At 35.5% G+C, this 209,561-nt stretch overlaps 1 protein-coding gene and 1 long non-coding RNA gene across 8 annotated transcripts; one reads left to right on the top strand and one right to left on the bottom strand.

Moving 5' to 3' along the window:
- The first annotated feature begins 47,673 nt into the window (after window positions 1-47,673).
- VEGFC (vascular endothelial growth factor C) lies at window positions 47,674-132,826 on the top strand. Of its 6 annotated transcripts, XR_014955123.1 has the most exons (8): window positions 60,245-60,809; window positions 111,756-111,969; window positions 113,960-114,150; window positions 121,212-121,363; window positions 123,935-124,044; window positions 124,278-124,608; window positions 128,448-129,649; window positions 132,386-132,826. XR_014955123.1 is itself a non-coding variant. In XM_085578826.1 (7 exons), the coding sequence occupies exons 2-7, from the start codon at window positions 111,816-111,818 to the stop codon at window positions 128,560-128,562; spliced, it is 1,053 nt and encodes a 350-aa protein (XP_085434952.1). In that variant the 5' UTR covers window positions 47,674-47,813; window positions 111,756-111,815; the 3' UTR covers window positions 128,563-132,337. The 6 variants fall into 6 exon arrangements, 5 of the variants coding, with proteins under 5 accessions (XP_085434952.1, XP_021405085.1, XP_085434949.1 ...); XM_085578826.1 differs by lacking the exons at window positions 60,245-60,809; window positions 132,386-132,826 and adding an exon at window positions 47,674-47,813 and having other exon boundaries at window positions 128,448-132,337; XM_021549410.4 differs by lacking the exons at window positions 60,245-60,809; window positions 132,386-132,826 and adding an exon at window positions 59,535-60,235 and having other exon boundaries at window positions 128,448-132,337.
- LOC146767583 (uncharacterized) lies at window positions 74,313-144,654 on the bottom strand. 2 transcript variants are annotated; one of them, XR_014955125.1, is made up of 3 exons: window positions 143,140-144,654; window positions 135,065-135,932; window positions 74,313-133,853 (listed from the first exon to the last, which is right to left on the bottom strand). It is a non-coding gene; the product is annotated as an uncharacterized LOC146767583 (long non-coding RNA). The 2 variants fall into 2 exon arrangements; XR_014955124.1 differs by lacking the exon at window positions 143,140-144,654 and having other exon boundaries at window positions 135,065-137,467.
- Window positions 144,655-209,561: the final 64,907 nt, after the last annotated feature.

Here is a 209,561-nt window from a genome sequence, read left to right on the forward strand (position 1 = left end):
CTTCTTGCCAACCTTTTCCCTTCAGTCTTGCTCTATGACTTTCATATTGTCTGGAAAGAAAAGCAACTTTTTTGTTTTTTCTTTCTGTTCATACTGAGTCATACTGTTACCAAGCATATGTTGCAGAAGTGCAGTTCTAACACTGAGAGATGTTTCTACTTATTAGATGGTATTACCTTCAGTAAAGCTATGAAATCTGTGGGTTTATGACTTTCCAGGTTCATCTTGATGAAGTTTCACATAAACCTCAGTTGAACATCTATTGTGTCATTTCAGTGCACTTGCTAGTAAATAAGACCGCGCATTCTCCCACTTGATACAAATATAACTAATAAATGGGACAAATCTATGGTAATTTAAGGCTTATTCAGCATTAAAAAGATATGTAATAAATTAGAATGTTTTCCCACTGAGGAAGCTGCAGTTATTTAATTACTACTTTTTGGAATGAAATGAAAATAACTTACTTATAAGACCTTTGTCTCTACCTAACTACATATTGCACAAAACAAAGTCTGTCAGTGAAGTTGTTAAAGCTATTATTGAAGCAGTGTGCTGGGATTAAGCACATAGACTGTTTATCCATAGCTTAGATGACCTCTGATCCCCTAACTGTTCTGAATTCCATTCTAATTCTTCCTAGACTATAATTAAAGGTATACATTTGGTTTGCCCAGTTAGTGGCTGCTATGTGCATGGGATTTTAAAAGTCAAATGTTGCAGTGCCCACAACTCAAAAATGCAATGTGTTTGTGTACGTAATCTGTAGATTCTCTATTTTTATGAAAGGGAATTAATAATGGTATCTACTTCAAAGGTATGTTAGAGTGAATACAATAAAGATGGAAAAATGTCCAGACATTTACTGACATTGGATTCACACATAAACCTGACCTGTACAGGTTGTTTCAAAATAATTGCTTTAGTCAAATTAGCACTAGACAGAATCTATAAATAAGTGCAGAGAACAGTTTAGGTTAAAGAGTTTGGTAGCTGTACTGGACAGACACAAGTCCATTCTTTTTTTTTTTTTTTTTTTTTTTTTTGTAACTACTTAGCTGGAGACTGCAAAAGTCCATATATGTACATACAAATTTATTTATAATTTCCTGATTTACTTGGTGAGGGATGCCTAGAAGGGGTTGCATCTTAGGTCAATGGTGCTAGTGGCATGTTATTTTAGCAATAATAGCACTGCAGTTTTGGTCAGATTAACAAGTGTTAAACTCCTGATCTCCTCCAGATTGTACTTGTTGGAGTTTTTTTCTTACTGTTGAAAAGCTCAAGAAAAATTCCAGAAACCAAGAATTCATAATCCTGTGATCAAGGATTGCAAAGTGTAATGGTAGTGCTGGAACATGAATAAGACAGAAATAGAACTTACATAAACACAGCTGACCTCTTTTTATCAGAGTTTACTAGAACAAATACCGTGCCTGAGAAAAGAACAGATAAAGTCAAAATATGACCAAAATAAAACTGCCATGTTTCAGTTAGATACCTGGAGATATACCTATGGTTGGGTTTTCACTCGGGTTCCTCAAAAGTACTTTAGTGATAATGCAGACCACTTCAGGCACTTAAGTACCCATTTAGGCTGCACTGATATCACAAACTGCCACCTTTCTCCAAAGCCTGCTATGTTCTCTCTGCATTTCAGTTTCTGTCTATGAATTTGTGTTCACATCTCTTCTCATTCCAGCCTGCTATTATCTTAGTTGATGCTCAGTCCCAAGGACTCCTAATCTAAGATCAGTAGACTCAATTCTGAAGGCATGTTCTGACCACAAATACAAAAACAGTTTAGAATAAAATTGCTCCAGGTATTGAGCAACAATTTTTACTTTCAGCCATATTGTACTTCTAGAACACCTAGGAAGTTTTACAGTAAAAGGACTTTTTTACAGTAAAAGGACTTTCTGTGGATAAGGAACCACAGAAGAAATTCCTTTGTCAAATTAGGCCAAGTATGGATTTGAAGCTATGTCCTGAGTATTTGATCTGGTCCATTTTTTACACAAGAGCTGTATGTTTCTGTTTATGCCTTGTTTTGGGTTCCCCTTCTGCCTATACAAACACAAACAAGTTAAACTGGAATATATTGCCTTGCTTCCAGGAAAGCAGTGTATGTTTTAGGACTGCATCATACTTCTTGGTAAGATCAAGAGATGTTTTTTATGATCCTTCTTAATGCATATAATTAGGTGAAATACAGCAGTTATTGATTTCACTAGGTAATAGCTGCACCAAAATTAGTGGACAGCTGTATTTCAGAGCAACTTTAATTTGAAATATTCAGATTCATATGTCTGCTTTGAAAATCAAATATCTTGGAGCAAGTTTAAAGATAGACATGGTGAATCAGTAAGAGAATGTGAGAGGATCGAGCAAGCAAGATGAACATAGATACTGGATTCAAAGCCATTAGCTCATTCCTTATAGGACCAGAACTGAAATTAGAATCAGCTATATGCTGTGTTTTGATGGATGCTTCTCTTGAAAAGATTTTTGAAAAATTACTAATTTTCAAATAATTTTGGATAAAATATTATGGGAGTGAATTGGGTACCTAAACAGAGATGTCTGCTGCCTGACATTATTCTTGTCCTTATCTTCAAGGGCACTCCTAAATTAGCTGTAGCCTCAATGTCAGATCTACTCACAGTTGATAACCACACTCTTCCAAAGTAAATAATTTGACTTTATTTAATTATGGGCCTATTTGTCCTTCAATTACCTTGGTGCTCTTTCCCTCTCCCTCCATATGCCACTCCCTCAATCTGGACATATTTCTCTTCGATGCTCTCTCAGCTGTGATAGTTGTTTAATAGTGATTTGGAAATTTTAGACATTGATTTCTAGAATTTGCACAGGTTGTTAATCTGTTCCATCCATACCTTCTACATTTCATTTTTTTTTCCTGAACAGAAACAGTTTTCTTTGTTAGTTCTATGTCCCATATGCTCCATAATGAAGCCTTTATTAATAAATAGATATTTTGCAGTTAGAATAGCAAAAAATAATGAGGATATGCATGCATAGGGCTGTCACATTTATTATCTATTAGAATAAAGTTATTCCTAAATACTGAAGAATAATTTTATTAAACATCTCCTGGAACTGCTCTAAACTACGATTCTGGGGTGAACAGAAAATGGCACCTAACACAATTTGCTTGGCATGAAGCTTAGTTTTAATCCACTGAAATTACACTCCCACAAAGTCCAATCTGTCTATGACCTTCTTTCTATCTAATGTCTTTCCTCCTCAAGTCACTCTCCTTCCTTCAGGAGGGGACAATGCCAACAAAACAAGCAGCTCACAGACAATACCATTTATAGTGATCTTTTCTGGACTTTGCCAGTACTCACTGGAGATATGAAATATCTGGAGAGAAACTTGATGTAAAAGCTTTTTCTGTTAGGATAGAATTTTGGCTAGCATAGCTCCCAAACTCTGTAAGGGAAGGTCCTGTAACATTGCCTGAACTATTGAAAAGAAAAACTGCTTTTGCATTTACTACCAAGATAGAAAGAAAAAAAATTCATTTAAAATGTCATGCTGAGTAAATAACTGAAGTACTTAATATTTTTGGTATTAACTTTAAAGTAATTTCTGGTATTGTTCTCTTCTAACAACATGCAGAATACTTCCTAACACAGACTGAATTTCAGTATGTCTGAATTTCCCAGCTGATAACTGAATTCCATACTGGTGTACTGGTAAGAGTCAGATATGGATGTGACAGGAAATTATGTAGATGTCCTTGAGAAGATCTTATTTTAGAAACAACTGATGCTTGGGAAGGAGCATGGAAACAGGCTAAGCTATAGGAAAAGGCTCTTGTTGTGTTTAAAAATCACTGAATAGTCAGCTATTTAGACATGCTAAAGCAGTTGTGTTTTAACTCAGCAATATCTACTTTAAAATAACTTGTTGCATTTTAATGCCTGAATCCTACAAATGATTCCTGAAGTAGAATGAAAAAGCCATCTTTTAATGGAAAAATTCAAAACATGCATTTGTGTTGCCTAATGGAGGACAGCATGAAGGATGAATGAGGCACATGGAGTCTCATGGGTTACTAAATCTACAATTCAGAGAAACATTATTTTTTTTTTAAGGCACTGTTGGATGTTTCATTAAGACACATTTTCAGCCTTACTTATAATTTGTTATTGTGCTGGATACAAGTCTTGTTCTGCCACTTGTCGTATATTCCATTGTTTTAGAGACCATGGATCTAATGTTTTCATATTCTGTGACAAGTTTCAATGATTCAGTAATATTTATCTAGAGATAAATACAAAAGTAATTTTCAGTCCAGTTTTTATTACTAATCCACTAATAGTGGAGATATGTTGGCTAATCCAAGTAGCTCTGTTTCAGGTTCAGATACCCTTGGAAAAGGAATTATTTTCCATTTCTAGCTTAATATTATGGTCTCTAAATGGAAAACATTCATGGATTAGCACAATGACTGAAAAACACACCTACACATGGTTGTTCTCTGGTTCTCTCTTTAGTGAATCAGGGCAAAACAACATTTTAGGTCAAGCAAAACATGTTGACATCAAAATCTTTCTGCAAAAAATTTTACAGCAAATACATTTCATTAGTTGAGATTATCAGCTATTTACTTTGGGGTTTATCCACAAAATCTCTCCATTAGTATTTGAAGAAGCAAATTGGCAACTGCAAAATGCTGCCAAAGACTACTTACTGCAGAAGTTGGTTTGAAATTAAAGGCAGGAAATGAGATTAAAAAACCCCTTTGAAACATGCCAAGTGCTAACACAAGTTTTATTTTTGAAAATTGTTCTTCAAATCCTCATGTAAAATGAAGAGAATGACAAAAAAAGAAACAAAAAGAAACTACAATTTTAAAAGGTATAACTTCTAAATATAATTGTAATTTAATTTTCTCAACTAAAATAACATTTTTCATGAGAAAGTCCAGCAATAGTTACTTTGTTTAGACTTTTATTTGTCTTTTCAATAAAAGAAAAAGATTCTTTTTAGAAAACAAATTATTTTAATATAAATCAGAAACTTAACATTTTAAAGAAAAATCTGTTTGAAGAGGTAACAGTTGTTTCTTTTTCTAATTCAACTTCTCTACCCCAAAGTTAAAAATGTGTGAAATACAAGTAATGTTATTATCTGTCAAAATAAATTCCCTGGTGTTTAAAAAACCATAACTACAACTAATTGCACAGGCTTTGTGCCATTGCTAGACCTTGACTTTAACATTTATATAAAGTGGAGTTAGAGCAAAATTACAGAAATCCCATCCCAATGATGTGCAAACTTGGTCAGACACAAAATTACAGAAACACTGGTGGAACTGACAAAGAAGTCCTAGGAGGTTTTTTCTGTCCCCCCAGTTTTGGGGACCTTCTGCTAAGAGGTGAGGGTTTTTTTTCTGGCTCAAACAATAGTAAGTGAAGTCTCTGGAAGCAAACTTTTTTTTTTTGTAAATATTATTATGAAGTGTCTGGTCCATTAACACTGTAATTCCTACTTCAGGGTTTTTGTGTAGTTATCTTTAGCTAAAATAATTATTGAAGCCTATCAGAGCTTCCTTATTTCTGTCTTTTTGTCCCCATTTCATTTAGTATTCAGTAAGTACAGCAGTAAACTTAGAGATAATCCCCTTTGTACTGGATCTTATATATGCAAGTATTCAAAAAAACACTTCTACACTTATTCTTTTGTTATAGAATGGCTTCATTGTATTTCATTATTTAGAAGCCCAGTGTTCATGAGCTCTACTTCTGTACACTCCCCTGAAAATTGCAAAACTTGTGACATTTTGTACCCAAGGAAACTCCCACACCTGTAGAAAGTGCTTTAACTTTTCTGCTAACCAAAATAAGCAACTAAAGACAGGGGAAAGCAAACCCAAAACTTAAAAAAAATAGGCAAATAAAAGATTATACTTTCTGGAGAGTCAGCTTTCACTTTTCCTGACTCTGTGAGTTGTCTGTACTTAGGTGAATAGTAGTATTATATATCTTATTATATTCTATTATGTAGATACGTACACTGCGTATCTTAAATATAGAGCATATTGGTTATTGCTGTAAGCAGCTGTATATCCATAATTAACAGGCACATTTTGATATTTGCCTATAATAATTTATCAGTAGATACCAATCATATCATGCTAAATAAAACAAAGCTTGTATTTATTATATTTCTTGCAGAAAAGCAACATGTCGTAAGTAATCTGAAAATCAATAAGCAGCAAAAAACCCTGATCTGGTGTCACAATAAAGGAGCAAAAAAATGAGCAAGAAAAATAGTTGTAGTCTTTAATTTTTATGATTTCAGTAAGGACCGTGAACTACAGTACAGAAAAACACTCCAGCCTATTTCCTGAGATAACAGTAATGTAAACAGACACATATATACAGCCTTGGGAAAAAAAGTAAATGCCAATTTCCCACTGAATGCCTAGCAAGAACTGCCAGCAGCAGTGTCACTAAGCCTTTCAAAATGTACAGCTATCAAAACGTGTCCAAACCATCCCCAAAATACTGTAGCCCTAAGAATTTTTAGTGCTGGATTACAAATCTAGAATTAGGATGTCAGTCTCCACTGGATAATAGTAGAAGTTAAAGTACTAACTGAATTGGGCCGTTGAATTAAAAAGGCACGCTTGGGCATCAGTTTTGAAAGGTTTATGTTTATATGCATTCATGTTTTCATATTGTATGAAAAATATAACTGTTTATTTGCATCTTTTGCAACAGTTACCTTAAAATGAGGTCTTATTATGCTAGAAACATTCTAATTTTTGCTTAAAGAGAATCTTTTCCCAGCAGTAGCAGGCATCTTGTTTCTAGAGAAAGATGATTTTTTCTGACCATCTTGTTCAATTCCCTCATCTCATGAGGCACAATCAAGACATTAATTACTTTCAAGACTTTGTGGTTCACTCTTGAAAGTTTTAAAGAGTTGAATTCTCTGAATTTGAGTATTAATACTATATAGATGAAGCAAACCTGTCTTTCTTTTCCAGAAATAGGTATTAAAATATGAATATGTGCATTAAAAAAAAATGCTATTTTACACTACTGACACCATTAAAATTAACTGTACTATATTAAATATATCACAATATATATAATTTAATCTGAAGTTTCCTAGACACTTTAATATCACTACAATCTTTACTCTAAAAATAAGTTTTATGTGAAGTATTATTTTCAGAGATTAATTAGGTATAGAATAAAGTTCATGTAGTTTTTCATACAAGAGAATACTTTTCTGTCAGATTAAATGCAGTACTGTCATTTTGGAATGCCTAACACATAGGAAATTATTCCTTATATTGAACTTTTCTGATAGATGTGTCACAGAAGATTCATAATTTAGGGCAATTGGGATGGTGTTGTATATTAGCAACTTTGGCTTTAGTGAAATGAGAGTTATGAACAATGTAAAATCTATGGCATTACCATTTAGCTTTTTCACATGCTCTTCACATATTTTGTTGTCACATACTATTTACATAAATAACAAAGTAGTTCCAGCAAAACTTTCAAGATTTATCAGTACAGTTAATGGTTAAATTTAAGCAATAATTTTAAACACATACCTCCAAAAAATTCTGGAGATTGTTTTTGTAAAAAAATTGTTTGCCTTTTAGGGAAATATGAGTACAAAAATTATAAGTACAGTTTCAACTGTACATGAAAATACTTAGTTTACATGTAGCTTGTTACTCTATGTAAATTAAGTTTTTATTTCAATTTTAACAGTTCTCTTTAACATCAGATTGCATACTCTTGATAGCTAAAAAAATGTGTGTACTTGCTTCTGTTTTTATAGGTACCTTGGACTGAGTCATTCTCATACTAGTTATAACAAAATTATTCTAACTTTTGCTTAATGAGAGTCAGTCTTTCCAGGAGGATTCTCTTAGGTGGCAGACATCTTGTTGTTTATCTAGAGAAAGCTAATTCTTCAGATCATTTTGCCAAATCCAGTCCTTTCATGGGTCATAAGCAGACAAAGTCTCATATTTTATAAATAAAACTTCTGGATTACTTCTAGCTTCTGAAAAAAAGCCAAAAGGGAATGCACTCAGACATTAAAATAATTCTGAGAGAAAAAAATTAGTAGATACAGGAAGTAATGTCTTGATAAATTTCAATATCTGCAAAAATATCCTGCCTGTTCAGGTTGGTGTTTTCAAGGGTAAATGATTAAAGAACTTGAGTCTTCAATAAAAACAGCATTCAGTCAAGTCAGTTTTCTATATTTATCCAATCTATTCAGCAAATTTGTTTACTGAGTCTGACATGTTTTGTTTTATTTTATATGCATATAGATGAAGTGGACAACCCTTTGTAAATAACATAAGAGCAATGATAAATCAGCCCTTTAAACAGACTGAGGTTTCTAAACAGGCCAGAGGATAATTATGTGGGATATGCATCACATAATTAATATGAAGCTCACAGATTTGGCATGCTAACAATCACAGTATCAAAAATACCCATTTTACTTTTAGGAAAGTAATAATTCAGATACATTTTGTCCAGTTCAGAGTCTGATAAATGGCCATTAATATTAATGAGTATTAATGACTTAACTCTTTGTCTATCAGGCTGCTAAGTTAGAGTTTGCATCTATAGTAGTAAAAATGAAGTTTGAAGTGCAATTTTACCCTATGAAATATATTTGCTTTGTTCTTCACATGTGCATGACCTAAAATAGCAGAAGCTGCTTGATTTCATCCAAGAAAATTCTCATTGTTGGAGAGTAGAAAATATATATACTGAATGTATGTGTACTGAAAGGGAATCACTGAAATTCTGTGTGTTCTTCCCTGCTTAACACAACAGTTGGGTTTAAAGCAATAACAAAACATTTTGGTGTTCCCTGCACTACAGAATGTTTTTTAGCTGGAATAATGTAGTGATGTTAAACCAGGCCAGATGTTTCTAAGAAACAGTGATTCTTTCTTAGAATAAGAAGAGCACATAATTTCAGCACTAAAATCTAAGAATAATTTTCAGGAAGTTCCTTATCTAGAAGTTTTAATTTAGATTCTGTTTTCCCTTTTTTAATTTGTGTTTTGATTAAGTGAAACTTGGATGGCTTTGATATAATTGTGAGCACAGTTTGACCTAGCTGACTTTTTTCCTACAGTACTGAAATTTTGGCTAGTCTTTCATACATGAAAAATCTAGGGAGTAACAATACAGATAGGAATACTGAAAGTTTAATAAATTGTTCAATTTCAGTCTGTATTTTAAATTGTTTACTTCAGATACTGTTTCTCACTCAGATAAACTGTTCTCTTCCTACAAAGTTAAACTAAAAAATTATGGTTAGTACAATATGCAATCATTATCTAAAAAGCCCATACTATGATGAGATCTAGAGGACCAAGAAATTATGTCAAATTACTGAAGATATTAAACATCTGTTTTAGCTATGCAAAGTTTATCAGGAAGCAGTCTCTAAGTATGCAATGGAAATAGATAGGTTTTAAAACTTTTCTGTATGTTCTCCTAAATTCTATGTTCCCAAGAAAAAGGTAAGATATTTAGGCACATTGTCAAAACACTGTGTGCCTAGATAGGATTTAGGTACCTAAGTAATTCTGATAGTCTAGATATTCTTCTGTGAAAATAAATCACAAGGCTGAAGATATAGAAATGTCTAATTTAAAATATTAAACTCCCATGGTACTTAAAATATAAATGATAATGATAAATTAATGATAATCTGTATACTGCTTTGGGGAGTCTTGGTAAAATATGCATTTTTTAGGCACTATCAGTATGAGAAATATGTCAGTTTAAACAAAATTAGGCCATAATCTTTGGAAGTAAGCTTAGACTTTGTTTGTCCTTCATTCCTCCCATCTCTTTTTACAGTTTATTAGTATACTAAGTTCTTGATGTGCATTGAGCTGAAACAAATTCTAGTACTAGAGCTTACAGATATTTTTCAACTTCAGAATGCTTCCTTTTCTCATGATGAAGAAATATCTACTTACAGATCAGTGAAAGGCCATGGTCTTTTCCATCATTACACTGGTTTAGCTGGCTGCTCCTTTGTTATGTATGGAGCACATATTGCTTCTAGTGCCTGCTGTTCTTTTATCATAAATCTAAGTCCTCATAGAATCAGAAGATACTTGTTCACATTACTTATGTTTTCAAGTAGGAACATGAAGTTGAAATTCTGAAATATGTTTGAAAAAAGTCAGAGCTGTTATTAGAAGGAATTCAAACTTGTAACACTGACACGAAACATTACACTCATTGTTATGGGAGAAAGTCAGTAGTTCAGATACAATCTGTATTACAGTTCCAAAAATGAAACTAAAGGAACACTGATAATATATTTTTAAAGCACCTTTCTCTGTGATCACTTATGTTATTCCTAAAAATGTGGCTTTGCATCATGGAGAGAATCAAGGCAGTGATTTATACAAAAGCCTTATCATAACATGTATTAAGGAGTCAAATGAAAATGTTGTCCAAGATTTCATAGTCACTCCTGTTTTTTTAGGAAGTGTGTACAACAGAGAGAGGCTACTAATGGAGGCATATGTGCTTTTAATGGATGGGGTCCTAACAGGAGAGGGTGGGCACTTACTGAAAAGCACTCAAATATTACAGACAAAATTATACCACTGGAATCCTACTAACAAGACCATGTGCAATATCACTGCAATGACTGGATTATAAATGTGATTTGATCATATTATTGAATAATTAAATGAATGAATGATGTTTGGCCTTTCTTCTTAGGAATAGGAAACAATTCCCATCTCCCCTTGGGGAAAATTATTGCATTGATAAATTTTTTTTTCAAACAGTGATATTATATTTGATATCATGCTATAAAAGTAACTATTTTTGAGTGCTATAATTCATGTTACATCAATCAACATAGTTATGTGGGCATGTAGTTGAGGTGTAATTATTGTAAATATGACTAGTTTTAGTAGCAACTAGAAAGTCTTATTAATTACTACCAAGAACCAAATTGTTGGATAATGCAAATATAACATTAATGAATCTATGTTCCAAGATCACCTTAAATGGAAAGATAATCTCTTACATTCTTTAAAACCCCACTGCAAAACTTTAACCCAATTACCCAAGCATCAGTCAGCTGTATGCTCATGTTTTCATTTCTGTGTACTAATTGTTGAATTCTTACTGATAAAGTACATTCATTGTAATTTATCCAAATCTTAAGTTCTCAATATTTTTTTTATTTTTATTTAAGTGGATAAAACAGAGTGAAATTTAAATAAGTTTTTAGACTAGTTAAATGTGACTCTAACCAGTCACTAGTAAGTGACTGCTTTTTGTCTTGAAATGGATTAAATGGATCTTACTACTGAACACAAATTGTTTGGACTTAAAAGTGGCTTGGAATATTTGATGGAGCACACTCGGTGTATGAGCCACACAGTTCTGGAGCTAGGTCTGGATCTGGAAAATTTTTAGCATTTCTTCCTTTAATGTCAAAATTCCCAGCTGTTTTAGAATCTGTTGCACATTCAATATTACTTAGTGATGGAGAACTAGGCAAACAACTGTAGGCAGATAATTGAATGAAGCTGGGAATATACTCTATCATATCTAGCTACTGTGACTATCAATAATAGTGAAAACAGCATTTGCTATATCTTATGTCAGCAGCCAGTGTACACTCTTCCCAAAGCCTTAGTTTCTTGATTTTCTGCATGTCCTAAAGTTTGAGTTGCTGGTGTTTGTTACCCATCTGAAGTTGGCTGAGGTGTACATCAGATTCATGATATCCCATGCTCTTGGAGATGCCTCCACAGGACTGTTAGAGTGCATTCTCTGGGTAGGGGACTACGCAAGGCAGAGTGGCAACACAAGAGATGGCTGAAGCTGCTCTCATCCCGAAAGGGATTTTTCCCAGATGTAGATTCATACCTGAAGGAGAATATTCATTTCAGCCCCATAATTTACAAAAAAATCCAGACTAGTTAGGTCAGGTGCTGACCTCTTCCCAACACTATACTTTTGTTTCTGAAGTGTAAATTAATAACTCTGCAAGGCACTTCACATTCACAGATGCAAAGCTTAGGAGACATCTCTCATCCTGTCCATAATTTAGGTGCTGGTTTAGAGGAGGATCCAGAGTCTTGCAGTTAGGTGTGCCTGAACTGTTCTCATTTAATAGGGAAGTTGTGCCTAATGCTCAAAAACTCAGTGAGATTACACATCAGAGACTTAACACTGAAGTTAAAACATGCTCAAAAACTTTCTTCAACTGCTTGTTAGCCAAAAAATGATCTTTCCTGGATATTAAATACAAGTATGTGTTTACTTATATCCTTTCCCACTGTGATTTGCTCAAATCCCAGCTGTGATTTGCTCAATTAAATTTTGGCAATTTTTAAGTGTCCCAGAGCCCTAATTTCTCACTGCATAACTATCTTCACTCACAGAACCTTAAACATTCAGTGATTTTAGGGACCCTCAGGATTAGATCCTGAGACTGAAATTTTGAAGTAAATTTCAACAAAAATAAGTTCAAATACACAACTAGGTCATCTGTGATCTTTGTACACCCTTTGTATGAATCTTGCCCATACATAAAATTTGATCTTTCAGTAATTAATAAAACTCAAAATGAGTTGGAAGTTATTGACCCCAATCTAGTTATTTCTTTTACTGTTTTGCTTATTTGTTGTTTGTTAATTAGAACAGGGTGATTGAAAATCCATAAGTTTTCATTCATTTGGGCCATTTCATTACCAATTGTAGATGTTAAAGCAATTTTCTTTTTTATAGGAAGGATTTTTTTTTTTTCACATTAGTTAGCTTCTTTATTTTATTAATAACTTTTCTTGTATTATGAAACAAGTACCAGAAATTTTAATTTGAGGTATGAAATTTATTATAAATTTATGTGGTATTAAAGGGCTTTTACTCAAAGATGCCTTTAGAAAGTTACATTGGAGTTGTTTGTTTTCTGCTAACACAGGACTCTGGCCAGCAGAGGTCATACTGAGTCAGTCGGATTACATATTCCTACTTTTCTTGATATCTCTTCAGGTAAAGTTTCCAGTAAAATACAAAATAATGCATCCAACAAAAATATCTGATGGCTGTGAGAATATTAATGGCATGAACTGAGTACTTCCTGCCACAGCTGCACATTTCCAGTTGTCTACACTCTGGCAGCAGTGCCTTGTGATTCTGGCAAAATCTATTTTTTAGGCTTTGCTTGACTCTGGTATTAATGTCAAACTCTTCTCTGTAACCATCCATCCACACAGCTCAAATGACCTCACTGCCAGTTCTACAGCTTGAAAAACACAAGTCCATGGCCATGATGACTTTCTCAGGGCAACTCTCAACAGCAAGATTCACAAATAGTAGTAGAAAGATCTTTGCCTCTTAAACCATAAAGGAACATGTAAATCACCAATGCACAGCCTAGATAATTTGCCTCAAGCACCAGAAGAAAGAAACAATCTAGGACTGCATAGGCATTAGAAGATATTACTCCTTTCTCTGCAATAGCAGAGAATGCACTGATCAAATGCATGGAACTGCACCAAAAATGAAATACTTATGCAAATTATTTCACAGGGGAGCAAAGGCAGGGATAGTGGTATTGCAAGTTTCTCTTCATAACTCTACAGCAGCACTCAGGAGCTAAGGCTAAAGCAAGATACCTGCTAGATTTTTAATTCCAGGAGGCAGCTAGCAGGAGCTATGTCAGAAACTGAGAGAAGAGAAATATAAGGACATATATAAGTTGATAAAAGAAAAGGAAAATTAGGCATCTGTGACCACTCCTGGTTGGCGATCAGGGGAAAATCACCTAGACGTATTTTAGACAGCAAAGTAAGGAACAAATAAAGGCTGGAATTGAGGGGCAGAAAGGTCTCCTACTTGTTTTTAAAACAAAATTGGTAGATACTATACTTATTTGTCCAGTCACTTTTAAGTCTTTCTACTAATAAGGTGCTGCACTATCTTTGAAGACTCAAAATGTTGTTTTGAACACATGGAAGCTTTATTGTGATGAACTTAGCTCACCAGACTGACATAAGGCTGCAAGATTGTCTACTATTTCTTCAACCTGTGAGAGAATTCACATGGCAGTAGAGCAGTCTGGTCACTCAGAAACGGGCGGTGAAGGATGGAAAAATTTCAGATGGTTTTAGTTTCTCATTCTCTTTGGTAGAACTCAATGTATAGCCAGGAAAAACTACTTTTCATACCAGATTTCTGATTGCTTTACCTTTTATTTCTTAAATTGCTTTTGGTGAGTTTTGGCTTTCATGATTTCCCTGTTGTCCAATGGTTAGTATAATTTTTGCTGTTTTTGCTGGCACACCATATGTGGGCTACAACATGCATGAAATACTTCTGGATTTTAACTAATATGAAAGATATGGATGTCACAAAATGTCAATTCTGGTTGGAATTCAGTCTGGTATTAACTGCTTGGAACCCATACCAGTATCAAGGATTTCTTCTGAACATGAAGTCTACCTTTTCTCTCATCTGTTGATGCTCAAAGCACCATTCACATCTTGTTTATCCAAGAACTTGATTCAAGTTTATTTACAGAAGCTTCATTTAGGAACTATTACTGTCAACAGGTATGGACCAACCTATAGAATATTTGTACTTACTATATGGTCTATCTACTATATACTGTGTACTGTAAACTATATACTATAGTCTGTATACTATGTCACATACACCTTATGAAATTAATAATTATTTATGTATCTGTAGTGTTAAAGACAAATACAATATCTCAGTGGAACAATGGTATTTTGGAATTAGAAATTTATAGATGCATGTGAATCATCTTGCATGCAAAGACTTCCATTGAGTGCTATGAGCAACAGAATCCAACTTTACAGAGTTAGGCTCCTACAGGAAATAGGTCACTTTCTCCAATGTTGAATTTTCCCTGTAAGAAACTGTTACATTCAGAACATAACACCAAAGGATGACTTTTTATATTCTGGTATTTTTATACTATAGGGCATAGCATCTTATTACATGAAAAGAAAATACACAAACTTACATTTAAAGAAAATAAATCTGTAAATGGATCACACAATTCATTCAACAAATAACAATCGAGTACAAATTGTTTCATGTTTGGTGTACAGCCAAAATATGCTGAAAGTATGTACATTATTTTTGGCAAAACTTGAATTCAGCTTGGCGCATGCTACTGTTTGATTACTTTTCTCTTACCACAGTTCACATAACTACTGCATGCACTGAGTATAGTAGATAACATAATGAACTATAAACTGTATTGCTTGCTTGTACCCCTGCTAAAGAAAAAAAAAAAGGGATCTAAGAGCACTTGGAATGTTTGGGGTTTAAACTTAGCAATTTTTGTGCAGCGCTGGCCTTTGTGGTATTCTGGGACACGTTAGGATTCAATTAGTGGGAGTCTGCTTTGCTTTCATTTTTAGTACAACGCAGAAGTATAACACTATCTAAATAAAACTTTAGTATAAAAATAAATGCTTTCATAGTCAAATGATATGAACATTGGAGAAGAGTAAACAAAAGGAAAGGATACTGAATGTAGAGAACAACTTCAGGAAACTCATTTCTATAGTATGGAAGCATTTTTGTTTCTATCCTGCATATTAGGTCATTTCTGAAATGTCTGCTCTTTTTCTCCAGGTAGTAAAATTATTTGAAGTACAGGAAGTACACTTTATTTCTATAGATGGCATTGTACATCAGATCTCTGTTCAGACTGGGCTGAAAAATATTACTGAAACAAAAGAAATAGATTTTTACTAGAGATGACTTCTAACTATATGGAAAATTATTATTTTTAAGTACTCTTTTGGATTTCCTTCTTGAAAAATAGATATTTGTAGCCTGAAACATCATTTCAGCAGCAATTTCTTCAATAGATTTTTAAATTTCACTATTTTCCATGTTTCATTTTCTTCTGAGATTCAGTGTCGTCTTTACTAGAAGAAATTGAGTCTTTTGTAACCTCTAAAGTGTTTTTGAAAAGGTAATAGTATAGCTTTGTATCAGTTTGACCTACCACAGTTTTTAGTATCATTCGTCGGCAATGATTCTAAAGCAATTAGGTATAAATAAAAGGGTAAAAGGACAGGCTTCTCTGGCACTTCTTGTAGATTACATAGTTGCAAAGACATTCCATTAAAGATTACTGATAATATGTAACAGACATTTAAAAATTCCTGCTTTGGTTAGCAAGCAAATTAAAGATGTTTGCTTACAAGCAAAGTCAATTAACTCAGAATATATTTTTGGTATGGGCTAAACCCAGCTGTGTCTCTACTGTGCTAAAAGTGCCTAGTGGTCCACTATCTTTACTTATAAAAACACACATTTGCCAGCAGTTACCACACTGTGGGGTGTAAGATAATGCCTTTTACCCTTTCATTATTTCAGATACCACTGTGTACTGACTTGGTAAATGCAGACTGTTAGTGTTCAGCTGATCTGTCCAAATATTTAACAGATCAAAAAATCATCTCTGTTTTCTTAGTTTAGTGGAGACTTAGTGGTAGTTATGTGGTACTAATAAATGAGCACCTAGGAAATTTCTCAAAGAGTTTTCTGTTCGGAAAACCTGTCATCTTCAAAATGGGAAGAAAAATTACAAACTACCGAGCATAGCTGTCAGCGTCGGTAAATGAACAACAAAACATGTAATAATATTGGGTCATTGACAACTTCTTGTCTAACTTGTGAGATGCAGACTTTAGAAGTAATTTAATCTAGCCAAACTTTAGCATGCTGTAAATATTCAACATCTATTTTATAAGCATTTTTAAGAGTATTCTTGCAAAAGGCTACTACATGTAAATACTTTATGCAATACTGGTAATATTTTTGAAATATCATAATAATGAAGTTTGATGTAAGAAGTGTAAGAAATTTCTTTGTTTATTTTTAGATGTACTATATACAATTTATAAGAAAGAACTTTTACTTGAAATAGAACTTTTCTAGCAGTTTCTCTGAAACTAACAAATTAAGGAAAAGACATAAACCAAATATAAAGCATTATTCACTTATTAACATAAGTACAATGTGACAGTTATTAAATGAGAAGCTAAAATGTTACTTTGCAGAACCACAATCACAGTGACTCATGTCTGTTGTAGCTCCTCGTTAGAAACGTCGGTCCTGTGGTTATGGCAGGGAACTGTGACTCAGCAGGTCTCTGGTGCTACCAGTTTTCCTGTGTAATTTCTAGAATGGAATTTAGGCTAGATTAACAAAAACAGGCAAACACAAACACATTTGATGCTGCAGTGCTGTGCAGCTTTGTGCTTAACTCACTTCATTGCTCCCAGTTTCTACACAGTGTATAGGACCTGTTCAGCCACACTTGGAGCAGAGAAGCACTTTTTGCTGGCCTAACCTGAAAATGATAAAGTGGCTTAATTTAAACCCTTATCCTGTATTTAGATGTTTTTCTCATTGCTGCAGAGGGTGCCTCCCATTCCAACTTTACAGTCCAAATTGTACTCTTCAGATAGCTGCCTGTATCCTATCTTTCAAAAGCGGTGTACAAATGGTGATAGAGATGCCCTCTCACTTTTGCTTTTATACAGTACCATATTGGTTAAAACACTCTCTTAAGATAAAAAAGACCCAGATTCACTACTTTGACTGAGAAAATTAAAACAAAAGTCCTTTAGCCTTGCAATCTCCTTCCTAATGACCAACATAAGGCTCATGAACAGATAAGAACAGTTCGTATCACACGTGTTTTTAACTATTCTGTTAGGGGGAAGGGAAACACAAAAGTTGTTAACTAGATCAGAGAATGTCACCAAGGCCAGCAGGCCTTCCAGCCTAGTGGTGAAGGTCTTTAGCTAAAGGCAGCAAGATAATAAAAGCCTTTTTACCAAGACTTGATCCCTAGTTCTGTTGTCTATGGAAGAAGTTTCTTTCCCTATTTCCATTAACCTGACGACTTTTGACAAGAAAGCCTACTGCCTATAAAGGGGGTGGAGAGGCTACAGTACTGCACAGTACAGGCTACTGGGTTTATCAGTTTTGCTGTCACATGTGCCCCTACATAATATGGCATATGAATAGAAACCACAGACAGAAACTGCATTTACACTGCCTCTTGAATAATGTGAGAATACATGATTCTTGATAGATTCCAACTGTCTCTTTTGGGTCTAGTGGTAATGCTTTACCAAATTGTTATGGATCTCTTAAGTTTATTCTACAAAACATATGAGCTCTTCAATGAGAAGCTTAAGGGTGGAAAGAAAGAAAATACTACAGATAGCAGTAGTTTTACTGCTATCTGGTAAAAAGATAAGAACATCAGCTTCTAGCTCTTAAAATCTTTTAAACTTGGAAATATTTGGTACTTTGCAAGATTTTAAGAAATATCTAATATAAAATATTTTGATAAAGTATTTTGATTAATGCTGTCTTTAGCATAGAGCAGTATTTATATTGCTGTATTTTTTCTCTTCTTTCTCTCTAATATTTTTCAAAAAATGCTTGCTTACTTTCTACTGATAGCTAATAATCGCCAGTCAAGCATAGCTTTGCTGTTGGCAACAGTGACAGAGTGCTATCAATAAGACACTTAAGACTTCATTAACACCTAAAGAATGGTGACAAATCTTTATTGAATCTGAATCTGTCCATCAGAGGATCAATTTCAAAAGGTAAGTTTAAGAAATGAAGGACACACTACAGAACAGAACTATATCTGATTCATAAAACCGAAAGTTTATTATATCTACAGACACATCTGGGTGTTCTTTCCTGAGGACAATTTTTCTGACATTCTGCATTAAGCTGTCTGTCTCACTTCTTTCATTATGTCTTACTCAAATAATTTAATATCCTTAGACACCACAGGAGTCAGTGGGAATGGGATTGTGTTCTTTGAACTTCACAGAATTGCATCAGATTCTTTTAAAACTGAGCTCATTGTTTTCATTGCTTATTACATCCAACTTAAGTGCAAAATCAAATGCAAAAAAAAAGAATGTATATAATAAATTTATTTATTTTTAAACTTCAAAAGGATGTTCTTATTTTAGAGAAGAGGTGGCTGCAACACTGAGTTTATTGAACCTCTGTACATTTTTTACATCATATTGTCATATCTATATACCAACTTCATTAAATTTACCTATGATTATATATTTCCTTCTTTGCTGCAAAACAAAGGGTTTTCTTTCCCCAAGCAGGTAATTTGTAGATTTGTATTTCCACTCAGCATTATCTCACACATGTATCTTTTTTAGAAAAACAAACCACCTTTGTCATGCGAGCTATGCTGTACATAACAGCAATAAGCTTTTTGTTGTTTAACACATGATCTGTTAATGAGGATGTACAGATCTATAAATGACAGACAAAAAGGATATGCAACTTTATTTAAGTATTGAAGACACAGAAAAGAATAATAATCTTATCTAGTACTCTGCAGATGTTACTGTATTAAAAGTTTCCTTGCTACCCAGATCATTCAATCTGTTCTTTCCTTGTTTGTGATATTTCAGGTATGCAACTTCTAATTTGGAGAGGGGAAAAGGGTGGTTTTATTCCCATTTATTTTTATATGTCTATCAAAGTAAGAATGCCACAAAGACATAGACATGCTTTCTGCTACTACAAATGAATGCTGCAAGGTTTAATGATTCAAGAGAACTCTTTTATCCAACTGAATGCTGTTTCCATCTAATCTGCAGTTTATAAGATTTCAGGAAACCACAAAGAACATAATTCTTCTTAAAAATCTACTACTTGGTAAATTAATACTTTTATAATTTTGTATCAGCACTTAAAGTATTACAGAAACCTAAAACCCAAATAATATGAAACAAAATAATACCATGCAGTTTGATTCTTCATAGCATTTATCATTTTCACATGCATTTGCTTTGCGTTGCATTTGAAAACTGAACACCAAAAGTTCTTGTAAAGCTTGAAGGTTAATGGCATTAGTCTGCCCTTTGGCTATAGGAAGCTGTCTATCTAGTTTAAACTGACAGATGTGCTTTTACAGCTGGAGCAATAGAGAGATCTTTGAGTTTTGGCCTTCTGGGAGAAAGTAATGGGTAAAATAGCAAGAAATGCCACTGAGCAATTTTTCCAGAAAAGATTGATCAAAGTTTGGAATGTATCTTGACCTGAGAAGCCCCAAGAATTCACAGGAGTCTCTAAACAACCTTTTTTGTTGACTGAAAACTCAGTTACACCAAAAAGAGTAATGGAACCATATGATTATTGTATTATATTAACTTATTCAAACAATATTTATTAATTTTATGGCTTTAATGTAGTTGAGAAACTCACTGAATAATTTCCTCACCATATAATATTTTCAATATTTTTTCTTAATTTTGAGTTATTAAATATATGGAAAAAATTCTTCATCAAGTTTTTATGTTAATAGAAGAGTAAGTAATATGCAAGTTTTGATGTCAAAGCATGCATTTTTCTGTCCAAGTTTATTTCCATGAAAGAGCTAAATTACTTCTGCAAGGCTTTCTAATTTGTGTTTCATCTAAGAATACCGAGATAAGTTCTATCTGATAATGGCATGTATGAATTAAGTAAATGACTCTTTAAAAACCACTTTTAAGATGCAGCTTTCTACATTTATGAAAGAAGTTATACAACATGCATTACAACAGAAATGGTCTTGGTAACCCAGAAAATCTAATTCAGTCCTACCATATCCTAAATATGCATAAAACTGACTCTGGCTTGAGAATTATTCATATCATAATGACTGAAATATTGCACATTTTGTCTTCTCAGAAATAATTTTCAATATAGAATTTTTGTCTAACTAGGACTATTCTGAGAGAACCAAAAATTACAACATACTTGGAACTTAATGGATTTGAAAGTCATTTCCTCATTCTCTGTAGAAAGTGAAGAAAGTGGTACAAAAAGTGCTACTGTTGATCTCTAAGGGCTAGCACTGAATTCCCCTGAGATAATACATAGATAGCATCTAAAAGTTTGTTTGGAGTAGAATTGCACTGAGGTCACTGTTCAAGACAACAAACTGTCTGCTGCATTCTCTGACCCCAAAAGGTTAGAGTTTAGGAATTTCCTGGAGAGATTCTGTTTGGTCTAACATTTTTATGAAAGTATCAAGGGGATAGTTAAGAGCAATAGTGAGGTTATTTTCCCCAGAGCTGTAAAACTCTTTTATCTAGCCAAAAATACTTTCAGGCAGATGCCTGTTAGGTCTGTCTGAATGCAGAGGAGAAATTGGAACAAGGAAACTGTTTTTTTCAGGAGTCTAGGAACACACTAATTTTTTTAAAAATAGTTTTGTGTTTACTTTAACTTAACTAAATATATTAGTGCATTTACTTAAATAGCATAGCAGTCTAATGTTCATGCCTTGTAACACATGAAAAGAAAGTTCTTTAACATTTATTCATATTTTTAACCTATTTTCATGTACAAAACTCTTTAAAACATGGAAGAAAGCAGATACATTTTTTCATTGATATAATGAATTTGCTAATGATATGTCTGGAAAAAACAGCTGGATACAGCTGACTGGACCCTTGATGACACAACTCTATTCATGATAACTAAGAGGAAGTCAGAGGAAAGTTAACTTTGTTATAATTGCTTCTACTTAATTTGTGGAATATTTCAATTCTAAACATGTACTGCACATCATGCCATGATATAAAAACATCTTAGTGAAGAAAGGGAGTTAGTATAGCTATGTACAATCCATAACACTAGTAATTTTCTGGCAAAAACCTGATTTCGTCTCTCACGAGCATCCAAAAAGGTACATTTTCTGACAAAGTCAGCATATGTTCTTTATCAGTGTGTAATTTAGGGTGTCTGTAATAGCTCATTAGTACATCTCCAGGCAGAATGTCAGTGCAAATACTGACAGGTCAAGGCAGACAAGTCCTCCAACACAGGACAGTGCTGGAGTCAAATACTGATATGGTGGATAGCAGTTGATAGAGTGAGTGCTGGTAGCACTGGATAGCCAACACTGGAGGTCAGCTCAACCAAAGTTTCACATGGACACACCACAGGTGAGCTGGTATAAGCAGGGACTCAGCATGGACTTTGAAAGAACAAGCTGATCCTTTAGTGGGCACAGCTACTTGGGAGCATCCTGATAACAAAGTCTGAATAAGTGCTAAAACCCTGGTGTCTATTACATTGACTGTGACTGTCAGTCACCAGTCACCTAACCTATCCCATTGCTACATTCTTCATCTCCACTCATTGAGGGACCTACAGCTTGAGTATATTCACATTTAACACTCATTTCTTCAATAACTTGCAGCACAGTCTTGTTTTCTTTGATCATTTATTCTTTATTGTTAAAGGTGTGTTCAAGTTTCAGCCATGTGTAATTTTGTTCTTGTTCACAAGTATGCTTACTTGTAACCCTCATTCCATCAATCTGTTTTCCTTTTTCCATCTCTATCTCCCACACTTCACTTTTCATTTAGGTCCTTACTGAACGCTGCTCTTAGAATTGGATTAATTTCTTCAAGCTTACTATTTCATATGAATTCTCACATACTGATTTTTTTGAGTCCTATAAATACAAAAAATTAGCAGTAATAGGGTTATTTTCTGTATAGTTTTAACATTGAATATTAGTGGGATTGCCATTCATATAGGCTTATTATTATTTCATTGCTTTCTCCTGATGGTTTTGTAGGTGGTCAATTTGAATAAAAAGTTTCTTTGGAGGAGGAGAACAGCTATGCTTTTCAGTATCTTGGAGATATCTATAAGATCTTCAGGACAGACACTGTCTGCTTTCTGTATTGTCAAGCAAATCACAATAACATCTTACAAGCCATGGAAAGGGCAGCCCAGATTTCATTCCAACATATGAGAAGGAACATTTTGCTACTTGGATTTAATTTTGCTTATCAGGACAAAAACCAAAACAAATTCTCACTCCCTGCAAGTGAAGGATGGTTAGATCAAACACATCTGATTGATAAACCCAAAGTAGTGGGTTCAGTTTAAGTCAATACTGAAGATCTAAGTTACCATGTTACACAAAGAGAACCACTAAGGAGGAATAAATTATTTCATGTCTATTTATTCCAAATAATACACTCATATCTTACTATTTTATTAAAAATGTAACAGATTTTTTGCTATTTCTAGGCTTCTCATATTAACAGTATAATACAGCTTTCAGCTGAATGGTTGTGAGATGTTTGTGTAACTTCTAATAATGTGCTATTTACTGGCAAATGTTAATAAAAATCTGGCATTTTGTGTGAAATTTGGATCTCTATCTACAGTAAGTCAAGGCTTGAATTCTGTACTCAACTGCTAAATTAATTAGTTTTATAAAACTTTTTTAAAACTTTTTTTTGTATAAACTTGTTTGTAGAAACAGCATGTATTCTGACAAGGAGCTCACTGATTCAGAAAAGAATTGAGAATTTGTAAAAATAAGATCTGACACTGAATTTCCAAAGTCAAATAATATTCAGTTTATTCAGAGTGCTGCTAGAGCAATTCATAAGACCTAAAGAAAAAAATCTACTTTGTACTACTACTACTTTGTACTTTGGAATAAATTCTTGTAGTACTTTTTTATCTCACCATTTTGTATTTATCAGCAAGGAGAATATTTATGTGAGCCACATGAGTTGTTTAGAGTAGAGTGAGGTAAAGACTTTTAGTTTGCAGAAAGGAGAAAACACAAGAGCTCCCTAAGTGCTCACTTGAAGGGTTTGGGAAGAGGAAGCTGGTTACTAAGAGGAAGTTGAAGGTAACCCTTAAAACTTGTAACAGGCAGGGTGAGAATTAGGATAGCATTCTTACTATGGACTATTCATAAATATTTCTTCTAGCCTCAATGCCTCTTGAGAGCTAAATGAGGTGTTACCATCTGCTAGCAACTGCCCAATGAATCAGACATTTTCTGCAACTGGGATTAAGAATGGAGGTAATTGCCATTTGTGTACCAAACCAAATATGGTAAGAAGGGAATTGTGACCTGTTACAGAGCTCTCAGAGGAATTAATGAATTTGAGTAATGGAATCATCAGTTCTGAATTTTAAAATATCATGTTCTTTGAACTGTTACAGTACTGCTTTTCTGTCTGGAATTGATATTCCATTGTGCCATTAAATCAGTATTAACACACTCAATTTTGGTTTTTAGCTGCTGCCTCTAATATTTCATGTATCTTAAAAGACATTTTTAAAGATCTCTTTCCTAACAGGAGACATAACAACTAACTGGGAAACTTCAGGTTTTCCTAATGACCTTGCACTTGAATAGCTACCTTTATCCCCAGAGGATTTAGTGGCTCTTAAACTTAATAGCAGCAAAGTGCTTTAGAACAGGATGAAAAGAACCCTTTACCAGTAGAAAGTGCATGGTAGAAATAGAAGTTAAGAACTATTATTTCATAAGTACACCAATTTCAACAATTCAGGAAGGCATTCTGTAAATTATATGGAACAGAAAAGGAAATTGTTTTTTCCCTAAAATATGCCTGAGGAAGTATGAATTTTAGTTGTAGTTGTCAATATGTTTTTTAACAGAGGCTTTGTCACTGATCCTTGCCTAGGTGACTTGTTATTGTAGACAAAATAAAACCAATCTGTCTAAATTCAAAATCATCAGACTCAAAGACATATATAAAAATTTTAAAATTTTGTATTGCAATAAATGTACTATAGGTTCATAAATCTGAAATAGGTATGAACATCTTTCTTACCCTACATATCCAATCAGAGCAAGCTCTAAATTTCCAATTGGAAGGATTATAGGTACAGTCTACCTGAAATAAAAAGTTCCTTTTAAAACTGAAATTTAACCTCAAGCAGTACACATATAGATGAAAAGTCTTCACTTTTCTGATGCTGCTTAATAGCCATTTAATGGGCAATAAAGCTTGGTCCCTAAATGCACTGTGCTGTGTAATTTGTCCTTGAACTCTGAAGTGTTGCATTGGCCTCCAGCTGTTAACAGTGCACCACACTAATATTAGCAAGAGGTATCATTAGTGCTACTAAATGTGAAGAGTATTTAAGTTACCATGACCTGGAACATAAATAAACTGTTACTTCATATCCTCTATTCAAATACTCTCTATGGCCATGTTTACATCTTCCTGCTGGGACATATTATGGCATGCACTACAGTCCAAATTAGACATGTGTTCAAGGAGTGTCATGGTTCACATCCAAATGGGAAGTCTGTGAAGAATAAAAACCAAGTCATGAGGAAAAAAAAAAAATCAATCTTCTTGGGTGTTTCTTCAAACACTATGACTACAGTAACTCATAGGCATCCCAGTTCCTAAATTATTGTTTTATTTCTTTTTACTTGGGTGCTTTTAGAAATATCAATTCTACAATATTTAAATTGTTTTGTTAAGGAAAAAATAATTCTAATTTTAAAAATGACAGTAATTTTATTTTCACTGAAATGTAACTTTTTACATACCATAAATTCATAAATTAAGAAATGCTTCTATTCTCTTCATTATTTATTACTCATTCTACTCATTTTCTTATAACTTTTTAAAAATTTTATAGTACGAGCTTAATGTAGCAAGAGGAAAGACAGACTTTATTTCTGAACACTCTCTGGTTCCAAGAAACAATCCTGCACTCTGTATCTTTGTCTTCTTTGAGCTACGGTTAACTGGAAGTTACGATCCGCAGCCTCATTTCACTGTTCCCACCAATACGGCATAACTCTGGAAACTTGGGAATGAAAGAAGACATGAATAAAAAGTCTTGCATTCCAGAGCAAGGGAGTATTCTCAAGAAGGGGGGGAGAAGTAGGGAGAGGGAAACTAGGGCTTTGTCTTCCAAAGCATACCAGCATGTTTATAATAGAGCAAACACATACCCTTTAAAAACTGACTTGATTGGAAGAAAATTACTTTTAGCCAGCTACTGAAATCCCTAAGCACATGCTGGTTTGTTTAATGGGAACCTATTTTGAAAGCATTTATGGAATGTATAGAGTGATCCTGTCTGAAGACATATACAAGGAAGGCATACCAGCTGCAGCTATTCCCTTCATCCTCACTGACATTAGCAATTTAAGATTTAGTCAAGCACAAAACACCCATGACCTTCTGAGCCATGCAGTCCCACAGAAAGCAGCTGACCTCTGCAGTTAGGCAAACCATCATGAAGAAACATCACTGTACCACAGAAGACCTAAAATAAATCTGCAACAGTATTGAAAACTGTGGAACAGTCAAATAAGAAAAGTCATAAATCTGTGTTCTCTCTTCTCTGTTGCAATACTCTGTTCTCAGGATCTTTATCCCTGTAAAGCTAGCCAGAGAACAAGACTGAAGAGGACTGTAACTCAGCATGGTTTGTTCTTATTGTTTTCCCTGACATCAATTTTTCTAGCTTTAAAAGTCATCCAAAAGCAAATGTTGAATTGTGCTTCTACCTGGTTTCTGCCTTAAAAAATAATCCATGTTTTACAGAGAAATCTCCATACTATATGAATTCATTGCCTAGCTGATCAGAAGCTTGTAGAAGTAGTGTCATTGCTATTCCAGCTCCTTAGGCTGCCCATTTTTAAGTATCAGTTCATTACAGAAAAATGTACCTGGCTAGGTAACTCTTTTTTCCCCTCAGAGCTAGTGCAGAATAAGTAAAAATATACATAAAGGAGGAGGCTTTCTTACTGATTTAAAACTTTTTAGTATTTATCTTTGTTGTTGTTAATCAGAGCTTTTTCAGTGATCTAGTTTACAGCATGACTCTCTAAGCAGGGACATCAGCGTTTAATGAAGGTAGAAGTGAACGGAGTAAGGGAGAAAATGAGCTGGTGAAGACAAAATGGACGTGGGAAATTCCGAAGTTAAATCAGTAATTTACAGCTCTAAAATCTATTCCAAACACATTAGTGTGGGGCATTTTATTACAACTTGCTTAGTTATTTTCTCAGATCAGAAGGATGTCAACAAAAGAAATTGAGAAGAACTCCCAAAGCAGATTTTTGCCTTTTACCTTTGAAAGGCAAAGCACTGTCTAGGAGGCAAGCATTCCCTACATGGTCCTAGGTTCCAGAGAAGTTACTTTCTCCCTCAGACACCTTAGGAATATCACAACATGCCAAAATGTTCACTTAAATTGTAAGGTACTCACCTATTTCAATTACAAATGAAAATTAATTGGAATTAATGCAATTATTGTTCACAATAGAGAAAAGAAAAATATCCACCTAAACATCTGAATTAAAATTTAAATTAAAATAGGCAAAGATTTACTCCTTGAAAGGAAAAGTTTATATTCTTTGCAAACACAGACCTGTGGATGAAGATACTTTCATGATACTTAAAGCAAAAGTTGTAGGCAAAATCCGTCTTCATAATAAAAATAAATTCTCTCAAGAAAAAAAAAGGATGGGAATTTGCCGAAATGGTTCTTGTGAGCCCTCAGCATATTTTTTACTCCTTCCACAGGGAAAGAAGAAGGAATGATGATTAATGTTGCCAGCATTCTTGGCAAAATTGTAACGTATATTTAGCCTCAGAGTTTACATTTCTAAATATTATTATAACTAATGTGCTTCATTAGTGGTATACATAGCATTATAAGATCGTTGCAAGCATTATGAAAGTTCAAAAAATGCCCAAGGTAATCTGAACATGGGCGATTTGGGGGTGATTTTTCACTCGTCTTTTAACAAGTAGTGTTCTTAATACATAATGAAAGGCTTTTCTTATCAGCATTATCAAATACATTTTTATTTATTGAAATATACAGTTTTAAGTTAATTATTTTAGCATTATTAATTTCACATCCCTTGCATTACATTACATTTTTATTCTTTCCCTTTCTAATACATGACTGAGAAATGAGGACTTCTAACTTTTTGCTGTTGAGTTGAATATTATTTTACAGCTTCATAGCCTGAGAAAATTGTATTTCAGATGGAGAATGGGAAGAAGACCCCTTATCTTTAATACAAATACCATGCCCCCTCCTGTCTTCTCTTTAGTAGACAGTCATGTTCTAGGTTGAGGACTTCTGATATGAAGGTTTCTTCATGTTCTTAGTCATTCTCCTGGGCTGTGACTATGTGCTGTGATTTTATTGTTTTTAATTTGAATGAGCGAGACTTTAATGTAGTTAAGCAGCAGGTAAGTCAGCCAACAGAATTGACACATATTCTTTAACATGTTGCTAATAAGAAAGCAATTTATTCGGTTGGCATACTGGAACAACAATAATTTTGCTTGGCAAATCTCTTCCAGAGAATGAAAAGCAGCCTTACTATAGGTGTTGCTTCAGAAATGCTTTCAGATGATCCCTCAGTCATGTGGTTAGGTCAATCTAAAGCTAAGATTTTGTAATTGCAGGCAAAGCCCACCTCCAAGTAGGGTCAGCAGAGATTAGAGTTATCTAACTCTGAATACACAAAATAATAAAATGCTCTGTTGAATAGTTTTGCTTTGATACCTGCCATTATTGAGTAGAAGTTTTCACTGGATCTTCCATGCTTATCTTACTAATTATCCCACTTCCCTGAAAGATTAGCTACTTCAGACCACATACAATGTGAACAACATTTGGTACAGAAAGAAACTGATCTAATATAAAATTTCTGAATGCAAAAATAAAAGAGCAAAAAGCTGAGATTTTTAGGAAATATGGAGAATATTAAAAAATTGCCGTTATTTTTCATGGTATCTGACTAAGCTGAATAACTTAATATGTTTTTTCAGCTTACTGAAAACTGTTAGATTCAGGCAACAAGGATGGAATCAATGGTCCTTAGAAGCTCACCAGCTCAACCACTCTACATAAATAGGGTCAGCTAATCTTGTGTAATTCCTTGAAGGTTCTTGTCTAGCTTTAAACATGCCTTGACAGATACACTATATATTTTCACATTCCAACCTGTTTCAGTCCTTAATTATGACCTACCATTGGATTCTTCTAATGACAAATGAAAATCCTGTTTCTTCCTTTTTTCTGCCTTCCTCTTTTATGTATCTGAATACTGTTTCCATGCCCACTATTTTTTCCTACTCAGCCTAAACAATCACATTTTTGCATTTTCTTCTTTGAAGTCATATTTCCAAACCTACTGCACCAAGAGTTACGTACAGAAATCTGCACTGTGCATTCATCCCCATATAAAGCAGGCAAGCCATCACATTTTCAAACAGGTACCATAAGAAGAAGAAAATAAGGAAGAATTTAAGCTTTTTCTAGATGAAGCTACTACACACAATCTTGATAAAATTCTAGTTCTGTTATGATGGAGGGGTAGAAAAAAATGGTCAGAAGAATCAATTTTTACATTAAAACCTTGTCTATTTCATGAATTCTTTATGAATTGCATGTGCTGCTCAGATATAAGACAGGGAATATTTATAATGAGACTCTAAAGAAAGTTGAAGGAGTCTGAGTGCCCCCAGGAAAACTGCTTTTGCCCTATGACAGAGGCTAAACAATTTTATTGCTCTTTGAAATATAGATTGACTAGAACAACATAAAGAGCAGATACCCTTGCTGGTTGCTTTAAAGAAACATGAAAAATATTTCTGTTTTATGGAGCCACAAACATTCATGAAGCAATCAAAAACTTTTTTGACTGATTGACAATTAAGAACAGAGATGGACTGGAGAGTTGTACTGTCAAATGTTTTTCACCACTTGACATGTCAGCAACAGGATTTGGGCAGGTGCTATGAGAAAAACAAAGTATGTGTTTATGCACATTCAGGAGCTTTCTGCAGGCGCTCTTGCCTCACAGTCACGCTGGGTTGCTTTCAGCACATAATGTGTTTCACAGGGATAAAAATAGCATAGATATATGATTTTGCAGAATATAGCAATGTTTGACTGGGAAAACTGAAGTTTTGGAAAAAGCTGAGATACCAGGGCGAATGTTCAGAAAAGGGAAGGCGATGACTGTCAGTCCTTAACAACTGTGAGAGCTCGTTTCCTATCTGTGCCAATACAGCAAGTAACTTACTGTATGGTGAATGCTATTGCCAGTATGTCTGCTTCAACAAACAAGAAACAAATTTAAAAAATACTTAACCAGCAAATACCTATAGAGGTATTGATTTTTCAGGCATTCAGCAGTCGCTGAAGCTGCAGTTCTAAGGTTTTATAATAAGTATTTGAGAGTTTTTCTAGAGATCTCAAGGAAGATTTGCCTTTTTCTAACTGAAATTTAGATAAAATTCTTGTTTCCCAAAAGTAATTAGCAAATATTTATGTATATTTTGCTTGTTATTTGGTTGGGTTTTGGTTTGCTGTTTTGGGGGTGGATTCGAGTTGTTTTTATTTTTTGGGTTGGGTTGTTGCTTTATTTTTGGGGTTTTTTTTGGTTGGTTTTGGTTGGTCGGTTTTAGTTAGATGTTTTGGTTTGGGCTTTTTTGTTTGGTTAGTTTTTGAGGGGAGCTGGGGTTTTTTGAGGGGAGCTGATTTTTCAGTTTTGCAAACTGAAGGAAGTTGCTGGTGATTTAACACTCACTCCATGAAAGTAAGGAAAATACAGAGATATCCAAACCTAGACACACACCAATTTATTTACTAAGAAATCTTTCCAAATCTGAAGTGATAGTCAGCTACATTTCAGAACTTGAAACCACAGAGATATTAAAAAAGGCTATTGGCACAAGTAACTGTCAGCATGCTCTCCCTTTTGGAATCTAATATTACTTCTATAGTGCTAACAGATATATAATAATACAAGGTCACTACTTCAAGAAAGAAAGACCTGAAAAATAGAAGCCCTACCAAAGTCCTTTCTCAAATGAAGGAGGGACATTTTTTGTTATGTGATTTATCAGAAGATCTCAGGAACGTGTTGAAATATATGTTTAACCCTATGCAAGAAGATTATTAGGGCCTGAAAAAGCATGCCCTTAGTGATTTAAAATAAAGAGTAACACTGAAAATAACTATTGCTTCTTGCTATCCATGCCGAAGTCAAATCAGCAAAAGAATCCAATTAATTAAAAAGGAATGATGGATGGTTTTATTGATGCCTACACAAATATGAATTTAACCTTTTTGTAGACTGGTCTTAATTCCTGGGTATAAATTTATTAGTAGTAATTTTAAAAAAGCAAGGTCATGGTGATTTTAGTGGCAATAACAATTTTGAGTGCTTTTTACTTAAATAAGTATAAAACAGTTTGGACCTATCTCCACAAAATTATGATTACATATGTCTGCTTTATAATCTCCTGACTCTCCAGGAGATAAAGGCAACCAAATGTTTCTCCTTAGAAATTAATCTGCAATTACTCTGGTCAGATAAGGAAACAGATAAAGAAAAGTATTGATGTTTGTATCTTGGATATGTAAAAGATTAAGAGAAAAATACCAACTTGTTATATTCATTACTAACAGACACATAACAGTACAAGGTCACTACCCTAACAAAATTACCTAAAAATGTTACTGATGGATTTAGGTCAGCTCTTTTTTTGTCTTGACTCTTTGAAAAGTTCCTAGTTTCCTTATTGATTGCACAAAATCCTGTGTGCAAGTTGCTCAGGGACTTACAATTTTAAGTTCATGTGACGTATTCCAAGAGCATGAAACCAAGGCTTAAGGTCTTTCCATGGAAGAATAAAGGTTTTGCACTCTGCATATTTTTTTTTCCAGTTAGTGAAATATAGAAAATCACCATTAGATGATGGAAAATAGCTCCAAGGAAGAAACCTAACAAAAGAGTTAGGAAAAACCTAAGTAAGAAAACCATAAATATGTGTGCCATAATAATCCTGCTGATGTGTCATATAAAAATATATAGCCGATTTGCAGAATATTACTGTAACAGGTATTGATCAGGTTATTAATTGTTTTGTGTCTCAAGTCCCACGTTAACTTTGAAGAAGAGTGCAGAAACACTTCAGCTACCCAAAACTGAGAAGTTAATTAGCATGACTGGGGCAAGGACAGTCACTGCTCCTTTCATGACTTGGTCTCATATCTCCAATTTGAACCATGTAGGTTCATACAGACTTAGCCTGAAAGTTTATGTAAGATTTATTGGGCTTTATTCCAAAACTGATGAAACACAGTTTTGTTGCCCTCTTGTAAGTCATCTAACTACAAGTCCAAGTTGACTTTTTCTGTCTTTAATATGTACACAAAAAAGGGGTTTTTTTGGTTTTTTGATATTTGGTTTTTTTTTTTGGTTTTGTTTTTGTTTTTTTTTTTAATATTATTGCTAAGATGACAGTCCCTGTTTGAACAGGAAGGGTAATGTAATAAAGAAGCACTGCAAAGTACATTATTTAACCTGGAAAAGCTGGCAATCAAGCTTCTGAAGGTTTACAGGATTGAGCTAAAAATATTCAGGTTTCATTGCTGGACAACCATATTCAGCAACAAGCCAGACTCCAGTCCAGCCTAGTTCCTAGGTATGACTGCAATTCACTAGAATATATCTAGTAAAGCAAATAATACTAGATAACTGATAAAGTTATGTATGTGCCTACATGTCCTTTGAAGCAAAATCCAGTGGAATAATACTTGTGGCTTCCTGGGGGATACAGTTACTCTCATAAAGAAAAGAAATGCATTATAGAGTAGTTCTAATACAAGATGGAAAGAACGCTTACCCCATCATGGAAATTGCACCTTTTCTTTTTAACTAAGTGCAATTCTTTGAAACTGCTATTGAAAATGAAATTGTCAGTTACGAAAAAGCTCACCTCAGCAAAGGGAAGAGTGTACTTTGCCCAGTTTTGGGGGAGATGGAAGTTGTGAAGAGCTTCGTAACTATTGGGGGTCTGCCTAGCAAAGCCATTTCTATAATGTGAGGAAAAGAGGACACAGGGAAATCACATAAGCATCCTTTCAAGGTATTTAATCCCAGCAGAGTCTGTGTGGCCTCGGTAAAAAAAGATGCCTCATTTCTCCCAGAACTATACCAGTCTGTAAGAGGGTGACTAGTACAAATAGCTACCCTTATACATACATAAATATTCTACTTTTTGTTCACCATTGAACAAAAGTAGGTCTATATTAGAGCTGTAACCTCCATCATAAGCTTGAAATAAACAAAATAAATTAATCATTACTATCATAATAAAATTAATTTAAAAGGTATAAAATAAAGCAATTTTTAAAGAGTAATATCTTAATCCTCTTTCCCTTCATTATTTTGGCATAATTTTTTCTGATAGGAAATTCCCCAGCATCATCAAACTATGTAAGAAGTGCTCATACTGCTTCAGGCTAATAAAAAGAAAATAGTAACTTTGATGATCTATATTATTCAACCTCATTTAAATGCAGTCATTGCCTTCAGTCCATCCTGGAAGGAATTAAGAACCAGCTGTCTTTAATCTGCTCTGCTGTTCTAGTCAATCACGGTTCTCCTGAGCAGCAGGGAAAGGAGGATTCAGGTGTTGACACTTGCTTCTGATTGCTGTGTGCTGATGAAGCACAGCTGCCCAGATGGGGTGTAAGTATCGTGCTTCTGCAAGCCCCAGTGTTTCCTTTTGGCATCGCCTCCACTGGTTTGCTTCTTGATTAGTGCAACAAACTTTTTGTCATGTTTTTGTTTGTTTGTTTCTGACAGTCTATACCTATGTAAGGATATATTAATATCCACCTAAGGCTAGGTTAAATGACTACTTCTTTGTATAAAATCTTCTTGTTGTTTGACCTCAAGCATGGCAGTCACATTGGTGTATTTACATTTCCTGAAAACCAGACTAATTTAGCAGGGCTTTTTGTCACTGTGTTTAGCTAAAATTCACTTCCTCTTATATTACAGTGCTATATAGTATAGAAGCTATAGGGAGTAAGTAGAAGTGAAGTAAAGAATTTTAATAGCTGTTTCACTTTAAATGTGCTTCACTACTAGCATTCTCATTTCTCTGTAGAAATAGAGGGATTGAAATGGCAGAATCTCTTTTATTGTAATGGTTTGTAATGTAATGTTTCAGTACTCTAGCAGAAGGGTAAGATTAAAGGTAACAAGTCAGAACTCTCTGTGAGAGAAATTATGATGCCAGAAATGGCTGACATTTGTACTAATTTTAAATTAAAATATGGCCAGAAAACATGGATTAAACTGTGGGGACAAAAAAAAAACCACATTTGGGCAGTATTTTTTTTGCAAAAGGAGCATGATTTGGTCCCTGGAAAAATACCAAATTGTACTTAATCTATTAGGCTATTCTAAACCAGATGACATAGTCATTAATATAATATTACTTAATGTTATAAACTAATGTGGATAATACTTTTTTGATGCCAAAATTTCTGTTGTAATGAGTGGGAAAGGAGTTTAGAAAAGCTTAAAAGGAATTGGTCCATAGGTGGTTAATGAAGTACTTTCTCATACACACGTGTGCATTTAGCATCTTATTTTTATTATCCTCTTTGGTAAAGCTCTTATTTGACTAAGAGTAAGTCTTATGATATATAATACTTTATTGAATATTTGTTTTCTTATTTATGTGCTTTGCTGACTTCACAGAGCCTTTAGGTGGGGAAGTAAAGGAATATCATGAAATAGAAAAATCAAGGAAAAAATAAGATCACAAACAAGAAATATGTTTATGTCAAAAAGAAATATAACTCCTAATTTCTGAAGAAATAATGTTTCAGTAATATTAAATAGTTCACCGGGAGTAAATATGTTGTTATTTATATATCACAAATTGCAAGTAAAATCAGTAGAGCTCTGTTGTTGTCATGACAAATGCTCTGTTTTACAGTCTGTCCTATGTTTTCTCTTCCTAACCACCAAAATCACTCAAGCTTATTACCTTGTCTAGCTTCATAGCCAGACAGCCATTACTGAAACCACTTCACCTCAGTGAATGAGTCTTCCTATTTTCTTATGTCTAACCCTACATAATTTACTAATGGGGATTGTTCATACAGAAATAGAATTCTATAAATGGAACCTAGGTTTAAATAGGCGTACAGAGACTGTGAAAGTAATTTTTTAGTTGCCTTTTGATGGATTTTTTAATTGGTGAATATATTTCATTAGGAGAATTAGGAATTAGGAGGACAGAGTAAGGTCCAAGGTAATTTCTGTAACTGTGAAAAGTTATTATAATCCTTTGGGATTTGGTGACAGAGCCAAAAGGTGGGCAATCATAGTACTTTGATACACTTTTTCTTTAAAAAAAAAATTCAGTAGGTGCAGAAGGTGCTTTCTAATGCAATTTGAGTTCCCCAATTAGTTGTCAGTAGTGGGTTGCTTTTTAAAGTGAGAGGAGTTGGATGGGCAAATGAAAGAAACTATACCTTAGCTGATAATCTGTAACTGAAGGAAAACGAATGGAGTAAGTGAAGAGAAAAAATTAAATGAAATGAGATCTTCCTGTGAAAAGTGTTCTTTTTTTCTTCTCAGAGTCGAAAAATTGTCATTAGAAAGGTGTTTTTCTTGTTTGAGATTATAGCGTTGATAATTCATTTTAGGTTGTTGGGTTTTTTTCTTTTTACTTTTCTCTCTTTTTCTCGCGAGTAATGTTTAACCACAGGGAAAGAACACACAGAAAGTAGTACTTTGATTTGCCTCCCCATCTCTTCAGTGCAACTGGCTGGTTAGTATCTAATTAACAAACACCATTGGTGTTGTTAAACTTCTTTTTTTAAAATCTATTTTGATGTACCATTATTAATTGAATTTTCTTCTGTGCAGTCAGATTTCTGATAAGTGATTACTCCTGATTCCTGGAAAAGTTCAGTGGAAGAGATCACAAAAAAGCAAAGTGTTGTATCTTACTTCTTCAGGCTGTGTGCTGTTTTTATTAGATCCTGTACAGCCCAACAGACTGGGATGTTTATGTACAGGCAAAATTTTGCCCAAAAATATTAACCAGAAAAAAGTTTCAAAACAGTAGGTCCATATGTATTTGCACTTGCAGTAAGGAGAGGGGATTTGTATTAAATACAATAAAGAGAGAGCTTGTTTCTCAGTCTTGAAATATTATTATATTATTAAATAATTCTGATGTTCTACAAAAAAAAAAAAAAAGCCAAGTGTTTTTGAATTAAGATTTAATGGGGATTCTAAAGTGTCTAATTTTGTATTACCTGTCCAAGGAAAATACATTGTTTCTGTTGCCTAAATGTTGGAAATAAGGGAATTATGTCAGTTTCCCACCTCCTAAATAAGTTTTCCATTCAGTAGATTTTTGTTTCTGTTTCTGGAGCTCTTTCAGCTCTAGAAAAATAGTTAAAAATATGGTCTGAATTTGTTTATTTATTAGTCTGCTGAGGGGAAGGACAAATCTTGTGACTTTTGCATCTCGGGTACGTGACCACAACTCTACATATATTGATGTGCTTAATATTGCTGGAGCACACCTAAATGTTTATTTATTGCTAGTGTTCTAACAGATTGAATCACATACCAAGCATTAAAACAGCGGGGAAAAAAAAAAAAGAAGGAAAATTTTTACCCTAGCTCACTCTTTCTATTTTGAGCAAAGAGCTACTGAATCATGGGCAGTTGTGCTGTGACTTCATTCTGTGTATCCCTCTGAATATAGAGTACTGGATGTTGTCACAACTCTTAATTCTTGGTGCTTTAAGGTGTTTCCTAAAGAAACTGATTTGAAGGATAAATTAATAAGAGATAACGCAACTTAAAGGGGGAAAGTCATCATTCCAACAGGAACCTAACCTCACTCTAACATCTATTGAAACAGCAGGGTTACATGTATGCATGTTATTAGTTGGAGAAAAGTGAAATAATTAGAGCTTCTGTACTTTTCTTCTGGTGGAAAAGTGGGCTTCTAGTTGCCCCTTAAAACATTTTTTGTTTTTTTTTTTTTTTTTTTTTTTAGGGTCTGAATACATAAACTAAGAGAAGGTACGGAACTCATTAGCAACAAGGATTGGGCATACCTAGACAAACTTCCAGTCTAATTTCCATTTTTCTCCACTATCCACATCATGTTTTAAGTATTTATTTACACACATATTACAGAAATAAGTTAAATACTGAATTCATCTAAAGGAAAAATCACTCAAAGAAATTAGAGATTGACAATGGATGTATTTTCCTTTTCATCTTCTGTGTAATATTTCTAATTAAAAAAAATAATCTGAATTTATGCTGACTCATACCAGCTAAGATCCTAAAATTGGAAAGCAGCATTATTATCTACAATTCTAAAACTAAGATGCCATGCCATTGATCAGTCGTTATTTAAAGGGCTTAAGCAGACTTCCCAGGGAGGCTCATTTCCATCCAAATCAAACCTATGGCGGGTGTAACCTCACCTTATTTGTAATGCCTGGTGGGACACGGAGGGCTCCTGTTGTTTATGAAGTATTGCAGTGTAAGTAATTTGCCTGCGTAAGAGATCTATAGCTTGAAGGTCAAAGGTCTTGATGGCCTGTGACCCAGAAACAAGAAATGTTTAGCCTTTCTGTGTACATAAAGTTTGGCCACTTCAAAACCTTTTGAATGTGCCTGTGCTGTGCCATGCCCCTGCAGCTTTATGTGACTTTTCTCTCAACAGTATTTGTTTCAAAAATTCCTCTAAAAGTCATACCTTGCAGGAACTGCTTGGCCTCCAGGAGGCTGAATAAAAATATATTCACTGTCATGTTTGAGCCCTTGCCTAAATATTTGTTGCCTTATGTTGCTATGAAAACAGTAGCTTAAATTGTGATTTCAAAGACAGTATTTATCTCCATGGTTTTAATTACCTACCTGTGCAGCTTTGGTATGGTAGCTAGCCTTGTTGGATTTTTTATCTTCTGTATAAACTCAATTTATAATAATGCATTATGTATAAATAACATGTTACCTAAGAAAAGAACTTAGTTTAGTCAATTTCAGGTATTTCTCAGATGAAGAAATTATTTTGCCTAATAGTCTGGAATTTATCCCTGCAGCTGCTGGATCAGGCAAACAAGGGAAATTAATCCAAAAATATGATAAAAATTTGGACAAAACCAGAGATTTTAGTACAGTCTCTTTCCCAGTCTTGGATGTGATCTCGGCAACATTTAAACTCTTTTTGTTTAAAGTTATCTAACCATGGTGTGATGATCTCTCAAGGTTCTTGAAAATGAGATTTTTATAGAGAGTTGAATGTCTCTCCTGCCTTGGGCTGAGTGTTTTCAAAACTCTCCTTTTTTTTGGTAGAGTATGGTTATGCACTAAGAGGCCTGTTAGAAATAGCCTAAATCCATTTTGGGGCAAAATAGGTCTGAAAATGGCCAGTCAAATATCCATAGTTCTCCAATTTGCTGATCCTTTCACTAATGAATGGAGGCTGGTAAGCAAATAGGGTTTTAAAATTAATCTGATTAATCTATAGACTGGCAAATTGTGGGTTAATGGCTCTTTAGTCAACAATTGTTCAGGATACAAATTTGCTTTCAATGCTGAATAGAAAAGTTCTCCCTGACATTACCCCAGCAAAAGGCTTCTCTTATGCAGCTGTGCTGGTCTCTCTAGGTGTGTACAAGAAAACATCAGGATGTGCAGTAGGCAGGTGATGGTGGAGTGCAGTCAGGACAAGAGTTTACACACAAGAGCTTGTAGCTAGATTAAGTCACCCAGACTTGGTGTTTAATGGATATTTTGCTGGGATAAAGTGTTTGTATTGCTTCAGTTACATGCTTATTTAGCTGATTTAAAGCATAAGCCAATTAAATTACTCAATTTGACTTAGGTTTTTATGTAGGTTTAATCTCTGAGCTACTGCCTTCTCAAATTTTCCCAAGCTTCCTTTTTTTTCCACAACCTTTTCTTATGGAAAGAGTGACTAGAGAAAAACGTGTTTTAACTATTTAGGCTTTTAAATTTTCTTCTCAATGTTTGGGGCAGGAGTATAGAGAAAAAGCATCATTATTAAATTTGATTGTAAACAACAGTAGTATATGTAAAGCATATATGTTGCTGTTTTTTGCTCCAATTGCCTCAAGCAAACATTAGAAAAAATATTCCAATTAATTTCATTATTCTAATTATCTTATTGTGTAAAGCCCTGTGACTGGACAGATGTTTATGAAGTTAAACAACTCATTCAAATGGTGGGGTTGAATGTGTTTTTTCATGGTGTTTTGAAAGATCTCTGTCCCCTTGAAGCTTTTGTTATGTCTGAGCTGGTAGGATGACAACAGGAAACTAGGTGAACAGAAAAACTAGGATACAGTTCCATATGCACTTTACAAATTATTCATATTTTTATTTCACTTGTTTTCATGATATCTTTAAGAAAATTGGTGAAAATAGAAACATAATATGCGTTTATAACTACATCTTTTTTTGCATAGCAAACCACAATTTGGCAGAGGATACTAGTGTAGTCTTACACAGAAAATGTAAGTTACTTAGGATAAGCAGGTTTATTGTAATTCTGAGACATACATGGCATTTCTGCCATTACTGATTGTCACAGCTTAACTTTAATTTTTATAACTGACAATGTTTTATCTCTTCTGTGCATGTATCTCAGTCCCTCATAGATTATATCCAACTATTAATTTTTTTTGAAGGGATGGGGACTTACAGGTCAGTGCTGACCTTAAATTACCATTTATTTTTAAAGAAACTCAAGTAGTCAGCAGACCACATGGGCTGCTTTTCACTTCAGAAGATACCCATAATTTTAATGCTATTTGTCATTTTAAGACTAGGAATATGACCTAAGTTCCCAAGCCCACATAGCAAATAAACACTCCATGTCTCTTGGGAGCGGTACTACCACTCCACTACTAACTTTGGCTCATTACACTGAGTTTGCTGATGTACTGTGTATGTGATATATGAGAATGAGTGAGTGGGTGTTGCTTGCAAATGTCCTCTGTTCATCCATAATATAAACAGGCCATCCTTACTGGTCCCTAGGTAACCAGTTTCTGGCTCAGTGTTTAAGCTACAGTCTCCTGGAAAGATTGTGTGTTGGACCTGATTCTGTTTGTATTAGAAAATTATCTAGGGTTTGTAGAAATTCTGGTGATTTACTGTACATGATTCTAGCATATATAACCTAATTTGAATGCCCTGATAACTCATTTACCCTATATATCATAGATGCTTAAGCAATAAATCATTCTAATCCTTGGGTTTGACCCCTCAAATGTCTTTTCTTTGTCTTTTGGAGGTTGCAGCCAGCAAACTGAAGTTCATTAACTCATGGCCTAACAGCATTGTGCTTTGTTGCTTTTCTCTGAACGCCTTCTCCTTAATGTTGTTACCATCACTTTAAAAAATATTTATTGATGATTCATATAGAAAAAATAAACTCACTATAATTATTTGAAAAATGTTTCTTCGCATTTTAAGTTCTTATAGGAGACTCGGCATTAGAAAACAGAAAATGAGAAGGGTGTGTGGGAGAGTCTGTGCTTCACCAATTGTTATTTTGTCAATATGGTTACTTGTATTACACTTACCACCTCTTGCACTGAGGTTGTGATTTATTTCTAGCTGTTCTGTTTTGTATCCAAATGACAAATTAGCAATCTTAGCATAATAGAGCATTCATCTTACGCTCTCTTTTTCATTAGAACTTGGAAAAATGGTTAGGCACTCAGGATAAACTAATAACTATTTGATTAGGATTTTTTGGTTTAGTTTGGGATTTTTTTTTGTCATTTGCAAGAAGAGGACTTTCAAGGTGTATTTTAGGACTTCCCTCCTATATAAGTTCTCAAGGTGTCTTCATCTGTGAAGTCCCTCTAGCTGATGTCTGTGAAGTGTTCCAGCACATATTACTGCCTGTAGAGTTGTGGCGGGCAACTTCAGTCTCAGAGTCTTGTCCACTCTTGTAGTCAGTCCTCTCTTCTACTCTGTTCACTGCAGACCATGCACTATCCAGCTCTTGTGATGTTTATCAAACAAAAGCATTCTTCTCACCACAGACTCAACCATGATAGTTGCTTCCCTCTCTTGTGATGGCTGTATTGTCTTTTGTATTAGACCTGTGCTTCACCCGTTACAAAACAGTACCATAATCTCTTATTCTGCTCTAGCACAGATAGAGATCTAAGTAGATGATATCCTGAATATAATTTTGTAGTGTTTCCTTATTTTTAGTAGGAGTGAACACTTCCTGTTTCTCTGCATCCCATCAGGGAACCACGTTGAACCAGCAATCATGTCTCTGTAACTCGGGCATTCCTCTGGAACAACACTTAAAATGTGCAAGCAGAATGCAATACACAATAGTGTGGGAATTGGTTGTGACATGAATTTTTGGAAGACCACTCTACTTGAGCATTTTCATTCTATAGCTGGTGTTAATTACTCTTAAATAGTATATTAGAATAAATGAGTGGAAAAACCTTAATGAATTTCAGCCATGACCACAGATATATTTTTATCGTAAAACATTTTACATAGTGGTCAATTTGGCATAATATATGGTTCAACATATGTTTACATGTATTAGCAACTTATGTCAGAGTATTTGAAAAAGCTAATAAAACCTCTTGACTCTTCTTCTTAATTATATTTCATTCTAGAAAGTTCACGATTCTAGTATTCATTTCAGAATTCTTCTTGTTAGGTAGTTACCTCAGAGGCACTTCAAATACTAACCAAGAAGTAAAAAAAATTGCAAAACTGAGGCTTATGACCTGCTTTTTGGCTACTATTCCCTTGGACAAATTAGCCTGTGAGTTCACCAGTATGGTGGATGCATACGGATACATTGATGTAATTTGAACTGCCCTCGTATGGATGTTCCATGCTGGGCAACTGAAAAGGAGAAGCAGAGAAGTGGAAGTAAAGGAAGCCACAACTATCAGTTTGATAATTTGTATCACAAGAACTTTTATCTGAAATGCACAGGACTTGTACAATGAACACAATTTAAATCGTACTGATATTTCAGAACCATATTGCTTACAAATTTTGGTGCTGTGAGCTTGAAGAATAACAAACATTTTCTGGTTTATAGCCTCTCTTTCTGAGTATTTTTGATGCTAAAAAGTACGAATAAATATGACATGTTCATACCTATACCTTCTGAGAAAAGGCTAATAGGGCTTTCAGATCCTTGCCACACATTTTGTATTCTATGGGCTAGGAGAACAAGGTCATCTGATTAAAAAATGCACATAGCACTGATGTGTAAATACTCTGTTTTACTAGGAAACATTACAGGGAGTTGGGAGAAAGGAATAAAATACCTTTTTTGTTTTTTCCAGCTTTAAAGCTGATCAGACCAGCATAACACCATATATAAGAATTTATCTTGAGTTTTGTAACCTAGAATATATCTTCAAAAATATCTAGGACTAACTGGAGGACTTGTAGCAATGGTTTGTTTCCATGACTGCTGCGCTCACTGATTACAAATTGATCTCTGCTTTTTATTAGTACTTGCTTTAGTTTGTTGGTTGTCTTATATTTTTTCTATATTAAATGTTCTCATTTCTACCATTGATTTTTCATTTGTTTTAATCTTTCTGGAGCCAAATATCTGAAGTAAAGGCAACACAGGGATTGCAACAAGACTCCATTTTAGTTGGTCTTTTAACATTTTTCTGCTCTTTAACTAACCTGAAATTAAAAGTTATTCAAAGAAATTTCAAATAAAATTCAAAGAAATGCAAAGAAATTAAAAAACTAAAAGTTATCTTTTTTTGTATAATAGAAAACTCAAACTGAAAACTGTAAATCTTTTAAATGCTAGCAGCAGGAAACATCTTGACCACAACCCAACTGAATATTTTATCTCCTATATACACAGCTTTTCCTATGAATGTAATTTTCCAGAAATGACCATCAGTTGACAGATGTCACCGTCAGTTGCTCATTGGGCAAAACGGCCTCTGATGCACTGACTGATACAGCATCAGCAGCTCCTGCAGAAGATCACTCTGATGCTGCAAGCCTTGGTTCACTCAGAGCATTAATATAAATTACTCTCCATTACATAGGAAAATGTGGGGTGACAATAACAGAATGCCTGATGTTATTCTAGCAGCAAGAGCACTGATAGTCCCTTTCAGGTGCTGCATTGTTGAGCCACTTTTTGTCCATAGAAGGAAGGCCTAAAGCATTAGTGTGTCTTTATTTCTGAAGAAGATTTTGGGTGGTCTGTATGAGTCAGATTAGACTTTAGGAAGAACAAGTTATTGCAGCATCCTTATGCTGCCCTGGAAACACTAACACTACTTAGCAAGGGCAAGTTGTGTGATATTAGAAAACTAAGAACTTTTTCAAACATTGCTTGATTTCTACTTTAGATATTTAGTAAAGCATCTGTAACTTTAAAATTGAGTCATAGTCTTGGCACAAAAAGCTGTGCGACTTGAAATATGAAAGCAAACATTTGTTTATTTAGATTTTTCTTCAGGAGCAAATTTTTGTAATTGCATAGGGAATATTTATTGGCTTAATGATCAGTAATAAAGGAAGAAACCAATGTTAAAAATTACTAGGAATGTAATAAATTAGTTAGAAACACCACTGTGATTACTTTTATCTGCGACAAACATACAAAAATTGCATACAATTATTTTTTACTCATTTCAGTTATGCATGAGAAAAGGTTTCAAGAAGGATGACAAATGTAATGTATAAGACCATCATCTGCATGAGCAAAAAGCATACTGGCTAGGATCCTTCACAAAAAAGAAAACTAAAGAATATAGGGAAGGAAGTTTACAAAATGAAGTGTGGAGGAAAGGTGGATAGGGATTTATTTCAGTTCTGTCATGAGAGGCATAAAATAAAACTAATAGTATTCAGAGCAAACCAAGGAAGATGTTTCTTCACACAGCTTATTGAGCTGCCACATGGTGTTATGGATAGTGAAAATCCACATGATCTCAAAGTATAATGGTTCAGATTCCTGGAAGAGAAATAAGAACTGTTACATAGAAAAATAGATAACGTTTCTACTCAAGAAGTTTTTTAAGCTGCGTCTTGCTGAGGTTTAGATAATATTCTGAGAAAGTATAGCTATGTGCTTGCCTTCCTCTTCCTCAGGTTCCTGCTGTTGGTCACTGTGAGAGTTAAGATAGCAAACGAGACCCTTTTTCCCAGTATTTCCACTCAACATACAAGCTACATCTATTCCAGAAATATTAATACCTAACAAGAAAATAGAAAGTAGGAAAGTATTTTGTAGAACATGTCAGAGTTTACCTCTAGGAAAAAACATCTTTCATGTAAAAGAACCATTTCTGTGAGGATATAGCTGTCTGAAAAAGGCTTTATGATTTTCATGTTTATTGCTTCTCAGTCACTTTTGATTCAAATAAGTTATTATTTCTTATTTAACCTATATAAGCAATATCATCTGTGAAGACAATTATATGTTGATTTGATCACTTTTAAAATGACTAATGCATTGCATCAGAGAGAATTTTGCATCTTCTAAAAAATTTGTTCAAATTCTTTCATGTCCTTACTGGCTTCCTTTATTGACATTTTACATAGTTTCCATAGTTATTCTGATTGGACAACAATATATTCATATTCACTTTTTTAAAGTAGAAAATAAAAACCAAAATTCTAGTACTGCCATATGAGCAAAATAATTCAACTAGTTTGATACATGCTGCCTAATCTAGTACTGTTATTATTCTTGTCTCTTATCTTGATTACTTATTCTACAGTTTTTAAAGTTAAAATACTGTAGAGGTAAAGAGAGGTAAAATATCTTCTTTAGATATTTTTAATAGAGAAAGTAAAGGTATTTTCATCTCTTGACTTCTTCAGCTTTTTTTCCAAATTTTTTTGGTCTTAACTGAGATCACTCATTATTTATTTACTAGTTTATTAGGTCTCTTTATTCTGATGGGTGCGTTTGTTTGTTTGTTGGGTTTTTTTTTCATCTTCCCTATTTTTTGCAGCCAAAAAGTTTGGGATTTTTGTTCCAAATTCAAATTCCTTTCAAAGAATTCAATTTCAGACTCACACAAAAAAGTTTTTGGCTAGGCTTGCATTTTCTCTGCAACACTAAATTATTCATTTCACAATTTTTCTCCATCTGGTCAAAGCAGTGTCATTAACATTACTTAATATACAAACTTAAAACTAAATGGTCAATCTTATAAACTCCTGTACCTTCAGTTTATGGGCTGAGGTAATACACTGACCATTACCCCAGAAAATAATAGACTCCCATCTTTCTCAATTTGTACTTATTATATTTTATGTGATACCAAGGAAAAGAAACTTGGTAATATGTGGTTTTGGTTTTTGGCTTATGCTCTGTGGTGGTTTGCTGTGGGTTCCCAGTAGTCATCTTTAACTGTATTGTTGGAGTTTTACAGAGCCTGGCAAGAATTCCCTGCTTCTGATGGACTTCTATGGCTTTGCAAACCCTGGTAAATCACCTGTACAAAGTTTTATTCATACAAAGTTCAAGAAGGAATTATTACATTTCTTTTAACAGAAAAAAATTCTGAAGATAAAAATCCTGGGGTTTTAGCAAATTTTACATACTGTATACCATTTTTATTTACTATTCAGTTTCTTCAAAGTTGCAAAACATTCATTTACACATTTTATTTAAGGAAGGAGGAATATTTTGGTGGTTTTCTTGTTTTGCTTTCAGAACTAGGTATAAGTATTTTCAATATACAGTGGTATATGAGGTTTTTCCTGCTCCATCATTTCTAATGCGGGGGGGGGGGGGGGGAATATATAAAAAAAAGTCCTTTTTTAACAGAGGGAAAACAGTTAAGCATTTGTTTAAAGTGAATGTACACACCTGTAAGTTTCCACAGTTTAAAAAGAAGTATTCTTGTGGGAACTATTTGCTAAAATAGTATAAATTGTCAAGATTCTTGGCTTGTTTTCTTCTACTCAAAATAAGTACTAATTTTTAAAAGGAAAATAAAGTACTTTTGTAATGACAGAATCGGCTGAGCGTAAGCCTCATCTTGTCCTTAAGTTGCATTTTCATTCCTATAGAATGAAGAAATAGAAATGTTGCTGAGTATGCCAAGTTGGAAAAGGAACACTTCCCTTGCTTTCAATGCAGGACTGAACTTGATTGGAGAATTAGTGATTGGTTTTGCAAAACACTGATGCCATGTTGCCATCAGTTTTGCCAAGATCAATGTATTTCTAAACCCAAAATGTCTCCAGATCTCTTAATCGTATACTCTTCTGTCTAAAGAGCAAAACACTATGCATGAAGCTTTCTCATTAAGGATAGTGGAAGATTTTGTTATTGTAAATTTTGGATTTCATTGCTATCGGAAGATCACCATCCCCTCATCCCCATCCCCAAGGCAAATAGTGAGCACAAGGCTCTAAATTACATGCAAAATGTAACTTATAAACACTGTGACTTGAGTCAGAGTTGCAGGTAAATACTTTGTAAATTTTTCTGCTAATTCAATACAATGTAGGTATTACATCATTTTGATACTTTGGTTTTGTATTAAAAATAAAATCTTACTAAAGAGGAGTGGGAAAAAAGCACGGAAATGGCAATGGAAAATCTGTAGAGTAAGACAAAGCAATTTTGTCAGAGTTAAATATTGGATGCCAAAGGGGGAAGATGCCTTTTAAAATCCCATATTTGCAGGATCCTTACAGTTTTTCTGTAGGTAACCAATCTTAGCAACATTTTGGCTACATGGTTTATTCATCTCATTTTAACTATTATGGTAGCATGCATTTGACTGATCGGCAGGATATCTTTCATGTACAAAACACCAAGTATTAGTAAAATGCATTCCTGTCCATCTATTATTTAAACAAAAGCAAAAAGAACTGAAAGGCCCTAGGAAAAACTACTAAAGGTTTGTGTTTCTTTCTGCCAGTACAGGATGTTTACAAGTGTGGGAAGATATCATGCTGAAAATTTCTGATATGCATGTATAAATAAATATTTTAATAAAATATAAATGTACTGTAAGAATGTTAGTGACATGTTTTCTCTTTCCATAGATGTCTTGTGGCCTTCTGCCTGATCTTTGGAAACAATAACTGTGACACTGATGTATTCAGTTCTATTGTGCCTGTTGTATTCGGAAAAAAAAAGACACTTCAGAATAAGATATTCTGCTTAAGACACATTTGGATGAACCTGGGGTAAATCTGCCTGGGAAAATGGGATTTAAGTGTCTAGAAAACAAGATTAGCCTTTTCCATTTGATCTTTGGTGAAATCACGTTGAACTGAGATGTTTTAGAGTTGACAGCTCCTAGTGTATTCGCTTTTTCTTCACATTACAGAATTGGAGAGCAGAGGCCATAGGCCCTGATGCCCTTTTATTGTCTTATAGCTCTGTTGTGTCAATTCTCATGCAAGAACTTGTGCTGCATGTATTGAGTAGCTAAAGCTTCACTAATAGTATTTGACATTATAATAGATGTCTAGCCAAAATTATAGAAAAAGATTAGATGGATTCAAATCCCTGTGATTAATAGGATATGTTACTTCATGCAATTTTTTTCTTTGAAGTAAGAATACATAATGTCATAACGTAATTATAATTTTTGCAACTTCCTAGAATTGTCAGCTCAATTAGGTGGCAAAAAAGGTAAAGACAACAAACCCCTTTTTTAAAAAGTCAAGCAGAAACCTCTGTAATAAATAAAAGAGAGAACTAAAGTTAAGTGCTACTTTATTTTCCTAATTATGTAATGCTGAGGGCTGCATATGTGGTACCATTAAAAAAAATATAATGTGGCAGACCATCAAGATTCAGAAGACAAAATTTGCAGTGGCATTATTATCTGTTCATAATTTTGTAAAAGACAATCAGCACTCTATCTATGAGATAAAAAGTACAGTGCTTCTGAAGAACACATCTCTCACACGGAAATCGTACCTTGGTTGGTGCTCTCTTTCTAGCCTGCTGTTGATTCAGTTGAGCAGTTTGGATTTACTGCACAAGAAGCTTACAGTGAGTAAGTATGGAATTTATTAATTCCCAGGTAGGCATTTACCATTTGCAATATAGAGAATACCTGCCTATAGAGAAATTTGACACAATTTTCTGAGTCTCAAATGTTATAGAAATCAAGTTGCACTCAGATAAACTAAATTTAGTAGCCCATAAAACATGATACTTGTAAAAATTATACTACTTATATGGAATGATTGATATTTAATTTTAAATGAAAGACTACCTGAATACCTGGAACACAGTTGTTTCATTTCAATTTAATTCTTGTGCCATGAACAAAGGAAAAATAGTGCTGTTTAAATTATAACCATAAACACAGAAGGAATGGATCAACTTGTGGGTAGTTTTCACATCTGGTTTGCTAAAGAAGCCATCTCGAGCAGGGTTGGGGTTTTTTTTGAGGGGGTGGAGTCTCAGGAGCAGAATTCTAAATCTAATCTGGAAGATAGGAAACAATGTTGGATTTTAATGCTTAATATTAGCTATGTTAGTCATCCATAATAAATCTGAAACTTTGTGTGAGATTTTGTTAAATGGCTTTTTTTAAAATCTACAATAAAATTGGACCTTTAAAATATCCAGCTGCCCACTTTATTACATGGCAGAGTTAGTATATTTTGTATGTATAACGTGATACACATAGCAATTTGAGGAATTAACATACTTTATAAAAAACATAAGTTCTAAAGAAATCTCTTCTAGTTCACTAAAAACAAAACAAAACAACAACAACAACAAAAAACAAAAATCACAGAGAATCCAGAAAGGCACTTCACTGTGTTACATTAAAATCTTCATAAAGTTATGATTATCAAAAATACCTGTTGTAAAAACTTGTATTTACAGTGCAAAGAAAAAAGGGTAGAAAATGGCATGTTCTCTCTAATAACAAAAAAAAACCAATGAACCTCTAAATGTTGTTTATCCTTGATAAAATTGTAACCTTTACTTATTGAGCAATTTCTGTTCACTTTGGTAACTAGAATACTTTGAATACATTACTCTGAAATGCCAAAAGAGCCATGAAAGTCAGTTTCACCCATGTATAACAAATTATTCAGATCACCGAAATTGTTAGCAAGTTTGTCTCACAATGTAGACTTCCATAAGAGAAGTTCTTTAACTAGAAAGAGACAAACTGGTTTTTAGTTTTCAGAGTTTAAAAGATTGCCATGAAAAAAAATGTGTGTGTGTGGAGGGGGGAGATGTCAGATTTTTCTGGGTTTAGGAGTATTAAATTAGAAGCTTTTGACTTAGTGAAGTTATAGGGTTACTTTAAAAAGACTTAATAACGATCAGATGAAATGTAGGAATTTTCTTTTTTGACCTGGAATCTTCTTAATCTGTTTTTTGGTCTACCTCAAATTTTTAATCTTTTTTCATACCTGCTGTGTCTCAAATGGTATTTCCTTCATTTAATCTGTCTACTTTCACACTTTGTAGATCACTTAGCTTTTTTAATGGCATATTTCCTAACAGACGGCTGCATCCCAAAATTCAATCAGAATGTCAGATCATCTAGCAATACCCTATTTCTATATGGCTTGATTTTGATAGTCCAAATATTGCAGATAGAAATCAAAGTACTTTAATATAAATCACTCCATAAGCAAGATGAGAATATTAAGGACCTAACAAATTTTTAGTCTGACTTAATAAATTGCAATGTGAATTTTTTCATTCACTCATTTGATAATTCTCCAGTAAAACCTACTGACATGTGTAATAACCTTTTGTCACAACTTTCAATTTTTGCTCAACTGGGAGCCAAAAAGATGAGCAATGCACCAATTTTAATATGAAAGCATTATCAGTCAACAATCAAACACTTCCCTTATTTTATCATTTATGCCACTATAATGTTTGCTCCATTTTGATAATTAAATGGCCATGCTGGAGACTAAGTTCCTGCCCCTCTTTACACCTGTATTTATTGGGCATCCCCTTACAGCATTGGATCTCCCCAGCGACAGATACTCGAATGTAGATTCTCAACATGAGACTTTTCTGTAACTTAAGGGATCTCAACGTTAGCATTTAGTTTCCTTCTGTCACTAACTGAGAGAAAGCATATTTTAGCACATGTCCTAAATGCTAAAGAAATGGAAAACTACTTCCTCTTTGGAAGGAGCCTGTTTTGTTTTTCATTGACTGTAATGAACCATCAGACCCTTGGCTTTAGATTGGAGCCTTAATTCTGGTATGACAGAAGGGAGATGAGGTCCTCTCCTATTTGTTTTACTCTTTCTGTGTACAGCTAGTTTTGATTAATATCTGCCCACACATGACTACTGTTGAAAACAATTGTAGTTCTCCATTTGGATTTCACATTCTTTGGTCAGTAAATGTTGGCATGATGCAAGAGGAATATCAAGGCAACAATGCCCTTGAGGCATCCTGGCATTTGCTTGGATTTGAAGATTTCTATGTAATTTAAAGGCTAGAACAAATAGAGTTCAACTGATGACCTTAAGAAAATGTCAAGAAAGCAGAAACTTTTTTTTTAAATCTTTGCATGGCAAAAATTAGTAGAAATAGCCTGTAAATATCTATTTAAAGATAAACTATCTTTTTAATGAAAGAAAGCATTAAATGTGCTTTGAAATGTCAAACTGACAGCTCTGTTTTGTTAAAAGCAAATGGTTTGGCTTTGCATCTTAGGAAGAGTGAAAAAAGGAGTTTGCTTATAAGGTCAAGTGTTCAAGCCAACCTGAAAAAATGAGTTGTGTTATAATTACTCCCACTGCTGTGTAAACATGAAGCTGACTGATGAAATGAATCTTCTTAATTATGAACTTTGGTATTGTATATATAGGGTAAGCTTTTGAGAACTCACTGAGTTTGATCCCAGCTTTTTTTGACCTTGACTGAGAATAGATTGAGCTCAAAAAGTTGTTTTATTCCTACTGGCACACAGCATTGTTATTTAGCAAGGAATCTGCTACACAGTTTTACTAAACAATAGGTCATACAATGTGCAAAAAATCCTTTGAATCTACTGTACATCTAGACATTGAAGTTCTGTTTTAAAAAAAGAGAATCAAATCAAATGACTTTTCAATATTTCCTATGAATATTAATATCCTTGCTGTGAATATCTCTGCATGAATACATCTCTTTTGCATTTGAGTCTTGCTCCTTTTGGCTTAGGTGATCAACATACATGGAAAAGGGCAAGAAAAGGAATAGGGACTTAGAAAAGCAGATGTGATTTGAAAGAAGGCTATTACAATGTAAAAGGATATTAATATAATGAATTATGGCTCCTAATGCCCTCCAGTTGTCTTAACGATTTCAGTGCAAAACCTGAAAACTGTGGGCTATAAATATTAGTCTGTCAGATGAATAGTTTCAGAATTGTGTGGAAACAAATATTTTTTTTTACTATTTTGATTTTTATGTAGTTTTATCATTCAGAATCCTAGAACTTCATAGATCCACTAATAAACACCTATTTTCATTCTAAAGTATTAGAAACTTAGGAGTATTATTAGGAGTAACCTAAGAGCAAAAAGTGTGGTGAAGCCATCTGCTATTTGCAATGCCTTGGAAGCAGAAAAATGCTTTTAAAACTATAGCATAACTTGTCTCATCTCTCTTGTGGCTGTCTTTGTAGTCTCAGCAGCAGCACCATGTAATTAGGGTTCCCTGAGCTTCATCAGGTTACATACCTAATATGGCCAGCTTCTCTTTGCATGTAGCTGAGCTCATGGGCTTGGAGGGGTTGTCCTTGACTGTATACTAGTCCATAAAACAGAGTAAAGTAAGTTAACATTGGGTGGTCTGACAACCTGACCTCCTCTACCTCCTCAGCTGGGGCAACTCAGAACCCAGCACCACATTGGCATGTTCCCTCATCCCAGAATCCCTCCATGGCAGAGGTGTTGCTCCTGACTGGTCACATCTCAAGGGAGCAGAGAAATATGGTAGAAGGATGACTCAGACTTTGCTCTATCCTGCTTAAATGAGATATCTATGAGTGGCCATACAGTTACATAAAAGGTTATTTTTGACTACTCAGAATTATAAAGCAGAAAAAGTAAGCAAAGGTAACGTCTACACATCTCTGAAAATTATTTTAATTTTAATGTAATCATCTACAGTTTGGAACCAACCATTTTTAAAATAAAATATTTGCAATTTCTAGCTTTTTAAAATATACATGCTTGTCTCTCTGCCTCCTCCTCCTCTCTCCAGATCAGCTGGTTGCCCTGAGAAGATGCCATCACTGCAGGGAGTCTTACTAAGAAGCTGGGGTTGGTTTTAGTTTTGAATACACTCAGGCTTATGTTCATTATCAATAGGGAAGATTAGGTTGAGTTCCACAGCTGGAACCTGCTCCTGAAAGTGGTCTGTTGATCTACCCTTTGCACTTAAGAATTTTATACTGGGACTGATTAGTTGAAGTGTCCCTGTGGAGTATAGCTGTAGGTTTGTGATGGGATAGGAATTCAAAAAATAGATTAGGCCCAGCATGCTGCCTGCTTTTTAGGTCAGCAGTAGCTGCTTGAATGCAAGTTAGAAAGGCATAAGCAGCCAGAAGGACGATGGATGTGCTCTACTTTGTGCCTGTTTTCCTCAGTGACAGTCTCATACCAGTTGTATCAGTTACCCAGTTTAGCCTGAAGTGTTGCACATCAAGACTCTGTTCAGAGATACATTAACAGTTTGTGCAGAAAGTAGGAAGCAGTCAAGAACTGGTCTAAGCATGTCTCTTATTGCATAAATTCATTAATGATAATAGGGGAAATTAGCATGGCTTTCATTATATCACAGAGAAGTAGGCACCTCTTCCACCCAGTGTTAAATGTTTAGGAAAATGAAATTTTCTGGCCAGACAGTGAAGGAAGGAATTATTTGGGGCCTCTGATGCGATCTCCATATCAGTGCACCTTTGTTCTTTAATTTGTTGTCATTGCTTTTTCTTGTTTATTTTTTCTTAGCAGCTTTTGAAAAGTGAAAACGTTAAGGATTGAATTTCAAATTCTTAGAGATATTCCTCATCTTTCTAGGTCTGTGCCCAGGATGTATCCTGAGATCTAATAGCAACAATAATGCTCTTGATTCAGCACAAAACATACAATTTTTTGAAGGGAACATGTAATGGTTTTTATTATGCAATTGTTGAGCGGAGAGCAAAAGCTTCCTGGTAACCAAGTTAAGCATGCTGAAAATTCAAACTTAGTAATGGTAACTTGCTGATTGAAAGCTGGTTTGCAGGTTTCTCTTTTTGCTTTGTCTTATTTGTTACTATATTAAAAAAAAAAAAAAAAGAGGAAATAATATATCTGAAACTGCTGCTTTATTGTTTTTGTGTGAGATGTATCCAAAATGCTGGTACATGGAGTTTGGTTTGGGTTTTTTCTCTTTCTGACTGAATTATTAAATCTAGTTTCAGTGAGGATGGCAGTAGTTCTCTTTATTAATTTAATTGCAAACTATGAAGACTATTTTACATATTTGACTTCCTTTCAACTGTATCTGTTGGATTGACTTTTGGTGTAATAATGATGTGTAAAAATAAATATTTTTGTTATGACTAAGTATAGTGGTCTGAACATGAGACTGTAAGGCAAGAACAAATTTACTCTGTGGTTTGGACCTGAATCAATGAGAAATTGATTCAGTTTTCCTCATATATAAGATATGTCCTATGGGCTTAGATAAACCATCTGTCTAGATTGTTTATATTTTTTTTTTCTTTCCAACAGATACAATTAAATATGCTACTTAGGAAGAGAACAGTGTGTGTCTGCTCCTCCAGTCAATTTCCTTCATGCTTTTCCACTATCTGTATTCATTGAATAAAATATCCAACACTGGACTACCCCTCCCTTTCACCCCTCCAGCTCCCCTTTACTTAAAAATCATTTTATGGTCCTGATGTCCAGAACTATGTCTGATGCATTTGTAAACCTCTTGTAACAACAAATTCCAGGGGTTCACTACCTGGCTTATCAAGGAAAACAAAAGAAAAATCCAACAAACCCAAACCAGTATCTAACCTAAACCACAAATCTCTCTTTCATAATTTTTAAGTTAAACTCCAACTATTTTCAGCCATGTGAAAGATGAAGTTGGACTAAGCAAGAATCTCAGACCTGAATGTCCCCACATTTTGGTATTTATGGTTTCTGAATCAATATGATGGGCTGAAGCAAACCCTGCAGTGTGGGTCAGAAAGTCAGGAGGGAATTTTCAAGCTTTAAACTTTCCAATAGGTCAATAACAATACCTTTTCTGACCACAAGGAACCAAAGGCAGCACAGGGGCAATATACCTCTACTTTGTTATATGTAGAGATGGGACCTAGGGAGCAAGGACAGCAAAGACACTTAAAATTGGAAAGTAATTTTCATGAAATATTAAAATTACTAGAAAAAAATAGGTAGTGGACACCTTTCTCTTGGGAAATATGAGTGTTCCACTTATGTAGGAAGAGTCAGATATACAGCTAGAGCAAAGGGAACATCTGGCTGGATAGAAAATCCTTAAAAATATACAAAAATTACATGCTATTGCAAGCTTAAAATGAATCTGCCTAAAAAGCAAATACCACATGGGAATATACATACAGAAGAATGGGTTGGGGTGTTTTGTTCTTCCCAACACAGTCAGTTTTGAAGTACCTTTTTCAGGGGTTCATCTTTCAATGAACCACAGGATAAATGTTATTCAAATGACAGTTATAAGCGTAACTTTGGAAAACAAAAATTTTTAAAGAATTTGAAAGCACTGACCTTATTTATCTTAAAACTAGAAGACTAGGTAAGGAAGGCTAAGTGTTCCAATCTGCAAAAGGCTAATTTAAATAGGAGAAAAGAATTTACTTTTGTAAAGAAACCCTATTAAGAAAAAATTAGGATCATTAAAATAATGCATTTACACTATTCTGGGTTTGGAAGTGAACTGGTCTCAATATTGTTTGAAAATATTTTTAAGGTTTTAATAATTCAGCATTTTACATTTGCAAGGTTTAGCATATTCCTAATTTCTGGAGTAGGCAAAATATTGAACAGAAAGTTAGAAGCACTGAAGAAAAAGAGAAGGGATGCAGCAGAGATCTAAGTGAAGAGGAGGTATACAGGAGCAAAATCAGGGGAAACTGCATCTGTTTAAAGAAATGATTCTTTCTGACATTGTTTTAGAAATTACATAGAAATGTCTCTTGAACTGACTTGGGGCTATCTTGCCCTGTTGTTTTGTAAATTTTACCAAATTTTGTAAGTATAACTGGGAAGAAATAGATTTTGAATAAATTATCTCATAGCTTGTCACTTGGAAAACTACTGAAGGAAGGTATGTATCATGCAAAGTGTTTGTATGTTTAGTGGTCATGTGCTGTTAGCCCCTAATATTTTTGTTGAATCTAGAACTGTTTATTTAGTGACATAGCTTCAGCTATACACAGTTTAGACTGTGCACAGTTTTCAGTTAAGAGGCAGCATAAATTTGCAATCAGTCATTGTTTATAGTCAGAGATTATAACAATGAACATCATCAGTTTACAGGATGTTAAATTAATATTCTATGGATACCTGTTGTGTGTGACCTTACATCATAAGAGGGACGAAAAACTATGGTAAAGAGAAAAATCATAATATAAGTCAGCTGAATAAAATGTGTGCTAGGGCTTTCTCTATTCTAAGCTTTATAGATATGTAATTTGCTTTGGTTAATTCAAACACTTTTCTTCAGTTGTAGCCTGGTGCTGTCCATTTTTGCATCATACTAACTCCTTTCTATAGCAAGGGTTGAAAGGGTTTTACATTACTGCAGTCATTTAGTCAGTAACATGAGAAATTCTAATGTTAAATGCCAATGGTTTTGATTTTAACAGTTTAAAAAGGGAATCCCTGAGAACAAAGAAATTCCAATAATCCTATAATCCTTGAATATCAACCGGTGTCAAAAAGCTGAATTCTAAGGATTCTTGTCTTGTTAATTAATTTTCAAAAGGGACCAACTTTTATACTAAACAAAAGAGAAATTTCTGGATAACAAAGTGCAGGCTGCTAGGTCAAGCATTGCAGAAAATGATCTTGCAGCAATGATGTCTCTCAATGAACTGAAGTTATTTGTCCTGGCAATAATGTGACTGAATGCATAAAACTACATTTCAGGAGTCCTAGCTGGAAGTTTGGTGTAGAACAGTTTCCCATGGGGTTTTACCAGTGAGGATGTCTGATCAAAGCCAAGGAAAATATTTCAGTAGCTATTGATGATCTCCAAGCCACCATGCTTAGATCCTTTTCTAGGATTATATAAGGAAATACTAAATGAGGGCCCATAGCAAGAAAAAGACAGGGTTTTAAATGTGCTTTTTATGAGTGAGGAAGGACATTACTCTCATAATTAGTAAAACTGGCAGTACTCTTAGTATTTCTATTAAATTATGTTTTATACAAATAAGGAATATACAGAAATGGACTACAGCCTCAAATCCACACAACCCCCTTTTTCAGTAGTGAAGTCCTGTGTAAATCTGGTTACACTGAGTAGATAAGCAATATGAAAATAAATGTATAATAAAACTGGATTGAATGATTCAGTGGCAGAAAATGTATTAGTGAGCAGTTGTTGTGTCCAGTTTGGCACTGAATTAGAATTACCTTTTCTTTATTTTTTTCCCCTAAACATTTACAACTAATTTACAGTATCTACACCAGATACTGATATTTTAGACACTGATCAATATCCATTTTTTTTTTTTTTAAGCATGAGAGGAAGTATGGTGGAATCCCATCTGTAAAGGAGCTAAGGAAGCTTACTTAATTCATCTTTTGGGATGACTCCAGAATGGCACTTCCACAGTCTTTTGAGTTACTGCACACAGGGAGCAATGCTTTCTAACTTTGAGATTTAGATTAAACATAAATTCCATGGAAACTTACCAGTAAGACTGTTGTATATTAAAAACAAATCATGTTATCTGATTTTAACTCTTGGGTATGCTTCTGTCTGTCTGTTTAATAGGAGAATGAAAAGGAGATTGTTTTAAACCAAACACAATAATTTAAAGATAATGGAAATCACATTCTGTGAAAAGAAAACATTTGTTAGCATTTATTTCTACATTAAGAAAGTAAACCTCATTATGAAAGCATGTTACTGTTTTTCCTTGCTGCTCTTAACTCTATTTTATTTCCACTCTCTGCTCACATTTCTTGCAGTGAGTTTTCACACTGCTAACAAATGGATAGGAAACAGGCATTGAAATGCATCTGTGTTTCAGAAGCAGAATATATCTGAAAGATGCACATCAGGCATTTCTAGACACAGCAGAGGTGTCTTTTTGGCAGATGTATGTTATACCAACTTGAACAAGGGATGGGGGCCTCGATTTTTAAAACTCATTCTTGAAACAATACTAAAAGAATTTGTTTGAAAGAATCTTACTTCTGACATAAAAGTTGTGTTTTTATTTTTCAACAGTAGCTATTGTTGTCATTGAAGAATATAGGACATTAAGATCCAGACCTGTGTCTTTACACTGTTTGGATTTCTCTTTAGTCATTGGTCTTTATAAGGTCAGCTTACTGTTAGTGTACACAGTGTCACTTAGAATTTTAAATGAATTGTCCTGTGGGACAATTTCTACTTAATTTGAAAACAAGAGGAGAAATATTAACCATTATGTGGTGGAGAAAGTATGAAATATATTTTAATTTGTAAACCTTCAAATTAGCCATCTTTTATGGAATGGAGAGAAATACAATCTAGATTAAGGAAAACCTTAGTGTCCCAGAGCCAATGGAGTATTTATATGTTTGTACACAGAACATATAAACTATCATAGATTTCAACCACTTTCTTGTTAAAACTTTGATTAGTCTGAGACTTGAGCCACCATGGCTATGATTACTAGCTTTCAGTTATGACACTTGAAACTTGCTATACAGGGTAGTTGGTGGAAATGCTCTATTACATAAAAAGCCTTTGATCCCATGATGGATGTTCTATGAATTGTGGGGGGAAGAATGAAAGTGCTGGAGAACTGGGGAAATAAATAATGAAGCCAGCTGATATTATGATGGCACAGCAGGAGTGGTATGTTTCACCCTGTTTTGTGATTTAGTTACGCGGCTTCTCCTTGCACAACATTTACTTATTGAAATAATATCTGTACTTGATTTGTCAGGCAGGCTTTAATAAAGTGCTGCAAAAGAACTTCCTCTCTATACCAATCTGTGGTACCTTTGAGAGATTTTTAATATGTTTAAACTCAAATCAGCAATGCTGTGTTTCTGTTTAGATGGATTTTGCATCCTGGACTGTGCTCTCTTTAGGCTTTAATCCTATGCTTTGATCTGAAGCGCTCTAAGGGTCCAGTGAAGAACAATGATCTTTTTTAATTTATGTATGCTATTTTGTATCTTCATAGCTGTTCTGCTCAGCTTCTACCCCTGTCTTTATTTCATTGCTTTACTTTGTCTTGAAAGTATTTAGAAAAAAATGTTAGTGCTTTGATAATTTTCTAATGACTATATAACCTCTTAAAATATAGCCCTATTTAAACTTTAGATTTCATTCTGATTGTAAATGAAGTGTTACTTTCTAGCATCAAAATATTTGTGTAGCAGCATGCTGAAATATCATCTCTGAAATGATAAAAAATAAATAAAAACAACAACAACAACAACAAAAAAAAAAAAAAAAAAAAAAAAAAAAAACACAAAAAAACAGGAGGTATCTGAGCGCCTGCCAGAGACATCTTTATGTATAACTCCCAGAATAATAACATAATGGGATTCCCAAAGAATAAGAGCAGTATAACATGAGCAGACTACCAGCATCTAGTCAAGGCAGTCAGGGATCTGCCACCACTGTTGGTTCCTATACATTTAATTACCAAAAGATGTACACAAGTGATGCAGAAATAAATGAAAAGCTTTTTAAATATTTACACAAGGGTCAATTAAAAAAAACCCGAAAGAATATAGGAAATATAACCTTTTTCTTTTGTGTAGTTGGGATTTTAGCAGGCTGGAGATTGTTACTTTGATAGCAATACACATTCTTTTTAAACTTTTAATCACATTGTAACTGGAACACAGGATGCTCAGTTTTATTTAGAGCTCTGAATGGGGTGTTACTTCTCTTCGAAGACGGCTCCAAAATGTCATTGATAGGAAGGCTACAAATAATTATGGTTCTCTTTGGATTACTGTTTCTAACACGGCAAAATCCTTTATTCTGCAGCCAAAAATAGCTGCATACTGTCTTAAGTGAAGCTGCCAACACTGCTCAAGAAGTAACTGATTAGGATTCACAAAAAATCTCTTGCATGATTTCTCTGCGTGAGTTTTAGCGAACTTCACCCCTTGGCTTCCGAGCCAAATGAAACGAGCCGGGCACTTTGCTTTTTCCTCGGGGCTGGGACTTGCCGCGGGCTGCATCCCCGCGGAGCCGAGGCCGGGGCTGGAAAAGCCCAGCTCTGCGGGACCTGGAGCGCTCGCCTCCCGTTCCCGGCGGAGCCGCGGCGCGCCTCGTGCCCGCGGCGCGGGGCGATCGCTCCCCGGGGCGCCAGCGGCCGGCGGCGCCGCCGCGGCAGCAGCAGCGGCTGGAGGAGGAGGCAGAGGTGGCGGAGGAGGAGGAGGCGGCGGCCGCGGCCCCTCCGGGCGCGCAGAGGCGCAGGCAGAGGGCGCTTTCGCCATGCGCGGCCGCCGCCGCCGCCGCGCAGCCCCGGGCGCCGCGCACCCCCCGGCCGCGCCGCCGCTGACAGGCGTCCGCAAGCGCGGCGGGCGGAGCGCAGCGCAGCGCGGCGGGGCCCCTCGGCACCGAGCCCCCGGCACCGAGCCCCCGGCACCGAGCCCCCGGCACCGAGCCCCCGGCCCGGCCCGGCCCGCGCGAAGCGATCGCCCCGGCTGCGACCGGCCGCCCGGTCCCGCTCTGCTGCTCCCTGGCTCTCTCTCTCCCTCCTTCCCTTCCCTCCTCCTCCTCTCTGCGCTTTCCACCTCCCCTGCTCCTGAGTGAGCGCAGCCTCGGATGTCCGGTTTCCTGGTGGGTTTTTTACCTGGCAAACTCTGGATAACTTTGGCGAGAATTTGCAAAGCGGCTGGGAAAGTTGGGAACTCCCCTGCAGGCGCATAGGAGCTGCTGCTACCGCATCTTCTCCATCCCACGGATTTTACTGCCTTGGATATTGCGAGGGGAGGGAGGGGGGAGAGGACAGCGAAAGAAGGGGGGGAGAGGAAAAGAAGGAGCCTGATAATTTCGGCTACATTCCTCCGACTGCCCCGCGGCCCCGCTCCGCGCCCGCTCTGCCATCCCTGCACCATGCACTTGCTGGAGGTGCTCTCCCTGGGCTGCTGCCTGGCTGCCGGCGCCGTGCTCCTGGGACCCCGGCAGCCGGCCGCTGCCGCCGCCTACGAGTCCGGCCAGGGCTACTACGAGGAGGAGCCCGATGCGGGGGAGGCAAAGGTAAGCTCGTGCCCCCGCTGTAGATGCCAGCTCCTCTGGGCATGTGTCTGCGAGTCCCTTTGAACGGACGGCTTGGGAGTTCCACCGAGGAAAAGCTGTGGGAGAAGGCTTTTGAAATAGGGGGGGTTCCTTAAAGTGAGGGAAGGAAATTTTTTTAAAGTATCTGAGTTTTCGGGGTTGCTGGAGGGCGGGCTGCACGGGGAACAACTGCGTTTGCACAGGGACGCGCAACACCTGATGAGCAGAGGCAGTCCGCGGGCTGCGCTTCGGCCGTGGAGCGGGGACTGCCCGGCCGGGAGCGATCCCGATCCCGATCCCGATCCCGATCCCGGCCCCGGCCCCGCCGCGGGCAGCGGCCCTTGGGCTGCGGCCGATGCCCCCGGGCAGCTGGGGCGCGCCCCGCAGGCGCCTCCGAGCGGGGTCCTGCGCTGGGAGCGCGGAGGGAGGGCGGGCTGAGAAGCGCTCGGGGGAGCAGCTGGGCACAAGAACGAAGCGGAGACGTGGGAGGACGATGACAGCAAAACCCTATACTTCCCATTTGTTGAGAAGTCTCTTGGAGTTACTGACGCTTTGGGTGAGCTGCTGCTGCGTGACGGAGTTGATGGGATGTGTAAGGTTACACTCCAGTCTGAAAACCTTAGTTCTGCCCAGACGCATGGTGAAAGTTGGGCTTAAATTCTCGGATTCCAGACACAAATACTTAAAATTCTCGGTTAATTTTTGTTTTCATATTAAGTTTCGTAACATAAAACTCAAGTACCTTTGGTACTTGTGGTTATGCAGTTCCTGGTATGCTGATGCATAAAAAAGATGCATAGTATGTGGTTGTATAAGCATGGCATTGTAAAGAAGACCTTTGATGTCTGTCTTACCCTCATCTCATTGTTTTGAAGATTTCTGACATACTTATTAAAGGAATCATGACCTAGCTCATTCATTATTCATTTCAGTATGGGGCAGGGAGGGAGTTTTGTGAATTAAAATTTAAATTAATATTCAGATTTTTTTCTCTCCTATGCTATTTTCTTAAGTGATTAAGAGTTTGGGAGGTTTTACTGTAACTACCTAGGAAATCAAGTTTTGATAGTATATATTAGCTGCACTTCAGGTGTGCAAACTGTTGTACACAGAAGTCATACTATACTTTTCAAATAGTAATCTGCATGGAAAAGTTTATGATTATACTGCAGTCTCTCTTAAAATATTTTAACTACAACTCAATGTTTACATTGCAATATTCTGAATGCTAATGTGCTATCAGTGATCATATTGCTTAAAAGTGTATAAAGTGTTTATCCCAGTTTATATTTTAAAGTAGAAACTGTAAGCCACTCTTACTGCTTAGACTATTTATAAAAATTAAAAAAAAAAAAAAAAGAAAGAAAGTCAAAACTTAGTGGAGGGTAAAAATACCTCAACTCCTTCCAACCCATGACTGTAAGTCAGTTATTTACTGGGTGAAACTGGCATTTGAGTTGTAAAGCCTTGGAATACCTTATGCTGGAAAGGTAGAAAGAATCCAAACTGGAGCAGAGCACATACTTTGTGTACTTAGACTGCTGAGGTAGAACAGCTGATAGTGAAGGTACTCTCCTCAGTGATGCTTTTGCGTTTCCGTGCATATGGTGTGGAAAGTTACTCTGTTTCTTGAAGGAACTTCGAAGTCTTTGGGAGCTGCCACTGTAGTGCATTGTGTTTAAGTGCAAGTGCTCCCTGGAAAAAGAGGAACTGTCAGCAAACCAAAGGAAGAAAAGGTCAAGAGACCAGGGAGTGGGATAGCATGTGTTAAGCGATTACATTAATAGGAAAACGCTTTTGTGCCTGACTGCTGCTGAGTAGTAAGTAGAGAAAGATTCTGGATCCAAGCAGACTTAGTTATGTTGGAAGTCTTTACTTATGAGTTTGTTGCTTTTGCTGGAACTGTTTGAGTGAGTGAGTACTGCACATATTTGTTTCTGTGAATGTCAAGATGATATCTTAGGTAATTATGAAAGGATTAAATAAGTAAACTGCAAATAATTGTTTCAAGGAAAATATCATTGCCAGTAAAAAGTCAACTGCTTGAACTTCGTTAACTTCAAAGAAGTTCATAGATGTTATGTTTTTATTTCCCATCAAGGTGCCATGCTGCTGCATGTTAAACTGATGCCTAAGTGCAGGTCATACAGGCCATTAGGTCAGCTCTTCATGCCATGTATTTATTTCTCTTCATTCCTATTTCAAGAGCTTTAGCTTTAGAAAGCATTTTAAAAAGTGTGAATGAAGTTGGGGCTCCTCCAACATAGGAGGAAAAGCTGGCCAGAAAATAGGGGTATTGTGTTTTTAAGCAGGTAATTTTCACATATTAAACTTGTCTAGAGATTTGCAGGAACTTGGAAGTGTTACAGATATTAATAGTAGTAGTTCTTCCTACACAGCTCTTGCAAGGGCATGTTCTGCAGCAAGTGGGCACTGATAAGCTTGTGTAACACTGCCTCATCCCTCTCCACTCCTAACCCCCACCCCTACCTTTTTTTGCTTTTTTTCTTTTCAGCCTAAGGGTAAGATTCGTTATTTGACAAGCTTTCAGGGCCCAGATTAATGCTTTTCAGCTGAACTGTCAGCTCAGTGGGATGGGAATGAGCCCAGCCCGTAAATCACCTCTTGCGGATTTCCTGCAGCACAGGGGGCTGTCCCCAGGAGCCGACCCCCTCGCAGCCGCAGCCCGCCTCTCCCGGCGGGGCAGGAGGACGGGCGGCCCTGGCCTCTCCCCGCCTGGGTGGCTTCTTGCGGAACCTGGCACTTCAGTTGCCTCTGTGCTCAGGGCGGGCCCGGGGGAATCAGCCCTCCTGCCCCAGATTTCACGCCCTTTGGCAGGGACCCGCCGCCCCGCAGGGATGCTCGGAGCAGCTGCAGCAAGGGCAGGGTGAGCTGTTTTGCCACACCGGTGGCTTGAAGCTTTAGCTTCTCCTACTGTCTTTGAGTGTTTTAATAACTCTTATGTTTGTTCTCTGGCTTTTGTTCTTTTTGTGGTTTTCAATAGGGAATGTGGGGTGAATATACACTGTCTACCTGGGAGAGTGTTATTTTAAAGAAATAAAGAATGCCTTATTGTTTGTTTGCTGAAAGTTTAAAATGAACTGAAGGAACTACGTGGGTATTCCGTGCAGGAATTAAATTTCTTAGGTCATTGAAATAAAGGCGTGTCAGCAGCATGTACCTAGACTCCATTAATGGCAATGAGGTAACAATAGCAGGAATAGGTTATTATGGTAACAATACCTGGAATGAAACTATATAGTTGGCAGGGTTTGCCATAGCTGCACCATCATTTTTTTGCATAGTCTTTAGAATTATGTGACTATGAAAAAGCAATATTGATCAATTGTGCCATGTAGTTTGAAAAGGTTTAAAACTATATTTATGCAAAAATGTTTGGTTTTGTATTAGAATGGGAATAGCAAATGAAAACATATTTTCCTATTCTGAAGCACATCAGAAAATTTCACTGGGGCCTCTTTACATAGACAGGAATAAAGTACAGAACAGTTTGTACTATGATTCTTGATTTAGGGTTTTTTGCAATGTAAATACTTGTGCTTACTTGAGCTTCATTTTTATTGGATGGTACCTGAGATGTACCTTTTTAATTTAATTATTATAAAATTATTTTAAAACTGACCTAATCATACAGTGCTGCTCATTGATGGCTAACAGAGTTTAATACAGTGTGTTGGTTTCCTGCTGTCACTGTATCTCCATGGTACGATCTCAGACCCATCACTTTTATGGTCACCCGTAAGTTTACCAAGAGCCTTACTCCGTGTTCCATGCACAGGTGAGAGATGAGGCTGCCTTGCCTGTTCTGAAAACAAGCACACACCTCACTCCCCGTAGTTAAGCAGGGCTGAGCATGTAGGGAGAAAGATATTTTTTCCTGCTGCTGCTGTTTAATCTCCTGCAAATTTTGTCATGTGTATGTTTGTAGCCACTCTCTTTTCAGACACATGAACAAAAAAAAGATGCTTTTTTTTTTTTTAGAACCGTTATTTGCAGCAGATGCAACGGGATGAACATTGTTAGTAATAATTATTTTAAAGACTAAGCAATGCTTCTGCAAACATAGATATTAAACTTTGGTCTGGCCTTTTATATGACTAAAGTACAGTAGTAAGCTCAAAGAGATCACTGCACTTTCTAGTTCTTGGAGTGCATTCCTGACTAGTTTAAGCACACTAGTGTGCCTGGGAGGGACTTCAGCTGTTTGTCTGCAGTAATCCCATGCATTTATGAAGGTTATAAAAAAACTGTGGAGGTCATTTTAACTGCAGTGTTTAGAGGCATACAGAAGCATCCCAACAAAAGCATTATTTTTATGCTCACTTAGGTTGTGTGTATTCTAAGTCTTGCCTATTTTTCAAGGGTGTGTGTCCACTTCTTTTAGTAAAAATAAACAATGACTTAGACTTCAGACTGTTGTAGCTGAGGGTGGTCGTAATAATAGTCTTCCATTGATACCCTGCATCCAGGATAGAAGTCTGTTAAAAACCTTGTGTTCTGCTGCTGCTTTTTTAAATGTGGTCAGTGATTCATTAAAAAAAAAAAACAAACCCTTGGAAAAAAAGGGAATCCAACTAAAGTCACACTGGTTTCTTATCAAATGTAATATCCTGTTTAATGTAAAAAAAATATGTTACAGCTGTTTGTAGAATGAATTATAAGACATTCTAAACAAGATTGTCCCTGAAAGTTGCAAGTTCTTTTATAGACTAAGTTGCTTCTTAGGAGTTTTGTTTGTACTAAATTTTGCTTATTGAGTAGGATAGATATAATTATTTTCCTTATCTATTATACATGTTTATTACTTTTTAAATTTCACCTTGGTTCTATTCAGAGTGATAATGTAATACCAAATTCTCCTACATGTAAATGTGTTATCTACTTCAAATAAACTAATGGCTGCATAAATTGCACCAGAATTTTAATCTAAAACATTGATAACTTACAGAAGCATGGATGATTATTTGTTGAATTTGTCAACTTGCTTGTCTTGTTTTGTGTTTATCGGTCTCCAGAAGTTCTTTTGGTGACAATATTTGTGTTGCTCTCCCTCTTTGTTGCATTTCAGACTTTAGTTAGGAACTAGCTACAATGTAAGTAATTTATCCTTCTATTCTTCCATTGTAATCATCATAAATCAATCCCCTTAACTCTGTAGTAGTTTGTTGGTTATTTATTTATCCTGGCTTGTTCTAAGATACCTATAACTTCTTACAACTATTTAGAGACTGCAGTTGGCAGTGGAAGGAATAGATATTCTAGTAAGAAGCTCCTAAGCTTTCTAATATCTAGTAAGAAGCTAAAAAGCAAAGTAACCCAAGAGAAATTGTGTTATTTGGGGGAGGAAGAGAAAACAGGGGGGAAAACTTCTGATAAGGAGAAGGAAAAAGATTATAGCAGTTATTGTATTTTGGCTGTATTGTAGTCTTTACTGAGTGTAGATGAGCATGTAATCATTCTTCATGTAGTTACTAAGGCCATATATCATCTGCAACTAACTTTTGGGATCTTGATCATGGTTAACTTCAATGAAGAACGATTGCTTGGGGAAGTTAATGACATGAGTTACCTGACACTGCTGTCACCCTAAGCTCTGTATTACTCCATACTGTTTACATAATGACTTTACCTACTCAATGACAGTTTTCTGATAGCTTGACCTTCAGAATGCAGCTTAAAAACTGAAGGCGTTTTATATCTTGCTCCTTACTGAACTAAGCAGGAATTCTTATACTGGACAAGGGAAAATTCTGGCAAAGAATTGGACGGTTCTTGGAAGAAGATGCCAGAAGGCTGCTGGGGAGCAAATGACACATGTATTTCTGTCTGGTGTTAAGTGTGATATCACCTGTGTTACTTCTCCTACCTTCTTGTGGCAGCACTGAGAAAGCACTAAGTAATTTCAGGAATTGTGAAGAACAAAATCCTTTATACAATTATATGGTTTAATTCTTTGACTTTGCTTACTCAATAGTTATGTTTTGTTGAGAAAGAGAGAAGACAGGAATTAAGCAGAAGGGATAGCTTCTGAGAACATATGCAACAATTGGCTATTTCCTAATATTTTTCCCCAAAGATGGCCCATAGTAAGTCCCCCAACACCCCACAAGCATGTGTGGAAGCTTCTAATATTTCTAAAGATTTTTAGAAACAGTAGATACCCTGATCTGCATTGTTGTGGCCTCACCCCGAGTTCTGTGTGCAGTGAGCCCCAGAATTCAAGAAGGATGTGAAGGTCCTTGGATGCAGCCAGAGGAGGGCAACAAAGCTGGTGACAAGGCTGAAAGGAATGTCCTAGGAAAGGGCGGCTGAGGACTTTGTCCATCTAGCTTGGAGAGGAGGAGCTGAGGGGTGACCTCACTGCTCTCTCAGCTTTCTGGGGAGATGAAGAGGAGAGAGATGCTGGTCTCTTGTCCCTCTGGTGCAGTGGTTGGATGCATGGCAGTAGTTAAAATGCACCAGTGGAGGTTTAAACTGGACATTAGGAAGCTTTTCTTTACTGAGAGGATGATCAAACACTGGAACAATCTTCTTAGAGAGGTGGTTGATGCCCTGAGCCTGTCAGTGTGTTGGAAGCTTTTGGACAATTCCTGTAATAATACGTTCTAGCTTTTGGTCAGCCCTGAAGTGGTTGGGCAGCTGGACTTGGTGATTAGTCTAGGTGTCTTCCAACTGAAATATTCTATTCTATTTGAGATTGTTTAAAAGAACCAAAAGTACTGTTGTTGTCTTTCAACTTACTTCAGCTGCCAAATTCAGACGGCCAAATGCATTTGTGGTGAACTGCTCCAGCTGTCCACAATGTACTTGTGGCATCAGTTACAATATTTAGAGCCAAGAGAAAAACTGGCCAAGTGAAGCTTTACACCTTACCTGCTCTTGACTTACTCATGTTTGTGTAGACAATCAAATATTTGGAGTGCTAGTTAATTTGTTTCATGGTTGTATTTGTTTCACAGGGGGAGAGAGAAAGTTACAGCTGGTGGGTAAACTCTCCAGTCTGCTTAAGGAAAAGTCTCTTTGGTTTTCTTTGTTCCCTAAGAAAAGAAAAAAAAGAAGGGAAAACATTTCTTGCCTCAAGTGCTGGAAGTAATTCTGAGAGTTTTTTTTTTTTTTTTGTGTGTTTTTTTTTGTGGTGGTTTTTTTTTTTTTTTTTGGTTTTTTTTTTGTTTTTTTGGTGTTCTTGTTTGTTTGTGTTTTTTTGTTGATTTTTAAAATAATCAATTTTTGTTTTAAATTTTGCCTTTGGAGCCCTGTGAATTTACCAGTCTTGACTTGTCATTCCTCTTGACTAACAACTATGAGGTGTTGCACACTATGTGACAGCTTTGTGACTGCTGTGAGTTGGACACTATGGGGATACCATAATAAAAGATTTTCCTGAAAGTCACAGACAGTGCTTGTATTTCGTACCCCTAAAAGGATAATGCTTTATTTAGTGTGCTGCTGAGGAAAGAATCTCTGCTTAATTGCACATTCCCTATTACTTAGAATATACTACTCCTATTTCTTCTTAGAAATAAGGAACTTCAATCGGTCCAGTTCTACCTGTTTGTAACTACCCACAGATACACTTGACAGAAACATAATTTTCCTGAAAAAGTAATGATATCAAGAGTCTAGGTGGAGATAATAGTATAATTTTTATAGAATTGCTTATGGTTAGATCAGCAGTGCAATTAACTGTGAAGGAAAAATACAAAATAAACTTGTGAGATGATGCCTTATTGACGTGCGTCCCTTCCCTAGGGACAGATGTTTCCAAATTAAAACAGAGCCTAGGACTTCCTCTTCACCCCACCCGCTCTCCAGCACATCTTGCATAATGGGCATAGTGTTGCTGCAGTACAAATATAACAATTTACTTTGTTTCATTTGACTTCTAAATGTCAAATTATTCATGGTAAGTAGTCAATATCTCTTTGCTACAAGGGTATTTTTTAATTTTACTCCTTTAATTCATTAGCACTGAAATATTCTGTGATTTGGAGGAAGTGAGGTGATCTTGTTAATAAGCAGGCCTACACAGTAGATTTGGTAAATATGGAATTTTTTTTTCCAGGATGGACAATCACTTTGACCTTCCAGTTGGATGTTTTTCTGGCTGTTTGGAGAAGGGCAAAATATTGGTTCATTAAAAATACCAACAATCTTATTGTGCAGCCCACAGGGCACAGCTTTCAGGAGAACATTAATAGCTGCTAAAATCCCACAGATGTGAAGCCCAATATGGAGGGTGTTGGCATGTCTCCTTTGTAAAGTTTAGTTTCACATAAACTGCCAGACAACACAAGCAAGAGTCTCAAAATCAAATTCTCTGAGGGTTTCCTCGCTTGCTGGAAAGCAAGGAAACAAAGCTGGTGAGTTTGTGCTTTCTGCCTTGTGTTCCCAGGCACGCCCTGAGGTATGAGAACTTTTCTGAGCACACTTTGGAGTGGTCTGGGCTGCCTTGGTGGCTCAGCAGAGCCCAGCAGGTGGGCAGCTCCTGGCTACCTCCCTGCAATTTGTTCCAGCTGCCAGGAATGCCACGTTAATAGAACTGGAACTGGACACGTGAGAATGTCGCCTCTTGGGAGGGGTTCAATGTTTGTGTGCTGAGGGGGTAGTTTAAATTAACAGCTGGACTCAGATGGAGATCAGACCACCTTAGAGTGGCAAATTGGTTGATAAAGGGCTGCCTATAGTTATGGCTCTCTCCAAGATTGTGGTGTTCAATTCAGATGAAAGGCAGCCTGTACAACTAAGAGTTGTTAAGTGTTTTGTGATAAAATGCTTTTATTTTTTTTATCCAAAAAGAGCTGCTGATTTCTCTCTGAGTATTGGTTATAAAAATTATGAAGATTTTTAAGATTAATGATTTTTTTTCTTCATGTGGCTGGGCCAGCAGGTGATCACTAAAAAAAAGAGTAAAAATCTGTAGAGGAGTTCTGAAGTATTTTCCTTTTTGAAATGTCTGTGGATGGGCTGTAAAGCAGTAAAAGCACATTGAAGCACAAATTTGGAACAGGAAGTAGGGAAAGGAGCAGAGAAGAATTTTCAGAGGGCAGGACCATGCTTCAAAGGAAGGAAGAATTAGGCTGTTCTATTGCATCAGGTAGGACTAAAGATTTAGGCAAACTCTAAATTGAACAGTCACTACTAATCTGGATTAACAGCATAAAAAGGTTCTTTGTAGTAATGAAACTCTTTGGATATCTTAGCTAGCAGTTTCAGAAAATTAATGAAATTTTCAAATCCTCATCTCCTGTGACAGATGGATGATCTGTTTTTCCTTTGAGCCTGTACATTGCTGCTTTACTCCATGATTAGTTGGCTTATGCTATATATGTGGAATATTGAAAGAGTAGAAAAATATCTCTAGCTGGTCAGACAAAATGGCTGGTTAGCCCTCTATGCCATTCTCAACAATCTCATTGGAGAGCCCATGCTGCATAACCACTGAACTTGCACCCTGTGCCCTGCTGATGTGACAGAGGATTGGGGAGTGATGTTGGAAACCTCACACCCAGTACATGATGAGAAATGGTCTGTCACATCTTCCCCCTGCACACCCCTCTCCCCAGCTCCTTCCAGGTGAAGGCTGCCTTTTAGCCATGGCCATGTCTATTCCTGCAAGAAGACGGTAGCCAGTGAGTCCTGCCCCCAGAAGTTTATTTTTTTATCCTTCATCATGTGTGCTGTCCTGATTGATTCACCTCTAGGGAGCTTGAAGCACAACATCCAGCTGATTTGTCCTCAAGCTACCTCATGGAAATGGCTTGGGAAATTTCTATTGCACTTTGATCCTTCACCTTGGCATCCCACAGACCAGGTTCAGGAGGAATATCTGGTGTGTCAGCATGTACCTGCTGCTCACTCCTTGGCTGCTTGGGGACTTCAGATGGAAAACTCAGCAGCAGACATTTGCAGGATCATCATGTTTGTGAAAGGGCAACCATGGCAACATGCACCTGGCTGCAGGCACTCTTATGGTCTTTCAGTACCTTTTAGATTTTGGCTGGCCTTCTTTTCTTTGTATTTAAGCCCTTACCATCCAAGGCCCTGCCAAATTACAAGATCTGCTTGACAACCTCCTTCTGTGCAAAGAAATGGAAACTGTCACTGCATGCTGACAGGCTGTTGGCTGCAGCTTGTGAACCTCCTTGCCTTAAATGATGGTGTGCGTGTGTGTGATTTCTTTTGCTTTAATAGCTTTCAGTTGACTTTTCTCCAGGTGTTTATTGGGCCCACAGAAGCTTTTCACATCAACACTTCTCTGTATCAACAAGTATTCCTTTAAGTGGATGTTCTGTTTACTACACATAACAGTAAATTTAAAAACAAACAAACAAAGGCCCAAGACAATCTGAAACCTGCTGATTAAATATGAAACTTCCAGAGTCCCTCCTCTGGACAAGACAGGGAGAAATTCTGTTCACATCACTTGTGGTTTTATTGAGTTCCCTTCTCCACTGTTCTTTTTCAGGCTAAAGATTTTTCACTTATGTAACCTGCTTTTTGAAATGAAACTGTTCTTTACCTTTGATCACCTGAATTCATACCTTTTTAATTCTCTCTAATACTGCAGATCAAGGAGAGGGGAGAGCCAGGAGTGCACAAAAAAATTCCATATGTGGGACACAACAGATGTGTGTAGGGACACAATGATGTTTTTTTTCTCTTTCCTAATAATTCCACTTGTGTGTTTGTTTTAAAAGTGTGTCTTGATATGCCAGTATTTTGTAACATGTTAGACATGAGTATGATTAAAATTCCTCCTTTAAAGAACTACCTATATTTATATTGAAGAACAGGATGGGGAAAGGCATTTCATAGTTATTACTACTTCCTCAAAATTCACATAAAAGTTGTTAGGGGCCTGTTTCAAGATGATGTATGATTATTTAGACTTTTGTGTTCATTATGCTTTTAATGTGTTTTTCTGCCTGCCACATGTGCACAGTGAGCGATTTAATGGAACTAGCTATCTTTTGAGTTATAAACCATGAGCTGCATATTTAATGCCCTTAATGATTTTTCTTTAAAAATGAGATGTGGTCTCAATGTGATCTATGAAATGTCAGCAGTCTTGCAAAGACTGTTTATGCCTGCTAACAATAAGATGTTCATCTTGGGCAAGATTTGTGAGGGCTTGGTTAGGGCAGTAATTAAGTGCATATGACCAAGCAAATTTTGAAACCTGCCCATGATTGCAAATTTTTAGATCCATGTCAAGCCTAGCCTAAAGCATAAGAATATAGGAAATACCCCACTGGGGCAAAGTAATGGTTGTGTCAGCAGCATGTGCTGTTCTGTTTATTGAATATTTGGACTTAATCAGAGAAATTTAGACTAAATCAGTTTCTCCAGTTCCCTCCCCTCCTACTCACCTAACATCCACAGTTGTTGGATTGAGGATATTAGAAGACATGCCTCTGTCTCTTCAGTGTCTCTTTAAGGATGTCTTGTCCATGGGTTTGGTCTGTTTTCATACTGAAAATTCTATTAGTAGTTAGTAGATTCTGAGCTACTTGATACCATGATGGTACTGCTTTGGGGGCAGTGGAGTTTTTTTGATTTTGTCAACTTGCAATATATGTAAAGACATGTTCTACAGTTAATTTGATTAATATTATTAAGATTTATAATTTGAACCGTGTGTTACACAAGCACAAAAGTTATTTTCAGCACCTGGGGGGAAAAAAAGGGCATTTAATTTGAGGACCTGGGATATACGTCCTTAAATTTTTGAAGACCAAACTAAAGAAGAAATATAAAAATGTAATTTAATTTTTTAATCTGTATTTCAATCAAATACAAATTTCATTAGCTCATATATTTTGGCCAGTCAGAGTGACCAGATGCATTGTCAGATTTCTGTCACCCTCTTGGCTAAGAGACTGATTTTATTTTCATCTTTAGACCTTTATTACATCTGTGGTGTTTCTTTAGTTGCTGTCTGCCTGTGGCTTTGCTAGCTTGTGGAAATATTTTCCCTCCAGGTCAGAATTAAAATCTACAGCTCTTTTGAGGTGTTTATGGTGCCTGGAAACCCCTATTATGGATTTATTTGTAGGAAATTCCATCTTCTAAATTCCATTTGATGAACAGTAGTGCAGTGCTGAGTACAGGGACAATCCAGTAGCTCCTTTATTTCTTGTCATGCTCTACTCCATAGAAAAGTACAGGAACAGGTTCAAAGGTATTTAGAGGAAAGAGCTGGAGTTGAGTCACAAATTTCTCTAAATTCCCTATTCTCATCTTCTAGGAGGAGGGAGAAGATAAGGGAATTAAGAGAAGCCCTTCAGATAATGATTATATAATGTGAGATGTAGCAGACATTGAGTGTTACTGCCTTAGAAACATCTGTGGTCTTCTGAAGAACTCTAAGTCATTTAGGGTTAGGATTTTATTTTAAATTTATCCTTGCACTGTTGTTCCTTCTGCTTTGTGGTATTGGGACATTTTCTTCTTCTCACTAGAAAAGTACCATGTACTGCTGTATTTGAGGAATTTCTGAATCTTGCCAAAGGTCCCATTGAGGCATATTTGTTTAAATAATTTTTATTATAATAGAGATATTATCTAACAAGTGATATATTAAATAAAATTGAAGTTCTTCTGGATAATGGTAATATTTTTGAATTCTAAATATTTTTTCATATTTGTGCCAACCTATTGATTTGTTATTGTTTGCACTTATTTATTACAATTGTGAAAACAATTACAATTAGCTTTGATTTTGTTCTTTCCTTCCTCAAAAACCCAGATATGTACATTATCATAAAACCCCTAACTTAGACTATTTAACATGTATTCTTGTAAAGACTTAATTTTTTGTCATCATGATACATATATTTTTTATCTTCAAACTGTCTAATGAGAAAGCTATTAAAAAAGCTTATCTTATTCTGAGCCAGAGTGGGTTGTGTTCATTAGCTAATTAGTTTGATCAGAATTGAAATTTTCTTTTCACTTTGAGTTAGTGCAGTATTAAAGAATTTAAAGTAAGTGCAAAGTCTTACTAAGATGTGAAATGAATTTGTTATCTTACAAAACTTGTACTGATACCTCAGTAGCAATCTTAAAAGAAAAATAGACTTAATAAATGAAAGAACAATGGAGTTAATGATTTTGGTAATCATTAAAGTAACTGAATTTCATGCAGAACTACTCAAATCTACTGCTTACCAATTTTCCCATCTGCTTTCATAAAATCAGAATTGGTTTGCAACCAGCATCCTGATACGCTGACATGCAAGTGCTTTAGCTGGGCTGCAGCAATGGCTTCGAAGTCTTCTAGGAGACTGAAAGAAAACAAAGAAGAAAACCCCACAACCTCTCTGACTCTAGTCAGTGAAGATCACAACAGTTTGAGAAGATTCTACCACCCTCTTTACGGTCACTATATTTCATGCCAAGCTCTGACAGCTGTACCTTGGAAAGACAAATTTTATTATTTGATTATTTTTTCTTACTGAGTTTGCAGTGGTTTTACTAGAGTTGTCTGAAATACATTAATTTTCTAATATAATTGTACTCTGTAAGCAAAACTGATAGAAAGGTGTAATTGATCCTACCTGTCTGGGTCCAGACCTAGTAGTTGAAGATAGTATCTGTGAGTACCAAGGAATTGTGTTGCATATGAGTTATGGTAAATAAGACTGTACTTAATTTGACAGAAGAGGTGCTCCAGCCAGAAGCCTGTCCCAGTTCTCCTTCCTCTGCGTGTGTTGGGAACCTTGAGTAGGGAGGGAAGTACTCCTTTTGGTAGCAGCATGGATTTCTGCTGGATTTACAGTGACTGTGCAACAGTTTACGTATGAGTACTTCAGGTAAATAACTTCTAGTGACTGATCTTGCTTTACTGTGTAGCAAAATTAAGAGTAGTTGTATACTTGGATGCAGTGTTTCACAAACATCCTCATGACCCTTGACTACCAATGTGAACAGATTATTCTAATAAAAGTCTTTTTTATTTAGTCTTTGTAGGTAATAAGATTCTTACTCACCAAACTAATTTTGCTGATTTTGGTTTTTTTTTTTTTGCTCCTTACATCTCCTTACAAGCATATAGGATAAGAATAAGGAATATTGAAATGGAGGGCTGATAATACTGGACTGATTGCCAATTTAACTAGTCAGCTGTGCTTCCTGCAGAACATGGCCTAGGAACAATTATGAAGCTCCAACTCGGGTTTCTCTGTGATTAGGCTGTACTGTGGTTGTGTTCTGTGTAGCAATAACGTGATCTGGTATATGATGTAATTGTAAACAGGTAAATTTTTGTAACAAATTCCATGTAATTCATGAGCAGCTAAACTTGCGCTGGCAATTTACAAGACTGTCCATTGGTTATTTATGTTGAGTGAAGGTAGTTGTCCAAAATTATTTCCGTAGAAATAACCAAACTACCAGAAGGACATGTAAATATTATTTGTCTTCTACTTTGTACTTGGACTTTCAGTGACACAAGTTTGGAGTCTGGGAATCTTTCTCATGCTATGATAAGAAGATTTATTATCAATGCCTTGCTGTCATTCCACATAAATAATATGTTATACTAGAGCCAAGATAAACCTGGTAGTGCTGACAAGCATTGCAACCACAAATATATGAAGTATATGAATATATACACTCCAGCTTGCTACTTCAGTAAAAATAAAGTGTTCAGAACTTGGACAATGCTAGTGTTAAAAATTAATTTTTTTTCTGATGTACATCTGATAGTCTTTGGAGTTACCTGATGTTTAGGGACTTTGAAAAGATAAACAAAAATGCCTCCAGCTGTATTGTCCAAATCCAGAGGACAGCCTACAGTCCTCTACAGAATAGGCCTGGCTATGGGGAACTGGGAAGCAGCCCCAGCCTAAGTGCTTCCTTACTTCCCTCACTGCAGCCCGTGAATTACATGCTGAACCTAATTTGAGGACTGTGAATTGCTGAATAGACTGATACAGCTGAAGAGATAGAAGCCTATGTGTTTTAACACCTTCGAGTGTTTTTTGCTCATTTGGGGCTGCTTTGTCTAAATAGTAAAATAGCTGAGGAGGCAACAGACTTGTGTCCTTTAGGCTTCCACCATTCACCTGCTTTTTGAGCAGTTCCTGTGTTTTAAGTATATCTCTAATTTATCACTGTGTTTTCTCTACACTTTGCTTCTCTTCATCAAACTGTGAAAATAATCTGATCTTTCCCTTCCCATCTGTGTGCCTATAATCATAATTTTTAATTGCCCTTTCTCATGGGAACAAATGGCAATGAGGTTACACCAGGCTGTCACGGCTCTGATTCCTTTTCTACTTTTTCTTTAGCAAATAGCAAAGTAGTGCCAGTGTATGTCCCTCATTGGCACATGTGTTGCTCTCCCATCTCCCTCACTAGCTTCAGATCACAGCTTTCTTTTCCTCTTTCTCTCACTCTCTTCTCTGACATCCAGGTTTCAGCTGCAGGCTCCACTCTCTTCCCTTGCTGTGTCCTTTCTTTTTCTCATTTTATTCTTAGGGTAAAATGAGCCTTTTTCTTCTTTGTGTTTCTTTACACTGAAGTTTATTCTTCACACTGCTCGTGCTTCATGACCTGCTGCAGACAAAAGCTGTACCTGCACAGTAGGTCTGTTTAGCAACTGCAAGGAATATACTCTGATTGTTCCTTAAAACTTTCTGTGTTTTAGCAGAGCAATCTGTCATAGTCTACCAGAAATTCATAAGCTGTGAGGCATATTTGTTGGCTAAACTTTGCTGGAGATGTTAAAAATATGCCCCTGAGGCACTCTCCATTTTTTCTTTCTCTCCTCATCACTCCATATCATACTTCCCTGCCAATTTAAGGTGCTGCTAATCTTCATTGAGGAGGCTGCGCTATATTAATGTGGACAAGAAACAGACATTAGGACAGTTCCTCAGTGGAAAATCAAACTTCAGGTTAAAGTCTGTCAAAACCTTTGAATAAACAGCTAGAAACCAGGTCTTACAAGTGGACAAACTGGAGAAGTTCCAGCCAAAGTTAACTGCCAGAACCTACATAGTTTGGTGTTGCCAGCCCAAATGATATTCCCATTGTCCACTTGCTTGTTTGTCACCTGCACTGTCCTTTCTGAGTGCCAGTGGGAGTACATGGAGAATTGAGTTGGGAACATGATCTTGAATGGCAGCTTGCCTGGGCAGAGGTGGGAGGGTTAAGGACTACTTGGTTGAACTGATTTCTTTTTTTTTTTTTTTTTTAAACTGGTTTATTTCTTGGCTTCATATGTGCCTGTGTCTACCCAGGAGACAAGAATTGTGGGAGGGCATGAATAAGCAATTGGGAATAATTGGTAATAGAAAGAATGGGTGTTTCTTTTTCTTTTCTTTTTTTTTTTTGTGATAGGCTAGGACATTTGTTGATCAATAACTTAGATCACAGTGGTACAGTTAACCCACATGTGAGGGCCTGTTTTCTTTCTTTTCACTTTGCAATGTCCTATGAAAAAATAACCTCAGAGCAGAAAATGCCTTGAAGCAGGTAGTCATTCTTTGAAAAACATCTGTGGTTATTGTACCTTAAGTACTCAAAGTTTAAGCAACTGAGTCACGCTGTCTGGTCTTGTGTTGTATCTACAAGACAGACTGGCAGCTATGAGGAATACATGGCATGGCCTCGGCAACCACAGATTCAAGGTATATTCACAAATTTCAGTTTTCAAAAGTTACCTCATTTAAATGGCCATGCTGCTTGAGGGGGAGTTAAATAAGTGTTCACATTTATCCTGTGTAACTGGAGCACCTATTTTCAGTTGCATTTCATGTTTTCCATAGCCTCTTTGGTGAAACTGCTGAGGGAGTTTTCTGAAGTATATGCAACTTTTGTCCTGAGATCAATCTCAGGCTTCTGCAGTATTGAATATATCCTTGGTGTTTAAATCCCATTGATTGGTGCTGAGTTATACATAGCAAGTAGCTGAATAAAAAGGTGAAAGGGATAAAGAAAAGCAGCAATGAAGAGATGGGGACTGCTACCCAATTTATTCCTACTGATCCAGTAACGTGTATGCAGAAGCTAAGGTTAGTAGGAACACTATCTAGCATACTCTATGCTGAGAGAGTCTAAAGCACATTTGATTTTTTTTTTAAAGAATAAAACTCTATATAGATCAATGCATCTGCTTGCTAACACCAGCTGTTGTTTTGATTCCCATTCACTGCTAATACAGTGGAATTGAAGGAGAGATAATTTTAGTATGGAATTTCCTGAGATCATATAGTTTTATTTAAAGGTATTGTTCTCTATCCGGATGCTGTTGCTTAGTTTAGATCTAGCTATAGAATATAATCATGCTGTTCCCACCCTTTTATGTATAGACACACAAACACACATGCACATTAACAATATGTGTCTATATCTATATATACACATGGATTCTTTAGATAACTTGAAAGAATACAAATGTGTGTTTAAAACTGTCATGTTACAATTCTGCTATAGCTGAAGTAAAATGACTCAAATTTTTTCCATTAATTAATTTCTGCTCATTTTATGGTTTTGTTTCCAGTAGGTCAGTTGCAGTTTAGAAAATACAGAATCCAAAAACAAATTTAAAATTAAAATAGTCTGAAAACCAGGTATTTACTTCCAAATTTTAGATTTTTTTAAACTGCCTATTTTTTACATGCCTAAACCTTTCAAACTGACTATCATGGTTTAACCCTGGCTGCCAAGTACCACACAGCTACTTGCTATTCCACTGCTCCCAGCTCTTAGTGGGATGGGGAGGAGAATCTGGAAAAAGAAAGGTAAAACTAATGGGTTGAGATAAAAACAGTTCAATTATTAAACTGCTGAATTATAATAACAATAATAATTCTAATGAAAAGGAGAAGGAAAGAGAGGACTAAAACCGAAGAAAGACAAGTTATGCACAACACAATTGCTTCCCACCTGCTGCCTGATGCCCAGCCAATCCTTGAGCAGTGATGGGCTTCTCCCTGTTTCCATACTCTTTATGATGTTTTCTGGTATGGAATGTCCCTTTGGCCACTTTGGGTTAGCTGTCGTGGCTGTGCTCCCTCCCAGCCTCTTGTGCACCTGTTTGCTGGCAGAGCAAGGGAAGCTAGAAAGTCCTTGGCTTGGACTAAGCACTGTCCAGCTGAGGAGACACTCAAATTGCAGATCAATAAGATGTTTTTCAGGACCTTGTGCTTATACTTGTTGCAGTCTTGGTGTATCTTACCTAGGTGTATGTTAAGACTCCAGGATATTTACTTCTTACGCTTGTTAATACTTTATTGCCATAAGATTTGAAGTCTGTACACTCATTGACAATTAGAATCTCAGAGTAGTAAAATGCAGCAAATTTGCATTATCAGGAGAACTGTTCATATTTAAGGTGAAACATATTTTCACACCAAAATCATGTCTTCATTTAGAAAATATTTTATAATTGTTAGCTGCCTGACTCATCATACAGTCAAATCACGGTGTGCACACTCTCTGATGTGGGTGAGTAGAAGGCTGACTACTTTCACTTCAAGTATTGTATTGCATTCTGTATCACTTCATATTATAAAAGGTGATAAAGATATGTACAAGACAGAAGCCGCTGAATTAGTAACTTTCCTTTTATTAATGAGATACTTTTAAATAGTTTTACAGGTCTTTATTCCCTAATCCTCATGGAATACACGCATGACTATAACTTGTTTCATATCTAAATGTGACTGTCCACAAATGTACCTTTAGATAAACTCAGAAGCCCTTGTGGCAGTGCCAATGAAATAGTTGCCTGTGCTCTCAGATGCCAAAAGTGGGGTCTCTTTCACTCCTCCTTCTGCTTTTTTGCTTCATCTGCATCCTTTTTAAATAGTTTTATTCTGAATGGGGAAGTGAGACCTGAGCCACCTCTTTCACACTCATTTCATCTGAGTCAAAAATGTTCTATAATTACCTCTTTTTTTTTGTCATATTCTCCTAAAACTGTGACATGAAATATAATTCATCTTTCTGTTTTAAATAGAAAAAGTTATTTTCAGTAGATTGCAATTACAATAAGAACGAGGTGACTTCTAGGTGAAGTGCAGTTCTTTCCTCAGTACTACAAGTGATAGTTTCATAGAAAATATGACAAATGAACACTGAATGCAGTTCCCTATATTTCCCATTCATGTTTTTATGGCAAAAGGCTGTTTAATTTCATTAGAAAGGAAAATGAAAACGAATCAATTAAAACCCTAACCTCAAATCCAGTGCAGTACTTCGATTTTTTTCAACTTGATAATCCTGACCCTGTCAGTCTCATTTATGATTGCTAATGTGCATTGACAGAAACAAAGCATTGGAGAAAACCATGCTAGTTAAATTGCCTCACTAATAAATTGCAAGTGTTTTATATGGTCTGTAAACAACAACCTATAAAGATAGGGAGAGCAATAAACAAATGTACATTACTGCTGCAGAAGTGCTTCCTATGTCATTGTTATCTGCTGCATCACCTAGAGAGCCCCTTTTTACCTGCTGCAGTAAAATGCCAGCACTCCCAAATATGAAAAATTGTGATTCCAGCAAAGCAAAATAATGGGACTTGACACTCATGATAATTGAAATAAAACTGATTTACCTTCTAGTATTTAACATTGAATATACTTGTTGCATAGAAGACTAAACGTGATTAAAAAGCCACAGTAAGTAATTTCTACATCCCAGTCAATGAGACAGCATCATAAGAATCTCATGCACATAAAAGGGAACAACAGTGAATTGTACCCCCCTTCCCTCTTCTGCATGTGGCACTAGTAAGGCAGGTATTGGGGTACTGTCTCCAATTTCAACGTCTACAGATGAACTTGTATTGAAAAACTGGGTTGGAGGAAAGAGATGCATAATAATAAAGAGGGAAATAACTTCTAGTAAGAGTTTAAAGAGTTTCAAATCAAAAGGTGGCTTGGGAAACCACAGAGAAATCTTTGGAAAAGAGAAACTGTAACATGGTAGAAGGCATACAATTGAAGTCAAAGATATTGGTGTGGGGTTTTTTGTTCTGAGCTGTGAGAATGACTAATCTTTGGCAAAAAATGTCAAGGGAAATGGTGACTTTAACATCAGTTCTGGTCTTTGAGTTTAGATGCTCTAAGATAGGAGACTTTATGTTTCAAGGCATTTTGTTCAGTGGACAGATAACAGATGAAAATGGCCATTGCAAGCAAGAGGTTGGAGTAGACTTCCTTTGGTGTCTCTGGCTCTTCAAGAAGAAGACCTTTGTACCAACATGTTTAGTATGGCATGCCAAAATCCTCTCTGGTGTGATGACAAGTACAAAAAAGCCTTGGAAATACCCTGATGAAGTCTGTATGGGTTAATATTTCATCTGCTTGTGATGGTGATATTGAAAGATGATGTCTTAAGTGGAGATGAGTTTTTTTCTGTTTTATCCTTTGGCTTCCACCAGGCAGCAGATAAGGCCTGAGCCAGGGTAACCAGCCCACTAGGTTTGTTATCCAGTTATATATACACCCCCCACCCAAGTTTGCTGAATTCCTTTGTTGTGGCTGCTTGGAGCTGTTGCCCCCACAGCAATGAGTTTGTTGTGTTGTGTAATTGAGTCTTGGAAGGGAGGTGGAAGTCTCCTCTCCACCCTCTTTACTCTGTTATTTGATTGGTTTTTTTAGATTTCAAACAGTTATGGTTTTGTAATAAATAGTGTATAATTATTTTTGTGCTGCTATTCATGGTATTTTTATTTTACAGCTCTATACAGAAATAGTGGGGTGGTGGCTGGTTTTTCTTGTCTTTTACTGTCTGTTTGTCAGATCCTCTTTGCATTTTGGAGTGGGATGATCTGATTAGTGAAATTTTTGAAGAGAAAGTGGACAATTAGTAAGGTATGATCATGCAAGACCAAAATGTAGTTATCTGTTGTTGAAGCAGCTGGTAATAGCATTCAGTTTTATTCAAGTGATGCATCCAAACATCATTTCAGCCCTATTATGCTAATCAGTGAGTAACACGTGTGTCTCTCTTCATTGTCGTGGTTATATATCTCATCACATGATTGGAGGTTGTGTGCTGCCTCTTACATGTCCGTCTGGTCCCAAATTGTCCTCTCACAAGCACATATGCTTTTATGTGAGTGTACATTCATCTATCATGGATCAGTAAGCCAGAGCAGGTATCATCATGGTTGTCTGTTTCTAGTTAAGTGAAGAGAGAAGAGCTGTGATCTTTCCATAAATGTTATGACAGGGAGCAAGCTGTGCGAGTAATTCATGCAGCCCCAGCTTGCCCTTATTTACATTTTGAATTATGTGAAAAAGAGTACTGGAGGAAGCCGTAGCTACGTGCAGAAGGAATTATTCTAGTGAGCCAAATCCAGTTTGGGCATCTCAGTCCAAATGACCTTTCTGGCTTTGGAAGAAATATTTAATTTTTTAGAGTTTTTTGTCATTGCTGCTGGGTTTTGTATGGAAACATATGTGGAAGTTTGAATTGTGCCTCCAAGAGTTTAAATAAAACAGTAAAAGTTCTGTTTGAAGATGGAAATAAAATTTGGCAATATTGCTAACAGGAAAAGAAAAGCTTTCAAGCAGTGCAATTAGGGAACAAAGATAATTTATTTTATAATTAAATATAAATGCACTTTTCCTCAACTAAGTACATTAAACCTGAAATACACTTTGCATATTAAAAATATATGACTGTTCTTATCTGTTAAGGGGTATAAAATTCATAAACTAAAGAAGTGAAATCTATAAATCTAAGAGTTATTTTGGCTTATGTTCTCTTATTTACTCAGTTTTATATCCCAAATAAATGTATCAGGTCAGTAGTTACTCTGGGCTTGCACTTACGTGGAAACAAAATTCAATCCATGTTTTTGTCCCAACATGCAGAATTATGTCAGATCAACACATAGAAACAAAATATGGAGCCAGCAATTATCAAGTGTATATGGATACAATATATGGAGTACAAATATCAATTCTTTGCTTTTGGTTATACTTTTTGGTAGAAGATCAAGGTTCTGATCTTTGTGGCAATAAAGCGGAGAAAAGGGGCAACAAGCTGCCAAGGGCCAGATCCTGTGATCCATCATGAGTACACTCAGGGTATCCATGACTATCATGTTGGCACTGAAATGTTGGGTAGCATCTGATGGTTGGGTAGCTGCTAAAACTCACTGGGTGGTTTTGAACTTCTGATAGAAACTTCACTGGGATAATAGATGCCCATTTCCAGGGAAAACATTCATGATACTAGATTTTACATGAAAAGTGATCACTGACCCCTTCTACTAAGTGTGAGTTCTAGATGAAAGCACCTGTTGCACTTTGCACAAAATTCAAGCCTTCAGAGCGTGCCAAAGTGATCAGCTTCCTGGAGAGATTCTTCTTGGTGACCCTCCTTTGTGAGCCCCAAATAACTTAATATGTGCAAATAATGCTAGGACATGCTATTGTTTCAAACTGGTAAGCAGGCATGGGTAAGTGTGGTGGAACATGTTCAGGTATTGAATGTGGTTAGAAAGAACTTGCAACTTCAGTTAATTTTGCTGTCCCTGCAATTATAGCCAGATGGAATTCTGTTTCGTGTGGCATGTGATGGAAGCGCTTTAGGTGCATCTTTGGTGTTCATTCTTTTCTATCATAGGCTAGAAGAAAACTGCTAGGAGGGATTTTTAGTTTTTGCCTTCTGAGAACACAGAGATGGCGTAGGTGGGTGGAGGTAATGGCCAGCCTTAATGTCCTCTTCCTCTAATTAACTCTACCAGGCTGTGCAGCAGCCTGCTGAGCAAATTAGAGCTGCTTCGAAATTTCAGGCCACAGTAACTGTGGCGTGCAAGTTCTTCTGTGGGCGTTTGTCCTCCTTTTATTTCCTCACTAAGAGGCTCTACTTAGAAAAACCTGTAGCACTTCATACTGAACACTTCTGCTCAAAATTGCTCCTTAGAGCCATTGAGTCTCCTTCTCAGCCCGTAAATGCTGCTGCAGTGTCATGTACAGAGGGCAGACCAGGTCAGACTAATTCCCTCTTTGGGAAGCATGGGCACCAACCAGAGATTAGAAATATGAAAGAAGCTTGTTTTGGAGGAGTCATGGAAATGGTAGTAGAAAAAAAAACAAAAAACCCACAAACCCCAAAACTGCTGCCTTGCTCAATGTGTATATATAAAGCCATAATAATTGCTACAGAAAGTGGAGACCCAAAGAAACTCCTTTTTGTTTTGCTCCTGTAATTCCCAACAACATTTTAGTTAAGGATTACAGTGGGAAGGGAAGTTTAAAAAGCAGTGTATTGAATTTATCAGGGGACACCTGTTCTTGAGCCCCTGTTTAACATAAACTAATGTATAAGATAATTAATAATAACTATTTCTAAGTTATTATTAGAGTCTAGGCATGCAGCTGGGGCAAGGTACATCTCTGGGAGAGCCTGCATGAAGTTTCTTGGAAGGACTTTATCTGTGCTTAGTTCTGTGTTGTAACAGCCACTTCACTGTTAGTGCCTTCACTAGGTAACTAATTTGCTGTTAACTTGCACATCATCACAAACTACCTTCATTTTTCTGTTTGAACTTGGGATGTGTGCTGTGATTGAATGTATAGTAGGTACCATGAAGACAGTGACAGACTGTCTTACTGCAGGTTTGTCGCTACTGGTTTGCAGACCTGCTTTGCATAGTCATGTGTTGAATAACAGCTGTGGTATATGCTTGGCATTCTAGTTCCCCAAAAAAAACAATAGCACAAATGTGGAAGTGTACTTCTTATCTCTGTATATGTAGCATTGGCTATGCAAACTGCAAATTGACAATGTCAGGTTTTTTCTGATAGTGACTGTAGTTTTGATATCTATGTCCCCACTTTGAGTTTGCTAGCTATATTTCTGTGTTGAATACTTTTGAACTGATGTCCCTGTACATGAAGATTAAGAGCTCTCATTGTTATGAGGTTCAGGATTTGATTCTATTTCTTAAGTTGGCAATGGATTTAGACAATGGATTTAGTAGGCTGTGATTTAGTCCTAGTGCACATAAATAGTTATTTTAGTGGGAATAAAGTGTGTACTTCAAGATCTTATAAAAATTAAAAATTACTGCCAAGAAGTTCTTTCACCATTACTTATATGACCCAGTTAAAGATTTAAGTACATTTGTGTTATTAGACAACTACATAGGGATATGTGAAAATATGTTAAGCTACTTGTTTTCTTTTTAGTATTCCTCATTTAAAAGGCCATATAGAATAATTTCAAGTGAGTAGTGTCAACTTTTTTTCCACAGTCCAAAAAACCACAGTAATCTTTGGAAAATGGGAGATTTTCAAGTCTGTGAGCAGAGTAGTTATTACCACTGGAGGACTTTAGTGTGCTTGTTAACTGAATTGCATTTTGAACACAGTCCAGCATCTGTGGGCATTTAGCCATGTGCTGTCTTAGAAACTTGGTCACCCAAAGCTGTTGTGAGAGATCAGGCAGAGGGAACAGCTTCAAAGAATAAACCCATGCAAGTTCTAAATTAGCCCCTGGAAGTTCTCTCTGCATGGACTGAGGCATTGAGAAACTTGAGATTACCTAGTGCCTGAAGCAGAATGTGCATATATGTTGGATTTTTTAAAAAAAACTTTTACAAAATCTTCTTTTTTTGATAATAAAAGTCAAGTTTATTTCCTACATTGCTTCTATTGAGGAAGATCTAAAAATATTGACCTTAGGTTCATGACTTGGATACATTTTTTATTTATTTGGATTTGCAGAGGTTTGGAAGTGGTTTTTATTTGTTTGTTTTGTTTAAGAATCCCCTATTCATGGGTTTGCTGTGCCTGGATCTCACTAGGATGAATCTGAATAGGTTTCTGTTTATCAAGGCATGTTGAAGAAGCACTTTATCTTGCCTTGGTATACCTCTCATCTCTTAGAGCAGGACTTTCAAATACCCTGGGCATCCAGTAGCTTTAACTTCTGCTTTTGCATTTCTTCACTTCAGCTGAGATAGATGAGTCAATGAACAGCTTGGGGCTTTACAGAGATTTCTAAGAACTTTGGGTTCCAAAATACACCAAAAAGATAAGTTGAGGCTCTATTGGAGAGCCCTCACCATGTTCTTTTCTGCTTCAGTTCTTCCCCTCTACATAAGTTTTAGAGGGCAGCCAAGATTTCTCTGCTTCCAGTAGTCAAAAATACCATTCTGCTATGAAGCTATGTTCCTTTACTCCTCTGTTCTGTGATGACATCCTGAAAAGTGGGTAAACCAGGCTGCAATATGGACTTATTGTGTTACATCTAATGCAGCCATTCATTTAACCTTAGTATTTCATGAAACCAGTTTTAGATTTTTGTCCATATATTTGTTTCTGAAATTTTAATCACTATTTTTTTGGGTTTTTTTATAGATAGCTAGCTGATCCAAATACATATTATGTTCTTTAAAAGTCTCATATCTCTACTTTTATTTGGAAAAAATCTTTATAAACTTAAATCTTCAATGTCAGCTTCTCCAAAGTCAAAACAATGATATCAGCAATTAGTTTAAAAATTAGTATGTATTCCAAGTAAATGTCCACAAACAGCTGAGGCACATCACACATTTTAATTTACTTCTTTTCTTTCCAATAAAGCTTTTTTTTTTTTCCTGCTTAGTTAAAACCTAGTAGGTTTTTATGAGTAGAATTAATATAAAGGAAAATAGCTGTTTCTTAGATATTGGAGTATTCACCTTGAAAGAATAAGAGTTTGAAACTTTTTGCAGTGAAATTTTTCACATGCAGAAAATTACATTAGTCTTTGGAACTTCATATTTTAATTTACTGAGAATTAGCTAAAGTTAAGATTCAATATGGACATGTTTCAGAGATAATTTTAAATTGTGTCTTTAAGAATTTGGGGGGGGTTAAAGATTTTCAGCAATTGCTTTAAATTAAAATTGAATTGTATTTAAAGTGGGACCAATAGTAATTTTCTTTTTTATTCTCCCTAAAACTAAGTAGTTCAAAACAGAAACACATTTGAGCTCAGTTACACAAATGTAACCTCAATAAAAACTTCAGTGCTAATGTCTTTATTATAGGGGGAAGTTCTTTCTGAAAAGCCAAATGTTGCAGACTTTTTATTACTTCATTATTATAAAATATTCTTACCATAAATTGTCAGGCAATTCAAATAATATGATGATTTGATTTCCTTTATATTAAAGCCATAATATGGTACTGAGTAGGTTTTGATGGAATGAATTACTACTTTTAATTTTTAGAACTTTTAAAGCAATTTTTCTTATTAGAAAATTATGGTTTAAAATCAACCATGTCCAATAAATCAAGTGTCTCCTACAGGAAGGATTGGCTTCTGGTGAATGGCTGCATGAAACAACCTACAAAGGAGGTCATTTTGTACCTAAACCATTGATCCATTTTTATATAGACCCAATGCAGGGATGGATGCAGGGATCCATTAAGCATCCATAATTAATGAATGGGAAAGGTAGTCAGCAATGTGTGTTCTGCTTACTGAAAGATTACATTTCGCTGTGGTGGCTCCCCTTGTGTTTTGTCTTTTTAAAGCCTAATTAGATTTCAGCCTTTTTTTCATGTTTGCTTTTATATACACTTATATATGTGGCCTTAAAAGATTTAAGTATATTTTGTCTGAAAGTAATTGCAAATTTTGCACTACTACTATTATGAAAGCAAAACTAAAAATAAAGAGCCTCCTGCATTTCAAAGTTTTTGGAATTGATCCATTAGTCAGAAAAAGATCTGTTTCCCTTTTACTCCCTTCTTCTTCCCCATCCTCTTAAACTACTGGATGGCAATATGGTAGAGTCCTGGAACAGGTGTCCAAACAAGATTTGTTCGGCTGTTTTGTAATTGCAACACAAAGTAATAATTTAGAAGTACTTTACAAAGTATTTTCACAAAGCGATTTTGTTGGCTGGTTATATCCAACATCTTTAAGGAAAAATTACTCTATTGGATTATTTATTGGACACTTTTAACCAGCTGTGTTTTCCTTCTTATATATAATTACATGAAAGGACATTTTTTCTTGGAATCACATTCACATGTAGAGAGCTGTCCACATTAATTTCGAAGGAATTACTTGGTGCACTGTATCTAGCTGAAGCTTCACTGTAAAACAAATTTTGAATCAACATGTCCTTATTTTGTTGTATATACTTGGACTATTTACAACAGTTGCTAATGAGACATGCTCATCTAGTTCCATCAGAGAAGATTGTCTTGATTGCTTTTCTGACTTCAGCTGCAACAGTACTCTTTTACAAGAAGACCGGCAGAAAGCAAGATGCTGGCTAGATTCAAAGCAAACAAAAAAGCCTTAAAAAAAATCTTTGTATGGCACAGCAAAGACTATTAACAGATCAAAGAGGAATTTGGTTAATATATGTTCCCATATAGGTCTCCAGGAAAAAAGTTGGTTAAACAGAATTCTTTTTCCTAGTATACAGTGTAAATAGCGTGTGCTGTAAGAATAAATCTGTTACTCTTTGTCCAAGATAATGTGGATATGAAACATTACTTATTACCTCTTTCCTTGTATTTAGCTCTTAATTTCCCTCAAACTCCTCTTCTTTAGACTAAATACTGGTCTCTTTATTGTGTTCTTTTTAGTTTTTAACTCATGTTCATAGGTGGCTTTACTGGAGAGCTGTTACAAATTAGAAGTTCTTCAGTTGTCTTTGTCCAGTTGAGTATTCCTGCTTGAAGGACTGAACTTAAAATATTCTGGAGTAGAAGTGTCCTAACAAAATCTCATTATCTTTTCTTTCCTGTATTTTTTATATTCATGGAGTTTCTTTTGAGTTCTTGTCCTGTCATCTAAACTTTTTACAACCTACCACTAAGCAATCAGAAGCATATTTTGGTAAACATCTTCCTCTTCAGCTACCCAATATCCAGATTGAGTATGTTCAACTGCACAGCAACAAGTGTGTTAACTTTGACAGTGAACACAGCTGTGTTCTCTTTGACAGAAAAACATTGACAAACAACATAGGGTACAGTTTTCCAGCAGTTTTGCTTCCCTCTTTGTAGTAACTTCCTCTAGACCACATTTCCTGCGTCTCAGAATATCAAGGAAAAAGCCTTACTAAAGTCAAAATAAATTACAGAGTGGACAAGATGAGGCTTGTAATTCACTCTGAGGTCACAAGCTTTCCAAGAAAACTGAGCTGGCAGAAAAAATTACACAGATTTTTTTTTCTCAAGAATAATTGTAAGAGGAAGTGCAGCTCCATGACAACTGTTTGTATTTCTTGTAGTCCTTAACCAGTGCAACACATAGCATAAAGGACCAAGTTTACTAATCAGTATCTTTTAGTGGGTCCCTTTGACCCTCAGTAGCATTCATGGAGCAGGATCATGGGGACAGGGGTTGGAGAAGCTGTTATACAGATATCATGTGCAGCTGTATCAGGTCTTGGTTTCTGACTTTATTTAGGGTGCAGAAATAATGACTTTAAAAGTATGTGTGATCTCTTTTGCAGCAGAAGCTATCTGGATCTGGCTTGTATATACATGCAGAGATGGTGCAAGGTTGGGAGAATGGATTTGGGAGCAGTGAGGCTGGGTTGCAGGCAAGCAGAGGGAAGGTTTGGCTCTTCCCCATGTGACAGTGCTGCTTATTACCATGTAGAAGGTTTATCCTAACTCATGTAATCCTTATTGCTCCTTCTTTATCAGGAAAACTTTCCCTGGCTATAACATGAAAAGATAATGATATTAATTTGATGTGATTAGTGTGTTACACACAGCTGTAAACAGATGTTTACAATCTCTTGGGGTGTTAGGAATAAGGATGATTCTTCATTTTCCCCCCTAAGTACTTGAAAATGACTTGTTTGTTTATAATTTGCTCTAATGTTTGTGCAGCTAGAATTGAACCTGTGGTAGGAACTCTGGTTTTCTTTCAGTCTCCTGAAAGCAGCAGTTCTCAAGATTGGTTGTTCTCAAAGATGGCAAGTAATAGCTCTGACGTCCCTTCTGACAAGTAGTGTCTTGAAAGTGTCTTAGAGAAAACTAAACAAAGTAATTTGATTTTTGAAGCATCTGGATTAACACATAGGAGAATGCTTTCCCCATTTTAGTTGAAGCCCTTTGTTTCTTTGTTACCCATATCATCTGCCTGGTTACCACTGACCTTTTTTAAACCTGAACATAAAGACTGAAAGACATAAGTATGTCTTCTCATCACCATCTGTCCATAAATTGCTCCTCTGCTGATTAGGTAGAAGATCAACTTTCTTTTGAAAGTTAATGTTCTATTTACTGGAAAACTATTTCCTTATTCACAGTCTGGATTAAGTCCTCCCATGTAGTTTGAATAGACTTCAGAAATGTTTGCTCTATCCTCTGTACTGAAAATTGTGATAAGCACATAACAGAAACTTGCTGGACAATCTGTTCTGCTTCATTCATTCTTTGTCAGATGGGAGAGTTAAAGCACGTTTGTTTCTCAGCACTAGTGTCCCATACATTGGGTGGTTGGATTGTGAGAGGCGAGGTCCTACTCATCTTCCTGTGGTTAGTGTTCTTTCCAGTGCCTTTGTTCTTTTTATTCTTGTCACTATCCAGTTGCAGTGGAGTGTCTGTTTAAAAACAATGCATGCCGTGGTAGAGAGAAAGATGCACAAATTGGCATCTATTGCAGATAGAGCTTTGAAAAAAAACCCCAAAAGTACTTGCTGATACTCTGATTTACAGGTACCATGTCTTGTGTTCTCTGTGGAAGTCAATAACTTGGTTAAAAAAAAAAACAAAAACAAAAAAAAAACACCAAAACCATAAAACAACAACAAAAAGACCAAAATCCACCTCCATCTGTAAAAGCTAAACTACATAATTTTGTGTCTGGTACATAATTTGAACTGATTAGGAGATAGAGAGCTGGATTTAGAGCTGTACCACTTTACACAAGCTAGCAATCTGGTCTAGGAAAGGAAAAACAGCTTTATATTTATAAGGACATAAGGTAGATTTATTAGAGTTTTTGTTATTGGTGATTGATGTAGTACATCGACATAATAAGTGCCAGCTGTTACTTCTCCTTAAATCAGAAACAATAATATTTCCTTTTATTTCAGTGTGAACTATTTGACTTGTTTGCATTCCTTTTTAATTCAAAGGACTTAGTATTTGCAGTTACAAATTAGAAATATATCTACACAAAGAAATTAGAAACATTGCACTATAATACTATAATGGAACCTGAGAGCAGCATCCCAAATGTGTATTGTCAGGGTTTATCATCCTTCATGAGCTAGATCAAAAGCATTTTTTCATTTCTGCCCATGCTTCAGAAATACTTATTTCTGTTTTTCTCCATTAAAACTGATGTGGTTTTCGCTGCTCACATCACTTGGTACTCTAGCTGTATATGGAAGCATTGTGTTTTTGTTAATAGAACTCAGACTTGACTATTCTATTCCTTTTTATCTCCACTTTGAAAGTTCCTGCTTTGTTAGCAACTGTTAAATAACAGATTTACATATTTGGCATTAATAAATTCAGAGTTTTGATGTACTGTCAGATAAATCTAGTGAACTAAATGCTACAAGTAGTTGTTGTAAACTCATGATTTATCTGGTCTCTTTAGCCCTTAAGGAGACTGCATTTCCATACTCTTTCTTTTCAGTTTTCTGTAACTAATTGATGTGTTGATAAATATCATGTGTGACATAACAGGATCTAAAAATAAAATGTTGTGTTTGCATAGTGTAAAGGGTTGTGAAGTATATAAAATGGAAGAAAGTAAAGTTGAAATTAAACAATTGCTCAATATGCATAGTCATGTAATGACTATATGCCTAGTCATGTAAAAAGCTGCACATTCCTGCAGCCTGTTAATAAATTCAATAAATGAGAGTTATCAACGGCTGGTATCTGCCCCTGTTGTTATCCAAATGAACACATGGCCCATGGTGACCTTTGATAGTTCATTTTAATTATATTTTAGTAGCTGTTTAGGGTTCTCAGACAGGTTTAGTTAATTAAAAAAATATTCTCCCTGACATTCTTATAGATAATGAGTGTCTTATAGTGTTTCTCAGCCTTCAGGTTTTGCCTTTTTAAATGAAACCATGCTGCTGCTTGTAAAAGACACTGCTACTTGGTTCATGTGTATGACAATTGTCATCAGTTTCCTTAAACAGCTTGCTGTGATCCACTGATGTTTAATGTTTAGGCCCAATCATGCTAACTTTTGTGTGCTTCATATGGTGCAAGTTTTACTGAACTTTAAACTCCAGATGAGGAGAGGTTACAGATAGTAAAAAGTGGACAATACTTACTTTTTGTTTGCACCTGAATTTTTCTGTTTTAGAATATATGCAAAAATTCTTACTTTTGTTGCTATTTATATCTTTATAATGTTCTGAAGTTTAAATAGAAATTAACTAAAGCATTTTTATTTCTGGAAACACACAAAATTATCATTTGCTTTAAATTTGACATTCCAACATTTCAGATAGATTTTACTCTTTCATTTGCATCTGTTTACTCTTTAAAAAGATTATTAGATGTCAAAATACAGAGGTGCTACTCAGAGATATCAGATGGAACTTTGTTATTTTAGGACCTGTGCTTTTCAGAAATATGTTTCCCTAATTTGACCCTCAGTAACCCTTGAGAGACTTAAGCACAAGCTACAAACTAATTACATTAATTGCTTTACTGGAACTTGCTAGGCATTTTCTGTTTATACATTAATGTAATATAAATATATCTCAGGCAACAAAAGCCCTTGGGGCAAATTTATGTCCTGAGTAACCCTGTTCTAGTGACCTCAGCAGAATTACTCAAAGTCAAGACAGAATTTAAATTGGAAGACCAGATCTTCAGCTGCTGTTAATAGTCTCAATGCCACTAAAAGCAGTGTAGCTCTGTTCACAACAGCCAGAAATGGCTCCTTCAATTATGTTTTTTTGATTTGAGGGCACTTCTAGCAAAGGGATTGGGCTACCTTTTCATTCCACGTTTAAAAATGAGCATTACTTAGCTATAGAAACAATTTTGATTTTAGTCTAGTAATTTTATAATGTACACAACCTTCTTTTGTCTGCATTTTGGAAAAAGCCTTTATGGAATAGTGAGGAACACAGTCTCTTTTAGTCCTGCATTTTTGGTTTGTCTATGCCATTTTCTCTGCTATGATCTAGTTTCTAAAAAAACTTTCTCTAACCAAATAATATATAGGAAGTTATACTTAACAGTTACATGATGTTGTTTAAGAGTCTGTATAAATATAGGAATAGTCACCTAGTAATAGAACGCTTTTTTCAAAACTAAATTTAAAATGAAGGCTAATCTGTACTCCAGCTCTGCAAATGCTTATATCACTTTATTTTCACCTTGAGGATTATCTCCTTGGTTTAATTCAAAAAAGATGTGCTGAGAATTAAGTCTGGATGAAAGAAGATTCTCAACAGGAAATTTGGATTGTGTGTATTTTGTTTAGGAGAAACTGCAAGTGATCTATATTTTTGCAATATTAAAGCAAACCTATCAGTGGGAGTTGTTTGGTAGAGCTTTTTCATTCAGTAGTCAGCATTAACACTTTTTTTTCCCAGCACATTGAATTGTGTGCCTATTCCTCCTCTCAGAGGTTTTTTGTTCTAACTGTAGGGGTCAATAACATCTTGTTTTTTTTAAGTGACTTCCATTTGCTAAACAAATATTAAGTTACCATCAGTCAATTGACTTGCTGGAAGAGAAACTGCATACACTTCTTATAAATGGTAGCCTGTAATGAGCCTGTATTATTGTTCTCTAAAGCTCTTCTGCAGGCTTAGCCAAGGAAGTGGAATTGTAGCTCAAGAAGCGAGTCTGGTGATCCTTGCTGTTGATTAATGTTTCAGTGTCTTGCTGGTCAATATCCTCAGAAGAACTGAGGCCCTGCTGATTTTTTTTGTCTTAGGAAATGTTTTCTGTCAAGGCCTCTTGTCCATCAAAAAAGTCAACTTCACCTCCCAGCTGGGGTGCCTGCGTTCTGATGCAGAGTGTATCCTGTGCCAAGTGAAATCAAGTTAGGCAGTCTGAGGACTGCAATCTGTAGATATTCCTAGGGTAGCTTTTAAAGGAGGTGGTTGGAGTACCAGTGCTGTGTGGCTATTTATGTGGCTATTTGCTCAATTCCAGATAATATTTTCAGTATTCTGTTCTGGTCTTTAAACTCACAGCGTTATATGAGATTTTATACTTGTTTGGCTGGGATAAAACCTTTCCTCCCATTGCCTACATATGTGGTACTGATTGAACAGGTTATTGCATAGACTTTTACAGGTTTTTCATAATTTTAATTTACAGCAGTACATCTTCTCCCAAAGTAGCAGTGCTAATTTGAAAGTGTGATAGCTGACAGACAAACTCTGAGATTTTACGCACTTTTTAATTAATGTTTTGTTACTGGAATTGGGAGGGATGGACACAGATTTAAAAGAGAAGGAAAAAATTTTTTGGAAGAAAACAAGCAAAATTTGGATGACAGGCAGAAAAGTACTATCAGCAGATGGTCAAATCTGAGGAAGAACAACTCCAAAGCAAAACATAAATCTTCTGGTTTATAGACTGTCAGGGAAGAATTGCCTGCAGAGAGACGCACACAGCCTAGGAATCAATCAGGAGGAGACAGACCTCTGCATGCAGACCCATCAATAAGGCATTGTTGGAACAACTCTGATGGATGGATGTAGGAAGACTGGCAGGGAAGAAAGGAATTCGGGTTTTCCTTTGCAAGTAGAAGCAGTTTGAATGGGAGGGTTTCTTGTTGATGAGGATCAGAGGGGCAGGTATGGGTGAGTGTAATGGTGAGTATATTTTAGGGATCACTTGCTTAGCATGAGAATAGGACAATGCCATATTTAAGCAACTCTGAGACCCTTGTTCTTGGGATAGACTTTAGCCTCCCTCCCGCCTGCTGGAAGGGCAATGCATAAAAGCAGCCCAGGATGTTTCTGGAGACTGTCAAAAGGATGCTAATGAGGGTGCAATGGATCTGAGTGAGAGAGTCCTCACAAATGAAGAGCCAAGAAGGCAATAATCTAAGACAGCCTTGGCTTGTAGCAACCATGAATTACTGAAGCTCATGTAGCCGAGTATCATCCTGCCCTTGAAAAGAGCCAGCTTTGGGCTTAATTAGAGAACTGGTAAATGGGATATTTTTGGGGTCAGACTATGAATGCCAAGGGTAAGTCATGCTTGACTAATCTGATCACAGTTTCTGATGAATTACTAAATTTGTAGATGAGAGCCCTCTCCTGGGATTTGTCCTGTTTTATTACAGTCACAGATTCACATGTTATTCTGAATTGGAAGGGTCCCACAAGGATTGTTGAGTCCAACAGTTAAATGAATGACTTATACAGGGACCAAACCCACAATATTGGTGTTACTGTGCTCTAACCATCTTTTTATATCTTTGAGAGTTACAGGAGTAGAGAGTACATGCTGGTGAGACAGAGCAAACCTTCATGTGATTTGGGTATAGCAACAAACTGGAGGTGTGCAGGCAATAAAGCTGATAGACTTCCTTGCAGGTTTGCTGTTCAGAGAGACTCAGGTACACTGGAAAAACGGACTGACTGGATTCTGATGCGATTCAATGAAGTCAAATGCAAGTCTTTAACCTGGGATGGAAGAGCTCCTTGCCGTGGTAGAGGCTGAAGGCTCAGTGGCTGGGAAGCAGCTCTGTGGGAAAGGATTTAAGGCTCCTGGTTGATGGTTAAGCTGAACATCAGCCAGTATTATGCTCTGCCAGCCATGCAGGCTGACAGTGTCCTGGGCTCCCTCAAGAGGAATGTAGCCAGTAAATTGAGCAAAGTAGTTGTCCTCTACTTGACTGTTAAACCACATGTGGAATATTGTGCTTGGTTTTGAGGAAAAAAGAAAAAAAAACATCAAGAAAGATGCTAATAAACTTAATTGACTTTTGCAGTGGGTCACAGAGATGGGCTTAAACATCTGTCCTATGAGAAGTGCCTGAGAGGACTGGACCAAATAGTGATCTTCCACTAAGAGTTTACTTCAGATGTGGAACCAGGCTTTCACTGAGGTGCACAGGCTTAGATGACAACGATCATACTTTGAAATAGGAGAGGCTTCCAAAGGGTATAAGGGGGAAAATATATTTTCTATGGGGATGATTAAGTAGTAGAACTAGTTTTGTAGAGAGACACTGAATTTTTTTGTCTTTGGAAGTTTGACTGGGGTGTTGGACTAAGTGGCTGTAAGGGATCTTTCCAGTTTGTTACTCTAGGAGGCTTAGAAAGTAACCAGTACTAGTTGGCCATAAGCAAGCAAACAAAACAAGAAAAAAATAAAGAACACCCCCTCCCAAAAAAACCTCAAAACAAAACCCACCTGACTGACCAGCCTCATAAATCTGCATTTGGGAGATTTTTAAATTAAAATTGTATTTCCAAGTTTTTAACTCCTCCCTTACTTATCAAAAATACTATCATGTGACCTAGTAATAGATCAAAATCATGAAAATGGTAGTCATTAATATATGTGTGATAAATCTGAAGTCATGAATGAACACATATATAACTATGTATTGCTTATGCTATTTTTTGTTGGATTTGACTATATTGCATTGTCTTTTTAATTTTTCTTTGGAAAAAAGATCATAAGCAAGCCTTTTTTTAGAATAATGTACCATATTTTCTGTCTGACAATGCATTTTCTGACATCTGTTTCTATCTAGAATAGCTCATGCTTTCTGAAAACCAGATTAAGTATAAATCCTGAGGCAATCACTTCAAATATAATGGCAAATCAACATCTTTTTGATATACTATACCTTCTGATTCAGGATAAGATATCAAGTGTAACTTCTACATTTTATTAGCAGATGTAAGGCCTTTTGTCAGGAATATCGGTATAGTCAGTTAAAGATCACCTTGTCTGTTTTTCCCAGAAGTTGTATGGCTTTAAATTTAGAGGTACTGCTAAATAGGTATAATTCTGCCTGCTAGTAATGTTTGCCTGACATGGCTATCTCAATGAATTCGTATGGGGTTTTAGTGGCACTGGGCAAAGCTCTAGGAACTGAAGACTTATTTCTTCCTTTTCCATATTGCTGCAGTTTCTGTGTGATTTTGTACTAATGTGGTTACTATGTGCTTTTTGTACTAATTTTGTATGCAGAGAATATAATGAATTGTTGTTCATATAAGGAGCGTCCATGTGTTCTTCAAAACTTCCTTCAAGTGTTTAGCCCTAAGAAGGATCACTTAGCCTTACCCTAAGTGGGGTGCTGAGTCTGGCAGCACTGGAGTCTATCTGTGGGCAGAATCAGAAAGCACAAATAGCTTTGACAGTTGTAACTGGGAGACTTTAGTACATGTGTCATTTGGTCTTAAAGATGGTGGGGACAAGTTTTAGGGAACTCATGTAGGGAATGCTCTAAGGAACTATTGGCACTGAGCTCAGGAAGCCAGCCACATGTGGTTGCAGAGAACAGGGATCCATCCTTAAATACTGAGTATTTGTTGAAAATCTGAAAAAGGCTGAGAATGGAAAGTATGTCTCTGGAAGCTTCAGAGAATTATTTTCTATTCTGAGTGCAGGCTGCAAAGTACCATGGCTTAGTGCAGGCTTTACTGAAAGGTCAAAATAAGACACACAAGAATTTCAATTCACAGAAAAGACATGGTTTTGAGGTCAGTTTAAAAACATGCACTCTGTTACCTTCCAAAATTTGGATTGTCCAGTTCTGATTCGTACTCTCCATGTGTGTGTTTCATGTTGCTTACAGAGAGGATAGTGAGAATAATGCATCTTTTAATTAAATTACAGCAGTCTAGACTTTGAACTGCTTCACACTGCTGGGTCATCTAGCCTCCCTTATTTGATGAGGCCAAGTACTATGATACTGAAGAAGACTAAGAAGTCCTATGCAAAGCCCACAAGATGACCTGTTCTGATCTGTACATCATCTGACATTTAGCTGTGCTCTTTACTGCAACTCTGTATGCCAGGGCAGAAAGAGTATGATGGTCAGATGGGTGCTCCAGCCCCAGAAGTTAGCTACTGTTTCTGCATGAGCCTAGCACCTGCAGACTGTAGCAGTGTCCTAAACTTACTGAGTTTGCATCCCTTTTTTGTCAGTGGGAGTCGTGCTCTTTTGCATTTAAAGTAAATAGCTGATAAAATCTTTTGACTAGCATGTGCCTTTCAAGCATGAAAACTACCAGTTTGTATGTCATTTGGCAGTGACTGCTTCAATCTCTATTGGAACATAAGGTAACCTTGAAAGTGGACCCCGTTAAATAGTATTCTTATCACTCCTGTAGTGATGTCACAGAAACTGCAAACCTTGAGCAGCAATTATATGTTTGGTGCTGCTTGCAACTCACTGGAGACTTTTTAACTAAATGAATGTGCTTTACCCAGTGTGTCACTTTAGTTTATGTTTCTGATCCTCATGTAAGCAATTCTTCATCTTTTATCTGCTGCTCAAGAAATTTTGTTCAGATTACAGTAAAATGCTAATAAAAACATGTTGGAGTATTGGCCTCTCATAAGACAAAATTCATTGAATTCATTTTCTCAATCTGTGGCTCACAGTTGCCATATTGCTCAGAAGTCAGAAGCTGATATTTAAAATTGAGACAAGTAGAAATATTTGAAGTTACCCAAAGACCCACAAGAGCTAAAGACCGTGGCCTGGGTAGAAATAAAGTCTATACATGTAAAAATCCAAATGTTTAACATAATAAAAATATTGAGCGCTCACCAGCGCATCTTCTAATCAACAGAAAAACAAAACAAAGTCAAGTTTTTCTTGACAAGGCATTTCTCTAACATAAAATTTTCTTTTTCTGCATCTCTATCAAAAGTATTGTGCTACAAAAATGGAGACCATATCAGTGAAAACATGAGTATAAATAGTATGACCAGAGGTAGGATTACAAGTGTGAGGGAGCTCAGAGGGTGTGAAAAAGTCAAGTAATGGTTTCCTATGGTAAGACCAGTAAGTACTTGACTTTCTATTGGGACAGCTTTGCTTAGGTTATTTTTGGTATTTTGCTTGAAGTATTTACAATGACAGAGGCTAAATTTGCGATGTATAGTCTTCCAGAATTGATGTTTTTTTTCTTAAATCTATCAGACAGTTTCGAATCCAGGGGTCAGAGAGCTTGAGGTAGCTACATTTCCACAAAGACCTTGCAGAGGAAGGATATGGAGAAGAGCCAATTTCCTCATGAAACTTTATTTGGTAAATATACAAATGCAACAGGGATTTAACACGTATAAAAAAATTGATTAGACTAAACTGTAGCCCTCTGAAGCTGTTTGGTTTCCCTGTGATACAATTTGCATGGGGAAGTTACGAAGTTGCAAATTGTATGCGCTGTCCTGCAGTTCCACTGATGTGTTTTCACTTTCCAGGGTGTCCATGTACCAGGTTTTACTTTGGGAGGTGCTAGGAGTTAATCAAGGTTTTGACAAGGTTTGCACCAGATGTGCCTCGTGTTCATGGCATTTCTTAAGGAAGGAATGGCTGAATCTAGGTGAGCTTTGTGGATTGTAGTAGAGAGCAAACTTGAGCCCTCAGGCCCCTTGGTTATGGGTCCACCCAATGTCAGTGCTGCCTGGAGCAGGATGAGCACACATGCTTTCAGAGCATTTTGTCAGTACCCTCAGCTCCCTTTCAATGTCTCCGAGACATAACTACTGTTTTTGTTGCTTTGGAGGGTCCATGAGTTCAGTGAGACTTGGTTTTGCTGGGGATTTTGAGTATATTTTTGATTTTAAATTGTCAAAGCATGTGCTTCAGCCCCTTGGAAAGGTTTTTGTGTAGTGTGATACTGCAGGTTGCATGCCCCAGGAGGTGACAAAAGGGGTTTTTTGTTGCTAGAGCAGCTGGTATGTTCAGAGGACAAGCTCATGGTGTTTTGTTTTGTGCTGTTAGAATTAGGCACTTGAGTGAACTGTCTTGTCAGCTGTGTCTGGGTTTCCTCATGTGTTCAGTTTGGATGAGGAAGAGACCAACAGGCCTGAACTGACAACATAGAAACATCCTTGTCTTTCAGTTGTACAGCTGGTCTGATAAAAAATGATGGCATGCACTTTGTCTAGATTGTAGTGTTTGCATAATGATGGAAAAATATTTCATGAACATATGTTGTGGGGTAAACTAGGAAGACTGCAAGGCAACCTGGTGTAAATGTAAAAAAAAATGGCATTGAAAATTAATAATACAAACATGCTGTGGCAAGCAAAAATGTTTAGAGAAGTCAACAAAAGCTATTATGGGCATTGGTAAGATCACGTAAAAATCACCAGATTGCTTTAATAAGGACCTGGAATGTAACTGAATAGGAAACAAACTGTCTTTTTGTTTTAGCAGAATGCCTGATATAATAGTTATGTCAGTAGGTTTAGAAAGCAAATTAGAATGTTTGAAATGAAAATTACAGCAGCAGTAAGACAAAGATGGGCTTGCAGGTAACTATTTTTTAAAGTCCAATAGTGTTGACCGTGGAAGAGCCAAAAAAAGAAAAGGATTAAAAACAGAAACTGCATTTTAGGGCTTTGGAATGGTAAAAGTCTTAAAATGCTGAACATGATATTTAGGGCTAGTAAAACTACAGATACTATAACTGTAGGGACTGAAGCATGTTACACGCAGAGATGTATAGATGCAGTAGTTAAGTTAGGAGGCCGAATCCTATAATCCTCACTAAACAAAAATCCCATTGAAGTCAGTAGAAGATTTGCGAGAACAAGGAATGTATAACCGGGCAATTAGAGAGAAAGTTGCAGCCTGACCTTGACTGGGCCTTTGTGCCTGTGATTAGCTGTACCCAGAGCATCTGGGCACATTTGTTTAAAGGCACAGTCAATTTTAATGGCAGCACGAAAAAGAAATACAATTATGCCATCGTTTAAGTTCTAATGGATCCAAATGACAAATGCAAATAATTACAAAGAGACATATTAAGGCAACCCTTCTGTAATCTAAGTCTTTTTGAAACAGCAAATTCTGTATTCTTTGTTCCTTTCCTTCTCCAGAAAAATGGGAATTTAATAGATACTGTTCAAGTTTTGGCACTTATAATTGAGAGTGGCAGCTCTTTGTCTTTTCTTAAATGTAAGAGAGGATGGGAGATTATTGTGCGAGGTGTCAGCCTCTAGTTAAATGAATAAAAATATCTAATAGCATCTGCCATACATGTTTATAAAGTTAAATTAATAATTACTCTCCAAATTGTTTTAGAACTATTTCAATATGAAACAAAATGTCCTTAAAATGCATCCATTTACTTTTTTCCTTCTTTTGCAATCCTAGTTCAAATAAATTTGAAAATCAACAAAACACTTTCTTTTGAAGCAAAATTTAATTCAGCATACCAGAAATGTCATTCTCACTGCCAGTTACTCTAATGAGACATGTGTTCCTTGTGTCTGAATCTACTTTGTTTAAAAAGAGCTGCTCTTAAAGCATTGACGAAATTGCAGTTCTCGGTAAAAGAAATGTTAGAAACATGCAAGAACAAACAGAAATTGTTTCATGGTCTGGTCCTGTAAATGGTGACCTCAGTGACTACAATGAACTCTTGGTATTGCTAAGTGTGTGTCCAAAATTGCAGTGTCCAGGACTGCAATCCTCTAGATACATGTGTGTTCTTTGTGGTATGTGCAATAAGCTACTGGGGAAAAAAGTCAAAGGAACCCTTCTACTGCATGGCTTTATATGAAACCATTATAAGGAATCTCTCCAGATTGTCTTTAGGAAGTAGTTTCATATGCTTTGAAAAGCAATTCCTGAAAGGTTGCCAGTAGTGCTAGAGAATTTGAAATTTCTCTCTGCATAAGTTCTGATTTGCCACTTTCTCCTGCTAAAATGTAAGAAAACCTCTAGAACCTTTGATTTTGGAGATAATGAAAATGATAGGATCTATTTTTCTTTCAGAAAGTTGAGAGCCTTCTCTTGGTTTTTTTCCTACTTTTTGTATCAGAATCTGTCAAGATGTGCACATTTACTGCTGAAGAATAAAATCTCGGGGTGCTTCAAGTTGAAGACTGGGTGTTACAGTCATACTACTAACCCAGTTTTACTCCCTTATCTATTCTCCTATTCCTGTTTTCATGTCACAAACCTGACTGGGTTTCTTTACCTAAAGTTCTTCTGTTCAAGACTCTGTGACCAAGTGACTACAAAATGCAATGATACAAACTCATTTTTTTAAATTAAAATTGAAGTAAACAATTAAAAATTTGTTTAATTATAAACAAGTAAACAATTAAAATTTATTTACTTTTAAGAGCAGATAAAAAGATTAATCTGAGTAAATATTTCAATATAACAATAAGGTTTATGCCTATGCTTAACTTAATTTTAAGCATCTTCCTTACATCTTTCCACAGACTTGGAATAACTAGAGCCTCTTTCTCCCTTTCTCCTGCTCTCTGTATGCCTCCTTTTAATATATATAATCCATATAAATCTGTTTTAGTTTTCATTAGTTTCTGGGCCTGGATAAGAATGGAGGCAGCTCAGCAAGGTGGTATAGGACAAGTTTCAACTAATGGCAATTATGATGGATTTCAAGATGAAATGTTGTATCTTCCATCAGGGGTTATATGTCTTCTTGACATTCAATAGAAGTTGATACCTCAGGGCATACCTCTTGCAATAACTTCATTCTACAGTCAAGCCTCATTCAAAAACTCTTCTGATAGCATACTGTATTCAGCATTGGATTACTCTATGTCCTGTCAGTGTAAATTAGGATCTGTTTTAATACTGCTGATGTTCTCTGATCCTTTTTAAGTAACATTGCTGTACAATACGCTATTCAGAATAATTTAAGCCAAAAATAATGGGCAACATACATTTCTCCTGATTTAGTTGCATGAAAGAGAATTGTGACTGATTCTCAATTTAGTTCTTGGATTTGCCATTCTCAAGGTTTCATTTGCCTTTCCCTATCTCTCATGTTTTGCTGGCAAATCTCTTAATACCTGTTAGGTTTTACATGGTACAGTAAGCTTTCTCCTTTAGTGATACACAAGCATGATTTCTCTTTTTGTGATCAAAGACCCTTGTTGGTTTTTTTTTGTTTGTTCTTTTTTTTTTTTGGGTTTTTATATTTTTTTTTTCTTCCCCATTGTTCAGAACACATGTGACAGCTCTGCAGAACTACCAATTTTTATACTGTAGTTTGCAATGAAGTTAGCCAATCAGGGATAGCAAAAAGGAAAAAAATATTATCAGCTCAATGTCTAAACAAATGGGTTTGTCTCTGTATAACTTACCCGTAACAGGTGTCGAATTGTGGTCCAAAGGATGTTTCACACAGAATTCAGAGTAGAACCAATTTCCAACACAAATTATCAGGTTAGGCAAAAGTGGGTTGTGGGTAGCAGGTCCTCTGAATTGTATAACTACTCAGGCTAAAAACATTCAGATGATCTTTCATTTTGCTTGGATTAGCAAAGATCCTTTACATAAAATATTTAAGTAATGGCTTGATAACAAAAATAAAAGCTTCATCTGGTACTTTTTTATTAATGAAATCTCACTATTTAATACCTTAGTTTTCAAAACCTGTCTGATATGTTAGTCTGGTGTGTCACTTTGGATTATTAAGTAGACTTGTCACATTAACTGAAAAAACATGATGCTAAATAGCATAAACCAATAATAATATAATTTTAATGGCACATACTTAAAAACCGTAAAATGAAATAAAATGCACAGGTTTCTGAGCCCCTTTATTTGTTTATTCTTTCATATATATGAAACCTGTTTGTAACAATTTAAAAAAAGGTTTTGTAAATAGAATTACTGTGTTATTACTTGCTCACTTTGGTTTTTTTGTTGAATTTTAAGTAGTGTGTTGTGTTTATGGCTGTAATACTTTTTTAAATAGTGACAAAGTAGGTGGTCTTGTAATTAATATTTCTGTACAGATCTGTAAACTGTGCAAGATTTGTTTAACAAAACAGAACTTGTGTTCTTTTAGATTAAGACATTTGTTTAGGAATAAAGTTCAAGTTTGTCTTTGAAATTCAATGATGAAGTTTCATGGCCTGTGAAATTATTTGTTTTATGAACCATTTTAAAAGTATAGCTAATTTAAGAAATTTCTGTGGCCTGTTACTAAATATTTAGACTATGGATTAATTATATTTTCTCAGTGTTTCAAATAGTGATTTTGAAAACTTGTTGAAAAGGCAAGTTACTTGGTAGTGAGAGAAATTACTCAACAATGATAAGACATTATATGTTCATGTAATCTTTCCCATCTACAAATGACTAAATTTTAAAAAATTCAAGAATAAGCAAAGGTGTTGAACTGAAAACGAAATAATCTCATCACAGTGAGAACCTATGTGTTCAGCATAACTCAAACATTCTTACAAATGTGCAATTTATTATTCCTGCCCTTAGTGAAACCTTCTTTTGACCTGTAGAATAGAGAACATGATGTAAAAACTACCTTCTGCCTTCTAGATACACAGCTTGATACACAGCCAGAACTCCTACCCACTGACTAATTAGGATCTGGGATGTATTCATGTAGCACAGGTACTGTGCTTAAGCAGTGTCTCAGAATGTGCTGGCATTCAAATTAAAATAAATTTTGATTCATTTTAGATGAATTTACCCCTTACCTCTCCACTTACTAACTCTCAATTTGATACTGCGGAAGTTTTTAATTCTCTCTCTGGTGTTACACTTGTTCAAGTGATTGCAGCTCATTGCAATGCTACCATATTATTATTTTTTTTTTTCAAAAAAAGACTATGTTTGTTTGGTTTTTCTGACAAAGCTAATGGTAGTTGTTAATAAAAGCAATGCCAGTGAAAGCTAAGCAAAGACTAGGAATAAGCAACCTTCTTTGAAAGGCCTGATAGTTTATTCTTTTGTACTGATTTAGATGGAATACATGTGACTGCCGAAAAGAAAACAAGAGGTTAGAGGGTATTTTGACAAAGCAGCAATATTCAGACCATATTTTAAAAAAATCTTAGCTGGCATTTTATCTTTTTCTGAGAGAGTAAGATCTTTTAATGAGGAAAATTTCTAGTAGGAATGCAAGTTTTTTTTTTCAGAATTGTGCGCTTTGCTTTTCTCAATGTTAGTTAATGGTTGCTTAAAAGCATTCAAAATGAACATATTGTTTTTATAATGTGTCAGATTCTGCAGAGCTGCCATGTGACAGCCACCCAGATGTCTTGTAGACTCAGCGCACGCAACCGGCACCAGAACCTGGCTGGCTGCAGTGGCTGCATTGCAGGGGGTGCTGGCATTCTCACTGTTAGCTGTGTCCTTCCTGGCAGGGTTCTGTGCCTGCTAATCACCTTGATATCCCAGCCATCATCACGGTGTTGTCCCTTGTTTTCACTTTCTAAGTGTTTTTTACTTAGAAAGACTTCCCCTTTCTTCTAGTCGTGCATCTGGTCATGCATGGCGATGCACGCATTTGTCACCACTGGTCACTGGAACTGCTGAGGAACAAGAGAATAATACAAAAATCTCATCTGGTACAGATTGTGCTTCCTGATGTCTTCAAAATTTAATCAGATGTAAGCCTTTAAGCAGCAATAATCCAAATCCTTATTGATTCAAAATCTATCTGTAATGCTAGCTGGAAGCTCCAGAACAAGCCTTAGAATCAATTAAACAATCCAGATGAAGTTGCACTTAGACAGCAAAGGGTTATCCCATGTATTTGCAGCCTTTGACCTTTCTTGAAAGATCAGGCTGAAGTGTGTGAGAACAAAACCTTTCCTGTAACTATAATCTACTTGTGAAATTTCTTCCAATAAAAGAGTCTAGCTAAGGTGCCACAAATCCTTGTTCTGAAAACTGCTCTCTTTTATAGTCAGGAATGGTATTGATTGCCCAAGTTTGTAGAAACCTGTCAGAACAAGCTGTCCAAAATGAGTTTCTAAAGCAATCAAGCAGCAGCCTACAGAATTGCTCTAGAAAGTGACTAGATTTTTTTTTCTTTTCTCGCTGCTTCCCAGGTAACTCAGATTAGAAAAAGGGTATTTTCATAAGTAATTCCCATTGAATATGTGAAAGTACTGGCACTTTTTTAGCAAAGGTTGAAAACCACTGAGGAATGCAGGTACTTGAAGAGTAAGTACCAGCCAAGAAGCATGTTTCAGAGCCTCAGCAGCAGCTAAATGTTTGACTAAAGGACTTAAAGTAAGTACCTTTGTGCAAATCTATAAACTTAGATGCATGTTCCAGCATTGTCTAAGAATATCTAGATAAAATATTGCCCTAAAAATGCTGACATACATGAAATGTAATTTCCCTTAACATAGAAATTTTACACTACTGACTACCTCAGCCTAAATACTTATAAACTTGAGGAGCAATATTAAGTAGTATATGCCTAGGATGATTTTCTAGCACTTTATGATCTTCTCAAAACAAGAGAAAAAAGACATGATATATAACAGTGACACTTCTGTAGTCTTAAGATTATCCTTGCAGCCAATGTCTTTTTCTTCCTTCTTAGCAAATTATTTTGAATTTCTTCCCAAACTTATTTATTTTTCCTTGCCTGTCTACTTTGTACATTCCTCACTCCTCCCATTTATTTGTTTTCTTTTCCTGATGTTATTCTTAGTATTTAAAATGCCATAGTGAATAGAAATCACTTAAAGCAAAATAAATTCAGACTTATTTATTTTGTACTTTGATTCTTACTTTTTACATTTGTCTGATGTGCTTTGTAAACTCTTTGGAGCAGAGACTGATTCTAATCTCTCTGCTGTTGTCATGATGTTTTGATTTAGTTCATTTTAACTGCAGTGGTCTTTCTACTTATTTGAAGTGATGTAAAATAAAATTTATGTTCACTGTTACTGTTTGGCTTCTGTAAGACCCTGTTTTATTACTGTATTGAATGGTAACTTAAAAGTTTGCAACTACAGTCATCCAAATTTGCTGGTGACAAATGGGTGCATGGGAGGTCGAAATCAGGGATTTTGCAGCAAGACCATAGAAGTGGACATAAAAGTTGAATTTAATTCTTAACAATAGCTACAATTTCTAATTAATTGTTTTTTTTTTTTTTACTGGCATAAACTTCTACAAATACTAGCATTGAAATACATGAAACTGCAATAAATTATTATGCAAGTGAAGTGTTTGTAAATACTTCTGCAATATTTCCATTTGCTTACAAGTAATTTCAACATTCAGATTTAAATACTTGATTTTAACCCATTTCAGTCAATGAATAAATACAGAATATAAGCATCTTAAAACAGAGGGCTTTATAGACAGCATTTTCCTATTCAGAATTGTCCACAAAATCCTTGAAAATGAAATGAGCTGACAACTGTAGACAGAACAGATATATAAGGTACCATTATAGCATATTGCACCATCAATTGTGTGTCAAGCATGCTGCCAAATATTAAGGGTTCTGACCTTTGTTATTAATAATAGAGGCAAACACTGGGGACATATGAAAGATAAGCAATGTAATGCATGGAAAATCTATTATACATTTGACTTTGTTAATGGATATAAAGCCTATTTGGTATCCTGCCCTTTCTCTTGCAAGCCATGGTTTTTTGAAAAACTGGAAATACCATGTAATGGAAAGCCACATTGTGAAAAGAATACTTGGATAGAATGAAATATTCTGAAGTTAAATAATAGCAAGAGAGCACTTGTCATCAAGCTTTGCACCTTTATTTATATGTATTTGTCACTTTCCCTGTTCCTCATGAAAAATGTGAAACTAATGAAATGGAGAAGTGTATCTTTATTGTATTCTCCATTCACACTTGTATTTTTAGGTTGTTATTTTTCTTAATATCACCTATCATCTTGTAGAGTTTGTCTAGTCAAAGGTTTAATTAGTGTCTTTTTCTAGAATACACCTTCTAGCATTTTCAGATGTTCATGCAGGACAACAGTGATAATAGGTAAAAATTACAAAAAATAGTAGAATGGTCAACCAGAGGACAAACACTTATGAAGGGAGTAGTGGTGTTTAAAAAAAAAAAAAAGTTCAAACCCCAATCCCTTAACTGACTTGAAAATGCCAAGAATATCAAAAGCGTAGAATAGAGAAAACTCCTTCCTGTTCTCAATCATTCTTGGCTCTATTTCCTGCTTCCTTCTTAATGTAGAACATAGATTACAGAATGCATTACCATTAAAACATTAAGCAGTGTTCTATTACTTTTTTTTCCTCCCTTTGAACTTATATTTGGGAATAACTAGCTTGGTGACAGTAATTGCAGCTACAAGCTGTATTTCTTTCTGGATTTCACTAATCTGCATTTGCATAAGAAGAATGAAAAATGAGAGATCCTCTAATGTCTAATACATTTTTGTTGATGTTACTTTCTTTGTCGTCATATATTCTAAATGTGTTTAAGTCTCAAAATTGTTTTGCAATGGAAATACAGTGTCCCACACTAAAAGCCAATGTATAATTAAGAAAGCAAAGAATAAAAGATGTGAACCAAGACAGTATATTTTTGGGAAATTACCAAAATTTGCACAAAATCAAAAATGTTGCCAGACTATTATATTTACAGAAGCAGATTGATACTTCCCTTAAAATGTAAGAAACTCTTTCTAATGATCCTTAATGATCTGATGCTTATCCAGTATGCAGGACACACTCTTGTAATCATCCAGAACTTAAGATTTCATTTGATGCTCATGTCAACAAGATGTTTGGCTGTTCTACAAAATTAAATCACAAGTTCCTTAAACAAATGTTCCTCTAAACAGTTTTCCACAGATAAGAGCGATTTGCTGCAGTTAAAAAATACATGGATGTAAAGGAAGAGATAATTGATCTGTATCTCAAGGTAGCACTGGAAGCATATTGAAAAATCAACATATATTTTCTTTTTTTTTCCCCCTAACTCTGGGAACCAGCTGCAGTGTATATAGTACATATATATATATAAATTTCCTTCTCCTTTTCTTTCTAAATTGGAAAAGGGGAGAGAACAAAAGTCTTCTAGTGATTGTTTTTCCATGGTATAAATTTGAATCAAAACTCTCTTTACAACAAAATTAAGCTAAGCAGAAAATATTTCAGATGCAATAATGCTGATTTTTTTAAAGTAATTTTATATATCTTCTCCAGAAATTGTTTTCCTTTTGTTTGTATTAAGGGAGTACTCAGAGAATCATAGAATAAGGGACCCATCAGGATCATTGAAGTACAGCTCCTGGCTCTGCACACAGCAGTCCCAAGAGTCCCACCATGTACCTGAGAACATTGTCTAAACACCCCTTGAATTCAGAGAGGCTTAATGCTGTGACCACTTCCCTGGGAAGCCTGTTCCAGTGCCCAACCATTCTCTGGGTGAAGAACCTTTCCCTGAATCCAAACTAAACATCCCCCAGCTCAGCTTCATGCCATTTCCTCAAATCTTGTCACTGGTTTTGTGATGAGATTGATGTCTGCCCCTCTGCTTCCCCTTGTGAGGATGTTGAAGACCACAATGATGTATCTCCTCAGTCTCCTTTAGACTGAACAAACCAAGTGTTCTCAATCACTTCAGACCCCTCACCAACCTTGTGGTTCTCCTTTGGATGATCTCTAATAGCTTGACTTTTTTTTTTTTTTTTTTTTTTTTTTTTTTTTTTTTAATATTGAGGCACCAAAAACTGCACACAATATTCAAGGTGAGGCCACCCCAGTGCAGAGCAGAGAGGGACAATCCTCTCCCTTGCCCAGGTGATGCTGTGCCTGATGTCCCCCAGGACAGGGTTGGCCTCCCAGGGCACTGCTGACTCAACTTGACATCAACCAGGATCTCCAGGTCCCTTTCCAGAGCGCTGCTCTCCAGCCTCTCCTTCCTTAATCTATACACACAACCAGGACTGCCTTGTCTCAGGCTGTAGGCACTATGGCCCATGGAATATCCATAACCCATACTAAATGGATAAAATAAGACTTTCTTATATTTGATACAATGCTTAACTAAAGCCATTAATTTCTTCATATTTTGAGTTTTATTCATACTTATTTAATACATGTATAAAAAATTTTGTGTCCAGCTAGAAAGACACTACTTGATTGCCTGACCAAAGATGAATTAATCAGCATGCATTATTTCTAACAATTTCACTTTCTTGCTCCATGCCTGACTTCTTATCAACAAAGTAATATTGAGTTTCATTACTTATTTTCCTGATGCTCTAGGCCTCTATTTTGAATATGTGCAACAGCAGTAGCCAATGTTTTGTCTACTGTGGGCTGTACAGGCTTTGAAGGATTCATCAGAGGTGGCAAAGCTTTGGTTGAATTCTCTTTCTATGTTACCCCCATGATCTGCTAGGACTTCCTAGGATCAGCTACTGGATGGCTAACTAGAGGTTTTATTCCTGTGCCTTTTACATAATAGCCTGGCTTCCAGCCTTGTGACAGGATATACGTGCTGTGCCATGCGTATTCCCATCACGTGGCAGACGTTCATCTGCAGTGCTGGCATTGTGCTGGTGCAGCAGCTTGTTTCCCATTACTCAAGGGCAGCAGCACCCTTAGGAAACAGTCTGGCAGGAGTGAGGCTGCTCAAGCCCTGCGCCTCTCACCTCTCAGAAGGTGCAAGCAGCAAGTCGCCAAATTTGTTGTTTGTTAAGCTTGGATTTTTGTCTGTGACCCACTGATTGAGACCCTGAGTGACATCCTGCAAGGTGAGCAGGGGTGATAGGGAGTGAAATTTTCTGTGTTACCATTAAATTTGGTGTCAAAGCTCTTGGAAACTGCTTGATGCATGGCTTGGGTCAGGGATGGCCCTTCCTATAGTGACAAGGAAAGAGATGAAGATATGCATGGGAGCATTCCTGAGACGATAGCTTGGTTGTTGAAACCTCACAGGACAGTGATCTGCAAGGACACTGTGATTAGTGAGGCTTAAGTAAAAACATTTTTTTGAAATTCATAACACTTTGTCAAACTCATTGAATTTACAATTGGTATTAGAATAATAGAATCACAGAGTGGCCTGAGTTGAAGGGGACCTTAAAGATCATCTTAACTCTGTGTCCCCTGCCATGGACAGGGGGCAGTATCTTTCACTACACCAGGTTGCTCACAGCTACATCCAGCCTGCCCTTGAACAATTCCAGGGACTGGATAATCTATAACTTCCATGGGTGACCTGGTCCAGTGCCTCATCCTCTTCACAGTTCTGGATATAACTGTGTTTACAGAAATGAGGTCTGTGAATTTGCCTTCTCCTGAGGTGTTTCTGCTGCATTTGACAGCAGATGAGGGAGTAGATAAAATTATACATGCCGTTTTATACCCTTGCAGCTGTTTGTGAGACAAGGAACAGTTTTGATTCAGCTGGGCTAGTTCCGAGCTACCTGTTTTACTCACGTAATGTTCAAAATCACTGAACTGAAGGAGTTTATTTTTTGTTAGTGGTGGAGTTGGATAAGAAATCATTAATTTCAGTTCATATAGCTTGGCATTTCTACATTTAGACGTTTTATGTTCCTATAGGCTTTTTGAGTAGAGCAACAATTTTGTAGTAAACTGTAGAGAGTCTCCAGCCAGCTGATGCATTTTGTACTAGTGTACCTCTGTATTTTGTGTCTTATACTGCCATCTAAGGGCCATGTAGGCTGAGAAGGTGGCTAAAGGTTCTTCAGTACTCTTCTTTCTCCATACTGCCCCTCTGTTTGGGAAGTCAGCAATCCATGAATGAAAAAGGTGGGCAGGGGATAAAAACCAGTGTTTTGATGCAGTATGTTTCATCTAAGAGAAACAGAGGAATCTTCCTGGTAAGCGATAAACTGAAATGTCAACCTCAGTCATTTAGAAAACTACAGTTACAATGAGTTTGTGTAAAGGCCAGAGAATAAGAAAGCAAGATTATGGGATTTGTGGCTACCCCTGAAGCAGCAAGGGCATGTGAGATCTAGATTCTTCAATGGACCTAAGTCCTCATGTCCTACTGATTTAGGAATTAGTGCTTTATAATAAAATTTGCTTTTTAAGATTTTCTCTAGAAAGGTACAACATTACATTATTTAGTTTCTTGGTTTGGTGTTTTGTTTGGTTTTCTGGTTTAGGTTTTTTGGTTTTTTTTTTTCTTTTTTTTTTTTGACTGATTTTGCATTTCTGGGTATTTTGATTTTCCAGGAATAAGGGAGTAAAGAGGAAAAACTCAGTCTTACTTTAGTAGTATATGATATTCAATAACATGAACATCATGTAAATATTTTGGGGTTCAATCATTCAAAATTTTATCACAAAACCTGATCTTTCTAAGATAAAAATGCATTTTTTTAAATAATCTGCAAACTGTACTTGTATAGGCTTAATTCTATAGCTCCTTTCTCACATAGATATTTTGAACTACAAGGGTGATAAAGAAGTGGTGGAAGAAGCAAAACATTTTATTGTTTGTCAATATAGTAATGTTGACATTGAGCGAGAGAAGCAGTGTTTATAATGAGGACCCCTTTATTTTACATTGTATGACTTGCTTTTCAGGCTAGTTCCCAGCAACCCTTGTGTACCAGGGAAAGTAATTAATCTTGCATGTTACTTTGGCAGGCTCACGGAAGCAAAGACCTGGAAGAGCAGTTGCGGTCAGTGTCCAGTGTGGATGAGCTCATGACAGTACTTTACCCAGAATACTGGAAAATATTCAAATGTCAGTTGAGGAGAGGAGGTTGGCAACACAACAGGGAGCACTCCAGCTTTGACACAAGATCAGATGATTCTCTGAAATTTGCTGCAGCACACTATAATGCAGAGATCCTGAAAAGTAAGTACAGGACATAATCCTCATTCCAACACACAGAAAATGAAAATCTGAAGGCTTTTCAATTGTGTCAAAAACACTTTAAAAGCTAAGCATTGTCAGTAAACCAGCATCAGCACTTTGATAGGATGTGTTCTCTATAATGTAAAATCTTTGATAGTCAGCCTTTCATAACGGAACAAATTACTCTGCAGGGATATTTTATGTATGTCCATTGTATAAAAGTGCTTTCTCAGCTCAGCAGAGAGAGTGAAGTGCTTGTCTTCAAGAATAAGGAGTCCTACTTCATAGAGGCTGTAACAATTTTGCAGAAATCAAAAAGGATGCTAATAGTTGGGCTCATTGAAATATTTCTTCTCATTTTCTGCTGTTGCATCACGGCTGGTAGTGCTTTCTTCTCTTATGCGTTATGGCTTTGGAATGCCAAATAATCCACTTGTAGCTCTTTCATGTTACAAGAAGATAGTTGTAATGATGTTGTGCTAAAACAAGCAAAGCAGTTTTCAAACCAGTGTGTTTGAATACCTTTCAGTGTTTCAGATAGCTTGGATGAAAATATATTAACTTACAGTTTAAGTCAGTGCTTATAGGGAGAGAATGCAGGATTTATAGCAGGAGGTGTATTTTTGGACATGATATTGGAAATCATGTACCTTAATGGAGAGTTTAAAGTACACATAAGGCAAAATTTCCATTTTTGTTGAATAGCTTACCAAAATCTAGTGCCAAAAGGGAATAAACTTACAGCTGTAAGTCTCAGGGATGTTTAGTGTAAGATTATATTTAGTAAAATGTTGTATAACATGATACAAAGTCGTTGCCGAAATTTGTGTGAATAATCTGGGCACAAAAATCATCCATCAGATTAAATCACATGCGGTACATAATTGCTAAATACTTTTGCTTTAAATTACACCCTTCTAGTTAAAAAACTAAACATGTATTTAAATGAATTTCACATTAAGTGTATAAAATTTAAAAATTCTAATATATCCCAGTGAAGTACTGTGTGGGGCTGGTTAGAATTACTTTGCAGAAGTGTGCAGAACTAAAGTGCAGATTTTACTCAAGATGAGACTTGCCCCAGGTGAAGGAAGGACACAAGCAGCTTTAGCTGCTGGCCAGCAGTTTGAGGGAGCTGATGCTGTCCCTCCCTCTGCTCTAGTGAGACCCATCAGTAGCACTGTGTGTCCACAGCATCCAGCTCGGGGGCCCCAGCACAAGAAGGATGTGGACCTGTTGGAGCAGGTCCAGAAGAGGGCTGTAAGGACATTCAGAGGGCTGGAGCACCTCTCCTATGAAGGTGGGCTGAGAGAGCTGGGGCTGCTCAGCCTGGAGGAGAGAAGACTCCCAGGAGTTCTTACAGCAGTTCTTACAGAACTCCCAGGAATTCTTACAGTTCTTAAAGGGGTCTATGAGAAAGATGAGGAGAGATGTTTTAGCAGGTCCCGTTGTGGTAGGACAAGGGTAATAATTTTAAACTAAAGAAAGTAGATTGACACTAGATAAAAGGAAGAAAACTTTTACTATAAGGATGGTGAATTACTGGAACATGTTGCCCAGTGGGGTGGTAGATGCCTCATCCCTTGAACCATCCAAAGTCATTCAAGTTTGGATGGGGCTCTGAGCAATCTGATCTGCTTGAAGATGTCCTTGCTCATTACAAGAGGGTTGGTCTAGGTGGCAGGTGACCTTTAAAGGTCCTTTCCAACACAAGTCAGGCTATGATCCTGTGCTTTAAGGTCTTCCCTGCCTGTTCCCGTTTAGCTCCACTGTGACTTTTCATCTGCTCCATGACGATATGTCATGTCCCTATGGAGGAGAAAAATCAGCTAGAAGGTAACATAGAGATATGTATTTCACTGACTAAAGGGTGTGACTCTAGAATTTAATCTTCTGGTTTGGAAGTTTAAAAAGGAATCCTAATTTGCTGCAGGATAGTTTTGATTTTAAACAGTTACTTTATAACATGAAATTCCTTGTAACTTGGCAGGTATTGATACTGAATGGAGAAAAACTCAGTGCACGCCACGTGAAGTGTGTGTGGATGTGGGAAAAGAGTTTGGAGCAACTACAAACACCTTCTTTAAACCCCCATGTGTATCCATCTACAGATGTGGAGGTTGCTGCAATAGTGAAGGACTTCAGTGTATGAATATCAGCACAAATTACATCAGCAAGACAGTAAGTTCTCACACTTTTACAGTTCATGTACTCCTTGCAAATACATTTATGTTAATGAATATTTTAAACCTTCGTATTGCTACTATGACAAAGGAAATTGTTGATTCCATAATACAGAGGAAAAACAACTGAAGACACTACTGCCTGGAAAAAAAAAAAAGTATCTAACTCTCTTTTCCCCAAAATATTTTTATTTTTCAGGGGAAAAAATAAATTATGATTTCCCATTCTCATTTTTGAGGCTATCCATAAAACTTAATTCTCTCTCTTTTTTTTTTTTTTTTTTTTTTTTTTTTTTTTTCTTTCCCATCTATCTTATGTCTGTATGGGGCAAGCACTCCATGGAAAACTAGCATGTAATTTTATTAGTGTAGACTGCTGCAGGACATGTTCAGGAGGCAGGATACATGTTTCAAATAAAGCCTTTTAGGTAGGGTGTTTTGCTATTTTAAGACATATTATCATTATGTGTCTATTTGTTTTCTTGTAAACCATCTTCTTTGAGTATATGTGCAGGTTTTGTTCTTCAAGTTCAGGGTTAGTGATTAGGTAGGAGTGTGCAGAGATCATGTACTGACCCTGTGAGCTGCCTTTAAAGCAGCATGTGCTACATTATTCTAAGTATATATAGGAATTATTACAATTATCTTTCAATATTTCCCTCAAAAATAATGTAAAAATAGTCATACTTAAAAGAATTTCCTAGAGTATTTTCCTGTTATTTGGTATTTGTTAGTGGTTTTGTTGGTTGTAGGCTTTTTAATTTTTTAGTGTAAATTTTGCTTCCTTTTTCAAGAGGATTCATCTAGCTGAAGATGCAGTACATATTTATAATGAAGACCAAAAACTGCATAGCCAGTTATAAAACTGAAGCCCTTAGAAATGTCATTCCTTTATCAAAAAAATTCTTAGTGCTCTAAGCCTCTTCTGGGGGGAATTAGGAAAAGGGAACGCAAAGAAAACAGTAAAACCCATTAATTTTGTAGAGTGCACTTTCTGCTCTCATTTCTCACCAAATCTGTCTGTCTGAAATGGTATATACTTCCAAGAATTTTCAGTCCTAAATTTAGGCTACTGGTAGACAGCCATGCAGCACAGGAGTAATGTAGCTCAAATAGCTTAAATGAGGATAACAACACTGACTTTGTTTAAGCCTTACTGTTTTTCTCATTATTAGGAGAAACCATTGTCTCAATTCCACTTGCTTGAAAGATGCAAATATAATTTTCATTTTAAAACCCAAGAAGTGGGACTTTTTTTTTTTTTCACACATTGGTAAATTTCAGCTTACCAAAATAAAGGATTATTTCATCACAGAGAGAGCTGTCCACATAACACAAATTTCCTAGTTTTTGAGCTAAGTCAGTTTGGACTAAATCATATCTTTCTCTTCATCTTACTGTTCACATCTGTTGAGTAAAGTAATTTTTTACACAGGAGAAAATGTTTAGCACTGAGTTTCCTTTTGAAGTTCGTGATGCTATTGGTGATGATACGACGTAGGAGTAGTTAAAGATTTGAGAGACTGAAAAGGAAAATCTTAAAGGTCTTATTAGAAAGATGAGGCAATAATACTGTTTTGTTTTCTTACTTATCCTGTAAAAGCAAGCAATTGTATCTATGAGTTTTCTGTCTTGCTTCTGATTTCCAGTTTTATCTGGTCCTTGCCAGAATGCAGTTTTAAAAGAAACCTTAATAAAGGAACAGACCTATAGCTATATATCTTCATCTGTCACCATCTCAATTTTTTTAAATTTATGTGACTACAATTTAAGCCATATCAGATGAGAATTAGGAAGAAAAAAAGTATTGGATTCAAGACCTTCTGTGGAATTCAGGTACCCTACGCATCTACTTTTGCCACAATTTTTCTTGTTTCCTGAAAGACATGAGTGCTAATAGTTTTATCATGATTCACCAATTTTTAGCTTTATTTTTTTGTGCATAAGCTCTGTAAGATTACTTCATACTGTTCACCCTGCATTTAATGAGAAATTAATTTTTTAGCTGGAGTTCTTACTGTGAGGGCAAGCACTAGCATTGGTTCCAGACATTAAAATATAAAGAAAGATTATATCAGCTTCCATCAAAATTAATTAAAAATAAAGCACAGAAATTATTTTTATAGGGGGCAAATAATTGATTTCCAGAAGAGTGGACCAGGTCAGATGTTCCCAGATTACCTTGTGGTCCAGAGCAAGGTCAAAAATAGAAACATATTCTGCTTCCTTTAATACCACTTTTTCCCAAACCCTGTTTTTGTAGTTGTTAAGGGATGTTTATACAACCAGGATTGAGATATGAGACAACTTCTTAATTAAGATGCAGTACAAGATCTGTCACAATATTTGAAGACTCCCTAGGCTAATTCACAAAGTGTAGCAGGTCCTCTCCTGCCTCCAACAGCCCATTTTTTAAGTGGTGGTTTGCCTCGTAAGGATCTGTGGGAGATGTGACTGGTTGGGTTTTCATTTTGTGGTGTGGTTGTTTGGGTTTTTTCTCTGATTTGTTATCAAACAGCTGTTCTCTGTTTCCATGGCACACATAATTCAACAATGCTTACAAAGATTGTGGAACTACCTAGTGCAGTTATAGCCTGTCCCTCAGCAGCGCTTTTCTATGCCCCACCTACAGGCACTTGCTCATAGGTTGAAGGGAAGCAAGGGAGAGATGTCAAAGAGCTGTTTCATCCCATTCTCCCTCTTGGCTGTCAGGAAGGACATTTTTTTGGCTTTTTTCAGATCACTTGTTGTAAAGGTCCTAAATCATCTTATTTCATTATTACAGTTATAGTGCCTCAAGGGAAAACATCTATCCAAGCAGATCAAAATTAGATTTAGAGGAGATTTTCTCACAGGAAACAAGTTAACATCTTGAAATTGTTTGCCCAGTTTGGGATGTATGTGGTGTTCTTTTTCACAATTCAGAGATACGCCACAAGAATATTCTGTTGTTTTCAACATTAGTATTTCAACCTTTTCCCATGCATTTTTCTGTTAGACTAACTATTGTAGTGATATAGTAGGTACTTTTAATAGTGGGGTATATATAAGTTCCAAAGTTTTTTTGTTAATATTTCTGGGAAAATAAAGGGATTAAAATAGAAAAATTTAGTATAAGGAACCCAAGCATATTAAATAAATATGGCTTTATTGTCAAATAGCTGGTTTTGTATCCCACATAAACCTTGAAATAGTTTTTCAAGAAAGCTCAACAGTAAAATAATGACGATATGCCATTTCTCAAATAGTTCATTTTCATTCTTTTCAATATGGAGATGTTTAGTTTTGAAATCGGTCTTATGTCCTTAGTTTAAAAATCTCTCTAGACACATTGTACTGTGTTACACTGGTTATATTTGGCTGGCCTTACTGACACTTTAGAAAGTGCAAAGATCACAAGTGATGGAAACTTAGACTCAGTCAATTTAAGGGAAACGTGCCAAAATAAACCACAGGCCATCAGAAGAACATGAGATAGTTAATGTAAATCTTGGGGAAAAAACATACATAAATCCTGTATTTGAAAAGTATCTAGAATGATGGCCTTCCCACACAATAACAGTTTTGATATATTTCAGAAGTCAGTGAGCATATTAATAATTTTATGTGTGCTGATACAACGGATATTGGCACATATGATGATAGTGCTGAATAAATTAATTTAGCTACTGAAGCAAAGAAATGCTTTGTATAAAAACCCTCAGTTTTTCTGGTAAGTAAGCTATGAAGTCCTTTTAGTGTAAAGAAGACACCATCAAGGCCATGGATCAAAATGGCATGCCTTTTGGGGCTTTGAGTAACGTGGTCTAGTGAAAGGTGTCCCTCCCCATGGCAGGGGGGGTCTAATTAGATGATCTCTAAGGTCCTTTCCAAGCTAAACTATTCTATGTTTCTAAGAATCAGTGAGAAGGAATATATATTAAATTGCTTTTTCGGGAGTTCTGATAGCACTTTTTGTCAACACATTCAGAGATTCCCATCTTCTGTTAGATTTTTTCTTTTTTTCTAAGGTTAAAATCATATTAAGTTCTAGGTTGTGGACAGTACTTGCAAGAGAAACCCTAGAAATGGTGTGGAAGACCTGCTATCTGGTTTTCTGTGGTAAAACAGCTTTAGACTGGCTGTATGGCAGGTATTGAATTCTTATTAAATGGATTAATTATTAATGGCTTTCAATTGTTCTTCAATTACACAGAGCTCCTGTTAGTATGTGCTATACTCTGAGATTAACAATGTGTAACTGACTTACGTTTACAATTAGCAGCTTTTCAGGAGGAGGACGGAGCCTTGTGATTATCTGGGGGTTTTTTTGGGTTTGGTTGGTTGGTTTGGTCTTTTGGTTTGTTTTTTGTTTTTTTGGTTTTCTTTTTGTTATATACATTACTCTTTAGTTATACAATTGCTCATTGCTTCTGTTGTTGCTTTCTACTGGTTTACTGACAAAGCAGTGTTGGTGGCAAAAAGGTACAGGACAGCGTGGGCAAGTTGAGTCTGTATTTTTCTTTTATTTGCCTCTGACTAGAGCAATACTCATAAATTACTGCTTTATTTATTACAGCTACTAACATTTTTCAGAGCAATAAATGCTCTCCACTTTTCAAAGACTTCTCTAATTCCTACTGTTGTCAGATCTTATGTTCTTCTGGATACTGAAGTTAATTTGTTGTAGTCTTTGGTACTGAATTTCTGTCTTTAGCCTGAAGGACATGGCTTTTCCCTTTAGAGTGAATTAGTCTGATTTTTTATCATAATTTAAAGTTGCAAAGGAAGAGAAGATTTGGGCTTCTAAGAATGCAGTAAATCCAATATTTTAGCGAATGAGGGATCAAACAGAAATATAAGCCATTTGGTCTACAAGAAGAATTACCCATTTGGACCATGTGGGTAGCAGCAATAGTAGCCACAGCCAACAGTGGTGCCAGAAAAAGAATTGAGAACCAGCCTCATACATAGATGTTACGAGGCATTTTTCATAGAAATACCCTTTCTATGTATTGACATTTGCCAGACATGCCCTATAGTGACAGCAGATGTTGAGCTTATTGTTCTGTTGGATGAGGAAGGAGAGAAAAAAAAAAAAGTAGATGTTATCAAAACTATGAAGCATTGTTTATGGTCAGGTTTTACATAATCTGAAATGTTTTACTTAGATGAAGATTTGAACATAAGTGAGGCATGTTGAGAGTTTATTCACTTAAAATAGTTTCACTGAATAAACAGTAACAACTATTGGGTGAGGTAGAATACATTACCATTAAGAGGATTTATCTGGGCAAACTGAAGACAATTTGAGGAGATTAAGGAAGCTAGTCTACCTTTATGGTTTTTAACTAGACTTTTTTCTCACTGAACCACTGAAGTGTTGATGGGAATAGTTGTTAGCAATATTCATCTCATAATGGATACCTTTCACAGCTTAAGTGGAAGGATAAATGTAAATTAAGATTAATTCATGTTCACCATCATTTCCTTTTCCATTACCATGATTGATACAGCTCAGCTGGTTTTGTGAAATGTGAATCTTCTGAAGCTGAATACCTCTTTTAGGTCCTTTGGAAATGTAACAGTTGTCCCATGCTGCCATCCCTAGTGGTCTGGAGTCTGCTATGCTTTGCAGCATGGAAAATTGATCTACTGAAGAATACAGGAAGAATATGCACTTGTCTTCCACTGCAGTTAGGTCCATTCACAGACTCATGCTTATTTAGTTTTCTAAGATTTTTCAGTTCTCTTTTTATTTCGGCTTCAGAAAAGCAAGGTCATACTGTCATGAGAGAACAGAAAAAACAAGATTCTCCTTCATGTGTAATATTTTAATTAAGTTCATACTCTTTGTTCTGCCCGTCATTCATATATATCTTAAAAGAATCAGTTTTCTAGCAGGTGAATGAGTCCCTTAATAGTGTATTTTATATTTTGATTCTGATTATCAGTATTCTGATTATATGTGCATGCTTCGTATATGACATACTCCAAAGTTACAGATTTTTAAAGAGCACTGACAATATATCTCAGCTACAAATTAGTATTTTATACAATCTTATCAACTGCAACTGGAATAAAAAAACAGTCACCAGTTTTAAAGGTAATAAAGTCCCCAGAAGATGCAGAAATGTTCTTAAAGGTATTTGGAAGAATGACTGAACACCTAAAAGGCAGCAGTGCATTGTTGCCCATCTTAAACAGTATCAAAACCCAGCTTTTAAGACTTTGACCTAGTGTATTTGTCCTAGCTTTTCAGGAGATTATGGAGACTCGAGTTTTACAGCAAAACCTACTTAATTTGATAAAGTAGATGTCCGTAACTGAAAACTGAAATGAGTCTCTTTGTTTTTCTGTTATCACTTGTTCAATTTTACTACAAGGTATCACTGAACTTTTCCTCTTTCACCAGTTGAACTATAATTCCCACTAAAATTAAGGTTTTGTTAATTCATATACAGATTATTTTATCAGTAGTGGATATTTCTTAATACTTTGAAAAAAAAATATGGATAGCTAAAGATATATTTCATCAGGATAGGCATATAACTCGAGCAGATACAAATACAAAAAATTTAAAAAATGCAGTATGCTGCAGTTCAAACGTTATTCATCCAGAACTGGTTTGATCAAAGTCTACTATACTGCTGTTTTACATAATCTTTTTTAATTGTGCAACTGATGTATTAAGTGCTAACTTACTGTCTTCTTTATATTGTTCTTCAGCTTTTCAAAGCACCTTCCAAATATTTCATTTTGGATTTTTTTAAATACTGCCAATTTGAAGTTATCTCCTCTAGAAATATGAGTTCTTCGAACATTTTCCTCTAGCATATTAAATGTTATAGTAAGCAAACTGACATGTGACAGGGTTTAACACTAAAAATGTTAATTAACACACCCGTAGCTATTGTATTCATTTTGCACATAATAATTATTTAGCAGTATAATTGAATGCTGTAATATAAAACAAAAAAATATCTGAACTTAAATTTGTGATAGGTTTTTCGTATGTCCTTACATTAGTTTTAGCTGGGTCTCTAACAGAAGTTTTTTGCTTTGCTTTGCCTTTTGTAGCTGTTTGAGATCACGGTGCCCCTGTCCCACGGCCCCAAGCCCGTCACCGTCAGTTTCGCCAACCACACGTCCTGCCGGTGCATGTCCAAGCTGGATGTGTACAGACAAGTCCACTCCATCATAAGGCGTTCCTTGCCAGCAGCACAAACTCAGTAAGTATGAGGCTTGTCTTTCCTTTCACATTGTGAGCAAGCCTATATAATTCAGATTTAAAATACTGCTTGGACGTTTTCACAGTTAGGCTAGGCGAACTATGCATGGTAGTAGCAGAATGCATTCTGCAAGGGAGCTGCCATTATTTTTCACAAAGACAATTTTACTAAATTCATCTTTCTACCCACTAGAACAAGATGATTTAAACCTGAAGAATAGCATGTGTGGGATTTTCTTGATGAAAGAGCTGCAGTCCAATTGAGAGTTAAAGAAACCATCAGCAAAATCAATTTATTTTTAAAACAAAAGCTAAAAGTATCTTTGTAAATAATTAGGAGACAACATTTCTCTCTCAATCTATATTTTCATATTTTAAATGCTTTTTTTTTAAAGGCTTGTTTTTAGGGAACCTTTAACTTACAAATCTTTTTTTACATTTTCATGTGCCAGAGGTACATGTAAAATAGAATGGAAGGGGAAAATAGAGAGTTAATTGGCATTCCATAGAAATAGCATATTGATTTTTTGTGTGTGTGTGATTTTGAATGAAAAATGTCACAGAACTTTCTGTCTCTGGAAACTGATTTTAAGTTATTAAAACACTCAATTTTAAAACTTCATTAATTTAGAGATTTGAGTGATTATTTTATAAGGTATAAATATTTAGGAGGTCAAAAATACATAATAGAATAAGAGTTGCTTTGATGAAGAGTCAATAACTAGAAGCCAAACTGGAATGAATTGACATTTTGAATAAGGTGAGTGGGTAGAACAAATTTCTTAAAGGTGTTAAGCATTTTCCTCAGTGGTTTCAATCTGTTTAAGTCTGGATGTTTTCTAACATGTTCCTAAACATAGATTGTATTCTATTTGAGTTTAATTTATTTAATTTGCTCATCAAAACATAGATCATAAACAGTGGCTTGGAAATAAATCTATTAATAATTAGTTTAATTAAATAATTAACAGATTATTCAAAAAACCAAACCCAAGAGTCAGTAAGAAAGTCAAATTATGTTGAGTCTCTCCAGCTTCTCAGGTTTCTAAGTTAAGAGCAGTTGTAATGACCCATGCAAGAGTTTGTTTTAGCCAGGAAACAGCTACTTGTAGTTCAGGGAGGTGAGAGTACAGATACCAGACTTGGACCAGCATTCACAGGTAGCTGTTTGTCCTGTGACTAAGAAATCACGCTTCAACAGAGGTAAGAAAACATAGTACTAGATCAGAATATATAAAGGTCTTCTCTACTGCTACTTAATGTATTTAAGTTTGTAATCTGTGGCTTTGTGCAATGCAACAGGCAGGAGGGTTTGTTTTTTTTTTGTTGTTTGGTTGATTTGGTTTGGGTCTTTTTAACAGAATACAATAATATGTCTGTAGGTTATCTATAACTATTTTTCAAGAGGAATTGGAAGGCAGGCTAAAGGAAACGTATGCCAAGTGAGGCAGCAAGAGTGAGATAGTTATTGGGATAAAATCAGGAAACACTAGCTTGGTAAAACATGAGGTGAAGCAGGGTGATGTTAACCACAGCAGTATTTATAAGTGGAGTGATTTAGTGTGTTGAAGGGGAGTGATCTTGAATGATCACAGAAGAATATCCCAGCACCTGCATTTTTGAATGTGTGAGTAATGATGCTCAGGGGAATGAAAAGTTCATCAAATGTGTAATATAGGTGTTGTCTTAAAAGATTATTAGGATTTTAGAAATACTACAGAAACAATGAATAAATTACACAACCCGGATACATGAAGACAGGCTTGACTTATTCAAAGATGTAATGTCAGCTGTGGTGATAAAGAAATTGCAAGCAAGAAAGATGAGATAATACACATAAATATTCTATCAGTGATTCACCAGACAGCTCAGTGCACTCATTCTCTAAAAAGGCAACAGCTGCTTTTGGATTTCTTGCTTTCTTTGTTACCACTACCTTGGCAGCAAACTGTAGCAGGGAAAGAGGACTAAAGTGTTAACTTGTTTATTGTCTTTAAAGTGAGGAGACATCACTGCTGAAAGTCCAGTTCTATAGGATCAAAAAGGCTGTCCAGAATGAGTGACTGATGAGAAAGTGTCAGCTAATGGCACATAGCTTTCACATAAAGTGGAACAGAATCTGATAAACTGATTTTATTTTTTAAAGTTTTGCCTACAGAATTTATTCCAAAATTATTATTGTTGCCTTTTTGACATCTTAAATTTGAATAAAAGCTATCTGGAAAATCTTGCCTGTTACCATGCAGTATTTGGCATGCAAAAGAATTGTTATACTTGTCTGTATGAGGCTTATGTTCTAAGGTTAGGTCTGTTTCAAAACAACATCAGCAAAATACAAATACCAGCTTCTAGAAGTTGGAGCTAAAACTTGAAATAAAGAAGGTTTCTTCAACAAATAGTTGAAAATCTCTCTAGTGGGGAGAACCTTTAGTAGCAGATTTGACAGGAATAAAAAATAAAATTATTAATGAGCTGACACTTTTAGAAAGATATTTGCAATCAACAGCTAAAGTAGTTTTTTTTTCTCCTTGCATTCTTATGGTAGTAAATAAGAGCATTTTTAATTTTGCAGGTGTCATGTGGCAAACAAGACCTGTCCAAAAAATCATATTTGGAATAATCAAATTTGCAGATGTTTGTCACAGCATGATTTTGGTTTCTCTTCTCACCTTGGAGATTCTGGTAAGCAGTTTCCCTTAAAGCATCAAATGTTGTTCTAAAGATAATAAGTTGTAGTAATTACTTGTATCTTTTTCTGTATGGGTGCTACTACTGGCTGTTGCCTGTCTTTTGACATTTGCTTGTTTTTGAAACACCATAAAATGTATGGATTTGCTAATTTCTTCACATAAAAATAGGTGAGAGAGTAGACACAAAATTCTGGTACTAGTGGGACTTCTCTGCTGCTTTTCCAGACACATCTGAAGGATTCCATATCTGTGGACCGAACAAGGAGCTGGATGAAGAAACCTGTCAGTGTGTCTGCAAAGGAGGCGTGCGGCCCTCGAGCTGTGGTCCTCACAAAGAATTAGACAGAACATCGTGTCAGTGCATGTGCAAAAACAAACTTATCCCTGCATCCTGTGGGCCCAACAAGGAATTTGATGAAGAAAAGTGCCAGTGTGTATGCAGAAAGACCTGTCCTAGACATCAGCCGCTAAACCCTGCAAAATGCGTCTGTGAATGTATAGAATCTCCCAATAAATGCTTCTTGAAAGGAAAAAGGTTCCATCACCAGACATGCAGGTATAACCACAGCTTTTATTTCTTTTATAGTGTTCAAGGCCTAAAATTTTGGGTTGTGGCATTAGCTGTCTTGTTGAATTGCTCTGTAGTCTTAAGTGAACAATAAGCCTGTTCAGTTCAGTTTTATCTTCTATGACTTCTATAATCTCTAAGAGGAAGCTACTAAGCATAATAAGTATTCTAAAGCATATTTAGTTTCTAGTGCTCTTAGACTGCTTTTGAAACTTTTCTTCCTTTTCCTTTTTTTTTTCCTGATGAAATGTAAGAAATGAAGGAATGTAATTTGTTGGAATAAATATATTGCTATATAGATACACATTTGTTCATCTTCATAAAAAAAAGATGTCAAATATAAGTAGTGACACTTTTGTTGAAGTCTCTAAAATGAGGAAAAATATTATTAACTGGCATTACTTTTTTACCACTAATTAGCCTTTTAAGTGACATAGAAGAGTTGTTAGAAACATCAGAAATTGTTTCGTCTCTATAATTCAATTTTATGTTTGCAGAGGAAAAGAAACCAGCCTGGTTACATAAGCTGTACACATTATAAAACCTTTGCACTATAGGTTTCACTTCCAGAAGTGCTGCAAATATTAACCACCTACATTTTAAAAGAACATTCACAATTGGAGAAGTCAGGCACTTAAGAAGCTAAGAAATACCATAATAAATATTTGTTTAAAGTAAATATTTGTTTAAAGTAAAAAATATTTGTTAAAGACTTGGTATTTGAGGGAAGAAATTAGGTTCAGCCTTTCTCTGTTGTGTTGTGGTTGAATGCAATAGAGTTTCAATCATTTTCTCACTTGCAAGGACAGTATGATATAGGATGCATTTTGCCTTTTTTCTAAGCTGTTTTTCTTTTGTCTTTGGGTACAGAGAGACAAGTTTATATATGTTGTTACTTTATACCTCTGGAACCAGTAGTCCTGTAGATGTTAGCACTGTTAGAGGAAACAATCTCCTTAAGAAAAGACTTAGCATAGGTTTTTCACATTTTGGCTCTGTCCAGCGCAAGCTGTCTCTAAAAGGAATAAAAATCCTGCAACATCTTTTTTATCTCTGAAAGATCCCTTGCTCATTTAAAACAGCATCAATTATACAATTTAATTTGTATAATAAAAATATAAAATATATGACTGATACAAGTTTAGTTAAAATAAATAGAAGTACCACTCTGTTTAACTTTGTGCTAGACCTGTGAGCCCTAGACATAAGCATAATCCTGTAGTCATGTCGTAGACAGCTCCCTGTCCTACAAGTAGTGCTTGTAGCTTCTGGTTTTGAATATTTTTATGCACTGAACTTAAAATGCCCCTGCATCTACTAGTTACACCCTGCTTCAGATGAAAGGAATACAAAATCAGCTACAAAGCACAGGATAGGAAGGGAAAAAAGACTCTCTAAAAAAAGCTTTTTAAGGTGATTGTGCTGTTTATCAGCCCAAGAAGTAGCATTTCCTCTTGTTTCATCTGTGGAGTTGTTAGACTGCCCACAGTGACAATCTGGGCATTCTGCACAGAAAAGATTCACAATAATTGACCATAAAGAGAAAGTTGCTGCCACTTTGCCCAGTACTATGAATAGTGACTAAACATCTATCTTAGCTCCAGCATGCTCAGATTGTCCTCATTGAACAGACCTCTGTCACATGGAACCACTCAGTAAACAGCATTCAGACCAAATCTCTTGAAAAACCTGGTCTATTGTTCAGCAGTTTCCTAAGGAAACCACATTTATGTAGTTACAATGACTCTGCTGCTATTCACCCTGTGCTACCACCTCTAAAATTTATTTTGGTCAGTTTTGGCTGGGCCAGATTAACGAGGAATTTCATCTGCTAAGCACTTTAGAGGAGAGGGCCTTTCTTGCTCTGTTGAAATATCCCAAATAAGAATAAGACTGAAGTAACCTGACCTTGACTGCTGCTAGACACAAACTCACATGGGAGAGGTGCTATATAGCACTCCCAGCTGCAAGCTGAATTTCACAAGGAGCCATGAATCCTAAACAAAGTGAACTCCTCATCCTTAATGCTTGCATGACTGTTTTTCATTGTGCACAGACATAGGTGTGTGGAAGAGTTTGGTTTTGCCTCTTTTTCTTCTTAGTTTATTTCATTTTACTATCATTCAGTACATGAAATGTTCTGAACTTTCACGGCAGAGACAGCAAAAAAGTGAGTGCAGTGTTTTACCCACTGCATCTCTGTGGAGTAGCTTTTTCCCAGAACAGACCTACTGTTGGTTTGCTTGTTCAGTTACAATATTAGATCCTTTCACAAACCTTTTTGTTGCCTTTTACCACTGCTTCCAAACCATTGGGGGAATAGATCAGTAAGGGTTTGAGAGATTCCCATGAGCTGCTACACTGATTTCAAATATCTATTAAGTGGCACAAAGTAATGTTACTCCCTTAATTATGGAGACCACAGTGGTGAACTAATCTATGATAAATGACAATGAAAACACTGGACATGATGTGACTAGTTAATAAGTGGCCCATTTGCAGTCTTCCTCATTCCTTATCGCTTTCCTCATAGCCAGATTCATCGGTTGAACTGGATGGTGTGAATTCATGTAACTGTAGTGCACAACTCATATCCTAAACAAATTATTGCAAAGTAGTAATTTAGTATCCAAAACAAGCACACAACATACTAACTTATTTGCAACTACAATAATAGTAGCCACAAGCCTGAAACAAGAATTATGTAGGGAAGAGGAGAGTGACAGTGCACAATTTAGCGTGCTGTATATATGCAAGTAAGAGTTATCATAATAGATCATAATATCAGTGTTTCACAAGCAGGCACACATTATTTTAGTACAAGTTTTAAGTATAACTGTGCTGAAATTTGAGACATATACTTTTGTCTTTTGACTCATTGCCAGTGACTGAAAAAATCACAGACTTGTACTTTGTCTCCATTATACACCAGAAAGTATTTAGCATTGTTATTGTAGGGTTATTTTGGGTCAAGTTCTTGTTTTAATAGAAAAATTAAATAGGAAAAGGAAGGGTTCAGGGACAACCAGAGATATTATCTTTGTATAAGTTCTATTTTTCAGTCAAGGAGTTGGTGAGGAAAACTACTGCTGCTGCACAGGGAGATGTGATTTGTTGTTCAATACTTTATTTCTGTTAAACTTATTTTAATTGCTTAGACGCTAATTCTGTTCTTTCTCCATTAAGATTTATCAGAAACATGACAAATAGGCTCTGGTTTTTCTTCAGAATGCACACAGATGCAATATGAATGCAATTATATTCCCACTACCTCAGAGACTGGCTGTGGGAATTTGAAACTTGAAAGGAAGTATGTTCTCATTTTCAAGATCAGAGCGTAACATATGTAGACAGACCCCTCTCAGGCTTATTGATGTAGTCAATAAGATGAGAAACAGTCCTGGGTAGGAGGGTGATAGATTTGGTTATCATCTAATTCTGGATTACCACCTCCAGTTTGCAGCATGCAGTAAATTATAACAAACCAGTCTGAGTACAGAAATACATCCTATTTTCAAACAAAAACTTTTAAAAATGTTACTCAAGATTAGAATGCAACAACAACCAGCAGTGATAAAAAAGATCCATATGTATCTGTTGCAATAGAATAATTTCTCTTCAGCATCATTCATTATTGTTTCATTGTCTTTTGTGAAGAGAAGTTCAACTAAAATTGTTGCAAGGACATAAGAAGTTAAAATATATATATTTGTAGGAATTAAATATTACATTGAGAAATGGCAATGTGAAGGCACACAGGTTTCTGCTCCAGTTAAATATAAATGATTATGTTATATTAATGCCCACTTTTTTTCCCCTTTCTTCAGTTGTTACAGACCTCCGTGTACAGTGCGGACGAAGCGCTGCGATGCTGGGTTTTACTTCAGTGAAGAAGTGTGCCGCTGTGTACCTACATATTGGAAAAGGCCACTTATGAATTAGCCAAGAGAGCACTACTTGCTACGTTGGTGCACATTTTTCCATTACAACAAAAGAGCAACAGAAACTTTGCTAATATTTGGAATTAAATGTTCACCAGAGACCCTGTGGGGCATTCAGAGACAGACCTATGCTTTTCTCAAGACGTGGAAAGCAAATGTAGAAAACAACTGGGGTTCATGTTTTGTAAAGAACTCAGTAAGGACTTATTTTCTGTCAATGACCAAACAGCCTAGGTTCTCCTTCTTGTGATTTTTTTTTTTAAGAGATAATGACTATATAATTTATTTCCACTAAAACCATCGTGCAGCATTTCTGTTTATAGCAGTAACAATTGTTAAAGCTCACTGTGATCAATATTTTTATATCATGCAAAGTATGTTTAAAATAAAATGGAAATCGTATTATATATAATGGTGAGAATGTTTAATCATCTGCCTAAAAAGGAACTCGGATTCAGCTCTATTTTCTGGATTCTTAACAGGGAAAGAAGCAGTAAGGAGAAAGCACTTTTAAGAAGGAAGGCTGCAGACATTTTCTGGTACCTGTTGTGTTTGCCATTTGCAATAGAGTTATACCGAGGCTTTTGTGAGCCAGCGGTATTTCTGTCTCTAGAATGAAAATAGCAAAGAAGTTACAATTAATAACAAGGAGGTATTGGAAATTCTGTTCATTGCCCAAGTAAAAAGACTATGTTCAAAGCACAGCAGCAACTATTCATATTCCAATATAGTAATATCCTATTTTATTTCTTGGTGTCATTCTCAAAGGAAAAGTATAAAATTATGTCTCTTCAAGGTTATTCGCATGAAAGCAAAAATACCAAGATTGTTTTTTTACTGTTACAGGCTACATTGTAAATTTTACAGCTAAATTTTTCAAAATGCTTTGATGAGCTCTATCCTTAAATAGTCAATCAGATCTCTTGATCAACATATACAGATGCAAATATATTTTGAAGGGCAAAAAATATATTCCAATGGGGACATGAAAGGATTTATACCAGTCTACTGTGGATTGACACAGTCTCTACATTAAAAAAGTCTCTTTCAGAAAATATTAAGTCAAACATCTACAATTTTAAAACAAGGTAAGATTTTTAACTTGCATGGGAAGGGCAATCTATTCAAAATTAAAATATATCAGAAGTTGGAAGGAAGTTTTTTACTTACGGAAACTTTGTTGGGTGCAGAGTGGAAAAAGCAAAGCTGCAAAGCAAGATTTTTGTGACAGGTGTGGTCAGATCTCTAAAAATAATTCTGCTGGGTCTAAGCAGTTGTTCTTAAAAGAGTTATTGATGAAATAGTATTGTAGTCTAGAATGTTGGCCAGGAGGGGTTGCTTTTCTAGATTCTTTTTATTTCATAGTTCTTAAAACTGAGTTTTAATTACTCAGTCCCCATTGTGGGTTGAGGCAGTGTAACAGGATGAGAGATACTTTGAGACTTCACACTTTCCACTGTCTGCTTGCTATGCCTAGTGTTCTAAGAGACCAGCTATTTATTATCCTAATAGGATAATAGGGTGAAGTTTAGGCATGCAAATACTGAACAAGGTCTTTATCACTATATTGCTTCAGCAATCAAATGCAGGTAGAAATGTGGTGATGATTTAACATTGATGTACAACTTCAGCTGTTATAACTCACACTTCCCATCAGTAGGATTAGTAGTTACACAAATCATCAGTGTCTAATTGGCAATGTCTACATAATAGCTAGAGATTAATGATCAAATTTAATTCAATATTCAAAAAATTCAGGCATCCACTTCTGTAAGTTACCTGCTTGAAGGAAGCCTAAAACACCTTAAGAAACAATTAAAAAACAGATTGGATCTCTGCAGTGACTTGTGTTGGTGAACCAAAACCACTACACTTTTATAAAGACATGGGGGGACGAAAACTTCACTGTAGGTGAAGATTTTAAATTTCTGTCCCAGCCCAATACAGAATAGAGGCAGTGAAGAAAAAGACAAACCAAATCTGGTACCAGGAACAGAGCCTAAGTAAGCAGATATCTAACTAACAGATCAAGGATGTACTTCTGGTTATAAAGCAGAAGGGCACAATTGTAGGCAGAACAAAGTAATTCCAACAAGTAATTCCACAGAGATTATAAAAAGTGCATGTTAAAACACTATACAAATAAAAAAAAAACAAACCCTACTAAACTTACCAATGATCAAATGTCTAATTTTTTTTTTAAATAAACCCATTGTGGCTAAGCAGGTACTTGTATTTCTACTGAGTGAGCATACCACTCTCAAAAATGGTAAAACCCATCTGAGTAGGGAAGTGAAGGCAGGAAGTTCAGAAATGAGACCAATGAACAAGAAGCTTCAACTTTATCACAAACACTAGCATTCAATAAGAATTACTTTCCTGAATGCACATTTTTTCTGGTTCTTAACTTTCCAAGTATTGAGGCTTTTGGGCATAAATTATGCCAATCTAAGTAAAATAAGATTTATAGATAGCAAATTCCTGACTTGTAAAAGTTACCACAAAATCAGGTTTGTGTTTGAGCAAAGTGAATAGCTGACCATTCACAAAATTATGTAGATGCATAGAATAATACATACAAGCAGTTGGTAATATTTTCTGATAATCAGAATCTCCAGTTCTACTTTCCATGAGCACAGTTTTGTGAAAATTATACATAACACAAACATCAGAATTCTCATTACTAATGGATAGACTCTCCAGATTCTATGTGATAAATGTGATTCCATTTCTCTCCATACTGTCATGAAATAATCTGTAAAGCAGGTCTTTTTTGTCTTTATTACATAAAGTAGCTTAGTAGGTCTACACCATTTTCAGTTTTGAAGTGATACTCAATTATGATCCCTTTAAAATTTTCATCTTCACTTCAGACCTTGATATTCTTAAAAATATATAAAAATACAGCTTAAAAGAAGATTTGAAAGATAGATGATAATTATATATGTAAGTTATTCTGCACTAACTCCAAATAAAAACTTTTATTGTTATTTGTCTAAAATCCCCGTACCTTGTACAAAAATTACAAGGTGGTTGGGAGAGGGAGAGTACATGTAACTGCAGTAAATCACATTTAATAGTAAACAGACTTATGCTTGCATTTCATCAGAAATTTACAGCAGTTTCTGTATTCTTTCAATATTGTACTCTAGGGAGACCATAAATTCTGCAGGGTAAACCCTCTTTACCTGCACGGCCAGAGGGACATGCTATTTACAGTGTGAGTGTTGTTAGTCAGCTGACATGTTTGTTTAATTCATGCTGAACAAGCTGATAGTAAATCAGGTCTCTCAGCTCTATTTGAAAGACCAGCATGAAATCTTGCATATGTACTGTATCATCTTGAAAGGCTTAGTGTTAGGATTTCTTTCAGTATTTTCATTTTCAGTCTTTAGATCTCAGTTACAACTCTGGCTGCCCTTGAATTTTAGCATATCTCCCATTTCTTTTAAGCATAACCACCTATAACATCTATGCCAAAAGACAGGAATGGAAAAATTTATGCAGTCAGTAAGCTCATCAAGAGCTGTGTTCTTTTAAATATTATTTATTTTAAATTTAATTTAAGGATATATTCTTAAAAGATTGTGATATAAATATATTTAATTCTGCATCATTTTGAGGTGCAAATGGTTGCTGTCAGATAGAAAAGTTTGAAAGTGGTAAATTCAGATTTTTCACAACTTTTTAATTTGCAAAATATGATATAGGATGAGTTCTTTCTATTACAGGGTTTTTGCTTCCTCAAAGAAAATAAAATAATAGTTGATAATATATTTAATAGCTTCTTTTTGTTCCCTTTCTCTTTTGTTTTTGCCTTGCAGATAAATCTACTGGAAAAGAACACAGGACAACCTTCTAATTGAGTGATGAAATAATAAGATCAAATGGACCAGGTATTTAAATTTTTAATTTAATTAATACTAATGGGTAATAAGAACTAATAAAATTAGGCAACTTAAATACAGGTTTAAGACTCCACAATACACTACAGGTCTCAAAAGCTCTGGAGAGATGAAAACCTTTTTATAGAATACGTCTGTACTCATTTTATACCTTCTTGTCCAAATGTTGTAATGGGATGTGGACAGTAGAAAGCATTAAGAGGTCACCAATTTTACAATTAAAAGTTAAAATATTTCAGTAATTTATCAGTTAAAAATTATAGTCTGGATCTGTGAATCAGAGGACCTTATTTCAGCTTGAAAATGTACTGAATTACAAGTCGCATATTCCAGTAAAAATAATAAAAATCTTAAAACACAGTGCTTTTCTCTTTTGTATAAGCATTTCTACTTCAGATGAACAATGACAAACTTTGAATAAGTGTATATTACCATTTTTTTTTCCTTTTCTTCTCATCAAAACCTTGTCATGCAAAATACATCTGGTTGATTCAGGTATCTTCCCTGATCCTGAGTGAGGATATATATCCTTTCATGACAGTCACTGACCATTCAACTGTATTTCAGCGAACTCTTTATCCATTTTCTACATTTATAATCAGCTGTATGTGGTCACTGAGCTCTTCCCCTTTGCTCTCTTTCTCAAATTACTTCTCAGATTTCTGGACCATATCTCAGTCTCTCCATAAGAACATCTGTATTTCACTGTCAGCCTTTTCCACATATCACTGGTACCTCTAACCCTTCTATTTCCCTTTTATATCCAATCTCTCACTAAAAATAGCATTACTTTCTCCTCTTTTATCATTAACACCACTTTCTTCTCGCTCTTAAATTATCATGCCAACATTGGGGTTAATCTTGTTTTAGATACATACAGTTATTCTTCACTACACATACATGAAAGTGTCAAAAAATAGTCTGAAACTTCACATTCCAAGTTTGCAAATCCAATCTGTCCGAGCAAATAATAATAATAAAAATAATTACAGTTGAGAACTCCCCAAAGCAAACTTGCAAAAAATGGTAACAGATACAATGATCACTCTTACAGATACCACTTGAAACAGAAAGGATAATTTACAAACAAAAAACCAATTTATAATATCATTCTCCCAGTAAAAAAAATCAAGCTATAATTCTGCTGGATTCTGTATTCTGCCCCCGCAGTCTAACACTGCACTCACCCAGTCCTCGATGTCCAGCGCAGCATTTGGAACTAAATTCAGCCTTGTTACTGAGTTTGTGTTCACATCTCATTCTTGCTGTGAGGGTGATAAAATCTTGGATTCAAGGGCAGGTAAGGAGACTTCTCATATACCCCACAAAAACCCCGAAGTCTGTGCTCCTCCTCAGGACAGATTTACCCATCACCTGCTTTACAGCACTGTGAAGATAGAAGAAATGGGGTTATGGAATCTTTCCTAGAAGTATTATTCCATATTTAAGGATAGATACTATTTGTAAACTCAAATCTTATGGATGTGCTTTTCACCAGCCTACGCCCTGTGCAGTAATTTGGATGCAGAAAACTTTTGGGTCAGTGTAGTCCATGGGTTACAATCAGAGTAGATACTATTGGTTTCAGCTTATCCAGTCAGTTTCTGTAAACTATTTAAGAGATACTTATTTTAAAGTGCATCAAAGAACCTCTAACTGAAGCACAAAAATACCTTGGACTTGTATTGCTTTCAGAAAGAAAGAAAAAAAAAAACACACAAAAAAGCCTAATCATATGAGCAAACACACTGCCTGGAGGCTTAGTTTGAAATAAACTCAAGCAAAATTCAGATAAGTGTTCAAAAAACAAACACTGAAATATATTTCTGATGTTAAATCAAATCAGTTACATCCACTAAAGGAAGAACTAGTACTAAGATCTAACTTCACTTCTAAACAATGAACAAAATACAAATATTTTTTTATGTAGAGAATAATCTTTTATCAAATGTAATTTCCAAAAATAAGTGACTGAGTTTTCAAATACATATTGGTGTTAACCGTCAGGAAATTAGAAGGCTGTGTGACAGCACACTTGTGTATTTATTTGAAAGAACAGGCTGTGCAGCAATGAGATGTCTTGATATCGCTGCAAGTATTATATATAAAAGATCAGTATTCTTTTGAAAGATTAATAATAGTAGCTTACAATTTAGTGAATCCAAGAGGTAGAAGTTTATCTATTCATTCAGTACATTACTCCTATAAGTTTAAAAACATTTCAGCTTTCATAATCATAGGTCTTTATGTTTCTAAGATCTACAAGTTAACATTTCCTTTTATGTCATTGTTCTTTGAAACATGTAAGAAGTATATCTTATATTCTTTAACTGTAAATTAATTTGAAAAACAGTCTTAAAATAACTATTTTTACTTTAGTAAATCTAACAATGATAAACAACCAGTGGGTGAATAAAACTCCACCTTTCCTAGCCTACAGTCTCAGTTCAGTTATTCAGTCTATCTCCAGCCAGAGTCCTGCAGAACTGTGCACACAGATTCCCAAACCAGCATCCTCTCTCTGAGTGGTTTGTTTCCAATTGGGAATGCAGCTGCAGCCATCAGTGCCGACAGATTCTGGCTTCTTCTGTGACTTACCCATCAGGCAGCTTCTAGTGCCAGCTTGGAATGAAGAACAGCTGTATTAGGGGCTTCCTCAAGTTCCCAGGAAGAAAAATTTATTCTCAAATAAACGAAAAATAAATTAATTACTAAATAAATAATAATATTGGCCATAGAAGAATATCAAGAAGAGGTTAACTAAAGGCAAGTCAATACCATACATCTGCAGGAAGAGGCTTGTTGCTGACATCACTGATTCTTTCTTCTGATTTGAATGGTATTACTCATTTCAGTGGCATCATTGTAAGACTGTGATCAGTCTTCAGAGTAGCAAGGCCTGGTAAATGTCATCAAGCACTCTTGCTCTTTACAGGTTGTTCTAACATCATTGATTACTGAAGAAGGAAAGAGCTACATTTACTCAGGAGTATTTTACCTGAAAACTCCAGGTTTCACAGATTGGTAACTATAGTTGTTACAACTCCCTAGTTTGAGAAGACATAATCCATAAGTTTTGTTCCTTTTCCATGCAAAATGAAGCAGCAGATACCTACTGGGATTTCTTGTTAGCTCTCCCAGAGAGAGCCAGAAACACTCTGTACCTCAAAGCATGCCTCATGGAAAAAGGACTGAAAAAATAAGACAGAGAAAAATAAAAAATCTCATCATTTATGAAGTGTTCATTAAGATTAGGAGCATTTGAAACAACTTCAACTGACAGCGAAACCATTCATATGAGGTTTGGGAAGTTGTGAAACAGACAGCTTAAACCAAATTGTGGTATCTCCACTGTTTTGTCCCTGCCACGAGAGTTTGCAACAAAGTGAAATGCCACACCAAAACATAGCTAAACCTTAAATATACTCACCAGTCAGTGCTGAAAATCTATTTCTCACTGAAGAATCTGTAAAGAGAAAGATGAAAGGATACATAAAGGAAAAATACACAATTAATCAGATTCACAACTGATTATATAATCACTGTGTGTGATACCTAAATCCTAAACTCAGACTGAAAATATTCCTTTGTAATTTGTTCCAAATTCATCCAAGACAGAAGATCTTTCTTCACATAACTTCTGTAAGGATTTAGGGATGCTCATGCAAACCAATAATATATTTTAGTGTAGTGCTTGGTATGAAAGAATGAAATGCACTTGTGTATTCAGAGTGCTTAGCAGCAATACCAAGTCATTGATCCATGACATTCTGGTAGGATGATTTCAGGTGATGAATGTTTAACTTGTTTTACAGATGTGAGAAAAAAGGTGGGAAATCCATCTTTTTACTTCCCATCAAACACTTTGAATACTAAAGAAAATACAAAACTCTAAGGAAAGGACTGGATTCACAAATCTAGCAATTCTCATAGTGAGCTTCAAGACTACTTAATCTGAATATATGTGAGACAGAGATCTGAGATCTACACATTGATGATGAAACTGTTATGTCTTATTTGCATTATTTCTGATGAAGCTGTCTACTAAATGAGAAAACTTTTAATTTGACATTTTCTTGCAGTACAAAATTGTGATTGAAGCAATTAGATAATGTTCTGCTTGCCTGTCTTCAAGACCCAAATGTGTAAATTGATACTTAACACTCACATGTCCAAATTTATCTTGGCAGAAATGAAAAAACAAAAGTAATTGGCTTTCAAAGACAAAAACAACATTCAGGAATTCATGAAAGCTGATCTGTTCTACCTCCAAAGCATTGCAAGTTTGTTTTTCCTGTTTGATAATGTTCATTTATCCTTATTATTTGCATTGCCTACATTTTCTTTTGTCTTTACTCCCAAATAAAACAATCATTAACCTAAACTGTAATCTCCTGAGTACAAAACTATAGGCAGAAGAGGTTGCTCAGCTGGATCATTCCATCTGCTAAGACACACTGTGTATGAGAAAAGCATCAAATATGTCCTTAACACACTGAAAAATAAGTTTACAAAAGCTCATTTCTTTCTTTAGTTAGAATTCTGATACATTCTGTTTTACTTCCAGATTACACCAAACAATATGAATTTGTAACACCTAATCTCCCTCTCATGCCAAAATACAGAAAAAAAAAAAAAAAGTTAAACATACTCTCTAGAGATACTTAACTACAAATAAGACAGAGAGCACTGCAGGATTTTTATATAACTCCATAAAAACATAATTTCAGTACTATTCATCTGTGTTGTACACTTTAAACTGATGAAAAAATGTATTTAACTGAAAAATAAACACAACAGAAATAGTTTTCTCTTGCATAAGCCATTTCAGACCAGAATTAGGATGTTTTCTAAACAGTCCATAAACAGTAGACTAATTCCCATGACAAAATGCAGACAAGACATATCCTCTATTTCACTACACACTTTGATGAGAATTAAAAATGCTCCAAATTCTGCGCAACAATGTTCTAAAATCTGGTATCCAGCACTAGTGAGACAGGCTGTCTCACTATATTATATCTAATTCATATATTATATGCAGTTTATATACAGCCTGATTCCCTATAATGTTTACAATACAGCCACTGACCAACTTTTCTGATGCATTTCTATCCTTTTCCTGCAGCTACTGTTTCTGTGAGAAACACCAGTATCTTCACAAGAGCAGAACTACAATCTCCCTTCTGGCTCAGCTGGCTTCATGCATCCTTCTGTATGGAATCTAATAATCCCACATCTATACACATCTAAAGAATTAAAAAAAAAAAAAAATCTAAGAAATATAAAAAAAAAAACTGTATTGTGGTCCAGAAAAGGAGAGTTGTTGCCTTTGAAAGACAGGACAAGAGACAGTGAGGAAAAATAATGCATAACAGTCCTGGATCTGTAGTAAAACCATCTGTTCCCATTCCCCTAAGGGTGCCAGAATTGTAGCTCAGTAAGGCTATTTCTTTCCTTCCCATTGCTTTGTATTTAAATTATTTATTTTGGTCAATTTTTAAGGAAAAATAGATCTTGAATTCTAACATGCTTTAATTGGGAAGTGCTTCCCAGGCAGAATTTAAATACTCACATGCAAGTTAAGCAAAAAGATACTTAAACTATAGCATAGTTCTTGGTGGCCTCTCACAATTATGTCCTTTTTTCAACGACTGATCAAGAGAGTAGCTACATTCTTATTTTTTGTTAAAAAAAAAGAAATTGAATATTCATATAAAAGTATAGAATATAGATGTTTTTTCTAAATATTAACAACAGTTGCTAAATTCCTACAGATATATTTCAATTACTGATAAAACTTATATATCTCCATATAAATAAATAGATAAATAAATAAATATGAAGTATATATACCATTAACTAGAGTAAAAAAAAAAATCAAGTTTTGAAGGGAAGTCTGGGGTAAAACTGTTGTTTTGAATGCCTTCCTATTTTGCTAGATAAAATACTATTACAGATATATACAAAAATAAAATTGCAAGGAATAAAAAAATCTCTTTCCAAGTACCATAATGTCCTTACAAGTAATAATGAGAATTTTAACTTAAGAAATGATCCCTCTGCTAGGTCTTAGAGCAGACAATCTCAGATACTGCAGCAGTTTGCAAACCTTTTCAAGTGTGTGCCATGATACATGAACTCCTCAGTACATATTATGAATGATTTACAGAAAATGGGGTTTTCCCCTGTTATTATATAATGGGTAAGAGAACATATATTTAGCTTTTTGTAAGAAATTCTATTTTAAGTAGTATTATCTGAAATGAATTTTATGCAAAATGGTGCATCAAGTCTCTCTGAGTTCCTGTCACCTTTTTGCTTCACTTAATTTCTCATGCAGTCACTCTACAGGGATTTCTCTCCCAGCATTGTTTCTGTGGTTGTTTGTTGATTCCCTATTCATCTCCCCACTTCCAAAACAGAGACCAGCTGCTGTTTGCCCCTGCTGCTGTATCACAGCCAGTGCTGGAGCATCCAGCTCTTGGATATTTTCTCTGCCTACAATGATAGCAGGCTGTCATAAGAAAGGCCTGAATGTGGCATCACATGGTTTCTCTCCTAATGAAGCAGCTCAGACTCAAAATTGACTACACTGATTTTAAACTTCAGATATTTATATTGCAGGACATTTAGCATCTCCTCTAATGAGACTTACCTTCTCTTTGATAAAATGTGGTAATGAAAATATCAGTATTCCCACTATTCTGCATACAGCTTTACCCACTTTGAATTAGTTCTTGAGCAGTGGAGATGAAATTCTTAATTCTGGTCTCCGTAGCAAATTTATAAAATTTGTGCAGGCGGATAAGAAAAACTACTCTGCTGAATGAAGTTTTGCCTTTCCAATTTCATTTTATGTGTTAGCTGCACACCAGTTACAACTGAAGATTGAAAGTTATGCCACTGGGCATAAAATTTTGATTACAATTGCATGATTCTCATGATTATATGGGACATAGATACACTGACAAATAGTAAGTAGTTTTGGTTTTGTTAAGCAAATGTACAAATATTTCTGAGCTCATTTATTTCTCGCGTACAAGCATGTATAGTAGTTGCTTACACTGGGTATGTAATTCCAGCTGCTTTTCCACACAGCATGGTGAAACTGTACAACTTGTGGATGAAAACAGGAAACATGATTACTTTGGATCAAAGCCCTCCACGTTTTTTTCTGTGGTAGGAACATAGAAAAATTATGTGATGTTATACTCCATTCATTAGTATCACGTTGCTCAGTAGTCAAGTAACCACTTGTTCCTAAGTGGATGACTGTGCCAGCAGCATTTTCTGGACATAAATTAAATGCATATTTGACACTTAGTTCTGCATCACTTAGAATGCTTTCCAGAAATATTTTAAATAGTAAGTCTAGGAATGCTAATTTGCATCATTCAGCACTACAAAACATATTTTTCAGCAATTACTGTCTTTAAATATTTAATCCAGCTTTTCCCAATATTTGGAATAGGAAATAACTGAACAATCTCATTTTCAGCTTTGAAGTATTGGCAAAAATAAATTTCAATAAAAAGCTGGCTTTAAGATCTTACAGGCAATAGCAGTCTAACCCAGATATGTGCCCAGTTGGCTCCAGAGAAACCTAATTGGTTAAAGCACTTCAAAAGTCAATAGGAAATCCAAATCAGACATCCAAAAACTCATAAAAGATGATGGGATCAATAGCCTGACTGAAGTACATCAGCAATGCATGCCACATGGATAACTACTAAGAGGAGTTGGAAGTGATTGTGCATCTGTTGCCATCACAGAAACAGATCTGGGCTTCTCAGTGCAAGTGAAACATTGAGGGGCTGGAGCAAGTCCAGAGAAGGGCAACAAAGCTGGTGAAGGGCCTAGAGAACAAGTTTTATGCTGAAAGAGCTGGGGATGTTTAACTGGAGAAAAGGAGTCTCAAAGGAGCTCTCTAGAAGGGGGTTTTAGTGAGATGGGAATAGAGCTCTCAAGTAACAAGCAATAGGCTGAGAGGAAATGACCTCAAATGGCACCAGAGGAGGTTTCAATTGGATATTATGAAAAAATTATTCACCAAAAGGGTTTTCAAGCATTGGAACAGGCTGACACAGGGAAGTGGTTAAGTCATATTTGCTGGAGATATTTAAAAGGCATGTGGCACTTGAGGACATAGTTTAGTGATGAACTTTGCAGTGCTAGCTTTAGTTTGGACTTGATTTTAGAGGTTTTTTCCCAACCTAAGTGGTTCTATGATTCCTTGGATACAGATATCCTCCCAGTCATTTCCCACAGAAGAGTTTGGCACAGAAGAGGAATTACACCCATCTATGGCCAAAAGTGTTTAAGAAAAAAGAGTGGAATTAAATCTCAGATGTTATCTGGATGTTGAACTATCCAGAAGTGATCTTACTCCTGCTGTTTCATTAACTACTGACCAGAATACACTAATACTGTTGGATAGTTAGTAGAATACTAAAAGGTGATCTCTGAGACTAAACATAGCAAGAGTCTTGTTTCAGACACCAAGCATATCTGACGCTTCAAGACTGTCAGGTATAAATGCAAGGCCTAGAGACGATCAGGATTCTCTTGGATATTCAAGATGCCACTGGACATCTCTCACTAAGCATTTAGAGTGAACATTGATCTTTTACTTTTTCAGTTAATTCTTTTTATTACATTAATTTATTTTATTGTTTCTGATATACTTAATTATTCAATTTTATTACTTAACTAATTTAGATATCATTAAAATTTTACTACATTCTTATCCTATGTGGATTCAGTAGTTTTAATATTGTTTCATCTCCACAGTACTTGAAAAACTTCCCAAATGCCAAGTAGTCTATTTAACCATGTCAGTATTTTTATGCATATTCAAAGAGACCCCTTGTGAGAAATGTTTCATACAACTTTCATATTAACAACCTTCTCTGCTACTGACTCTAATCCCACTAATAACAGTTTGAATAGATTCCATCATTGTCTGTATCTCTTGTTACACCTGAGAAGGCATTTGATCTCATACAATATGTAGCACTTGCTTTTGTTCTAAAAATTGCCTCTATTGGCTTTTCTGTGTGAACAGTTTCTGAAAATTATGACAGTCGAATTTGTGGTCAAGTCAGTCATTCTGAGAAAGCTCATAAAATCCCGAGAGACTTGCAAAGAACAATCAATCCCTATATCAGGAAGCAAAAAGGAAGTGCCAACCCAGTGGAAATTTATTTATGACATGTTTGAAGTCTGTTGAAATAACAAAATGCTGGACCTAACCATCAAACAGGGCATGTACAAAAGCGATGAAATTGTCTTATTTTCAACAAGGGAATGGTATTCAAGTAATTATTTAAAAATTCTTTTTTTTTAAAAGTCACTCTTGAAAAAGTTAAAACAAAAAGGTAAATGTGATCATATATGTTACATTAGGCATCAGTGAGAAACTTTCCTTGAACTATATCCTTGCAGGAAATTGGCTAAATGTAGCCCCTTGGCGCCAAGGAGGTCATGAGCTCTGCGTCAGTGCTAATTCATTTTTCTGACTGCATTGTGTTGGGAAATCCTGATTCCCAGTGATGAAGTGTAAAACAAGACTTTGAACTCTATGGGTTTATACATATAATATGCCAAACATTAATGAAATTTTATTTCCTTAAATATGCAAGAAGTGTATTTACACTGAAAATATTCTGCATATCAGTAATTATTTCTTTTGCAAAAGTTTCAGACAGTTTTCTCTTCTGAAATGCAAATTGTATTTGGAATTAAAATACTTAATACAATGCAATTTTTTTTTTTTTTTTTTTTGTCTCTGGAAACATAACCCAAATTACCCAAATTAAAACATTCTTAAAGCAAAAATAGCCTGTAACCACCTTTCAAGAATATGTCAATGGCAAACAGATATTCACCAAAAAAAAAACCCCAAAACCCTAATTCTGATTTACAAGAAGACCACAAAAATAATTAATCCAAGTGTGAAAACAGTAGAAACCAAAACCACCACACCAACAGGCTTTGCCCCCAAGTCAAGCTTGCATTTAAGCCCTAGCTTCTGCTAAATAGAAGACAGTCTGGAATGCAAGCTCTCAGAAGCTGAAAAATGTCAACATACCACAGCAATTAAACACCACAGTTAGAAACCTGCAAACTGTATTATCCAGATAAATCAGTAGATGAATAAAAGTGACAAAGACTAAGGTAAAATATTCTCAAAGGTAAAAGTTCATCATGTTTACAAGCATACATCCCTCAACAGACCACCTGCAGCACTCTACTAGTGCTGGCTCCAAGTATGTCAAGATTTAGGTTATATAGTGAATGTTGTGGCTGTGTTTTATAAAATTTGGGATAATTATGGAATCTTTTACTTTGGAGAGGAAATATTTTCACCCATTATGCAACTACTGTGGGTGTGTAGAAAATTGCTAGAATTCAGGACACTGTAAACCTGCTTTACAAATTTTCAAATCTTTGTTAGACCCTCTTGAAGACTTGCAACAGCTCTTGTGCTGCTTTACCTGCTGCATACATTAGTGTTCATTGTTTGTCTAGACAGAGCTGTGCTGAACTACTTCTAATCTATGCTCAGGTTCCTCTATAAAAGGGAATAGGAAGGACATGCCATGTACTAAATAAGACATGAGAGTAATTTTTTCTCTGCACTACAGGTAGTGAGCTTTGGACAGTCATACCTGCAGTGGCATACCAGGCACACTCCTGCATCCTCTGCCACCCACGAAGCAGCCTTCTGAAATGGCTCATGCAGAATCTGGGAAAAAAGGGATGTCTTAAGCAACAGAGCACAGAGATTTAGATAAGGCAGAATATCTTTTCCTAGTGCTAGAATGCTGTGGCATGGTGTACAGTAGGACACATAGGAGTTCTAAGGGTTAGGGCATATATCAATCAACAGCAAGGAGGAGGGTCAATCCCACCAAAACATGTATTAACTGTAAAGTTATTCTAGGAGGATGAAGCCTATTTCTCCACTGTAGCAAGAATTATGAATTTAGGTGATGTTAGGGAACAAGTTGGCTGCTAATCACATACAGGAGGTGATCTCTTTCCCTCTCTTGTGTGGCACTTCCATGCTGACAGGCAGATAATAGTGGTCAAAAATAAAATAAGCAAAAATTTGCAGGCACCCCAGCCCTCAATGGAAATGTGATGAAAGCTTTTGTTATTGAGTTGTTTATCCTCTCTATTCTCTGAATACAGTGGCTAATACCTCTTGGAAAAAAATTCTAATAAAATTTGTCTCCAGTTGCTTGTGAAAAGGCAATAGCAGTTCAGAGCTGTTGGCTCTTTTCCACAATTTCTTAAATTCTGCCTTTGGAAAGCAGATTTTCTCCAAGCTCTTTGGAGAGCAATACTTTCTCACTAAAGTCAGTGTTGTAACTGTATTAATAACCAGTGAATATAATGTGTTCATAACACAGCCTTTAAATTCCTCCCAGGCATCATTGTTTAGTTCTTGCAAGCAAGAAGCCATTTATTCTTATTTTGTATCCATGAGTTGTCCAAGAAGTTGGGCCACAGTAGAAAAGGCAAAGCTAGCTGTTTATATATTTGCACATAGAATTATTTAGCCTGGAACACACTTCTGAGATCATCCAGTCCAACCATTAACGCAGCACTGCCATACCCACTACTAAATCACATCCCCAGCACCAAGTGCACAGGTTTGTGAACACTTCCAAGGACAGGGATTCTCCCACTTCCCTGAGCATCCTATTCCAATGTTTGACCACCTTTTCAGTAAAGCAATTTCTCCTAATATCCAATACCTAAACCTCCCTTGGCACAATATGAGGCCATTTCCTCTTGTCCTATTGCTTGTTACCTGGGACAAAAGATGCACCCCCAGACCTTGAACATACAAAGAACATGTTTTTTGGTCAGAGGAAAATAGAGGAGTTTATGTAGCACTCTATAAAAGCATCAGATTTCATTCCCAGAATCAAACTGATCCAGCAAAAAGAAGTTTGTGGATCCATGGAACAAAAGTTTTAACTCTCTCAGCCCAAAACAAGCCATAAAATACTCTACTGCTCCACAGCATATTTAGAGTGTTTAATACAAAACACAAAGCACAATGTCCATGGCTGACACAGAAGGCATATGCCTTATGTTTGGAGTTAGGGATGTTATAAAAATAACTTTTATTTCTGGTAATGTGATCAGGTATCTTATCTAAGCTTATATTACATAAGCTTAGATAAAATACATAATTGAAAAAGAAGATACATAATTGAAAACCAAAAAGTATATAAATAAAGAAGATACATAATTGAAAAACACAAATTATACTTCAGTCTACTTTTTTTTCCCCTTTACTTCTCATCCCATTTTCCTAAATAGCTGCTATCAGATTGAAATGGCAAAACTCTTGAGAGCATGTAGCTAATTCCCACCTATGATCCATTTAGTATATGTTACCTTTTGAGCTTATTGTACCATCATTAGGGAGATTTCCATTGCCATATGTCCATAATCATTAGCTGTCTGGCTTGTGAAGATTCTTAGCACCATTATTTAAAAGTGATTCGAAATACTACTCTTATGGGGCCAATACAGGTTACCTCATGCAAACAGATCTTGTTCTCTTCTTTATCTAAAGAATCTTTTTGTTTATTTGTTTTAATTTCCTTGCAAGGGTCGCTTCAGCTTGACTTCTGGCAGTTCTAACCTCTTCCTACTTTTTCTGACCTACAAGATAAAGCTCTCTTTCATGCTGTCTTTAGGGCAGGAGTGAAGAGTTTCTTTCTTAGGTCAGGATTCATCCAGATAAGACTGGAAAACTTTCTTTGAAGGGTGATGGGGTTTGTGGTGTTTTACATTTTGACTTGCAGTCCTTTTCTGCTTTCGAGTCTTTGACTTGTTTAGTTCAAGGTAATTAAATCAGTATAGCAGAAACAAATTTCTCTTAAAACAGCATTTTGCTTTGTTCATACTTATATTTTCTACTGATATTTTTGTCTGTTTTAGCATCTGAAAATATTTTTTAGAAACACATACTTAGTAATTCATATATTTTCACACTATGCATTAAATAGATAAGTTTGAACATCTAAGCCAAATAAATATTTTATAAAGATGAGCATTATTAGACATATCCACATCCAAACACTGAAGAAATAACACATGTATACACATGTTAAAAGGGGCGTTTAAGCACACATCAGTATAGCAATGCAACTCTCCACAAATTCAGGGTTTGTTTTGGTCCCCCACACTTACAATATAATGTTTATTCTCCTTTAAGTAGTATATACAATTTGAGACCTAAGCATAATGTCCCTCTTCAAGTTAATGACTATGCACAAGGGCTGTCACTCACACATCTTGTAGGTCAGACAAAACGCACATTAGGTGTTGTCCCACATCCCGAGGATGTTATTTGATGTGTCAACATTACAGTTTTTCTTTTTATTAGTCCCAGGAGTTGCACTAATTTTGACAGCTGCTAAACTCGTTTGCCTGCATTTTAAATTTTCTATGACAATCATCGTAAAGGGACAAATCCTGCTTGGCTTTGCAAAGGAGAAAGGCTTTGCACAAGCCTTTTAAAATGTGATGAAAGCAAAATGATTGTTAAGATTTTATGGTTTGTTTGGGTTTTTCTTTCCATTCAAAGCAAGGCAAAGTACCCAAGCAGTGATCTTTGCTCCTCTTTATCCCTCTTCTCCACAATATTAAGAAGGAAATTACCTAAGCCCTGACCTTTAAAAGTACATATTCTGACAGTTCCTAAAACAAGGATAAGCATTTGTTTAATTAAACAGCTTCTGAAGACAATTACAGAATGAAATCACTAATGTAGGTATTTAAGCAAATCTCTTTTCAGGAAATCTCTTACCCTTAAAATTTAATTTATAACTAAAGTGAATATAAATATATTTTTAATAGAAATGGAGCCATGTTTTACGCTGCTTCTTCTCCAGAATTTGTGTTGTCTTAGCTTTTTCATATATCTCATACATAATATATGAGAGATATTGGAAAAGCCCCCAAAAGAACATAAAAAAACACAGTAGTAGACCTTTTGGTTTGAAAGTAAATAAAAAGGGAAGAACAGGAAGAATTATCTCAAAGGATGCTGCCACCACAAGAAAAGGAGCAGTACATTTAGCCAAGGAGATTTATGATATGCATTTCCAAGGAAGAACTGAAGATGTTCATCCTTCCAGAGGATCCACCATCCTTTCAGATAAAGCAGCAAATAGAGAATGTTGTTTAAAATGTGGCTAAGGAAATTAAACATCCAAGCTACTATCATAAGCTAAGCTCTACACTGAATTAATTTCTTGCAGGTAAAGGATTCTTTTCCATGATTTTCCAAAATCAAGTGAGTTTTAAAGACCATAATCTAAAGACATTGCATATGCTGTCAGAGATCTTATTTCCCCTTTCATTTTGACTCCATGGGGCTATTCAAAATCATGATATTCACATATGAACCCAACCAATAGGCTGGCTTCTCAGAAATTTATAATCCTACTTATGACCAGTCCTACATGTTTTATTTCTCATTATCCTATGTTGATTTGATTGATAAAAAATTCAATTAATTTCCCCAAGCCAAGTCTGTTTTGCTTATGAGGGTACCTGCTGAATGATCTCTGCCTGCCCTTGTCTCAACCCACAAGCTTTTTATTATATTTTCCCTCTTCTGTCCAGTTGAAAAAGGGAGTGATAAGGTGGCTTTGGTGGGCATCTGGCATCCAGCCAGGGTCAACCAACCACACATATTTATTTGTAGTATGTGAAACTTCATACGCTTTCTAAACTCTAAGGAATACATCGAATTTCATTCTTTGGCTTGTAGCAATCTGTTCTTTCAGAAGCAAAGAAATACTCAAAAATCTACTCAAAGGGGAGGAATTAAATATAATAAATCTCCCAAATCTTTGCTTGTACATATTCTACTGAGTAAAGACAGTAAGTGCAATTATCATTTCAAGCTTCCCAGTAGGGAGGAGGAAGGAGTTACAAAAATTGTGGTCAAACAGTTAAAGGTGACAATACTGATTGCACACAGTCTGATGAGAAATGCTGTTGAGTTCTGATAAAAGCTGATGGCTTTTTTTAAATTTAATTGAAGATACTTTTCAAAAATTTATATCAAATGCCATTATGCCTGCCTATTTATTGGCCTATGTTTTTGGTTACATACTGATACATTATGGTGACATTAAGATAGTGTCACTAGGCAGTATGCAGAAGTTATCTGCAGGTGACACAGACTCATGCCAACAGCTGTATGGGGCTAACAGGAGTAGATGCCTACTACACAGGTTGCTCTGTCTAGGTAAATTTCTTACCCCATAGCTGACTTCCTTTGAAACCAAGTCTCAAGGCAAATGTTTGATTTTATTTCACCTACTGGTACCCATAGAAAAATGGGCTAGAATTTCCCTCTTCATTTCTATGACTTCATGAAGAAATAGTTCATGCTCCTTTGCAATCTCAAGTTTCACCATAGCCATATTCGACATCCACACACAAAGTTCCTCAACACCACCATTACAGTTGTGTCCTGAGATACTTATGGCAGAACTGAAGGCAGAGTCAAAAAAGACTTATGGGCTATTTTAAAAAGCTTTTCTTTAACAGTTCCCTTGAAGGCATTTCCTTCCATTGTCTTTTGAAAGCTATGTCAACTGTCCATTGTTCTTCATGGACTGGGCTGACAGCATTTTTATGTGTGCCTAAATTTCAGGGTTATTTTCCATTTTCAATGACATTTAACTTCCAAACTATCCAAATACATAACTTTCAGGACTAGGACTTTAACACTTGTATGACTTTGAAACTGGTTTAATGGAGTGCTACATGGATACAAATCATAGGCCAGTGCTAAAGAGCACCTGTTGTTCCAGGGCCAGCAACCTAGTGCAGCATTTTAGTGAATTCAGATAATTTTTCCCAGCTTCATGCACATGTATTTTTCACAACAAATACTTCATCTCTTCAATATTTGTATTGAGCTAGACTAGTATCTGTGCAAATTTGGATTATTTTGCCATAGTTTCTAATTAAGTAAATGTATTTCAGCTTCAACGTTTCTACAAACCTTTTCCTTCTATTACACATTTCTAAAATATTTTCAGGTGTTCTTAGAAAACAACATAATCTCTCACCCACTATGCTTTATGACTTCATTCTAGGTCATTGTTGTCTGAAAATATCCTACATATTCTTTTTATTCTGTTATTCAAGACATTAATTAATATCAAGTAGTACTATTTTTAAGTTAGATGATTGAGGAATACTATTCAATAAATCAACATTGAAGCAGTAATCTATTTCATCTCATAATGATGGGAAATACAAATGTTGATTTTATTATTAACCTTTTTTTGCCCTCCCCAACGCATATTTTTGACATGATACTCATGCTTCCAAGTGATAAATCTGAGACAATCTATTGTGATTTTGGAAACAAATTGTGTATGTCTACCATTATTAATTTTTTTCCTTCTTTATATTTTAAGATTTAATTTTCTATTCTGTATCCTGTAAGAAGAGACCATGGAAATTTGAAGAATCATCACAGGTACACAACCTGAAAAAGCAAACACACTGAAAGATTGACTATGATCCTTATGGGTCATTTTTAACCCTAGACATTCCATGATAATTATATTGTATTTTATAAAAGTAATTTGCCTTCATTGGTCATATCCAAGGTATAAGGATAATAAAGACCAAAAATTTTAAATGAGATTATGCATTTATCACATTTTTTCAAACAGTTAAATGTACCTCAAAATAGCTATCCAAGAATAGGCATGCTCCAAATCTCTTTACACATTCAGAAATTTTAAAATTTTAGTTCAGAACACTAAAGTACTGGAATAATCTAAATTACTTTTCTCACAACATATAAAATTACCTACCTTTATTTTACAGATCTGACTTAATATGACAGCTAGATCCATTTAAATAAGATTCCTATGGCTTCCAGCCTGTCTTCTCCACCTCAAAGAACCTGGTTTCCTCAGTGGATTCCATCAGAGATGGAATGACAAACAAGTAATGCATGTGTACTTCAATTTTCACTTTATCATTTCCTTAATTAATATAAAGGCTAATTTTCAGTTCTGTGAAACCAAGGAAGAAATTTCCAATTATTGAGGATATAATTAAAGTTAGGGATTTCCTACAATGCAATGCAGTCACAGAACAGATTTGTTTACAAAAGGAGGTTTTTTCCCTCACAATCCAAGCCCTTTCTACTTGATTCTGCAGGAGAAGGTACAAACTTTTTTTTAATGGCCAAATCTGTGAATGGAGAGAACTGTTCTATCCTAAATTTACCATTGGGGGAGACATTTTGGCTGCAGGAATGTATGAGATGACATATCAGGAGAAGTCAGCTCTGGTACCATGCCACAGAGTTGTGAACTGATGAATAAACTTAAGAGGAAAAAAAACACAGTCAAGGGAAGAACTATTTTTAAGGAGTAAAATTATCATTAGATGTGTAAGATTACAATTCAGAACAATTCAAGAAAAAGACAAACTCTTACAATTGATTCTTATGGATTGTGGGGTGAAAGTGGTCAATAAATGTGTGCAGCTGTCACCTTTTTGTTTACTGAGGACCAAGGACCTTCTAAAAATACTAGAGCCCACTAAATGCAAGTAGTAAAATATAATAAGTAAATCTGGAACAGCTCCATTCAGGTCATCTTTGGGATCCAAAATTGAGGTAGGTGACAACAAATCTAAAGGCTTCAGAAATGCCCATAAGATAATTCTTCTAGAAAGGCACATGCTTTCTTCCAACCTGAGCTCTAAGACCAAGTGAAGCAGAGTCTTAAATAAAGTTAAACTGCTCCCCCTTTTCATGGAAGTCCAAAAAAAGAGAAAAAAAAAAAAAAGCAGTCGGAAATCATGCACACAACTTTGTTGAAAGCAGACCACTGCTAAGTAAACCTTCAGAGCCGCTTTGTAAACAGCCAGAAACATCCAGTTGGTTTTCTATAAACAGCTAAGTCACGCACCAGCAGAACACAGCAGCCTTCTGTGGAAGGCTTTGGTTGATGTTTAACAGGGTTACATTTCAAGCCAGCTAATAGTCACAGCTATTATCATTGCAGTTCAATCACAAAAACCAGAAAACTCTTCAAAAAGTGGGCCACAGCCCGTTCTGCTGTGGCAATACTGTTAGGAAATAAATCAAAGAGAAAATCAATAAATCTCCTAAAATATAGCAGGCCAATTTATAGAAGGTCCATTCTTAATCTTCGTGAATAAGCAGAAAATACTTAGTTCACCTTGAGTTTACAAGTTTCAACCCAGTGCAACAGACATATATACAAGTATTTATTCCATCCTTATTTGCTTCTTTCTGCTTTATGCTTAACTCCCAGTAACATATTTTGAGAAGGAGTTAAACTGATCATGTGAATTTTTTCCTGACCTTCAGAACCTGAAATATTTTAAACTTGTATTTATACAAAGCAATATTAAATGCTTTATTCAAATAAATTATCCTCTTAGTTTTAGTGATCCTTCTATTATTCTTTATAAAATGAATGCAAAACCATCACTCCCAAAGAAATAAAATTTAGTTTAACAGCCTAAGTATTTTCATCCTGTCTCTTTTATGGCACCTTAAAATAAACTATATTACTGTAAAGTACTCAAAGTGTCACGGCAGTGAAGATCTGGCAAATTGACCACAACTCAGATCTAAGTTGCTCTTACAAATTGCTTTGTTTTAAAACTTCCAAGCTCTTCTAGGTTGAAAGGCAAATGAAAATTGTTAACAGAATGAGAAATATTTGCATATTTCCTGTACATCATATATTTTCTGCAGAAATAAATTCTCTATGGCCCATTCTCCATCTCAGTGATATAAATGAAAAGTGACATTATAGGACTTTTACACTAAGGGCTTTTGAATGTTCATTTTTAGTCTCTACAGATGCAAGAGTAATAACTATTACATAGCCTGATTATCCATCATTATTTTGCAGTAATGATGACTGGTTTTGATGGTGTATATTACTGAGCCCAATGCTGAGTTTAAATACCCAAATTATTCTCTTTTTTTAAGAATTCAAAGTGGTTCTAATTTTTTAAAACTTGAGAACAGGTAAAGAAATTGAAAAACTTTTACTGCAATCCTGAATTACTAATGCAAGTTTCTAAGTAACTTCAATAAAGTACAGACTTAAAAGGAGAAAACGAATACTTTCAAATAAGTGTAAGCTGGAGGATAAGCCTGAATAATGTATTTAGGGCACCTTGATATCTGTGATTAGCGTGCAAAATATGTCAGGAATTTTGTTATGGCATGGATTCTGAACACAGTTTCCCAGCCCTAAATTTGACAGATTTCTATAAAGCTGCAGATTTGTTCTCAGAGTTGTCTGCTTTTTTTTTTTTAATGTTACTATTGTTTTCTAATAAGTCTAAATTGAAAAGAGGTAAAGTCACCAGGCAACTTGAAAAAAATCCCTGAACAGATGAGATAATTAATAAACTATTCTCAGATGGAAATAATATTATTTGCATATCTGGATTGCTACTAGTCAAGCTAACAATTGATTTGTTACAGAATCATAGAATCACAGAATATGTTGAGTTGGAAGGGACCCACAAAGGTCACTGAAGGCCAGCTCCTGGCTCTGAATAGGACATCCCCAAGAGTCACACCATGTACCCAAGAGAATTGTTCAAACACTCCTTGAGCTGTTAGGTTTGGTGCTGTGACACTGGGGAGCTGTTCTGTGCCCAACCACCCTCTGGATGAAGAACCTTTTTCTAATACCCCACCTAAACAGGTTCAAGGCCAGTCCCTTGGGTCCTGTCACTAATCAACAGGAAGAAGAGATCAGTTCCTGCCCCTCCTCTGCTCCTCACAAGAAAGTTGCAGACTGAGGTCTCCCCTCAGTCTCTTCCGGGGTGAACAGACCAAGTGGCCTCAGCTGCTTGTTTTATGGCTTCCCCTATCAGGCTCTCCACTGTCTTTGTAGACTATCTTTGAATGCTCTCTAATAGCCTAATGTATTTTTTAATATTGAGGCGCCCAAAACTGCACACAATATTCAAGGTGAGGCTTCCCCAGTGCAGAGCAGAGTGGGACAATGACAAGCCCCTCCCTTGCCCGGCTGTGATGCTGTGCCTCGTGGTCCCCAGGACAGGGCTGACCCTCCTGGCTGCCAGGGCACTGCTGGCTCATGTTCACCTTGCCATTGACCAGGGCCCCAGGTCCCTTTGCACATCACTGCTCCATAGCACCTCATTTCCCAGCCTGTAGCTACATCCAGGGCTGCCCCATCCCTGCTGCAGAATCTGGCACTTGTCTTTCTTAAGCTTCCTACAGCCAGTGATTGCCAGACCTCTGATTTCTTTAGGTTAAGTTTTTTTTGCTTAGTTATGAGTTATAAATAATAATATCCTAATGTTTCATTTGCTTAAAAAGGCAGCATTAAAAGAATATAACTAATATAAATTTCTTACCTAAGCATTCTCAAAACCTTTGTGTCTTAGAGTCACAAAAGTCATCTTGGTTTTTATCTTATATAATCCTGGGGAAAGGGGCAGAGGCAGACAGAGGAGGGGAAAACCAGGCTGCATCTAATTTCTCTGGTTTTGCTTCCCTGCACGCTTAGGTTTTGCTTGATGTGCTAAGGAAATATACAAAAGCACACATGGTAGTTTATACTGAAAGTTGGCAATGACTAAATATCATCATCTTTCACACAAAGTATTCCATAAATTTGGTCAAACTCCTCTAAAACACTAGATATTTCCAAATCTTAGTGTATTGGCATTGATTTCTTTTCTAGAAGAATACTAGTGTCATGAGATAGCAAAGAGAGATGTACAGAAGAGAATGAAGTCTGATTGACCCTTTGGCCTGAAGTGATATCAGCCCTTGCTTTAAAGACAAAATGTTGAGAAAAATACTATCTGGATTTAAAAGGCTCATAACTATGGATGTATCTTTCTTCTTAAGCCAAGAGAAAGAACTTTCACCTTTTGTCAACTGAGTGAATAGAGGATATGAAACTAAAGCTAAAAAGGTTTTGGCAAAAATTTGCAGGAACAGTTATGGAACAAGGAAGGATGCAATATGAACTTTTCCAAAGTGCTTACAGAGGTTTTTGAATGTTGCTTCATTAAGCTGTTAGAAGAGTATCAGTAAAAAGCACTATCTTACAAGAGACTGTTTTATCTTTAATGATATTTATTGTGTAATCATAAAATTATGAGATATGATGAGCTTTTGTCTACATAAACTGATAGCATCTTTTGCTTCTCAAAATAGGTGTTCATTGTTTTAACTTCCTATGGGGAAATGGCATTTCCTTACCTTGACATGCTGTATTTCATGATGTAACAATCCATCTCATTCCACTTACTACAAGTTATCTAATTTTCCTCATCTACTGAAATTAGCCTGAAAATGTGATAAAAAATAAATTTTCATAGTTACTGGATACTATTTAGTGAGCCACAGAGCTCAGATAGCCTAGAGGAACAACCTGGCAGACAGACTGTGAAAGCTCGAGATACATGATCTCAACTCTCATGGAGCACCTTAAGGAACCAGACTTTAGGCTGATGCAAAAAGAATGATGTTAGGCTTTTGGGGTACACAGAAGGTAAACATTTTGCTTCAGAAATAATGATGTAAAGATTTCAGTTTCAAGCAGAAGCAGATTTGCAGGTAGGAAAGAGCATGCTGAGAAAAACATTTGCTTTCTTTTGATTCATTAATAGATAATTTTATATATATATATATATATATATATATATATCTTCTCCTTTCCTCTATAGAATGAAAAAATAATAGGCCTTTACACATTGCTGAAACTCTTAAAAAATAGTGGAATTCAGCATACTTAGATTCTTATGGCTAAGGGTGTCACTGTTAGATGTTCAGGTGTCTACTGGGTTGAGGTTTTTCTACTCATGGGTCTCACTATCCTTATACTATAGCATTTTACTCAGGAAGCATCACCAATACCCAATTTTCAAGTTAATTTTCATTAATCTGTATGAACTTAACATCTTGAGGCTTCTATTAATCTTTCAAAATCAGTTGAAGCAAGCCAAATGATTGAAATCTTTTCAGAAAAAGAGAGCATGGTTGACTAGAAATTTTAATTTTTTTATCTGAAGTTTGAAATACCAGAAAAGATACTGCTGCATGATTACTTTCTGATTAGAATGGAAACAATAATAAAATGGGATACATTGCTCCACTTTTAGTTCAATTTGGAAAGTAGACATTTATTTTAACTGCACATAATTTTGCATTTCAAATATAAAAGACCAACATTTTCTCAAGAAATTAAATATTTTACAAACTGAAAGTACCATTATAAAGGTGATTTGAAATGCCCCTCAGTAAATAAGGTTAATAGAAAAAACATTGGATAAAACAAGTTTTTGGACAGAAAACTGAAAGGCAAAAGTAGGAGCAAAGTTTCCTAACACAGTTGGCATTTTTTGTGTTTTAAACAATTTAGAAAACTCAAAAATAATCAGTGCTGACAGCATGCAAAGTATTTTAAAAGATATTCTCCTAAATCTTCACTATTTTTAGATTTAATTAAGCTGAGATAATTTCTGCAATATTTGCCTACCCAAAGCAAAGTCCTTCTGATATGATAGGAAACATCTGATGAAATCTTTCCTTCTTAATGAATGTCAACATGGAACTATAGTTTAATACAGGACACTTGACAACAGAAGGGCTCTATTTAAATAACCTGAACAAACTCTGATACAGTTAAGTAATATATGACTTGTGTAGAACTAAAAAATATACATGTCTTTTGATTTGTTCTGAGGGTATGGGTTCAAACTGTCTAAAATTGTTAATCTAAATGTTGAACTGGAATGCTCTCACATCTTCCCACATGATTCCTAATTCACATCAAGGCTGGAGAGTATTTCCAGCTGTTACTGATATGTTAATAGGACCACTGTGAATAAATATTGCTTTTTGAAGCCTTACATATAAGAAGTATGGTAATAGTTCCAAAATAATTTCTTCCAGCCCTTCAGTGACTTTTTTTTTTCTTGCTTTGAAAGTTGTAGTCAACTTCCATTCTTCTTACTAACAATGAAATTAGTCACATTAGGTATGCCAGTGGCACCCTAGTAATATTTGCTTAGATACACACATTTGGAGAACAGAAGAGTGAGAAAGTGCCATGGAAGAGTACCTAATCATATGTAAACATACCTAGTAGGTATGAAGTCTCAATCACTCATACTTCCACTTGGAATTATTTTCTTTATCTTCTTTCCTTGGCTCATGCAATGATCTTCAAGACGGAGAAGTAAAACACAGTACTGCCAAAATGCTGGAGATGTTGCTTGCAGATCACAATCTAAGCTGCCCAACTGGTTGTTGAGCTACAACTTGTACAGTTTGCATGGGATAACAAAAAAACACTTTATGGGTTGAAAATTCATTTTTGTAAATCTCAAATCATAACAGTCTAATCAAGCAATTATTATTAGCTCAGGACTCCTCATTACAAGGAGAGGAAGAAAAAAGAGATTAATCAAAGAAAAAATATAGCAAAATCTTCCAAAGTAGTAGTTAAAATTAAATCCACCCAGTTACTAGTATCTACACCTTAATTTTGGTGTTATCACACCCTTCCTTTGGTTAAGAGTGTAAGTTGATGACTCCATTTTTGTCTTCTCAAGGGGAAGTGTGACTTTGGCATTCTTTCTTCCTTCTAAGGTCTCTATAACACTATTTTAATGCACTTTCTAACATATCTACACATTGCTTGTACCACTGGTTTACAATTCCACAGTACAACAAAATTCCCTATACACAGCATATTTTAACGTATTGAATACTTCTTCCTTGTTCTCCTTGCAATCCCTAACACTGGTTTTGACCAGTCCCAAGGCTGCATTTCTGTGGTGACCAGTGACTGACCACACAGAGTGGTTTATAACACCAGGGCCTCTAGTATAATTTAAAAGGATTTACTGTCATTCCTTGTCCCCTCTACCCTACATTTTATTCCAGGGTCAATCACAGGTCATTCTATATAGAATAGCTTTATTATATTATTGCCTATTATTGGGCACTTTACATAACAAGAAGCACTATACCGCAAAATTGCACAAAGCTAAGCAAAAGATAGAACAAGCCATTCGTGGTCATCTTCTCATTAGGCAATTGCTGTAGCAGCTAAACAAGCTAAAACAAACTCCCAGGAAGATCAAGACAAGGTCCAGGCAGAGCCAGATAAACCTGAAGTTCTGCTGCCAGCTTAACACATAGACCAGTGGCATGTTTCAAGTAATAGCAACTGCTATATATGAGGCCAAAGAGCTACATATCTGTAACATGGATAGTAGTGGGAATCTAAGTCCAACATGTTCTCCTTCTTCTGACAGACCTATTCCAGACTATGTGCAGTGTGATTCATTTCTACAGATGTTGGTAAAGGTGTGGTACTGACGTAGGCACAATAACAGTCTCCTGTAGAATGTTTTGAACATGACATCCACGATTTTCCCAAAAATATCCAATGGAAGGAAAACCCATGACTGAAACCTTAGTCCTAAGTAAAATAAGGATCAAGAGTATTTGGATTTTATTTCACCATACTAAAAATCAAAATATGAAAAATAGATGTTTCAATGTTGTTCCTACCAAATAAAAGATAAGTCAGAACATCTTAAAAGTACACTGCAAACATTTAAAACATCAAAATTATTAGAACTCTATAAAAAACTCAGTGCAACAAGCTATACCTTTACAGGAAAGCAGAAGGAATGAAGCACATTCAGCAATTGCTGTTGGAATTACAGCACCACCTAGTGTGCTCTGGAAATGCTCCTAAGGGGTGCCTCTTTAAAGTTATGTTTGCCTTTGGAATTAAAATCAAGTCACTATCATTTTGTTTTTCATAATTCCTGCAATTTGTTTTATATAGTTTCAGTCTGACTTTCATTCAATTAATGGATTTTGGCTCTATCAAAACACCACCAGAGGAAGCGTTACATAATATTACACTAAGTCCCACTCCAGATGCCAAGAAAGTACTTATTTCATTTCCTAATGAAAGGATCTGTGAGACCTTATTTTCTTCTAACCATCTTTTTAAGGAAATGAACATAGTTCTTCAGGCATGGAAGGAGGAGCAGAAACTGAGATGGTCCAGCAGTAGGACTGACTACCTCATAAACACCCAAAACTTGGTCTCTTCAGATTTTCAGACTTCTCAAGAAGCACAAGGACACCCTCATCTCTCTAGCAACCCTGAGCATTGTGAGATACTATGGAATAGACCCTGCACCAAGTAATGACCTATTGAGGTTTTTTCTACCCTGAAGAACAGAATCTTCTTAGTTAACCTTGGACATGATTTGATAATCATACTTGATAAAGAAAAATTACCTTTCATAGCCTTTTCCTCTGTTTGCTGTGCATATACAAGGGAGAATGGTGAAAGGTCTGGATAGGGAAGGTAGTTTATTTATTTACATACTAATCAAGATGGAAAAACAGTGCTAGATTTAAAACGGAAGATCAGACACATTGATTGAGCAAGCCTCTGAATTTTCATGTATTTGCCATGTCACAGCTCACTTTTACCACCTGAGTACTTAAAAATTTCAAATGAAATTGGTGGGGGATTTTTGTCTGCTTTTAATGAGAATGATCAATAGAACTGGAAAATAGTCTTTTCACACACAGAATCACACAATCACCAGGTTGGAAGAGAACTTCAAGATTGAGCCCAACCCAGCCCTAACACCTGAACTAACCACGGCACTGAGTGCCACATCCAGTCTTTTTTTAAACACATCCAGGGATGGTGACTCCACCATGTCCCCATGCAGACCATTCCAGCATTGCATAGCATATTTGTTTATGTACGATTTAAATACATCTAAAAATTTGGAAGTTGAAAAGAGCTGCTAAAATCTAATATGCAAATGCAAATTTGAAGTGGTCTAGACTAATCTATGCCATTGCTAAAATGGAGCAGGCATATGCCTGCACAAGACATTGCACTACTCTCTCATATAGTGAATTTTTGGCTAAGCATAGCTGACTTATGCTCAAAAAAAGACTAAGAAGAAAGAGTCATTATGTAGAACTTTGCTGCTGCTGAACATTGTTCAAACACAAAGCTGAAGACAAAGATAGTCAGGTTTCTAGATTAGAGGGGTTTGCCTCGAAGGACAAAACCAGTTGCAAATGGTAGGAAAACTACCTATCTTTGTCCAGTCATCTTCTGATAAGAGCACCTTTCTAGGAAACAACATATCCCCATAACTGATAAGCTGTGAGTGGGCTATAAAGGGACCAGTCTCCTTCCCCTCTCTGGAAATGCATATCTGTGCTGAAATGATTCAAGTATTTAATACACAAGTGACAGCCTCATTGTGTGACCTTACAAGAAAGACATTTCCCATGGGAAGCTCTGAGATCTTGTTTTTGTTCACTGAGTCCTCCGTGCACTCATTTTCAATGCCTTTGAGTAAATTGCTCCCAAGAATGGCTTATGAATGCAGTCACCTCTGTTCAATGGAATTTACTTAATCAAAAAGCTGCAGATCTTCAACTTTCTCAAGAATAAACATATGTCATTTATTAAATCTTAAATAAATAAAGACCAAAGACAGCCCAAATATATGAGGGAAATTGCAAACCTGACTGTAATTTCATTCATCATAATCAGCTTTACCTAATTTACTAATTTTCATCACCGATCATAAATTTCTGGAGCAACACTATTCCACCACACAGTTAGATGCTTTACTGTAAAACTTTTTATGCATTTCCAAAATTTATATTGGCAAGTCAGAATGATCCTGAACTTCATAACCTAGCAGGAATGTAGAATGCGAATTATAATAGTACTTGTAATTCAAATTTAAGAAAGGATTCTAAGAAGTTCATAAAATGTTGCTCTTGAGGTTTTTTTATTGGGCAAGAAGTATTTCAGGTCAAAGAGATATAATAAAATAAAATAACAAAATCTAATTAAATTTTATTCTTAGCAACAAAATAGAAGCATGTGTTATAGATGAATGGTAGTGTGTGTTCACATCTGGCTTCAATTCCACACTGTATGTAGGGGAGCTGGCTGGAGATGTCTCCCAGCTCCGTAGGCAGTGATGTGACAGCTTGGCTTTACCTGAGCTACCTCTGTGTCCCTCCACAGACAGTGCAGAACACTGAAAGTATGTGGTTTGTCTTACCCATTTTAGAGTGAGATTAGCTGTGCCATGGAATGCCTGTTTCCCTCTTCTGCCTATAAAGGAACCCAGATGACTAATTCTGATTATGGTATTTGTATTATAGTTGTCAATATTTGGTCAGTTTTATCCTAAACCAACTGTCTTTACTAACAGTACTATTCTTACAGCAGAAATACTAATTTTTGTATCTTGAATATATGCCTGACCACATTAGTGATGTGGAAGCAAAAGATCTTAATCATAACTTTACCTTATACATTATTAGTGTGGCTTAGGAAAGGAAAACAAGAAAAAACACATCCCAACAGCAGAAAGTAAACATATTTTGGGAAATGGAATTTAAATCTTCTCTATGTTTAAAATCTGACAAATGCAAGGGTTCAGAACTGCAATATTTCAAAAATAGTGATATTTAGAAAAGTGGCGTAGAAGATAGAAATTATCTTAAATATTTTTAAATATTGTATTTATTTTATCTGCATTGATATCCAAATTTTACTTCAATTTAGGATTTGGAGAAAAGGAATTGTCTGAAGTACTAAGTAGGTGAAGAAGGCCAGTTGTTCAGAAGCTGATAGGTAACAATTCATAAATAAGAAGACAATATCTTTCACTGAATACATGAAGTAGGACTTGTTGAGGTGTAGGAAGAATAGAGAAATAAAAAAATACAGTTATGCCTATTTGGAAATAGTTACTTAAATTAACATGTCTGGAGTCTGTGCAATTATATAAAAGGGTGGAAGAAGACCACAGCCTAATCATATACTAGATTTTTTTTTTTGAGTTACACTAATATTTGACTTATGGCAAAGCACGAATAAAGAAAAGCAAACAAAGGAAATTGAAGACTGAAAGCAGTTGTACAATCAAAATTAAATGTAGCCACAATTTTTATCTTGCAGAAAGGAGATGCATGCAGACAATATCCCCTGGAGAACATATTCATCAAAAAAGACAAAAGACAAAAACAAAGAAACAGACGTGAAGTGCGAGATAACATTTAGAATTATTTGCAATGATAAAATATTCTCTCAAGTTAAAAGAAAATTATATTCTCCAAGAAAACAGGCCTTCCTATTTATATATCATCATATGGCATGAAATAATTTTTTTTTTCCATCAAGCCATGAGTACAAAGACCACATGACAGTTCAGAAACTTGGCAATATTCAACAGTAGTGCAGTATAGTGGCATATTTTATACAATTGTATTCATTAAAGATAAATTAACCATTAAATGTAACTTAAAAGCTCCTTTCTGTGGGCCTTTTTCCACCAAAAGATATGCCTAATCTTTAAATTTAATCTAAACTTTTCTAGTGGAAAAAAATGAAGTTTCAGGAGAGACCATCTTTCTTTGTACTATTGAAGATATTTGAATTTAAAAATTTATTTTTTCCCTTAAACTATTTTTCAGTTCCTCACAGATATGAGAGTCAGGAATTAAACCTTCTCAAACAGAAAGGGGATTGACTGAATTGCACTGAAATATAATTACTACATTGCAGCAGTGTTCATTGCCAAAAACTGCTTTGTTTGTCCAGTCATTTTTCAACGATTTTCCTAATACTTGATATAACTATTAACATAGCTTTATCAGTTCCCATAGGAAATCCAGTATGTGAAATTCTTAGAGCTGTTTAATAAAGAAGTTTAATAACGTATTTTCCTGATGGCACAAATTTCTGCAGGAAAGTTGCATCAAGACAACCTCACTCAGTCTGTAAATTTACAATTCTCCAATTTACCAGCACCCAACAACTCAGAAAATAGTTTTTCTTTGATGATAACATGAATAAAATAAAAAGTCCAAACACTAGAATAGGTAAAATCTTGAAGAGCTTCCTCCTCATTTTCTTTTCTATCAGAAATGCCAGAATAAATGCTACATCCCTGATGTAAATGCCTACTATAAATGCCCTTGCTTTGCATATACGTGATAAAGCAAAGTCAGCAAAGTAAAACTAAAAGCAAGAAGCTAAATTCTAAATGAAATCATATCATATGATGATTTACTCATGGTGAATTGACCATTGATAAAAGAGGCCTTAAAATTACAATACACCACTTGTTCACCTAACACTTTTTCCATCTTAGCACCAGGCTTTTGCCTTTGAACTTCGAGATTTTTCTCATTTCTCAAGTAATTTTCTCTAGTTAGCACTTGCTCTGTCTTGACTCGACCTCATAGTGATCTTAGTCAAATTGAGAGTTTTAAGATACCCAGCTTAGAGTATTTAAAATGCCTGCTCCATTTCACCTTCCATCCCTTGCATACCTTTTTGTTGAATCATTTGACAAAGTCTTTACTCTTATGACTAATATGTTCATCCAGGTCAGATCTACAAGAATGGACCCCACAAATAAAAAGGGAGATTCAGGCAGTAGCATAGGAATGAAAAGTCTGTGGTTTGTATTTAAATTCTTTACAGATGTCTCTTTTTCTAGTGTATCCATATGTGTGTCTTATGACTTCCTCTCTCAGAAGACAAAAAGCCAGCCTGGTTGCCCTAGAGACAGCTGAGGTATAGTGTCAACTAAAATGGAACAAGCTACAGGGAACTTACAGGAAAAACACACTTAATAAAAGAGTTCATTGCCAATAGCCCACCCAGTATAAACATATGCTGGCAACTGAAGATGCAATTGTCTTTACAACATAACCTATTTTTAACCTGAAGCTCTCTTTTTTTAAACTGTGTAGCTGCATTGCTGAAAGATGGATCATCTGTGAAGATGTGCTAAGTACCTGCTGAAACATGTTTTTACTTGATATAGTGGTCACTATTGTGTAAAAGAAGCTAAGTATTGATTTGTAAATAAAGTCTGAAAATGTATCAGTGGGAGGTGTATTTGGTTCTGTGAACGGCTGGGAAAAATTTCTGTAAGCATATGACAGAAAACAAGAAAATTAAAAAAAAGTACTATTGCAATCAAGATTACAAGAATAACACTCAAGTGTACTAAAACTGAAATCAAGAAGAAGCAAAAAAATCCAGACCAAAATATTAAAACAACAATACAATAGTGAATCAAAACTGGGTGGATTCTTATGAAACACTAAACTCTTAAGTATAAGGAATACAGCTTTATTCCCAAGACCTTGAGTAAATTCCCTAAGGGATGCTATTTACCAAATTATTTATTCTTTAGAAAAAATATATCAAGAAGTTCAGTCCTTTTGTAGTTGTTTGCCCACCAAGCATTTTCAGAGAACTGACCTAAGGCATCTCTCTTCCAGACACTTATTAATTAGGAGCAAAAAATCCCCATAGGACCAAAAAAAAAAAAAAAGAAAAGGCGTATCTCAAGCAAGAAGAAAATATGACAGAGAAAAATGTTAAACTACTGTAAGATAATTTGACTAGCTTTCAGGAAGACTCACAGCTGAGGGAGAAGCTACAGATTTTGCTCAAAAGATTCTGCCTTGCCAAACTTGTCTGGGTTGCAACTAAGTCAGATGGCCTTTGTCCATGGCTTGCAATCAGCCAAATGTAAAGGAAGGCAACAGTCCCAGCTGAAGAAGAAATAAAGCGAAACAAACTGTAGAAATACAAATGACAGTCTGCAGTAGTATCAGCCCACATCCACCCATAGATCTGCTCCAGTAATTGAAAATATTTTTTAGAAGTGGATAAATATAAACTAAAAACCCCAATGAAACAAATTATATTTGTTATTCTAAGTATTTCAGCGGTTAAGGCTTTTGAAATGCAAAACTAACTGCCTATAAATCAACTTCTGTGATGTCTTAAAGAAGAATGGATGGAACTATAGTCTTTCCTTCTGTACCAAAACTACAGTGAGAGCTGTTCTGGCTAGTAAGATTGACATACGAGAAAACACCTTCCAGCTCTAAAAATGCTGACTGAGAGGAGAGGAACGAGGAGGAGAAATGTATTCTAATCTAAGCTTAATTCAAGATTTAACATTTCAATGTGTTTTTTATTATAACTTTTTTCCCCTTTTCTTCCTTTATTTTTAGTGTTACTTGACACCTAAATTGGAAATGGACATTTCAAAATAAAAAACCCTACTGTTTTAATCCAAGAATAAATGAAAAGAAACATATGCATTTTGTCTTTTACTCCCCTTCTTTAAAACACTCACATAATTTACTTAAAATTCTCCCAACACAATGTTAAAGAGTAACCCTTTTTAGATAGTTCCACATGTTAGACACTATAGCTCTTCTGTCAGATGCCATAAGGGGACAGGAAAATGACCGCTACAAATTAAATCCCGTTGGAAATTTAAATAGATTTAATTCTAGTATAAATATTTAACTATTTTTGCCATTAAATAAAGTCTAGTAATTAAGGAACATCTGATATTAACCAGCAACTGCCTGGACTTATTTAAGGACATTTATTGTTTAATTTTCCCCTCAAGAAAATATGTATACTTGGTGGAAAGAATGGGCCCAGATATTTTACCTCATTTTTCCACATCCACATAAAGGACGAAAGCTGATTAATATTTGGTAATGCCCATTTTTATAAAGAAGATTTAGAACATTCCACAATCAAGGAATTGTTTTGCTGTTTCCTTCAACCCTGATAAACTACCACAGGATTCATTTCAGATGATACCTACATACTTATCTGTCAAGCAGACACAGACATATTGTCATTTTAAAAATTATCAGAATACTAAAAAAAAGTGGAAATACATCTTTGATACTGCTGAAAATGGAGGAAGAATACTTCTGAAAGTATTGCAGATCACTTTTCATTAATTCTAATCCCACAAAAATCAATGGATTTTTTTTCACACATTTCAATTCCTTGCTGATTTGCAAGCTTGCTATTATGCAAGCTCAGATTTGCATTCCTAAGTACATCTGATATTTCAGCTGTAAAAAAAAATTCTTTTTTCTGCAACTCAGAAGGAAGTAACATGATGAAAAAAACAAACCAGTCTTTGAAAAAGTTTTTTACTTAAAAGATTTTAAAATTGAAATATAGTTTTATGGTCCATAAAACCTTTTTTTATCACAATTTTTCATGATTTTTAGCTTAGACTATACCCCCGCTTCTGATGTGTGCCTGACCATACAGCATCTCCCTGGCAGCCTTGCCTGTTTATCTACTGAGCATAATTTGCTTTATCTCTTCTTCAAATGAGCTTCAGTGTAACACCAGATTCCCAAATAACCCAAACGGAATCTCTCCATTCCACATGGAGATATCAACAACATTGACATTCCAGCCTGGAGTTGGGTAGAATGTCTTCAGTGCCGTAATAAGCACCAGTAATGGAAAACACCACTTTGTACTTTCCTTAAGTGCAAATATCTGCTCCTGGGTGTGCTGTGAAAAGGTTAACAGAAGTTCATTTCTTTCTACTGTTAAATGCAGTATACAACAAGAGACTGTCCCAAGTGTTATTACCACTGATACACATCTATTTAAGTAGAAGGCACATTACACTCTGCAAGATAAGATCTTAGGGGAAAATTCCCAGTCAGGCATGATGTAATTAGCATATTCCCGTAACTGTACACATCTAGTCAATCCATTGCAAACATCCAGGTGAAAAAAAGTCCCAATTTACCAACCTGGTTTGCAATTGACAGAGGAACAGCACGCCCATTTCCTTTCTTATTTATTTATTTTTGAAGCACTAAACACCCCACCCTCTAATTCCCAGAAAAAGAATTTGACAATAGACTTTCAAACTCCATAGAAGTTTTACAGATATATAGAGCCAGCAGTGTGCATTTATCATTACCTATAATATCTCTATTTATTTCTAGATAAAGCTGGTGAACACCCTAATGAGGATTCAGCAGCACAATTCAAGTGTCACAATAGCCAGAGAAAGCTGCCAAGTTCCAATACTGTATTCCAGAGCCAAGATTATTCTAAAATTATTTTCCATTATAGTGCAAGATAATTAGACAGATATATTACATATATCCAATTTCAATGTAAAAATTTGCACATTTCCTGAACCTGAAGCTTTTAAATTGCTTGAGTATTTGAATCATGTCAATGTATAAAAACTCATAATTTCTTTTCTATTATCATTCAGACGCCCCTCTATGGGTTTGATCCCCATAAAGGCCATTCATTTCTGAGCTGGATTCAATGATCCTTCAGGGTCCTTTGTAACTCAGAATATTCTATAACTTCTGTAATTAATAACAGGTTTTGTCTATTAAATAATTTTTAATCATCTCTGTTGAAAAATTTTCTGAGACAACACACATTTCGGCATCGTATTGTTTTGTAATCATTATAATATTATCAAAGAAAGAACATTAGTTTTATAGAATAGGTGGTGCTCAATTTACTTTTCTTGCTCAGCCGTGAGGATATGCATAAAAAGAGTAAGCAGAGTTTTTGTCAATCAGAACTGATTTTCTTGTCTCTGATTAGAGGTTTCATAAAATAATAAGAGGACATAAGTATTCCTTTTTGTTCAGACCCAAGAAAGAAGAAAACATGCTGACTGACCATGTGCATCAAGAGTAGCTCACATTTGGAAGTTTTGCTTTGACTCTGTTGATATGGAGATATGTGCGTACATGTGTTTGAGACGTGAGGAGGAAAACCAGCCCTTCAGTTTTAGCCTGACAGCTCCTCAAACCCTGAGAGACATCCATGCCAAAAGTCTTTTATCAGTGCATCTGGAAGCGAGCAGGAAGTACCAGCCCACTGGACCTCCACCTATTACTTGTTTGACAGCCATGGGGTAATGTATGAGCAAGCAGACAATGGGCAAACATGATGGGGTCATCCTTAATGCAGATAAATGAAATCTGATAAAACGCGAGATTTTACAAGGCTGCTAATGAAAGCTCTCAGGAAGCAATGGAAGGAAAACACTCACTATACAGTGTTCTTTCTCTACTTCAAAATGTCTTGCAACAGGACTTGAAATTTTAGACCAAATAATTTGCAGGTGAACTCCCTTCAGCCACTGAGGACAAGAGAATATGACATCCCATTTCCTCCTACTTCTACAAGTAAAACCCACAGCTCAGTTCCTGAGGGCAGAGGTCTAGAGGGATACAAAGGAAATGAAAGGAGATCTCAGCCAATTTAGGTACTAAGTCTTAGTTTTCTGTAGAATTATACTTAATACTATCAGTTAACCAGTGCAGCATTCTCTGGAACTGTCTCATTCAGAAACACAGACTTAAAAAATCCAATCAGAACTCTCCCCTGCTCCAGCCCCCACAAAGACACACAAAATTCCCAACCAAACAAAAAACAAAGAACCCATCCAAAACCAACCAATAAGTCCAAATCCCACAAAACTTGTACTTTCTCACTGTTTCAAAAGCCATCATGTTGCCAGATTAGCTTGTCTAACTTCAGTGACAAGTGACTTTAAGTAGCTGCTCCAGTATTGCTCAGTGGGGAAAAGGCAACAAAAAAATTGTGAGGAAAAATATAAACTGCTCAATAAATCACTTAAAAAAGAGATGAAGGACATTTAGTTATCTGCATACATATTAATCAAAGAATACTTGGCATGTGAGGAGACTTCTATGTATTTCAAGAAAAATCATAAGCCAGCCAAGTGTAGTCAATAATTTCCAATGATACCAATGTGTTCTACAGCAACAGTATTTTTTTGGGTTTTTTTTTTGTTTGTTTGTTTTTATGAAAATAATAGTGTATAGAAGATAAAAAAAAATAAAAACCTCCAAATAGTGTCAAGCATGACTAAGAATTTGTCTATCTAAAAATCACAGGTATCAGCATAGAGCTTTATATATATTTCAGATGGGTTAAAAAATATTGTAAAATACACAGACTACACATAAAGAAATATTTACACATATGTTGAAGTACATATAGTAATATGTACTATACATACATTTATTGCATGCACATACTTACTTAAGTACATTCACTTCAATTAATTTTGATTATTTTAACAGCACATTTGATTTGCTTTTACATTTGTAAAACCAAAGTAACTACAGAAATCAAACATTACCAACTACTTCAGTATATTGAAGGTCTTACAGTGAAAGACCCTAATGAAATAAAGGAGACCAAGGTGAATCTTAGTTGAAATGAGAAATTAGTTACATTTTTGGTGTCCTGGTTTAGGACAAATCTGGGAGAAAACTACTATATTTTCTATGAAAACCTACAAGATAAGAAAATGCTAACAGAAAAAGTAGATAATTGTGAGTTTTAACACCATGTAAATATACATAAGAGCCTAAGTACACAGTACTATATGTTGGACATAAATATTTTATATAGTGTATGTATAACAGAGCAATTTCAGAAAGGGCACACAAACAAGGTAGAGAGAAAGTGTTGGTAAGTGCCTGCTAATTAATAAAAAAACCCAACCTTTTTGGAGCAAAATTAAGTTAGTAAGATTATAATACAGCAATCTGAGCTCACAACTTCATTTCTGTTCAACAAACAAGTGAAGTCTAAATCAACATTTAGACAACATTACGTATAGGTATTTTGGTCCTATGCAAATTCCATATTTCTTCCCCAAAATTAATTGTTTTTCTTGTGAACTGGTGTTTCATATTATTTTATTGGTATGCTTTTATTTTCATTTATATACAATTGACTACTATTCTTTGTTGACCTAGAAAGACAACAAATTACATGCCACTTTGGAGCTGTAACTTATTAAATATTTATTTTCTCTAGAAAAATGCTGAGGACTGAGTTTTATTGTAATATGACATAGCTTGCAAGCATGCATGCACTCTTTTAGAGTGTTTGATTTTCCTGTACACTCATATTTGATTATAGTCAAGTTTTAGCTTTCATCTATTAGTCTCTGGCTGGCCAGGCATTAGAAGATGCAGATGGTTTTGATTAAATGATTACTTAAAAAATAAATCTGATTTAGACTGAAACTTTATAGAAACTTATTGCTTTCATATTTTACATAATAAATTCAGCCTTGATAAATGCCAACTCAGAGCTGGTTGTAAAGCAGGAAGATAAAGACAAAAATATATATGTCTTATACAAAGCACTAGGGGTAGAGTTTTGTGTGAGGGCATCTTTTTTTTTTTTTTTTACAAATCTAACATTTATATGAAAATTAATAGTTTTTCCCACAAAGATTATAAAAAAATCTTAATTTTTAACTTAAAAATAAGTTTGAGCAAAAAAAAATAAAATCAAAGTTAAAAAAAATTTCATATTATTAATATATGAAAACATCTGGAAGGACACATCAAACATAATTTATACTTCTGCCAATGCTATATTTTTGCTGCTTCTTTACCAAAATAAGTGACTGAGCAAGAAAGTCTCTCATCTACAGAAAGCCACAAGACAAACCCACAGAAATTGGCACTGCCAACTGACAAGTACCAGAGGTGTTCTCAAATAAAATCAGATTTCTCTATTGCAAATATAAGCCACAAAATTATTCAAATTGCTGCTGGAGACAGACTGATGAACTCGACCTGTCTCTCAGCTGCTGCCACTATTACTTTGCTGCTGGTGGCATGACTAAAACAGAGTGCAATTCTATAAAGTAATTCTTTAGTAATTTCTAGTTTACTCATGACTTCAGAAACATTGATAGAGGTGAGATTGGGTAAGGGACAACATGGAAAAAAAGTAAAATAAAAAAAAGAGGAAAAATCCCCCAACGTATTAGATTAAGAAAAAGAGTTCAGTGCAAAGGAGAATGAGAGGAAACACAAATGTTAATGGATTGAGACAAAACATCTCCAAAACATAACTCTCAGTTCAAGCCCTTTGACAAGTTCAGTTCATAATGTTATTCTTAAGCACTGGTAAGGATCTCAGTATTGAGTCCAAATAAAATAAAAGCTAGATATCAAAACAGATACCTAAGCTACCATGGAAGCGGTGTTTGATTGCTGTTGTAGGTGACAAGTATTTGTCAGGCACGTATGAAAAACCTGCATAAAAATTTAGTGTTTAAAATTGTCTTCACAAGTTTGCCTTAAAAACTGTGTCTGACCAATATTCACTCACTGCTTCACTGCTTTTGGAAAGAAAATTTCTTTCTGTGTTCTGAGAATGCAGCCTATTAACAATTATCTTCATGCATCTTTTCAGGGCTACTCAGACATTTCTTTCATTTTAATTGGCTAACTAGCTCAGCTAATTTATCTTCTTATTTTGAAAGGCCACTAGGATAAGAAAATAAATTGTTAAATTACTGTTAATTAATTCTGCTATTAATATAGAATTATATTTTTCCATTTTGGAAACTTCAACCCCACATTTATTGGTTTTGGGGCTCCTGCATTCAGGATCATTCATTTCTATCTCAGTTCATGAGCAATTCTCTGTTTGGTTCTGGCCCATTCACACTTTACACTGCCCTCTCCTAAATGAAGGTACTGGATGCAGCTGGGCAGCAGAAGGCAAGGCCATTACAAGACTGCACTACCACTCAGATATTACTAATCAGTGTAGAAAGGACACCTAGAGTAACAAATAATTTATTCATTCATGAAGGCATTGCTCTCTATTGGAACAAGTCTGCTTTATGGCTGTGGTGCTGCCAACTACACAGTGTCCAGGAAACAGGACACAGATTCTGAGTGTCTCTATGCTGATATGGGGAGTGGTGAGATCCTAAACTCCACAGTGATTTCTGAGCACTTCTGCCATTCTCTGCACTGCACTTCACAATCAAGAGGAATCTCCAGGTAATTTCAGCCAGCTTTCTCATCTGTGACCATAGAAACCAAGGCAGAATTATTGACCTTCTATCCCATAAATAAGGGTTTAATGTCACTAGCACCCATCAGGAAGTCTATTTGAGTTGGGCTCACAAAAAGAGTAGCACAGCTATAATGCAAGCTTTGGAGCAGATAGCCAAGACTTCCAGATTTCTGCATGCAGTTAAGACTAATTAGAACAAGAGTTGAAAAAAAAAAAAGAGAAAACCTTTTTCATTCCATCATGATTCAAATCACTACGTTTAACAAAAAATTCTATGTACATGAATTCAGATACTCCTCTGCAATCTAGGTAGGCCTTTACAATACAGACACACTATAGGATTTTAGACTACATAAAGAGTACCAACATCTTAGGTGGTTGTATGCCCAAGGGGAAAAAGTACATACAAAATGTTGATTAGGGTTCATAATTATAGAGGAAAAAATTATGATGATTGGGATATCCTGCCTCCACCCTATCACGTAACTCTGCTTGCCTACCTAAACAAATAAAACGTTGTATGATTTACAGTTCTCAATGCTAATTAGCCTTCTCTTCATGTTTCCTTTGAAACTCTAAAAATTGTTTTAAAAAATTTTAAAATTCATTATTGTTTGATTCTCTAGAGATACAGAGTGAAACAACACTGTGTGAACTTTGGAAGTAGGAAAATGCGTCAGTGATTTAAAATGCTATATCAGCCAGAAACTTGTTGAATATTCAAATACTCTTGCAAGGGTATAGACAAATGTTTCATATAAACTGTGTTGAAAAGTTTACAAGTGACATCTCATCTAGTCAAAATACAATGAAAATCATTTGTATGGGTGTGTGAAAGAGAGATAGGGAGTTATAAAAATGCAGTTCTTAAATAAATTATACTTTAATTGATGTGATTTTGGCTTATGACATCTCAAACTTTTTAATTGGTCTGATTTAAGATCATGTTCCTAGACTGCCTGGGTTGTGAGGAGAGGAAAAAAACAATTACTTTATGATGAAGCTTTAGGGATAAGTGTTGATAAAAAAGCTTCACTGCAGCTGAGTCATTTGGGTTTCTGGCTTTATTACCAACTGACCCAAGAGCCAGAATACTCATGGTGATTTTTAGGAGCAGGCTGAAGAGACAGGATTTTTGCTTCATGTTATGCTTCAAAAGTTTCTCAGAATTGTTTTCTTGGTAACTAGTGACAACACAGGCAGGAACATGTGTCCACCAAAATATCACCTTTTCTATTTTTTTAATGGTGAGTTGGTAGTAAATTATTTGTAAAACAGCATTTAGCTGCTCCCCAGGATGAATAAATTTATCACATATTCTTGCAGAATAGTGAAAGAAATTTCTCAGAAAACTCATTAAATTTTCACTTTATTAAAAAGATTCATGTCCCTTACAAAAAGCAGCAATTTGAAGAGGTTAAGGTCATGAGCAAATCAAATCAATTGAACAATTTAACCCTGCCTAGAGATTTTACTGCTCTCTTTACAGTTATTTTGGTCATTTGCCGCACAGGTTCAAGGTATAGAGAAGATTTAGTAGCTCTAACTCTCCCCAGCATCAAATTTATACTATTCAGAATCATGGTTTCCAAAGTACTGTTTGAATATAAATGAAAATAAGGGTATTTTCATCATCTACTCAAGTGCAAGATGTTAACACATTTCAGTACTAGGTAGAAAAACATCAGTGTCAGATGTTGGGAGTATTCTGATGTCCTGACAAAGAAAAAAAAATCTTTCAAACAGCACTTCTTAGCCTCAATAGCAGCTTATTTCACACAGAAATGATGGTAGTTCTCAGATGCAGAATATATAAATTTTTATCTTTACAAACTCCAGTTCAATTTCAGGCTGTCAAAAACCACCCAGCTGTAATTGCTACAATGATTTCACATTACATAATTATTGAATTCCTGTAAGAATCTCCTGTGAGCCCAAACACTTTTAATCCAGTAACATCCTAGCTCAATTTTGGCAATTTAACTTGCTATTCCAGGGTTGCTAAATTTAGATCCAGTTTCTGAAATTTCAAATTAGAGCCTTATATTTATCACTTAATAGAAACTGTGCTTTGAACATTCTAGTACTTTTTTGTCATTTGAAAAAGACAACTGTCCTAGAAATCCACCCAGGTTCAACAATGGAAAATGATAGAAAATTAATCTTTCTGTGCCTCAAAACACATCTGTCACTATTATATTTTTGAAGAGGATAGCAGTTCTTTCTGGGTATGATGTCTCTAGCATCATTATATATGCTTGTGAAATTTTCAGAGAGCAATATAGCATCATGTAAATTGATTTTTTACTACTACACTAATAATATTTTTGGCCTGTTATCTAACTGTGAAAAAGCTAACTGGCTGAGTATCAAAAGTACCTAGTACTTCATATCTTGCAAAGCCATCTGCTTACAATCATCTTGTGCATAAACCAAAACTAATTACTGGATTGAAAATTTAAGGAAACAACTACTGAAGAGTGGTTAAGTAGAAATAAGACTCAGGACTTCCTGTGTTTTTATCTTTATGTCTACCCAAGTCATCATTTAAGCAAGACTCTGCCAAAGCATTTAATATTGTAAGTACATCCTAATCAGAGACATGTGAATGAAACATGAAAAGAGATTAAAATTATTTAACCACTAAAATAAGAGTTTCTGTCCAATAGAGGAATGTAGATATTTCAAGTCTGGTGATTTGATTATCTTTACTATCTTTCTGGCCTTAATTGAAAAATTTGTCATCTCAGTGTCAGATGAAATAAATCTGAAGGGGAATAGACATCCTCTTTAACTTAGTTTGTTTTGGCATAGTATTCAATAAAAGACTTTCATTTAAGTATCACGTGATTTGATAAAACAAGTTGCAATTACTGCACAAAATATGCCATCATATTCACTCATTAAATCCAGGCAATAATCTTTGCTTTTCATATATGCACAGACTCTTTTAATCCCTTGTGAATTTGCTTCCTAATAATTTATTTATTAATGAAAGTAAAATTACTATAGAAGTCACAGTTTCTGAAAACCTCTAATTTAGCATATATTAGGCATTCTGTTGTACAAAAAGCAGGAAGAGAATTTTAGTTCAGACTGTTTTTAGAGGCTAAAACAAAAGCTAATTGCAGAAAAATTGCATTTTAAAGTGTTATAATATAGTTAGCTAATAATTTTTAAAAAATACCTATTTCAAAAAACAGTACAAAACCATTTAATTTAGATATTATCTAGGACATCTAATAAAATAAATATTTTAAGATCAAGGGCTTAACATGTCTGTGACAAGTAGAGAGCAACCTACAAAAACAAGTGTCAGTGACACAGTTTTCTGAAACTTTAGTAATAAAACAATTTTAAAATGAATTGATGGAAACTCTTACTACAAAGAACACAAGAGATACCTGTCTACCTCTCTGCTGATGGAAAAGGAGAATCCAGAGCAAAAAAAAAGCTTTTTTTCTACTATTTTATCCAAACTGAATTTTGACTACTTTTCCCTTTGGGAAACAGATTCTTATCTAAGAATATTAAGACCTTTTAAGGATCTCATTCTCTAGGACCAGAACAGTAGTCTAATAGACAACATGTTTTCTAGGGTTCTGATTTCATAGTAATCCTAATTGCTTAAATCCACAAACATCATTTAGTCTGAAGACCTATCAGTCCTACCAAGGATTGCTGGCATGGCTAGGTAGAAAATGCAATGCCATGCAGAGCAAACCACTTTTCTTCTTCCAACACTATGGATGCCAACAAGCTTTTATTTGAAAAAAAATAAATATTTTTCTAGACTCTCCTCATAAATGTTTTCAAAATATTTCACTTGTGTTGAACAATGAACAGGAACAGACAGTATTTTAAGTTTTATGGATTGGCATAATTTTAGCCTGTGATCTTTTCACTAGCAGCAATAAAGATTAGAGTGAAAACACTGTAAACCAAGACTGAAAGAACTAAAATTCACGGGAATGAGCTGGAACAAGAAGCATGGTTCAGCCAGCATAAGATTCTTCAAATACATCAGAGCAGACATCTTCAAAATTTTCATAAAATTTGGATCCTAGATCAATTCTATAAAATTTATTTTAGCATGGAAAAATAAACTGCAATAGCATTTTCAAGAGCATAAAGAAGAGCTAAGTCAACAAGATTTCATTTTCAAAAAAAGGGGTTTCTAGAAGTATGAATAGCAGAACACTAGAACTGTCTAGGGATGCTGGATTCTGTGCTCAGACAGATTTTAAATATTCATCAGGGAAAACATATAAATTATAATCTGGAGTAAGAGGACACACTAAACTGCTGACATGCTTTGAAGGCCTAATTTCTATGTCTTTCAATGATGTTATAAAAGAAAGTCCTTCAAAAATAAAGTCTGCTTCTGACTCAGTTTCAAGAAGCAGAAAAACATGTTTTACTGGTCACCAATGCAATAAATCTAATTTACTGCCGTAAAATTTATTTAGTTTCAGTCCTGGAAGTTTTTTTACCAGATTTTTTTCTAGTTATTTTCTAGTTATTTGTATCATAATAACAATAATATAATCCACTTACATAATTTCTAACACACATGCCACATAACAATACAATTTTCAGAGTGGGCCTCTAAGTCTGGCAATATTTACATATACCTTCTGTTACCTTCTGGAAAATATAGCCAAGGAAAAAAGTATCAAAGTATCTTTTGTCTACAAAGACTCCTGCTGCTAATAGATGAACCCCCTCCCTTCTCACTGATCAGACAAGGTTCAAGATGTAACTTTCAATATACTTCCATTTATTCTAATATCTTCTCTGAAACAATATTTCACAGATAAAAAAGAATTCAAACCAAATGTTTTATTTTACTTCTATTAATTACTGGCTGCAAATTTAAATAGCATTAAAACAATACAGCAACTCCCCTATTATTTAAAATAATCAACATTGATTCTTTTGTGAGAGAATGTTAAGTTTAACAATGTGCACCAAGAAATTGCAATTACTAGAGGAATAAAAACATTATATGAATGTGAAATTAATTCCAAGTTTTATACTACAAAACCAGAAAATTCAAAGTAAAATTCACCCTGAAAAGACTTCTAGGTACATAAAGGAAAAAAAAATACACAGTCTACCTCTCTGTTGAGGTATAATAGAGCACTGAAATAACTCCTGGATTATGTTCACACATCTGTTCCATACTGTACTTACATTACAGTGTGCTTTTACTTGGCATTCTATTATCTAAAGGTATTCTTTTCTTTTTGCTTTACTTTATTCTAGTGAAAGCTCCTAAGTGTCCATATATCTTACAGAAAATACTATAAACTAATTTGACAAAGTAAAAAAGAAACTGGAAACAACATTTGAATCCTATAGAAAACTATATCCAATAGAAGGGGGTAATATTTATCTCTATAAACCCATACGTTGTAGAAAAAATAAAACCCTTCAGATTCCAGAAATCAAACCAGACATATGTACAAGCTAAATGCCATTGGTGGAACACAGTAAAGCTCAAAAAGATTCAATAATGGAATTAACATTAATCTAAGTAAAAATGTAATGTATTATAAAAGGCTATCCAAATACTTCCATATGGGATCAGAAATTCAGATTAAAACAATTATTACATGTGATCTACAAGAGCAAGCTTCTGTATTGACATCTATTTGCCATATCATTCAATGTGATTGCTCATAAAAAATAATATGCTATACATATACTGTTGATATTAAGAAATGTTATGTCTTCAAACTTTCCTTAAACTACCATAATTAATTAACTGTGGTTTTGTATGCATTGTCTGGAGACTCATAGTTTCATTCAAGACTTATTAGAAATCAGTGGCAAACTCTTCTTGGATGACCAATATATACAACAGGACTAGTTCCAAAGTCCTTTTCCATAATTTAAAATTAAAGCTTTAATTTCCTATCACTATTCTCAACATTTGCACCATCACAGATGGCTTTAAAGTATTTCTTACAAGATGAAACATAGAACATCTGTTGAAAACACTTCAAGGACATGAAAGAAAACTATTTCTTCAAGTCTTTAATTTTTAATATAGAACAGGTTACCTAAAAAAAACTTGAGAGATTTTCATAGGACCAAGCTATACATTTTTCCCATGTTCGATACATGTTTTTTCCATTAAATCAGTGTTTGGTATTGTAATTTGTCTTTAAACAGTGCTTACAGAGATAACATTAAAAGTTGCCATGTAACAAATGAGATTTCCTCTTATTGTGAAGAAGAAAACACTCCCTCTTAGTCACAGTTAATGGAGAAGAGGGGGGAGCAGAGTTACAAGCCTGTTTCTTTATTCAGTTGTGGTTGCCAAATTGGACCACATTCACATTCATCAAGTATTTCAAGCAAGTTCCTCTCTCAACTTGTTTCAAGTGTTTCATTTTTTGAGTATATGTTAATAACAAGAGAGGCAGATTAATGCTGAAAATTAATTGCAGCTTTGAACTGAAAGCTCTACTTTAATGCAACATCAACTTTAAAAAAATTAAAATATATTAATTTAGAAATAAACTTTGAATGATACACATAGTCCTAAAAGTTCATCCAGAAGATACCACTATTGATTCAATTTACAAAACACAGCTCCAAATTCTCTGTTCTTTTCATTATATTAGTCAAAATTTTCATAAGGATAAAAAAAACCCTAAATCTCACAGAACAGTAGCAAGACTAAACTTAAACTATAACCACCCATTTAAGAATTTGATGAAATTATACTAAAAGGAAATGTACTGGAGAAAATGAAACATTAGTGGTCTCTTTACACAGTTGTTGAAACTCGCACTTTCAGGTTCACTTCTCATTCAAGTGATAAATATTGCTACTTCCGTTCTGAGTAATCTTATTGCCAAATAAGAACACCAGGGCTTGTTAACGAAAAATACAGTGCCCACTACAAACCTCCTCATCTATCACTTCCTATTATTTCCTCATTTATCTAAGCATTAGCCTACCTGCAGCTGTTTTCAGCAGTAAGCAATCTGTACCCCCTCCTGTTAAGAAGGCTCACACGTAGTCAAGATTATTTTATCTCAGTTTGCCTGAATTGCTCTGCTCTTAATCTGAAATTTGCAAACTCATGTTTGATTGTGAATAAAGAATTTTGTGCCAAAACATTGGGAGAAATATGTAATAGTTTTTATCAGTAGGAGTTATAAAGGCAGCAGCTTATCCAAGCTCTTATAGCTCACAGAGCTGTGATGTTTTACATCATCATATACATTTCTAAAACAGTTTACCAATATTTTCAGAAGGGAAACTAACTACCATTAAACCAATTGTCTTTATATTCCTGCAGCCTAATTTATCTTTGGCTTCCATTTTTAAATTGCTTATGCTATTTTGGCCAGTAATACATAATGTACTACCAAAAGTTGCAAAACTCACTTGTCTGATGACCCAGCAGAGGGAAAAAAAAACCAAGAATAAAAAAGAATCATTTACCACTTCTCTTTGACTCAGATAAGCCAATGCTTTCAAAGATTTGTTGTCCCGAGCTCCTGCCAGGACTTCACTTTGAAGGGTCAGCTTGGAATTCTGGAGTACCCTTAAGGAAAAGCCAGGCCTTGGGTAAAGGCAAGGGGGCTATGAACCTCTGCTCATTCACAATCAAAAGCCAACAAAGAAACCCTGATGAAAACAGCTTCCTTAGCTACCACCTTTATGCAGTTCTGAGATATACCTTCCTCCTCAAGTACCTGCACATAATATTATACGATTAAAAATATTAATGTTAATGTTGTTGGAGAAATTTTTTAATGAAATAAACATATTATATATCCATCTATTTCACGTGATCCACACAAAATTTAAATTACACTACACACAACAGTGTGTATATTTTTATGGCTTAGTTTCAGTCGTTTATTATTTCTAACAACCAGAAAGAACCATTTCAAAGCTTTCATCAACTGGACAGCCTGCTGTTTTCTTTGGAATCAGATTCAAAAGACATCACTTGGCACCTAACCCATGACAAGCTCTGGCTAATCTGTCAACAAGGCAACACAAGTGAAAATGAAGCCCTACTGTCCTCACCACTGCACCATGACACCTGCAGGTTAGAACCTGGGGAAGGTCTATTACACTCTGTGCATCCACTTAAACATAATGAGAGGCTGCATCTGACTTAAGAAAATACATGAAGCAGGCAAAAAGTATATTTATAAACCTTGGGAAGTATCCATTTTCCTTCAAATACAATCCGTACGTTGTATGGGTATATTATGATAGGATTTTATAAAGTTAAGTTGTTTTCTTTTATTACTTAGATAAAACTCTATTCTACTGGGTTTATCTAGTAGGGAAAAAAAATGCAAAAGAGGATGCACAGTGTTAAATTACATACAAATGCCAGGGAACTTTTTTCTCAAACCTGTGGGAGTGATTTGTGTTATGTTACATATGCTTCACTGTATGGAATTTTGCATGCTTCTAAACTTTTGTGTGAGAAGATTGGGGGAGACAACCCAACATTTCTATCAGAAAAATTCAGGAATTTTTTCTTATCAGTTGAGCTGAGTTTAGGCTCTGAAACTCAAAGAAATTTTTTTCAACATAACGTACATTTGTCAAGTGAGCTTTGTATTCCAGTCGCTAAACCTTGAAAATTCCTCTGTGTTCCAGAATGTGTTCCCTAAACTGGAAAAAAAATAGACAGGATGAAGACCTTATTTTTTAATATACAAAAATCTACTCTGTTTTACCATAATCTTGATCTTAGTATATTAATATCCATTTATATGCCAAGAGACAATAAATTCAGACATTTTTGCCCATGAACAAATAACTAAGGCCGATGCAGTAAGAATTAATACATTTTTTAATAAATAGCATTACGTTAGTTAGCACTAGGTGTATCACGAGACCCAATACAGCACATTAAATATTTCATACATAAAATATGTAGATGGATGTAAACTTATAGACCATATGAAGAGAGCTCTTGTTCGACTAGTACCTCAGACCTGCAAATGTAGCACATTTAAAGACTACTGTAAGATTTCCCTAATTTCTAGCACTAAACTATAGGAACACACATACTTCCTGCTTTTAGTTATAAAAATCTTCTGTTTTCACAATTTCTGAGTATATCCCTATTCTATCTGCAAATTATTTGGATTTTCTCCTTCTTCAATTTTGTTAAACATAATTTCTTTGCTTATAGTTTTCCCAGAATTTCTCTCTTTCTAGTGCTAATACATAAACAAGTTCTTTCAGTGGCTAGGTACCTCTCTAAGTAATCAAATGTGACAAGTTCTCACCCATTCATTTGTCTTGCTGCTTCTTCATCTTTACCACCATGACTAGTGCAACTGGCCTTTGACACATAACCATTAAATTATCTGGTTAAAAGGACCTACTTTAGGGTAAGGGGCAGAACACAGCCAAGAACAAGCAGAGATGGGAATAAAAAAATGAGATTGGATGCAACCTGCAGAAACTAATCTTCTGGGGGAAATTTCTATTAAATCTCAGAATTGCAAAAGTGATTCTATATCAGAAAATATTTATTAAGAACCAAAACTGCAAACTTCAACAACCAAAGCAATGCACATTTACTTCAGTTGGAGCATATAAACATTTGCACTCAAATATTTTTCTTTCACTTTTTTGGTATTGAATAAGAAAATATATAATAATATAGAAAATAACAGAAGACAAACATTGATAACATTTTTCTTAAAGAAGTGACCAAGATAATGGCAGAAATAAAAAGTACCAAATCACAGTCTCAGACAACAGTTGACATGGCTCAGATTATTATAGAAATGACCAGCATCAGAAAGACAGAAAGGAGAGCAAGAGAAAAATAAGTCAGCATATTGATACCATTACTAAACCAGTGAAGTCCAAGTACTTTGTATCTTCATGCTTAATATAATCTAAGTTTTGCCATGCTACAAAACCCTCCTTTTGTTATATAAGGTTTTGAGCTACAGCTATAGATCATGCCAGAAAAGAAATTATAATTATATTCCTTTAACAGATACCTTTTAGTTCCTCTATCCTTAGAAGAACAGTAGGTACTTTAAAAGGAAAAAAGAAAACTACCTGGAAATTTCCTTCTCCCAGTCACTGGAAAGGAAAGGTATTTTATTTTAGCTAATTTTTTAATGTGCTTCAGGTGCCTGATCCCAGCTGAACAGTGTGCCTGCAGACAAGTGTGCACAATGAAAAAACGGAAGTGTAACAGTTACATGAGCCACATCTGAAGCATTGTCTGATGCACATTTATCATAGGTGAAATTATTCCATTGACTATGTCAATTTTCTTTTGCCAACAGTAAAAGCTGGAGAATAAGCAAATAAGCACACCACCTCTGATTTTTTTTTTTTTTTTGACAGCTGCAACAATTTCTTTTGTCTTTAATTTTTACAAGTTTTTTTGCTTTTTCTGAGAACCCTCCAGTAAGTTACTTACAGAAACATAGCCTAAGCCCCACTAATCAGTTTTATGTTTCTGGAATGTTATCTTTTGTCTCTTTGGTTTTAATGCCTCTTGTCCTCATAGATCTCTTTACCATATAATTTGTCCAGCAGTCTTTAATTAATGTATTTTGTAATCTTAAATACCCATTCAGAAGTTGATAAAACTATTCCAGTAGTAGCAGCAGCGGTTACATTTGCAACAACTACCAGCATTAATAGCTGACACTCTTAAATTGCCACACTTCTTTACGTTTAAAGATATACATACTGCAGTTCAGAAGGTTCTGCTATAACCTGAATTCTCTGGAGGTCCCCCTCTACAGTGGCCTATTTTTCTTATTAAATTACATTTTCCTCTAACACTGCAGCAGAGATATCAAGAAACAAGAATAAATTTGGATTAGTATTTAAACACGTCTCATTCAAGATTACTTTGCTCCAAAGTTTGAAAGAGTTTGAATTAACTTCACATAATGTGAATGCACAGTCACTATGATTGTTTTGGTACCCATGTTTGTTTTACACTAAATCCAAACCAACTGACAGAATTAATCTTGGCTTATGTGTATGTATATTCATTAAATAAGAAATAAAGTATACCCTATGTATATTTCCATTGGGAAACAACAATTTTCACCTAAACATAGTGAAGTTTCTGGGAAGATCACCAGTTTGTTCAAAAGCTTTCAATATTTTTGCAGCTGACACTACTTCTGTCTGCCCACATAAGGAAATTTCCCATATCAAGGGATTTCAGATTTGGCACAAGAAAAGAAGGCTTACATTAATTTCTACACTTGGGGTCTTTCTCCCTCTGTACAAAGATCATAAATCTATAAATTTTAAGCTACAATGTAACATCAAAATTCTAGCATCCTTACAAAAACAGAATGCAGAAGCTTTTAATTGACATATGCTGTGGTGGGTTGACCCCAGCCAGCAGTTGAACTCTCATCCAGTTGTTTGATTACTCACTCCAGTGGGATGGGGAGAGAGTTAGAAGAAGAAAAGTGAGAAAAACTCATGGGTGAAGATAAAGACAGTTTAAAAATTAAAGAAAAACAAAAGTTAATAAAAAAACCCCAAGTGATGCAAGGGCAATTACTCACCACCTCCCACAAGCAGACCTGCTGTCCAGCCAGTCCTACACCTAAGGTTACCTTGGGAGAGCCATCTGCTCCCAACTTTATTGCTGATCATGATGTTATAAGGCATGGAATAGCTCTTTGGCCTGTTCAAATCAGCTGTCCCAGTGCTGCCCCCTCCCAGTTTCTTGCCCATCCTCAACCTCCCTCCTGTGGGGACAAGGTGAGAAGCAGAGAAATCCTTTTCACTTTGTGCATGAATAAGCGATAGCAAAAAGATCAGTGACAGCAGCACAGTTTTTGTCACAATCTGGAACACAGAACCATATGGGCTGCATGAAGAAAATTAATTCCCTCCCATGAGACCTCACACAAATACTAAGAATGGACAAAACTTGTATTTAACTACAACAAGAAATAAAAAATAATGAGTTTAGAAAATAGGCTTGACAGTATGTTTGTCTGAATATTCATAGAATCAGTCATAGACTATTGGGCTAAAGGGGGACCTCACACATTGTTTGAAATTTAGTTACAAGTTCTTTCAAAAACTGTTTCACTATTGATACACCTACAAGAATAAGGTCACCTAAGAAAAATATCTCTTCTAAAGTTAACACATTTAGTTAAGCTCATCTCAGGCGTTTTCCGAAGGCTGGCCTAGGACCTGTCATTTGGGTCTTGTTAATAGGAAAATTAGTTATAATGGCAGTTAAAAGCTGTGATGCAAATGAATCAAGTCCTAACATAAAGCTACTCCAGTGGAATGTTTAATTTAAATCAGCCATAGGATTAGCTTACTTTGTTTCCAATGACATTTGTATATTTCAGCAGAGGAAATGCTTATAATGTACAATCATTTTTATTTTAAAATTTAAAGCCCATAAAAAGTAAATGACTGGCAGCAGGAAAAGAAGGCACAACACAAACCTCCTGTCACACCAGTAACCTCTATAATGAGTTACAACTACTACCTTCTGTAGATGTCAGAGAGAGTTTATTCTTCATGGTCTTTCATTTCAAAGCAGTGACCAAATACATATGCAGAATGAAGGGGGAAAACATGGTGACTGTGTAACAGGCATTGAAATCTGAAAGCCCCTGAGCAAGCTGAAACCAGCAATAATGCCATTCTGGTAAGATCTAACTCATTCTTCAATGTATAACAGGTTTACGGAAAGAACCTTGGCTTTGTTAAAGCAAGAAAAGCACAGTTCTATCACAGTCAATAAAATTTAAAATTATGTTTTCTTGAAAAAATGAAACAATTTTTCAATATAACTCAGATTTTTCAGAAAAATATATATTGAAAATAAACTAGTTTTGGGTACTTAACAATATGAGCAACCATTTCTGATCAACAGTGTGTCAGGTTTCTTCCTGTTTCCTAAATATAACAGAGAACATGTGCAAGCACAGCTGGCTCCTGACAGAAAACTGAGCAGGTCCTACATCAAGCTGAGAAGGCAGACAGCATCAGGAAGGACACAACAACCTAGCCAAGCTAACAGAAAGGACTAATGTACAGACAGCCACAGAACACATCAGTGCTTTCATCACAACCAGAAACCATAACCATGGCCATGCAAAAACTTCATATCCATGATAACTAAAATATGCTTTCTTTTTTTTTAGAGTTGAGAATCTTTAAAAATTAAGTAACTTTTTATCAGCCTTGAAACTTTAGGCAATGAATACAGAACTGCATAATCGCTAGATGCCGTTGCTTTTCTTTCATGAGAAGGTTTTGAATTAGATAAATTTGATACAACTAAACATATCAAATAGAGCTGTAAATTTCCTTACCAGCAAGGATGACTACTGAAATACACACTAGAACAAACTCACAATATTTCCTACCAGGCTTCAAAAAACACAGAGCTGTAACAATTAAAATACCAAGCCATAAGTGCAAACAGGCCTCCATTCTCAGGTCAGCACAAAGGTTTTAGCTGTCCTTAAGTTTCTGCAGCTAACTCCAGGTCCTCTCACATAATTTAGATACATCAAAAACATTAAGTTATATAACACTTTCTGCTGAACAGCTTCAATTTTCCTCCTGGCATGGGATGCAACCCACAGGAAATGGGAGTGAGGCTCAGACGAGGTCAGTAGCAAGACCCCAGTGAACTACAACAAAACAGAATTCCATTATTTCACCCTTTTTTGTTCTAGAAGTCCAGCATGAGAGTCACTTATTCCTTTTCTGTAGGTCTTTCCCCACAATTATCAAGAAGCAAACAAAGAAATGGATTTTACTTTCTTCAATCATTACCTATCAATTTTGTAAGTACCAATTTAGGGGATTAGGCTATACCATTTCTGTTTAGCACTAGAAACATCAGTTTGCTTAAAGCATACAAATAGACACTTTTTTCTTTTTTTAATTTGGGCAGGAACAGGTATGACAAAATTACATCCAAATAGAAATAAGAATGTTAGGGTATACTGTATAACCAAGACATTTTGATTTCAAAGTAGACTTGGACAGAAAAATCTGGCTTGCTTTTATGGAGCACTCAAAGTAAAAATTAAAAAAAAAAATCAAGTAATTTAATTATACCATGGCAGCAGAATGTGCATTTCATTCATCTTCAGCTGGAGGTAGCTAAATGTACTCTCCCACTCTGTTCCCTTCTTAATGGAAAGGAAGCATCTCAGCCTCACTGGATTTCTTCTGTGATTCTCTCTCACCTAGATTTACTTAATTATCCCTTAACCTCTTATCAGAAACAGCTCAGTCATTCCTATAGAAGGAATTTGTCATTATTTGCCATTTCTCTGTATAGGCGATAATTTATATAACTTATATGATTATCTTAGCCCTATCCAGTTTGTACTGTATTTTTTGCCTTTTTAAAGAAAATACCACCCATTTGTTGGAAAAATAGAGGGCAGAAAACATATATGCATCATCTGAACAAATATCTTTGTGAGAGGATACTGGAATACCACTATTACAAAACAACTGATGCAGTAGGCATTTGTTTCATGCTTCTCAAGATCTAGTGATGTAGGTCCATGTCTTAATCTTCTCCCACAGCTGCTTGCAAGCTACCTTACCGTCCCAATTGGAAGACAGACACTTGCACCTAATGCCATCCCATTCAAACTCTGAATTGCACAAATGGTAACTTTCTTGCTGTTATTAGGGTCAGTATAGAGCTGGAGTCACACAAGCCTTTAGCAGAGCTCTCTGAGCTAGATCAGGCACATGAATGATTCCTCAATTGCCACACACTTGCAGAAAGAAGTTATTATCAGGCAGGAATAACATCTATGAAGCACACAATAGCTGATAATTTTCACATAATAATAGTTCTTCTACTGCCAGCACATCTTGGCTGGCATCTATGGGAAAGGGAAAATATTCTTTAACATCAGGATATTTCAGTGCAGGACTGTAATACAAAACACAGTTGCTTTGAACACACATCTGGTGCCAGAAAGTGAAAAGCCTTCCAAAGGGTTGGTATGAAAAAAAAGTGTAGGATTATTTTAAAAATGGGGAAGTAAACTATTTTGGTTTTCTACAGAAATTATTCAATATTGCTTAATTTTTCACTTTTTTCTCTAGGATTGCTACTGACAAATAACCCTACAACATTATTTAACTTAATAAATAAAGACAAAAATGAAAAGTTTTGTGTGAGAAAAAGAGGAGGGTACAAAACCAGATATCTTTACTCAGCAAAAGTCAGGAAGCAGTCCATGCTGGCTTCCAGCTGCTCTAATTTTGAATTATGTGTCACTCAGAGCACTGATTTACTGGGACTAGATTTATTGCAAGCAACTATCTGAGACCGTATTTTCCACTTCAAATACGGACCCAAACATTCACAAGAGCACACAGTCTACACAACTGTTTATTCATCCACTTTTTTCAACATGCCATAATAAAAGTGCTCTATTGTTACTTCCAGAGTCATAACATTTTCTATTAAACTTGCAAAAGCAGACAGCTTCAGGCTGTAGACAAAAAACCCAGAACTCCTTGTTGATTTACCTGACTTTCCTTTCCAAGTTCATGAGAAAAAAAGTCACAGGCCAAAGGAACATCTCATCAAATACTAAATTATTTTTTCTCAAAATGAACAAAATGACTGAAAAAAGTAAATAAATAAAGCATATTTTCCCTGAATACTCCACCATTCCCCAGATAACTTGAAACTTGGTGACTTCCTGAGCCAGAGGGAGCTGTTTTTGCCTTTGATTTTTCTTGAGTGAGCTTAGTCAGCCCATCATCCAAACTACGCAATTTTTTATAATAAAACCAGCATACAATAACTCACAGGATGAGGCACAACAAATCACAATTTTCTACTGGTAAGTTTTTAGTTTTCTTTTTTTTTTTTTAACCTTGGTACAGATACAAGTATTGCTATTATTAGATTTCATGTTACTTAGGACCAGTTATATAACTTTTTATTACAAAAGTGATATTTAATAAAGAAATAGTCATAGTATAGCAGTTACAATATATAATAATCTTCTTCAAACAAAAATAATGGACTTAATTGGTTTATTAGTATATAGTAATAGTGGAATTATTAGTTGGTTTAATTTCAGTACCTCCAACTCTTGTCCATCAAGATGTCTTTGGCAAGAGTTCATGTCTTACTTTACCCTCCCTGCAAGAAAACCATTGGATGAAAACCCATCCACTTTCAAAAAAAAGTAAAAATCCAGATAATTCAGCAGTAAAACATGTGTGCATACACACACACACTAGAATTTTGATGCAGGACACAACATACCAAAAATATTTTCCTCTTTTTATGTGCCTTGCCTACTTTCTACAATAACTGACTGTAGCTCACCCATACATACTATTCAGTGCATGAAAACGAAGTGCAGAACATATTATTTTAAACTATGCCGTGTTGCAAAAGTGAAAAAGATATATATGGCTTTTGTCAGTCACACAGCAAAGCACTTCTGTCAATGAAAAAACTGCTCCCACTTGAATGCCTCCCCCTTTCCAGCCCCTCCGTGCCCATGGCAGAGGGGAGCTATCAGAAGACACCGTTCCACCATGGAAGAGCTTTTGAAGACAGAACTATTGACGTCACTGGACAGGCCTCACAGCTAGCCTCTGGAAAAAAGAAAACAACATTCTTACTCTGTAAACTGGACAACATTTATTTCTAAGAACAAAGCACACCCATTGTGAGCAAGAGAAAGAAAGAAGTTACTTTCACAGTCTGAATCCCTGAAAGGAAAACACAGCTGCACCTGCAAGTTTTCTTTACTGCAGCACAAGCATTGCCCTGCACTTTCTTAAGGACTGCCAAGAAGGAGAAGATGCAAAATAAAGTGAATTCTTGTGCCCTTGTGCATGAGGAAGAATAATGCTGGGTTTTTTACTCCTTTTTTTTTTTTTTTTTTTTTTTTTTTTTAAAGGAAAATATCTGATGTAAATAATTCTGGGTGCTGTTGCTATCCCAACTTTTTTTTGGCTACAGTGATTTAAAAAACCACAGGCAACAGAAAACCATCCTGATTAGAGTGGGATGTTTAGGAATTATTACAACAAATACTGTTTCTCTGCAAGAGAGTAAGAGGTGAGTAGAATACAGACATGTCCCTCTGCACTTATGCTATGGCCATACTCCCTCCAGCATGCAGTCACATCATGTACTTTGTCTAAAAGTTTCTTGGCAAACCATTTGAAGTTGATTTAGATTCCTGCAGCCTCTGCAGGAGGCTCAGCCACAAAGGTATAATGATGTAAATGGTTCAAATCCTGCCTAGAGAAGGGAATGACATCAAAAAGTCAAGCCAGGAAAAAAAAATCACACTAGATGATGTAAACATTCGTGTCCATGTCAAAGTATCTGAGGCTCCATGTTCAAGAATCAGGTAAATTCAGAAAATATTGCTATATTCAGAAACTATTTCTGCACAAGCCAAACCATAACAAAAGTCCTTTCTTTCCTGGCAGAATCCTTAAGCAAAGAAATAACACAGCTACCACCTGCCCTCCTGAAATGCAGGAGGGTCTTGGAAGCTCTCTTGCACCAGCAAAGTTTAAGCCAGCAAAGTTTAACCAAGTCCAATGCACGTCATGTGTTCTAGCTCAACACATACAAACACAGCTGACAGGATGCATTTGGAGTCTGGACAGCGTGAAGTTTACACCTGCACTTGAGTCTGGTTAAAACTTTGCTGCAGCTGCTTTATAGAATAGTGCATTTCAAAGGCAGCCAGGATTTTAAGAAAAGGCTAGGCTCCCTTGTCCTCCCCATGGGTGGTCCTCTTCCTCTTCAGGCTGACATAGCCTGCTAACATTCAGTAGATTGTGTGATTTCATTCTTTCACCTCACCCCCTCCCTGAACGTTTGCCTTTTTTTCCACCTCCTCCTTTTCCCTCCATTTTCTCCTTCCCCAAAATCAGCTGTACCTGGCTATAAACATGAATTCTTACAAACAGTGTACATTGCTCAGTGTATAGTGTAAGCTCTCTGTGTTCCTACTGGCTGCTAGTCCAAATGCAAGCCAAATCACTTAATTAAACAAGTACAACATCTGCATTTGTATACTGAAGCACTTTCTAAAAAGATAAAGGAGGCCAAATTCTGAGCTCACTGATGCCACTGAATAATTTCACTGATGTTAAAAAGAGGTAGTACAAACTTTCTTCCAGTATCACAGAGATTAGAATTTCTTTGTTTGCTTTAGTTATGTTCTGATATTTTCTTCAAACGGATGATGAGAAAAGGAAAATAATTGGTGCTTGCATTCCAAATATTTGATCCTTGTGATTGCTCAAGAGTGAATTCCATCCTTAGTGTGCCTTAATTTCTATGAAAAACTGCATTTTATTATTTCTCCATTCTTAAAGCTACATCTTTAATAGATAGGAAATTGCATGAATATCTCCCTACACTGGCCTTTTCAATTTACAAGAATAGTATTTACAATTCAAAAGAATAGCAGGAAATGTCTAATAGACTTAGCACTTGGTCTCTAGGAAACGAGAAATACCATGCTAATCACTGAAGGCTGCACCTTAACTATATTAAAGTGATTAAGCAAGCATGAGAAAGTGTACTTTTCTGTGAGCAGTAGTACTCTGAACAGAAAAACTACAGATATTAAAAAAAAAATATAGCTGAAATATTTGTTCTTATCAGTTGTAAGCATATGGGCAAATCATTCTTCTGTTACAGACATAAAAAGGATCAGTAATCTGCTTATACAAAAAAATTTGGAACTGTCCTAGACATCTTGAAGATGTTTATTATTATTTTTCAAGGAAAGGTTTTCTATATCAAATACATACTTGACAGGTAAAGTAAAATAAAATTCTAAAAAATAGGTTAAAAAAATGAATACAGTACTGTGAAAATTAGTGACATTAATGGTGTGAATTGCAAGCACTCAGACAAATGGTGCTCCACTACTGTTTGTTCATTTGTTCTTTAAATGCAGCAAGGTTGCTTAGCAGGATGAAGATTCTGAAAATGATTTTACAAATCCTAAACCAAGCTAATATTTTTCTAAAAATTATCTTAATAACAAATATATAGATTTTAAAGTAATATAGCAAAGAGTGGGTTCAGCCCTACAAATCCAAGTGAAAACTAAAGCCCTGATCAGGTGCTGCCATTTTCTCTAGACTCAAATAATTAGTTAATATAAACAGAAAATATAATCCTCAGTGTGAATGAGAAATTAAAACTTTTGTCATTTAGTTGCTTTGGAAACAAGGTAATGAAATAGTTTTTTATTGAAGACACAAAAATTCACTGAAGAACGGGTGCATAGAGAAGACCCACTTAACAACACAGGCATACCATATTTAGAGGACCATGCTACTTGATCATCAATCTTCAATGTAAAATTATGGAAAAAATTAGAAAATTATGCAAATTTACACTGATAGATAGAATGTTATATAAAAGTAAATTATTTAACATCAAAGATAACAACAACTACGATCACAGTCTCTTCTGTAAGTTTTCCAGAAAATAACTCAAATTCATGAACAATGCATTTGACAGTCATGTTGTAGGCACTGGTGGCACAGGTATCATCGAAATATTTGATGATTCTACATCATCAAAACTACATCTTTGTTCCTGCACAGATTCATGGCTGCACAAAGTATTCAGAAAGGACTTGACAGTACTTCCACAGAAATCTCCAGATGTTGGTATGTTTGCATATCTTCAGGTTCCTAAAAGTGAGACACAGACCATGTCCTTTCCTTCATCAGTCGCTGTGTGACACTGTGGGAAGATTCAATATTCTCCCCTGCTTTAACACGCACTGGGTGTGCAGGGGGAAAGCCGACTCAATCAGCAGTTGCAAGCAAGAACTCCTGCATAAGGATGGCAGTTCTGCCCCTAATGACCAGCTCTGGTTGCAAGTCACTGCTAAGACAACTGTAAGGATTGCTAACAACTTATTTATTTGCACAAAAGATTTTAAGAGTTTTAAGTAGCTAAATTTTTGTTTGGCTTTGGCACCACCATATCAACCTCTTTTCTTCATGATGAGTCTCCATGACTCCCCAGTATTTCTAATCATAGCAACATCTAGGAGCAGCAAAGAGGGAATTGACTTTCAACAGACTATAGGACTGATGTAGACTACAAAGTAGCCAAATAAGTGGAAGAACAACTCTCTTAAACACACAAGTTCAGATCTCTTCAGGGTGACAAAGTGGCAGGTCTTAAGGGAAGAGATTAAGACAGCTAGACAAGGGACAGACAAAGTCACTTATAGTAACTAATTACTAAACCCAGCTTGAATTTAAAATTCACAATAACTACACCAACACAGACAGGAAACAGAAATCTCTTCGAGTAACTACAAAATTTTCATTTCAGCTACAAGAACCTGATGTGCTTCAAAGAAGTCTGTATACATTGTAATAAAAAAAGATTTAGACTATTGCAGTCCAAATTAGATAGCTCAACCAGCCAGAGACAGAAATTATTGAGCATATAGATGCTTTTGCTGTAATTTTCACTTAAACTGCAACTTTCAGTTTAAATTTCAAGCAAATCGGGCCAAATACAAATGACCTTGCACCACACAATTTTGTAAAAGGAAAAGTGAAATTGGGATCAGGTATTATCAACAGAACTATAACCACTATTTAAAAGTTCACAACACCATGTTAAATAGTGTCTTTAGTTTGAAAAGGTATTTATGCCTTGGCAATATCTTGCAGCCTATAGTCAGGGGTGGCCCTACGTTGGGCCTCCTGAGTTCTCCTTAATATTATCTCCCTTGAATTATTTAGGGATCCCACAACTTGGTGATGATATATTTTATAATTGCACCAACAAAGCAAGATACTAAGAAACAAGGATCACAGGATTGTTTAGGTTGAAAGGGACCTCTGGAGATCAGTCCCCAGTAAAATGTAATTTTTTAGCAGTTTTAATGATGCAGGTGCTATCCACACATGGTTTGCCATTTGTAAAAGCTTTAAAAACCAAAAAAATATCAACAGCAATACATTTAGTTTCCACCATTCTCACAATCATGTGAACTAATTTTAAAGCCAAGTCAGGGTTTTTCAGGTCTTAATAGTTGTTTTTTTTTTAAAAAAATCTCTTCATAGGTATGGCACATGAACAAATAACCCTAATTCCTTACTACACTGTAAGGCACATACTCTTGGAGAGCTTATTCTGCTAGTAAATGAGATTCAAGCTAGCACTCAGAAGGTAAGTCCTATTAATGCATGTTAGGGCAACTATGCAAACATATTTACATATTAGAGTAATTATAAAAAACAATGGCTTCTTAAATTAAGCAGTATGTTCTGAGCTGGTTATCTGCTTCCTTCCTATCTCAAAAAAAGAATAAAGAGAATCAGACACCAAATCTTGCCTTAAAAAATACACATTACAGCATTACTAGACTTTGTAAAATTCTGCTAGCTATAAAGCACCTCATGCCTTCTGGGAAGAAATGAAACTCACACTAGACCATAAATGCAATAACCTTCTAAATCATGGCACTTATCATTTTGACTCTTGCTAGAAAATCATATTTAACCAACGGTTTTGTGATTATCATTACAAAGAGAGAGGTCTGAGCAATAACTTGTAACAAAAAAAACTGATGTTTCTGTTTCTTTTATCTTGATTATCCTTTGCAATGAGAGTTTGAAGCTAATACAACTTGAACAAAATACGTTTGATTTCTTTATAATGTAGAAGTAGCAAGAAACACTGCTATTCTGTTCTTATACATCATTTTTCACCAAGGGATCTCAAAATACTTGAAAGAAAAGGAAGGAAATGTCATTAAGCCATTTTACAGGTAGATAAATTTCAGAGATTTCAGTTTTTCTCTGCCTATTTCACATCCTCCTATGCAAGGAGAAACAATGGACACTATATTTAGTGTCAAACTGTGGTCTGTGAGAATTCAGTAATTCACACAACCATATTCAAGAGTGGTTTTAGGGTGCCCTTGAAATTTGTGCATTGATCCTGAAGTTCTGAAATTGGACAGCTGTTAACTGGCTTGCAAGGCAGTGGCAATGTTTATATGCACTGTGAAGTGCCAAGATGAGATCTGAATTCCAATACTTTAAAACTTAAGGCCCACCCATTAAGAATTGCTACCCAATTTAGACTGAAGCTAAGGTGAAATTTTCCTCTCTGTGGAAAGTGTCTTCCTTTTACAAATTAACAGAAAAATTCAAAGTCATAAAAAATTATGACAAATAAGTATTCCACTATAGTCCAATAATTTTGGTTTACATTACCTGAAATTTTGATTAAAATTTGGTGTGAACTGAAAATGGGAGCTTTTAGATTGATATTTTAAAGTAAGAATTCTATCTTTTTTGTTGTTGTTCTGTTTTTAATAAGAATTTTTTTATTATTTATTTGGGGAGGAAAATAAAACTGACAAATCTGGATTTTTGCATTAGGTGGGAAGAAGATAAATTTGTTTACTAAATATCTTTAGACCTCCCTAATAATGTTGAATATCTCCATTTTCTGATGGGGCACTCTAAGTACTCAGATCCCAAAGAATGTTTGAGTTTTTGTGTTCACAAGAGCCAGTCCCAGAGTCTAGAATGCCTTATGAGCTGTCACACTTCATATGAAGGTCTGTAGATTTAGCATTAATCTCAGTAACGTATTTAAAGAACTATTTACACAAACCAAACTTCATTCAGGTTGCCAAACTATCTTAAATATAATACTAGAATTTAACTTTAGGCAGAAAAATGGAAAAAAAAGAAAAAAACTATCTTTGGTTGGTAGTCTTTTTGCTTTACCTCCATCCATTCATTTGTCAAGCTACATAGCAGCAGCAAATTATATCAACTTCAGATTCTGGCCACTTCTGTTTTCTTTAGTAATGAAAACATGTTTGTGTAACAAGTTTTGTAATGAAAAGCTCAGTGCTTTGGCAAGGGAAATCTTTGTACACTCAACCATCTCCTAAGCACTTCCTGGCAGGAGTTTTGCAGGTTACCACCAAAGGTTTGAGGTCACCTCAGGAAACAAAGTGGAATTAAATGTTTCCACATTAAGATTAGCAAATGCTTAGGTGGTCAGACAGATGGATTTCATAGCTATTTCTAAAGTCTGCAATGCACATCTTCCCAATGAAAGACCAGCAATTTAACTCTAAAGGTTTCTGGTAGCGTTTTTATACTATGTCAAGTCTGAAATAATGAAATCTCTTGTACCTCATCATTAGGACAATTAAACTTTTAGTTATACAGCTTGATTGTTGATACAAATATTGGATCACAAACATGGAAACTAGCTTATGTAATTTTCTTCTCAACTGCAAACTTTTGAATATTTTAGGACTAAACACAACAGACAAATTTAATTTAATGAAATACAGCCCATTTATATAAAGCTGAAGAGCTACAAGTGAGAGAAGCACATAGAGTCACATCATTTTTAACAAAAAATAGAGATAATGTGAGATCCCTAGCTGCAATTCGGGGGAAACAAAAAGAAATGGACAAGAAACATAAAGGAAACAAGTAATCATGCTAGTACTAGTCAGTTTTCTGTTCATCAACATCAATTTTTAATGTTAATACTTTTATTCAAAGGTTATCTACAGAGACAGTTTCAGGGCCAGAATACAAGCTTGCTTTGTGCAAATTATTGACAGAATTTTTTCATTTTGAAAAGATCTTCAGGAGTCCTCTCAGCTCTGAAATACAACTTGCCTAAGTATTCAACAGAGAAAATAAAGAACAGAAAAAAAATTCCTTTTCTGCCACTCTGAGAGATGCTTTGGGCCATGAAGATGTTATAGAACTCCTAACATTAAGGTTGATTCCATAACTAAAGTTTGCATTTTAAAATGAAAAATTGACTGCTATAACAAAGATAATTCTTTCTATACTAAGCACATTGAATGTGACTATGTGATTTTTATCCCAGTATATAATGCATAGGCATAAAAATTAAAACAGAGTTCAACCATTTGTTTCATGATGATCTGTACTATTCTGTATAGAAGTGACCCTCAGCACATCTAACACAAGGAAAGGACATGGCTAATATGAATAGCAAAAAATAAGCCACCAGAACTTAATTCCTGTAAATCCTACCAAACACCAAACCCAAAGCCAACAAATATCTGAGCCATGGAAGACTTTAAACGTGCTTTTGAGTGATTAAAAAAAGGAAACATTTTACCCATACACTTGCTCAGTCTCCAGCATTGAATGCTGCTACTTTGCATTGCTGAAGTGGTTTTCAGGGCTCAGCTTATAAATCATAACCAGATAAGGAGTCTGCAAGAAGTAAATCTAGGTTCTACTACCCTAACTTATTTGATTACAAAAACAAATAAGCAAGAATATCTGGGGGTGTCTTTTAAGATGTATATATTTGACATACCTAACACAACCTGAAATCCGTATGATTTTATATGTATTTTCTCACTCAACTGAATGAGACTGAATTTTTTTAAAAAGGAGATTTTAAGTATTTAATGCCCAAAGATCTGAAAGAAATCCCAACAGTTAGGATGCCCAAACTGCATTTCACATGCAGTATCTTGACCTGCAACTGAAGAGTGCTCAGTCATGACTCCTATCCTAAACGTATTTGACTGCATCTGTTTGTGAAAAAAATGGATTAATATGAAAATTGAGTTCTTTAAAAGTAATAACATCCTTTCCCAAAGTTTAATGAAATGAGTGCATCACAATTCAAATTTCATAAAGCAGTTGAAACACTTGTAAAACATTTTCCAAGTATAAAAGTATAAATGTTCAATATACATATAGAACTGATCCGTTAATAGTATTGTATGTCCAGAACATGGCAACACAAGTGCTTTAACACATGCTTTTTCATATACCTGTATGTCACATGCATGTCAAATATCCTGCAATACCTACTTTTAATAAAATTCACCTTGTAAGGAAAGTAACTGTGAAGGAGCATTGTTAAAAATCCACACGCTCCCACTAATACATTCTGAATTATTTGGGGGAGGTTCAGGAGCCAAGGCACAAAGTGTAAGAGGAGTGTGAGGTCTAAAGGACAATTTCAGGGTACCCAGCATCCACTCACTGAGAAGCCAGCAAGAAGGATGAGTAGTAAACACAACCCCAAATTGAATTTTACATACTAAACTATGCAACTATGTGCAAAGTAAGTATTTTGCCATAGTTTGCTATATTTTCTATGTTCATTGATCTGCTTAATTTTTAATTAATTACACAAAGGAAATAAACAAAAAGGTGAGTGTGAACATAAATGGCAAACCAAAAAATAATATTTGATGAAAACAGACATCCCCAAAGGAGGCACCTTGATAATCAGCAATGGAAAAAGTAATAACTGGGAAAATATATATGAGGTTATGCAAGGAAGAACCCCCTTAACTTTTTCCATCTCAAACTTTATGCCAAGGCTAATATATACTTTTGTGTATTAACTACCCATAGATCTCTTTCAAGTACTTGGGCCACCCTGAACTGATGCAAATATGTTCATCTCATTTATGAACACAGCCCTCATTCTGTAAAGTTCTGGAAGCAGCTTCCAGTTGAAACATCTCTAAAGCATCATTGACATTGAATTTGCAGAGATTTCATCAGCATAAGAAAAAAAAGACCCATAACTGAACTATTTCTGAAAGTCAGACTATCATGGGAAAATAACTTTATATTATGCTTCTAGGAAGGCTAAAAGAAGAACACTCCCTTTCACAAAGAAAGCTAGAATTTGCCTTACAGAGGAGATGACTAATTGAGAATGTCTTATGGTTAAAAAACTGTAACCATTTACTTTTTAACAAGAAGACATTCCATTATTTCAAATATATCACTACAGACTCCTGTTTTCATACATAGTAAGTGGCAGACAATATCCTAAGTCTATTCTGCACAGATTTATCAGCCAAAGACTTGTTGCTGAAAAATAAGGCAAACTTGGGTGCCATAGGAAAGCATTGCCAGTAGGAAGGTCAGGATAATCTACTCCAATTTTTTTTTAATTTTTTTTTTTTTTTTGCAAAACATGGTTTGTGTGTTTTTTCCTATTTTTCATTCTACCATTATGAAGAAAACATAAATGGATTAAAAATACTTCAGAAGTGAAAAAAATACATGGGAGATTCAAGTCTAGATGACCGAGCCAACCATGAGGAACCAATTTTTCTCCAATTTTGGAATGCTAAGACCTTAAAACCATGGGGAAAAAAAAAAAAAGAGTGAAGGAGGATGGGACCTTAATTCTTATTAGCTAAGTAATTGGGTTAAAGATTACAGAGAAGCAGAGAACTTTTGCTTTTAGCTTTTACATGAAAAACCAATGCAGCCTTGATTGCAAGAATTTGCAACACTAATTCACATCTTTCTCATGTCTGGAATAATCTAAGGGCTGCTAAAATTGAACAATTAAATTAAAACATTGCCATTTGTATATAAACATTTGAGCAGCTTTTAAATTGTTCCAATTATTTCAAATATTCAAATTGTTCAAATATTTCCTTTAATAATCTTTAAAGGACAACTATGTATCAGGCCCATCACATCAGCAGTGAGTAGTAATTTCTCATATTTATAGCAAACCAGCTTTACTTTGTTGACACAGTTTAATCAATATTGTTTTTCTCATTATTTATTTCTTACTGTGAGAGTTGATATTTTTCAACAGGCCTATCTAACTCCATGAGGCCTCTTTTGTAAATTTATGGGCAAAACTGATTACATTTTGTTTAAAAAAAATGTCTTTCTGACACTGCCAACTTTCTGGTGGAAGGGTAAATATTCAGCCATAGTTATTTTCTTATTTATATTCATGTTTGAAAAGATACCAAAAACAACAACACAATATATACCAAAAATGCACAAAGCCTTACTTTATTTCAGGTCTAGTAAAACTTGGTGTATTTTGAGATATGAAGCATGTCCATTATTTGGCAAGCAAATGCATCTTTAATTTAGTAGCCTCAAAGCTTTTTGGTAATTCTGACAATCTCTGCCTGTTGTAAGTCATGTATATGCACTTATATGTTCTATCTGCAAAACTGAATTTTCAAGCACCAGGCAAACACTACTCAGTTTCCTAATATAAAGGGACTTATATTTTCACATATACTATCAGTGAAATAGGCCTTATCTAGGCCTTTTTGTGATTTTCTGTCCCTTTTGCTAGAAAGCAACTCAAGTATTATTACTTTGTTAAATGTACCTCCTGATTTTGCCTTTTTTCCACCAGGGCTTGTAATTGTCTCTGAAAGCAGATTAGATTTCCATGTTTTTCCTACAAAATCTGAATCATAATTTTCCTAAACTCTCCAATTCTTCAAACAATTTAAAAGGTCATCTGGATCAGGACCACTGTTCTATAATGATCATAAGTATATGCACCTTTTTATTTTTTCAGTTAGGTTTTCAGGAACTCTCATAAAGGACACCATAGAATAGGTTCCACAGAGGGAAAATTAATACAGATATAAAAATCTAAGGCAGGCATGAGGAAGAGAGATAGGACAACTCGAAACCACACTGGGCTTTCCTGCTGAAGAAGTGGAGACAGCTGTTTAGGCAGAGATCAACATAACTGAGCTGCTAGGTCCTGGTCACTGAAAAGCTGTATGTGCATGTACACTGGTCTGCCTCAGCTGTCATGGAGCTCTTTGAAAACAAACTAATGAACCATTAAAAGTTCCCCTGAGGTAAATAATTATCACATCTTCTTTCACAGATGAGTAAATAAAGATAGTAAATAAATAGCTGGTCTGAAACCACAGAGAAAAATCAGTAGTTCCAGAAACAGAGTGCCAGTTTCCATGTTTACATATTCCCTTTAAAGCTTTTCTATCCCACTTTACTTTTTGGTTTAGATTACAGATTAACCTTTTACTTTTTGCAGCTGCATAGGTAGCTCAGTTTCACAGAAAAACCTCACAAGGGAACAGAATGATATGTATACATTGTACAGCATTGTACAGCATAGAGATCTCTGAGCTGCATCTGGAAGAGGCAGCAGGACAAGCACATTGCAAGAAGTAATTTTCTGGTAGAAGGAAGACTCAAAAGGAATTGTTGCTGCTGAGGTCAGGTTTTGAAACACAAACATCTTCCCAGTACTGCCTGATACAGGCAAAAAGTTGTTTCATTAGCAGCTTAACACCTAGCTCTATAATGAAGTTCCATCCCAAATTATTTACACTACAGCAGTACAATGCCTTGGACCACCTTTCACGGTACTTAATTACATCCACATGTACCAGAGGCCCAACACAGGCATCAGATCCACTACTGATCAATCTTTCTGAAAAGACAAGCATGGTCAGGAGAACAGAGGAGCTGCTAAGAAAGTTGCTGTAGCAGAAGGCTGGGTTGACACCCTGGACTACCATGGGGGAACTGAAAACATAGTACTGCTAAACCAGAAAGGCTTGGTTAAGGAAGAGCAGCACAAAAGAAAGTAGCACATAAGTGATGCCTTTGAAAAATAACAACTTTATCTTTGAGAAAGACCAACTCTCAGTAGCAAGTTATGGTTAAGCTGAAAGTAAACATAATTTATCAGTAAAATATGATACGACAAAAATTCTTGACAAAAAAGGTTGTTTGTTAAGGATAGCTATACAATATCACATGTGGCACATAGGAATGGAAATACATATCTTTAAAAACAAACAGTAGGTCACACTTGAGGGCAGTTCACTTGAGAAAGAAAAACAAATTTTCTTCCTTCTTGTGAAAAAGAATAAAGTTCAACTTATCTCCATTCTTTCTTCATTTGTGTAATGCAGAATTAAGAAAAATTACAGTCATACTTGCTTTCCACATTCCATGTCTCTCTCGTGAGGAAAATTTCAAATGAAGAGGAGGGAAAGATGGGAAGATATTAATGTCCCTCTTTGGAGGTTGTTGTACCACCTTCTTAAAGCACTGATGCACTGAATTGAGCTTAGTGTTTGACCAGAGTGTGCCACATAAGACTAGCTATTGCGGCAGGCAGGGAAAAGAAGTTGTAAAGAAAGAGGCATAGCAGAATGATTAAAGCAAAACCTAAAAAATTGAAAAATATACAGATATGCAGAATTGAAACATTCACAGAAGTCAGTCATATAGCTACTCTTTCAAAGATTATCTCAGTTTAGGAACTTAATATATTATTATTGTATATCTATATATTTAGACAATATTGCTCTGTGAATTTGAATACATTGTATTTCATATTTCACTTCATCTGAACATGGTTTTTGTTTGTCTTTTTATTATATTTCCCACTCTAATGCATTCCAACTTCTTGAAAAGATTGTCACTAGATAACCACTAAAATATCTGATAATTTGGTAACATTAACTATTCATAAAAAAAGGCTTAATATATTTTTTATTGTAATAATAAAAAGAACAAATACACATTTAGAAACAACTCTTCCAGATGACAGTTTAAAGAGTTTGCCAGATGCAGTTAAGGAGCACTAATAAATTAACATGAAAATGACTGTATATGGCACAGTAAGTTTTCTGTTTAGTGGATTAACAGACAGCTTTAGCCTATTAGTGTTCTCTGTGCTATATACACATCAAATCAGCACTAAAAATGCAACTTCTGTAACTTTAACTTCAGCTCCCACATAAACAAGACTCCTTTAACATGACAGCTACAAACATTCACCAGAAAATAACTATTTTCAGCAGTCATGTAACAAAAGCCATATGCAGAGACAGCAGTAGATAAAAATCTTACTACACTGAACTCAATTTCCCCAAGACACAGTTTTGCTCAATGTTCCACCACATCAGAACCACTATTAGTGTTTTTCACATTGTAAAATCGTGCATGTATAATTACAAAGAGCATTGAAGAAACTCTAGTGGGGTGTGCACACTTGCTGCGAAAAAAATCTTTTACTGAAAAACTTAGAGGGAGTGAAGTTTGAAAACATCACTCCTTCATGGCAAACATGTAAAGTGCATTAAAATTAAGCCATAAAATTCATCAAAACGCTGTAGTTTATCACATTGCTATCCACAATCCTCTTTTTGTAGCTGTGTGGATGTTTTACTGCTAGTTTTCACATATTGTTACACTGAATTTAACATTTGAAAGTCCTAATACCTTGTAGTATTAAACTTTAGTAGTATTTTGTAGTATTAAACACATTTTGCTAAACACTTCAATAAGACAGCCCCAAAGAAGGGAGAATGCCAGATAAAGAAGTCAGCTCTTGGCAGAATTCAACTCTAAGTCTTCAAAGAAAGGGCAGTCTCTGAAGACAATGGATTGGGCAAGCAGTTTTTAGCATGCCATTAAACCAAAAAAAGTCCAGATCAAAAGTGGAAGCAGATTGGGCTGTCTCTCTGAAAACAATACTTTGCATGCCATAGTGTTTCTCCAATATAACTTTGACTTGGCTAGAACATTACTTTGGGTTTTCTTTAGCAGACCTTCTTTGAAAGGTGGGAATTTCTAAAGCACAAACTTCAGCTGTGAGTCATTACTATTGTTTCCTTTAAATTTTCTCACCAGCTCATCCTGCATCACTTCCCTTGTTCTCATGAATGAACAACAGTAATGGAAACATACCCATTGGTAAGAAAGACTGCAAAAACTATTGTGATAGATTTTCAAGTGTCCTTACAACAGAAAGTTAACATTTAATTCTAGTTGCTGATTTCTAGGGCTGTTGTAGAAATTAAGAACTTAATATGAACTCATTTAATATGAACTTATTTCAGCTTTGAAGCCATAAAACTGCTTAAGAGCAAAAAAAAAAAAAAGCATCCATCTTGTGCAACTTTGTTTTATGATCCATTACCGTAAATAGGAAGGGGGATGTGATTTTAATCTTAAAATAATATGTCATTTGTGTAAAGGCAATGCATCATCAAAGTTTCATTTCCCCATAGCATCTCTGTATATCAGCACAAGGGAAAAAAATTAAAAGTCTTTACATACCATGAAATCTTACCTCCTTTCAAGATTAATGAGCACTAGTCTGTATGTACATTAAGAGGTCACTTGACCCCATCTGTTGTGCAATAGCCAAGCATGCTGGGATAAGTGAAGGGGACTGAAAAGCTTCATTTTCCCTCTATAAGTCATTGCATGCAAGCTTTGTATTGTGGGCCATTCGTGTGTTATGCCCTTGGAACTCCCTTTGATACCAGAGGAATTTCTGAGCGTGGTACTGTCACATCAGGTTCTGCCAAGTGCTGCTTTCCTGCAGCAAGTTCCCCAGTTATTTGGTCTCTCCTAGTACAGGGACTGAAAGTTAAAATCCAAACAACCCTCCACCAAACAAACAGAAAAAATGCCATTAAAATGAGGGGAATAGTCTAGTTTCACTAAAGACATGCAAGCTTTAACAAGTTGTAGCCTAGACTTTGTTTTACTCAGCTACCAAGGACAACAGAAGAGGCCAACAACTTTCCAGTTGCCCTTTCATGAAGGAGAACTATGACACAAACTCTGACTAAACAGACACTGCAATTTCTGTTTCACCATAATTACCAAGGCCTTCAAACACAACCAGAAATATCAACATTTCTCTCCTGTGAAGATTATAAATATATGGTTTTTAGGAAATAGCCTTCTGATATTATTATCTAGCATCTCATTTACTGCACTTTTATCCATGAAAAGTGGCTCAAAACCTGTTTTCTCCGGATGTTAAAAACCTGGTTGTACAGTTTAATGGAAGTCCCTCTCTGCCATGTGTTACATTGCCATCTAGTGACACAATGTAAGGGTGTTTTCTGCTGATAGACCAAATCACTTTCCCCTAACAAAATTTCACTCGATGTATTAGCTTAGGGTTAATAAAAAGATTATTCAAATCATTAATATAGTTTAATAGGAAATTTTATTATTTGATTGTTTTTAAAATATTTCTCACTGTCTGTTTGCACTTTAATAATTAGCTCTTCAGCAGTCTTGTTGGAACCTTTTAATACAGTTAATGGAAAATACCTTTATATTAGTAGGAAGTGGAAGTATTTTCTCTTTGAAAAAAGAGATCACACAGGACTATTTGCATGGATGAAGACTTTGCTGTTGGTGTTCTGACTAATTATATTATTAATTTTACTGGTTTTACATTTAAAATTGAACCTTCTCCTGGCACACATCTTACACGCAATACCAGGTATTACTTTCAAAACAATAAACGTAAGAAGCGACAGCTTAAATTAAGCTAGGCTTAAGCCAAAAATGAATGGGATTGTGCTGAAGATGAAAATCATATACTTGCTGTTAGGTCACAGCCTTCTCTCAAGCAGAGGGTCATAAAAAACAGGGTGTCACAGCCGCACTTCACTGTGACACTGCAAGTCTCCTTGAACTGGCACAAGATGCTCCAGCAACATCTTGCTAAAGTTATAAATGCTCTAGAGGGACACACTCAAACCCCAAACTGACAACAGCCTTGGCAGAGTCCTTCCTTTCAGCTTTACAAGCCCTGTGGTGTGCATCCCAGCCCTGGGGAGCTTGCACTGCACTACCTCTGGCTACTCTCATGACAGCTAAAAATCCAAATGAGGACATTTCCAGAGAGCCTATCATAGTTTGCACAAATAATTGCTTGACAGGCTTTGCCTGGCTGTTAGTGAAATATACAAAAATCTTCAAAATTGTTCCAAACAATTTTAAAAATATTGCTACTTTCCAGAAGTTTTTTTGTGCCTGACAGCAAGTTTGGTTGCCCTGGGTTATTTTTAGGCTTTGGACTTAGCCACTGATGGCAACCATTTCATTGAACTTCCTGCAATTCAGAACAGAATGAATGAGGTCCAAATCAGAAGAGTGGAAAACCCAGCATCTGGCAAAAATGTGATGCTAGTCAGCCCAGGCTGCTAAGTTGAGTGATGGGACTGATGAACAATCAGTCTGGACTAAGTCCAGACTCACTGATTCTCTCTGCATGGATGAAGGAGCAGTTGTCATTCATTCACATAAAACTGTTGGTTCAGTACCTCTTCAAAGTTACTTGGCCCCAACCCTTAAGTCAGGCCATTAAAGGTGGAAGAAGTGTGTGAGATTTTCTTCCAAGTCTTCTACATTTACACTAAGACATCCTCTTTCATATCTTACCTGACACTTTCAACCTGTGTCACTTTCAAAGTGGTTTATGAACACTACTGATTCCTATCTACAGCCAATATCATCTTTGTCTTTCCCTTTTAAATTGGAACAAAAATACTTGCCCAGTGCTTGTGCATCAGGGAAAAACCCACAACATTCTGGAACAGGTACAAAACCATAAGGTCCCTGATAAATGTAGTAGTACTCCTTTCTTTTTCATACATAGAGAATACAGTATTTTATTACAGCAATTATTTTGGTCCTTTTTATTTCTAGTGGATAAAGTTGGTAGGGAGAGGATGAAAATGGTTGGTTTCTACTATAGTGGGAGCTGCAGAGGCAGCAATTCTCATTTCATGCTCAAGCTTTCTGTTGTTTTAACCATGGCTGCTTTGAGATTCCTGTTGCTACAGCACTAGCAACTGACTTGTATCTTGTCTCCTTGGGAAGCAGCTGTTCCCACTTAGCAGGGGTAGATGCTCAGAACACAGGCATTTACCTTGAAGAACGGGGTCACTGTGGTTATCTGTATAGAAATACCATGCCACTTCAAAGGACAGCTATTCCTTCTCCACTGCCCAAATATTTACAAAAATATTTTTGTTTTTATTCAAAACATATAACAGGTAATAAATGCACTAAAAAAAATTGCCTTAAACATATTCACTACAACAGTGTAGCTTCAGAAAGAAGATGATGTTGCCCAGACTTTTCATTCCCTACAGCAATCTCTACTCATACTATTCAAAGTTGGGAAAGTTGATTTACATTTGCAATGAATTAGGTTTCAAAATGCTTGTGAGACAACCAAACATCACTCCCTAGATAGTTTAAAACTCTTCTGCATCTGTCATCTGCAGCTTCTTGTTTGGCCCATGAAAGATCTGTAGAGGACCCAAGAATAACATCCCAGAGTCCCAGGTCTGTCACCGATTTTAACTGTAAAAATTTTTTCATTTGCAACAGATGATGGCAAATCCCATCCCAGGGATGGAATTCCCAGGGATAAACTAAACAGCACTCTCTTAAATGTCACCAGACACTTCCTGCCTAGAGAACACAAATGCAAGGATGTCACTTGTGTACACATGTACATAATTGATTCATCTTTCTTTACTATATTATATATGACATTCACAAGTACAAATAAATACTTAAATATTAAAAAAAAAAAGATTACATTACATTAAGATCACCACTGTCTAAATCCAAACACTCTGAAAATTCCTTTAAATTAAAATCTCTCAATTCTAATAGGTAAAAACCTGCATAATGTAAACTTAAAATCCAAATATCTTATATATCCTACTCTGAAAATGAACATTTCTCATGCTCCATTCTTATAAAGCGAATGCCTGACATCTGCTGGTAAATATACAAACTGCATATTGTTGAATTAAAATATCTTTGGTTTTTAAACTAAGGAAGATGTTTTAGAATATGTAATTTATTCAAAGAAAACATTAAAATTATTACGATCATTACATAATGAGGTTTCAAAACAGAACTGCATCAATATTACTTTTATTTGTTAGACTCGAGATAGGTTCTTAGATTTTCCTACAAAATTTCCCTGTAGGAATGATCAAATCCATTCTTCAAAAAATCAACATGAAAATCACTCATTTTTCCTCAACATGATTTTTGGTTACATTCTTTTTACTATACTAAATTAGCAAGAGCAGTTTTAGTGCTATTACACTGCCATTTGGTTTAGATTGAACATTATTCAAAAAGCTATTTCTACACTATTCTGTTATATTTCAGTCATGCTACCAAAAAGATAATTGCTGGGTAAAACAACTGGATTGCCTATTAAAATTCTGACTTATAAAAGTCCAGTCAGTGGCAAAGGATAAAAACCATTTTTTTAAAGACTTTTCAAGAGCCAGGAAAGATATGGGAGAAAATAAAGGATATTCCTCTAGAAAAAGAAGCAGAGAGCACTGCCCCATAATTGATCAAATGAAGACTTTCAATTTTTCACCCTCTCATGTATTGCACAGTTCTTTTTCTAAAATCTGAGGAATTTTTAGTATGGATAATTAGAACTCAATTTTTATGATTTTTATTATGTACATTTGTAACATAATGTCTTGCTGAACCACAATTCAGAAACTAATTTTTTGCATAAATGGGCCAGCATATTAGAATTAAAATAATCTTGCTGGATCACAAGTAGAAATCAGGAAGGAAAGAATATACCCAGGAAAATGAGAAACTAAAATGTTGTATAAATACTTTAATATGGAATAATATGAAAGTGGTAAAGAAACAAAAGTATTTTTAAACAAAATTTAAAAGGGGAAAAAACTTCCAAAGTTAACAACAGACCTTTTCTCAAACCCTACATGGATAACTCCTCCTTCAGCCAGAGAAACTGATCCTTCATTCCAAACAAAAATAAAACTGTTTGACAAGGATTTCTTTTATAAAATAAAAGCTATTGCCTTAATTCACTTCTGGCTTTTCATTTTCCCTCTGTACCAACAAAAACAAACAAGTATAATTAAAACCAGGTACAGTTGCTCTTGAATCCCTATATCATAATGTGCATTTCTGGTGTTGAGCAACATAAATACTATACTGCCAAAAAGAGAGCATAAAAGAATTAACATAAATTTAATGGCAAATGTACATCAGTTTGTACATGCAATTCTCTTTGACAGAAGGTAAACAATAAATACAAAAAAAGGGAGAGAGTTAAAAAAAGACAAAAATTAATTGAAACCCAAGCCATCAAAAAACTTCACTTTGGATCCAGGAAAACAAGTAATTTACACCTCATATAGCTCCCTGGGGAAAGGGTTAAATTGGTGCTGCACCCTGTAGATGTGGCCAGATAAATCTCAGTGTTTGATGTTGCTTCCCGTGAAATACAAGCAGCACTGAAATAAAAATTGCAGAAATTCCCTGGTGCTGACCAGTTCTTGAAGGATTACACTGAACATCAGATGCACACGTATAGCATACATAATTATTGGATCTCTCTGAAAGGATAACACCTTATATATGTACACTTATAACAGTTATGTAAAGTACAAATGGAAGTTCCCCATTCTTTGTTTAATACTAAACATTATGAATTTCAGAGTATTGGAAAATTCTCATCCTGGGATCAGGAAAGTGTTAAAAGAGGCATCACTACCAAACCGATGATATTACTATTATGCCAAGTATCCAGAAAAAAAGAAAGAAACAAACCCAGACATCTCTTATCAGAAGACACCCACTGGCTTTGATGAATATTGATGGATTCCTACACAAGTTATCTCACTTTGAGGAGTGGCCTACTGTCCATGCTGAGGATGTCAGCATCTGCTTTACAAATTTCTGATTAATAACTTATTAAAGTGAGGGAGAGGGAAAAAAAGAGTCATCCAGTCAAAGGCTCTACCTATACCCTACTAATTAAAAAAAAGTTTTATCAACTTTGAAAAATCCCTAAGGAGATACTCCTTTTTGGGAGAGATACTTGGCAACACTGAGAGGTGACAGCTAGGCAATGTTCACTGCTCATGTGGATCAAAGCCTGTGAAAAGAGGCAGTCCTTACAGTGAGCTCAGATGATATATCTGATGAGATATCTAACATTTAAGTTATTTCATTACAGCATTAAACTATACAAAACACTTTACTTTTTAATATTAAAACTTGAAAATAGAAAAAACCCTAAAAAATAGTTCTTAAAAAGAAGAATGTTAATATTAGTTGTTGCCTCATGTGCAGTTAGAATGCAGGCACCAGTGCCCTTCTCTCTTTCTTGCAATACAAATTCCTAAAGGAAAATGCAAATGAACAAGTAATATTTAATGAATGATGGGGGCTAGAAAGGCAGGGGAAAAAAAGAAATCCTTGCCTGGTCTTTCTTTCAGAACTAAAAGAAAAAAAGAAAGAAAACACAAAGAAATTAACCTTTTAGAAATAAAAGAAAAAAAAAAAAAAAAACAAACAACCAAAAAAAACCCCACCACCAAACAACAAACTGCAAAGCCCAGAAAGACTTCAGCAGTAACAATCCCATCACTGTTACTTCCAAATAATAATTAGGCTAATTTTATCTCAATCTTCAGTTACCATGTCACATGTCTGTCTGCCTCTCATAACAGCATCTAATACTAACCATTCTTAAGCATAAATATTTTTACCCTTCAACTCAGGAATTAATGTTTGGTTTATTTTCTTTACCCACTTCATAGCTCCTACCACAACACTCTGAAACCTCATCTGCATATCAAATCCAACAAATTCCCTTCAGCATGAGCACATGGGACCATAGCAGTCTCTTGAAAAACAAAAGCAAACCCTGATAAAGGAAGAAACACTGATAAAGGAGGCAGACTAAATGAATAGCACTGTACCTACTGCAACAGAGAAGCAAAACTCCACACGTGGCATCCAAATCCCAGCTCTGCCAAAGGAGTACCCAATTAAGGGTCCTCAATTATCCCTTGTGGTTACCAACCACCTGTGCAGCCAGCTGGGGGAACCTGTGGTGGTTTTATCACGACACACAGGCAGTTCTTATCCCAGGGTACTGCTTTGAAGACTGTTGCCTTTCAAAAGCTCTTCCAGTATGGCTTAAGAATGCCACCATCTTTCTGGAACTAAATGTGTATTTTTCTTGTAAAGCACTTGGAAATCACACTTGCATTACAACTGCAAAGCACATGATGACTGCTGTTAACAAAGTTAGTGGTATAATACAAACATGTCTTCCTATTACAGAAATGCTCACCGTCATGGTCATCTAGCACTGGAAGTACATGTGTTCTCTAACTTATTTCTGCCAGTTTTATTATTTTAAGAGTGCTAGCTATTTTTTCAGAATTTAGGTGAGCACTACTAAGGAGCAAAAGCGAATACAGTAGGGAAGCAGAGGAAAGTTCTAGATGAATTTGTCCATGATTAACCCCCAGTTGTTCTTTTTCCACTTTATTTTCTAAATAGTTTATTCACAGAGGATTTAGAATTTCATTATTATATCATTAATGATGGAAAAACACAGTTGTCTTGAAGCTTGGAGTAAACAGCAGGAGGGGTAGTGAGGGAGGAGGGAAGGGTGAGAGGAGGCAAAGAGGTGAGGGTAGAGAGAGATGGAGAGAAAAATCCTGGCCATGCAGATAATTAGAGGGACAGCTGAGAGAATTGGACTGTTCAGCTTGGAGAAGAGAAGGCTCCAGGGACCTCTAATTGAGGCCTTCCAGCACTTGAAGGGGCACTAAAGAAAGATAGGCATTAACACTTTAGCAGGGCTTTTTGAGATAGCACAAGGGATAATGGTTTTAAACTGAAGATTTTACAATGAGGGTGGTGAAGCACTGAGCATGTTGACCAGAGGTGTTACATGTCCCATTCCAGGAAACATTCAAGGTCAGGCTGGATGGGACTCTGGACAGCATGATGAGGTTGATGTTCCTGTTCACTGCAGAGGGGTTGGACTAGACAGCCTTTAAATGTCCTTTCCAACCAAGCTGTTCTATGACCATTCTTATTACTGAATAATAACTTGTTTCCATCTGTGCCTCACCTTCGGCCCATTATCTTCAATAGCATGCCAATTTGGGAAAATGGTCTGAGGGAAGTGTTGGAGGGCACCAGAAAAAGACCCAGAAATTATTTGGCTTGTTCAAGCTAAGTTTTGGATTTTTTTGTTTAATAAAAAGATGCCTGATATAACTACTGCAATATGAGAATTTACCCGTATGTGCAGAATGGGACTTTTCAGGTTAAACAATGTCTGTTAACTTGTTTGAATGAACAGTTTAAAAATATTTTTATAAGATTTAAGTGTTTAAATGAAATAAAAAAATTGAAAATACAGCAGCTAAATAAACCAGAAAAACTTTTCTTGAAGTCTGACAAAGTTGTTCTGTATTTTCTGACACAAATTTGGAGTAAGATTGCTTCTCAAGTACCTGAATTTTCAGCCTAAATAGCTTTCATTTTGCAGAATTGCTCTGCAAAACCTGTCTTCTTGAAGCAATTTTCAGAACATTTTCAACAGTTGGAATCCAAAAATTAAGTAGGAACTCTATTTAAATCATGCTAGCGAGCAATATATTAGCTAGCTTTAACTTCATTGTTCAGAAGAAACAAAAAAAAAGAATTAACAACTGATAGAAGTAATTTATTTTCGCAATGTCTTTCTATTCTCAGTAACTGTAGAGCCACCCATA

This window comes from Lonchura striata, chromosome 4 (genome assembly GCF_050655825.1).
Source record: "Lonchura striata isolate lonStrDom1 chromosome 4, ASM5065582v1, whole genome shotgun sequence".
NCBI classification, from domain to species: domain Eukaryota; kingdom Metazoa; phylum Chordata; class Aves; order Passeriformes; family Estrildidae; genus Lonchura; species Lonchura striata.

Coding starts and splice junctions, on each gene's coding strand:
- VEGFC (XM_085578823.1), top strand. CDS start 60,609: ATGCCCCCGGGCAGCTGGGGCGCGCCCCGCAGGCGCCTCCGAGCGGGG. Junction 114,151..121,211: donor CAAATTACATCAGCAAGACA/GTAAGTTCTCAC, acceptor TGCCTTTTGTAG/CTGTTTGAGATCACGGTGCC. Junction 124,045..124,277: donor TTCTCACCTTGGAGATTCTG/GTAAGCAGTTTC, acceptor CTGCTTTTCCAG/ACACATCTGAAGGATTCCAT.